Source organism: Sus scrofa, chromosome 10 (assembly GCF_000003025.6).
Source record: "Sus scrofa isolate TJ Tabasco breed Duroc chromosome 10, Sscrofa11.1, whole genome shotgun sequence".
Classification (NCBI taxonomy): Eukaryota; Metazoa; Chordata; class Mammalia; order Artiodactyla; family Suidae; genus Sus; species Sus scrofa.
In genome coordinates this window covers 46,420,159-46,646,105 of record NC_010452.4, presented here as the reverse complement: position 1 = coordinate 46,646,105, position 225,947 = coordinate 46,420,159, and the positions used below count along the sequence as shown (strand labels likewise).

The following is a 225,947-nucleotide window of genomic DNA, read 5'->3' as shown; positions in this document are numbered from 1 at the left end:
AATACAATAAGATAGAAGGATCTAAAGACATACTTGCAGGGTGATTTCAAAGTTCACCAGGCTTTTAGGACGGACTGAGGTGGAGCCAGCAAAGGTTCTGTAAGAAGGACAACACAGGGCCAAATCATGAAGGAAATACAGCGCTTCTTTCACCAGTGCAACGATTTCTGAGGCAGAAAGTCACATGCGGCCGCTGGCTTCAAACTTTAGGCAAATATAGATCAGTGAATTCCCTGTGGCTGACCCCTGTGAACATGAAGAGTTGGATAACTAACTTGGTTGGGTAACCAGCAGGATCCTGACCAGGAGCAAATCTATCAGATCAGTTGCCATAACCTATTAGAAAGGTTTTCTAAAATATTTTAAAAACATCAAGCAAAGGGAACTCAGCAGACACATATTTATTTGAATTTTCAAGAAGTTTTGACTAAACCTCTCAAAAAAAGAATGAGAAAACACATAACCCTGGAGAAATGAAATGAGGGCATCAAAAACCAGTTAAACACTAGAAAGCAATGTCAAATAGGGAACATCTGTTCTCCAGAATGCAAAGAAGCCTCTTTTTGGTACTGGATGGAGATTATATAATACAAATGTGTGTCATCATTAATCATTGGAAAGAGGACAGAGTTTGCAGACAACCCTGGAGATTCTTAAATCCTATTGTTATGATGCAAAGAGACTCACTCTGTTTCGAAAAATGTTTGCTTCGCCCCCCTGGTTTAATCCCAGAATTCGGGGGACTGAAATCAGGTGGTATCTTCTAGCATCTCAGATCCAAGATTTATTTGGGTGAAGATAGGACTGTACAGTGGTTACCAGTGTGTTAAAAGAGGCTCTTGGGAATTTCCTATTCTGCCTGACTCATCTCTTATTATAGATGTAAGATCATCGTTGTGTAATTAGTCTTGTTTTAGACTACTGTAACTTTTTGCTTTTGAAAAAAAATTGTGTTGAAATACACATAACAACGATTTCTAACTGTACAGCTCAGCAGTGTTAAGTATATTCACACTGTGGTGCAAGCCATCTCCAGAGTTTTCTCCATCTTGCAAAAATGCAACTATAACTGTTAAATAAGTCCCTATTTACCCCTCCCCGCAGCCCCTGGCAACCACCATTCTGCTTTCTATCCCTGTGAAAATGACAATTCTAGATACCTTATATAAATGGGATCATACTGTCTTTTTGCGACTGGCTTATTTCCTTTAGCAAAATGTCCTCAAGGTTCATCTATGTATCACCGCGCATCAGAATTCCCTTCCTTTCTAAGGCTGAATAACATTCTGTTGTATGCATAATACTGTGTTGTATTACTGGAAATCATAAGATCCTAAGCTTGGGGCTGGTGCCATGATTTGAGGATGAGATGTTGGGAAGTGGGGCGGGGGGAGGGGGGATGTAGCTGTAAGATGGATGTGATATAAGAAGGATGTGAACAACTGGCCAGAGGCAGATTGATAGAATTGCTAAAGAATGGCCTCAAATCTCCACCCCGTCCTTGAAGCTCCGCCCATCAAGAGGTGGAAGCAATGTCCCCACGGCTTGATTCAGGGATGACCAACACAATTTGGCAGACGAGACAGTGCAGCAGTTTTGGCACATGGAATACACCCGTTTACTTCCTCTATCCCCTTACTTCAGGCAAAAAAAAAAAAAAAAAAAAAAAATCTGATGATACAAGTTGTGTTTTTTGGAGGGTTTTTTTGTTTGTTTGTTTGTGCCACAGCCACAGCAATGAGAGATCTGAGCTGCATTTTCGACCTACACTACAGCTCACGGCAATGCCAGATCCTTAACCCACTGATCAAGGTCAGGGATCAAACCTGCGTCCTCATGGATACTAGTCAGCTTTGCTAACCTCTGAGCCATGATGGGAACTCCCAGGGTGTGTATCTAGAATACATCATCTTTATTAATAAGAGAAATAATGAACTTTGGCCACACACCAAAGGGAATGTTAAAGTGATGCAGCCTTGGGAGTTCTTGTTGTGACTCAGTAGGTTAAGAACTCGACACAGTGTCTGTGAGGTTGCAGGTTCAATCCCTGGCCTTGCCCAGTGGGTTAAGGATCCTGTGTTGCTGCAAGCTGAGGCACAAGTCTCAGATGTGGCTCAGATCTGGCATTGCTATGGCTGTGATGAAGGCTGGCAGCTGCAGCTCCAATTGGATCTCTAGCCCTGGAACGTCCCTATGCCGCAGGTGTGGTCGTTAAAAAAAAAAAAAAAAAGTGACCCGGCCTTGAGAGGACCCACATGTGCTGCTCTGCCCAGTGGGACACTTCCTCACTCTGGGGCACCAGCCTGGGTCAGCCTGTGGGCTGGGTATGGAGTGAGCCCAGACCTTCTGGGCTCCAGTTCTTGGTCGATCCACCAACTGACCACAGACATGTGAGCCAGCCCCACTGAGATCAGCGTAACTGCCCAGCTGTTCCTAGATGTGTGAGAAATAATCCATGTTATTGTTTTAAGCCATTAAGTCATGGAGTGGTTTTTCAAATGCAGCAGTAAGTGATACACTGTAGAAAAACAAAGACCAAAAGAAAATCTTAAAGACTCATTCCTTCTTGTCAACTGTGATAACTAGATATCAGGGTACCTCTGAAAAAGACACCTGCCAAGTCAACAGTTTGCACTTTTCACTCTGCTCACAAGAACAATGCCCATTACTTTTGCACTGTGTAAACTCTTCCTGATAGCGGGGCTGACTTGATCTTGTGAAAAAGAAAAAAAACGACTCCTGTTTTATTTTATAAAAAAAAAAAAAAAACACACCCATTTCACTTTATTTTATTATATGTTTGGCTATTTAGTGCTACACCTGCGGCATATGGAAGTTCCCGGGCTAGGGGTCAAATCCGAGCGGCAGCTGTCAGCCTGGCAATGCCAGATCAGAGCCGCATCCTCGACCTACACCATAGCTCATGGCAATGCCAGATCCTTAACCCACTGAGCAAGGCCAGATATTGAACCCGCGTCCTTGTGGATACTAGTCAGGTTTGTTACTGCTGAGCCACAATGGGAACTCCCCACACCCATTTTATTTTATAAAAACCAAAACAAAGCCTCCCAAACCCTACCTATGTATCATTTTACTTATTTGGAAATAGCATCGCTAAGCAAATACAGTAACCATTCTTTTAAGAAGAAACTATAGTTAGAGTCAGATCCCTGCACCTTCCTACTTTTATAGCCAAGGAAGATTCAGAGTCACAAGACTGACAAAGCCTAAACCAGTGTTACCATTTGTTGAGGGTGACAGCCTGCTTGAATCTGCAAAAATCCTGAATCAGAGACTGTTTTCACCGAAATCTGTAGAAAGTGATTTAAGCCATACTTTCTCATTAGACACATCCACTGACCCAGAGAGATTTCTTAGTGTTATCCTTCTTGCCTGCTCAGGATGGGCACTTTGGTCCTTTGGTCTGTGGTGGGAAGGGAGTGGTGCCAATCCAACCACATTCTCTCATGCTCATTTGCCTCCATCTCCCCTCTTTGGTGTCACCAGAATCTTGCCTAGTGGTATAATGTGTGGCCGTCAAATTGATTTGACCCTTGAGAGAAGCCGATGCATGATTTTGGAGCAGTTTAGTCTTCATAGCTTAACTTATAGAAAGTGAATGAAACAGACTTATAGATACAGAGGACCAACTAGTGGATACCAGCAGGGGTGGGGCAGGGAGCGAGACGGAGTAGGGGATTAAGAGATACAAACCACTATGTAGGAAATAAATACGCTATAAGAATATAGTGTATGGCACAGGGAATATGGTCATTATTTTGTAATAACTTTCTTTTTTTCCCTTTTCTTTTTTTCTCTTTAGGGCCTCACCTGTGGCATATGGAAGTTTCTAGACTAGGGGTCCAATCAGAGCTGCAGCTGCAGCCTACACCACAGCCAGGACAACACTGGATCCAAGCCACATCTGTGATCTATGCTGCAGCTTGTGGCAATGCTGGATCCTTAACCCACTGAGAGAGGCCAGGGATCGAACCTGTATGCTTACAGAAACAACATCAGGTCCTTAACCCGCTGAGCCACAATGGGAACGCTGGTAATAACTTTAAATGGAGTATAATCTATAAAAATATTGGATCATTATATTGTACACCAAAACTAACATAATATTGCAAATCAACCAGACTGGAAGCAAAAGGAGAAAACACTCATTTTATTTTATTTATTTTGCTTTTTAGGTCTGCACCTGTGGCATATGGAAGTTCGTGGGCTAGGGGTCTAATCGGAGCCACAGCGAGGCAGGATCTGAGCCTCGATTGCAACCTATACCACAGCTCACAGCAATGCTGGATCCTTAACCCACTGAGCAAGGCCAGAGATTGAACCCCAAACCTCATGGTTCCTAGTCGGATTCGTCCACTGTGCCACCACAGGAACTCCCAGAAAATACTCATTTTAAAAGATACATGCACCTCAATATTCACAGCTGTATTATTTACAATAGCCAAGATATGGAAACCACCTAAGTGTCCCTCAACAGATGAATGGATCAAGAAGATGTTTCAGGGGAATTCCCGTCGTGGCTCAGCAGAAACAAATCTGACTAGTATCCAAGAGGGCACAGGTTCGATCCCTGGCCTAGCTCAGTGAATCAGGATCTGGCGTTGCTGTAAGCTGTGGTGTAGGTGGCAGACACAGGTTGGATCTGGCATTGCTGTGGCTGTGGCTGTGGTGGCTACAGCTCTGTTTTGACCCCTAGCCTGGGAACTTCCATATGCCACGGGTGCGGCCTAAAAAGCAAAATAACAACCAAAAAAAAAACCCCAGAAAATGTGTTTCATATACAATGGAAGACTACTCAGCCATAAAAATGGACTAAAATTTACCCTTCGCAGCAACACGGATGGACCTGAAGGGCATTACCCTACGTAGAACAGAAGGAAGCGGTGCTGGAGAAAGTACTTCAGAGATTTTCGAGCACTACATAGATATATAGAATCACCACGAGGCTAGGCCTCCTTCTCAGCAGGGCTGTACTTACAATTTCAGTGAAAAAAAAAGAAAAAAAAAATTAAGGATGCATCATTGTCCACTGGTTTTTCTGCCTCCGTAAAGACCAAACACTCAGCTGGCCCTGTTTAGTGAGACAGATAGGACTTTATAGCATTGCTGATGTGAATTTCCCGGAGGAGGTGCGCTCGGAGATGAATTTTGCATAAAAAGGAGAATTTTTAGAACTTGGGTAGAGAGAGCAGAGCCTGTGATGGCAAACTGGAGCAGGAAGAAGAAAACCAAATGTCTTTTGCATAATTGGCAGGGAGAGAACCCGTGAGTGGAGCTGGGAGGTGATATAATTAGAATAATTTGATAAAGAGTCTTGAAATCAAATGTGAATAAAAGGAATCCATGGCAGAAGCATCACTGATGATGTCAAAGATGCAGGTGGGAGAAGTGGATTTCGATACACTGTTTGGACCCTTTTGTAAGGAACAGAGTCTGGAGGCAAAACTGCCAGTTAGTGTGATTTCTGTCAGAAGACCCCAGACTGTCCCAGAGATCACAGCAGAGGGGAAAAAAACAAAAACAAAAACAAATACCAAACACACAAAGTAACAAAACAAAACAAAAAAAATCCCCCAACACTTTAGCAAAGGGCCAGTTGCTGGAAAGAATGGGAGATTATTCAGAGGTTCCACACAGGGGGTGGAGGGGTGTGTGTGACAGTGGATACTCAGCTGATCTAAGGGAAATAAATCTGTTAGCAGCTCAAGTGTAGTCACAGAGCTTTCTTGTAAATACAATGAAGCACAATTGCCTTTGGAATTAGCTCCTACCTGGCCAGTCTTTGACGTATTTACGTTTGCTTTGATGTGGCCGGTCAAATTGATTTTTGAAAAACAAATATCCAACAAAACTCAGGTGGATCCTGTTCCAGGTGAACACTGCTTCATTTGGTTCACAAGCATTTATTGTGTATTTTCCCTGTAAGTGATGGGGAGGATGGAACAAATGGGTATTTGTTGTGTCAGGAACTGAAGCAGAGACTTCAGAAAACATTTTTTTAATGAACATATATAGTTGATTCACAGTGTTGTGCCAATTTCTGCTGTACAGCCAAGTGACCCAGTCATCCATATACACATATTATCTGCTATCACGGTCTATCCCAGGGGATTGGATATAGTTCCCCGGGCTATAGAGTAGGACCTTGTCGAAGCAGAGACTTTTAAATGTATCATTTCATACTAAGCTCCACAGCAGTTCTGTGATGTAGGCATTATTCTCATTTTCCATTTAGGCATCTGAGCCTCAAAGAGGTTATGTAACTTATCCAAAATAGCATCTCAGCAAATCCTTATAGCACTAACAGCACTGCGGAGCAAGTGCCTGATGTCTTGTTGGGGCAGACGCCTGTCTACACAATATGCCACCCTGTTCTGTCATCAGAATCCACTTGCTCCTGTAGATGCTGCAAATGCCAGCTACTCACGTTTGCTGCCTCTCTTGCAGCTAGAGGTGGCACCATGACCCTGTTTTGTCATTGAGACATAAAGGCTCCTCCTGGGAGGTGTGAGGGGAATTTTAGGCTGGGATGCGCTCACTGGGCAGCTGCCTGATGGAGAGGAAAAGTATGAAAAGCTTGGCCCTCCATGGAATTTCGGAGCTTTTGAGCTCTAGGACTCCCACCTGCAGGCTTCTTGTTAGGGGAGAAAAACATTCTCCTGAGTATCTGGGTTCCTTGCGTTCGGAGGTATCTATAATCTGATTTTTTTTTTTCCTTTTAGGGCTGCACCCCCGGCATATGGAGGTTCCCAGGCTAGGAGTCCAAGTGGAGCTGCAGCTGCCAGCCTATACCACAGCCACAGCAACGCCAGATCTGAGCCCTGTCTGCGACCTATAGCACAGCTGATGGCAACGCTGGATCCTTAACCCACTGAGCGAGGCCAGGGATCGAACCCGAAACCTCATGGTTCCTAGTCAGATTCGTATCTGCTGTGCCACGACGGGAACTCTGGTATCTATATCTGGAGAGACAATACCAAATGGAGAATGTAAAACAACCACACCGTCAAGATCGCACCCAGGCTCAGATACGATTTCAGCTGATCAAACCAACGGGAAACAGACTCCAGCAGGAATGAAGGCCCTGGGACCAAGATAATATAAGGAGCTGTTAAACCTCAAAATAAACAGAGCCAAAAGGACTGTTAACATTCACCCCTAATGACCTAAATCCTCCTTCCCTGTTTCCCAAGCCCCCTTCCCCTTTCTCTTTGAGACGATGTGACCTATCGCACGAAATCCTCACTGTGAAAAAGCCCTTGTGCCCAGAGCAGGGAGCCTGAGTTCTTTCTGCTCAGTGCTCCCGGCCACTCTGTTGGTCGATAAACCTGCTTGAGATCTCAGAGATCCAGCCTCTGTTTCTCTCAACTCTGCTGTCCTAACACCTTGTACTCACACATTGACTTCCTTGCTGCTGAGAGCCTTCCCCCAGGCCAGGCAGGCCAGGCTCCCCTCTGTGCAACTGAATTCTTATCACCCACTTCAAGGGAGAGGGCCCTGCCGGGGCCAGCAGGACCATCAAATTACCCTGCAGGACAGCACCCCTGCCCCCCACCCCAAGAAAGGGCTCAAAGACAAAACTGGATTCTCTATCTTGGGAATTTGAATTGGAGATGTAGGTTGTTCATTTAACAGAAGAGGGAAAAATAAAAACAAAAGAAAAAATAAAGAGACAAGTTCCGGGAGTTCCCATTGTGGCTCAGTGATAACAAACCCAACTATTATCCATGAGGACATGGGTTTGTTCCCTGGCCTCGCTCAGTGGGTTAAGGATCTGGTGTTGCTGTGAGCTGTGGTGTGGGTCACAGATGCGGCTCAGATATGGCGTTGCTGTGGCTCTGGCATAGGCTGGCAGCTGCAGCTCTGATTCAACTCTTAGTCTGGGAACTTCCATATGCAGCAGGTGTGGCCCTAAAACAAAACAAAACAAAACAGAGAGAGAGACAAAGAGTTCCCATTGTGGCTCAGCAGGTTAAGGACCCAACATAGTGTCCCTGATGGTGCGGGTTTGATCCCTGGCCTTGCTCAGTGGGTTAAGGATCCAGCATTGCTGCAAGCTGTGCATAGGTCACAGATATAGCTCAGATCTGGTGTTGCTGTGGCTCTGGTAGCAGCTGCAGCTCTGATTCGACCCCTAGCTTGGGAGCTTCCATATGCCATAGGTGCAACCCTAAGAAAATAAAAAATAAAATAAAATAAATAAATAATAAAATAAAAGACAGAACCAAAAAACAGAAGCTAAGAGAAAGGCTGAGTCATATCAAGGCAGTGCAGTGCGCCCCAGGGAATTTCATCAGAAACTCCCTCCCGATGCCAACAGGACAGACAAACCAGGGGCGGGAAATCACAGTGTGGGCCAGTTATTCTTGTCAATTCCACGTAGGCCCGAGGCCTCAGCTGAATTCTGCTGTTTAATGATCCGCTTTTCAATTTCACTCTTGGTTTCAGGGGAGGATGGGCTGAGAGGGGAGGGGGGCTAAGAGAGCCCAGACTCTGCTGTTTGCTCCTCAAGCATCGAAGAGGAGCAGCTGTGGTTTCAGGGCCTCGGGGAAAGCCTAGGAGTCTAGGAAACCCCCTGAGACCTGCTGGATGCGGAGGCCAGTGCACCCCCAGGACTGGCACCCCGGAACCCATGGCAACCAAGGCTTTCCTCTCCACCATCAGGACCAAGCTGTTTCTTTGCCAAATCCTCCAACTAGAACAGCACATTCTTTTTTTTTTAAATTTTTATTATTACTTATCTATTTATTTATCTATTTTTAGGGTCACACGTGCAGCATATGGAAGTTTCTTGGCTGGGGATCGAATCAGAGCTGTAGCTGCCAGGCTACACCACAACCATTTATTTAACCTACACCACAGCTTGTGGTAACACCAGATCCTTAACCCACCGAATGAGGCCAGGGATTGAACCTGCATCCTCACGGATACTAGTGGAATTTGTTTCCACTACACCACAAAGGGAACTCCATGGGAACCCTCTTTTTTATTTTTTAAACTGAAGTATATTTGATATACAATATTATTATTACAGGTGTACAATATAATGATTCATAATTTTAAAGGTTATACTCCATTTATAGTTATTAGAAAATATTGGCTATATTCCCTATGTTGTGTACACTTATTTTATACATAACAATTTGTACTTCTTAATACCATACCCCTCTCCCTGCTCCCTATTGGTAGCCACTAGTTTGTTCTCTATATCTGTGAGTCTGCTTTCTGCTTCTTTTGTTTGTTTGTTTTATTCACTAGTTGTTGTAGTTTTTAGATTCCACATATATGGGATATCACATAGTATTTTTCTTTCTCTGACTTAGTTCACTTAGCACATTGCCTTCAAAGTCCATCCATGTTGCTGCAAAGGGCATTATTTCATTCTTTTTTATGGCTGAGTAATATTCCATTATATTACATACAATATCTTCTTTATCCATTCATCTGTTGATGGACATTTAGGTTGCTTCCACATTTTGACAATTGTAAATAATGCTGCAATGAACACTGGGATGCATGTATCTTTTCACATTAGTGTTTTTGTTTTTTTCTAATATATACCCAAGAGTGGAACTGCTGGTCATATGATAGTTCTATTTTTAGTTTTTTGAGACACCTCCACAGTTTTCCATAGTTAGCTACACCAATTTACATTCCCACCAACAGTGTACACGTGTGCCTTTTTCTCCACATCCTTGCCAATATTTGTTATTTGTGTTCTCTTTGATGAAAGCCATGGTGACAGGTATAAGGTGATATCTCATTGTGGTTTTGATATGCATTTCCCTGATAATTGGTGACGTTGGCCATTGGTATGTCTTCTTTGGAAAAATGTCTGTTCAGTTCTTCTGCCCATTTTTCAGTTGGCCTGTTTGGTTTTTTCAATGTTGAATTGTATGAGCTGTTTATATATGTTGGCTATTAAGTCCTTGTCGGATATGTAATTTGCAAATATTTTCTCCCATGTAGTAGGTTGTCTTTTAGTTTTATCTAAAGTTTCTTTTGCTATGCAAAAGCTTTTGAGTTTCATTAGGTCCCATTTGTTTATTTTTGCTCCCTTTGCTTTAGGAGACGGATCCAAAAAATATTGCTATGATTTATTAGACCAGCACCTTCTTAAGTAGCTTCAGACTTCCATATCATTGCCCCAGTCAGCCTGTACGTGTACATCAGCTGATGCCAGTGCCTAGGCCCAGAGCAGATGCTGGTTCCCAGCTAGTTCCACGAGGCCTGGCAGCAACGCCACTTCTGGGTTTCTTTCTCTCTCTTTCCTTCGCCTTACCCATGGCATGTGGAAGTTCCCTGGCCAGGGATCAAACCCCCGCCACAGCAGTGACCTGAGCCACAGCAGTGACAATGCCGCATCCTTAACCCACTGAGCCACGAAGGAACTCCCACCTCTGGGGTTTCTTGCTTCACTGTCATGAGCAGCTGTGGGCAACCCCCCCGGCAATCTGGTGTAAACCAATACCCATCCTACTAACAACCCAGCCTGCCTAACACAACTCGTCTGCGTCTTCTGCTAAATCCTAATTCCTTTATGTCCTAGTCTGCTTGGGGGTGGCTAAGACTAAGTGGCTTAAACAAGTTGAAATTTATCTTCTCACCATTCTGGAGGCTGCAAGTCCAAGATCGAGGTGACAGCTGTGTTGGTTTCTGATGAGGGCTCTTTTCCTGGCTTGTAGATGGTCACCTTCTTGCTATGACCTCTCATGGCCTTTCCTGGGTGGGTGTGCAGAGGGAGAGGGAACAAGGGTGAGTTCTGGGGTCTCTTCTTATAAGGACGCTATCCTCTGTGATCGGGGCTCCCCACCTAATGACCTTTAGCTTTAAGAACTTTCTTAGACCCATCCTCTCCAAATATTGCCACATTGGATGTTAGGGCTTCGGCATCTGGGTTTTGTCAGGGGACACAATCCAGGCCACCATGCCTCGAAAGTGGTAGCCATTCCTGACTCAGCTTTTTTTTCCCTGTCTTTTTAGGGCCGCACCTGCAGCATATGGAGGTTGCCAGGCTAGGGGCTGAATCAGAGGTGCAGCTGCTGGCCTGCGCCACAGCCACAGCAATGAGGGATCTGAGCTGCATCTGAGACCTACACCAAAGCTCACGGCAATGCCGGATCCTCAACCCACTGAGTGAGGCCAGGGATTGAACTCGCATCCTCATGGATGCTAGTCAGGTTTGCTACCTCTGAGCCATGATGGGAACTCCTGACTCAGCTTTTAATCCCCCTTCAGGACACAGACCTGACATACCTTGTGTCCAATAATTGCTGGTTCAGGGAAGTCCTGTATGGAATGACACAGCTTGGATTTTAACTTGGGTCTTCTAGCCACAAATCAAAAGCTGGACATATACAGGGAGTTAAAGGAAGAGTAAGGCATGGTTTTCCCTCTAAGAGCTTAATCTTGTTACAGTAGCAGGTCAAACAGTTGCCATAAATTATAGTGTGACGATTCATGCCATGGTGAAGGGGCCCATTGGGATGCACGGAAGGGGTTCTAGAAGGGCTAGGACATGAGCTGGCCCTAAGAAGCTGATCTGCTTTGGGACTTTGGAGAGTAGGTTGTAAGAGTAGGAAGTGCATCCCAACCAGGAAACCTTGGGATCTGAGATCTGAGATCGGGGTCTGAGATTCAGCATGGCAGGCCCACAACAGAAGGGTGACTTGGGGTGAGAGTTCAAGGAAAATCGGGGAGGGAAGGACCAGAAAGCAGGACAAAGATGTGGAGAGTTCTGGAGGCTTCTGGACGAGAGGATGCCATTTTAAAGTCCAAAGTATACTTCCTGCTTGGAACGATAGTGCTGATATCTTAACCAGCCCTTCACACATCACTAGAAAGTGAAATCCCTTCCTCAGTAAAAGGAATTATTTCATGGCTATGATAATTAATGGCGAATAGCTTAGGAAAGTTTTTTTGTTTTTGGTCATATGGACTACTTACGTAGCTGTTGATGGCAGAAGGTGCCATTTTAAAGTTAGAAGTGCATCCAATATTCATGATGAAATTTTGAGTGAATTCTTTATACAACTAAGTATATCTCTTCACATATTTTTTTCCAACCCATATATTGGATTGTGTAACACCTGCAGTCATGCTTGATGCTTCAACTTGCACTTCATTTTTCTAAAATTATTTGTTATTTGGGACAAGGGAATGCAGAAAAGTATCTTTCTGAGATCAAGCCCAACTTAAGAATACACACACACACACACACACACATATATATATATACATATATATATGTATATACATCTGGAGGAAATGCTAAGAATACTATGTTTTTTGAAATAGAAAAACACAAAAGTTTGCAAGTTCAGCTCCATGCAGTTCCTTAGCAAAACTATTGAAAACCACACCTAGTCTGGGAAAATATTCAGTTGGGATCAAAGTCCTGCCCTGTGCATGTTAAGAATTTCAAGCCTGGGAGTTCCCATCGTGGCGCAGTGGTTAACGAATCCGACTAGGAACCATGAGGTCACGGGTTCGATCCCTGCCCTTGCTCAGTGGGTTAACGATCCGGCGTTGCCATGAGCTGTGGTGTAGGTTGCAGACGTGGCTCGGATCACCTGTTGCTGTGGCTCTGGCGTAGGCCAGGGACTACATCTCTGATTAGACCCCTAGCCTGGGAACCTCCATATGCCGCGGGAGCGGCCCAAAGAAATAGCAAAAAGCCAAAAAAAAAAGAATTTCAAGCCTGGAAGGCACCACTCTCTCAGCCTCCACTATCTACAATGTGTCATTTCATCTCCTGCAAACCCCCGACAAGGGTCCACCCACGGAACCAATGACATTTGAAAATTATTGTGAGAACTTCTGAGTTTCTCAATATTAATGTAAGTAAGCGAGAAGCTTTTAAGAAGTGTGAGTATTTAAGAGGCCTCCTTCCTATTAAAAGAAGTCAGCTTTTTTTTGGTTGTGCTTGCGGCATGTGAAAGTTCCTGGGCCAGGGATTGAACCTGCACCACAGCAGTGACCCAAGCTGCTGCAGCGACACCACCAGATCCTATGCCGCAAGAGAACTCTGAGAAGTCAGCTTTTTAATTTTCCTACTACTTCAAGATGATCCTTGGTTTTTATTTTTTGGGTTTTTTTTTTTTGCTTTTGGTTTTTTGGCTTCGGCATGCAGTGACTTGATGTGGGATCTCAGCTCCCAGACAAGGGATGGAATCCAGGCCACAAAAGTGAAAGCACAGAGTCCTAACCACTAGACCACCAGGGAACTCCCAAGAGGATCCTTACAAATGAGGTCATACAACCCTCCATATTTAGCGGATTGGTCCATTCATTCTTCTATTTATTCTTTCAACATCTACTTGCATCCTATTGCCCCAACTCTGAGCATGGGGCGGGGGTGCATAGAAGGATAAGCTGTTGAGATTCTAAGAGTCAAGCTAAAGCCCTCCTCAGCATAAAAGTCAATTTTGGATCGAATGTTCTCTATTTCCATTATTTCGCTTGATGCCCTTTCTTTCACTCTTCTTCCCCATTCATATCAGCAGATGGCAGGAGTTCCATCCACTGGTTAAGGATCCAGTGTTGTCATAGCTGTGGTGAGGGTGCTGCTGTGGTGAGGGTTCCATCCCTGCCTGGGACTTCTGCATGCTGTGGGCACAGCCAAAAAAAAACCAAAAAAAAAAAAAAAATCAGCCTATGGTTTCCCTGGCAGGCTCTGCCCTCACCCTTTGCCCTCTTTCTCTCCCTTTGGCTAACATAAAAAAGAAATGATGACAGGTGTCATTGCGGTTGTTGGAGAATTTTCAGGAACCAGACCCCCTGGCAGGCAAATACAGTACAATAGAAAGTAAGGTCAAGTTGATTGCGGTGAAGCTCAGGCTTTGGTTTGGCTGTTCTGTGGGTTCCTCCCCTGGGGCCCAGACCCTTTGACTGCTGCAGCTTTAAGCAGAGGAAGAACAGCCTGGTGCTAACAGATCCTGCAGCTGCTTTCATCACAGGCAGGGACAGGACGCACATGCTTGGGTGTCAGGGAAGCTGAATTTCTAGCTGCCTTTCAAACTTCTGGCGGGTCATTCTTCCCTCCTGGACAAGTAAGAGTAAGGCTGCTGTTAGCAGATGTGAGCAATTAGATACAGGATGGGTAAACGACAAGGTCTTACAGTGTAGCACAGGGAATGATAGTCAATATCCTCCCAGAAACCAGATTGCAAGAGAATTTTTTGGGGGGAGGGGCTTTTTAGGGCCACACCCATGGCATATGGAGGTCCCCAGGCTAGGGGTCGAATTGGAGCTGGAGCTGCCGGCCTATACCACAGCCACAGCAATGCCAGATTCCAGCTGCATCCGCAGCCTACACCCCATCCTGTGGCAATGCTGGATCCTTAACCCACTGAGCAAAGCCAGGGACCGAACCTGCATGCTCATGGATACTAGTTGAGTTCGAAACCTGCTGAGCCATAACTGGAACTCCTATATAGAATATTTCTAAGAAGAACGTATACATGTATAACCAAATCACTTTGCTATACAGCAGAAATTGACACATTGTAGATCAACTATACCTCAATTTTTTTTTTTTTAAAAGAGCATGACAACTGAGTGGCTGAGAGTCAGCAAAAATGCACCTCCTAGTTTCCTCTCACCTGAGCATCATGTTTCGCCAACAGGCCCCAGCTCTAGCTTGACACCCTGATTCTAGACAGTTAAGTCGAGTTCATTTAACTCCTGGCTCTGAACAGCCTGTGGTTTAGCTTACCCATGTCTGGCTTTGATCATGGATTTCAGAACCAGATACTGTTTCCTTCCTTCTGAGCTTCTAGCACAAATCGATTCCTCCTGTGGTCCCGGAGTCTCAACCTTGCTTTTCTGATAGCTGGGGCCAGGGAAACAGAACTGAGTCCTCGGGGAGCATCTGCATCCTCAAGCTCTCTGTGCCATCTGCTGTTGGATGTGGCCACGCAGATGCAGCTGGGGTGTCCGGCTCCAGTGGCCTCAGGTTCTGCATGCGAGTTGCCCCACAAGTGACTGTACTGAGTCACAAGCTGCATGAGGTCTCAGTCGAGTTGTTGGGATGGGACATTGTTACTGAGTTCAAGCTTGTGCTTCTCCCTGTACAACTCGACAATACATCAAGGCATCAGTTGGTGGGACAGGGACTAGCGCTTTATTCCAAAGCTGGCAAGTCAAGGAGATGGTGGACTATTGTCCCAAAGAACCGTCTTGCCAGGTTTGGATGTAATTTTGTTCTATACAACAAAGAAGGGGAGGGGAAGAGGAAATTAAAAAGGTGATAAGTGGTTACAAATGTTTCCTGCTTCCTGACCAGAATGTGTGTTACTTTCTTCTTTCTTGCAGCTGTTCACAAGTGGGCCTGATCAGGATGTTTCCTGTGAGCTGGACAAAGGGATTGTAGCTTAGAGCACAGGATTGGGAGGCAGGGTTCCCTGAGCCGGTCCATTATGTATTCTTTAAGCTATAGGCCACAGCCCTTTAGCGATTAACTTGTACCAAAAGCCAATAGATGATGAAGGTTAAAGTAAAAGAAACCGATCCAGCATGGAGCAGATGTGTTCTTCTCTATGACAACTGGAAGGCCCAGCATTATTTGGCAGAGAGAAAGTGTAAGGAGGCAGTAGCAGGCCCTGGACCTTGCCTGGTGGCATCAGCCATGAGAGCCATCCTTCTGATTCCAGACTGAGGTCAAGAGTTGCAAACAACTGCTCTTGTTGCTCTGTGGAGCCCCCTGGCCTTATTCTTAGGTGGGTTATGCAAAGAAGGCACTGCCTGAGCCTGTGCTGGCCCCTTCCCACTCCTGGCATCTTGATTTGTATCTTTGGAACCTGTCAGAGGCCGCACACCACCCACCATCAAGATCCCAGGGTCCCAGAAGGCCCATCCTTCAACTCAGCTTTACAAAAGGATGCCCTCCAGGCCCCATCTCCACTCCCACAGGCCATAATCAAGCAGGAGGTCTCTCTCTGTCTCTACGCCCTCCTGGGACCCAGGACTAGGAGTCTTAGGATGTGGACTTGCCTGTTCCCGCCCTGCGTCATGCTGAAGAGGTGTTCGGGCACAGAGCAGGAGAACATTTCAATGTCTCTCGGAAGGTGGTTCCTTCAGAATAAGCCTTCCTACTCCCACAGGTGCCTGGAGGGAATTGTGCTGCTCTCTTTTTTTCTTGGTCAGCCACACCCTTGGCCTATGGAAGTTCCCAGGCCAGGGGTCAAATCCAAGCCGCGGCTGTGAACTATGCCACAGCTGCAGCAACGCCGGATCCTTAACCCATTGCACTAGGCTGGGGATGCAACCTGATGCCACCTTGGACACAAAGCCGGATCCTTAATCCATTGCACTACAGTGGGGAATCTTCTCCATTGCTGCCATTGACTAGAAGGGTCTACACTTGGGGTTCTCCCAGACAACCCCTTCCTCCCCTGGGCTGCCAGCCTGCCCCCAGAAGAGGGTGCTTCATGGACAGAACCACTCCATCCTCAACTTCCCTTCCATTGCAGACTCCCTGGTCTCACTGCTTCCAGTTCTCACGGTCGTTTCATTTCAAGGATCTTATAGAGCTTTATTGCTATATATTGTTGTTGTTGTTTTTCATAGCTAACAGGTCCCTCCACAGCCCTCCCTAACTGTAAGCCCTGCAGGGGAGGGACTGGGATGTGTATGTCCACCCCCAAGTGTCCCTAAGAACCTGAGGTCAATGGGACTCCCCTCCACCGCCAGGAAGATGGTTTTGTCAAGCCCAAGATAAAAGGTCTGACCAGCCCTCTCTCCCAGGTCAGTGGATGCTTCTTGCCTTGCATTTATGCAACTTTAATGATTCTTCCAAGAAGTAAAAAGATCTAGCCAGGTCTCAACCTCGAGTCACTGTAATAAGTAGGAAATCTAAATAGTTTCTGCTAGTATGAAAATATCCTTCTGCTGGTCACCAGGGAAAGGACTTTGGTCTTAGTGCCAGCAACCCTCAGCTCTTACTTTCAAATCCACTCTCTTTTACAAGGTAGAGTGTTCTTCAGCCTGCCAGGGAACAGAACAGATCCTTTGGGCTGTGGGTAATTAGAGATGGGGAAAGGTTTGCTTTCATAAGAATTTTCTAAATTACTTGTTGTACCTATAGCTCCAATCACACCTGGTTTTCTTTTTAAATAACATCAGCAGTGCGAGCTGTCACAGAGCATATTCTGCATATCCCTATGGTGGCATTTCTCCGAGTGGTACTGCAGTTGGGGTGACTTTTACGGGTTCACAAGAATAATCAACAGACATTTAATTTTAGTTCTTCTTTTTTTGGCCACACCTGAAGCATGTGGAAGTTCCCAGGCCAGGGATTGAACTGGCACCACAGCAGTGACCTGAGCCACAGCAGGGACAACGCTGGACCCTTAGCCCGCTGCACCACCAGCAAACTCCTCAATTTCAGTTCTCATATACCAAGTGACTGAATCCCGTGAAGCATTCCATAACACCAAACCAAACCAAACCAAACCAAACCAAAAGCCTGTTTGCAAGGAAGTGAAGAAAAGGAAAACGATAAAAATGGCAAATGAAAGCATTGGCCCAACTTTGACTTCATGACTGTGACCTGCAGTTAGAAGATGCTTCAAGGCTGGCCATCTCAGGAAAGATGTGATGGGAGAAGGATGCGAGCATGTTGGTGGCTTTTTTCAGCCAGGACTTGTCTGCCCCTTGGTGACTTTTTTTGATCTTATGGAAAGTCGAGAAGGGCCAAGCTGGCTCTTAAGATAGCATCTGAATAAGCAAGATGTCACTCACATGGGCTCAGCCCTCTTCAGAACTCTCCTCCCAGCCTGAGTCCTTCAGATCCCACTGGTCCTCCTTCCCCAAAATCAGTACAGCAGACAGGGGTGGCCTCTCCCAGTGTCCCATTTATTCTTCCATAGAAGAGCAATATTGATCTGGACCAGACCTTCTTACATTTCTCAGCACATCTTGTGCCGAGCAGTCCAATCCATGGCATGTCTTAGAGCATTTCGGTCTGAACCCTGAACATCAGTGTGGCCATAACCATTCACAGCAGGAGAAGCTCCAACACACAGGAACCTTGTTTCGCCTTTCGTAGTCCTAACAAGGTGAGGTCATCACAAGCAGATGTTTTATTTTATCTTTATGGCTGCACCTGTGGAATATGGAAGTTCCTAGGCTAGGGGTTGAATTGGAGCTGCAGCGAAGCCTACACCATGGCCACAGCCACACTGGATCCGAGCCGCATCTTTGACCTACACCACAGGCAATGCTGGATCCTTGACCCACTGAGCGAGGCCAGGGATTGAACGTGCATCCTCACGGACACTACATGGGTTCTTGGCCCACTGAGCTGCAGCGGGAGCTCTGACAAACAGATCTTTTAAAATGATGGGTTATGCTTGATGCTCCTGGTTGCATGAATGAGCTTTGAGGGCAGAACCCTGCTGCACTTCTCTTTTTTTTTTTTTTTTTTTTTTTGCTTTTTAAGGCCACACCCAAGGCATATGGGGGTTTCCAGGCTAGGGTTTGATTCAGAACTATAGCTGCCAGCCTACACCATAGCCACAGCAACACCAGATCCGAGCCATGTCTGCCACCTACACCACAGCTTACGGCAACGCCAGATCCTTAACCCACTGAGCAAGGCCAGGGATCGAACTCGTGACCTCATGGTTCCTAGTTGGATTTGTTTCCGCTGCGCCACAGCAGGAACTCCTGTCTCTACATCCCAGGCCTTGGTGCCTATTGCTTGTTACTACTTGAGAAATAACTGCTTAATCCCAAATGATATTGCATGAACTCAAACAACATACACTCTTTTAGGAAAATTTATCCTCTATTATTTCAGCCTTTAAGGATCTCGATAAGTGCAAGAGGAATCATTAGAAAAACTGGAAAGATTGAAAAAAAGGACTAAATCTGACTCTTATTCAATAGAAAACTATTGCTGAGCAGAAATCACCCACCTTCTCCAATAAGGAAGGGACCAGGGAAAAGTTCAGGCAAATTCAAGTTAAAAATAGCACCATGTAATTTATGTGTGGGTATTTTTCAGCCATCACTCCCCCAAACATCTTCAGGCTTGAATGCTCTGGATAGATTATGCCAGGGAATCCATATGTAGGACAAATAGCATGTGAAAAAATCCACCAGTTATATCAAGCTCCTGATGCACTGTCTCTGAAGTTCCTCAAATGGTTCTCTTTAGAGGAGAATATCCATTTTTATTCATTTCGTTTCTTTCTTTTTTTGGCCACTCCATGGCATATGGAGTTCCCAGGCAAGGAATCAGATCCAAGAAGCAGGTGCCCCAACACTGGATCCTTTAACCCACTGTGCATGGCTGGGGTTTGAACCTGCGTCCTGGCACTGCAGAGACTCTGCCAGTCCCGTTGTGCCACACCAGGAACTCGGACAACGTCCATTTTTAAAGGGCTTATCTTGAGCTGGGGTCAGTGAAACCAGTCTCAATCGAACCCTTCATTGAATTTGCAGATAAGGAGGTTGGGCCGGGGGGGGGGGTGTCTTTTGGATCCCATTCTGGGATGACGTCAGACCCTGAGAGTAGATCTGGAAGCAGTGAGCTTCTCTCTCTGCATGTTTTTCTCTTTATTCCTCTGAGTAACATCTGTGATGGCAGGTGTGAAGTTAATTTCTAAAACCCCTTAAATGGCTCAATTTGGGCAGCTCCTGCTCTTCCTAATCCTTCCCTTAAGAGCCAGCGTAGAGATGTGCTGCTACCCCAGAAGATGCTGTGTGGAGGCAGGCCCCCCACTTTGTTTCTTCTTCTGGATGTGAGCCCCCCACTCCCACGCTGGGAAGTACCCACCCCTGTTTCAGGGCTTCTGCTGCTGTCCCTCCATAGCCTGCTTCTACCTGCTTCTCCCCTTCTGACTTTTTTTTTCTTTTTAGGGCCACACCCATGGAATATGGACTTTCCCAGGCTAGGGGTCGAATTGGAACTGCAGCTGCTGCCCTACACCACAGCCACAGCAACACTGGATCTGAACCAAATCTGTTACCTACACTGCAGCTTGCAGCAATGCCGGATCCTTAACCCACTGAGCAAGGCCAGGGATTAAACGTGCATCCTCATGGACACACTATGTCAAGTTCTTAACCCACTGAGCCACAATGGGGACTCCTGATATATATATTGCTTTTTTAGAGCCAAACTCATGGCATATGGAGGTTCCCAGGCTAGGGGTCTAATCGGAGCTGTAGCTGCCAGCCTCCACCACAGCCACAGCAACATGGGATCTGAGCCACTTCTGTGAACTACACCACAGCTCAAGGCAATGCAGATTGTTAACCCACTAAGCGAGGCCAGGGATAGAACCCACAATTTCATGGTTCCTAGTTGGATTCGTTTCCGCTGTGCCACAACGGGAACTCCTGATTATTAACATTATTTTTTTAAAAAAGGCTAACAGGAGGACTACAAAACTAAGAACAAATCCTTACTGCCACTGCTTAGGGCAATAGTTTTCAAATGCTGTTAATATTATTATTTTTTAAAGTGAATTCATTTTAGAAAAAAGTAGTTACACGAGGCCACTAACATATAAACAGTAAAAATTGGAAGATCCTGCCCTGGCTTCTGACCGCACAGATCCCCTGTGTACTTTAGGATAACTTTATTTTTTATTTCTTATTTTTTTAGAATAACTTTTTTTTTTTCCCACTGTACAGCAAGGGGGTCAGGTTATCCTTAGATGTATACATTGCAGTTACAGTTTTTTCCCCCACCCTTTCTTCTGTTGCGACATGAGTATCTAAACATAGTTCTCAATGCTATTCAGCAGGATCTCCTTGCAAATCTATTCTAGGTTGTGTCTGATAAGCCCAAGCTCCCGATCCCTCCCACTCCCTCCCCCTCCCATCAGGCAACCACAAGTCTCATCTCCAAGTCCATGATTTTCTCTTCTGAGGAGATGTTCATTTGTGCTGGATATTAGATTCCAGTTATAAGTGATATCATATGGTATTTGTCTTTGTCTTTCTGGCTCATTTCCCTCAGTATGAGATTCTCTAGTTCCATCCATGTTGCTGCAAATGGCATGATGTCATCCTTTTTTATGGCTGAGTAGTATTCCATTGTGTATATATACCACTTCTTCCGAATCCAATCATCTGTCGATGGACATTTGGGTTGTTTCCATGTCCTGGCTATTGTGAATAGTGCTGCAATGAACATGCGGGTGCACGTGTCTCTTTTAAGTAGAGTTTTGTCCGGATAGATGCCCAAGAGTGGGATTGCAGGGTCATATGGAAGTTCTATGTATAGATTTCTAAGGTATCTCCAAACTGTTCTCCATAGTGGCTGTACCAGTTTACATTCCCACCAGCAGTGCAGGAGGGTTCCCTTTTCTCCACAGCCCCTCCAGCACTTGAATAACTTTATTTTTTTAAAAATTATTTTTATTATTTTTTCCTGTGGCATATGGAAGTTCCCAGGCTATGGGTCGAATTGGAGCTACAGCTGCCGGCCTACATCACAGCCATGGCAACACCGGATCTGAGCCACATCTGTGACCTATCCAGCTTGTGGCAATGCTGGATCCTTAACCCAAGGAGAGAGGACAAGGACTGAACCCGCATCCTTGTGGGTACTCGTCAGGTTCTTAACCTGCTGAGCCACAACTCCTAGAATAATTTTAAAACCAGTTAGGATACTGAAGAAACAGAAGTTAAGGGAGAAAAAAAAAAAAAAGGATCAGTATACAACTGAATCACTGTTGTACAGTAGAAATTATCACAACACTGTAAATCAACTAAACTTCAATAAAACTTTAAGAAATGAAAAAAAAAAGAGGAGTTCTCATCATAGCTCAGTGGTTAACGAAACCAGCTAGTATCCCTGAGGATCTGGGTTCGATCCCTGGCCTTGCCCAGTGGATGAAGGATTCGGCATTCTGGGAGCTGTGGTGTAGGTCATAGACTCAGCTTGGATCTGGTGTTGCTGTGGCTGTGGTGTAGGCCAGCAGCTACAGCTCTGATTCAACCCCTAGCCTGGGAACTTCTATATGCCATGGGTGTGACCCTAAAAAGACAAAAGACAAAAAAAAAAAAAAGAAATGAAAAAAAGAATATATATGTATAACTGATCACTGCTGTACAGCAGAAATTAATGCAACATTGTAAATCCCCTATACTTCCATAAAACTTAAGAAAAGAAAATAAAAAAGCATCAGTAAAAACACTCCACTTGCTCTGTTAGCTGTTAGATATGTATGATGAAAGGAAATAAGACCAACTTGGGCTACTTCTAAGAAAGCTTTCTTTGGGTTCTTTCATTTTCCTGTTCATATTTATAGAGGCATTATGACCTGGATCAACCAAATAAAGAAAAAAAAAAAAAAAAACGAGTAGGAAGTCGTATTGTGAGTCATAGAGAATTATCTCTTTACCAGGACCAGATCCAATGAAAAGAATGATGAACAGGAAATGTCTAACATCACAGCATGAGGTTGGATTTAAAGAAACAAGCTCTACTCAAGTACAACAAGAATAGAGTCAGCTTCATGGGCTTGAAACCAAAGCCAGACAGCACGGCTAGCACACCCCTTCAGTCCCTTAGCTGTACTTTGTCCCTGCCCAGCCCTTAGTTTAATGGTCACACTTCTGTCTAGGTTTCTGCCCTGAGGAAATTCAAAATAATGATTTAGGATGGCGAGGCCAGTTTTCCTGCCACCTGCTTCTATGTTGCAACCGACCATCCTTGTAAACTGGGTCAGTGTCTCTGTGGTTAGCAGAGAGAAATCAGGAGCCCTGCTCCTCTCTCCTACAAGGTTTTTCTCAGTTGATCTGAAGCCAAGAGGTTGGCTGTTTGCCGGTGGGAATGTAAGCTGGTACAGCCACTATGGAAAACAGTATGGAAGTTCCTCAGAAAACTAAAAACAGAATTAACATATGATCCAGCAATCCCATTCCTGGGCATATATCTGGACAAAACAATGAACCAAAGGGATACATACACCCTTATATTCACTGCAACACTATTCGCGATAGCCAAAAGATGGAAGCAATCTAAATGTCCATCAACAGAAGAATGAATAAAGAAGACGTGGTGCATATATACAATGGAATACTACTCAGCCATGAAAATGAACGAAATAATGCCACTTGCAGCAACATGGATGCAACTAGAGGTTCTCACACTAAGTGAAGTGAGTCAGAAAGAGAAGGACAAATACATAGGGTATCACCTGTATGTGGAATCTAAAATATGACACAAATGAACTTGTTTCCAAAAAAGAAACAGACCCACAGACCCACAGACAAGGACAACATACTTGTGGTTGCCAATGGGCGGGGAAGAGGGATGAACTGGGAGTTTGAGGTTGGTAGAGGCAAACTATTACATTTAGGATGGATAGACAACAAGACCTACTGGAAGGCACAGGAAACTATAGCCAATCTGCTGGGAGAATCCATAATGGAAAGGATTATTTTAAACAAGAATGTCTATATGCGTAAACTGAGTCATTTGAGTGTACAACAGAAATTAACACAACATTGTAAATCAACTATAATTTAAAAAACAAAGAATTTGACTTTTCAACTATATGAGAAGCAAGGCCTATCTGTTAATTCTGTCGGGTTGGTGACATTCCTGGTCACTCTTAAGGCACAACAACAGTCTTTAGACCATTAGGTGGCAAAATGAGTTTTATCGATCATCAGTTTCATTCCTGTGAACTGTCGCATCTCCTGCTGGTTTTGGCACTGGACCTTTGCTCTTCTTCCCGGGGGGGCTGCGGTGATGGAGAACACCCGCTCAGAGGAGGGCCGGGGTCAGCACCCCTCTCCTGCCACTTGGACCACTTTGCTCTCAGAGGTGCCTGCCCCTCCCCAGCGTCTGGCCCTGGGCTTGGGAGCAGGTGGCTGGAGTTCACAGCACCGTTTTGGCTAAAGAAATCCTTCAAGATGCTCCCACTCCCACACGACCCTTTTGCAAGTGGGCTGAGAGGGGGGACCAGTTCCCAGACTTTTCCTTTGTAAGTTCTGCAGAGGAAGCTCTGCGACACCAGCAGCAACTTCTGGAGGAGTCCTTTCCCTTTCTGAGTCATCCAGAACATTCTTTGCAAGACTAATTCTCTCTCCTTTTTTTTAATCTTAGCAAATTTATTTTTATTTTTAAAAATTTATTTTATTGAAGTATACTCGATTTTCAATGTGTTAATTTCTTCTCTATAGCCAAATGATTCATATATAAATATACTATGTATGTATTCTTTTTCATATTTTTTATATTATGGCTTATTACAGGATATTGAATATAGTTCCTTGTGCTAATCAGTATGAACTTATCTTTTTTTTTTAAATTGAAGTATGGTTGATTTACAATATTGTGTTAGTTTCAGGTATATAGCAAGGTGATTTAGTTTATATATATATATTTTATGTATAGTTTTTATATATAAAATATATAGTTTATATATACCTATATTCAGATTATTTTCCATTGTAGGTTGTTATAAGATATTGAACATAGTTCACTGAGTTCCCTGGGTTACACAGTAAATCCTTGTTGCTTATCTATTTTATGCATATTAGGGTGTATCTGTTAATCCCATACTCCTAATTTATTTCCCCCCTCTCTCCCCTTTGGTAACCATAAACCAGTTTTCTTTTTTTTTTCTTTCCTTTCTTCTAAGGGCCACCCCCACAGCATATGGAGGTTCTCAGGCAAGTGGTCGAATCACAGCTATAGTCGCTGGCCTAAGCCACAGCCACAGCAACTCGGGATCTGAGCCGCGTCTGTGACCTGCACCACAGCTCATGGCAATGCTGGATCCTTAACCCACTGAGCAAAGCTAGGGAGTAAACCTGTGTCCTCATGGATTCTAGTCAGATTTGCTTCCTCTGAGCCATGACAGGAACTCTGTAAGCTAGTTTTCTATAAGACTAATTCATTCTTAAGAGAGCAAAGGCTGAGGTTACTGTGCACCTGCCCTGCTCCCCGTCCAGGTCTCTGAACTCTGCCATGTGCGGCTGCCACCTTCCTTAGCAAGAAGTGTCCTTCCTCTGCTTCCACAGAGAGGTGGCTCTTCATGATACCATGGCACGGTTTTCTCCAGAGATCAGAATTTGTCTTCCAAAGGGGCTTCCTCTGATCATGACTTTTAAGATCTTGGACAGGCATGTTGACTGTACCCCTTAACCCATCAACATTAAATACAAGAGCTTCTGAGGCTGTAGGGCTTCAATCCTGCATGAAACTGCTCTTTCCTTTGACTTTTTCTGTGTGCATTAACCTAAACTCAACCACCTTTCGGGATGGGAGAGTTTCATATGTAGACATCAGAGTCTTAGATCCTGTCTGCTTGCACAGTTGATCTCTGAAATACATGTATTTGTTTTCACAGCAAAACTTTAAGTTCATCAGGAGAACCAAGGCTGACGGCCTGGCCTTCCAGGGGCAGGAGCCTGCTGCTCTTGGACCACAGTAATTTTACAGGTACAGTGGTGGGAGCATCTTCCACAGAAGCCAGCGCTGTGGCTACAGGACCTGGGGCTGTGGGGACTGGTTAGGAGTTCCATAACCAGAAGCAAGAATACAAACTTTCTATTCACAACCACTGTATTCACTTTTTTCCCTTTATATGGAAGTTCCCAGGCTAGGGGTCAAATCGGAGCTGCAGCTGCAGGCTGATGCTACAGCCACACCATATCTGAGCTGCTTCTGTGACCTACACAGATCCTTAACCCACTGTGGATCCTTAACCCACTGAACAAGGCCAGGGATTGAACCCACATCCTCATGGACACTATGTTGGGTTCTTAACCCACTGAGCTACAACAGGAAATCCTATTTGCAACCATTTTATTTTATTTTATTTTATTTTATTTTATTTTATTTTATTTTATTTTATTTTATTTTATTTTATTATTTTTTGTCTTTTCTAGGCCTGCATCTGCAGCATATGGAGGTTCTCAGGCTAGGGGTCGAATCGGAGCTACGGCTGCCAGCCTACACCACAGCCACAGCAATGCCAGATCCGAGCCGTGTCTGTGACCTACACCACAGGTCACAGCAACGCCGGATCATTAACCCACTGAGCAGGGCAAGGGATTGAACCTGCAACTTCATGGTTCCTAGTCGGATTCGTTAACTACTGTGCCACGACAGGAACTCCTCACAACCATTTTAAACAACTTAAAACCTTTTAATATGGGGGCTGATGACACTTGGAAGGAAGGCATCAGAACTGCTGCCCTGTTACTATCTCAGTCATAAGCATGGGTGTGAACTGATAAATGACAGAAGTGCAATGGTACAATTTTATCAGTAGGTTCACACACATTGAAACATTGGGGAGTGACTTTATCAAAGGACAGATAGTGGGGGTCAGTAATCTCATTGAGAATGTGGTGACTTAATCCACCAAGGGTTTCTGGAATCCTGAATTCCTAGGGCAGAATCAGTATTAAGGATCTCAGAGGGAGAAAAATACGGATGCATACGAAAGCATTTTTCTAATTATTGCAAAGGTTATTCTCAAATAAAAAAAAAAATCATTGTTACTACAGTATTCCTGAAAACGGAAAGATTCTGTTTCATAAGCAATGCCATCATCTGACCCATAGCTAATGTCCCCAAGATAAAGGACACTCTTCAGGGGGCAAATCAGAGCTGCAGTTGTCGGCCTACACCACAGCCACAGCAACTTGGGATCTGAGCCACATCTGCGACCTACACCACAACTCATGGCAACGCTGGATCCTTAATCCACTGAGTGAGGCCAGGAATTCAACCCATATCCTCATGGATACTATTAGGGTTCCTTACTGCTGAGCCACAGCGGGAACTCCCAGGATTCCCACTTTTTAATTAACACATCCATCGATCGCCTCACACATTTATCTTGTGTGTGTGTGAGAAGGTTTACATTTTGCTCTCTTATCAAATTCCAATTCCTATATTATACAGTATTATCAACTATAGTCACTGGGTTTTTCATCTTACAAGGGAAAATTTGTACCCTTTTACCAAACCCTACTATTTCCCCAGCTCCCCTCCCCAACCCCCCTCCCCAACCCCCCTCCCCAGCCTTAGCAACTACTTTTCTACCTTATGCTTCTATGAGTTTGATTTTTTTTTTTTAAGGTTCCACATATAAGTGATTTCATGAAGTATTTTTCTGTGTCTTGCACATTTCACTTAGCACAATGTCCTCCAGGCCCATCATGTCATTGCAAATGACAGGAGTAAATTTTTTTAATTAAAATCAATAAGTGAGGTACAGTTGAAAAATGCAAAATGTTAATGTGCTAGTAAGCTCAGCTTTCTATCTTCTAGGTACATCTACCGAGAATCTTAGGCACAAAGAATAAACACCCAAAGCAATGTCACATGGGAATCGCAGAACTGCGTCCTAGGAACTAAGACTATAAACTGACCACATCCTACCCTGGCTTCCTGTTGCCTCCTCTTTTCTCAAAAACTCTCTTTCTTGCCTTTTTTTTTTTTTTTTTTTTTTTAATGGCCGCACCTGCAGCAAATGGAAGTTCCCAGGCTAGGGGTTGAATCAGAGCTGCAGCTGACAGTCTACACCACAGCCACAGCAACATCGGATCTGAGCCACATCTGTGACCTACACCACAGCTTATAGTAATGACAGATCTTAGCCCACTGAGTGAGGCCAGAGATTGAACCCGTATCCTCAGGGACACTATGTCAGGTTCTTAAACTGCTGAGTCACAACAGGAACTTCTTCCTTGGCTTGCTTTCCTTCCTTCCTTCCTTCCTTCTTTCCTTCCTTCCTTCTGTCTTTCTGTCTTTTGTCTCGTAGGGCCATACCCGAAGCATATGGAGGTTCCCAGGCTAGGGATCAAATTGGAGCTGTAGCCGCCGGCCTACACCACAGCCACAGCAACGAAGGATCCCAGCTGCATCTGCAACCTACACCATGGCTCACAGCAACACCGGATCCTTAACCCAGTGAGTGAGGCCAGGGATTGAACCCATGTCCTCATGGATCCTAGTCGGGTTCGTTAACCACTGAGCCATGACAGGAACTGCTCCTTGACTTTCTAAACTGAGTGCAAGTCTACTTCCTTCTTGGATCTCCTTATGATCTTAGCCCTTATCTATGTTACCTGTGGATTATTTTTTTCTTTTTAGGGCTGCACCTGTGGCATATGGAAGTTCCTGGGCTGAGTTCGAATGGGAACTGCAGCTGCTGGCCTACACCACAGCCATAGCAACATGGGATCTGAGCCGCATCTGCGACCTACACCACAGCTCATGGCAATACCAGATCCTTAACCCACTGAGTAAGATCAGAGGACGAACCCTCATCCTCATGGATACTAGTCGGGTTAGTAACCTGGTGAACCATAATAGGAACTCCTCCTACCTGTGGCTTTTGGTGAAGCCATTCTGGGCTTTGTATCAGCAGCAAATGCACGTGTTCCTAAACTGATGTAATTGACAGTGACATAGAAGCCTTGATCAAGTGAGTCAGTATATGTTTATTTCCTGTGATTTGAGCTTATACTATCTATGGGTGCATGTTAAGGCAACATGTCATCATAAAGTCAGCCACAATGGATTTGTCCCTATGCAAATTCACAGGTGACCTGCCAAGGTGCATAGAAGGTTTAATGTAGAGCTGAAGAGGAACAAAGACGATTAAGAAAAAACGGGGAGTTCCCATCGTGGTGCAGAGGAAACGAATCCGACTAGGAACCATGACGTTGCAGATTTGATCCCTGGCCTCCCTCAGTGGGTTAAGGATCTGGTGTTGCCATGAGCTGTGGTGTAGATGGCAGACATGGCTCAGATCCTGCGTTGCTGTGGCTGTGGCAGAGGCCGGCAGTTGTAGCTCCAATTCGACCCCCAGCCTGGGAACCTCCATATACTGTGGGTGTGGGCCTAAAAAGACAAAAAAAAGAAAAAAAAAAAAAAGAAAGAAAGAAAAAATGGAACAAAAGAAGATTTTCTAACTTAATCAAAAACAAATCAACACAGGAGAAAAAGGAACCCTCCTAACATTGTTGGCGGCGATGCAAACTGGTGCAGCCACTACGGAGAACAGTATGGAGGCTCCTTAAAAAACTAAAGATAGGAGGAGTTCCCGTCGTGGCGCAGTGGTTAACGAATCCGACTAGGAACCATGAGGTTGCGGGTTCGGTCCCTGCCCTTGCTCAGTGGGTTAACGATCCGGCGTTGCCGTGAGCTGTGGTGTAGGTTGCAGACGCGGCTCGGATCCCGCGTTGCTGTGGCTCTGGCGTAGGCCAGTGGCTACAGCTCCGATTCAACCCCTAGCCTGGGAACCTCCATATGCCGCGGGAGCGGCCCAAGAAATAGCAACAACAACAACAACAACAAAAGACAAAAAGACAAAAAAAAAAACAAAAACAAAAAAAAAACCCACTAAAGATAGAACCATTGTATGATCCAGCAATCCCGCTCCAGGGCATCTATCCAGAGAAAACCATAATTTGAAAAGGTCCATGCACCCCAATGTTCACTGCAGCACTATTTACAATAACTCGAACATAAAAACAACCTAAATGTCCATCGAGAGAGGAACAGAGACAGAAGATGTGGTACATATATGCAACAGAATATTACTCAGCCATGACAAGAAGGAGATAATGGCATTTGCGGCAGCATGGATGGAGCTAGAGGTGATCATACTATGTGAAGTAAACCAGACAAAGACAGACATCATATGCTATTGCATACAGGTGGAACCTAAAAAATTTGACACATATGAATTTATATACAAAACATATATAGACCCATAGGTATAGAAAATAAACTTATGGTTACCAAAGGGGAAAGTGGGGGATGAGGGATAAATTAGAAGTTTGGGATGAACATGTACACACTATTATATATAAAATAAATAACCAACAAGGACCTACTGTATTGCACAGGGAAATATACTCAATATTTTGTAATAACCTGTGGGAGAAAAGAATCTGAGAAAGAATAGAGAGAGATGTATGTATAACTGAATCGCTCTGCTCAACACTTGAAAGTAACACAACATTGTAAATCAACCACAGTCCAATAAAACAAACAAAAACCCCAAATCAACCCAAACGCAGGATTTAAAAGATAAGTACGTCAATTTAAAAACTCACTCTGGGGAGTTAATATCTGCCTTGTCTCTGCAGAGGAGCAGGTTTGCCCCCTGGCCTGGAAACTTCCATAGGCTGCAGGTGTGGCCCAAAAAGAAAAAAGAGAGAACAAAAACTCACTCTGCTAATCAGACAATTTCTGCATCTCCCCCCGCCCCCTTCTTTTTGGTCTTTTTGCCTTTTCTAGGGCTGCTCCCGCGGCATATGGAGATTCTCAGGCTAGGGGTCCAATCGGAGCTGTAGCCGCTGGCCTACGCCAGAGCCACAGCAACACGGGATCCGAGCCACGTCTGCGACCTACACCACAACTCACAGCAATTCGGAATCCTTAACCCAGGAATTGAACCTGCAACCTCATGCTTCCTCGTTGGATTCGTTAACCACTGCGCCACGACAGGAACTCCAATTTCTGCATCTTAACTTGGATGAGTCTTTGTTCTCCATCCCTCCCGAATAGCCAAGGGCAGAGCCTGTGTTTTGTGAACTGAGATAGAAAATGATTTTGATTATTACTCACAAAATTCATGACTCTGGTGTGCCTTCTCTGTATATAACTGAGGAAAATACTACAAAGCAAAAGCAGGGGATGTCAGGAAGGCTCTTTTGCTCTCCCGAGTAGAATGGAGAACATCTAACATCAGCGAGATGAGGCTCTGTTGTTGCGTCATGAACTGATGGTGACTTACGGGGTGACGTGCGTGGTTGCTAACTAAGTGGAAGGAGCTACCTATGACGGCATGATGACAAGGTTCACGTCCTTCCAGAGAAGTCAGGCTCGAAACCTCTAGAAGTATGTATTCCATGTAACTTGTCCTTCCCAAGCACAAGTCTGTCTTTAAATGTCTAAGTTGTTTGTAATGTGTGTGCATAACTACTGCACATAGAAATCCCATTTTCTCTGACTGGTTTATTTTGAGAGCCGAGGTGCCAGGTGTTGGGGTGTCCAATTAAGACAGCACGCCAAAAGGAAAATAAAAGTCAAGTCTTTAATCATGGTGCTAAGATAAGCAAGAGGCTAAACGGGAAAACTGTACCAGCCTCCAGAATGCTCCATGTTTCCCCATGGGATGGGTGTGTGTGCATTGTCTGGTGTGGGCAAAAGCTTTGTAATCGCCTATGGTTGGACCTGAAAAGTCCTGGGTCGATATATATATATATTTTTTCTTTTAGGGCCGCACCTGTGGCATATGGAAGTTCCCAGGCTAGAGGTCAAATCAGAGCTGCAACTGCCAGTCTACACCACAGCCACAGCGAATATCGAATCCCAGCCACATCTGTAAGCAGCAGCTCACAGCAATGCTGGATTGTTGACTCCATGAGTGAGACCAGGGATTGAACCTGCATCCTCATGGATACTAGTCAGGTTTTTAACCTGCTGAACCACAACGGGAACTCCCCTGGTAGATTTTGAACCAGGTGCTGCATCTGGCCAGTAGGATGCTTTATTTCCGGGCTCTGTAAGCTGCTGGTGACAAACCCCATCTAGCTGACAACAAAGGGGAATTTATTAGGAAGATACTGGAACATTTTTAAATAATGAAAGGAAGGGGATGAATAATCAAATTATTGGAAGGACAATGATACAGGTGAGTTTCGGAAGCCAGGATTCTCCTCTCACTCACCTCTTCTCTGTGTGGGTCAAGTTCATTCTCTCTTATTGTGGCCTGGCTGCCTCTGGCAAAATGGGGACCTCATTGGAAAATTAGTGGGGTGGCTCAGATAATCAAAGGCATACGACTATTAAGAACTTTGTTTCTTTCTTATTTTTAATTAAAAACTTTTTTTGTTCTGTCAATTTCTGCTGTACAGCAAAGTGACCAAGTTATACATATATATACATTCCTTTTCTCATATTATCTTCCATCATGTTCCATCGCAAGTGATTGGGTATAGTCCCCATGCTATACAGCAGGACCTCAAAGTTTATTCATTCTAAATGCAATAGTTTGCATCTACCAACCCCAGACTCCCAGTCTATCCCACTCCTTCCTCCCCCTTGGCAAGCACAAGCCTGTTCTCCATGTCCATGAGTTTATTTATTTTCTATAGATAGGTTCATTTATGCCATATATTAGATTTCACATATAAGGGATATCATATGGTATTTGTCTTTCTGACTTACTTCACTTAATATAGAACTTTGAGTTTCATATATGCAGTTCCACCCCAGCTCCACCTTTCCCAGTTCTAGTTAAAAATAAATAAATAAATAAATAAATAAAAGCCAGAGAAGAACTCTGATTGGCTCCTGGATCAATCACTGCGAATGTGGACTCATCACTCTACTCTGATAATGGAGACATCGCCCTTGGGCTCCTCCCTGTCTACTGGGCATCATTTCCAGGGAAGGAATTATTAGCCAGAAAGAGGCATAGAAGATACCTCTTAAAATACAGGGAAGAAATATCATTTTGGTACTATGTCTAAGAATGGAAAGAAAAAAAAGATTATTGAGAAAACCCAACAAAGAACTTTTCATCTGCCAAATGACTTGTTTTACAAGTAGAGGAAATACCAAAAGTCTCTCCATGGTTCAGTAACTTTGTTTTTTATAATGTTTAGGTTAATTCGTTTATCAGCTCTTATATACACTGTTCCTCTTCTCCTTTGTACACACAGCCCACAGGGCAAGTCGGAGGCGACAACATGAACAGGAGATAAGGTTTTTGCTCTTAAAGAAATTACATTTTCTCTGTCCCTCTTGATTTTTCACCTTCAGCACTAAAATTCTAGTTGACTAGCTCATCTCATTCAGTCCATGTGCTTCTGGAAGGACACCAGCTTTCCAATCTGAAGATTTTCTGAAGGGCTACATTTTCTTCCATTCGCTCAGTGAAAAAGGTAAGTTTCAGCAGGGTGTGGTGTTCTTTATAGGAGGACCAACTCGAGTTCTAGTTCATATGAAATGACAGCTGAGGCTTACATAAAGTTTCACTGCAGTTCACCATGACATCTTTGGCTGTGTATTTGTTGATACTGTCTCATTCTAGTACCAGTTGGAGATGAGCTAACTTTAGTATTATAGGATAAGAACCATGTAAAAAACAACTACTTTTCATAGGAGACTCGCCAGGTCCTCTGAGGCCAAGAACCATCTCTGCTCTGCAAAGCTCCTTCTCTGAAGATGCCCCTCTCTGCAGCTTTTTTTAAACCTTTCAATCTAGAAAAAGGCACATCCCTGAGAAATGGTCTACATTCTTAAACGAAAATCTGTCTTTCTGGTCTCTTTGAAGAAAAAAATGTGATTGATTTCTAACATAATTAGAGCTAGTCTCTATTTCCAAGTAGGTTTTTTTTCCATTGTATTCTGAATTAAAGTTGATTTACAATGTTCTACAGCAAAGTGATTTACACACACACATACATTCTTTTGAATGTGAGTTACACATGTACGTACATTCTTTCCCCCCCCCCCCCATTTTTGGCCTCCCTGTGGCACATGGAAGTTCCCAGGCCAGGGATCAAATTTGAGGCTGCAGCCATGACTTAGGCTACAGCTGCGGCAACACCAGATCATTAACCCACTGTGCCACAGTGGGAACTCCTATATTTTCTTTTTAAAAAATATTCTTTTCGGGAGTTCCTGTCATGGCTCAGAGGTAATGAACCCAGCTACGATCCATGAGGACACAGGTTCGATCCCTGACCTCTCAATCAGTGGGTTAAGGATCTGGTGTTGCCCTGAGCTGTGGTGTAGGTCGTAGATGTGGCTCAGATCCCGAGGTGCTGTGGCTGTGGCATAAGCTGGTGACTACAGCTCCAATTCGACCCCCAGTCTGGGAAACTCATATGCCGTGGGTGTGGCCCTAAAAAGACAAAAAAAAAAAAAAAAAAAGAAGAAGAAGAAGAAAAAAGCAGTCTGCAAACAAGCACCCCTTCATGGGGCTGTTACTGTAGACAGACAGGGTGGCAGGTCCCAGGAGAAAGGGAATTGGGCCTGGCTTTCTTGATGTGCGAGAAGCCTTTTTTTTTTTTTTTTTTCTGTTTAGGGCTGTGCCTGAGGCATATAGAAGGTCCCAGGTTAGGGGCTGAATTGGAGCTGCAGCTTCAGGCCTAAGCCACAGCTGCAGCAATGCAGGATCTCAGCCGTGTCTGAGACCTACACCACAGCTTACGGCAACATCAGATTCTTAACCCACTGAGCAAGGCCAGGGATTGAACCCATATCCTCATGGATACTAGTTGGGTTTGTGACCAGCTGAGCCACAGGGGGAACTCCACAAGAAACCATTTGTAATCTAAGCCTGGCCACAATGCTTAAGAACAGGTCTCAGCAGTTAATGCTTTTAAGGGAACAAAAGAATGTACCAACAAACAGGTATTACCAGGACAAGTAAATAACCATATTGGAGACAGTATATCAGCTGTAAGGATGCCCAGTTCTGTTTCAAAGGAAAGAAACACATTCTTGAGCTCTTCTGCAGGATCCAAACCCCCTTGGGTGTTCAACCACCAGACTAACTAGAGCCTAAGGACAGATAATGCTGACCTTTGCTGACCTTCGAGACTTCAACTAGAGCCTGGACAGCGCTGTCAACCTCTGCCCCAGTTCTAGGCCAATTTCTACTTTGCCTAAGCCCCTTCATGAATATGCATGCACTGCCTAAGCTCCTTCATCAATATGCAGGTTCCCATAGCTTAAAACTTACCTAATTTTCTTTTCTTTCTTTTTTTTTTTTTTTTTGCCTTTTAGGGCCACACCCAAGGCATATGGGGGTTTCCAGGCTAGGGGTCCAACAGAGCTACGGCTGTCAGCCTACACCACAGCCACAGCAAAGTGGGATCCAAGCTGCCTCTGTGACCTACACCACAGCCCATGGCAACGCCAGATCCTTAAGCTACTGAGCAAGGGCAGGGATCGAACCCACAACCTCATGGTTCCTAGTCGCATTTGTTTCCACTGCGCCATGATGGGAACTCCAAAACTTACCTAATTTTGCTGTTCAGGGAGCCACTGCTTTAGGAAATGGCCCTGGTGTCCTCTTAATTTGTTGTGAGTAATAAAGTCCCTTCTCTTGCTCTTTGGCTTGGCTGTCTTTTGCTCTGACACCTAACAAGAGGCAAATCCAGCTCTGGGGTAACATTATTACACATGTTTTGTGACTGGGTTCCCTTGCACATTTTTTCCCCCTTTTTAGGATCATACCCTCGGGATATGGAGGTTCCCAGGCTAGGGAGCGAATCGGGGAGTTACAGTTGCTGGCCCACATTACAGCCGCAACAACACCAGATCAAGCTGTGTCTGCAACCTATGCCACAGCTCATGGCAATGCTGGATCCTTAACCCACTGAGCGAGGCCAGGGATCCACCCCGTGTCCTCACGGATACCACTGAGCCACAACGGGAACTACTCCCTTGTACAATCTGGATACACCACGTCTGATACATGGGTTGTCTAACACCACCAAGCAATGCTCCAACACCAGCTGGGTGTCCTACAGTGTAACTCAGTTCCCACACCCTCTACCTGAAAAGAGCATCACATCTCAGGGGTCAGGGCTCAGCCCCACAAGACCGCCCTCACTTCAGATGCCAATCTCAGTCCAGATTGTCACCTGTACTTCTGACCAAGTGGCTATGGACCAGAGGGTCCTACCGCCCCTTCCCTGGGACCCACTGATTTGCTAGAGTGGCTCAGGGGTATCTTTTATTTACTAGGTTACTGGCTTGTTGTAAAAGGAGATCACTCAGGGACAGCCAGATGGCAGACACATGGGGCGAGCTATGGGGAGGGGGGCAAGGAGCCTCCATGCTTTCTGAGGACACCACTCCCCCTGTATCTCCATGTGCTCATCAACCCAGAAACTCTCTGAACCCCCGCCTTTGGGGCTTTTATGGAGGCTTGATGATGTAGGCACGATTGATGAAGTCACTGGCCATCGGCCGTCAATTCAACCTCCAGCCCCATTTCCAAGGCCGGGGGTGGGGAAAGTTCCAAGCCTCTAACCACAAGGACGGCTCCCCTGGCCACCAGCCCCCCCCCTTATCTCCTTATCTGTGGTCCCACAGTCTCTTCATTCACATCAGCTCAAGTGCGATGGAGAGGAGTTTGTTCAGAGTAACGATATCCCTTGATCACTCTCAACACTGAGGACATTCCAAGGGTTTGAGGAGCTCTGTGCCAGCAACAGGGACAATGGCCCAATATCTTTATTTTTATAAATCACAGCATCGCATCTTATCTCACCCACCTCCCAAATCGCCCTGATGATGGAGCCCCTCATTCAATGCATGTGTTTCTGAGTCAGGTTTCTGTCACTGCAGTCACAGGAACACATAGAAGGAATGGGATTGGTTTGGACATGGCACCTGTGGCAGTGTGGGCGTGGAGGGTGAGGCTGGGGTGGGAGGCAGTGAGAGGCTGGGACCGCAGTGCCCCTTAGAAATGGGGTGGCGACTGAGGGACAGATCTGGGAGATATTTAGCATATGATAGGTCTTCATTTTTTTTTAAGTTTTGGGAAAATTTATTATGTGGCAACAGATAATCCAGCATTTCAAACATGACACATGAAAAACCAAACTCCTAATCTTCAATTTGCAAACATAATCATCCCTCTGTCATCTCTATTCAGAGAACGGCAATGCCATGACTCTTGTCACTAAGGCTAGAACGTTGAAGACCTCCTTAAAATCTGGCTTCATTTCACATCCCAAAGCTGATGTAAGAACAAGGTCCACTGTTCTAACTTGAAACTCTACCCCCAGATACAATCACATCTTCTCATATCTGTTACCATCCTGGTCCACTCCCATCAAGCTCATGGTAAGTCTTTATGTATTTATTTATTTTATCCTGACAGCAAGAACAAGGTTTGTGGATCAGAGGCAGACCTATCATTTACTCAAAAAACACCCCCCCCCTTTTTGGTCTATTTAGGGCCACACTCACACCATATGGAAGTTCCCAGGCTGGGGGTTGAATCGGAGTTACAGCTGCCAGCCTATCCCACAGCCACAGGAATGCCAGTTCTGAGCCACATCTGCAACTTATATCATGGCTCACAGCAAACAGCAATGCCGGATCCTTAACCCACTGAGCGAGGCCAGGGATGGAATTTGCGTCCTCATGGATGCTAGTCAGATTCATTTTCGCTGAGCCACGACGGGAACTCCTTGAAAAATATCTTTATCTTGGGAGTTCCCGATGTGGCTCAGTGGCTTAAGAACCTGCCTAGTCTCCATGAGGATGTGGGTTCAATCCCTGGCCTCATTCAGTGGGTAAAAGCATCTGGCATTGCTGTGAACTCTGGTGTAGGTCGGAAGCTGCAGCTCCAATTCGACCCCTAGTTCCCCCAGCTCGGGAACTTCCATACGCCACAGGTGCAACCCTAAAAAGAAATAAAAATCTTTACCTTATGCTTCATTTTACCCCTTGGGGAGATGGGAGGACAGATGTCACATTGTACGTATAAAGGGGGGGTCTGTACTCTTGGAGAGAAACCCTCAAATGATGAATTTTGGAGCTTTTAAAACAATCCTCTCTGGGCAGAGAAGAAAGGGTCCCTCTCTGTTACAAGGTGAAAGCACGGCAAAGGAATAGCTCCAGGGGACAGAAGCTTGTAAATCTCTCTGGGGTAATTTACTCTGTCTTCCAAGGAATAGGTAACATTCACTTATCCCTAAACCTGGGATGCCAGTAAATTTTGCTTCAAAAGCCCTGGCCAGCCAGAAGCATGAAATGGTCACGCTCTTTCCGGAGAGCAGGTGAAACTGAGAGGATGAGGTGCCTGACCCTGGGCAGAGGTTGACAGAGGCTGAGGGGGTGACTTTGAGGTTTCTGGCTGGGGAAACTGTACGGTGAGGCTCTTCGCTGGGGTGGCAGACCTGGGAGGGAAGTAGGAGCACGGGGCTTTTTGGGGGGAGGGGGACAGGGAGGTTCTTGGGAAGATGTATGATGATTTCATCTTGGGACAAGCAGGTTTAGGTGCCTGAGGGTCATGTGGCTGGAGAGGCACAGTCAGCAGTTGGAAACCGAGTCTGAATTTCAACAGCAGATCTGGCCGCAGCTACAGCCATGGGAATCCTTTGCAGGCAGTGCTGGGAAATGGCCTGGGTTTGAGAACCAGGGACATGGGCAGCATGTGAACAGAACAGAAGACAGCGCCCGGGGGTTTTGTCAACATCCCGATTTCTGACAGGCAGGGTGACCCAAGCTGACAAAAGCCCTGGTCACGTCTCTTAGGCACGTGCCTCTCGGCTTGGCTTATTGTTATTGAACGTGGCTGCTCTTCCCATCTGCAAATCTAGGGCAGCTGACTTCCCTAGAAACAAAAGGGGAGTCCATCATTCTCTGAGATACCTGACAGAAGCCACCATCAAACTGGGAAGCAGTTTCAGATTTTTTTTTTTTTTTTTTTTTTTTTTAGGGCTGCAGCCATGGCATATGTAAGTTCCCAGACTAGGGGTTACATTGAAGCTGCAGCTGCCAGCCTAAGCCACCACCACAGCAACGTGGGAACGGAGCCAAGTCTGCCACCTATGCCACAGCTCATGGCGACGCCAAATCCTTAACCCACTGAGAGGAGCCAGCGATCGAACACGCCACCTCATGGATACCAGTCAGGTTTGTTACCATGGAGCCACAACGGGAACTCCAGCTTCAGAATTTCTAAGGCAGTGGCTTATAAGCCTGACCACACATCAGCATCAGCTGGGAGTTTGTTGTTGTTGTTTTAATATCAGTGCCTGGGCATCCTTGCAGAGATTCTGATTCTGATTGGTCTGTGATGGGGCCCAAGCACTTGTGTTTTTCCAGCTCCCAGGTGATGCTACTGGGCTTCTGGGTTTGAACAATCCCATGTTCAGGCACATGAGCAACTGCATTAAGGAATGAAGGGGCCGCTGCTGTGACTTGCTAATAAGACATTTATCTTTGCGCCCAGGAGCAAGTAAATTATCGTTATTGAGCCCCTACCCCAATGGTATTGCAACAGTAAGCATGTCCTTACCTGTGTTTTGAGAGCATGGGGTAGAAAAGGAGCAACAACGTCATTTGTACTGTACCTTACATTTTACAAGGAATTTATATTCATTGTCTTCTTGGAGCTCTACCCCCACCCCCACCCCACCCCTGCCGTGAGGTAAGCAGCACAGGCCCTGCCATCCCTTGTCTCGTTGAAATCAGTCACCTGTTTGCTTTCTGGAGCCAGGTCTGAAGCCCAGGTGCTCTGAGTCCAAATCCAGGGTTCTTCCCACAGCCCTAGAATTTTAATAATCAGTATGGCTTGCACTGCCTTATGCCCTGGTTACTGAGTATCTGTTATGCACGGAGTGTGAACAGGTGGCAGAGGGTGCAGAGCTGGCCAGAAAGAGCAAGGGATGGAGAAGCCTGGACACATGAAGGGCCAGGTGTCTTGTGCTGTGGCCAGAATGAATGTGGCCCCAAATGCATATGGTGGAAGCCCAAAGCCAAGGTGATGATGGTATTAGGAGGGGCGACCTTTGGGTTGATCAGGCCATGAGGGTGGAGACCCCATGAATGGGATTAGTGCCCTTGTAAAGGAGGCCCTCCAGAGCTCCCTACCCTCTTCCAGGCTGGGAGGACATGACAAGAAGGTGCCAGCTGTGAATCAGAGAAGGGCCCTCACCTGACCATGCTGGCGCCCTGAGCTTGGACTTCTCCAGAACTGTGAGAGAGAAATGTTTGTTGTTTATAAGCCACTCAATCTATGGGCAGACTGAGACACACCATGCGGTCACTCACTGACTGCAGGGGGAGGTCATCTCAACATTTCTGGCTCCAGCTTCCTCCCGGGTGAGATGATCAAGGCTCTTTCATGTTCCATAATCTCAGGTGCTCTAACTCCTGTCCCTCCTGCTAAGGTCAAACTGTCTACAGGAGTTATTAGCCTCCTTTCAGATACCAGGTACCAGCATTAAGCAAGTCACAGTCGCTGTAAAGGGTGATAAAAAATATTTATCAAGGGTATTGGTGCGTATTTATAGCCACACCTTCGAAAATACAGTTTGCAGAGGGAGTTCCTATCATGGCTCAGCAGGCATGAACCTGATTAGTATCCATGAGGACACAGGTTCGATCCCTGGCCTTGCTCAGGGGGTTAAGGATCTGGCGTTGCTGTGAGCTGAGGTGTAGGTTGCTGACGAGGCTGTGGCGTAGGCCAGCAGCTGCAGCTGCAGCTCTGATTTGACCCCTAGCCTGGGAACTTCTATATGCCATGGCTGTGGCCCTACACAACAACAACAAAAAGCAAAAAAAGCCTGTAAAGGCAAAAAGAAAATAAAGGAAAAAAAAAAAACAAAACTGTGGAACTCAGTTGAAAAATCACCACACATGTCTATCTGTAACTGTACTCATTTTTATCCTCTTGCCCTCCAAAGTAAAGAGGTCTGCAAAAGTAAAACTTTAGGGGATGAACAGGAGGAATCATATATAGAGTTTAGTGTACTTGCGGCTGCTTATTTTTAGGTTTTATGGTCTATTTCCTTTTTAGTTCTGGTCTTTTTCTTGGGCGCTTTGCCTCTCTGTGTTTTAGCATTTGTCTGTGCTGGTTTATGATAAATCAAGTTCCAAAAGCATGGCACCTCTGTCATTTAAATGATGTTGCATTATCCCCTGGCATGGTTTAGGGCTTTGCTTCTCCCATAAATTCCTCCCAGGTCTGCTGCTGGACCTGAACGACAAACAGCCACATGGTTCTCTTCCCAGTGAACACTGCCCATCTTGTGCCCCAAGTTCCACTAAAGCTGGGAAAGCAACGATGGCTTGCGTTTTTTGTTCTGATTCTGGGTTTCCATGTGAAGCTTCTTCCCAAAGCAAGAAACCAGGATTTGGAGCTAGGAAGACCTTCGTTCCCATGCTCCCACCTTCTGGCTGGTGGCCAGCTGGAGGGCTCTAACTCAGGCGTGAACTAAAACCCGGATTTTCACTTCGGCACTACACCAACAAAATGCACAAAAATGGAACAAATGTGGCAATAAACAGACTAAAATACAGACACTTGTGCTCACTTTAGCAGCACATATACTAAAACTGGAACGATACAGAGAAGATTAGCATGGCCCCAGCGCGAGGATGACAAGCAAATTCATGAAGAGTTCCATATTTTTAAGTAAGTCAGGAAGAGAAAGACAAATACCATATGACATCACTTATATCTGGAATCTAATATACACAAGGGCACAAATGAACCTTTCCACAGAAAAGAAAATTATGGACTTGGAGAATAGATTTGTGGTTGCCAAGGGGGAGGAGGAGGGAGCGGGATGGATTGGAAACTTGGAGTTAATAGATGCAGACTCTTGCCTTTAGAATGGATTAGCAATGAGATCCTGCTGTATAGCACTGGGAACTGTGTCTAGTCACTTATGATAGAGCAGGATAGAGTGAGAAAAAAGAATGTATACATGTATGTGTGACTGGGTCACCTTGCTGTACAGTAGAAAATTGACCGAACACTGTAAACCAGCTATAATGGAAAAGATAAAAATCATCATTTAAAAAAAAATACAGACACTTGTTTACAGTCTGAGAGCTGAAACAAGAAGGCAGAGCATTGCCTGGTTCGGTCTCGGCTGGGAATACATGTGTTGGGCAGCTCAGATTTTTCATTGCTCTGTGTCTGTCTGTGAATGATCTTGAATACATAGGGAGGGCTGATCTTGGGCAGGGTGGCGGTGGCGAGGGGGGGGACAATACAACTGGAAGATTTCTGAGGTTATTTTCCTTTGTTGTATCTTTTTGGTGGAAACATAACTGATGTTACTGAAAGCATCTCTCTTAAGTGCAGTGATGTCACTCTAGTTGCTTGAAATTGGACCCATGGGCGTATTTACACCAGGGAAATTGGCAATTGCTACAAATCAAGGCTTGATTTTTTTTGTTTGTTTGTTTTGTTTTTAGGGCCACATGCGCAGATATGGAAGTTTCTAGCCTAGGGGGCGAATCAGAGCTGTAGCTGCCAACCCATACCACAACAACACCAGATCCGAGCCCCAGTCTGTGGCCTGCGCTGCAGCTTATAGCAACACTGTATCCTTAACCTACTGAGCAAAGCCAGGGATCGAACCCGAGTCCTTATGGATACTAGTTGGGTTCATTATTGCTGAGCCACAATGGGAATGCCAAGGCTTGATTTGTTGATTGTCTAAATTTAAGAAAGCGATGGAGAAGATGTTAATAATGCAGATTAAACTCAAAACTGTATCATGTCAGGAGTCACGACATTAACAGTAGGACCAAAAAACAAAACAAACAAACAAACAAAAAAACACACAAAGAATTATTCTTCCAGGGCTCAAAAATTATTATCTGATTCAGCAAAGAAGTCACCCCACGACTGATCAATGAGTGAAGTTCTTTTTTTTTTTTTTTTGGTCTTTTTAGGGCCACACCTGTGGCATATAGAGGTTTCCAGGCTAGGGGTCCAATCGGAGCTTAGCCGCTGGCCTACACCACAGCTATAGCAATGCCAGATTCGAGCCACATCTGCGAACTACACCACAGCTCACAGCAATGCCGGATCTTTAACCTACTGAGCGAGGCCAGGGATCGAACCCTTGTCCTCATGGATGCTAGTTGGGTGCCCTAACCACTGAGCCACAGTGGGAATTCCTAGTGAGTAAAGTTCTGACATGTATCTTCATTGTTTCAGTTACAGTAATTAATCATTAATGTAGAAAAAATCAACAAATATTCATGTCACAACTACACCCTTTTGTCAACTGCAACAACAGGTTGGCTATGACTCAAATCAACGAAAACATTCTGTAGGAATCAATTATCAAACGAAAGTCACCCCTGTGCATCTTATCATGATTTGAAAATACACCCCTTAACAGGGACATTTATAACTTAAATGCATTCATTTCCCCAGAGTTTGCTGTGTAAGTGACACACCACTGATCCTAGCTGAGTGACCTCAATTACTTAACCCCTAGCCTCCACTGAGTTGCGTGTAAAACAAAGAATAATCCTCACAAGATTTTGAGAGGTGAATGCATTATTGTTTCCGACATAGCGTTTCCAGGTAGAGATGCAATAAATACCAGTCCCATCGCCTCGCTCATCTCACCTGGAGGACAGAACCAGCCTCTGAGGCATCTCTGTGCACACTCACCTGTCTTCCCAGACCTGGCTGGAGAGAACGGTCTACATTAGTCTCCTGAAGAGGCAGGTACAAACTTACCACTAGGTGGCAGAAGCAAGATGCCAGTGACAGCTTCATTCTTCACACTGTAATTGGCTTGAACACTGTGATGAGAAGATAAATACAATGTTTAAAATGTACACGATTATGGTGTTCTTTCCAGACAGTTCCAGTCTGGTGATCATGGGTGGCACCCTGAGCAAAATCATTAGCCTCTGAGCCTCTTTTTTAGATGAGTGTGGAGGAGTAAGCTTTAATTTGTGAAACAGAACCAAATTTTCCTTTGGCAAACCCACTGCCTTGTCTTTCCAGGGACCTAGGTCTTGAGACCACTCTTGGCTGCTCCACACTTCCCCAAACCCTGGCTGGCCCAGGTATGACCCACCTAATGAAGAGGGATCAGAAAAGCCCACCTCCCAACCTTTCTTCTCTATCTCCCAAATCAGGACTGAAAGGTAATGTGTCACCTATGTTCCAGGTAACATGCACTGTAAATGAGCCTCTTCTGAAAACAATGCTTTAAGGAGGTGATGGCACTGGCTGCAATGCAGGTGGGGTTGCAAAGGGATGGGGACCTGTTAGCATCTCCCCATCACCTATGTCTGGTCCTGAGTATTCCTGGAGAGGCTACTTACTTTTTCTTTCTGGTATAATTGACAAATGACCCTCACCCGAAGCCTTAGTGACATCTGCCATGGTTCACCTGCCACCTGTTGGTGAGAAGGTTCACTTCCAAACAGTCCCTCACCTGTTAAACCACAGGTTCCCAACTCCTCAGATGCTTCAACACTGTCAGGGCATCTCTCAACCATTTCAAAAGCAAAATGTGAAACATCACCCTTTGAGAATGAAAGTCATAAAAATCATTTGTTTCCTGCCAGTGTGGAAATCATGACTAAAGATTTTGTAATGAAGCTACTAACTAGCTTAATGTATTACCACCAATCTGCTATATTCTGGTGGCTCCATTAATGATTCTGATGAATAGTGTCACACATCTGGGATGGTTCTGGTCATTTTAGTGACATCTTTCTGAAGCTTTTCCAAGGTGAATCAATACCAGACATAAAAGAAAACATCGGTTTTTTGTGAAGTATAGAAACAATGCGTTACCTTGTGTTCTTGAGTGAAACTAAATAGCGAGGTGGGTTTTAGGACATAATGGTCATATAAATTCCTAAGTGTCTATGTATTGGTCTCTGAATATAATCCAACTACTGGCATTTCACTCTTCCAAGAAAGGAAAAGCAAACGTTTTTTTCTTTTTTTTTAAAGGGCTGCATCTGTGGCATATGGAAGTTCCTGGGCTAGGGATCAAATTGGAGCTGCAGCTGCAGGCCTATACCACAGCCACAGCAATGTCGGATCTGAGCTGCATCTGTGACCTACACCCCAGCTCACGGCCATGCCAGGTCCTTAACTCACGGAGCAAGGCCAGAGATTGAATGCCCATCTTCATACAGAGTTCTTAACCTGCTGAGCCACAATGGGAACTCCGGAAGCGTGACTTTTTTTTTTTTTTTTGCCTTTTTTATGGCTGCACCCTCGGCATTCCCTGGCTAGGGGGCGAACTGGAGCTGTAGGCGTTGGCCTACACCACAGTCATAGCAATGAAAGATCTGAGCCTTGTTCTCAACTTACACCAGAGTTCACACCAACACTGGATCTATAACCCACTGAGTGAGGCCAGGGATCGAACCTGCATCCTCATGGATGACAGTCAGACTCATTTCTGCTGAGCCATGATGGGAACTCCAAGAGTGACCTCTTAATAGCAACTCTGAAACCAATAATGGCTCAGAATGAATGAAAAGGACCACAAGATAGATTTTTGTTTTTTTTCCTTCAGAGTTTATTCTGAGTTTTCATTTTTGGATAACCAAGCAGCTCTTTAAGGAGAATGCACAGAAGAGTCATTCTGGCACTTTTGGATAGTACATAAGATTTGTTTAATAGTCTCATTGAGTCTACTTGCTCAGCCCATATTCCATGTTTGGTGAGCAAGATCAGCCCATAGAATTCCAGAGTTAATACACAATCATATATACAAACAGCCAATCAAACCATAATGGTGGCTAGTGGCCAAAGGGATGGAGTAGGGAAGAGACTTGCTAAAGTGTCCTCTAGTCTATCTTAGCTAAACAGAATCCACGTCACACGTAAGAACGAGAGAGTACGCTGACTTGAGATGAGAATTCTGAGCACAAATGGACACTTGGCAGCATGCAGTTTAAAGAAAAGGGGTAACGTTGAATAACTTTATAAAATCCAGGCAGTTCAAGAAGTTAAGAACTAAAAACAAACAAAACGAGCAAAGTAAGGGACTGTCTGTTGTCACTGTAAAAAAGGCACTTGGCGTTAATGGGACCAGAATCGAAGGACTGGCAGCTGATAAAAAATTCAGTACGATTTCATTAAAAGGCTTGGATGTTAAGAGATGACACTCAGGAGGTCCTGAAAGGAGATACTGAAATAAACCACTGAGAAGCAGAACAGATGAAAATGAAGGAATAAAAATCCTTGCAACCGAATGTGTGTGTGTGTGTGTGTGTGTGTGTGTTTAAAAAAGCAAACTGGAAATGAAACCTAAGCAAAGCAAAAATCTTAGCAAAGTAAGACCACAGAGCATCGATGCATAGTTTTCCTTTGAGATAATGCATACCTCCAGACACTAAGTGCCAAGCGAATTTCTCAATAATCATTTCACAGGAGCATTACTGTGATAAAATGGATTCAAGCAATGCAAAAAGGAGTTTCATCTGTTCCCAGACCCTGGCGGAGAACTGAGGTTACCCATCAGAACCTAGTGACGTCACGTGCGGTTTTGCGGTGTCCCGGGAGTGGACACATCAAGTACGAGGGAAGGACAGGGGCATTCAGACACCACGGTTCAGCCATCTCCCTGGAGGCGACGCATTCTCCAACATCATCCCTTCTTCCGAGTGAGAGCTTGACCTCCTCTCCAACCCTGACACAGCAAACGGTGATGCAGAAAAAAGTCCCCTTTCCGCGACCGACCGACGTGGTGCACCTTCCTCCACAACCAGGTACACGCTTCTACGAAAGGATTTTTGGCAACTGCATGATACTCCCTGTCGGGTGGCGCCGCGGTCGCTCATTTAATGTTGAACGCCATCAGGGGCCTCTCCTCCCGTTTCTGCCACGGGCTCTTCTTGTCTTCGCCCTGGTCGTCGTCATCATCTTCGTCTTCCTCGTCCTCCTGAGCAGACCGCTTCGGGTCGGGGCTGGCCGGGGGCTCCGGGGGGACGCCCGAGGTTCGCTTCGTCGTCTCCTCCTGCAGGCTGGGCAGCTGGCCGCCGCTTCTCCGGCTGGAGCCGTCCAGCAGGCACCGCAGGGCACTGTCCTCGGGCGTCCCAACCGCGGGGCCGCCCTCGCCGCCGCTGCTCTGGTCCAGGTCCTCCAGGTACACGAGCTGCGTGTAGGCGGCGCCGCCGTCCGCGGCCCTCGGCTCTTTCTGCGGATGCTCCTGGACCGGAGGGTGGTTCTGCGGCAGAGACAAGGGGTCTCCTCTCGCCTTCCGGGCGGATTTTGGCTCATTCATATCCACGCCAGAATCCAAACTGGCGTCGTTGCTCCCGTTCCTCCCAGCTCTTTGGAGATCAATGTAGGAATGTCTGACGTGCGCGTTGGACCTGCCGTCCAGGGAGACGAACCACGCCCGTGGGTGTGGGAGGGGCTTCCCACCCCCAAGTTCCAGCAGCGCCTTTTCGGTCAGGAGCTGGACCTCGCTGTTCATCTGCGCCAAGGCCGCATCATTCAGGGAGGCCGGGATGGAGAGGGACTCGGACATGGCCGCGCTCTGCGGGGTCCACTCCCGGGTGCCCGCATCCTGCAGGTGCTGCTGCGAGATGGCCTGGCAGGACAAGGGCTGGGCTTGGATCTGAGAGGAGGGGTGTGGGAAGATCCCTGCGTGCGGGCTGGAGAGCTCGGCCTGCAGCCTTTCTATCTCGAGCTGCTGGTCGGCGGGAACCACCAGAGGCTGGCCCACGTAGGAATGGTCCCCTGGGAGTTTCATGTAATGAGCCGGGATGACCAAGGCAGGTAATACTTTCCTATAAACGCTGTCATTGACCTGGTCCACAGAGCTGCAGCAGATCAGCTGGCCCGGCCGCGGGAAAGAGGTAGGTCTTTCCAGGTGGTCCACCGATCGCGACATCATACATTCAGTGGGTCTGCGCTCCAGCAGCTGTTCTTTCTCCGGGGATGAAGGCGTGGGGTACATGTGTTCCTGAATGGCGAGCTTACTTCCTGCGGAAATGTGGTTAATGGGGGCCTGACCGTCTCTGTCCTGCTTTTCGAACAAAGGCTGTGAGAGCATGGCATTGTAACTCCTCCTGTAGTCAGTGCTGCCGGGGGACTCGCAGCCTTCCCTTTCCAGAGATTTCCTGGACTTTAAGGGGAAAATCTCCACCGACTTATGGTAGTCTTTGCCCAGCGTTCCACTCGGGGTCAGGTTATCAAAGGAGATCTGGCTTTTATCTTCCTCCTTGTGGGACAGGAGTTCCTCCCGAGAGCTGAATTCCTGGGAGGTGCTGTAGGAGAGCTTCAGCATGGGCGTGTGCAGGTCCGCCTCCCCGTTGGAAGACACCATTTCCAAATGGACTCCGCTCATCAGCTCCTTTGAGCCCGGGGCATCCGGGGGGCGGCCCTGGCTGGTGACGGACAGCGGCCCGGGGAATTCTGACTCCCGGCGAGAAAAGAGCAGGTTGATGTGTGACATGGACGTGGACTGATCCTTCTTGGAACTCTCCAGGGTGGCAGGAAGTTGCAGTTTTCTGTGGTGCTGCCGGGGTTTCAAGCATTTCCGCCTGCGATCAAAGATACAAACCTGAAGATTAAAGATTCTCAGAAGAGTGGAGTTTTAAGTCAAAATCTAATTCTCCATTCCCACAGGAAGAAACAAGACAAAACAACTTATTGGCAGCCAGAAGTCTTCTCACTCTACACCCTCAGCCTTATTTTTTTCATTTTTTTAAAAATTGCGGTATAGTTGATTTAAGTGTTGTGTTAATTCCTCCTGTACAGCAAAGTGAATCAGTTATTTATATCAATGTGGAAAAAGAAAAACGTATTTATAAATATGTACATTCTTTTTCATATTCTTTTCCATCATGGTTCATCACAGGATACTGAATATAGTTCCCCATGCGTTACAGTAGGACCCTGTTGCTCAGCCTTATTTTGATTCTGAGGGTTGCAATCCACAGCTTTTACCCCAAGTCCATCCGAATGACTCATTTAAAAGCAGCTGCCCCAGAGTCGACAATAAACATTCTTGCAAGCCTAACAGACGAGGCATCAAAATAAGAAGAATTCTGCTTTCTCCTTGAGCATATCATCTCTTAATTACCATTTAGGAGCATTCTGAACGAATCATGACAACTGTCAAACCTTTTTCTGCAGCTCCCCTTCTACCAATCATGATGCACTGTGTGCCTCACATGTCTGTCCTTTGTTTGCAACTTAAATGACAGATGTTTAGTTCTTAGATGCTTTTTCATGAGAAAAAAAGGACCTCATCTCAGAAAAAGAACTTCGTATCAATGCTTGTGCAAGAAATTCCAAATTAAGAAAAGACAGTGCCCCAGTGGTAAAACTTTACCTGCAATAATATAAAAGGAGACACAGCAAAACCAAAAGAATGAAAGCCATTCCTCCCAAGATGGCCAAAAGGAACACCGTGTGATACGTGGTGATGTCCTGGGTGACAACTGGACCTAGGAGGTCAGAAAAGGGCATTTCATGAAAACCTTGCAATAAAAAGAGGGATAATTTACTGAGAGTGTGATGTTATTCTTATTAGTGGCGGGCCAGATGCTAATACCCTTCAGATGATGTACCTGCAGCATCACCATAACGTCCCTCAATGAAAAGGACCACCACTGAGTACTCTGAACACTCAAATTCTATGTGCAGTGTCCAGGGTCTCTCCTTAACCGAGAAGAGAGCCACAATTCAGTACCATGTCCATCCTTCTGAATATGTAAACTTTTCTTTCTTTCTTTCTTTTTTGTCTTTTTGTCTTTTTAGGGCTGCACCCGTGGCATATGGAGGTTCCCAGGCTAGGGGTCCAATAGGAGCTATAGCCGCTGGCCTCCACCACAGCCACAGCAACATGGGATCCAAGGAGCATTTGCGACCTATACCGCAACACCGGATCCTTAACCCACTGAGCCACCAGGGAATTCCTGTACATGACTTTTTTTGGGGGGCGTGCCTGAGGCGTATGGAGTTCCTGGGCCAGGGATCAGATTCAAGCCATAGTTGCCATCTTTGTCACAGCTGCAGCGGTGCCAGATCCTTTAACCCACTGTGCTGGGCTAGGGATAGAACCTGCATCTTGTCGCTGCAGAGAGGCCCCTGATCCCATTGCGCCACAGTGGGAACTCCACAATATGTGACCTTTTAATAAAAGCAAACTGGATTCAGGATCATGCAATGAGTGGGACTCATCTACTCAGAGACATGGCCTGACAACCTAGGATTTTATGATCCTGTGGGAGGAAAAAAAAAAAATCACGAGGTTTTATTCTCACTTTCCCTGGGCAATGATTACTATGTAGAGAGCCCATGGCCTAAATGAATCAATTGAATAGTTAAATAAATGTACTATGACTTAAGAAAATAATCCACAGCTTATTACAGGGGTATCCAGGGTTTCTAAACTGCCTCCCGTTTTTAAAAATAAAAGCTTCCGGAGTTCCCATCATGGCGCAGTGGTTAACGAATCTGACTAGGAACCATGAGGTTGCAGGTTCGGTCCCTGCCCTTGCTCAGTGGGTTAATGATCTGGCGTTGCCGTGAGCTGTGGTGTAGGTTGCAGACGCGGCTCAGATCCTGCGTTGCTGTGGCTCTGGTGTAGGCTGGTGGCTATGGCTCCGATTCGACCCCTAGCCTGGGAACCTCCATATGCCACGGGAGTGGCCCAAGAAATAGCAAAAAGACAAAAAATAAAAAAATTAAAAAAAAATAAATAAAAGCTTCCTTTCTAGTATGTTTTCAAATTGGCCAACCTGATGTAGTCGCAGAACTCTCCAGAACTTAGAGACAAAGGTACAGAGGTAAACATATTTTCTTTGAATTTACATTGGGAAGAATCCCAAGATCCTGGTACTTTACTCACTCCTTATGTTCAACAGTATTAAGAATCTATCTTTTTCTTTCTTTCTTTCTGGGTGGCCAAAAAAAAAAAAAAAGAAAAAAAATTAGGGTTTTCTCTTTCATTCTCTAGTTAAGAAGAAAATATGGCTGTGAATTTTATAAAGATTTCCACTGGCAGAAGTTAAAATAATAAATTTTAAGTACTTAAAAGGATGGAGCTTCAGTTATGTGGAAATGATTTTATTTGGGGAACTCCTGCCAAGGCATTACCTATGTCTGTGGGATTTTCCCTATGTTTAAAAAAAAAAAAAAAAAAAAGCCTCTCTGAACAATTAAGGCTGTATATAGTTGTCAGTAATTTTTCCAGCTTTTGCAAATATTAACTCCCACTCCATTGAAATGATTTATAATTGGGAGATAAAGTGTTATCTTCTGAACTTAAATAATGACTCTATGTTCAAAAATCAGCAAGTCTCCTTGGGTTTAGCTAGCTTTTAAGAGATTTAGCTCCTTCCGAAGATTTTTAAAAAAATCTATCTCATAGAATATCAAAAATCAACCAATAAATGGGTGTTCATGGTGTTTAGTAATCACAATAATACCACTTTGACATAACATATAACCACATTCCTTCCCATCTTTTGGTGCTCTGCCAGAACACCCGGACACCAGTAAGTGCCCAAGTGTTACAATTTGGGGAGGTTTTCACTATTGCTGTCAATCTGCCTCTACCAACATTAAGATAGATTCTTAGGGAGTTCCCACTGTGGCTTAGTGGGTTAAGAACTCGACATAGTGCCTGTGGCCTCGCTCGGTAGGTTAAGGATCTGGCAATGCCATGAGCTTCGGCAGAGTTCTCAGATGTGGCTCAGGTTTGGCATTGCTGTGGCTGTGGTGCAGGGTGGCAGCTGTAGCTCTGATTGGACCCCTAGCCCAGAAACTTCCATATGGTGCAGGTGCGGCCCTAAAAAACAAACAAATTTTAGGGAGTTTGCCTGGTGGCAAAGAGGATTAAGAATCCGGTATTGTCACTGTAGTGGCTTGGATCGCTGCTGTGGCTCAAGGTCTGATTCCCAGTCTGAGAACTTTTAAATGCCGTGGGCATGGCCAAAGCCCCTTCCTGCCGCCAACACAAAAAGATTTTAGTCATATTTTGAAAAATACAAGTTAATTCACGTATCCTAAATGGAGAGGATTTTTTTTTTTTTTTTCCCCGCCCTTCGGTATATGGAGTTCCTGGGCCAGGGATTGGATCCAAACCACAGGTGCAACTTATACCAGATCCTTTAACCCACTGTGCCGGGCTGGGGATTGAACCTGCATCCTGGTGCTGCAGGATGCTACCAATCCTGGTGCACCACAGCAGGAACTCCTGAATCTTCTTTTAGATGCGAAACAACAGGCTTGCTGTGAAGCCTTTTACAAATGCCCAGTCAAGGTTTTGGCCCCAAGAAGCCTCCAAGGGTGAGTTCCTTTCCTCACGTGTTTTCTTACACGGGCCACAGCTGTTTCAGGAATTAGGGAGGAGATCCAGACCGCCTCTGTGGGCTTTGGATTAAGAATTCCCTACAGCAGCTGTCTGAGCAAAACAGAGATTCGAGACTATTTTCTATGCATTATTCTTATCCTCGATGGGAGACTTCCAACCAGAACTCCCCACCCCCACAAAACAGCTTCCTCTCATTGTTCGATTTTTTTCATACTTTCAACCATTTTTGAGGAAGATGTGATCTCCCTGCTGAAGACACTTTTTTTTTTTTTTTTTCTTTGTGTTTTTAGGTCCCCACTCATGGCACATGGACGTTCTCAGGCTAGGGGTCAAATTGGAGCTACGGCCACCGGCCTACATCACAGCCACGGCAACTCAGGATCTGAGCCATGTCTGTGACCTATTCCGCAGCTCACAGCAACACCGGATTCTCAACCCACTGAGCGAGGCCAGGGATTGAACCCCCGTCCACATGGATACTTAGTTGGGCTTGTTACTGCTAAGCCACCTTGGGAACTTTCCAAAGTACACTTAGCCTGAACCCTCAAAGGCATCAATCCCCATCCCTGCAGGTGTTGGGGATCCTGTTACCTGGGTTGGGGGGTGACATGGCTGCCACCCAGTACCCCAACTGAGGGGCAATGTAGGTCCACGTCAGCTGGCTGCCTTCCTGGTGCACAAGGCCGAGACCACTCTTCAGCCACGTTCCTGTGAAATGCAGAAAAACACTTCAGCCGGAGGCCTGCTCAACTCCTCTTTGAGGCTTAAAAGCACAGTCCAGATCACCTTAAGTGTCATGTTTACAACCCATTCGAGAGCCCAAGGGGTCAGGCTATCAGGGAGGGACTGCATTCTGCTTTCTGCAGAAATTCTTTTTTTTTTTTTTTTTTTTTTTTTTGGTCCTTTTAGGGCCACACCTGCGGCAGAGGGAAGTTTCCAGGCTAGGGGTCCAATCAGAGCTGCAACTGCCAGCCTACACCACAGCCACAGCAATACCAGATTTAAGCCAAGTCTGTGACCTACACCACAGCTCAAGCCAATGCCGGATCCTTAACTCACTGAGCAAGGCCAGGGATCAAACCTGCACCCTCATGGATACTAGTTGGGTTCATTTCCACTGAGCCACGATGCAAACTCCTCTGCAGGAATTCTTTTCCCTACCTTTCAGGAAAGAGTCGGACTATGTTCTTGGCCTTTCTGACTCAATTACTTTCAGCTCCTTTATCGCATGCACATCCCCGCTTCCAAACACGGAAAATGTTATAGCAGAAGCCTTTCCAGTTTACGACTATGCCATCTTGGCCGAGCTCCTCCAGAAGCCTCTGGAGTTTAGAAACAGAATCAAGGTACAGCCTGGAAACGGTTAGGGGGCGGGGAAAGAAGAGGGAAAACTCTGGCACTGTGGCTATGCTTCATCCTCCAGCAAATAAACGGATTTCCTCTCCGGAATCACAGACTGGTGACATCAGAGTTGCTTGGGGAAGTTTTAAAAATGCAATATACAGATTCCTTGGTTCCCTCTTATGGGCAGATTCTAACCCGTAACCCTGGCTTAGGTGAGTATTTTAAGAAGCTTCCTGTTGGCTCTAAGGTTGGGAGACACTAAGTAAGTCCAGGCTGGTGCTGTCTTTCCGTCACTACTTTAACTAGTCTTTAACATTAACGAGTACCCACTGTGAGCTGGCTGGTTACGGCTATGTGTTTTGTGTGTACGTTATCCATAGTTGTCACAACCACCCTCCCGAGTAGGACTTATTTTCCCCGTTTGGACAAGGACGCTGGAGATGGGTGAGACACGGCACTCTTCTGAGGCCTTGGGGTAGAGAACAGAGCAGGGCAGCCTAGGTCCGTCTGTCTGTCTGTCTTCAAGCCCAGTGCTATTTCTTCCACTCAGCCCTGCTGTGTGTCCTACAAAACTTGCCAGCCTTTGATAATCTTTTCACTTTGTAAGGTTTCCAGGAGCAGGCCGCATCGCCCAAGGGCCCATGCGGCTGTCACCTGTCTCGCCCGCAGAAAACTTTGCTTTGAGGCCCAGGAGGCAAGAGTGTGCTGACCTGGCCTCCCCATGGTGTGGGCGCACCCACCCGACCCACCAGCCCGGAGACACTGGGCACTCACATGGGGCTCCTCCTAGGATCACCAGCCCCCTGACAAGGCCACGTGGAATCCTGCCCACCCTGGGCCTCAATGCACCAGTTGTGCACCAAATATTCCCCCACCCCCATCTTTCCTAGGTATACACATCACCGAGGTGGCAAGAGTGGCTCACTCCCCTTGCAGGAAAGAAACAATACTTGGCACAGCTTCTAGGGCCTATGAGTTGCCATAGCAGCATTCAAATGTAGTAGGTGGCCCAGCAATGCTTCCCCAGCACATCCCCGCCCCCCCACTTCCCGGAGAGGCCAGGCGTCAGAAGGCGAGGTCTGATGCCCCCAACGCAACAGGCTGAATCATGGCTCTGGAGGATTTAGATTCAAGTTAGAGGAGACCATGACCGGGAGGGTTTCCAAAATGAGTCTAAGGACAAGGATGCTGAACGCAGGGTCATTGGCTGAGAGCATCCACCCAGAAATGGTTCAGCTGCTCGGAGCATCACTCACTCCAGGGGGCTGCTGAGGAAGGGAAGCAGAGGGCGTTTGACACATGCGGCTAAAGGGTTTCTGGGTTGGGTCAGGAAGTCTGCCTGGAGGCAGAGAACGGATTGTTTGCCACCACTTCCAGCTTCCCCTGGGGAAGCGGGGGAACCCACGCTGATTAGCTCATGACTAACACACCCCACCCCACTCCCACAGGAGCAGCCCTGCCAGGATCTCCTATCAGCCAGGAAGCGGCTTGCATTCTTTGGTTTGCAGTTTCCCCCAGATTAGATTCTTGAGTCACTGCTCTTCAAGGGGAGCGGATACCAGGATTAGGCTAAAGGACCCGGAGGAAAAGAGCTGGAGGCTCCGAGTCCTCATTTGTGCTGGTTCAAGGGCAAACCACCTACCTGGCCGACTACACTGCCTTGGCTTTTGACGCAGCCACAGTCCAAGTGGAAGTGGCCTTTTCAAACATCTCACAGTTAGCCTGTGGGCGAGCCTATTGGCTAGATAGACAGACAGACAGACACCCCCCCACCCACACCCACACCCAGCTAACAGGCCCCCAAGTCCAGCCTGTGATGCTGGTGGGAGCCAGAAAAGCCAGAAAAGCACCTACAAGCCGCTCTGGGAGTGCAGTGAGGGTGCCCCTGGGGTGGGCAGGGAAGGCTGGGGGTGAGCTGGGCTCTGGGGAACTGACAGGACTGTCACCTGGGGGGTGGGGCTGGGGGAGCAGAAAGGACAAGCATCCACAGAGGCACAGAAGATTCCCGGGGTGGGGGGAGGCCAGCGGGGCAGGAAGGAGGGAGCCTGGGAAGGGCTGGGCAGGGCTGGGCAGGGCTTCCAGTGCCAGGAGCAATGGGAGGCCACCGGCTTGTCCCTGGAGGCACAGAGGAGGCGAGGTCACGGCTGCTCTGACCCCCCACAGCCCGCCCCCGTTCTTCCTAGCTTGGCCCTCCCAACGCGTACCTGTCCTCACAACACATCCTCTGTGACTCTGCCCTCAACTGCTGTTCCTACCACACATGGCTTTCCTCTCTTCCAAAAATCTGCCCAACTTCACGATCAAGTCCTGCGTTTACTCCAAGTCCCTCCAGCATGCAGGGGTCTTCCACGGCTCAGGGACCCCAGGGCATGTTCCTCCATGATCCAATTTCCAGAAGCAAACCTTGCCTAAGTTGCTAACCTCCTATCTGATGCCCAACATCCTCTCTGCTGGTGTGAGCCCGAGTCCTCTGCTCCTTCTGTCTCCTCTGCACCCAGCATTATCCTTGGCATGGCAACACCATAGTATTGAGTGTGAGAGCCTGACATGCAAACCCCACCCCCCCAAATAACATCAGATGACCTTCCGTGCAAAGCTGGGTGTGTCTGGCAGGAAAGATCTCCTTCCGGAAGTGCAGCTAAGACGGGGAGCCCACTCCTTCAGACCAGAGGGAACAAGGCCAGCTTGGAACGGGGCCTTTCTTTTGGCCTCAGTTTTCTGTAAAAATGTATTCGTATTCAGTGAAGAAAGGGTGATTTCTTTATTTGGGATTCAGCAATCATGCTGTTGTTGGCAAACGCCATTTCCAAGCTTTCTGTGTTTTGTGGGAGGAAATTAGCTGTAGGGAACGCAAGAATTAATGAATTGTGTACTGGAAACATATGCCTCTCATTACTGCAATCCCGACAGTGTGGGAGGAGGAGGCTTTCCCACCTGAGAAGCCACACACATACGAGACTATTGTACTTGTGGCCGAGGAGCCCGTGCTGGGAATTGTCACCAGTGACTGCGGAGCAGGACAAACAGACATCTATAGAGCCTCTTTTGTTGAGGAAGTTATGTGACTGGTGCGCCTGTGGTCACGGTACAAAGAGCAGGCACGCCCCACCCCCGTGGGGCCTCAGTGCTGCTCAGACAGATGGGGAGGATCCAGGTTGCTCCTGCTTAGAAAACCCCAAGAGCATCTACAGAACACAAACAGACTCACAGACATGGAGAGCAGACGTGTGGTTGCCAAGGGGGAGGGGAGAGGGAGTGGCATAGACAGACAGGGAGACTGGGGTTAGTAGGTGCAAACTATTCCATTTAGAATAGATAAGCAGGAGTTCCCGATGTGGCTCAGTGGTTAACGAATCCGACTGGGAACCATGAGGTTTTGGGTTCGATCCCTGGCCTCGCTCAGTGGGTTAAGGATCCGGCGTTGCCATGAGCTGTGGTGTAGGTTGCAGACACGGCTCAGATCCCACGTTGCTGTGGCTCTGGTGTAGGCCGGTGGCTACAGCTCCGATTGGACCCCTAGCCTGGGAACCTTCATATGCCATGGGAGCGGCCCAAGAAATGGCAGGGAAAAAAAAAAAAAAGAGTAGATAAGCAATGAGGTCCTGCTGTACAGCACAGGGAACCCTATCCAATCACCTGTGGCAGAACTTGAAGGAAGATGATAGGAGAAAAAGAATGTATACACATGTATGGCTGGGTCACTCTGCTGTTCTGCAGAAATTGACACAACATTATCAATACACTATTCTTTATTAATTTATTTGACTTTTTAGGGTCGCTCCCACGGTATATGGAGGTTCCCAGGCCAGGGGCCAAATTGGAGCTGTAGCCACTGGCCTACACCACAGCCACAGCAACGCAGGATCTGAGCCATGTCTGCAATCCATACCGCAGCTCATGGCAATGCCGGATCCTTAACCCACTGAGTGAGACCCAATGCCAGGGATTGAACCTGCATCCTCATGGATGCTAATCAGATTCATTTCCGCTGAGCCACAACAGGAACTCCAATACACTACACCTTAATAAAAAAAATTACAGAAAAGAAACCCCCAAGTGCAAGGCCTCTTGCTTGCTCTCCAGTCCTCCCACCTGCCTCCTGGGAGGGGCCGGCCTCTGGAGCCGCCTGGGTCAGCACAACTGCCTGCAGGGTTCTCCAGGTTCAGCTCGTCTCCTCTGTGGACCAGATACTCGGGCAGCCCCTAAGGTCATAAAAGCATAGCAGGGCTTCCTGCTGACTCTCTCAGGCTCCTCTTCAGGAGCGGGCAGTCCAGGCAGTGGTGGGACATGCTGAGTCTCCAGGTGGATCACCTTGTGCAGGTGTCCAGGCAGTAGGACCCGGCTCAGCCAGGTGGCCGCCTTCAGGCATGGCTGCTGCTGCCCAGGGAGGGTGGCTGGCTGTGAAGTGGGTGTGTCAGGGGCAGGCAGGCTGGTGGCCGCATGTGTATCTGTGCCCAGTGGAGCCCTGACATGTGTCTGTGACTGGAACTGTGCGTGTATGAGGTTGGAAAGTGGTCCCTCTGGCATCTCCGGGGAAGGGAATTCCGCAGTACTGAAATTTCTAGATCGTCAGTTTTCAAATGGTTTTAAAAGCATTTGAACTCTTTTCTCTTTATTATTTTTTCTTTTTGGCTGTGCCCGCAGCATGCAGAAGCTCCCAAGGCAGGGATTGAAGCTGTGCCACAGTAGTGACAACACCAGATCCTTAACCCACTGAGCCACCAGGGAACTCCAGAACTCTTTCTCTTTAATAGAATCTTTTTTTTTTTTTCTGACTGAAATCTTATTACATTGTTCTGTCAATTTCGCCATACAGCAAAGTAGAATCTTTATATTAAGGTGTGAAAATATAAGACAGATAAAAGAGAAGCTTCTCTGAGAACAGGTGAAGACAACCCCCCATCCCCACCCTGTATCCCCCAGGATATTTCCTGAACATGGTTTAGAAGCTTTTCTTCTATAAAACTGGGGCTGTATTTGCCAAAGTTTGAAAAGGCAGTTTCATATGATTCTACAAAGTATCATTTATTTCCTGCCTTATAAAGTCAAATACGATTTTTCACGATAATTCAGGGTCATGACTATGATCAAAGGATGCTTGTCCTAAAACACTGATGCCCTTAGGTCCCCTACTGAGGAACAAAGTTGTTTGCTCTTATTATTTTTATTTTTTATTTTTTGGCTGTGCCCATGGCATGCCTAAGTTCCCCTGGCCAAGAATCAAACCCGTGCCACTACGGTGACCTGAGCCACTGCAGTGACGATGCCAGATCTTTAACCTGCTGAGGCACTAGGGGACTGCGGTTTGCTTTGGGACTAAACTCTCCCACCCACAGCCACGTTTTTGTCTCCTTTCCCCTCCTCCCTCCTATCCCTTCTCCTCCCTGCCCCGTGCCCCTCCCTTCTTGCTTATCAGTGTTTTTATGAGAGGAATTTCTGCTTCCTCACCACCAACAAGCCCCAATGCCCCACCAGGAGCATCTACTATTGCAAACAGATAACCCACCATGTGAAGACTATGTCTAGAAGAAAGTCCACAGGCGGCCTTGGGAGGCACAAAACCAGACATGGAACAAGAGTCTTAATGCAAGCTCAGCATTTTGTTTTCTGATCACATACCCTCAAATCAGTTGAGTTATTCTTTAGAGTGAAATCTCGCACAATGGAAAGATTCTGAGATGCTTCAAGAAGAACTACTTTGTTGAAAAACTGTCCTCATCTTTTGAGAGAGAGTTAGTTATGTATTTGGCTGGTAAGGTTCATTGTGGGGATAAAGCGCCGTGAGGGCTTAACCTGGACCTTCCGCTGAACCCCAGGGATGATGACACAAAGACTGACAGGCTGAAAAAGACACGCCTTATGCTCACCTGTAAGATCTGACAGGGTCTCTTAGAAATCACAAGGGTGCTTCTTTCTCACTTGGAATGAAAGCAAGCAGGAACGAAGCCAGCTTTTATTTGCAAAACATAAAGAAACGTGAGTTCAAAATGTAAACAAATGGCTCTTAAAAGGGAAAACCAGCGCCACTACAGTGACCTGAGCCACTGCAGTGACGATGCCAGATCTTTAACCTGCTGAGCCACTAGGGGACTGCAGTTTGCTTGGAGACTAAATACTCCCACACAACATGAAAAAGGGTTGAAACTATAATGTCTAATTTGAATATGACCTACATAAGGCTCAGGTTGACTTTGCCTTCCCTGCCTGGCCCACTCTCTCTGCCCGCAAGCCCCTATTTGAGCAGCCATGCGTGCTCATCTCAGCATTTGCAGAAAAACCTGTTATGATAAGCACTACTGATTTTGAAAAGGAAATGATAAGTGAAAACCCACACTTTTAACAGATGACACATTGAAGCTGGCATCTTGCACCTTAGTCAACACACAGAGAAATGTCATGGCTCTTATACTGGGAACTGTGACCGTGTTACACCTCAGGACACCAAGCAGGTGAAGTCCAGCATGGGAGTTCCCACTGTGGCTCAACGGGCTTGGCAGCGTCTCTGCAGTACCGGGGTGCAAGTTTGATCCCCAGCCCAGTGCAGTGGACCAGCATGATCGAGGGCCGACTGACCACATCAACGACTTGTCTGGTTTAAGCTGACCCCGCATGTGAACCCCAGCCTGCCACTTTCTAGCTGTGTGACCTGAGGACACGTGAGGATGGCCCAGCTGAGGAAGAGAAGGTCCTGGTGGTCTGCCAGCGCCACGGGTACAGTCCTGGAGCTGCTGCTTCGCACTTCCTTTGTCACAGAAACAATAAATGGCCTCATCACTTAGGCACCTGTCGCTGAGAACTGTGCAGCGTGGAACGTGTTACCTCGTGCAATTAACATATCCTGATATATGTTTCCTGAAAACGGCTACACTGAGTTCTACTAGGTCCAAAATCAGAGCCTTGAAGAAATTCCACAGCCACTTGGAAAGCCCATCTCAAAAAAGTTCTATTGCGTAAAAGGTGAATATTTTAAGAAAGACAAAAAAAAAAAAAAGGTGACTATTCACCCTGTGAAACAGAGCCATGACTTTTCCTTTTTTTGGTCTTTTTAGGAGGGCTGAACTTGTGGCATACGGAAGTTCCTGGGCTAGGGGTTGAATCAGAGCTGCTGCTGAGGCCTATGCCACAGCCACAGCCACAGCAATGTGGGATCCAAGTCGCATCTGTGACCTGTGCTGCAGCTTGTGGCAATGTGGGATCCTTAACCCACTGAGCCACAGTGGGAACTCCGAAAGAAAGCCATTTCTGTCCCGACTGTTTTATGGCTCACTGTGAAATATTTGGGAATACTCATGGTCAGAGGTAACATACAAACAAGTTCAGGGCACAGGCGTGAACTTGGAGAGTAGGAATCCCTGCTGTTCTGTCCCTCAGCTGTTGGTTTTGGCCAATGACTGTCCCCTCACTTGGGCTGTGCTGACTCTTGCCGAATAATCGGGGTGGTGTGGGCATTAACTTACTGGAGGGCAGTCTTCTTAAGAGGTATGTACCTCTCAGATCCATGGCTAGTGCTTCTTATTATTATTGCTACTTATAATCATATGGCCTCCCCAGTTTCCCAAATATGCTGGAGTTCTCTAGAAATGTATTTTTCTTCCAGCTGTATAATTAGAAGTGTCAAGATCTGAGTCTATTTTATTGCACGCTTTAACAACATTTTAGTGGGACAAAGATCACTTATGAAAATCCATCAGCCCTTACGTCACTTTCACCTACTGACAGTGTCTATTTTTATGACATTGTGGAGTAGCCTTTTTTCCCCAAGTTAAAGTCTCTGCCTTTGGATAGTTATGTGCCCTTTTTTGGAATGATTTTTCCATGAAATCTGTGGGGAGGACACGTTCCTTGCTAATTATATCACAGAGTATTTACCTGGTGGTCAATTATCTAACCGTTCTTGTGGAAAGCAATGGAGCTGAAGAGTGAAAGTTCATGTTCAGATGGCTGGATTCCTGTAGCTTTGGGCAAGTACATTTCAGGACCAGTTTCAACAAGAATGAAATTAAGGGCAACTCACTATAACCCACGACCTTCTGGGTAAAGCATCAAATCAGAGATATATTGAATTATTAGAAATTAAAACAAGAAATCAATCTGCATTCAGCTACAACATGTTCCCTGCATATTTTAGGGTAATTTTTGAGAAATGGATTCTTAAAAATAAATTTAATCTAAGCAACTGATTTCCGCCCATCTTTCAGCTTCAGCTGAGCTATCACAAGACTTACTGAAACAAATTTTAGGAGTGAGCAGTAATGGGAAACCATAAAGCTTCTGGCAGAGTTAGACAACGCCTATGCCTTAAATAGGTGGCCAGAAGTATTAGGATGCATAATAGCATTAATAAAATTTAACGAGACAATTCTGAATTTACAATAGGTATATATACATTTCCAGAAAAGAGTATCAGAGGGCGGGCTAATTAAGCCCACATGGAGAGAATTTTTTTTCCTTATCCACTAGTCCCAACATCCATCTTGCAATTATACACCAGGAGGGGTTGGGCGGAGGACACAGACCAGGACCGTGGGAGGCACAGCCACTAATCCCCGGCATTAGAAAACTCATTCAGAATGAAGGGGGGGGGGCGTAACAGAGAGGGCGGTAAGGTGCTCTTAACCAGCGCCTGTGAAAGAGCTCGTGACAGTGCAGATCTTGCGAAGAGGCAGATTCTGATTCGGTGGGTTGGGAACAAAGCGTGCGACCCTGACAGTCTAACCAGCTCCCTGTCCAGGAGCACCCTCGGAGCAGCAAAGCGCCACATCACTTGTACTTTGGGGGCTGTGGTAATCTTTTCCGAAAGCCCGAATACCATTTTCCCACAAGGTGGCTGGGATGCAGCAACTGGGTGGCTGGTACTTGAAGCCACTTGGGAAATGTTTGTAGTATATTTCAGAAATAATCTAGTCACTTGGCAGTCTACTGACCGGGAGTTGACAAGCATCTGAATTTGCTCCAGATGCTGCCAGGCTTGAAGGGGCGATCACTCTCAGTTTACTGGCTGCTGGGGGTGCAGCCAAGTTGATTACAATCTTTTTTATTTTTATTTTTGTTTTTAGGGCTGCACCTGTGGCATATGGAAGTTCCTAGGCTAGAGGTGGAACTGGAGCTGCAGCCACAGCCACAGCGACTCGGGATCCCAGCTGCATCTGCAACCTACACTAAAGCTAGTGGCAACACCAGATCCTTAAGCCACAGAACACAGTCAGGGATTGAACCTGCATCCTCATGGATACTAGTTGGGTTCTTAACCCGCTGAGCCACAACAGGAACTCCTGGTTCCCATCGTAAGACCTTGGTGTAGACCATTTTTTTTTTCCACCCAGAATGTTCTGCCCCTAAGACGTTCCCAAGTTACGCTCTAGATATCTTTGGGATCTCAGCTCAAAGATCACTCTTCCAAAGGCTCTCGGACACCCCCCTCCTCAATTATCTTACAGCCTTTACGCCAGTGAAGTTAACTAGATCTTCGCCTGTCTCCTCCATTTGGAACAAAAACCTCACAATTACAGGGACTTTCCCTGACCTTTTTTTTTTTTTTTTTGGTCATTGCTTTTTCCCAAGAGCCTCGTAACGGAGTAAACTATGGCACAAAGAACATGTTCCCTATCTCTTTGCTGAAAGGAGTGAATTGTTCAGATTTTAAAAAGAGAAGCCAAGAACAGAATTCCACGGGACATCTTTCCCTTTTTAAATGTTGGCAGTAAATTAAAACACAACAAACAAACAAATGCCCCCAAATCAACTTCATGGGCCAAACAAAACACATCTGGGAGTGGGTTGTTGCTGGGCATCCCCAGATCCAGTCCATTAGCCCATTAAGCCACATTAAGTCTTGGCAGAGACGCAGGAATGCACACAAATCTGAATATTCTAGAACAGGGAGGCGACTGGAAGCCTGGAGGAACTCGTGTTTTGCACCTCCTCGTCTCCATTCCCAGGACACTGTGCGTGGGCGCCAGGCATTTACTTTCCTGGGCTACACCTCACCTTCTTTCTGATTAACCTACCCCACCCCGTCACCTCCAGGGTTGCTTTGAGAACAGGGGTGAAAAATGTTGGTCTATGGTCATTACCTGTTTTGCTAATGGATAAGCTCAGCAGAGAATGAATAGATTTAAAAAAAGTGCTTTCCCCAAACAATTATATTTTTCTTCCCTTTCCACTTAGGTGTACTTCACACTGCACATGTGAAATGGCCCGAGTGCCACGTACAACTCGCCACGGGCCGGAATGCAGCGGTGGCAAGCCTACTTTTGCAGAAACTGCTACCAAAAGCACAGCCTGTGTTGTGTGGGCTGGCTTTGTTTGATGTGTGTGTTCTGTGTACACCTGTGCATGTGTGTGTGCATGCAACTAATCTTAAAAGGAGTGGTTCAAGAGAAGGGTTGCAAAAGGAACCAAGATATTAAGTACTCAATCCATGCCTGGCCATGTGCTAGGCATCCATGACCTCTCAAGTCAAGTTATAAAGTAACACCCATTCTGAAGTTGAAGAGTCATTGGGAAATAGGGAGATGACAATGACATTCAAAATATGGGACAACTGCTAGAGGCTCAGACTGGATGTCCAGGTACACCAGCAACGAGGCTGGGTATTCAATTTAAAGTCCTTGAGGTTTCATTGTACCTGCTCTTTCCCCTTATGTCATGCTTGGCTCAAAATGTACAATGCTTGGCTCAAAATATGGGCTGAATAAGAGCAATGAGGGTTATAATCACGGCTCAGGCAGAGCACGATACCCAGTACCAGGCCCTGTTGTAAGGGCTCCCCATTCATAGCAATTCCACGAGCAGGGATGCAAGCTGTTATTCCTGTTTTATAGATGAGAAAACGGAGGCCCTGAGAAGTTAAAGGACTTGCTCAAGATCAAGACAGGCCAGGGCTTCCCATGTTGCTGTGGCTCTGGCGTAGGCCGGTGGCCAAGGCTCCAATTAGATCCCTAGCCTGCGAATCTCCATATGCCATGGAAGTGGCCCTAGAAAAGACAAAAAGACCAAAAAAAAAAAGGGGGGGGCTTATGTCCAGGCTATCTCAACTGCTGGCCTACAGGCTGCCTGTATTCCATACACTCCTGCCAATGCTGTATAACCAGGGCAACACTCAAACTGATCAAAAATAACCTTACTTGTGCTGTACAGTAGGACGTCATTGTTCAACCATTCAAAATGTAAGAGTTTGCATCTATTAAGCCCAAATTCCCCATCCATCCCTCTCCCTCCCCCTCCCCCTTGGCCACCACAAGTCTGTTCTCTACGTCTGTGATTCTGCACAGGGAACTACATCCAGTCTCTTGGGAGAGAACATGATGGAAGATAATATGAAAAAAAGTATATACATAAAATTGGATATATATATATATATATATTTATATCTGGATCACTTGCTGTACAGCAGAAGTTGGCACCACATTGTAAATCAACTATATTTAATAAATAAATAATTTTACCTTTTAGTTACTTGATGACAATGGAAGTCATGGAAAACAGAAGACATTTTAACAATGCTTGGTTTCAAAATAAATTATGGCAGTTTGCCTTTCTAATTGTTTTTCACCCAGGCTGATATTCGAATGAGCATGTTCGATGCAGTACTGCACATCCAGGCCAGCAGCAGCACACCCAGAAGGCTCGGAGGCTTCCAGGTGACGGGGAAGCCAGCAGGAGGTTACACACTCGCCACAGATAATCCACAAAGTGAACGTTCCGTAAGTGGTAATTAAGGGCTGACCATAACATAAGACATTTTCTTTCAGGAGAAACATATTGATCTATACTCTTCAAGGCCACAAAGTGGGCAGCCGTCATTGGTAAGGTCTGCCCCAAATTGTTTCCGTTCAACTCAAGCACGGGAAGTTCTCATTCTCTATCAAATGACCCTTTAGCAAAATTAAGTCTTTAAGAATAGGGTTTTCAGGAGTTCCCGCTATGGTGCAACAAGATCAGGAGCGTCTCTGCAGCGCCAGGTTGCAGGTTCAATCCCTGGCCTTGGCACAGTGGATTAAGGATCCAGTGTTGTTGCAGCTGCAGTTTAGGTCACAACTGTAGCTCGGATCTGATCCCTGGCCGGGTAACTCCATATGCCGTGGGGTGGCCCCAAAAGAAAGAGAATAGAGTTTCAAAAGAGAAGTGGCCCTGAACCACAACTGCAATATAGCTGGTAGTGGTATTCTTTTCTGAGAATTCTCATTTTGTTTATTTTCGTGTGGGGGAGTGGCTAGGAACACAAAAGCCTTAACAATTTTTAGGAATGGACTGACATTATAAGAGTGTTTTTTGAGTTGCTAGGCAACATCTGCAAACAAATGTCCCTGTTCTGAGATCACTCTGCCTTCGGTCTCCCCACGGGCAGTGCACGTGTCCTGTGGCCTGACTCTGTTCTGTTCAGTCAACGGGAGAACACCCCAACTGCGATGCCAACGGTCTGTAGTAGTCAGATGATACCAATATGTGCTTCCAAAACAGATCATAGTTTGTTGGCCACCTGGAGCTAAGATCTGTGGCCAAAATTTCGCTAGACTGGAATCATTTATCCAAATTAAGTCCTACCCCTTCCGGGTTCTTTTCTATCTGTTACATCACTTCATTCAGCTTTCTTTGCAGGTAAATTACTTCCCTCCCCATATATCAAAGAGAAGCCTGATTCACTTTTATGGGCATTTTTTTTTTTTTTTTTGGTCTTTTTAGGGTTGCACCACCCACAACATATGGAAGTTCCCAGGCTAGGAGTCGAATCGGAGCTGCGTAGGATCTGAGCCGTGTCTGCAACTTACACCACAGCTCACAGCAATGCTGGATCCTTAACCCACTGAGCGAGGCCAGGGATAGAAACTGGGTCCTCATGAATACTAGTCAGATTTGTTTCTGCTGAGCCAAGACAGAACTCCTTATGGGCAATTTTAACATCTGGGAACATAGAGACTCTTTTCCTAAGAATTATTTCTTTGTTTCTAAGAAATCGTCTTCATCCTGAGAAGACCGATTTCAGATCATCTTTCTTAAAGATATATTGACATTACACTTTGACAGGTAAGTCTGCTTCCTTGTTTGATTCCCTTAACTATTGAGTCTATTCTTTCTTTTCTTTTTACGGCAGCACCTGCAGCATATGGAAGTTCCTGGGCTAGGGGTTGGATTGGAGCTGCAGCTGCCACCTACATCACAGCCAGAGCAACGCCAGAATCAAGCTGAATCTGCAATCTACACCACAGCTTGCGGCAACTCTGGATCCTTAACCCATTGAGCGAGCCCAGGGATCAAACCTGAATCCTCATGGATACTAGCCAGTTCATAACCCGATGAGCCACAAAGGGAACTCCAAGTCTGATCTTTTGGAAAAAATAAATAAATTAAAGATGGTTCTAAAATTAATACCACACATGTAAACATACACGTAATGGTTAGAAACACGAACTCCCTTCTCTTGCTCTAACTTTTGCCCAGCCGATGCAATATAGTTCATTCTTGTAATTCAATCACTACACTTCCATATGCAATATGTCACCTCCTACTTAGACACCTGGCTCATGGCATATAGAGAAAAGGACACCCCAGGGATTCTATGTTCATTTTCTTAAAGTTAGAAATAGAATTTAGTGCTTTCAATACTCCCATCCCTTTCTCTCCTTGAAAAACATTGAAATGGAACAAAAATTTTAGAACTATATTTGAAATCATGCTCCACCATCAAGGGCAGGCTGGCCATGACTTATCTAAAAGGACTAGTTCAATGAGCATCGGCGTGAGGCTCATCATCTATGCGGAGACAAACTCACTAGAGGCCAGTTGTGAGCAGGTATGCCTGAGTGTCTGATGCGAATGCACCATACACGATAAGAAGCTGGTTCAGTAACCACCATTTCTATAGCAACGCACACCGCTCTGCAGGCTGTGATTTAGGAAGGCAGTTAAAACTGGATTCTATCACATAGCTTCCCTTGGAATCTGCTTTTGTTTCAGTCATCTCAGTAGAATGAGAGTGTTCAAACCAAGTCACAGCAGAAACTTACCACACAGAGCAACTTGAATCGTCATTTCTCTGCCACTCAAGGTCAGTTGGTCACTTTCAATTCAAACCACTGACCTGGTTTGTTTATTCATAAGTGACGCATCCCCAGGGCACCAAGTCAGATTGTAGTCTGATCACTCGGAACATGGGACAGCCATCTGCTGTCCCAGTTACAGGCTACAGAGGGTAAATGCCTGTATAGAAGTGAGCCGATATCTCATCTCTTATTGTCCAGAAAGCCTCAGCTAAGATGCTGTTACCATGACCCACAAAACTGCATTTGCCAGACTGGGGAAGGAAAGCTGCTTCTTTCAAAGGTCAAGGTCAAACTGGTCCTTGAACATGACCAGTAAAATCACTTTATCCCATCCCCTTAGACAGACCTGGACATCCAGAACACAGGCTTCAGCATTGTATTACTTTTCAAAAGACAGAGTACCATTAGAAGATTTTTTTTTTTTTTTTTTGCTTTTTAGGGCTGCATGTGCAGCAAATGGAGGTTCCCAGGCTAGGGGTCGAATCGGAGCTGCAGCTGCCAGCCTACACCACAGCCACAGCAACGCAGGATCCGAGCTGAGTCTGCAACCTATACCACAGCTAACGGCAGCACTGGATCCTCAACCCACTGAGTGAGGCCAGGGATCGAACCTGCATCTTCCTGGATACTAGTCCGGTTCATTACCACTGAACCATAACAGGAACTCTCTAGAAGATCTTAAATTAAAGAAATCTGCTAATTCCTCAAAAGAAAATACTTAAAGTCACTAACTAGAGTCCTCCTTCGCCCCACAAATGAAGTGGCATTTTAACATGGTAGCTTCAGCGCTGCCCATAAATGCAGCACAAATTTTGATTCTAATATGTGCAAATCAGGCTTCTTAAAAATACCATTTTTCTGAGAGCACACACCATAATCAGCCAATTCCTACTGTTGACAAAACCAACTTTACTTATGTTCTAGAAGAGTGTTACTCTATTAGGTCACCCTCAGATGAATACTTGGGTTAAAATATGGAGATGTTAACTTTTCTAATGAGAAATTCTTTGTCTGTTTAAAAAAAAGATAACTGTGGCCATTAAAAAAAAAAAGAAAAAAAACCTGTGATAAATGGTAGCATCAAATGCTGACCACAGTCAGTCTATAGCACCCAATAAAAATGTATTTAGGGATGTTTATATTTCATAAACTTTTTTTCTTTTTTGGCCACCCCATGGCATATGAAATTCCTGGGACAGGGATCAGATCTGAGCCACAGCTGCAACCTATGCAGTGGATCCTGCAGCGCTGGATCCACTGTACTGGCTGGGGATCGACCTGCTTCCTGGCGCTGTAGAGATGCTGTAATCCCACTGTGTCACACTGGAAACTGCTATTTCATATAATTTTCACATGTCATAAGCGATATTTTGATTTTTCTTCAAACATCGAAAAATGTAAAAACCATTCTTAGCTTTCTGGCCACAGTTTGCCTACTCTTAATTAGATAAAAAATTCTTAATGGATTCACAAATTGTTATTCCTGGCTGTTAAAAACTTTGAAATTGAAATTACTTTGACTTACCTCAAAAACAGAACATTTAAAGTGTTCAACTGGTTTGAAGTGATTATTATATTTGAATTAATCATAAATAGCAGATAGTAAGTAGTGCTACACGCTTATGATGTGTTCCTATATTTTCCTGATTCTATAATATACTCTTGGAACTTTTCATTTAACTGCAATAATTTTTTTGGTCATGCCCACAGTATGAAGAAGTTCCCAGGCCAGGGATCGAATCCACGCTATGGCACTGATCTGAGCCACAGCAGTGACAACACCAGATCCTTAACCTGCTGTGCAACCAGGGAACTCTTAATTGCAATCATTTAATTTCTACTTAAATAATGATATTATTGATTATAGTAAAAACAAACCCTTATGAAATATGAAGACATCTATTGAGTTTAGTAAGTTAAAGAACATATGCTTCCTCTGAAATGTCCATCCAATCTGAAAGTTTTCAGAAAACATATTTTAATTCATTGGACCATTTTTGAATGACTAGCCAAACGTTGGCTTTTCTCTGCACGCATCCAATCTGTTAGAGCTAGAAATTTGGCAGTTACATGTTTCACTGTAGATACTAAGTTAAAAAGACCATTTAAACGGAAACACATTAACTACACAATGAAGATTCTCAATGATAAAAGGCTTAAGGCCATGTGGATTCTTTCCAGAGAGGAAGTAGAAAATTAGATAACTTACATTTTGGAGGTTTCACAACAAGGCACATTTCTTTGTTTTCACTGATGTCTATTAGTGTATGAATTTCTTTTTGCTCTTGTAATAAATTACCATAACTGTGGCATAAAACCACACATATTTATTCTCTTATTGCTCTAGAGGTCACAGGCCAAAATCAGTATCAGATGGGCTGCTTCCTTCTGGAGGGAGAACCCATTTCCATGCCTTTTCCAGCTCCTCCTGCTGCCGTCTTTCCTTGGCTTGTGGTCCCTTCCCCCATTTTCAAACTCCCATTTCTGCCTCTGTCACTGCGTTGCCACCTCCTCCGACTCTGATTCCAGCTGCTTCTCCCCATAAGGACCACTGTGATTCCAGTGGGCCCCCGAGGATAATCCAGGGGAAGTTACCCACTTCAAGATTCTTAACTGAGTCACATTTGCAAAGTCCCTTCATCAGATAAGGTCAGAGTCACAGGGTCCAGGGATTAGGATGTGGAGATATGCAGGGTGGGGGGAGCATTATTCAGCCTGCCAGAGACAGCAGAATTTTGTAAAAATAAACTTCTGTTGTTTGAGGGCTGTAGACAAAATAAACTAAGGTGATCAGGGATGCTGCTGCTACAGACCTGTGCCATTTCATTAGGACAATGCTGGGTATGACTCCCTATTGAAAGCATCCTTCTATTAGGAATACGAGCTTTCCTACCCCAGCCCTATTCAGCTGTGGTCAAATATATTCATTTAAAAATGAGGTGGCAGGAAGGAGGAGAAGAATCATAGCAGCAAGGATGGAAGCTCTAGGACAAAGAAAATCCATACCTGTTCTCTCTCCAGACAAGTGCTCAAAGCATCATTTTTTTTGTTTTTGGCCGCAGTGTGCAGCATCTTGATGTGGGATCTCAGTTCCCAGACCAAGAACTGAACTTGGGCTGAAGTCATAAAAGTGCTGAATCCTAACCACTAGACCACCAGGGAACTCCTGCAAAGCACTATTTTTAAATACAATGTCTATCTGGAATTCCTGTTGTGGCAAAGTGGGTTAAGAACCCCACATGGTGTCTGTGAGGATGTGGGTTTAATCCTGGTCTCACTCAGTGGGTTAAGGATCTGGTGTTGCCACAAACTGTGACGTAGGCTGAAGATGTGGCTGGGATCTGGGATTGTGGTGGTTGTGGTGAAGGCTGACAGCTGCAGCTGTGATTTCACCCCTAACCCAGGAACTTACATGTGCTGAAGCCATAGCTCTAAAAAGAAAAAGAAATCAGTGTATATCTATGTAGATATGTAAAGGTTAATTCTATGTATAAAGTCATCTTAAGCATCAATGGTATACTGTAATACCTTTTTTTTTTGTCTTTTTAGGGCCACACCCATGGCATATGGAGATTCCTAGGCTAGGGGTCTAATTGGAGCTCTTGCTGCTGGCCTCCGCCACAGCCATAGCAACGTGGGATCAGAGCCGCGTCTGCGACCTACATCACAGCTCACGGCAATGCTGGATCCTTAACCCACTGATCAAGGCCAGGGATCGAACCCGAAACCTCATGGTTCCTAGTTGGATTTATTTCCACTGCACCATGGTGGGAACTCCAAGTAATATCTTTCTTTTTTCTTTTTCAGCCGAACATGTGGCATATGCAAGTTCCTGGGCCAGGGACTGAATCCAAGTAGCAGTTGTGACCTATGTCACAGCCGTAGCAACGCTGTATCTTTAACCCACCGTGCTGGGCTGGGGATCAAACCTGTGCCGCCGCAGAGACAACACTGTGTCTGTAACCTGCTGCTCCACAGCAGGAACACTTATACTGTAATATCTTTTTTTTTTTTTTTTTTTTTTTGGTCTTTTTGTCTTTTTAGGGCTACACTTGCGGCATATGGAGGTTTCCAGGCTAGGGGTCCAATCGGAGCTGTAGCCACCTGCCACAGCCACAGCCACAGCAATGCAGGATCTGACCCGCAACTGCGACCTACACCACAGCTCACAGCAATGCCAGATCCTTTACCCACTGAGAGAGGCCAGGGATTGAACCCACATCCTCATGGATGCTAGTTGGGTTTGTTAACCGCTGAGCCACGACGGAAACTCCTGTACTGTAATATCTTAAACCCATCTTGAATCTTAAAACATCTGAACGCTCTTCATCTGATTCAATCATGCAGCAAACATTTTAGGTGGGTACCTAGCAACTGCCAGGAACTGTTCTTGATCATGAGGATTCAAAGATAAGGCAGAGGTGATAGGACACAGAAAATAACTGAGATGCTGCCAGGCCATGGCGTCATACACGTCTAGCGTCTCATACACATCTGCTGAATGGACAGTGCTCAGGAGGGACCAAATGACCGGTCAGGGGATGGAGAAAGGGACTTGAAAGGTGAGATCATGCTCACGCAATTTGACAATCAACGAGGTGTGTGCAAGGGACAGCGGCTGGAAGTGAGCTGGAGAGCCAGGCAGGGGCCTGCTCTGAAGAGAGCCGTGCGCCGTGCGCAGGAGGGTGCACCGCCTCGCTGTGGGTAGCTCTGAGATGTTCTCACGTGGGAAAGGGGTACGTGGTTTTCAAAGACAGCCCAAGTGGCAGCACAGATCTGGTGGGGGGAAGGAGGGGCTGAAGACAGACAGCTGCAGAGACTGGCCAGAAAAGCGCAAAGAGTCTGAACCCAGACAGAAGGAGAGGAGACGGGAGGCTGGAGAAACACTGATGTGACATCCACACAACCTTGCAGGGGACCAGATGTGGCCTCAGGTGGGGCAGGGTGGTGAAGCAAAAGCATAGGTGGGGCTTGCCTCTGGGGTCTCTACTTGGAGGGCCTGGCAGATGGTACCCTGCACAGAAATGAGCAGGAGTAGGGGCTGAGGTGAGAGGAGTCAATGGGTCTGTTTCAGGCATGCAAGTCTGAGTTTCCCGGAGGACATCCAGAGACAGATGTGCAACAGACAGTCAGAAACACAGATCAGAGGTCAGCCTTGGGTACACAGGTGGCTGTGAGAAGCAGTCAGATGCTCCAGCGATGGCTTGGCAAGTAAGTTAAGAGCTGGGCGTGGGGCAGAGCCCAGGGTGTGACAGGAGAGGACTCAGGGGGACACTGAGTCAGAGCACTAAGGGAGGGTGGCCTTCCTTTCTAAAGAGAGGAGAGGGACACAGATGCTGCAGGGATATCCAAGAGGATGAGGCGGTCCCCTGATTTCACAAGCACACAGCTGCTACTGAACTCAGAGACTGTGGTTTCTGAAGCGTGGGCGGCAGAAGCGGGACTGCAGTGGGTCAGGAAATGGAAGCATCATGTGGAGAACAATCCTTCGGGAAATCTGGGCTACAGGGAATCTGGGAAAGTGAGTTTGATGTCACAGTTCGAGAAGCCTTCTGTAGAATGGGGGAGACCTTTGCTCATGGAGTAAGCTCTCGGGTGGTGCACTAGGTACCAGGCCCTGAATGAAGCTTCTTACAAATACTAACTGATTTATTCCTTCGGGTGGTTAATTTGATGTGTCAGCCTGGCTAGATCATGGCACCCAGATGTTTGACCAAACACACCTGGATGTTGCCAAGAACATATATTTTTCTTCCCTTCTTTTTACAGCCTCACCTGCAGCATATGCAAGTTCACAGGCTAAGGGTCAAATCAGAGCTGCAGGTGCTGATCTATGCTGTAACTTGTGGCAATGCCAGATCTTTTACCCACTGAGTCAGGCCAGGGATCAAACCCACATCCTCATGGAGAATATGCTGGGTTCTTAACCTGCTGAGCCACAATGGAAGCTCCGTCAGGAAGCATTTTCAAGATGATATTAATGTTTAAATCAGTAGATTGAGTAGAGCAGATTATGCGTCATAACATGGGTGGGCCTCATCTCATCAGCTGAAGATTTTAAGAAAAAGACTGACCTTTCCTGAGAAAGAGGGAATTCTGCCAGCAGAGGGTCCTTTGGACTCGTGCTGCAACATCACCTCTTCTCTGGGTTTCCAGTCTTCTGGCCAACCCTGCAGATTTTATTTAATTTATATATTTTTTTAGGGCTACACCCATGGCATATGGAAGTTTCCAGGCTAGGGGTCGAATCAGAGCTACAGCTGCCGGCCTGCACCACACCCACAGCAACACCAGATCTGAGCCTCATCTGTGAGCTACACCACAGCTCACGGCAACACCAGATCCTTAAGCCACTGAGCGAGGCCAGGGATTGAACCTGTGTCCTCATGGATACTAATCGGGTTCGTTAGCTGCTGAGCCACGACGGGAACTCCCCACTCTGCAGATTTTGGACTTGCCAGTCTCTGCAAGTACATAAGCCATTTCCGTAAAATAAATCAAGCACCCACATCCTACTGGTTCTGCTTCTCTGGAGAACTCTGACCAATAAATACACGGCACAACAACATTAGGTACTATTATCATTCCCATTTCACAGTTGAGAAAACCATGGCAGAGAGAGGTTAAATAACCTGGCCAGGGCCACACAGCTGGTGGCCAGCAGAGCTGGAATTTCAATCCAGTATGTCCCCCAAGCTCCTGCTCTTAGCCACACACTCTGCTTCGGACCACTGGCCCAGCGTGTTGGGGGCCAACCTGGGCGGAGAGGGAGACCACTCAGTGGGGTGAGGGCCTCAACAAATGTGTGCCTCGTACAGGTGAGGAAACTGGCACAGGTGATCCCCCTCGGTGGGACTGAGAGTTTTCCAAGTGGCAGATCCAGGGCTTCAGGAGGCAAAACACAAGCTTTTCCGTATCCTTCCTATTCTCTGGCATTGCTTTGTTTTCCACATCCTTCTCTCCCTGCACAATTCCCATCTTCCTTGGGGCTTCCTCCTAGCTGCTCTCTCCTGGGAGCCCAGGGCTCCTATGTCCTGCCCAGGACCACGTGCCTCAAAAAGTCATCAAGTTGGGAAGGACGCAGGCCAGTGGACAAAGGGGCCATGTGACTCAGCGCAGCACACGCCAGGCGGCAGCTCCGTCCTTTATACAACAGCAGGTTGCTACGTCCAGGGAAGGCCCTGCATGCCTCACGGATAATTATGCAGTCTGTTAGCAACTGGAAAGTTCAACCAAATCAACACAAAACAAAACCAACCCCAGTCCCCCCAAACCCCAGAAAGCCCAGCAAACATTTATTTTTAAATATTAATTCCTAAAACTAGAATCTCACTACTCAAGGAACAAGACGTCTTTGAAAATACATGTGATACCAAAATCTCCCAACAATTTTTATGCATGGACTAACAGTTTTAAAATTCTGAAGTTCCCGGGCCAGGGAGTGAACCCAGGCCACAGCAGTAACTGAAGCCATAGCTGTGACAACTGATGCTGGATCCTTAACCTGCTGAACTACCTGGGCACTCCTCAAGTTTGCCTTTCATGGGATTGAGAACCATTAGGGTATAAGAACCAACATGCTGTCAAAATCCTAAGCTCAAGCATGTCCTCCTGCATTCTTATCACAAACATCAACTGTAAAACTTCCTAGAGAGACATTTGGAAATATATATTAAAAGCTTTAGAATTGTGTACATTTTAAAGTCAGCAATTCCACTTCTAAAATGTTTTCCTAATGAAATACTCATGGCTATGTGTGAAATTTTGCTACCTACAAAGATATTCATCATAGCACTGGTAAGAATAGAAATGCTTTTTCTAGTTGTTGAGGATTGAGCAATTGAATTATGACATGCACACATAAGAGAATACTATGCAATCATTAACACTGACATTGCAGAAGAATAGCTGCTGTGGAATAATAATGCTATGGAAAGATGTTCATGATATACAAATTGGGGTTTTTTTTGTTTGTGTTTGCTACACTCACAGCATATGGAAGTACCCAGGGCAGGGATTGAACTTGTGCTAGAGCAGTGACCAGAGCCACAGCAGTGATAGTGCCAGATCCTTAACCTGCTGAGCCACCAAGGAACTCCTACAAATGGGTTTTAAGGGCCTGTTATAGAACAGTATAGACACATAATCCCCTTTCTGTTAAACTTGTATTTTTTGGAAGGCAGCCCATAAGAGGGTCCCAGGACTTCCACTCCTGGTGTTTATACACCTGTACCACCGCCACTGCCCCCAGGCCACTGTACTGTATCAGCATTAAGCTCTGTCCCTACCAGCACATGCAAAGAAGTGAGGGGAGGCTGCTTTGGCATCAGGTTATAGAAGACTGTGACTTCTACTTTGGCCACCTGTGCTTCTGTATTTTTAGTTATTTAAACATTTCTCTTGGGTCACCTGTTCCAGTGGGAGCAAGCTGTCATACTGTGAGTGGCCCTATGGGGATGACCACGTGGCCAGGAATTGAAGTCTCTGGCCAACAGCCAGAGAGAAGCTGAGGGCTGAAAGCCACTTGCCAGCCCCTGCTGGATCCTGGGAGGAGCCGGCTGACAGCCTGACTGCAACCTCGTCAGAGACCCTGGTCCCAAACCACCTAGGGTGTGCCTGGGTTCCTGACATTCCCAACCTGTGAGATAACAGATGTTCACTGCTGTTTTAAAGTTAGTGAGTTTGAGGGCCACCTGTTGCGCAGCAAAAGGTAACTAATACATACATATACATGCCCAGTGAAGTGGCTGGAAAGAAAGACTGGCTCACCTCGGAGATACTGTGGGTTCTGCTCCAGACCTACTGTAATATATTGCCAACATCGCAATAAAGTGGGTCACATGAATTTTTGGTTTCCCAGTGCATATAAAAGTTATGTTTATCCTATGCTGTAGTCCATTAACTATGTAATAACACTATGCCTAAAAAAGCAAGACACATATTCTAATTAAAAAATACCTTATTGCTAAAAAAATGCTCACCATCATCTGACAACAGAGGGTTACAGCACACGTTCAATATGTAAAACATGCAGTGTCGGCAAAGTGCAATAAGATGAACTGCCACAGGACAAGGGCTGTCTGTAATCCCAAGTACTACTGGGGGTTTTTCTAGGTGGCGGGATCATGAGTAAGTTTTTATATTTATTTTTTGTATAGCATTTGCTATGTTTTTTTCATTTTTCAAGGAACAGAAAAAAAAAAAAACACATAACCAAGAGAGAGCATGTGACTTTCTAAAGAATAAAAGGATAAAGCTTAGGTGAGCCCATTTAGCTCTAATAACCTTTAAAGATTCTCTTCAAGTAAATTAGCTTAAATATGCACAAAAAAATAAAATAAAATAAAATAAAGAACTCCAAAGGGCATTTCAAGCTTACGCAGCACAAACTGTGCCATGCACTCCCAGTAACAGTATTCACTAACTTCAAGGAAAAGAAACTTTCACAGGCTTCTTTTCTTTTTGGGCTTTTTAAGGCCACACCCTCGGCACATGGAGGTTACCAGGCTAAGGGTGGAATTGGAGCTACGGCCTCTGGCCTACGCCACGGCCCCAGCAACTCGGGATCTGAGCTGGGATCCTTTACCACCATGTGAGGCCAGGGATCAAACCTGCATCCTCATGGATACTAGTTGGGTTCGTTAACCACTGAGCCACGATGGGAACTCCCTCACAGGCTCCTTAAAAGGGGAATCAAACAGTTAATGAAGTCATCTGTTAGCCGACCGCTGGCACGGAGGTCTTGCTTACCCAGCTTCTGGTCAAACCGCCACGCTGTGACATAGGCATTGTGTCTCAGACTGCTCTGTGTGGCCAGGGGCACGGTGACATAAATGGGACCATCCACCAACACGGGCGTTCCATCGCTGCTGAGCAAGTGGACACTGACGGCCGTGACCGGGGTCAGGTCATACCTGGTGCCGTTTCCTGGAAGCAAGAGGCATTGTCCATCACATCACACGAAGGACCTCCCTGTGCCTGCAGAAACTGTTTACAGAAACACATAAGAGCTCCCATCTACTGACGATCAGATTTCTTAAAAGCGAAGGACTGTATTTTTTTTCCTCTCTCTCTTTTTTTGCTGCCCTGCCGCATATGGAGTTCCCAGGCCAGGGATCAGATCCGAGCCACAGTTGTGACCCCCACGCTGCAGCTGCAACAAGGCGGGATCTTTTAACCCACTGTGCTGGGCTGGGGACTGAACCTGTGTCCTGGTGCTGCAGAGATGCTGCCGATCCTGTGGGAACTCCAAAGACTGTGTTAAGTACCTTACACACACAATCCTCACCGAGACATTCTAAGGTAGGTATAACCCCATTTTGCATGTACACAAAGAGGCTCAGAGTGGGGAGTTGGGGGGGGGGCTGGTCCACAAACACACACTAGTTTGGGGTAGGGCTGAGAGCAAGCTCGTGTGTGCCTATTCTAACTGCTGTGCAAGAAAAGGCTTCAAAAGGGAAAGGACTGCCTATGGTGGGAGAGCAGGTGGGTGTGGACATCCCGAAATCAACTCCGATATAAAGTGAGCCCCGCGGACACGCTGATGACTTGGACGATTGCCATAAGGAAACCAAATGTTTTATTTTTATTTTCATTTACTTTTATTTTATTTATTTTTTTCCTTTTCTGGGGCCACTTCTGCAGCATGTGGAGGTTCCCAGGCTAGGGGTCGAATCGGAGCTGTGGCTGCCGGCCTACGCCGGAGCCACAGCAACTTGGGATCTCAGCCGCGTCTGCGACCTACACCACAGCTCACGGCAACACCAAATCCTTAACCCACTGAGCAAGGGCAGGGATCGAACCCTCAGCCTCATGGTTCCTAGTCGGATTCGTTAATCACTGCGCCACGGCGGGAATTCCAAAACCAAATGTTTTAAATCAGAGACCGCTTAAAAAAAAAAGAAGAGTGTATTTTCTTCAAGGAGTACTTCAAAAACATTAACTGCCTTCCACTCAAAGTACACTATGGAAAACTTGGACTGGAAACATTTATGAATTCTTTGGGCTGCCACTGTTATTTTGATCTGTTTAAAAGGAATTTAATATACCAATTATTCTACATTAGAGGCCTTTTATCTGCGCCAATGCTTTAAGGACTGTCTACTTTACAGCTAAATTGGGGAATGCTTATGAGAGCGATATTATATTTGTACACTTAAGTGATCCATTTGAGAAAAAAATTTTCTCCAGTGAAATATAATATATCATATAACATGTATTCGCTCATAATTTAAAATCTTCCCTTGAACACAATGATGAAAACACTGTGATGGAAAAATTTAAGCTGTATTAAAATGCAACTTATGGCATTTTTTTTTTTTATTAAGCTACTTTATGTGCTTACCTATTAACTTCCTGAGCTAATGCAAACCTTTAATTAGACTACATTTATTTCTTTTTATATTTATTTTTTGGCTGGGCCTGCAGCATGTGGAAGTTCCCGGGCCAGAGATCCACCCTGTGGCATAGGAGCAACCTGAGTGGGTGCAGTGACAATGCCAGATCCTTAACCCTCTGTGCCACAGCAGGATCTCCCCGATGAGACTAAATTTAAACATTTTAGGCAAATAGAGTGAATTTTCGAGTTTCAACAACAAGTGATAGTTAAACTCTTTGCAGAGAAATGTCTACACAGCTACTAATAGTACCATCTCTTACGATTTACACTCATCTCTGTTTTCCAAAGAAGGAAAAGGCATGGAAATGAGGACCTCATCACAAGGTCCATGTTGGCATCAGAATTCAAGATCTGAAATCTTTTATTGTGGCCATTTCATTTTAGGGTGAAGAAGAAGAAATCCCAGAATTTACTATATTTCTAGTCAAAATGTTTCGTGGATGGTGGACCTAAATGTGCCAAATGCCCAGAGGCGACAGAGGAGCAAAAGCCAGGTCTCCAGGGTCCCTCTCTAGGCTCTGTTAGATTCTCTGGATGAGAAAGAACTTAGAAATTAAGGAACTTACTAGCTTTTGTAGAAACAATGTAGAGGTAATGTTTTCAATTAGGTAGTGGCTGCTTCTTTCATCCAACTGGAGGCAGGAAGTCAGCCAGGGAAGCAGCGGGCAGAGCAGAAAGCCCCCCGAATCCTCCCCCATCCTTTCCTTCCACTTAACGTCTCTTGATTCCTAGAGATGGTATCCCCATTGTCCCCACTCATTCTCCTTCAAGGTTTCCTTCCTATTATCTTGCACATCCCTGGTCCAGAAAGCCACGGTCCCAGGACCAGATCTGTCACCTGCTGCTCATGCGACTTTGGGCAGGTTACGTCCCTCCTCTGTGGTCTGTATTTCTTGTCTGCACAACTAAGGAGGTTGGACTAGATGCTTTTCTATAAGTCTACAGAAAGAAACAAATGCTGCTGTAGATACTCGGAAGTAAGAACAGCACTGGAAAGGGGCATGATCCTTAAAGCAACACGCACGAGGTTCGCGTGATTTAATGTTCTTCAAAATGTCCTCTGTTGGAAGACATTGCAAGCACTTAAATCTGCTTCCTTGAGGTCTCTTTCCTCTCTCAAGGCTTCTACCCCCTGCCTCTTTATTCTGCCCTCCCACTTTATTCTGGAAGGGCTCCTACTTTGAAGGGCTACATTGTTTCCCTTCCAGCCCTTGTTATGAGTGAGGCTGTAACTCTTGACAAGAAGGGTGAGTTCTCTATATAATGAGTTTCTCCATCCTGTTCCAACTTGAGGTTACCTGACTTCTACTGAATAAAGACAGGTGTCTGTCAGCAAAAGCAGCACGGCTGGACCAGCTGTGTTAGGAGGGCACCAATCCATCACTTAGAACAAGAGCAGTTTTGCTCCAAGAGCATTTAAAGTTCTGTTTGACTTTCCACATTAATCCTATTACTGATTCCTTCTCTGTCTTCCCGGAGTTACTAGCAGAAGGAATTACTTGAGAACCCCTTGGGAACATCACAGGACAGCTCCGTGTTTCCTTAGCAACCACAGTGGAGAGTGCGATGCTGTGGGGATGCAGGGGAATGCGCAAATGAGCAACTGGCTGAAATCTCACGTGGCTGCATTTCCCTGTTTCCAACTCTGGAAACTCCCTCAAAGGGGGCGGGGGGACAACCACCCCCAGGACACACCAGGGAAGCAGTCACTTTCTAATCGCATCTCTGGCCTCTGTTTACTTTGCTGAATTCTGTCATTCAGCGCCTTGTCATCTCACATAGGTTTGTGGGGTCCAGGCTCTCATTCTCAGCTGAAACCTCTTAGATGCATTTCATCAAACAGGAGGCAGGAGTTCCCTTCATGGCACAGTGGTTAACGAATCCGACTAAGAACCATGAGGTTGTGGGTTCGGTCCCTGGCCTTGCTCAGTGGTTAAAGGATGTGGCGTTGCCATGTGTAGGTTGCAGACACGGCTCGGATCCCACATTGCTGTGGCTCTGGCGTAGACTGGTGGCTACAGCTCTGATTAGACCCCTAGCCTGGGAACCTCCATATGACGCAGGAGCAGCCCAAGAAATGGCAAAAAGACAAAAACAAAACAAAACAAAAAAAAACCCCAAACCAGGAGGCAACCGTGGGGCAGAAGAGAAGCCCTAGTTGATGGGCTGATTCTTCCTTGGTCACCTAACCAGTCATTTCAGCAGAAAAACAGGGGTATACAACCTTCCAAAGACCTTCTCTTCTCCCTTGGAAATGACAGAGCGATTTTAAAATAAACTCCTCTAAATCAATAGTCCCGAGCTGTGTTATTCTCCCTCATTATCATCATCTGGGGTTTCATCATTCATTCAAGAGCTCTTGGATTGGGGCACAGAAGAATGAATGAGCTCCAAGGAATGAGGTCATCCCTCTGACTCAGGGCTTTATGACGGAGGCTGGATGGAAGTTCCACGATGGCCGCAGGTGAGCATCTTCCCCGAAACACTGCTCTTTGCCCAGCGCTGCCCCTTTAAATTAAAAGTCAACCTTTTCCCCCCATTATATTCACTTAAGATGACCACCATGCATTTGTCCTGTAGTTGGTGATGGACATACTCATGGCATCTTCATCAGGCCAAACTTAGAAGGAAAAAAAATATTTCTCAAAAGTAGTACTGGCAGAGGGAGGAAAAGCAAGCAACCAATCACCAGGTCACCCTGATCCATAACCAGACATTTATTAACATTCTACAAAGCGGATCAGCTGTTGCAGGTGTAAAAGCTTTTGCAGGACGATCAGTTTCTTTTCAGCACCGGACAATTAGGTGAAATTCAATCAAAGCGTCCCTGGGAAATGCAATTATGTACTTGCCTAGTGGGAGCTAACCCAGAACAGCCTCTGGTTTTCAAGTTTATGTGATGACTCGTGGAAAATGTTGGGGAAAAGAAGAGGAGGAGACAAGAAAATGATTCGAGACTCAGTCCCTGCCAAACTCTGTTCAGCAGGAGGAGGACCAGGGATCACACATTAGTACCAAGTTCTGTTGGCTGTGAATGGAGGTAGAAGGAGGTCTCCCCCCCCCACCCCTTTTATGGCCAAACTTGCAGCATATGGAAGTTCCCGGGCTAAGGGTCAAATCAGAGCTGCAGCTGCCGGCCTACACAACAGCCACAGCAACGCTGATCCAAGGTGCATCTCCGAACTACACTGTAGCTTGTGGCAACACTGGATCCTTAAGCCACTGAGCGAGGCCAGGAATCAAACCTGCATTGTCAGGGAGAATATGTCGGGCTCTTAACCTGCTGAGCCACAACAGGAACTCCAGAAGGCGGTCTCTTACTGATGAGCAGTTATTACCTGTTTTCTGGCTGGTGGCTTTTGGTGTCTCTGATCTTTGAGCAATGTGTGTCCTGCCAGTAGAGCATGAGAATGACTGAGCGGACTTAGAGGTCTGCCAGGAGACAATTCAAAATCAACTATAAACCTGACTGCTCTTTGCTGAGTGCCAGGCAAAGAGAGAAGCAAACTCAAGGCAGAGAGAGAAATGGGAGGCCATGGGAAAAGGCCGGATGGACTCTTCCGGTGGAGCCCAGAGGCTCCCTGATCCCAAGAGCTCCCCTCGTTGGTGGGCGGAGGCACTGCTGTGAACTTCTCAGACCCAATGCCACCCTGTCCCCTCCCTTTCCAGCTGTGACACGTGGCGGCGGGGTGGGGCTGTGCTTCTCTGCACTGCTGGGCAGGCTGCTCCTCCAAACACAAGTGGGCAGAGGCCAAGGACAGGGGACAGAAAACTTCTCACTCGGATCCGACACTTAAAATTTTCTTTTCAGTCAAAAGAACTGCTGGGAATTAAATATACTTCATCAGGGCAAAAAGAACTCAGAGAAGATGCTCAAGGCAACTGGTACCAGGAGAAAGGCTCAGGGAGACAAATGCACTAAAGTCCAGCCCTGCACTGGTGCAGACTGAACTCCTTAAATGAGTTTCAACGCACTTGAACTTGTAGGCAAAACTGCCCTTCTGCACAGGGGTCTCGCCCACTTAAAAGGTACAAACACATATGAAGATGCAAACGAAGATCCCTCGAGGGCAAAAAGAGATGAGAATCACATTACCTGTTCCGTTTCCATCTAATCCTCGCAAATAAGGAAATCCGTCCACCTCCGAGGGGGAGCTGGCGGCCGTGAGAAAGGCGGTCAGGTCACTGTAGCTGGTGTTCTCTGGCAGGCGCAGGGCTCGTCTCTGGAAATGCACTCGAGGCTGAGGCCGGGCACCTGCAGAGATGAACCTCTGAGTTACCGCCGCCGGGAGGAGCAGTCTCTTTTTTTAGAAAATGCAAACCCCGGAAAGGGCTGCTCTAAGGTTTCAGCGTGCCCCGCCCCGCCCCCACCCCTCCCTACATCTCCTCTCATCCCTCCCATTCACGCAGGACACAGAGATGTGACAACATGCTATTATGGGGAGGGAAATAATAGCCCATTGTCACATTTGCTGTGACACAGGATGTTATTTAGGTTTTTCACAAAAAGCTCTATTTGTGAACGGGTCTTTTCACTGCCCAGGCTTCGCCTGTGGGTAGGGGTAGCGCTTTGGGAAAGTCCATGTAAGTGAAATGAGTAGATGACAATTAATTTCTTGATACAAACAAGGCAAGAGAGACCCTTTAGTGCCATTACAAACACATATCCTTAGTCTTCCTGGTAAAATCTGCTCTAAGTGCACAGACCAGACTGAAGCAGCGCAAGGCAACAGATGTACAGCAGGACAAGAGATGCAAACAAAGAGCCCACGGTAATGAACCTTGCCCTTGGGTGGAAGCTGCCTTTCGGCATCCTGTCCACTCTGGGGGGGGGGGTTGCATCTTACTCGCAATAGGCTATGTTATAGATTTAATGACGAGACTCTTCAAAGGATGTAAGAATTGCTCCTTTCACCGAACTCAACTCTGTGCAGAAGGATGGGTTGAGCCAACAGTCCCTTTAGACTGTCACCTTGTGACACCCTCTACAGTTCGACTTTGCTCCAGATGTTGTTTTGATTGCAAAACCTGAACCCACTTTTCCCTAACAGTACAGTGACAGTCACAAGGCGTAAATGTGCTAAATCACTGCACAAACCCTGTAAAAACATCATTATGACAAAAATTAAGAGAGATGGGAGTTTAGCCGTTACTTACAGAAGTACACATTTCTCTGGGTTAAATGAATGTGGTTCCTTGAAAGCAGTGGCCTGCCCTGATGTTTTCTTTTTTCTTTTCAGGGCCGTAGGTGTGGCATGTGGAAGTTGCCAGGCTAGGGGTGGAATCGGAGCTGTGGCCACCGGCCTACACCACAGCCACAGTAACTCGGAATCCAAGCCTTGTCTGCGACCTATACCACACTCATGGCAATGACGGATCCTTAACCCACTGAGAGAGACCAGGGATTGAACCTGCATCCTCATGGATACTAGTTGGATTCGTTTCTGCTGAGACATGATGGGAACTCCCGTGACAACATACTTTGCTCCTTTTATTATTTTTTCTTTCATGTCTGCACCCAGGGCCTATGGAAGTTCCCGGGCCAGGGATTGAACCTGCGCCATGGCAGTGACAACATGGGATCCTTAACCCATTGAGCCACTGGGGAACTCCTCTCTGCTCCTATTATTATTCTCTTTCCATGACAGTGAACTTCCTGCAATTTATTTTCCTTTCTCCACTGTTCTCCAGTCTAAGTCATGCTGCAGATGCCTGGGTTTCACATACAGAGAACTCGTCACAATGGAGAAAAGAATGGTGTGTCTTCACAGAGGGGCTTATCCTCATGAGGATCAAGGCAGAAAGCAGAGGCCAGGCCGGTGACCCCAGAACATGCTGGGTCACGTGTGCCCTTCCAGGCGCTGTGAGATGGGCAGGCTGGGGTCACTGGGAAGGCTTCTTTGGCTGAAAGGAACAGAAACCCGCTGCAGCTGGACCAAGGACAAGGCGAGGCTGGTGAAAGACGACGGGGGATTTTGCTGAACCCTGCAGGACCGGTGCAGCCAGGCCTTACAGGGACCCAGAGACGACATCCAAGTCTGCCCCCAGCTCCCAGGCCACAGAGCGTCTTGTCCCCATGCTGTGTCTGCTTGTGCGTGTCCGTTTCTCTCTGCCTTTCTGCCTCTGTGCATACGTATCTGTCTCTGTCTCTCGCACACATGCCTTCTCTTACTCTCTGACACATCACGCGTGTCCGTGGGAAACCCTCTCCACTGGCAGCCTCCCCTCCCTTCTCTGTGTAGAAGAATTGCTCCCTGGCTGGACATCTGTGGCTGTCTTCTGCGGCTGGCGGGGTAGGGGGCACAGGGGCGATGCTGGGGCAGGTTGACTAGAAGGGGGTGTGGCCGGTCTGGTGGATTTGACACATGCTGTGACCAGCACGCCCTGGTATCTGCGGGGGAACGACACCCGCCCCCCACTGCACAGGCAGGACCTCTACCTGGTGCACTGACGCATGAACCGTCTCAGAAGCGTAAGGGTGGAAGTGTTCTAAGTCACCGTGTGAAGACGATTTGAAGCATATGAGGCTGGGGCGGGGAGGGGTTGTGTTCGTAAGCCTAAATTTATGGATTAAAGCTGCTAAATGCCCACACATTTCAGGAGGGACCTGACTGGGTGGGGATGGGAGAAGGGGAGGGGACAGTCTGTCTCCCTTCTGTGAATGCCTCTTCCCTACCCTCCTCAGGGCAGCTATTTCCAGCGTCCTCTGTTCTTCTCAACTTTGGGGCTGCACTGCCATCCCCCAAATGCTCAGATCCAATTCTACTGGAAACATTGGGGCCACCACTTCCTCTGTCAGCCCTTAAAGATCTTTCTTCTCTCTTCTCTTCTGCCCCTTCTGTCCCTGCCGCCCCCCAAGATCAACCCGAGCCTCCTGACTTTTGCTTGTTTTAACGCAAGACGTTCTTGCCTTCCTCAAAAATCTCCCTCCAGGGACTTCTCCTCCCCAATGAACACATGTACCCCTTTCTTTGGCATCTAGAAAAATAGCAATAAGACACAACTTGCACTCTGCTAATCCCCATAAGCCTCTTCTTCTGCCCACCATCCAGTGATGTGGCTTTTACCCCCAACACATGCCGCCCTCGGAAATGTCAAGTGACGACTATATAATCTGCAATCCCTGTGACCCCTGCTCGCCTTCCTTCGCTCAGCTGCTCACAATGGTGCGCCCTGTTCCTGCCCCTGCCCGGAGCCGTCCTGCACTCTGCTCTCCCCAGAGTCACCAGCTCTTTCCTCTGTGCGTGCTTTTTTCTCTTCCTACATTTGATGAGACAGGTCTTCAAGGTTCACCCCGGCCCCCTCTGCTGTTTCTGACTCTCTCCTGCTCGCCTCCTCTGCCAGGGACTCTGCCCAGCCCCACACCTGCATTCCCTCCACTTCTAGACACCACAACCCGGACGCCTGTCAGAGGCTCTAAAACCACCTTCACCTTCTCTCCCACTTAACAAAATCCCACTCTGCACCCGGGTTTGATTCCAGGTCGTCACCACCACTTTCCCCGAATATTGCTGTGCAATCTGTCACAGGCCAGGGCTGCCCAGGCTCCCCTTCCCCATGTTTCTAGCCTCATCCTTTCCTTCCCTTCTGCCTCTGGCCTACACTACCCTACATTACCTCTTGCCTTGACTATCGCAAAAGTGTCCCCTTAACCCTTTCTCGCATCATCTCATCGTGGGTCTCCAATTCCACTTTCGCGTCCTTTCTTTGTCCAGAAACCTTCACCGGATCAATTTACCAACCTGACAATGGCGGCTACCATCATAGACAAATGTAGACTTAAACTACTATTCCACCTGTCTCGGGGAGAGGTATAGCTCTGTGCTTCGGAACTTAACAAAGTTCTTTTTTTTTACATTAAAAGAAAATTTAAACACAGTTGATTTACAGTGTTGTGCCAATTTCTGCTGTACAGCAAAGTGACCCAGACATACATATATATATATATATTCTTTTTCTCATATAATCTTCCATCACTTTCTATCACTAGAGATTGGAGAGAGTTCCCTATGCTGTACAGCAGGACCTCACTGTTTATCTCTTCTAAATGGAATAGTTTGCATCTACTAACCCCAAACTCCCCATCTACTCCTTGCTCCCCCTCCCCCTTGGCAACCACAAGTCTGTTCTCCATGTCTGGGAGTCTGTCTCTGTTCTGTATACAGGTTCATTTGTGCCATAGTTTTGATTCCACATATAAGTGATGATATCATATGGTATTTGTCCCTCTCTTTCTTTCTTTTCTTTTTTTTTTTGTCTGTCTTTTTACCATTTCTTTGGGCCGCTCCTGCGGCATATGGAGGTTCCCAGTCTAGGGGTCCAATCGGAGCTGTAGCCACTGGCCTACGCCAGAGCCACAGCAACGTGGGATCCGAGCTGTGTCTGCGACCTACACCACAGCTCATGGCAACGCCGGATCGTCAACCCTCTGAGCAAGGGAAGGGATCGAACCCGCAACCTCATGGTTCCTAGTTGGATTCGTTAACCACTGTGCCACGATGGGAACTCTCTGTCCTTCTCTTTCTGACTTACTTCACTTAGTATGAGAATCTCTAGTTGCATCCATGTTGCTGCAGACTGCAGTATTTCGTTCTTTTTTATGGCTGAGGAGTATTCCACTGTATATATGTACCACATTCTTAATCCATTCATCTGTTGCTGGACACTTGGGTTGTTTCCATGTCTTGGCTATTGTGAATAGTGCCGCTAGGAACACAGGGGCGCATGTATCTCACTCTCTCTCTCTCTTTTTTTTTTTGTCATTTTAGGGCCTCACCAGTGGCATATGGAGGTTCCCAGGCTAAGGGTCAAATTGGAGCTGTAGCCACTGGCCTACACCACAGAAATGCCAGATCCTTAACCCACTGAGCGCGGCCAGGGATCAAACCTGCGTCCTCATAGATACTAGTCAGATTTGTTTTTGCTGAGCCACGAGAGGAACTCTGCATGTATCTTTTTGAATTGTAGTTTTGTCTGGATATATGCCCAGGAGTGGGATTGCTGGATCATATGGTGGTTCTATATTTAGTTTTCTGAGGAACCATCATACTGTTTTCCATGGTGGTTGCACGCAAATTCTTTATATACACATTATTTTACTTAATAACCTACAACAATCCTGTGAAGAGGGAACTCCCTCCTCTCTTTATGGGGGAAGAAACTGAGGCCCAGAAAGGCTGAAGGTCACTCTGTTCGCAAGAGGTAGAAATGAATTCTTCTTCTTCTTCTTTTTTTTTTTTTTTTTTTTTTTTTTGGCTGCACCTGCAGCACTATGAAGTTCCCGGGCCAGGGACTGAATCAGTTCCACAGCAATGACAACACTGGATCCTTAACCTGCTGCACCACAAGAGAAGTCCAGAAATGAATTCTGTTAATTCCCACCTCTGTGCCCCATCCTAGTGCACCTGCCCACATCAGAACAGATGCTCTGCTATGGCCAACTGGCCCTTGTCCTTCGGCCTGCACAGCTTGCGGCTTCTAGTCACTTGCTCATGCTCTTTTCCAAGTCTGATGCTTCTCCCCACTGTCTCTATTTGTAGAACCTACGCATCATTCAAGATGCACCTCAAGGGCCACTTTTCCTAGGTGTCCCTTCTGGACTTGATATCTCTCTGACAGCACGGATCTTCCTGCACTTTGTATTAGGTTTCCCAGTACATTTGCCATGAGAAGAGAACTCAGGCACCACACTGTTTCAATCTTTCCTCTACCACCTTCCATTTGAGTGACTTCAGGGTTTGGCTTCTTTATCTTTTGTTTTTTCTTTTTAGGAATGCACCTGCAGCATGTGGAAGTTCCCAGGCTAGGGGTCGAACTGGAGCAGCAACTGCTGGCCTACACCACAGCCACAGCAACACCAGATCCGAGCTCAGGGCATCCTCATGGTACCCTTTTATTCACTGGCACCACATTCTGAGTTGACAAGATGCTGGTTCTCCTGAGACAGCGTGAAGGTCTGTGAGACAGTTTTGGGAGGCAGAGAGGTGCAGGTGGTGGCCAACAGTCCGGTCCCCAACATGCCAACAACCAAGTCTTATGATTCAAAATCTAGAGATTTAAATCTTGGAATCAGCACCAAAGCCTTGATAGGTTTCGGTGTGGGTGCATCGCTCAGCAAAGCACAAGACATGCACAAAGAAAATAATTTTTATAAAGCCGCCGACAAGTGTTCTCTCTTTCCACTGTCCTATGATCTCACTGCAGAGTTTAAAAGCCACCGTATGATGCCGAACTCCACTGCTGAGCACAGAAGAAAATGGAAACACGAACTCAAAAAGACACCTGCACTGCAATGTTCACAGCAGCACTATTTCCAACAGCCAAGACATGGAAGCAACCCAAGGGCCCACTGACAGATGAATGGATAAAGAAGATGTGGTGTATACACACACGCGCACACACACACACACACACACACACACACACACACACACACACGCACACACACACACACACACACACACACGCACACACTGAAATGCTACTCAACCACAAAAAAGAATGAAATTTTGCCAAGTGTCACAAAATGGATGGACTTGGAAAGTATTATGCTGAGTGAAGTGAGAGAGAAAGACAAATACAGTGACTTTTCACTTACATGCGGCATCTCAAAAAATAAAATAAATGAATATAACCAAACAGAAACATAGACACAGAACAAACTAGCAGCTTCCAATGGGGGAGGGGAAAGATGGGGGAGGAGATTAAGAGGTGCACACTCTTAGGTATAAAACAAATAAGCTCCATGGATATAATATACAGCAGAGGGACTAGAACCAATATTTTATAATCACGATGTTGTACATATGAAACGAACATAATCTTGTAAGTCAATTACACTTCAATAAAAAAAAGGAAAGGAAAGGCCATTTATGACATTGAGTGACAATGAGGGCATTTTGAGACCCAGCCTCTGTTGAGAACGATTCCTATAGTTAATCAATACTATGTTGGCTCACATAAAACAATGTCAACAGAGAAAACAATCAATTTCCTCACTTTTAAAATGAAATCAACTGCCAAGGTCAGTTCCATTGGAAACATGAGTTCACTGTGCACTGTGTGTGTGCGTGTGAGAGAGAGACAGACAGACAGACAGAGACAGAGAGAGAGAGAGAGAAAGAGAAGGCATTGCACGTAATCCCACCTCGTCTGATGAGAACAGTTCTAGGGTGTGTATGTTCAGAAGTTAAATAGATCCCACGCTTACAGAGAGAGAAGACAAGTGAGCAGTCTTTTTGATTTTCAAAAACAAAACAAGACAAAACAAAACAAACAACCCTCTCATTAACCATGAATTTACTCCATTTCACTTGGTTGTAAACATTTCAAAACAAAAACTTCACCTGAAGCGTTAAGCATCTTCCCAAAGAGAACAAGCCCACCTCTCTCACTCCATCTCCTACACAGTGGCCTTTGTTTTTCCCAATCTTTGGCTCTAGCGTCCCATAAAACCAAACAATGGAACATTACCCCAAATTATGCACATAACACGGGCAGCTTCATCACCAAACTGACGTCATGCTACATCCCTTACCTTTGACACACAACCACATCCAAGCAACACACAAAAATTCAAATGGCTGAAAGTACCTATTTTCCCTTTTTTTTTTTTTTTTTGCCTTTTTAGGGCTGCACCTGCAGCATATGGAGGTTCGCAGGCTAGGAGTCAAATTGGAGCTACAGCTGCTGGCCTGCTCCACAGCCACAGCAAGGTGGGATCTACATACGGTTTTTCCTTCTAACCGGAGAGAAAACGTGAAATGAAACCACCTAGTGTTATTCCTGCCACACCTTGACTCCACGGTGACAAGGAAAAGTGTAACCGGCAGTAATTAACCCCATGAAGTAGGGTAAGTTAAAAAACTCACAAAATGTTGATAATTTTTAAAAGCCAGAATGCAAGTGAGATTTTGAAAAGATAGATGTAAGTGGTTCTAAGAGGGAAGGGATACCCTAGACTGAATAAATTAACCATAACAAAAACTACCCGAATGTGCTACATCCTTGGGCTTATAATCCGACCATACCCCTTGCTCCTTAGAGAGAAAGTTGTTCAAATACTCTGATGGTGTGTTTGTGTGTTGTGTGTGCGTGTCTGTGTGACCTATCCTTCTCTTAGCAGCCACAACAACAGTGTAAGTGATCTGTACAGGAAGGGCAAAAAGCAGCGGGACTTGCGGAGTTCCCCTTGTGGTTCAGCAATCATGAACTGGACTAGTATCCGTGAGGATGCGGGTTTGATCCCTGGCCTCCCTTAGTGCGTTAAGGAGCCAGCATTGCCATGAGCTGTGGTGTAGGTCGCAGATGCAGCTCAGATCCCACGTGGCTGGAGCGCAGGCCAGCCCCTGTAGCTCTGATTTGACCCCTGGCCTGGGAACTTCATATGCCGCACATGTGGCCCTAACAAGCAAAAAAACAAAAACAAAAACAAAAAGCAGTGGGACTTGGATGGTTTTGAAAATATTTAGTAACTCAATCCTTCAATGAATTGTTCACTGTGTGCGAATCACAAGGCGGGCGTGGGGCCAGGCCCTGGGGGTGCTAGGATGAACATGACCTGCTCTGTGCTCTCTGGGTTTTAGGGTTCATCGGGGAGGTACGGTATCTACCAAATACGGCAGAAAGGGCGCTACGAGGATAAGACACAGAAGCCTCCCACCCCCACCCCAGCTGGAGGGTGGTTTTCTCCCACCCTTCTGGTTACTGATGAGACTGGGAGAGGCAAACAGAAGACAGGGACGTGTGGAATAAAGGGCAGGAGCCAGAGGGCATGGACGATGCAGGGCCTCTGGCTCTGCACTCAGGACAGCTCTGGGGCCACATGGCAGAGTCGTGGCAGATTTCACTTGAACGCGGTGCCATTAACACGACTCCAGAAATCCCCAGCCTGCCTCTCCCTGACTCAGGCTTTCTGTCCCCTTCTAACTTGGGCTGGCTGGTGGCCCACCGTGATCTCAGACCCTGCATTCCGGGATCCTCGTCTCTTCTGGGTTCTCAGTTCCATCTTGGTAGAGTGGACGGTTCTGGCCACTCTCCTCCCGCTGGGCCCCAGCCCTGGCCACACCGTGTGAAACACAGCAGGTCCCTATGATCCTTCCCCACCATGTCCTCTGCCTGCCTTAATCAGAGAAAATAAGAAAATGCCAAAGCACAGAAAACCAAACAAGACCATATAATAATAGTTAAGTCATTAAGCAAAGTCAAGGCAAGGACCTTCAGTTCCTCCTCATGGGCTAGAGATAATATCCCGAGTCATGTCCTGGAAGGATCTTTAGACACTAAAACCCCCACCAGGAGGAAGACGTTAACTATGTGATAACCAGACTGCAGCCAGGACAGAAGCTGCCGCAGTTCTGAGAACTGGCCTCAGTGAAATGGGAACAAACCAAATCGACCACGGAAGTGAAGACAAACTGTACTTAACACAGTCAAGACGACGCTGGTCAGACCATCTCACGACCAATTTCAAGGTGAATGTCAGCATGGACTGTGCTGTTCCTGCATGTAGCCCCCTCCCTCCACCTACAAAAGCTCTGCCCTCTGGTTATCAGCGGGGGCAGTTGGCCTTTGGACAGGGGTCCACCCTCCACCCCCAGTTGCTGGCATCTGATATAGAGTAAACTTTCCTTTCCACCAACCTTGCTTCTTTATTGGCTTTAGAGCAGCAAACAGCCAGACCCCACTTTTGGTAACATGAGGATGGTTACCCCTGAATCAGGGGTCTGCTGTGAGCCCCTTGGCAGCTGAGGGTAAAGGGCAAGGCATGACTCATGTCTCCAGGGAAGACACAGAAAAGACCTCCTGGGGTGGGGGGGGGAATGGGACCTTGAAACTGGTCTTGATGTCCAAGGAGAGTTTGAAGACGGATGGGAAGAAGGGGCGGGACAGCCCGGATGGAAAAGAGAACAAGGAATTCAGTTAGAACACAAGACACAAAGGAGAGGAACCCCCAGGAGGGAGGCTGGGCCAGGCCACGAGGCGGGTGCCGCTGGGTGGGGGGAGAGGGTGTCCCTCTGGGAGCCTTGAGGGGAGTCGAGGAGATGAGATTCTGCTGCAGGAAGACCGCTCTGGCAGTGGGGTGCAAGGTTAGTCTCCGCCACTCCTAACTCAGAGAGAGGGTGGACACACACATGCTGGCTGGAGGCCACGGCAGTGGTTCGGGTGGAGACCAGCCAGGTCCTCGTAAGGGCACGGCCCGTGCAATGCAGATATGCAGCATGTGGGCAGCAGGAAGAACAAAAGCATGGCAGCCCCACGGACAGTCCCTGGGAAAGCACTCGGGTCATGAGGCTCAGGCTTCCTGTGACTCACGGAGGAGAAGAATGGGAGACGAAGGGCATCACGGCATACAGAGGGCTCATGACACAGACTCCAAGGCTCCTCACGACCCCCTCGGAGCCACCAGGGGAGACAATCTAGCACCGGGGCTGGGGGGTGACAGCGAGGAGCAGAGCAGGTGGTGACAAGGAGGTCTGGCAGCCACAATGGGGTAAAGGGGGCCTTAACAATGGACCCTGTGGAGCCCTGATTCCCAACACCTTGGTAGGGTTGGCACGACACCCAGGAAGGGGACTGGGAAGGGACGACCCACTCGGGTGCTTTGCACATCAAAAGTGGCTGTGAAGGAGAAAAGGTTGGCGATGGGAACTGTGGGCGGAGTGGTAAGGATGCCGGGGCCGGGGGCGGGGAAGCTGCTGGGGGGAAACTGTGTAGAGATACAGCCGCTGCCCCTCCTCATCAGTGGGGACCTTCCAGATAACCACGGCAGCCACCTGGGCTCAGGGCCAGGGGCTGTGCAGCCGCGAGGGCAAGGAGCTGGGATTTTATCCAAGTACAACGGGAAGGCCACTGAAGAATAGAAGCGAGGCTCCTTAATGGCTGTAACTGTGAAGACTAGATTACGGGTTGGCAAGAGCGGGTGCTCCCCCTGCAGTGCTCCAGGGGCGGGGGCGGGGTCTTGATTCATGAGATGGCAACACCCATGGGGAGAAGAGGTCCTGAGAGAGAAGCAGACATGAGCAGAAGAGCCATGGATAAATCCTAATCTTGCCTTGGCACTTCGGTGTATGTTTATACCATTCATTGAGATGGAAGGTAAAAAACCTCCAGAGTTCTGTGTGTCTCTGCTGAGTGTGAGGCACCAACCAGATGTCCACGACAAGACATCCAATAAGGGTCTCGTCTCGGGGGATATCGGGAGGAATCAGAGTCTAGGGAGCATGGAAGCCAAGGGTCTGTGAGATCTTCTAGGGAGAGCACTGGGAAGAAGAAATACAGAGTTCCCGCTGTGGCGTAACAGGATCGGGGGTATCTTGGGAGCACTGAGCAGCAGGTTCAATCCCTGCTCATCATAGTGGGTTAAGGATCCGGCGATGATGCAGCTGCGGTATAGGTCACAACTATGGCTGGGATCTGATCCCTGGCCTCCTGGGAACTCCATATGCTGACGGGTGGCAAGAAAGAAAGAAAGAAACAGGAGTTCCCATCATGGCGCAGTGGCTAATGAATCCGACTAGGAACCATGAGGTTGCGGGTTCGATCCCTGGCTTTGGTCAGTGGGTTAATGATCCGGTGTTGCCATGAGCTGCGGTGTAGGTCACAGACAAGGCTCGGATCCCACGTTGCTGTGGCTCTGGCGTAGGCCGGTGGCTACAGCTTCGATTAGACCCCTAGCCTGGGAACCTCCATATGCCACCGGTGAGGCCCTAGAAAAGGCAAAAAGACAACAAACGCACAAACAAACAAACAAACACAGGCTCAGGACAGTAGTGTCCAAAGAAGAGGCTGACAGCTGGAAAGAAACGCAAGGTGGGATGTCATGCAAGAAGGTCTCAGGACAGAGGGACCAGTGTCTGGGTTGAATGCTGTGCAGATGTCCAGGGAGAGGAAGAGAGCAGTGTCCTCAGGTTTGGCTGTCAAGGGGCTGGAAGAGACTCTGACAAAGTGATGAGGAAGGAAACTAGACCAGAGTGTGTTGAAGGGGCAACGACAGGGGAGAAAGCAGAGGTGGAGGGAGCAAAATCCTTCCAAAAGGACAGCAGAGAAACAGGGGGTCTAGAGTGGAGGATGGTCATGGAAGCAGTTTTTGGAGATGCCCGAGCTTGAACACTTGCCCACGACAGAGTGGGAGAAAAGAGCGATGCAGGAGTGAGGGGAGAATGCAATAGGCATCTTGGAGAATCAGAAAGCAAGGAACTGGGAAGTGGCCTCAGTGCTGCAGGGCTGATGCCCACCCTGAGATCTGTGGTCATGGACTAGATATGCAGCCATCTGTGAGGCTTCCGCTAGCCACATGTTCCAGCGTGGCTGTGAGCGGCTGAGGTCAGCCAGGGTCAGAGGTTAATTATTCCAGCAAAGATGGCAGCATTATACAAAAGCCAAGACATGGGAAGAACCTAAAGGTCTGCTGATGGATGAATGGCTACCGGAAATGGGTGTGTGCATATGTGTGTATATACGCATATATGCATGCAATGGAATATTATTCAGCCACAAAAAGGAAGTCCTTCCACTTGCGATGACATGGATAGATCTGGAAGGCATTATGACAAGTGAAATAAATCAGACAGAGAAAGATAGAAACTGTATGACCCTACCTATAAATGGAACCTAAACAGTAACAACAACAACAACTCATAGAAACAACTCACAGAAATAGGACAGACTGGTGGTTGTCAGAGGCGGGTGGGTGGGGAATAGGTAAAAGCAAGTGGTCAAAGGCACAGACTTGCAGGTATAAGACGACTAAGTTCTGGGGATGTAACCTCCAGCAGCATGATGACTAGAGTTAGTAAAACTCTATTGTATACTTGACAGTTGCTAAGAGAGTAGATTTTTCTTTCTTTTTTTTTTTTTGGCAGTGCCTGTGGCCTGTAGAAGTTTGGGCCAGGGTTCAAACCTGCACCACAGCAGTGACCCAGGCCTTGGCAGTGACAATACTGGATCCTTAACCCACTGCATCAAAAAGGAACGTCAAGAGAGTAGAGAGTAGAGTAGCGGTTTCACAAGAAACCGCTGTGAGGTGATGGATGTTAATTAGACTTGGAGGGAAGGTTGACATAACCATTAAAGATAAATGTCAGTTATATATCAATAAGATGGGGGGTACTATCACCTTTTATTTGAGACACATCCATAGCAAAGCTAATTCGAGAGAACTCGAATTGTACTCGGATGTACCCAGGCCAGCGGGCTTAGGCCTCGGTGTGGTTTTAATCTAAAAGGACGATGAGGGCTCGGGACCAGCTCTGCTCTCTCTTAGGGGAAAAAAAAGGTAGTAACTTAGTGCTTTCACTGTGCAGATGACATAAAAATCCGTCTCTGTTCCTGCTTTCGCTCCCAAACTCGAGTCACACATGCTCCCAGACATTTCTATCTGTTTTCTTTTAAGGCTGCAAGCTGCTCCCACAGAGACTCGATTAAAAAAAAAAAGGGAATAAATGAGAGCACCTCATTTGCAAATGGCACATGGATGTAGTTGGGAGAGAATGATTAATGTAAAGGGGTATTAAGATAAAGGAATAGGAGTTCCCACTGTGGCAATGGGATTGGTGGTGTCTCTGCAGTGCCAGGACGCAGGTTTGATCCCCAGCCCGGCACAGTGGATTAAAGGACCTGGTGTTGCCACAACAGTGGCGCAGATCGCAAATGGGCTCGATTCTGATCCCTGGCCCCGGGAACTCCACATGCCACAGGGAGGGGGAAAAAAAAAGGAATGAAATAAACAGAAAAACTAATCTGATGAAACCTGAAAAGCCAGGATATGTCATTCTCAGGCCCATGATTTAGATGGAAGAAAGTGGGCATCTCAGTACAAAACCAGGTTTGACACAAGCCTTATTCCCAATTCCAACCCCAACCCCAACCAAAGGGTGAGTTCCACAAACCCCGTGTACCAGCTTCCCTGTAAGACAAGGCAGAGGAGGGGGGTCACATTTATACCCTCCACTGCAGGCGAGATGGGCTAAAAACAAAGGGATGAGAGACAGGAAAAGGCCCCACTCGAACGCCTAGGAACCTTTTTATTCTGTTTTTTTTTTTTTTTTTTTTTTTTTTTTTTGGTCAGGGAAGAATTTCTCTTTTTTTCTTTTTATGGCCACACCTGCAGCATATGGAGGTTCCTGGGCTAGGGGTCAAATCAGAGCTGCAGCTGCAGGCCAACACCACGGCCACAGCAACACCGGACGAGAGCTGCACCCATGACCTACACTGCAGCTTGTGGCAACACTGGATCCTTAACCCACTCACTGAGCAAGGCCAGGGATCGAACCTGCATCCTCACAGACACTGTTGAGTTCCTACCTTGCTAAGCCACAACAGGAACTCCTAGATTCTTTTTTTAGTAAAAAACACTTAACACTAAATTGACCATCTTAAGCAGTTTTAAGTGCACAGTGCGCTAGCATGACATATATTTACACTGCTGTGCAACGGGGCTCCAGGACCAGTTTGTCTTGCAAAATGCAAAGTCTATACTGTCAAATGCTTATGAACCATTGAAGAATGACCCCTGGTCAGTGAGGCCCAGGTGGGGCTGGACTCTGACCCCACAATAAACAGTCTCGCCTTCGGAGAAGAGAGAGATGTGGTCTGAACAGAGCGGGGAGTCTCTTCTTTCCTTTCACACACTTAAAGGCTGGGCCAATAAACAAGGCCACAGCCAACAGACAGTTGCACCAAAATGCCAAAGTGTGGTACACTTGTAGGGGCAACAGACATTATTATGTCCAGCTGTGGACACAAACATTCACGGTCACCACTACTGGACAGCAGTCATCCCTCAAAAGGTAATTTTCTTTTTAGGGCCACGCTTTCGGCACATGGAGGTTCCCAGACTAGGGACTGAATCAGAGCTGCAGCTGCCGGCCTGCGCCACAGCTACCGCAATGAGGGATCCGAGCCGTGTCTGTAACTTACACCATAGCTCACGGCAACGCCGGATCCTTAACCCACTGAGCAAGGCCAGGGATCCAACCCGTATTCTCGTGGATACTATGTTGGGTTCTTAACCCACGGAGCCACCAGGGGAACTCCCTTTGTTAAGACTCGCATACGTGGCCCCAAAGATACCTTTGCTTCTCTTTTTAAATAGCAAACATACCTTGGAATCCTGAGACAATTTGCACAACATCTTCATACACCATCAGAGTAGCAGAGCGTTCTGGAAGCAGGCCGAGGCTCAGCGAAGAAAATACTGCAGAAAACAAAGACGGCTCTGAGGGAAGGCTGACATTTACATCAAAATGCCCACTCCAACTCTCCAAGTGCTCTGCAGTCCTGGGCTTCTCTGATTTCTCATCAATCCACCACACTGATTTTGAGCAGTGTGACATAATACTAAATACATATTTGGTCTCTGCCCCTGGCTCTTGGGATAGAGCTTCTAGGTCCCTTGCAGTTTCCTGAGTGAGCAGAGGGTCTTCCGCTCTGATGAGGAGACCCTGGGTGGGCTCCTGGATCGGGGCTGGTCACGCAAAAGATCCTGTCGTGATGAGGCTCGTGGAACTTCCAGCCCCACCTCCCATCCTCTGCGGAGGGCAGTGGGGTGGAGAGTTAGGCTAATCCTGGCTCACGCCCACTGTGACTGACGAAGCGGCCGTGGACGTCCCAAAGGCTCTGGGGAACTTGAAGCTGGTGACCACTGATGTGCTGGCAGCGTGGTTCACCCCAACTCCATGGAGACAGAAGCTCCCACGCTCAGGCCCCTCTGGACCCCACCCTGTCGTACCTCTTTACACGGCTGTTCATCTGCATCCTTTATAAACCAGAGGACGTAAGGAATTGTCTTCCTGAGTTCTGTGAGCCATTGTGAAGCCAGGGAGGTGATGGTGGGAACCCCTGATTTAGAGCGGGTGGGTCAGAAGGACGGGGGGCAACCTGGCACCTGTGTCTTAAGGTGGGGAGTGCTCTTGTGGGACAGAGCCCTTCACCTGTGGCTTTGACCTAACTCTGCATAGTTAATGTCTGAACTGAGCTGAACTGTAGGATACCCAGTTGGTGTCCAGAGAGTCAGAGAACTCGCTGGTTTGAGAAAAACCAGGGCTCATTAGATGTCAGAGCGCTGTGAGTAGAGAGAAAGAAAACGACTTTTCCTTTGGGTATGATTTAGCAAAAGGCTTTCAAAATGCCAGCAGGGTCCTGCAGCCTCTCAGAACAACTGCTCATCCTATGACTCTCAACTATGTATGTTGTAGAAGTTTTCGGCAAAGCGTTGAATCTCTTCCCATTAGGAACTTATTAAAAGTCCCTATGTGTATGTAAAACATTGGATTTTTTTTTCCATATTTTCTGCCCTTGTACAATTTTTTTTTTCCTTTTTAGGGCCACACTCATGGCATATGGAAGTTCCTAGGCCAGGGGTTGAATCAGAGCTGCAGCTGCTGGCCCACGCCACAGCCATGGCAACACGGGATCCAAGCTACATCCTCCACCCAAGCCGCAGCTTGCGGCAATGCCAGATCTTTAACCCAGTGAGCGAGGCCAGGGATCAAACCCGCATCCCCATGGACACTATATTGGGTTCTTAACCTGCTGAGCCACAGCGGAAACTCCAAAACATTGGATATTAACATTAACAAAGACTTAAAAGAATTTCCATTGTGGCTTGGTGGTAACGAACCTGAAGATGCAGGTTTGATCCCTGGCCTCGCTCAGTGGGTTAAGGATCTGGTGTTGCCGAGAGCTGTGGTGTAGGTCAAAGACAAGGCTCGGATCTAGCATTTCTGTGGCTGTAGTGTAGCCTGGCAGATGCAGCTCCAATTCCACCCCTAGCCTGGGAACTTCCAAATCCCACAGATGAAACCATAAAAAGAAGAAAAAAAAAAAAAACTTAAAAATTTCCTCCCTGTTCTGGGAACTAATAAGCTGAAAGAACTTGTGCTATATTAAAATTCTTGCGCAAGTTCCCTTGTGGGTTAAGGATCTGGCACTGTCACTACAGTGGCTCGGGTTGCTGCTGTGGCGAGGGTTCAACCCCTGACCAGGAAACTTCCTCATGCTTAGGAGATGGTCAATAAAATAAAATAAAATTTTTGTTTAAATACCTGGACTTCCAATTAAACAATTTGCAAAGGCTATATGTTTGTGAGTACAACATGAATTTAAGAAAAACACCAAATCAATGTATTATAGTGTATTATACACGTATTATAATATAATACAGTGTTAATAATCACTGACATTACTGAACCATCACAGACACGTCAGACGGTATTCTAGGGGCTCTAATTTGGGTAATTTATTTAATTCTCCAAACAGCTCAATGAAAGAGGTATGATTACCATGCCCACCTGATGGGTAAGAAACAGGTTTACAGATAAGGGATTAATTTGCCTAAGATTGGGCAGCTGGTATACTGGAGCCAGGATTTGAACTCTGGCGTCTGACCTCAACTGCTATGCGCATGGACTCAAATTCAAAGGCCTCTTGGACTCCATCCAGTCTAAGTCTCTGAGCTCAAAGAGGAGGCAAGTGAGGCCTCAAGAGGTGCAGTGACTTGCTGGGAAAATACTAGAACCAGAAATATCAAGGGCTACGAGCATCAATTACATGTACAGTTGGCTCTGAAAAGAGCCAGAGGGGACAAGTGAGGGGCTGGCCTTGGACATGATCCCTCTCTCTACACAATCCATTTACTACCTGCCACTATACACAAGGCCCAGAGCTAGATGTGCGGAAGAGACTGATATTGGGGGCAGTCGGTGCCCTCAAGGGCTCCACATTGGAAGGAGACCAGGACACACGACCGATAGTTGTATGACAAACAGAACATGGCAAGTACCACCACGCAGAGAGGGAGGCACCTCGGTGCCGGGAAAAGATCTGGCAGTTCCCCCAAATATTAAACACAGAGCTACCCCCGCAGCTCAGCAGTTCCACTCCCAGGTATATACCCAAGAGAACTGAGAATGTGTGTTCCTGCCAAAACCTGTCCATGAATATTCAAAGAAGCATCAGTCATCAGAGAAAGTGGAACCAGCTCAATATTCATCAGCTGATGGACAGATCAACCAAGTGTGGTCTATCCACGCAATGGAATGTTGTTTATCCATAAAAAAGAACAAAGGACTGATCCATGGTACCACATGGATGGACCTTGAAAACATGTTGAGTCAAAGATGCTGGACACAAAAGGCCAACATACTGGAGGAGTCCCTTATGTGCAAAGTCTGGAAGAGGCAAATCCATCGAGACGGAAAGATGAGTGGTTGCCAGGGGCTGGGGGAGTGGGAAATAGCAAGTCAATCCCAATGGGTGTGAGTTGGTTTTTTTTTTTGGAGGTGAAAAAAAATATTCTGGAAGTAGAGAGTTGTGCTGGTTGTATGATCTTGTGAATTATACTTGAAAAGGGTGGAATCTATTTTTATTTTTTTATTTTTTCTTTTTAGGGATGCGGCAATGCTGGATCCTTAACCCACTGAGCCAGGCCAGGGATGGAACCTGCATCTTTACAGACACTATCTTGGGTTCTTAAGCTGCTGAGCCACAACGGGAACTCCGCAATTTATGATACATATGAATTATATCTCAAATACAAAAAAGAAAGAGAGAAACAAGAAAGAAAAAAGGAATTCATTTGGGGGACTTAGAGTTGGAAGAGAAACTCTACACCAAGTTGGAGGAGGGAGGATCAGATCATGTGCAGAAAGGACCCCTAACCTGGGGAAATCCTGCATAACATTTCACAGGAAAATACAACCCTCCTGGGAGTTCCGGTTGTGGCTCAGCAGCAACAAACTCGACTAGCATCCATGAGGATGCGGGTCCCATCCCTGGACTCGCTCCGTTGGTTAAGGATCTGGTGTTGCCGTGAGCTGTGGTGTAGGTCGTAGACATGGCTGGGATCCCACGTTGCTGTGGCCGTGGTGTAGGGTGGAAGCTGCAGCTCTGATTTGACCACTAGCCTGGGAACTTCCATATGCTGCAGGTGCAGCCTTAAAAAAACCCCAGAACTCACCTCTGGTTTGTGCTCCCTGCCTCTCCAAGCACAGGTGTCTGGACGGCCTATTCCCTCCAAGAGGTCACACAGACCCTGCAGGCATTTGCTGAGTCCTGAAAACCTCTGTGCTGATTGACTGGGGGACTCTAAGCTGGAATCACCTGTGATTGGTCTCCTGAGATGAGTGTGATCGTTGGAGAAAGGTTTCTAACCTACCTTTGGTAGGTACACACAGGCATAAGGCTCTGTTCTAGCAGACCGTCGCTCAAACGCTGCTTCGTAAGGGAGAGAAAACGACTTCTTCTTTTTTTTTTTTTTTCTTTCCCTTTTCTAGGGCTGCTCCCACGGCATATGGAGGTTCCCAGGCTAGAGGTCTAATCAGAGCTGTAGCCACCAGCCTACGCCACAGCCACAGCAACGCGGGATCCGAGCCGCGTCTGCGACGTATATACCACAGCTCACGGCAACGCTGGATCCTTAACCTATTGAGCAAGGCCAGGGATCGAACCCGTAACCTCATGGTTCCTAGTTGGATTCGTTAACCACTGAGCCACAACAGGAACTCCGAAAATGGCTTCTTTTACTGGCTGCAATGGGAGGTGTCAGAGGCACCTGCACAGACCTGGGTGGGAGGGAAAGGACTGCAGAACTCAAAGGGACCAAGCACCCTGGTTGGCGGGGGGCGGGGGGGGGGTGGCAGAGAGGCCCTGAGACCGGTGGGCAGGTGGCACTGACCCTTCAGCGTGAAGATGCTGAGGTCTTGAGCTTTGAAAAGGAAAGAGAAAGCTCTAACTCTGCCTGGGAGAAGCACGAGGACTTCTTAGAGCAGAATAGAGCCAGGCTGGGCATTACAGGACAGAAGACAAGCTCGCAGAGAGAACAGCAAAGGAATGATAGAGTAGGCCAGCACAGAGCAGGTAAAGCGTCACATTAACTCAGAGAATAACCAGCTGCCCAGGGTGACCAGACCATGAGATACGTGAGGGAGAGGCGGCTGGGGAGGAGAGCCAGGCGTTCTGTTCAGTCTAAACTTTATCCTGAGAACGTCAAAGGCCCCTATGCCGATGTATAATGTAATTGACAAATATATACACAGACAGACTAGATGTTGTGGGTTTGGTTCCAGACCACCTGAATGGACCGAATACAGCGATAACGCATTACATCAACATTCTGGTTGGGGAGTTCCCCTCATGGCGTAGTGGAAACGAAAATGACTAGGAACCATGAGGTTGTGGGTTTGATCCCTGGCCTCGCTCAGTGGGTTAAGGATCCGGGTTGCTGTGAACTGTGGTGGGGGTTGCAGACATGGCTCAGATCCCATGTTACTGTGGCTCTGGTGTAGGTCGGCAGAACAGCTCTGATTAGACCCCTAGCCTGGGAACCTCCATATGCCATGGGAGCGGCCCTGTAAAGACAAAAGACAAAAAACAAACAAACAAACAAACAAACAAAAAATTCTGGTTGTCCAGTGCACATAAAAGTTAAGATTATGTTATACCATAGTCTATTATGTGTGTGATAATATTATGTCTTAAAAAAACAAGGTATGGGGGTTCCTGCTGTGGTGCAGTGGGTTAAGGATCAGGCATTGCCACAGCTGCAGCCTGGATTCAATCCCTGGCTGGGGAACTTATATATGCTGCGGGTGTGGCTATAAAAAGAAAAAAAAAAAAAAGGATACGTAAAAATGGCTGCTTCTTTACAAATGATCATATTAACAAAGTCAAAACCACTGCAGAGGCCATCTCCATTTGCATCTAGTATTTGCAAGTGTGCCTACCTGCTAAAGTTTATTTGTCACCTGGTGATGACAGATACTGGTGATGCTCTCTGTGCAGATGAATATGGGGGCCAAAAATCGGAGTCTCAGATTGATGATACCTTCCCAGCTGAGGTTCTTGTTTCAATGCTCAGACTGTACGTGATGTGCTTAGTGCCAAAGTCTGTGCATCCTTGTGCTTTTTGGCGGTGAATTTTGCTGTTTTAAACACCCCTGGAGTGCTGAGCTTTAGGGCCGACCAGTGCTCTTAAGTGCACAGGAGGCTGGGTCGAGCCTTTTGAAGGAAACCCATGTTAGATGAGCTTCGTTCAGGCATGAGTTACAGTGCTATTGGCTGTGAGGTCTATGTTAATTAACCAGCAGTATATACTGAGTTGGGTATGTTGACGCAGAAACATACATAAATCAAAGAAGTGTGCAGATCGGTTGATGAAAATGTGATCAGAGGCTCTTGGGAACCAGCTCTGCATTTCCCCTGGGAGCAGTGCCTCAGGATTCACGAATTCAGTGTTTGTGGTGGTTTTGTAGGGCATCACTCCTGTGATGGTGAAGATCAAAGCTGTGTTGTGCTGCTGCCTCCCCAGCAAAGGTGGGGTTTGGTGGCCAGGTACCCTTTCAACTTGCCCTGGGTTGTTTCCAGTGATCGCTCAGCGTGAACAATGGTGGAGGTCAAACATTTTCTTGAGCTATAGCCTAACAAGGATCACTGTTCCCAACCTGTCAGCTGTCTTGGGGTTCTGTTCCAGCCTCCCTCACCTCCACCCTCTGGGTGAGATCACAGCTTTGAGTCTCCCCTCAATGCTGCGGATGACCCCAGACTGCACCCCTATACCTCCAAACCTCTTAAGTCCCCAACTCTTTTCAAACTAAAAGCTGAACACACTTGATGTTGCAGAAGCATCTCAAATCCAGCCTTATGCTAAATCTGTCACCAACCCCAGCACTCATTCCCTCCCCTCTGCCTGAGCACCAAGCCTGAGGAGTGGGTGCACTCAGGAGGGAGGAAGGGGGCTTTTTGTCAGCCCAGGGCATGAGTCCACTCAACTTTAGGGAACCACAGGGTGGCAGGTCTCCCAAGCCCATCGCCCATCTATTATCTTATCAGGAGCCAGAAACCCCAGATTCAACTTATATTCTAACTGTCCTTTCCCTTACATCTCTTCCTCTCTTTCTCCAAGGCTTTCTGGATTTTGCCTGCTAAATATTTCTTAGATTTATCTCCTTTCCTCTAAAAATTTCCTCAAGGATTTCCTCAGTTGTAGCTATTTAAATCCACTGCTCTCAAAGTAGTGGTTGTTATACAACCACTATGGAGAAGAGCATGGAGGTTCCTCAGAAACCTGAATACAGAACTACCATAGGATCCAGCAATCCCACTCCTGGGCATCTATCTGGGCAAAACTACAATTCAAAAAGATACATGTACCCCGAAGAGCACTATTCACAATAGCCAAGACATGGAAGCAACCTAAATGTCCATCAACAGATGAATGGATAAAGAAGATGTGGTACATATACACAATGGAATACTACTCAGCCATAAAAAAGAATGAAACAGTACCATTTGCAGCAACATAGATGCAACTAGAAATTCTCTACTAAGTGAAGTCAGAAAGAGAAAGACAAATAAATACCATATGATGTCACTTCTATGTGAAATCTAATATATGGCACAAATGAACCTGTCTACAGAACAGAGACAGACTCACAGACATGGAGAACAGACTTGTGGTTGCCAAGGGGGAGGGGGACGGGAGTGGGGTGGACTGGGAGTTTGGGGTTGGTAGATGCAAACTACTGCATTTAGAATGGATAAGCAATGAGCTTCTATTGTACAGCACAGGGAAGTAGATCCCGTCTCTTGGAATGGAACATGATGGAAGATGACATGAGGAAGGGAATGTGTATATGTGTATGACTGGATCACTGTGCTGTTGAGTGGAAATGGGTACAACACTGTAAATCAACTATAATTAAGACAATAAGTAGTGGTCTCAAACTTTAATGAATACTTTTATCCATAAATATTTGGGGGTGGGTGGAGGGGGTAGGAGCGGCTTGTTAAAAAGCAGCTTCCTGGGTCAATGCGCTCAGTAGAATGGATGGGTCCTGGAATCTGTATGTTTTTATAAGCACCTTTGGATGCCAGCATCTATTCATCTTTGAGACTCCGCTCCCCTCTCAGCTTCTCCAGGAAGCCTTCCTTCATTTGCTCACCAAGGCTGGTTAACCGTCCCTCCCCAGCACCCGCTACGTATGTAGGCACAGAAATCTAGCAGAGCTAAATCGAGAGCGATGGGATTTTGTGGCTGACTTCATAACTAAACGGTAAACTCCTGAGGGGCAAGTTCTGAGTCTGCAGACCTGTATTCTCAGTGGCCAGGGCAGTGCCTGGTATAGAGCAGCTACTCACTAAGTATAAATGGAACTAAAGAGAATTTTGTGGATGAGGTAGATGTTGGGGCTGGATAAGATGGGTACAGCCACATTCAGCTTCCACCTGTCCCCAGAAGCAGCAGGAACCCTGATGGCATGTCCAGTGGCACTGAGATGAGCACTGGTGCTGGTATTCCAGGCACTGTGCTCAGGGCCATATGTGTGCCAAGCACCTACTTGCTATAGGCACTGCATGCAGGTGCACCCCCACCAGCTGCTTTTACTCAGAACCGCTCTACAAGGTGGCCTCTGCTTGATTTTGCAGAGACTAGCATCAAAACTACAGGGGCTGGAGCAGAGATTGGGAGGTAGAACCCAGGTCTTTTGGTTTCCAAAGCCCACACCCACTACCATGACAGCAGTGGTGGTGGCAGATAACTGGTCCAGGTACCAGATGGAGCCTGGAGTGAGGAGACGGGAGGGGCACCGGCTGCTGCTCCCACCTACCCCATCCCCCGCTGAACCCCTGTCTGGCACCATCCTTGTGGCAGATGGAGTATTCTGCAGTAGTGAATGGGACGGTGAGACTGTAATTTAGAATAAGAAACATTTATTTGGTCTCGGTCTCATTCCTGGCTCAGAGTTTCTAGAACTCTTTCCTAAGTGATAAGGGCATTTAAAGGTCTCTTTTGTTATTCATAACAAGCCTCTTTCAATGGGAGTTTAAGGTGATAAAGAGATTTTTAGAAAGCCCTAGATAATCTAAGGATGTGGGCTTGTTACCAGGGGAACCAACTGAGTGATTAGTGGGTTAGAATTTTCAGTCTCACCCCCTGACCAGCGAGGAGAACGGGGCTGGAAGATGAATCTGTCACTAATGGATAGTGATTTAACTCAAAAGGGTGGGGTTCGGTGAACCTCTTAGTTGGGGAACACCAGAGTTGCTGGGCGGGGGTGGGGGGAAGGGGGTGGCGCACCTGGAGAGCATGGAATCGCCACGCCCCTTCCCACATACCTTGCACCACGCATCTCTTCCTTGTGGCTGGTCCTTTAATAGCCTTAGCGATAAATTGGTGCTCTCCTAAGTACCCAGCTGGTGTCACAGAATCGACACCTTGCTGGATCTGCGGATAAAGTCCCAAATGTTTGGAGACCAGAGGTGCCAGAAGTGACGTAGTGTTGAGAGTGGAGGGAACACACGAGAGTGTTGGAGTTTAGCGGGTAAGAAGTTGGGGACTGATAGTGAAACTGTCTTTCTCTTTCCCACCTTCTTACCCGCTAGATGGTCTTGCCATCATTCCCCACCTTTTGGCCAGACTGCTTTCGGGCTCCTCAAGCCAGTCAAGGAACCCCACTCCAGACTCCTGCCCTAGTCCCATCAGCTAGTACAGAATGGGGAGTTCCCACTGGGGTTCAGTGGGTTAAAAACCCGACATAGTGTCTATGATGATTCGGGTTCGCTACCTGGCCTCGTGCAGTGGGTTAAGGATCTGGTGATGCCAAAAGCTGTGGCACAGGTCACAGATGTGGCTCGCATCCAGTGTTGCTGTGGCTGTGGTGTCAGCTGGCAGCTGCAGCTCCAATTCAACCCCTAGCCTGCGCACTTCCGAATGCCGCAGGCATGGCCCTAAAAAGAAAAAAAGAAGTACAGAACCAGAAGGCTGGGGAAATGAACAGAAAAGGCTTTGGTTCCATTGTGTGTCTAGCAACGTAGTGTCCCCATCCAGCTTCATACCGGGATCCCATCTTTCCTGCACATAAGGGTCCCCAGAAAGTAATGTGGAGAATGAACCAGCATTTTCTTGACTGTCTGACTTGTACGTAACACTTACAAAATCATTGCTGGGTCTGACTCCATCCCTTGCCTGACTGTGAGCCCCATTTTAGAGAAAGGTTAAGACCACCTTACCAGGTAACCGGATGGGCTTCCATGGGGCAGAGTTTGGCACGTAGGCGTGCTTCGTGGCGGTGACCATCAGCTGACTGCCCAGCTTATACTGGAATTTGATGAAGGCGACGCCATCCGTCCCCGAGGTACCAGTGGCGATGGAGACCTGGTTGGTGAAAATCTCAATGAGGGCTTCCGGGATGGGCTGATGGGTGCTGGCGTCACTGATGTGAACCTTCAAGGTGACCTCTGGAAGAAGGACAAAGCAACAAAGGACAGTGGCTATTAACTGGGCAACTTAAACCCGCGATTCTACCTGCGATGGGAAGTCGAAAGTGGGATAGGCTAAGAAAATCTAGATCTACATCCGAAATATAATGCATTTTAACCAGGAATGTTTTAGGGGTCCTTCTTTACACAGCATCCTTCAAACCCCTGCCCATAACAAACTGCTTTCCTGCCGGCTCCTCCCAGCTCACACCAACAAATAACTCACCGAAAATTCCACCCCTTTAAGTCACTGTGCAATCAACACAGTACTCTTTTATCCTTCCCAGCATTGCTGGCAAACCCAGCCCAAGCAAGATTCAGGCTGCTAACAGAAGAACCCTGCAGGTGCTACGATTTGCAGAAAACTCCTCAACAGTCTGGGTGAACACGGATGTGTATACACAGCTTGGGGTCGGTGTGCCGGTAATCGTGAAGACGTGACTGAAAAGTAGCCAGAAATATCTTTAAGGAGTTCCCTCGTGGCTCAGCCCCTTAAGGATCCAGCATTGTCACTGCCATGACATGGGTTCAATCCCTGCCCCGGGAACTTCTGCATGGTGTGGGTGCAATCAAAAAAAAAATCTTTAAAAGAGAGGATCCGAAGAGTGAGAGGAGGGAAGGTTGGAAGGAAAAAAAATAAAAAGTAAACATTTGAAAAGATGACTGAAGTGGAATTACTAACATCTGCAAATCCAGATAACAAATATGGGAAATGGACAGCTCCAAACTAATATTAAAAATTAAAAACAGAAGGGATAATTCTCATTTACTCATGCAAGAGCTGTTTATTGAGCAGTTACTCTGCGCCTAGAATCATGAGCAACTGTGCACAGCTACAGTGGTGAAGGAAAGTGAGTGGGAGGTACTTGGGGAACAGCATGTGCAAAGGCTCAGAGGCAAGAGAAAGCCATGCTTTCTGAAGAAATGGAAATAGGCTCTGAAGGCTGGGTGAGGAGTGAGGGGTATGAAGTCCAGGGAAAGACAAAGCTTGAGGGGCCGGCAGGGGCCACATCAGTTGTGGTTTTATAAACGACCTAAAAGGACGGTTCTTTTTTTTTTAGGGCCACACCCAAGGCATATGGAATTTCCCAGGCTAAGGGTTGAATTGGAGCTACAGCAGCAGGCCTATACCACAGCCACAGCAATGTGGGATCTGAGCTGCATCTGTGACCTACGCGGCCACTTAAAGCAACATTGGATCCTTAACCCACTGATCAAGACCAGGGATTGGATACCACTCAGGTCCTTAACTCGGTGAGCCACAATGGGAACTCCAAGGATGGTTCTTTATCCTAAAGGCAGTGGGAAGTCACAAAGATCTTACGCAGAGGAGCGGAAATCAAATTTATGAATAGAAACACATGGCTGTGGGTAAAGGACTCCAAGACTGGCAAGATTGGAGACTGAGCATTTAGTTACAAGACTTCTGTAATAACCTGGCAAGAGATGGTGATGGACCATGGTGGACATCAATTAAAGGATGCTGATTCCATATATATTCCAGAATGATCAGTGCCTACGGCCCAATAAACCCCTTTTGCTTAGGTATGAAGGGAGTAAACAATGCCAGTGACCTAAGTCCACTTGCCACTTATAGGAACTACTTGCCACACGCTGTGAGCTGCCTCTGATCTGAAAGCCCTACTTGGGAGATGGAGGTGGAACGAAGAACAGCAAACAATTACCAGGTGAGCAGAGAGGCTCATGTTTACAGAACCACTGGAGTCTGGCTCCATCAGGCCAGCATGGAGAACCATCAAGGAGGCTGGGTCCAGGCTGGCTGGGAGGCAGCCCCAGAGTGAGGGGAAGAGGTTGGCCCATGGGAACGGCCAAGCATGCAACTCTAGGGTTCTATGCAATTCACACTCTGGGTTTGACCCTCAGCTCCACCAAGTTCTAGCCATGTGGCCGTAGACATGACTTATGCTCTCCAGGTCCTGGTCTCCTCATCCATAAACTGAGGATGGTACCGACATACATCTCAGAATAAGTACAAACACATGCCAGTGCCATTACATTAGTCCAACCACTATGCTTGCAAGCATTTGCCCACAGTGTCCATCACAGGGCACAGGGGAGAGTCGGAGGGGAGAAAGGCAAGACACACAGTAGAGCTTGATACCCCAAGCTCTTCCTCAACTGGAGCAACCACACTGAGAAGCATTTCTTTTGGTTCAAGAACTTCCACCTGGTGACGTGCTAGTGATCTTATGATGCTAAAGCAACCTTCTTAATGCTGCAAATTTCAGTCAGTCCATCATTTTCTCACCCATTCTTTTCACATGCTGATGAGAAAGGCTGGGACCTGGGACCTTTGACCAGAGTGCCTGCACCTTGAGCAAAAGAGTGCAAAGAAACTATAAGGGACTAAAAATAATTGCACTCACTGGCAGCTGGGGGAAGTTATGAACAATTAGATACAAAATGGCTACAAACCAAGGGACACTTCTGAAATGGGGGAGCAAAAGCAGCAGGCTGCTCATGATCCCTGCAAGCAGCACCCCCAAGGGGGTGGACGGACCCCCCCCATGCCACCCCTCTGGCCCAACCTCCATACCTGCCACCTGCTATTACCTCATTTAAGGAACCAGCCTGCCCTCCTCGGGGAGCAAGCTCAGGCACCTGTTACTTGTTCTTGCTCTCTCCTACTGCAGCCTCCCCAATAAAGCCTTGCCAGAATCCCTCATCTCAATTTCTATAGATTAAAGGGTCCAAGGGCTCGGGTCCATATCACTGACTTAAAACACTGACCAGATGACCATAAAGAACAGCTAGAGAATCCTAGACCCAGGTACTCTGTAAGGTCTGCACCAAATAAATCTCTCAAAACCTTGTAGGAAAAAAAAAAAGTGCTATAGAAACTGAGTCTGGCTACTTCACACTACGGGAGGAGAAAACTACTGCTACAAGAGGGATAAAATCCACATCAAGAAAATCAAGGATATGACATTACGAAACATACTTGCCCTCCAATCTTATCAGTGTTATCCTTTTTTAAAATTAATATATCTTTAAAAAATTTTTTTAACTTTTTTTTCTTTTATGACCACATATGGAAGTTCTTGGGCCAGGGATTGAATCCAAGCCCAGCTGCACAGCAACAACGTCAGACCCTTTAACTCACTGCACAGGGCTGGGGATGGAACCTGCACCTCTGCAGCAACCTGAGCTGCTGCAGTCACATTCTTAACCTACTGTGTGACTATGGGAACTCCTAATTAGTATTATCTTCATGCTATTTGCTGTATGTATAAACACACATGTGTTATCTTTTTTCTTTCTTTTTCTTTTCACAGCTGCACTTGAAGCAAATGGACGTTCCCAGGCTAGGGGTCAAATTGGAGCTGCAGCTGCCAGCCTAACCAGCCTAGGGAACCACAGCCACAGCAACATGGAACCTGAGCTGCAGCTTCGACCTATGCCACAGCTTGTGGCAATGCTGGTGGCTCCTTAACCCACTGAGCAGGGGTAGGGATCAAACCCATATCGTCATGGATACTACTTGGGTTCTTAACCTGCTGAACCACAACGGGAACTCCCTATACACATGTTTTCTTTTTTGAACTGGGTCTTTCTTGTACCCAGGTGGTATGGGAAGTTAGAACATAAAGGAACTCAGCTTTCATTAATTCTCATAGAGCAGAAATCCTGTGGAACAGGGCAGGTGGGAAGGTGGCTCCTGTAGTGTTGTGTTGATGATTCATGGCCTCTTACAGGAATGCAACATTTCACAACAACCAGGATTACAAGGTTCCTGCTTTTTTCACTTCACTGTTTGCTGAGAAGGTGAAAGCAGCTGTGATCTGGAAAAAGCTAAAGGGTTTGTGAATAAACAAGAGATAGAAGGCGTTCTTCTGGAGTCAATATCCTAGATCCTCCCACCTGAATTTCTTCTATTACAGGAAGCCTAGTTCAAGCTCTGTGATTGAATACCTTGAAAGAGATTACTCAGGGCGACTTCTTTTGGTATGATAGGATGTCAAAAAAATATCACTATGGTTAAGTAATTATCACAGACCAGGGGGGTATCACCCTTTAAAAACATTTGCCTTTTGCTTTATTCATATGACACCACAGCATGGACTCTTGCTCAGTAGTTCTATATCTAGAACTACTAGATCTAGTCCATTTTTTAAAAAACAGACTTTGTTTTTTAGAGCAGTTTTAGGTTCACAGCAAAACTGAGTAGAAGTTATAGAAATGCCCCATTGGGGTAGTTTTATAGAGTAACACTTAGAATTAGATTATCCATTCAATAGCAAACAAAATCATTCCCACTAAATGACAACCAAGGGAGTGATTATACGACGAGGTGGGGGCACTATTTACTATTTATCTCATCTTGCAGATAAAAGGAATACCCTATAGGCGTTCCCACTGTAGTACGTGGGTTAAGGATCCAGCATTGCTGGAGCTATAGCATAAGTCAAGGCTGTGGCTTGAATCTGATCCTTGGCCCAGGAACTTCCACATGCCGAGGGTGTGGCCAAAATGGAAAAAAATAAAAGAAGATCCTTTAAGTGGCCTCACAGCTGAATTTGGATTAAGATGCACTCCTGGGCATCTATCCAGACAAAACTCCGATTCAAAAAGATACGTGCACCACTATATTCATAGCAGCACTATTGACAATAGCCAAGACATGGAAACAACCTTAGTGTCCATCAACAGAAGAATTGATAAAGAAGATGTACATATGCAATGGAATACTACTCAGCCATAAAAAAGAATGAAATAATGCCATCCGTGGCAATGTGGATACAACTAGAGATTCTCATACTAAGTGAAGTCAGAAAGAGAAAGACAAATACCACATTATATTAAGTACATGCAAAATCTAATATATGATACAAATGAACTTATTTACAAAACAGGAACAGACTCACAGACTGAAAAACAAACTTACAGTTACCAAAAGGGAAGGTTGGGGAGAGGAGTAAGTTAGGAATTCGGGATTAGCAGATACAAACTACTCTGCATAAAAGAGATAAACAACAAGGCCCTCTGTATAGCACAGGAAACCATATTCAATATCCAGTAATATACCATAATGGAAAAAAACATGAAAAATTATATATATATACCATAATGGAAAAGAATGGGAATCACTTTGTTATACCCGGAAACACCACACTATAAATCAACCATACTTCAATTAAAAAAAAAAAAAAGATGCACTATGTGTCTGTTGGTCAGTGAGAGTTTACAGACCTGATGAGCTGAGGCAACTGATTTCTATACTGAGGCTGGGATATTATTCTTTTACTCTTTACCCCGAACATCCATCAAAGTTCTGCTGATTCTGATTCTAGACCATAGGTCTTAAACGGACCTTTCTTTTCCATCCTTGTTAACACTGCCTATTTCAGACCCTGGACATCTATCACCCAGACTGCTGTTTGGCCCCTTCACAGAACTGCCACGGTCTTCAGGTCCTGACCCCTGAAATCTCACTGAAGCTAGAGGGAGCCACCTGAAATACTGATCCGACTCCTTCCTGTCCCCCTTCAAACCCGTCAGCGCACCCACCAATTGGGGTCCAGGGCCAGATGTGGCCAGCTGCCTGCTTCGCGTGGTCTAAGAGCTAAGAATGGTTTTTATACTTTTAAATGATCAGGGAAAAACAGTCAAAAGATTAATAGTTCAGGTCACATGAAAATGACCTGGAATTCAAATGTGTGTGTGTAAATAAAGTTGTACTGGAACACAACCCTGTCCAGGCATTTACATATTGTCTGAGGCTCTTTCTGCATTTCAGTGATGGAGTTTAGATGTTTTGGCAGAGACCAAAGGCCTGCAAAGTTTTTAGGGCCCTTGAAAGAAAAATCTGCCCACTCCAGACCTGCAGAATCCACCTCAAGGCTTCCAAGGGCCTCCACAACCTGGCCCCTCCTGCTCCCCACAGACCTGGGGCCCCAGACACGGTTCCTACTTCTCCTGTTTTCCTTTGCTGCTACCTCTCATCCTTGCAGGAAATGCCTTTCTCCAACTTTGCTTTCATGTTGTTAATTTGTGTCCATGATTTAAAAGTCCTAATTAAGGTTTATTTAAAAATCCTGGTTTGGAATCTAATATACGGCACAAATGAACCTTTCCACAGAAAAGAAACTCATAGACTTGGAGAACAGACTTGTGGTTGCCAAGGGGGAGGGGGAGGGAGTGGGCTGGACTGGGAATGTGGGGTTAATAGATGCAAACTATTGCCTTTGGAATGGGTAAGCAATGAGACCCTGCTGTATAGCACTGGGAACTACGTCTAGTCACTTATGATGGAGCATGACAATGTGAGGAAAAGGAATGTATCCATGTGTGTGTGACTGGGTCACCTTGCTGTGCAGTAGAAAATTGACAGAACACTGTAAACCAGCTATAATGGGAAAAAATAGAAATCATTATTAAAAAAATCCTGGTTAGTTTATTTATTTATTTATTTATTTATTTATTTATTTATTTATTTATTTATTTTTGGCCACCCTGCAGCATAAGGGGTTCCTGGGCTATGGATAAGATATGAGCCACAGTTGTGACCTACACTGCAGCTGCGGTAACCCACTGTGCTGGGTCTGGGATTGAACCTGTCTGTGTCCTGGGGCTGCAGAGACTCTGCTGAGTCTGCTGCACCACAGCGGGAACTCCCTAGTTAGTTTATTTGACTCACCATCTCCTTCCCAAACTGGGTTGGAGGCCCCTCATCTGGGTCCCCAAAACTGCACAGGCTGACACTGCTCTCTCTCTAGCTCAGTTGGCTTCTACTGCACACTGATGATGGGGCAGTCAGTGGTGATGGTGCTCAGACCCCGGACTCTGACCAGCTCGAGGGCTCAGACCTTAAATAAACTACCAAGCATAGTTACAAACTGGGAATAACAAACTGGGTACCGCAGGACAGCAGGATGGCAGGGAGCTGATTTTCAACTGTGAAGGCCTTTGGAGAAGCCATCATTGAAGCTCAGGTCCCAAGGAAGCACAGGAGGAGTTTCCTTGTGGTGCAGTAGATGAAGGATCTAGAGATGTCACTGCAGCAGCTCTGGTCACTGCTATGGTGCAGGTTTGATCCCCAGCCCAGTAACTTTCACATGCTGCTGGTGCAGCCAAAAAAAAAAAAAAAAAAAAAAAATGATGCCCAGGAAACAACCAGGCCAAGGGCTGTGGGCGAAGCTACAAACACCTTGAGGTGAGAGTGACCTGGTTGCTATAAAGGAGTAAGAAGCAAGTGGAGGGAAATTCTGAACAGCTAACCACCTCCTAAGACTGCAGTGGGAGAGCCACCAGCCACAGGTGGGCATGCGAATTTAAATTCATTAAAATAAAACTGAATTCGAAATTGAGTTCCTCAGATATACCAGGCACATTTTAAGTCCTCAACAGACACACGTGACTAGTGGCTGCCACACCGGACAGCACAGAGAGAACATTTCCACCGTCACTGAAACCTCTATGAGCCGGCGGTGATAATGTGCTCCAGACGCTCGTCTCAGCATCTGAGTAAGAAAATCCAGGGTATCCAGGTGGTTCACCAAACTCCCAAGGGAAACACACCAAGCCTGATGCTGCAGCCCTCCTGGATCTGGCTGTCACTCAAAGTCCCTACAGTGACTTACAGGCGCCACCCCACAACCAAATTACCTACCAGCCCTCATCTCCCCCACATACCCCACCCCTCTGTCTCCAATCCAGGGAGCTGCAAGGAGGCTCCTTGCGCTGTCTTTGCATCCTCTTCCCCCTCCCCTCCCTGCCCAACACTCATCCCCGAGGCTCCCTCCCTCACTTCTCAGCCTCTACTCAGATGTCACCTCCCAAATGAGGCCCTGATGGATGCTAGTTATTCCTTTTTAACTTTTATTACGGAAATGTTAGAACATATAGAAAAATAAAAGAACAGTACGAGTTTCACCCCACCAGCACTAAAAAGTTTCCTTTTTTTTAAAGCTGTATTGAATGTTTATTATTTACAAGGTCTTTCCTCTTTTTTTTTAATGATTTAAATTTTTTCCATCACAGCTGGTTTACAGTGTTCTGTCAATTTTCTGCCTACAGCAAGGTGACTCAGTCACACACACACACACATACATATACATTCCTTTTTTTTTTCTTTTTTCTTTTTATAGCCTCACCCAAAGCATATAGAAGCTCCCAGGCTAGCAGCTGAATCGGTCGAATTGGAGCTGCAGCTGCCGGCCTACGCCACAGCCACAGCAACGTAGGATCCAAGCTGTGTCTGCGATCTACGCCACAGCTCATGGCCATGCTGGATCCCTAGCCCACAGAGCGAAGCCGGGGATCTAACCCACATTCTCATGGATACTAGTTGGGTTTGTAACCCACTGAGTGGCAACGGGAACTCCCTTGCTGGAATATTTTGAAGCAAATCCCAGACATCATATTAGGTCCCCTTATTTTCCCATTAATATTTCAGTTTACAACAGATACAGATTTTTACCTTTTATTTTTATTTTTTGCTTTATAGGGCTACACTCGAGGCATATGGAGGTTCTCAGGCTAGGGGTCGAATCAGAGCTGTAGCTGCCGGCCTAAGCCAGAGCCATAGCAATGCAATATCCGAGCCGAGTCTTCGACCTACACCACAGCTCATGGCAACGCCAGATCCTTAACCCACTGAGCAAGGCCAGGGATCGAACCGAAACCCCATGGTTCCTAGTCGGATTCGTTAACCGCTGCGCCATGATGGGAACTCCCAGGTACAGATTTTTAAAAAAATACCCTAAATGCCATTATCAGTCCCAATTTTTAGAACCACCTCTTTATATCATCTCATACCCAGCAAGTATTCAATTCTCTCTGATTGTTTAAAAATATTTTTTTAAACAATTCTGACCCTCCTATCTAAAGTGTAAATACCAACCTCATCCTGAGCGCCTGACATTATCATGCTCTGCTTTTTCTTTTGTGCACGTAACTTTCTTTACAATTCTCAGTTTTAACATGTTTATAATTTATATGTGTTTTAACTGTCTGACTCTTCCAGGGACATAAGCTTTGAGAGAGCTATTTTTTCTGTTTCTCTTTTCTCCTCTATTTATGAATCCCAAGCACACAGAAAAGTCTCTGGCACACAGGCTCTCAAAATATCCGTTAAATGAATTATGAAAACTAACAAGTATTTCTGGGTATCCTCTGGTACACAACCTAAATATCTCTGCTTTTTGTTGTTCCATTTCTTTTCTTCTCTCTTTTTTTTCTTCTTCTTCTTCTTTTTTTTTTGGCTTTTTAGGGATGAACCCATGGCATATGGAAGTTCCCAGGCTAGGGGTCGAATCAGAGCTGCAGCTGCTGGCCTACACCACAGCCACAGCAATGCTCTGAGCTCCATCTGTGACCTACACTGCAGATTGTGGCAATGCCAGATCATTAACCCACTGATCGAGACCAGGGGTCAATGAACCCATATGCTCATGGACACTGTGTCAGGTTCTTAACCTGCTGCTCTACATGCTCTACAATGGGAACTTTTTTTTTTTTTTTTAAAACGGCCGCACCCAAGGCTTATAAAAGTTCCCAGGCCAGGGACTGAACCTGAGCCATTGTTGTGACCATAGCTCTGGCAACGCAGGATCCTCTAACCCACTGCACTGGGCTGGGGATTGAACCTGTGCCTCTGCAGTGACCCAAGCCACTGCAGTGGATTCTTAACCCACTGTGCCACAGCAGAAACTCCTACCTGCCAGTCTCTGAACTGGAACATCAATCAGCCTTTTCCTACTTTCAGACATGAGCTGAAATATTGGCTCTTCCTGGATCTCAAGCCTCCCAGCCTTTGAAGTGGAACTACCCATCTCTGCTCCAGCTCTCCTGGGTCTGCAGCTTGCTGACTCACCATATAGAGATCTTAGGACTTGCCAGCCTCCATAATCATAGGAGCCAATTCCTTACACTTAACATCTTCCTATATGTCCACACATCCTACTGGCTCTGTTTCTCTGGAGAACCCTGACTGCCCAGTACTCATCACTGGGTCGGATTCTGCATGCATGGTGGGTGGACCCCTGGGAGTGTGTGCTCAGACCTCTTCTTGCTTCATACTCCTACTCAGCACATTATTTCACCATCAGGAATTCAGCCACCACCTCTAGAGCGTGGGTCTCAAATTTTTATCAGCCGGTGGTAGAAACAAGAAGGAAAAAACAAGCCCTTGGGAAGCCTTCCTCCACTGTAATTCAGAACTCCTCTGGCTCTCGGCAGATTTGAAGAGTCTGACTCGGCGGGCACAAAGCAGTCTGTTCCCAGTAGTGCAAAGGGCATCTGCTTTGTGGGTAGAACACTAAACATTATCTTTTCGTCCAGCATTATCTTTTCATCATCTCCTTTCTGTCTGCCACAGACCTAGAAAGTGTGACAAGTCTGTTTCAAATTGCTGGTTGAAGAGGAAGCACCTACGCAGCAAATTGAGAGCAAACATAATGATAAGGACAAGAGGGAAGAATCACAGGGCACTGTTCACAGGTGCATGGTATTTACCAGAACTGCCTGCAGACACGGCGATGGGAGGGGCGGTGAGGGTGGGGGGGGCAGTGTGCGGAAAGCGTGTCTTGTCGTTTCTTCTCCCCCTTCCTCTTCAAATAATCATTTATGGCTTTCGTTATTTTTCCACGAATGACAGAAAGCATTCATTTCATAATCTCTCGGGCAAATTCCAAAAAGCAACACGGTCCATCTCTATTAGAGGCACGTGCTCACAGGTACTATTCCAGATCACAGCGCCCTCTGTGGTTCTCACTGGGAACACAGTTGAGAGGTCCACTGTCAGCAGCAGTCTGAACAGAACAGCCTGCACGTCGTCTGGGTTTCACATCTCTTTGAACAAACTCTGGCGCTCATCACAGAAGGGAAAGCGAAGTCTGCGGGCTCCATCTTTTTTTTTTTTCTTTTTTTTCTTTTTTGGTTCCTGTCTGTGAAGTTCTTGGCTCCCTCTTACCATTTTCCATGCCTTTTAGTACTCCCTCAAATTGGCTTTTATTCTGGGATTTTAATTTTTTTCCTTTCCTCAGTGGTGTTTAGAGCTGCTGGTTTCCACAGCAACCCACCTTATTGGAACCAGTGTTTGCCATCGGGTTCTGCAGAAAGAAAGTCCACTTCCACCAGCAGATCAAGCAAAGCTTTTATCACAAGCTGCCTGGAAGCCCTGTGGCTGCTGACCACCAGCAAAAGCAGCAGAAGAGCAAGTCACTGGACTCAGCCTCTAGCCGTTTGATGAGTTATATTTAACCTAAATTCAGGGGCGTCACAATGGCTTTCCATTTTGTAAGTCAAACAATAAAAAATCACTTACTTAAAAACATTTTCTAAATGGGAGGTTATTTTATTTTATTTTTTGCTTTTCAGGGCTGCACCCACGGCATATGGAAGTTGCCAGGCTAGGGGTTGAATCAGAGCTGCAGCTTCAGTCTTATGCCACAGCCACAGCAATGCGAGATCCGAGCCGCAACTGTGAACTACACTGCAGCTCCTAGCAACACTGGGAGCCAGGGATCAAACCCGTGTTCTCATGGATACTAGATTTGTAATCTGCTGGGCCACAATGGGAATTCCCAGGAGGTTATTTTTTAAATGTTACCAGATCTTTGATCTTAAGAGATCCTGCCCTATATTACTTGGTGCTAACATTTAACAATATCCGTATATTCACGGAATTGCCATGTCTTATACAGCAATTACAAACACATTTGAATTTGCTCAACATGTTAAGGGGCAGTTTTCTATCCACTTATTTTATTCCTTTTAGAAACATGAAAGGTTTATCTTACTTTGTAATCTAATGAAATTAGAATGCGCTTTGTTGCACTAAAGCAATTTATTTTCTCTGGTCTCCAGAGTGCATATGCATCTTATTTACTGTTCAATTTCATTTTCTTCTTAATTTTTTTTTTCTTTTCTGGCTGTACCTGCAGCACGCAGAAAGTTCCTGGGCTGGGGATCAAACCCATGCAAGAGCAGCAACCCAAGCCACTGCAGTGACAATGCCTGACCCTTAACCCACTGAGCCACAAGGGGACTCCTCTTCTCAAAATTTAGTGGATCATATCCTTCAAACAAATTATATATTTTCTAGGGGTACCCACTGTGGTGCAGTGGGTTAATAATCTGACTGTAGTGTCTCGAGTTGCTGCAGAGGCATGGTTTTCATTGCTGGCCCAGTACAGTAGGTTAAAGGATCCAGCATTATCACAGCTGTGGCTCGGATTCAGTCCCTGGCCCAGGAACTGCCATATGCTGAGGGTGCAGCGTTAAAAAAAAAATCATGTATTTTCTAAAAAAAAACCTATATATAATATTACAGATTGTAAAATATTAGATATCATATAGAAAGAATATTATGTATTATAAGTCTACATGATATATCAATATATTAATTACTAATAAATTATATTACTTTAGTATACAAATATATTAACAATGCCAATACAGCAATATTAATATGTTCATAGTTAATACATTATATTAATATATAATTATGTATATTTCATTATGTAACATGTTATGTTATATAAAATGATACGTTACAGACTGTTAAATATTACATAAAATATTCTTATATATTATCTATTACATAAAATATAATATACAATATAGCTCAATAAAAACTTGCTACAACTTGGAGTTCCCACTGTGGTGCAGGGGGTTAAGGATCCAGCATTGCCATGGCTATGGCATTGGCTGCAGCTATGGCTCAGATTTGATCTCTGGCCCAGGAATTTCCTATGCTGGGGGTACAGCAGACAAAAAATCTGCTACAATTTATACAATCTGGGATTCCCTTATAGCCAGTTTCAGCCCCACTAAAACGTTTGGTAATTTCTGTGTGAGTTTCATTCTAAAAATAACATTCAGTTTGGTGTTCTGCAAAGAAGGGGCCACTCAGGCGCACCCCGGAGGAACCCATGTGCTGGCACTGGTCCTCCCCAGCTCCATCCATGGTGCCCTCAGCACTCGTGCTCTGCTGAATCGCCTTTGCTCTTGATGGTGCCAAGGGCCGTCCCAAATCCTCTCTACTCATTAGCAGCCATAATATCTGACACATAATTCCTACCCTGGAAATGTGTCCCCTAATTTTCAGGGGAGGATTATGATCGCTGTACTCTGAAAAGGCAACTAAGAGATAGGTTTGTTGCTGCAGTCCTGGGAACTCAGGATCCCACTTTGCGCCTTTCTGTGTCCTTCAGTCTTCTGGCAACTGACTCACACTGAAGCTTGGGAGAGACAACGCCAAGGTGGACTCAGCCACAGCCTCGGTCTGGAACACGGGGGTGGGGGTGGGGGTGGGGTCTCAGGCCAGTCCTGGAGCCACCCTGCTGGCCGCCTGCCCTCTGCAGGGCACGTGCTCTGAGCTTATTCCTTGTCATTGTCTTGTCTCCACCGGCTCTGAGCACAAAACCCTCAACCCCTCGTGTTTGTCCCGCTTGTACATGAACTTCTGTCTCTGCAGGGCTGCCAGGATCTCCGGGGCCATAAATCAGTGGATTCCTCCCCCTTTCCAGAAGAAAAATATACAAGAATCAAATGGATGATCGGCTCACGTATGATGCTTTCTAACCAACATCACCAAGTTGCCAAAAATGTGGAAATACACAAGAAACATTCACAGACGTCCAGCAGGGAAAGGAGCGATGATAAATGCATACGGAATACGTGATTTATACACGATGTATGACATTGACTTCCTGGTTTTTCCAAGTGACAGGATGCCCTCTTCCCCCCCACTTAAAACACTCTATAATGGAAATAGAACAGGCAATACTCAAACACCAACAACCTCCAACGACTTTGTGGAAAAGGCCCTATCTATCCCACCCAGGAGTTAAATGGCAGAAGTCATTCTCTGTCTGATACTGTACCTGGTGCAAAATGAGGCCTTCTTCTGGAGCTTCCATTGTGGTTCAGTGGGTTAAGAACCTGACACGGTGTCCATGAGGACACGGGTTTAATTCCTGACCTTGCTCACTGGGTTAAGAATCCAGTGTTGCTGCAAGCTGCAGTGTAGGTCGCAGATGCTGTTCCGATCCAGTGTTGCTGTGGCTGTGGCGTAGGCCGGCAGCTGAAACTCTGATTCGACCCCTAGTCCGGGAACGTCCATATGCTGCAGGGGCAGCCCTAAAAAGAAAAAAAGTGAGGCTTTCTGGGGCTGGTTCCACATCCAAGTTATGCTATAAAGAAACTATAAAATGAAGACACTCTAGCAGCTAATTTAGGTCAAACATCTTAGAATAATCTGAAAACTATAGCTAGATTTACCTGATTCAACTGTATAACTTATATACATAACCAAGTGCTCTCAAGCAAAATAATTTCAGAATGTTCCTGTGATCTCACCTAAAAATCTGACAGCAAATGAAACGGACACAATCCCCCTCTTTTTAAGTGGCAGCAGGCTTTAAAGTACTACATGAAAATATGATTACTCATCTTGGGGAAAACTTTTCCAAAAAAATTCAAACAAATTTAAAATAACAGAATGCTTTGGAGTTCCCACTGTGGCACAGTGGGTTAAGAACCCAACTGCATTGACTCAGGTTGCTGCAGAGGTACAAGTTCAATCCTCATCCTGGCACTATGGGTTAAAGGATCCAGCGTTTCCACAACTGTGGCGTAGGTTGCAGCTGGTCCAGGAACTTCCACATGCTGCAGGTGAGGGCTTTAAAAAAAAAAAAAGAATGCTTTAACTCTTTGAAATAAATCAGAACTGAAGCAGTTACTGAACACCAAAATAATGCTAAATATAGCTAAAAAGTTGCAGTTCCAACTTTTAAAAAATTTTCCATAAAAATCCATGTGTGTATATACATATATATATAACAAAAATCCATGTGTGTATATATATATATACCTAACAATATTCTTTTTTTTTGGCCATGCTTTTTTTTTTTTTTTTTTTTTTTTTGGCAGCATGAGGAAGTTCCTGGCCAGGGACTGAACCCATGACACAGCAGCGGCCTAAGCCACAGCAGTGACAAGAACCCACTGAACCACAGGGAACTCCACAATATTCCATTTTTGTCAGATATGGGGAAGTATGCGACAACTGTAACACAGAAATGGAAATACGGTAAATGTTTCTCTAAGTGTCACACAATATCCTTCACAATAACCAAGAGAATAATGGTGATGTAACACTATGGGGACAATAGGATCCACAGGTATGTATGATCAAACCACTGTAGGAGACGACTTTAAGACTGGTTTTGTTGGTGTTCTAAACTATTCACGAAGGCACCAAGTCCCTTAAGAGAACTTGGAAGAATCTGGAAACTGTGAAGTTAATGAGCAATATTAAGCATGTCTATAAAATTAACATACACACCTCAGCCAAGCGTTAAAGATGTGCTGGAAGAAGCATGTGGAATGGTTGCCAAGGGAACCTGGTAGAGGAAAAATTCTATGTCTTTCCGGATCCTTTATCTACAGATATGCATTTTTAATAGTTTGTCCAGGTGGGGTCAAAAGCAAAATTACATGACATATATTTTGAATAAAGAAGCCTTCAGATGTTTACTATTAAAAGCTTTTTCTTTTTTTTTTTTTTTAATAGCAAGTCATTTCTCTCTCTAGGAAGAGACCTGTTAGAAAGTGCTAAATGGAGCTAGCTGTGAGGAAGCTGACATTGATTACTTCCAGAATTTTAAAAAGGGGCAAAAAAGGCAAGCAGAAGAGGCTGGCTGGAAGGCTGTGAATGGCCCGAGTGTGTGAGGCTCTCTGGCACTTGGAGTATTACTATTATGAAAGATAAAGGTCCTTGAAGCAGCTATAGTCAGAGCAGTAATTAAATTATATACTCACACACATGCTTCTCTTTCCAAAGAAATAGAGATCTTTAACAAGCTACAGTGATTAAAAGTTTCATTTCTTTTTTTTTCTAGAAATCTTTCTCTTTTTTAATTCAATGTACAACCATCATCACAACCTAATTTTAGAACATTTCAATCCCAAACCCCCAGTCCACCCCTCCCTCCCCCCACCTGTCCCCTTTGGTAACCATGTTTTTCAAAGTATGTCGAGTCTCTTTCTGCGCTGCAAATAAGTTTATTAGCCACTATGGAAAACCGTGTGGAGGTTCCTCAAAAAACTAAAAATAAAATTACTGTATGATCCAGCAATCCCACTCCTGGGCTTCTACCTAGAGAAAACCATGACTCGAAAAGATACATGCACCCCAATGTTCATTGCAGCACTGTATACAATATCCATGGCATGGAAGCAACCTCAATGGCCATCGACAGAGGAGTGGATAAAGAAGATGTGGTACATATACACAATGGAATATTACTCAGCCATAAAAAAGAATGAAATCATGGCATTTGCAGCAGCCTGGATGGACCTAGAAATTATCATACTAAGTGAAGTTGGACAGTGAGAGACAATCATCATAGGCTTTCACTTATATGTGGACTCTAAAATTTTCTTTTCTGAACTGTAAATGTAAAGCAGCCTTTAACAACTGTATAAACAATTAAATAAATGAATAAATAAATAAAATATTTTAAAAAATTCTATATATCCATGAAAAAGTTTATTTTTCTGTTTCAGAAGAAACTTAATTATCTAGGATGCTTTAGGGTTTTTGATACGAGCATCCATGACTACTGGGGAGTGTGTACAGAACATATGTTTCACAGCCAGTCTGAGGCTGGCTTCCAGGCTCCTCACGCAGGAGCTGTGTGGTCTCAGTCAAGTCTATCAGCCTCCATGAGCCTCCATGTCTTCCTCCTGAAAACACTGTAGGGTTTGTCGAAGGAGGTGGGGGTATTTGTAAGGCATCTGTGAACACATGGTCATCCCTGAGTTTGCCTCCTTGCCAGCATTCCTCTAAGTTTTCCTGGCAAGACACAATCTCAGAACCACCCCGAACACCTCTGGCTCCTCCAAAAGGCATTCAGTGAAAGAAAAATAAAGAGAAAGAGTGTGTTTTTCAGAGCATGGGGCTTGAGGCTCTGACTGACTGTATGTGAGTCTCATCTCTCCACTTCTTCGTGATTTTAACTAGAATTTTCCCATGTGTGAAAAACAGGGGTGAAGCCCCCCTTAACTGTCACAGGGAGCAATGCTGAGACAGCAAGTGTTCAGTGCTCAGCACACGGCATTGCACACAGTGAGGGGGTGAGAGCCGTGAGCCGTGTTTCCAGTGCACTTACTCTTAGATCCCAACATTTGACTCTGAAACAAGGGTCCTCAGAGGTCGTTAAGAGGTTTACAAAAGCCCTCCTGAAGAGGTTCTTGGGGGGAGCTGAGCTACCTAAGGTTCCTGGAAGATTCTGTTCCATGCCTACCGAAGGTTGCCAGAAGATTCTCCTTCCCTTTCACATGCACCCCTGACAATTCCCAAGGACACAGGGGCTGGAGGGATGCACAAGCCATTGCTAGGCTCTGCTGAACACAAACTCTCTGTGGGTTCTCGTGTTTCTGCACGCGTTGTGAATGGGCACTGACCACCCTTTGCTGTAGGTGCTCTCTTTAAGGATGTTTGTTTACTGAATATTTGTGCAAGACAGAGTGTTTCCCTCTGAAGCAAAGAGTACAGGTCTAAGCACAATTCCAGTATGTATGTGCTGTGGGGGGTGGGTTCCATACCACCAAGAAACTCTTGGACACAAGCCAGGTGACTTTCAACTCAGTTCTGACACTCCCTACCTGGAGGGAGCATCAAATTCCCCAGGTGAAGGGTTCAGTTCTATAAGACTGCCCCCGACTCAGACGCCAAGCACAAGTCCAAGGTTGTCACCTGTGCTTCTGACCAAGCCGCACTACATTGGAGGATCTCAAGACCCTCCTCATTGGGTTTGATTAATTTGCTAGAGCATCTCTCAGAACTCAGAGAAACACTTATTAGATTTATTATGAAAAAATTTAGGAATAGCAGGATAGAAGCCAGCAGGAAGCACCCTCCCCAGATCTTCATGTGTTCTCTAACCCAGAAGCTCTTCAAACTCCCTCCATTTTGAGTTTTTATGGTGGCTTCATCACACAGGAGCGATGGATGAAATCAATGCATCTTCATCTTGTCCTCCCCTCCCTGGAGGTCAGGGGGATGGGACTGAAAATTCCAACCCTCTCACCACACGATCAGTCCCTATCTTGACCTGCGTTCCACAAGTCACATCGTGACCATATAACAGGAGGCACCTTTATCATGCTATCACTTGGGACATTCCAAAGGTTTTAGGAGCTCTGGGCCAAAAACTGGGACAAAGACCAAATGTCTATGTGCTCTTAGAAATCACAGTATCATAGGCAGGCATGCATACTGCCTGTTATAAAAGGTTTGGGTTCCCTAAGCTCAGGGAACCCACTGCATGTAGAGATAACAAGCAGCCCTCTTTGAAGCCTCCTCTAGGAAAGGCACAAGGGACAAGACGGCTGATACTCTGGGTACTGCCACTGCTGTGAGTAATAAACATTCCTTCATCTCTGATCCCAAAGTGCTGTGTCTTCCATCAGCATCTATAAAACCATGGTAGGTTGGCTTACGAGCTGCCAAGGAGAATAGAACCTCAGATTCTTTTACAGTTCTCAACAGCCACTCAGGAGCCCAAGGAAGTTCCAGAATTTTCTTTCTGCACTCGGGCAGAAAGGAGTGGGCTGGGGTCCCATGAGAAAGGCCAGGAGAGTCAGAGAGAAAACGAGAGAGACAAGACAGTCCCAAGTTTTGGGTAAGGCCTTTTGGCTTATGGATGTTCTTTTTTTTTTTTTGGCTGCCCCATGGTGCACGGACTTCCTGGGCCAGGGATCAGATCCAAGCTGCAGCTGTGACCTACAGTGGAGCTACGGCAACACTGGATCCTTTAACCCACTGCACTGGGGCAGTGATTGAACCTGCATCCTGGCGCTACAGAGACACCACTGAGCTTGTTGCACCACAGCCGGATCTCCTGGAGGTGCTTTTTAACTATCCCGTTTTCAAATTCTGAAATAACTACCAATCAGGAATGAACAAGATTTCTCTTTTCTCTCGGCAAATCCTAAACACTCCCACAACTCCCAGGACACCTACTCCTGCCCACTGGCCACCCTGCTCCACTCATTTCCTGTGGTCATTTCAGTATGTTCCACAGGACCCAGCTCTCCCCACAGGACAAGAGGAAGAAGCAGAATTTGAGGGTGTTCCCCTCCAAGTATTAGGGGACATTGTTTTCAAAGAATGGATCATTTTAGCATCCTAGTTCCCTTTGAAACTTTTAAGAGTTGAAAAGTCATTTTATGTCATCACAAGCAACAACTGAGAAGTGGAATGAAAATTTTCTGCTCATTAGTTGCTAGCTGCTGTTCATTTAACATTTGAAAATGTATATATGTTTAGTGAAATACCATGTCTGCTTTTTTTTTTTTGGATTTCAGGACTGCACTTGTGGCACATGGACGTTCTCAGGCCAGGGGTCGAATTGGAGCTGTATGCTGCTGGCCTACACCACAGTCACAGCAATGCCAGATCTGAGTTGCATCTGCGACCTACAGCACAGCTCACAGCAACGCTGGGTCCATAACCCACTGAGTGAGGCCAGGCATCGAACCCACACCCTCACGGACACTATGTCAGGTTCTCAACCCCTGAGCCACAACAAAAACTCCCAGTTTTGCTTTTACATCTGTTTGAATAAGTGCTCTTTAAATGAGAGAGCACTGTAAACGATGCTCCTGCCTACATATTCTAAAAACTTATGATGCTCGGAAAACACCAGCATTTACGAAAACCAATTTATAGGGGTTTTCTAAGAAATTTAAGAGTTTTCATAACACAATTTAAATCTCCAACTTCTTCTGCAGGGAAAAAAAATCTGACTATTCTAAACAAGAGAGATTCGGTCCCTGAGATTTTTTTTCCACAGTGAAGACCAACCTATAAGACTTTCCACGCCATTTACTTTTATAGAACGGTTCTTCACTTATGCCAAATGGATTAACATCTCGCCTTCTAACTTTTATGGCTCCGGTACCAGCATCAGTGTCAAGAAAGGGATTTAATTTTCCACTGTTGCCTTAAAAAATAAGAGTTCCATACTCCTCTTCAGTGCCAACTCGACTAATAATTCTGCAGCATAAAATGTAGATTTTTCCAAGTCGTAGTGCAGAAGGTCTGCCAGCGTCTGTCTTATACTTGCACGCGGATGCTATTTTTTTAGCTCTCCCTTCACAAAGGGATTCTTAAATGTCACCTGACAAGTGGGTCACAGATGAACAGTGTACAGGGAACAATCACTCGGTTCATGCCAAGAACTTGAAAGTTATAGGAATGGCTGGGCCAATGCGAGAGCCTCCTGGCCAAAGACGTGAGGGACACAAATGCAGGAGGAAAATCTCCGTAAGAAAGAGATTAAAGTGAAGCTCTAGGGCTGCCTGTGGCTGATGGCCTTCATCAGGGAGGGAGAGAGTTCGGGAGAGTGAAACTTCCCATGGGGAACCTGGGGACAGGAGTTGGGGGGGGCAGGTAGTGGTGGGAAATGTCAGAGGCTTCATCTTCACGAAGAAGAAGCCAGCTCTCGGCTGTCCTACACCCTTTGTCCTTCGCTGTAAAGATGACGAACTTGAGGTTCTCATTCAAGGTCACTCACGCATAGCTGGTTCGTAACCAAGGTGGGACTGTGAGGGGTGGACCGATGTATTTATTCATCATGTCTTTTTATTCTACATTTTTTTTTTTTTTTTTTTGCCTTTTCCAGGGCCGCTTCCGCGGCATATGGAGGTTCCCAGGCCAGGGGTCGAATCGGAGCTGTAGCTGCCGGCCTACACCACAGCCACAGCCCCAGGAACACCAGATCCAAGCTATGTCTGCAACCTATACCACAGCTCATGGCAACGCCGGATCCTTAACCCACTGAGCAAGGCCAGGGATAGAACCCAAATCTTTATGGATACTAGTCAGGTTTGTTACCACTGAGCCACAACAGGAACTCCCAAGATATATTTTAAAAGTGGATGACTCACGGTGTTCCTGGCTGAGGATAAGCCACAAATATAGAATTGGTGCAGAATTAGTTAGAATTACACTTGCGAGGAAGAAGAACTTTCTGAGCGTCTCGGCTGTGACAAATCAACAGTGTGTTCCATGTCACAGAAAAATACTTAAGCAGTGTGTGTGGGGGGGAAACCGATTTCAAGGAGGCACAATAGAGGACTCAGATCAGAGCTGGGGAACCTCTACGTTACCCTTCAGACGCTGCAAAAGCCATAGAAGGATCTCATGTATTGGGGCAGTGAATGAGAAAACTGCAGACTTTCCACAGCAGAGGGTCCCTGAAGATTTCTGAGCAGGGGAGGAAGCAGTTTATTTCTCGATAATATGCAGGATGGACAGCAACAGAGGGAGACTGTAGGTGGAAGAAATAATGGGGAGATTCCTGTTGAAGTCTCGTCTCAGGACCACAGAAAGAGGCTTGCTGGTGCATATGTGGGGCGCATAACAGTGGGGACGGAAATAGGAGGAAGGGTGGGGAGTTCCCGTCATGGCGCGGTGGTTAACGAATCCGACTAGGAACCATGAGGTTGCGGGTTCAATTCCTGGCCTTGCTCAGTGGGTTAAGGATCCGGCATTGTTGTGAGCTGTGGTGTAGGTTGCAGACGTGGCTCGGATCCCGTGCTGCTGTGGCTCTGGCACAGGCTGGTGGCTACAGCTCTGATTCAACCCCTAGCCTGGGAACCTCCATATGCCGCGGGAAGCGGCCCTAGAAAAGGCAAAAAGACAAAAAAAAAAAAAAAAAAAAAAAAAAAAAAAAAAAAAAAAAAAAAAAAAAAATAGGAGGAAGGGTAAATTTGAACTTGACCCTTGCCCCCAGCACAGGTAAGGAGAGAGACCTGGGCAGAGGCTTTTAATGGAAGAGGTATGAAAAAATCAGGAAAGCAGGGTCTTATAGCTTTGGGCCCTGACCTGCAAAGGACTCACCCAAACAGTCCACATAGTATCATGACCATGTGTTTTACATTTGTGCGTAACTTTTTTTTTTCACACACCTGCTGCATGCAGAAGTTCCAGGGCCAGGCGTTGAACCTGTGCCACAGCAGAGCAGTGACCTGAGCCATAACAGCAACGATGCCAGATCCTTAACCCGCTGAGCCACCAGCGAACTCCCATTCACATGCAACTTGACTGTGCATTTCTTGCCGGGGCTGGCCCTTATCTTCACACGCAGAAGCACATTTATCCAAATCAGTTGATGCAAAAAGATTTTTAAAGTTATGGATTTAGCTTCAGGTCTTTCACTGAGGCTATGACAGGTAACATATTTTTAGTTCTCCTTTGAAAAAGTCACCTTTGAGTATTAAAACGGTGCAAAGGAGAAATGTTTAAATCTTCCTGTAGTCAGCATCAGTAAGTTTGGAGTCATTTACCTGACTTTTTTAGGATGAGCTGTTCTTTTGAAATGGGTGGTCATGATTGTCTGCTTTGGGGTGAAGGCTCTTCAGGACGACCCAAATAACAGAAAGGAGGCCACTGGCAGAAAACTGCATCCTAAACACTTCCACCTGCACAGAGACAGCCAGCAATTACTCCCGGGGTTCTATTCTCTGCTCAAGGAATTCATCTCTACCTTCTCATCAGAACTAAATTCAGCAAACATCCACACTTCTGCCAGCACAAACTTTCTAGAGCAAGGCTTTCCATCATTCCACAGCAACTCTGGGGTGACCTGGTGATCCTTTCCAGGGCTTTGGGTTGTGACATTTTGTGGCTGCAGACACACACTGAGATCCAGTGTGCTGTTGAGGTGGTCTCCTGTTTTGTTTTGTTATCTATCGACTTATTTATTTATTTGCTTTTTTGGGGCCGCACCCGCAGCATTAGGGAGGTTCCCAGGCTAGGGGTTGAATTGGAGCAGTAGCCGAGGGCCTACACCACAGCCACAACAACCCCAGATCCGAGCCGAGTCTGCAACCTACACCACAGCTCACGGCAATGCTGGATCCTTAACCCACTGAGCAAGGCCAGGGATTGAACCTACATCCTCATGGATGCTAGTTGGGTTCGTTAATCACTGAGTCATGAAGGGAACTCCTGTTTTGTTTTTTTAAAAGCTTATTTAATTAAAAAAAGTTTTTTGGCTGTGTCCACAACATGTGGAAATTCTCAGACCAGGGATCGAACCTGTACACAGCAGGGACCCAAGCCACAGCAGTGACAATCTGCTAGGCCATCACCCAACTCTGAGATGGTCTCTGTTGAGTAATTTTATTTCCTGCTCCCCTGTGCTGACCCAGGAGTCTGACAATGATGTCACCCACACATTCTCAGTGGGGCAAATACCTTAACTTGTGTTTTCAGGAAGCTGTAAAGTAGCACAATTCCTATACCTTTCCACTCGCATGCCAGGTGTGGCTGGATGCCATGTACCCGGGTCATATGCGACTGAACCCATGGAATACTTGTGGGGTTCTAACAAGCTTGAACTCATGGGCCACAGAGAGGATTAAATAGTTAAGATTTCATCCTAGCAGTTCCCATTGGGCTCAGCAGGTTAAGAATCCAACTAGCATCCATGAGGATGTGGGTTCAATCCCTGGCATCGCTCAGTCAGTTAAGAATCCAGTGTGGCCGCAAGCCATGGTGTAGGTCACAGACGCAGCTTGGATCCGGTGTTGCTGTGGCTGTGGTGAAGGCTTCAGCTGCAGCTCTGATTCAAACCCTAGCACAGAAATTTCCATGTGCCACAGGTGTGGCACTATCTCTCTCTCTCTCTATATATATTCATCCTAAAATAGGAAGGAAATTGAGGAAGACACCCCAAAAATAACATTGACCACCACAAAAAGGTAAATACTTTTTCCAATATTATGTTTCCTTTCCAATCAGGCAACTTGTTGAATATTTAGTGTTTATTTAGGAAAAAGGAGGCAGTGGGAGGAAAACTTTTAATCAGGACAAAGGATTAGACCTTTTTATCATTCTCATACTGTCCATATGCACACCTTAATCTTTCCAAAGCAGTGGTTGCTAGGCACACAATCCAAATGCAATACATTACACTCCAAGTCCAAGTACAGGCGCAGAGGACTTTCTTAGGAAGGGTGGGTACCGTAATTAGCCAGAAGGCAAAATTGTTACCTCATTGTGAAAGTTAATAAATGCCAGGGGGATAAAGAGAGAGTCCTGGAAATAGACAAACATCTGCTAACAGCTAGTTTTGAAAAGCAGAAAGTTAGTTTTTAAAGATACGGAACAGCTCAGATATATTATCTCGACAGAGCCCATTTGGATCAATATTGCCATAAATAGCTGCCCTAGTTTTTCAACTTCAAAAAAGCAAATACAATCTTAACACAAAAAGCTATTTCTTGTTGCAAATCTGGTCCTACTTTAAACTTTGAATGTTCTGTTTCCTTGCTCTTTCTTTATTATTATGTAATTTGTGAGCAATAAATTAATGGCAGTAGATAACTTAAATAGGAATATAATACATGTCAGTGGTAAAGAGAAGTGGAGTGTGCGTTATTTTTCAAAGCACATATTTACTGAAATAACTGCTGTGTACAGTAAACTGAATGTGTGCTCACAACTCACACTTCAAAAGCTACATACCAACAAACCGCAGTATTGCCCATGTTTAACATGAGTTATTCAGTAGCATGTGAATTTATTTATTTATTTATTTATTTTTTTGGTCTTTTTTTTTTTTGCTATTTCTTGGCCGCTCCGCGCATATGAGGTTCCAGCTAGGGTTGAATCGGTCATTAACCACTGAGCAAGGCAGGACCGAACCGCAACCTCATGTCCCAGTCGATTCGTAACCACTGACACGACAGAATCAGAATGTGAATTTAAATCCACAAAGAAGGAGTTCCCATCATGGCACAGTGGAAATGAATCCGACTAGTATCCATGAGGATGCTGGCTTGATCCCTGGCCTTGCTCAGTGGGTCAGGGATCTGGTGTTGCATGAGCTGTGGTATAGGTCACAGATGAGGCTCGGATGCTGTTGTGGCTGTGGCATAGGCTGGCGGCTACAGCTCTGATTAGACCCCTAGCCTGGGAACCTCCATGTGCCGAAAGTGTGGCCCTAAAAAGAAAAAAAAAACAAAACTCCACAAAGAAAATTAAATTTTTGGAAGTGAAGAATCTACCTTTTTTTTTTTTTTCTTTTTACAGCTGCACCTGCAGCATATGGAAGTTCCCGGGTTAGGGGTCGAGTTGGAGCAGGAGCTGCAGGCCTACGCCACAGCCGCAGCAACACCAGATCTGAACCACATTTGTGACCTAGGCCACAGCTCACAGCAACACTGGATCCTTAGCGCACAAGTGAGGCCAGGGATGGCAACTGCATTCTCATACAACACTGGGTCCTTATAACCCACTGAGCCACAATGGGAACTCCGCATCTAACTTCTAAATGCTTGCTTTCAGACATGAAGGAAATCTGCATTTTTAATGCTTTAATGAAAAACACAGGAAAATGCTACTATGTTAATGAAGAGAGCTTTCTGTGATCATTATATTTTTGCTTAGTGATAGGGTACATCTTCAGTTTGGAGGAAAGAAGATAAAAGGTATGTTTCATTTCTAAACTCTGAACTCTAACTTGGGTAGGTCTCTGGGGTTTGTTCTTCAAGCACCAAAAATAAAGTTGTCGTCTAGGTCTGGGGCCAGCCATGCTGACGGTTAAGAGACGGTCTCCATCAGCCAATCATAGTTGATATTTAAATTTTCCTTCTGGCCTTGAATGACCAAATATGTAAAAGAATGACCTGGGGAGTTCCTGTCGTGGCGCAGCAGAAATGAATCCGACTAGGAACCATGAGGTTGTGGGTTTGATTCCTGGCCTCGCTCAGTGGGTTAAGGATCCGGTGTTGCCATGAGCTGTGGTGTAGGCCACAGATGCGGCTCAGATCCTGCTTGCTATGGCTCTGGCGTAGGCCGGTGGCTACAGCTCCAATTAGACCCCTGGCCTGGGAACCTCCATATGCCACGGGTGTGGCCCTAAAAAGTCAAAAAAAAAGAATGACCTGTTTCCAATTTCTATTGTCATGACTGTGTGGAGCAGGTATAGATCAAGGGAATGAGTTTGGCCAGGGAGGAATCTGGTGGGAAATTGTACTACAAAATCATTTTTATAATATGTATATATATCATTTATATATAATACATATTTTATATATGTCATTTTTATAACATATATATTTATATACACGCATGTGTGTGTATATATATATATATATAGAGAGAGAGAGGATGTTACAGTTTCGAAAGAACATAGGTCCTATTATTTGATATTGGTAAGAATCTCATGACACAGAGCAGGTGATGTCCCCTGCCTACAGTAAAGGTAAGTGTGACCTAAAAAGCTTAAAAATACCCTAAAAACAGCAGAGTTAAGAGGCAAGCTGGACTGGTTTTGTGGCCCGGCAGGGTGGTACCCTGTGACGGGCCTGGGCCAGGTCTGCAGAGAAGCAGCAGCCTGCTCCCTCTTGGCTGCGCCTCTACCCTAAAAGCCCTCTAGAAGCTCTCCTCAGCTGGCCTGACTTTAAAACAAACCTTTCTTCTTAAAGACCTGGTGGGTCTTTAAGCATCAATCCTCCAGAAATCCTCTCTCTCCCTCTCTACCTCCGAGGGTCTGGGAAGCAGCTCCCAATGGTTTCCAGCAGGATGGACCTTAACCGCAGGAGGAACAGAGTCCAGGTAGCACTGGGCTCAGGGAACCTGAGGGATCCAGGATGGAGGATGCCCTGATGCACTTTTGTTCTGAGCGTCATCTTTTCACGCACTTACAGTTCATCGGGTCTTCCCTGTTCCCTAAAACAATACACATTTACAACTAGCGACTTCCCTTTCAAGAACAGGCCACCTATTTTCAAACTGCAAGTCTAAGCATTCCTGTTTGACGACTGAGCAGGCGTTTGTGCTTTTATGAGCACAATATGCGACAAGCCTTCTGCCAGCACAGATATAATCTCGATGCAGCATTTCAAAGCTTTTTTTTTTTTTTTTTTTTGGCCACATCCACTGGCTTGTACAAGTTCCTGGGCCAGGGATCAAACCCGCTGCCCCAGTGGCTTGGGTTGCTGCAATGACAATGCTGGATCCTTACTCTGCTGCGCCACAGGAAAACTCCAGCATTTCAAAAATTTCCATTTGTATTTAACATTTCAGTAAGTTGGAATGGATGGAGAAGATAGAAAAAAAATTAAACCTGTATTCTCTTTTAATTATTTTGGGTCCTTTGGCTTCAGCAGTAGGTAATGGCATATAAAGGCTCCAGTCTGTGTGATGCAACCTCTGTGCAAATGCTTTTGTTTCCTCCTTTAAAAACAGATGTGATCTTCCTCTTGTCATTAAAAAGGAACAGTAGGAATTCTCTGGTGGTACAATGGGTTAAGGATCCAGTGTTGTCACTGCAGCTGCTTGGGTCGCTCCCATGCCTCGGGTTCCATCCCTGGCCCAGGAACTTCTGCATGCCGCATATGTGGCCACAAAAGGAGGGGGGGGGGCAATAGTAAATAAAGCATAATTGCCATTCACCCTGGGATCCCACCACCTCAAATAAGCTCTAAAATGCTGCTCTGGGGGCTTAGACAGAAACCTTGGCTCACATCTGCTAGGTCTGGTGCACGTTCTAGGCCCCCAAAGCTGCCTGTTATTCAAGCACTGCCTTTCGAGTCTGAGCAGATCAGAAGGCCAGCAAAGAGGGAGACGAAGAGCCCCCTGCTTATAAAAGCGCTCAAGGAAGATCAACAGGAGGAAAGCACACTCAAGGTCGAAAGAGGCGAGGTTAGACCCGAGGCGCTATTTCTCCTGACATGTCAGCCTCACCCCACCCCCAATGTGCGCTGCTGAGCTGGGAAATGAGTCCACTGTTTTCAAGACTGTTTGGCCTTAGAGTCCCCTCTGCAAAACACTACAGCAAGGAGGCAAATGTGGTGACTGCTCTGGCTGGAGCCTGGTACAGAGAGGCTGGAGAGGGCAGGGGGCCTAGAGCACCGCCTTCTCTGAGACCTTCCCCTGTCTGTCTGTGCCTCCAGGCTGAGGTTCAAACTGAAGTTGCACTAACCGTGCAAACTGAACTTCTGACTTTTAAAAAAAATCTGGCACCGGCATGCAAATCAGCTACTCTTCTCAGTTCAGCACGTTTTTGCTTTTGGAGCAAGATGTTCTTGATGAAGCAAGCAGAGGGGTGACTTCATTCTGGCGTGAGCTCTGTGCCTCCCTGGATGCCGGGAACAGAGCACGGGTCTGGGGGACCAGCTCCAGGGTTCTGGAGTCTTATAGCCCTTGAGAAGAATGTGCTTCTTCCACCTTGGAATTTCTACTCTGATCAGCAGGCGCTGCTTTGCGATGCTAGAACCTCCTCTCTGTGCCAGGAATCATCAGCTGGAAAAAGGGAATCTGGGAGACCTCAGTGTCCTTGGAAGGAGAATCTCTGCTCTGGGGCGGAAATGCCCTCGAATTCCCTGACCCAGGTGGCAGCCTATTCCAGGATGAGAGCTGTGGATGTTAGAAAATCCTTCCTTTTCCTGACCTAAAATGTTCCCTTCTGTAACTTCTCTCTCCTCATTACCCTAACAAGTGCATAGGGTGTCAAAGAGGAAGACTCAGCTTTCCTCCTAAGGATCCAGCAAGAATTGGGAGAAGATAATATCTAAACCACAGAGGGCTTCAACATCAATTAGATACACTGTAGACATCAATTAGATACACTGTAACAAGTTAACTTTACTGGAAAAGAGAAACTGACCATTTTTAAGCATAGGAGATCTAGGTACTTGTAGATTTTCAACTTCTGTGCTTTTGCCTATTTCCAAGTTTTTTATTTATTATTTTTTTGGCTGTGCCCAAGCATGCAGAAGTTCCCAGGTCAGGGATTGAAACCAAGCAACTGCTATCACCAGAGCCACAGCAGTGACAAGGCTGGATCCTTAACCCACTGCACCACGAGGGAACTCCAAGTCTTTTATTTATTTATTTGTTTGTTTGTTTTGCTTTTGGGGGTCACACCTGCAGCATATGGAGGCTGCCAGGTTAGGCGTCCAATTGGAGCTACAGCTGCTGGCCTACACCACAGCCACAGCAATGCAGGATCTGAGCCATATCTGTGACCTATACCGCAGCTCATGGCAACACCAAATCCTTACCTAGCTGAGCAAGGCCAGTGATCGAACCTGCATCCTCAGGGATACTAGTCGAGTCTGTAACCCACTGAGCCACAACAGGAACTCCTCCAAGTCTTTCATAATAAAGCACATCCCCACTAAAAGGAAAATTAAGGTGCATAAATAAACATTCCCAGGGTAAAGAAAAGGACAGCCTTCCTGAGCCAGTAATTCCATTCAGTCTTCACACTGTCATTCTTAACTTGGAAAAAATGAAAAAGAATCATTTATGGGTTTGTAGGAGTGTATGATCTCAGGAAAGTTAGCCTCCACTGTTCTGAAAAGAGGGCACTTCGGTTCTTGCCAGAAGAGAGCAGAACCGCACTGCGTCCACACTCTGAGCCAACAGGAGTGGCTCCTTCCCTATGTCCTTGATCCCCAGAGCTGAACGCCAGGACACGCAGGAATCTGGCCTCTCCTCCCACTATCTGGTCTGAAGTCCTCTCTGTCTCGCTGACAGATATTTCCTGTTGACAATATGCTTCCCTGATCGGAACCAGAGAAGCCAACTCCCGCTGCCAAAACCCGATGACGCGGAGGGGGAGGGGTGAGGTTCCAGGCGTCCGATCACAGGGTAGGACAGACCACCACCCTGTCACTGGAAGGGGCTTCCGCACCGGAGGCCACATACAACGGGATAAAAGCACGGGCCTGAATTCACGCCATCATCGTCGCTGAGATCGTGATGTCATTGGCACCGACACAAAAGAGAAGGCCATTGGGCATGTTTTAGAATTCTTTCATTTAGCTGATTAACCAAACACTCATGGTGAAAAGCCCCGCAGACGGGGACCCTTGCAGATGGGAACTGGTGCAGCCTGGCCTATGTGCAAGTCTTTTTTTGAGGCCAGCAATGTGGGGAAAACCATCATCTGGAGCGTGAACCATGTTTACTATAGAAGGGAGAGGTTTCCTGGGTCTGGCCAGAGACCCAACACCACAGGCGGAACGTGGCAGGCAGCGCTGTGCGAGAATCAGCGATTCCCGGGGAAAGCGTTCCAGGGACTCCGGCCCGACCTCATTCATTCCTGGAGCAGAGGAAGGCATTCCATCCCAGCCCCCAAAGCCCGCCTCCCCTTCCCGGGTACCTGGGGGAAAGGTCAGGGAGGGTGTGGACCCTGCCTCCTCCCCCTCCCTGGATGCCCCCCCCACCCCCGACCCCGGCCCCCAAGCCTGGGAGGCTACAGCAGCAGGAAAGGAGCTGCACCAGCGCCCCCAGGGCTAAGTCTCTCTCCTCTCCCCCTGGAGTCCAGGCTGTGCTGTGTGCTGTGCCCTGTGTGCCCTGTGCTGTGGTCGGGCCTTGTCTGTCCTCACCATCACTCTGCTGTGGGATTAGGGAAAGAGGGTACCTCCAGGCCTTTTTCTTTTTAGGGCCACATCTGTGGCATATGGAAGTTTCTGGACTAGGGGTCAAATCAAATCAGAGCTGCAGGTGCCGGTCTACACCACAGCCACAACGACACCAGATCTGAGCTGCATCTGTGACCTACACCACAGCTGACGGTAACGCCGGATCCTTAACCCCCTAAGCGAGACCAGGGTTTGAACCCACATCTGCACGGACACTGTGTCGGGTTCTTAACCCCTGAGCTATGACAGGAACTCCCCTCCGGGCCTTTTTAAACCAACTTGATGGAGGTATAATTTGGATGCAATAAAGTCCACCTATCTTAAGGGTACAGTTGGATGAACTGTGACAGATGTACACACCCATACAAGCACCACCACAATGCATGGGAATACAGAAGTTCCTTCCTTCCTTCCGCCTTTCTTCCCTCCCTCCCTTCCCTCTTTTTCTCTTTCTTCCCTCCCTCCCTTCCCTCTTTTTCTCTCTTTCTTTCTTTCTTTCTTTCTTCCTTCCTTCCTTCCTTCCTTCCTTCCTTCCTTCCTTCTTTCTTTCTTTCCCTCCCTCCCTCTCTTCCTTCCTTCCTTCCTTCCCTTCCTTCCTTCCTCTCTTCCTCTCTCTCTCTTTCTTCTTTTTAGGGCCACATCCGCAGCATCTGGAGGTTCCTAGGCCAGGGGTCCAACTGGAGCTACAGCTGTAAGTCTACGCCACAGCCACACCCGATCTGAGTCGGATCTACAACCTACACTGCAGCTTGCAGGAATGCCAGACCCTTAACTCACATCCTCATGGATACTAGTCAGGATCTTAACCCACTGAGCCCCAACGGGAACTCAGAGAGGTTTCCATCATGTCCCACTTTTCTCATCCCCTGGCCTGTGTAGACGTACTCTATCCATCTGATAAAGACAGGCAGGATGGTTCTAGTTTGGAGCCCTACAGCTCTATCACTTATGAGCCATGTGGCCAGGTTGACTTATCTAATCTCTCAGTTGGTTCTTCCATCTGCAAAATGGGAACAGTAAGAATATTGAACACCTTGTGCACTTTCATGAATATATGGTGTGACAAGAGCAGAATATTCAGCGTTGTGCCTGGCACGTGGCTAGCCTTCTGTAGGTGTCAGCCACTGCTTTGTCATCCGCATTCTCATCATTACAGGAAATGGCTGGGCTTCCTTCTCTGTGGCTGAATTTCTCTACGGAGAAGGGTGCTCATGACAGTGCACTGGAGAAATCACCTTTTAATATCTCATCATCCGATTCTTCTTTTTCTTTTTCTTTTTAGGCCCATACCCATGGCACATGGACGTTCCCAGGCTATGGGTCACACCGGAGCTGCAGCTGCCGGCCTACACCACAGCCACAGAAATGCCAGATCCGATCCACATCTGCAACCTATACCACAGCTCATGGCAACGCCAGATCCTTAACTCACTGAGGGAGCCCAGGGATCAAACCTGCGCCCTCATGGGGACTAGTCAGGTTCTTAACTTGCTGAGCCACAACAGGAAGTCCCCATTATTCTAATAGACTTAGTACTTCTGCAAATACAGAGTGATTCAGAAAGGGCTCAGTAACATTCTTTTCAACTAAGAGAGCTTACTCTAACATACCAGGCTCGCTGAGACCTAGATCGCAGGGGCCACCCACCCCTATTCTCCGGAGACCAACCTGGTGTCCCCCGTAGTGCCAAGCTCAGGCCTTAAGACATCTGAACTCCTTTTCATTGCGGCCAAGGAGGGGCTGGAGGGAGCTGAAATTTTCACCCGTTTTCCCTCCTGACCACCAATGGAAGGGAGGAAATTAATGAAGAAAAAAATACATAGAGACGGAAAGAAAAAAAAAGCTCCCCCCACTCCCCAGATAACCCCATCCCTCAGAGGCAACTAAATTTATACTCTGGCATAGTTCCTTCCAGAGTTGGTTTTTTGGTTTTGGGTTTTTTTTTTTTTTTTTTGCTTTTGATTTATTACCATTTTTCATAACATAGCAAGAAGGTTATATTTTGCATGTATACTTTTAACTTAGATTTAGCATATAGATATTTTCCCCTGTCACTAAAAAAGTATGCTAAAGATTACAAGACACTCTATCTTGTGGATATGGTATATAATGAGCCCCTATTCTGGGCCTGAAGGTTGTTTCCAGCTCTGTGTTACTATAAATAACACTAGGAGGACCCTTGTGTATAATTTGCCTGTTTGGAATGATGGGCATTCCTTGGTTTATTGAGAAGCTGTATTTTCCGTGCAGACTGTCTGGGCTGCCTCTGGGAACTCGCAGACACCACCCCAGAGGTGGCCTTCCTTACCAAACCATTCACTCTCCTCCATGTGCTGGAAGGATGTGCTTTGGTGTCTGTCCAAACTGCAACATGAATATTTGCTAAGTGAAGGAATTCCTTCTTTTTTTTTTTTTAGGGCAGCACCTGCAGCATATGGAAGTTCCCAGGCTAGGGGTTGCATCTGAGCTGTAGCTGCCAGCCTACACCACAGCCATGGCAACACCAGATCCAAGGCACATCTGTGACCTACACCACAGCTTGCAGCAACACTGGATCCTTAGCCCACTAAGTGGGGCCAGGGATCAAAGCCGCATCCTCATGGATACTAGTTGGGTTCTTAACACACCGAGCCACCAGGGGAACTCCTTGGTTCTGCTCTTAGGACAAGAAGAGCCTTCTAAAGCAACCAGTGTTCGTAGCTCTTTAATTCTCAGGAGCCATTCCAGCTTTCAGGGCCAGTCTGCTAGATGCTGATGTAGTGACTATGGCAGGATGGACACCTCTATCCAAAGGGGGCCGTTTTACCTCTTAAGACACCATCACTTTCTTTTCCAATCCTAAACCAGAACAAAGGTTTAAGCATAATCACAGAAAAAGCCAAATCTGTGAGATACCATTTTTTTACCCATCAGACTAGCAAAAATTGAAAAGTTTGATGATACACTGTGCTGGCATAACTGTGTCAAAACGGGCACTCAACATTCACCTCTGGTGGGAACACAAGTCAGCATAACTCCTCCGGAGGGCAACTTGGCCACATGCATCAAAGTCACAAATGCACACATGCTCTGACATGCGAGTCTCTTTTCATCAATTTCTTCCACAGGCAGACTCACACATTCTCTGACCCAATGTAAAAAAAAGTGTTCTGTGCATCAGGGTTCCCGAGGTAGGCCTGGGCGACACAAGGGGGAAATAGTCAATCAGTGTTTGAGATTCTTAGCATCTAATGGGGAGGTGTCTAATCAGATAGCTTCTGGGGGAAACTGATAAGAAATTACAAAATCTCAACAGTCATTCAGGGGAGAAAAAGAGACCTTTACGATTCAAAGAAGCAGTGAGTTCCTGCTTATTAACGCTGTGCAGTAGCAAATCCGACTAGGAGCCACGAGGATGAGGGTTCGATCCCTGGCCTCAACCAATAGGTTAAGGATCCCATGTTGCCATGAGCTGTGGTGTAGGTTGCAGACATGGCTCGGATCCTGTGTTGCTGTGGCTGTGATGTAGGCTGGCAGCTGCAGCTCCGATTCGACCCAAAGCCTGGGAACGTCCATAGGGCATGTGCAGCCCTAAAAAGCAAAAAATAAAATAAAATAAAGATTTAAAGAAGCGGGGGGGGGGCTGCAGTCAGCAGCAGAGGAGGCTAGTGCCAAAATGAGGTCTGGATTGTACCCTGTAAGCCCTTGGTCACTAAACCAAAGTGTGGAACTCACTTATACACATTTCTACTTAAAAAAGAAATCTAGTTATACTAACATTTTAAACAGATACATACGACCCAACAGTGTATAAATAATATATACCCAAACCCACTGGGGCATGTGTATGTTTGTTTTATTGCTGGGTATATGCATACAAAAGTGCAGAGAGAAATGATCTCAGAAATGGGGAACCCTGGAACTTCCTGAGCAGGAAAGTGATATGACGAAATTTTTTTTTTTTTTTTTTTTTTTTTGGCTGCACCCATGGCTTGTGGACATTCCTGGGCCAGGAAATGAACCCATACCACAGCACTGACCCAAGTCATAGCAGTGACAATGCTAGATCCTTAACCCACTGAGTCACCAGGGAACTCCAATGTGACCAAATCTGTGGTTAGGTAGGATCCCAGGAGCTTGAGACTCCTCCACTTTAATTCCCAGGGCAAATGAATCCGGAAGAGGAAAGGGATCAGGGATGCTTTCCAGGTAGAGCTGAGGTCCAGGTGAGTTGTTCTAAGATGGGAAGAGCTACTCAGATCAGAGACCAAGTCCCACGGCCATACAGAGAAGGGTCATGAGTGTGGTTGCCTGTCTATGGGCAGCACACATCAAAACAGAAAGACGGCACTTAACTCCAGCCTCCTGCAGAGAAAGCCATTCATCTTCTTCTGAGCAGCCAGTGTCACCAGTGTCACCCAAGATGCTTCCCTTTGGACCTCAGAGGCATCTTGGGCAAAATCCCCTACCATGTGCTAAAACTGGTTTTCTCAGGGGGTTCAGAAAATGTCAAGGTGGTTGGTCATTTTTCAGGATCTATGGGGTGTTTCACAGTCATTTTTCCTCTGTTAGAGTGTGCTAATTAATTCTACTGCCTTCATATCCTTCTTAGTGTACTTAATATATTTTTTTTAATTTTGCTTTTTTTATGTAATAATTTTTTTTTCATTATAGCTAGTTTACAGTGTTCTGTCAATTTTCTACTGTACAGCATGGTGACCCAGTTACACATGTATAGATTCTTTTTTCTCACATTATCCATCGTAATGACTCCACTGTAAGTGACTAGATATAGTTCCCAGTGCCACAGAGAAGGGTCTCACTGCTTATCCATTCCAAAGGCAATAGTCTGCATCTATTAACTCCAAGTTTCCAATCCATCCCGCTCCCCTCCTCTCCCCCTTGGCAACCACATGTCTATTCTCCAAGTTCACGATTTTCCTTTCTGTGGAAAGGTTAATTTTGTGTTGTGTATTAGATTCCAGATATAAATGATACCATATGGTATTTGTCTTAATATTTTAATTCTCTTCCCATCTCTATGAGGGGATCTCTAGGGGGTCTGTGTGTGGCTACACAGCTCCCTGGCCCAAACGCTGGGGGTGTAGAGACCCTTACTGTTTGGGGATCACGTTTGCACCATCTATTTTGTTCTTAACAAAAGATGAAGCCTTCCCAAACTGTTCCTGGGAAAGCGGTGACATTTAACAGTCACAATGGGGAAATTCAGAGGCCTCCTTATGGTTTACGAGGGATAAGAGGCTTCAGAGGGAACTGAATGGAGAAAAGATGAACCATACAGTTGCCAGTGGGATGCCCATCCCCCCACCACTTCAGTGCAAAGACCAACAAGATGCTCAGGAAGCGACAAAGAAGGCTGCAGTGTAGGTAGCGTATCTGGAGGGAGACAGCTGGACTCAAAAGGATGGTGCAGAGACCTCTGGAAGCACAGGACACATGCCCATTTCCATACTCAAACCTCTGGATGGGATGTATATTTAACACCGAGCAGGACCCTCTGGGGTCTTCCTGGGACAGACTCCCCCAGGTCCTCCACCTGCCTCTGGTTGGTAGAAAGCCTTCAGTCAAAGAATACATTCAGTCAGAGAAGTAAGGAAGTGCAGAAGCAAAGGAGTCCATCAGTGCCAAATAGTAATAGTTTAGTCATTAAATAAAGTCCAGAGTTCCCGCTATGGCACAACGGGATCAGCAGTGTTTCTGCAGCGCCAGGATGCAGGTTTAATCCCTGGCCTGGCACAGTGGATTAAAGGATCTGGCATTGCTATAGCTGCAGTGTAGGTCGCAACTGTGGCTCAGATCCGACCCCTGGCCCAGGAACTCCATACGCTGTGGAGCAGCCAAAAAAAGAAAGAAAAAAAAAAAAAGTCCAGGAATTTTAGTTCCTCCTCAAGGGCTATAGATAATGTTCTGAGCCATGTCCTGTGAGCTGTCTCATAGATACTGGAACCCGACCAGCTGGAAGATGTTAACTACATGGTGACCAGACTGTAGCCATGACATAAGCTGCCACAATTCTGAGAACTGGCCTCAAGGACACAGGAACGAATTGACCCTGAACCTGTACTTAACTGTACTTAAGATGATCAAGATGATGCTGATCAGACCACCGCACGATCAATTTCAAGAAGATGGTGGTCAGACCTGACGGTGCTGTTCTGCATGTAGCCCCCTCCCTCTGCACCCCTGAAACTCTCCTTTTTTAAAAACCCTTGCCCCTGATCGACAAGGGGGCATCGGCCCTTGGACACAAGTGTGCCTTCTCCCCAAGTCACCAGCCTCCTGAATAACGTAACCTTTCCTTTCTACCCACACTTGTATCTCGAATATTGGCCTTTGAGCGGTCAGCAGCCAAACCCCGAGTTTGGTTACAGAAGGTCTGAGCCACAGACACTGAGCCTCTCTTTTCTGTCACTTGTTCGTCCCAAATAGAAAGCCCATGATTGCCCCCAGAGAAAGGATACAGCTCCCCTCAATTAAAAAAGAAGACATGGGAGTTCCCGTCCTGGCGCAGTGGTTAACGAATCCGACTAGGAACCATGAGGTTGCCGGTTCAGTCTCTGCCCTTGCTCAGTGGGTTGATGATCTGGCATTGCCATGAGCTGTGGTGTAGATTGCAGACGCGGCTCGGATCCTGCGTTGCTGTGGCTTTGGCGTAGGCCAGTGGCTACAGCTCCAATTCGACCCCTAGCCTGGGAACCTCCATATGCCATGGGAGCGGCCCAAAGAAATAGCAAAAAAAAAAAAAAAAAACAACAAAAAAAAGAAGACATGGCCAGAGTCTGAACGCACATGGGGAAGGAAGTTCCCAGGCCAGGGATCAAACCCTATGGGGCCTTCCTGGGACAGACTCCCCCAGGTCCTCTGCCTGCCTCTGGTTGGTAGAAAACCTTTCGTCAGAGAAGTAAGAAAAGTGCAGAAGCAAAAAAAAAAGGCAGTCACTCAGTATAAAATAATAATAGCAGTGACCCCAGCCACTGTAGTGACAATGCCAGATCCTTTACTCTCACTGTGCCACAAGAGAACTTCATGCAGAAGACTTATAAAAAGGGAGCGAGAGGTGTTTCCATGGTGGCTCAGCACTAACTGACCTGACTGGTGTTCATGGGGACTCGGGTTCGATCCCTGGTCCCAGTTAGTGCGTTAAGGATCTGGCACTGCTGTGAGCTGCAGTGTAGGTCGCAAATGTGGCTTGGAATCCTGAGTTGCTATGGCTGTGGCTGTGGCTGTGGCTGCAGCTGGCTTCTGCAGCTCTGGTTCGACCCCTAGCCTGGTAACCTCCATATGCCTCAGGCAAGGCCCCCCCACCCCCCAAAGAAAGGAGTGAGGGGGGAAACCAACAAAAGCAAAAAACAATCCCTCAATCTAAGAACTCAAGGAAGGCACAGAATATACACAAAACATTTTTCTAACCTTCTCCACCACCTGGAGCCCTTATAATTAAAGACATAAAAACAGCGGGCAAAACTACTTAAGATTTTATATTAAATAGGTCATTTCATACCACGCAGCAATGATGCCCTTAAGAAACCATCTTCTCCCAGCTCTACCTACATAATTATAGTAATATTTATGCAGTGAATGTACTGAAAAATGTCAGTGTAAGGTATGGAAGAGTTTAGGTAAATTCAGCCAAATTTTAATTTGTCTCAATTCAATGTTTTCTAGATAATGTGCTTGATGAGAGTCTAATGGTTATGGAACATGGGCAGATTTTTGTGTTGATCTTAGCATTTAAAGTCACATCATTGTCACAAGCACGCTGGTTTATCTCACATTTGACCATTTTATGGCCTGACCCAAAAAGGCCACCATATAAAAGAAATTCCTTCTACATTCAAGTTTGCTACCGGGGAAAGGTAATCCTGATAATATATTATTCTTTCAAATCTTCAAAATACAATATTAAGTGTTTTAAGTAAGAGAGAAGATTTCTCTGTAGGGAGTCAGCTTTGAACCTTAGAAGCCACCGAGAGGTTTATTCTACATTTTTTCCCCCACTAAAACTATGACCGAGTTTCACAAAACACTTTCAATTTTTTCTAAGTCTCACATTTTAATATACCCAGATGCTGGCCTTCCCAGTCAGAAACTTCAATAAAAACAGAGAAAAAAACCAGTTGCTTCAAAATCAGAAAGATTTGTGACTCAAGTAGAAAAGAAGAGCCATGTCCACTGCATTATAAGCTCATGAAACGACACAGACTCAGCCTCTCTATAAGATGAGAAGTTTAGAAGAGAAATTGACCTGAGAGTTGTTTCCACCTCTGCAGTTCTGCAAAGATTTTGATCTTAGACTATTTATCAGGGAGTGGAGAAACAAATAGTGGATACTGTTGCTGACTGTGAGCCAAGAGAGCATAGATGCCAATGAGCCACAGTGAAAATTTCTGCAGGATATAAAACTCTAATGGTTATAATTCCTTTCACACGAACACTTATTGGGCATCTCTTTATGCTGAAGTGGTAACTTCAGGCCTGAGACAAGCGTGGGTGATTAGATCTTTTAAAACCTTTATAGAGACTAGAGGGCTGCAGAAAAAAATGCTATGGTGGGGGGGTTAAAAACAGCTTTCTGAAATTGTTCGGAATGGACAAATAACGCTTTGCTTTCTTTGACAGCTGTTCAATAACTGAATACAGCTGGGGAGGGAGTCAGCTGCCAGGAGATTTCTATTTGGTTTGCTAGCAGGTTTTCTTTTCCAGAACACTTTCCAACACTCCAATGAGTCTTACTTGAATGCATTAAAAAAAAACCCTGAGTCTCACTTTAATTTTTTTTCCATCACGCTTTAACCTTGGTAGACAATGTAAACTCTGGATGGAAAGAAGCCAGCCTTAAGGTGGAGGCGATTCCACTCACCCACACGTTAGCTGGACACGGGTGGGAGATGAGGACTGACTGCCTCTAAGTGACTTCCAGCAGGATACTGTAACTCATTCAAATGCACTGATCCCTAGCTGACACTCTTAGTCACTGTTACCAAAACATTTAATAGTTAACTATTCACATCCAAGTGAAAAGCCTGAGGATGGTGGAGCACTTCCAGAAGGAGCAAATAAGCCAGCCAACAAGTCATCTCCCAGAGTGGGGATATTCTGGAAAATTCATCTGGTATCCAGCTCAGGTCTTCAGCCGTGATGGAGATTTTGCCCTTAGCTGGACTCATCTTTATCAGATTGACAGAGACTGATGTACGCAAATAAACTACCCTCATTTGCAATGAAAATAAGCGATGTCTTAATTTGCAATGAAAAATACACCTCTCCTTAAGGTAGCAATACCTTCCTCAGATAACTGGCATGTACTCTCCCTTGAAAGCCAACCAACCCAAGCAGCCAACTTAAGACCAGAAATTCAGTTGGTGGATCATACAGAATTAGAAAGAGGAGAGCTAACTATAAGATTCGAATGGATAAAAACAGCTCCAGGCTAAAATAAACCAATGCATACATCTCCACCATCAGAAAAGTCCCGTGAAAGAGACTGTGCCATTTTCTGCCCTATGTGTTCTGGTTTTACTTAAAGTAAGTGGTAGGTAACAGAGTTGGGAGAAAAGAATACGGTATTAGGACTCCAGTGTAATATAGCAGTTAATTTAATTTCAACAATTAAAAAAAAAATCCTTAAACAGTCAAACACTTCCAAAGGAACAGCCATCTACTTGCCAGGAAAAGCTTCCACTTTCCACACTACTAAAAATGTCATGGTAGAAAAGTCCGCAGAGAGCATCAACTATTTCAAAACAGAACATCACAATTGGGAAAGCTGGTGGGTAATCAATTACGCCGTGTCGTGTAAATTTTAGCTAGAATTCTTGAAAGGCGTACATAGATGGCAAGTGAAGTGAATGACAGCCAGACCAACATGAGTCTGAAACTCCACCCCCATAGGTGTAAGATTTAAAAAGGAAGCTGACGTGCGTAATGTGTGATACCGAGTAACAGGGAATTTAACACCTAGGCATCTATTCGTCACATCTATTTGTCATGTGGGAATGGAGATTCAACTTTCTCTTCTTCCATCTTTTCCTCAGAGACAATAGCTATTGAAGCAGAAATGAAGTCCACTCCACACTGGGCGGGAATGGCTGACCAGCCCAGTGCAACACAGATCACTCTCCAGTCCTCAAATGACACATTCTTTAAGAGGTCCATCCTGGAGTTCTCTCTGTGGCACAGTGGGTTCATGATGCAGCTTGTCTCTGTGGAGGCACAGGTTCGATCCCTGGCCCAGTGCAATGGCTTAAGGTCTTGCCACAGCTATGTCATAAGTTGCAGCTGCAGCTTGGATTTGATCCCTGGCCGGGGAACTTCCATATGCTGTGGATGTGGCCAAAAAGAAGGAAAGGAAGGAAGGAAGAAAGAAAGAAAGAAACAAGGAAAGAGAGTTCCTGTTGTGGCTCAGTGGGTTAAGAACCTGACATAGTGTCTGTGAAGATGTGGGTTCGATCCCTAGCCTTGAAGAGTAGGTTATGGATCCAGCATTGCCACAAGTTGTGGCATTGGTCATAAATGCAGCTTGGATCTAGTGTGGGCCTCAGCTGCAGCTCCAATTCAATCCCTAGCCTGAGAACTTCCATATGCTACAGGTGCAGCCCTAAAAGGAAAAAAGAAAAGAAAAAGAAGTCCATCCTCTTTTTCTTTGGAGGAAACATTCTTTATACATTGTAACCTAATATATTTTATTCCCATAGCATAGTGTACTGCTAATGCTCCAAATTTTAATCACCATCTCCTGGCCATCAGCCATCTCTGCGTTGCCCCGAAGCCTTTCAGGTGGCATTAACCCCAGTCAAGCTCCAGCCTCCTGCACTACCCACCTCTCACACCTCCTCAGCTGAGGTTTACTGTTTGTGTTCAGTGGCTCTTTGACTCATACTACACACAGCTACCCAAGGAACAGTTAAGAGGTTTCCTATCAGCAACCTTAAAATCTACTTAACCACCAACGTCTAGTAAAGCCTTAGATGGGAGGGTGAAGGGAAAAAAAATCCCCCACACACAAAAAAATCAGCCCATTAATATCCTCGCTGTCAGGGCAGGAACCACAATTTAGTCATGGATCTAATAACAAATCACAGGCAGACCAACCTGGCCTAAATCAAGGGCTTTAACACTTGTAATCACTGAGTGAAAACATCTGCCCTGACACCGCCATCCAGCCCTCATTCGCCCACAGCCCAGGACTCAGAACACAAGGAAAAAGCGGTGGACGTGACAAGACTTGAGAAAAGCTGCAGGAACATCATAGAGCACATCTGTCTAATGATCCACAACTCAAGAGAACAAACCAGTCGGAAATAAATAGCGAGAGCTCTACTCCTGCCCTCTTTCCCCCAGAGCTGGAGGAGACCCAGGTCACCTTTCTCGCAAAATCTACACACATTAAGGCACCACCTTCAAGTTCCAGTTTCTCTTTCAGCGGAGAGAGAACTTTTAAAGACCCCTGAGAGGACGTTCCCTTGTAGCACAGTGGGCTAACGATCTGGTGCTGTCACTGAAGTGGCTTGGGTCGCTGCTATGGCGTGGGTTCAATCCCTCGCTGGAGGAACATCCACGTGCCATGGTTGTGGCCCCCCCAAAAAAAACCCCAAAATGAACAAACGAAGGCCCTTGAGAAGCAACCTGTTACAGAATCCTTCTAGCTTTTTTTTTTTTTTTTTTTTTTCCAGCTAAGACAGCAGATAATCTATTGTACACGTGTTACATTCAGCCACAGTGAGGACAGAACTAGGAATGTCACAGGTCCAGGGCAAAGAACCAAAAGGGACCATTGTGATAAGACTAAGGTGGATCTCAAAGTGGTCAAGATGATCGGATTGTCAAAAGACGTTCTGGATCCATGGAGACAAGTTCTGGACAGAAGGCACGCAGTCCAAGAAATGCTAAGAGCGTTCCTGCCTCGGGCTTTCCTGGTTTCTGCTCCTGTGGCGTCCACGGGTGCAGGCGTTCACTGGGACCTCTGCCTCATCTTCTTTCCTGCCTCCAGCTTCTTCCTCCTCTTTGCCCTCCTGCTGCAGAGGTTTCTCAGAAGATGGCACAAAGGCCGAGCCCTTCTAGTTTTTTTTTTTTTTTTTTTTTTTTGCTTTTTAGGGCCATACCCTCGGCATATGGAGGTTCCCAGGCTAGGGGTTGAATCGGAGCTTCAGCTGCCGGCCTACACCACAGCCACAGCAACACCAGATCCAATCCACATCTGCGACCTACACCAGCTCATGGCAACGCTAGATCCTTAACCCACTGAGCGAGCCCAGGGATGGAATCTTCGTCCTCATGGATGCTAGTCGGATTCATTTCTGCTGAGCCACAACAGGAACTCCCCTTCTAGTTTTTATTTATCTATTTATTTATTTTGTCTTTTTTTGCTATTTCTTGGGCCGCTCCCGCGGCATATGGAGGTTCCCAGGCTAGGGGCTGAATCGGAGCTGCAGCCGCCGGTCTACGCCAGAGCCACAGCAACGCAGGATCCGAGCCGCATCTGCAACCTACACCACAGCTCACGGCAACGCCGGATCGTCAACCCACTGAGCAAGGGCAGGGACCGAACCCGCAACCTCATGGTTCCTAGTCGGATTCGTTGACCACTGCGCCACGACGGGAACTCCCCCTTCTAGTTTTTAAATATGGCTCCCCTTCTGATCTTGTTTATGGTTATTGTACCCAAAACTTTTTTTTTTTCAATGGCTGGCCTTTATTGGATCTTTCTCAAACTTCAATTGAGTTTCATGAGAAGTTAACTCTCTGTCTGTGTACATGGTTTATGTAATGGTTCATTAAAACCAGCTTTTTTTTTTTTAGGGCCACACTCACGGGGTCCAATCAGAGCTGTAGTTGCCAGCCTACACCACAGCCACAGCCACAGCCACAGCCACAGCCACGCGGGACTCAAGACACGTCTGCGACCTACACCACAGCTCACAGCAACACTGGATCCTTCATCCACTGAGCAAGGCCAGGGATCGAACCTGAATCCTCATGGATACTAGTCGGGTTCATTAACCACTGAGCCATGACAGGAACTCCAAAACCAGCTGATTCAACTGGCGTAAACAGTTCAAGAGTGGAATTCTGTGAGCAAGCCCCTGGGAAGCAGACCAGGGGGCCGGCTGACCCTGCATCAGCCAGACACAGGCGCCAATTCTGTGTTCTGCATGGGATGGGGGTGACTGGTGAGCTCAGAGTGCTTATGCCACCCCAACTGCCACCAGGTACAAGGAGGATAACTGCTTTGTAAGGTGAAATGCTTCTTTAGGTCAAGGCTCTCACTAGATCACCTTTCTGCTTAAGACCCCTCAGCAGTTAACTGGTCTTCAGCACCGGGTCTGAACTGATTTCCCTGGGCCCGGGGACCCTACAGACTCTGGCCCCACCAGCCCAGTATCCTCTCTCCAGCCCCCCCACCCCAATCTCCCAGGCTCCCCGATGGTCCTTGGTACATCGGGCCTTGGCTCCAGTGCTCCTCCTGGCCTTTCCTCTCCGCTCTGCCAAATTCCATGGCCCTTCCAGGCCTGGCTCAGTTCCATCCTGTCTTGCCCCCGTTTCCAGGCCTTTCTGCTCCCAACACTCTACCCCAAACACACACTTCCAGCCTGTGTCAGAGGTTTCTTTTTTTCTTTTTTTTTTCTTTTTTTTTTCTTTTTAATGGTCTGCTGGAACTCAGGATTTCCAAAAGCTTACTGTGTTGTGTGGGAGCCACTGAGTAGAAGGAAGCCCTAAGGTTGGCTAACTCCCAGAATGTGCACCCACTGCTTCCTCTTTTGTCCAAATTACACGGGCTTCTTCCCTCCTGGCAGGGCTTGGCCTCAGGTCGATCAGGCCAGGAAGTGAGTTTCGGAGGCAGACTGGGAAGGTAAATGAGGTGTGACTCTGACCTGGGAGCGGACCAGTCACAAGTAGTCAAGAGGATTGTGTGGCCCAATCCCATCATCCTGTCTTCCAACAAACGTCAGACTCCCACTCCTCAGCTACGTTCCTGACTTCAACCTCATACAGATGAAACACGTCCCCGAGCAAAGCCCGTTCTAAATACCACACACGATTAGGAAAGTTATGATGAACTGTGCAGTAAAAGAATCATTTTTCCACTGCAGCTCATTCCCTTCTCATGTATCTGTGGGCAAGTCTAGATTCTTCTCTTGTTATGTTCTATTAATAGCTCACGCAAGAGTCAACTAGACTCGTGTATCTCCTCCCCGCTGCACCCCCACTCCCAGGAACCCACAGTTTCATTCAGCCTGGGTTTGGTGATACAGGCTCAGTAAGTGAGTAATGACAACTCTCAACTGACTGCTTCAGGTGGGAGTCGGAGCTTCCTACCAACCTTGTTTTTTGTTGTTGTTGTTGTTCAGGAGGACACAGCCATACAGGGGAGGTTTTTTTTGCCACTAAAATGTAGCAATGAGGTACATGAAGTGATTAACTAACTCTTTTCCCTCCAGTACCGATCATAATATATACTCTAGGCTTTCCCTTAAAAAATTAAATGAGATCATAGAAACATCATGTGACCCAGTAATCCCACCCCTGGGCATATATCCGGAAAAATTGTAATTCAAAAAGACACGTGCATCCCAATGTTTACAGCAGCACTATTTACAATAGCCAAAACATGGAAACAACCTAAATGTCCATCGACAGATGAATGGATAAAGAAAATGTGGTGTATATATACACAATGGAATACTATTCAGCCATAAAAAAGAATGAAAGTATGCCATTTGCAGCAACATGAATGCAATTAGAGATGCTCATACTAAATGAAGTCAGAAAGAGACAGGCACCATATGATATCACTTCTATTGGAATCTAAAATATGGCACAATGAACCTATACAAAAGAGAAACAGACTCAGAGATACAGAGAATATACGTGTGGTTACCAGGGGGCTGGAGGAGGAATGGACTGGGAGTTGGCAAATGCAAACTATTACATATGGAAGGGATAAATAACAAAGTCCTACGGTGTAGCACAGGAGGCTATATTTAATATCCAGAGATGAACCGTAATGGAAAAAAGGACATGTAAAACTGAATCACTTTGCTGTACAGAAGTAATTAACACTGTAAATCAACTATACTTCAATTAAAATCACATCACTAAGAGACAGTATAGTCTGTGGGTCAAAAGCTCTGGAACCAGAAGAGCTGGGATCAACCCCAGCTTTTCCTCTTGCCCACTGAGTAATCTGGAGCAAGGTACTTGTCCTTCCCAGGCACTGCCCTCCCGAGGTGTTAGGGAGGGAACAGGCCAGTGCACCCACAGTGCTCAGAACAGCCCCCAGCATGCACGCTAAGGTCCTAGCTATTGCTGTTATCACTAGGAGGACAGCAAAGATGACCCAGCTGGCTAGCCTCTCCATCTTGTCACCTGCCTCAGAACAGCCTACGTAGGGATAACTACACAGACATTGGGTAAATCTACCAGTGCTTTTGCACCTTTTAAGAAAAATCCATCTTCGTTCCTCCCTCCATCCCTTTCTGTCATTCTCTCTCCCCCTCTCCCTCCCTCCCTTCTTCTCTCTTTCTTTCTTTCTATGGCTGCTCCTGTGGCACATGGAGGGTTTCTGGGCCAGGGATTTAATTCAAGCTGCAGCTGCAACCTATGTCACAACTGTGGCAACATCAGATCCTTAACTCAGTGCACTGGGCCAGGGGTCAAACCTGCACCTCGGCGTTGACCTGAGCCATTACAGTCAGATGCTTAACCCACTGCACCTTAGCAGGAATTCATAAGAAAGACCGTTTTAAAAGCAAATGTTAAATTAATGTTTTCCATCAGAACCTGGGCTGTTCTGAACAAGAGTAGGCAGGTACCTTGGGGTCTAACACTCTGATCATAGGAACACGGGTGTCCCTAAGAACTGCTGGAGCTTGCTCTTTCTGTCCCCTACCCTCCACGGGACAGAAAGAGGCCCAGGTGGGGTCTTCTTTCCTGCAGTAATATAGGAGTCTGGCTGCTTTCACTTGGTTGAGATCATGACTCTTTCTTCATCACATTCTGTGATTTCTTCACGGAGTTTTGTCTCCAATCCCTGTCTAGCCCCGGGGATTTGGCAACCCAGTTTCCCACAGCTCAGGCCTTGACAAGTATCTCCACCCCAAGTCCTAATACCTAGCGACTGCAAGGAACCCTAGGGCACTGGCAGACTTGGCCTCTGGCCATCAGGGTCGAGACTGGAAACCACACGTTCATTGCTGAGCTGCTCCTTGGGGGTGGATACACCGCCCTGGATAATATTCCAGACAACTCTGTAATTCCAGAGGATCAGTTACACAAAGAACCCATGGCTCAGAGGCGAACTAACTCTTCATTGTGTAACACATAAGGAGCAATGGCAAAACTGCCACTGTGGTGTCACCATGACCAAGGTTCTACTCTGGTCACTGGGGGAAGGAAGGCCCTGGGTGTAGTGATTCAGGAATAAAAAGAGTCTCTCAATGTCAGGGTGCAGAGCAATGCGAAAAGACCAGGATGATGTATTTTTGGACAGATCTTGAGGTATGAGTTTAAAATATGTACACTAACTCGAACTTATGCCTAAGAGTTTATCGACAGGAGTCCTGACCAACAACGGACAGATAGGGAGTGAGAGTTCCCAATTTCCACCAGGGGTTCCGTTTGGGTCCAGAGGTGACACCTGTGATCTGGATGGAGCCACTCAGCACAGCCCGTTCCCCTCTGCCACCATGACTTCCATCCTGGCCGCATGACCAGAGCAGATCCAGTAAGACAGAACAGCCGAGTTCTCTCTGGAGCTGCTGGGAACAGGGGTGCAGATGGCCTCATGACCCACTGGGAGCCATCTGAGGACCTCAAGAGGAGATCCTCAGAATAAAGTCAACACCAGGGAAAGCAAAGCAGATGGAGAAAAGAAATCAGGATGCTTAGTGAATGTGCTGAGCCATATGGAGATGTGCCTGATTCCAGGACTGTGCCTTCTGGCTTTTTAGTTTCATAAACCAATATGCCCTTTACTGCTTAAGCCAGCCTTGAGTTATGTTTCTTGTACTTGCGATCTAAAGAGTCCTGGGCAAAGCAATAAAACTAATTTTTTTTCTCCTTCAACGCCCCCACCCCCCACCCCCAAAAGAGTCCTATTGCAGGAGGCATTTAAGATAACCACTTTATTGCAAAGTATGGCGCTGTGACTCACTGAACAGTGTAAGTTTAATTTACTGAGTACACATTTTTCCCCTTCAGAGATGGTTGGTATCAACAATAAGCTTCAGTCTATCCCAGAAGGAATTATTTCACTCTACTGTTAAAATCATGATTCCGTAGTATTTTTAAAGGTACACAAAGCCATTTCTTTGAGAGCCATGGAGGAGGCAAACGGCAGTGAAAGAGGAAGAGCAGAAAAGCTTCTACGTAATGGTCCAGGGGAGAGGCCTGACAGCTGGATGCCACACAGATTTGCACAAAAACTTCTTCCACTCATCATTAATAAGATCACCCTAATAATAAAACAAGAGCAGTGCACCCATCAGAAGCTTTTCAGTTAATTCTTTCTGGCACCGATGTAAATGCCACCCACAGGTGGTCTTTTGGCAACCTTTTCCACGGTTGCCTTAGCAACGCTCCCAGGAGCTGTTTCCACCCCCAGACCTCCCTGCAACATTCCCGCAGACTGGGACGCATTATCAGGCCTGCAAGGCAAACTGAGAAACTGAGGTCAGCAATCTGTGTACTTTCCCCCAATTCACAGGACCACAAAGGGGGAGGAGCCAGATGTTGGAAGACCCCAGTCTTTTTAAAACTAAAAAAAAAAAAATTTTATGGCCACACCCAGGGCACATGGAATTTCTCAGGCCAGGGATTGACTCTGAGCTACAGCTGCAACCCAGGCCGCACCTGGGGCAACACGGGATCCTTTAACCCCCTGCACAGGGCTGGGGATCAAACCTGAGTCTCTGCAGTGACCCGAGCTGAGTGCAGTTGGCTTCTTAACCCACTGGGCCACAGCAACTCCGTGACACCAAAGAAGTCTTCTTCAGGTGTCCTGTTAAGAGCAAAAGATTAAGAAACAGGCACACTGGACAAACTAAAAAGGGAACAACCAACATCTGGATTTAAAAAATTAGCCCTAGAAACACATCCCTTGATCATACTCCCGGTTCTAGCGGCCATGCCTGATTCCCATACTCAGAAGTCACATGGGTGAAGATTTAAAGCGCTCAAGCATTATTATTTACAATACCTAAAAATGTGTACTAGCAATTTCGGAGGCATCTGCTGCATCTCAAGCTCCGTTGCTCAGAGGCATCACCAAGCACTGACCTCGTGTTTTCCTTTCTAGGAGGTGAGAGACAGTTTTTGGTTTACTTGGAATGTCCTTGGTTTCAGGGATGCCCAACCCTTGTCTTCTTTCTAAACCAGAGAATTTTTACATTTCTCAAGGCTGCTTCGGCTCCAGAAAGGATGGGGCCACATTCTTCCATGGGACACAGTCTGATGTGGGGGCTGCTGGCACAAAGCTCTCTTTGGTACCATAGAGAAAAGGTCTTCCAACCTTATCTCATGGGAGTCATGGTACAAATGCGAAGTCTTCCTATCCTGGACAGAGCTTACCACCTTTGAAATAACTCATGTCATTAGCCAACTCATAAATGTAGCCTTTCTAGTACAAATCAAGGTATGGGGATTGGTTGAAACCCAACTGCTCTGTTCAGAATCCTCTATGATCTGGCTCCATTTACCCTCTCTCAATGCTCTTCACAAGTTTCTTCAGGAGTTTCTGCTCTAGTGCAGTGGATTAAGAACCTAACTGCAGTGTCTGGGGTGGCTGTGGAGGTACTGGTTTGGGGTAGGTCACAGTAGCAGCTCAGATTCTATCCCCGGCCCCGGAACCTCCATATGCTCTGGGTGCAGCCATTTAAAAAAAAAATCTTCAAAATTTATCTGGGGAATGAGTAGGCTGGAAGCAATGAATTTCAGAAAATGTGTCTAAGTGTGGGCAGGGAGAAAGAGTTTGGAATCACTTTGCAATCTTAGGGTGTTGAGAGGAAGGAAAAATGCATGGACTCTATTATGGGATGTTACAAGCAAACAGATCAACTCCCACCCCCATCCTCAACACAGAGCTGACCACACCAAACAGCACTTAGCATTTTATCTTCACAACCACCCTTGGAACAAACAGTGCAAGTCACCACTGAAATCTCCCCCTGCCAGTTCCCAGCTTATAGCCTGAAACCCTGCCCTTGACTCCCAGGAGAACTCTGCTGGCTGCAGGCATCACCTTCCTTATGGGGTTCCTGGGATCTGGAACCAGGGGTTGCTTATGCTTTTATCACTCTCTCCCTCTGAGACTGGCTGGGACTTGGGACCCAAGACCCTTTGCTGCAGTGGCTGCAGTGCTTGCACCTGGACAAATATCTCCCTGAGCAACAAAATGCAAAGAAACCAGAAAGGACTAAAAAATAACTGTGTGCATGCAGCAGTTGGGGCAAATTATGGGCAACAAGATATAAAAGACTAAAAAAAAAAAAAAAACTGTAACTTTTTTTTTTCTCTTTTTGTCTTTTTAGGGCTGGACCCATGGCATATGGAGGTTCCCAGCCTAAGGGTCTAATCGGAACTACAGCTGCAGGCCTACACCACAGCCACAGCAACATGGGATCCAAGCAGCATCTGCGACCTACACCATAGCTCATGGCAACACCGGATCCTTTAACCCACTGAGCGAGACCAGGGATCGAACCTGCAACCTCATGGTTCCTAGTCAGATTAATTTCCGCCGCGCCACGACAGGAATTCCCCAACTGTCACTTTTAAAGAGCTTAAAGCAAAGCAGGGTGTCAGGAGCAAAAGCAGTGTACTATGCATGCCCCCTGCACACACCACCACCAAAGGGGTGGGCAGACCAACTAAGCCACCCTCCGGCCCAATTCCTGGACCCACCCCTACTCTCACCCCATATAAAGAACCAGCTCATCTGCCCGCCCCCCTTAGGAAACAAGCAGGAAAGGGAAAATGGCCTATTTTTGCCTCTCCCTGCTGCAGCAGGGGCTCCGAATAAAGCCTAGCCTGCATTTCTGGTCTAGCCTCTTAGCAATTTCCACTGATTAAGGAGGCCGAGAACCCAGGTGGGTAGCACCAGCTTCTCAAGCTGTCCTGGCCACTGCACCCCCGCCCTCTGAGGCATCCATTTCAAAGCTCCAGGTTTCATCACCAGCCTTGCTACCTGAACCACTGGCCCAGGTTTTCAAATCTGCCTCCTGAACATCCAAAGCCCCTTTGCTCAGGGATTCTCTCCTCCCAAATCCACAGCTCGCCCCACTCCCCAATCCTTCACTCAGGCTTTCAGATTAACTCACCCAGACATTTCACTGTTCTGGCCCCAGCAAGACTCAGCTTTCTCTCTACAGGAGCTTTTGAGGAATGGTTTAACAGCAACAGATTTTTTTACAGTCCAACCCCTTTAATGAGAAATACAGCTCGAGAAAAATGGCAAATATCCTCTAACTTTGGATTTTAGAACTTGGCTCTGTAATCAGAGAGGAGACGTGATCACACCTCTTTGCATGCCCCTTTAGTGGCTGGTAAATACTCCTGGCACCAATGCTGATGTGAAAATCAGAAGATCTGGGGCCAGCATCTCTTAAATCATAAATAACGGATTGATAAAAACTTCAGGGAATGAAACCTTTGGTGGTTAACTACTGAAGGTAGTAACCTTCCTGGTGTTTATGATCTGCTGGAATAGTTAACGAAAGTGAATTAAATGCAACTGTGCAATTACAGAATATTCTACATAGATCTAAAGGGGCCAAACAAAAGTAAAATTTCATATCCTATGATAACACATGTGGAATCTAAAAAAGGATACAAATGAACGTATTAACAAAAGAGAAACAGACTCATGGGCATAGAAAATGCACGGTTACCAAAGAGGAAGTGGGGGGAGAGGGGTGGCCTGGGGTGTGGGATGGGCAGATGCACAACACCATATTTGGAATAGATGGTCAACAGGGATCTGCTGTATAGAAGGGGGAAATCTCAATAATCGGTGATAACCTATCTGGGAATGGAAATGGATATACGTATAACTGAATCACTTTGCTGTACACCCGAAACTAACCCAACCTTGTAAATCAACCATACGTCAACAAAATTTTTAAAAATAAAAAATCCTTAAAATCCTTAAAATGATGTGTCCCAAACTGCGTTGAGAGGACTTCAGTACCTCTTGGGGGGAAAAGGGCGCATAAATCCATCGCAGGAACGTGAGTCAGACAAAATCATATTCTTGACAGTGCACCTCACTTGAGCTGTTCTAATGCAGGTCCAAAACTGTTCCCGCCAGATCATGTTGTGTTGCCAAAACTCTTTTGAATGTGCTGCCTGCCTTCTGAAAATGGCTGAATAAGATCCTGCTGTATAGCACAGGGCACTTTTGTCTAGCCAGGTGTGATGGAACATGATGGAGGATAATGTGAGAAAAAGAATGCATATGTGTGTATGTATGTGTATGTGTGTCACTGGGTCACTTTGCTGTACAGTAGAAAACGGACAGAACACTGTAAACCAACTGTAATGGAAAAAATAAAAATCATTAAACCAAGAAAAAAGAAAAAACCCAAAAGCCAAAAATAGCTGAATACACTTTTCGCCACAGAACTGTTCCTGTAGGATTCAGGATCTACTGCCCAGGAATGGAGCTGAGGTGTGTCAGAGATTCTGCAAAAGCTTGATTCAGGATACGCACAAAAGTGCACCTAAGAAATCGAAAGCCAACAAACTGTGAGAAGAAACAAACATGGTACCTCATTTTAACAATATTCTTATGTATTTTACAAGGAGAAAAATAAGATACATGTGAACTAATAGTAAACCGGATTGGTGGTTGCCAGGGCAAAGTGATGAGGGGGAAGGGAGTCAAAAGGTACAAACTTCCGGCTCTAAGATGCGTAAGTCATGAGGATGTAACGTGGAGTCCGGTGGCCTGAGTTAACAATGCTGTACTGCACAAGTGAAGGTGGGTAAGACACTAAACCTTAAGAGCACTCATCACAGGAGTCCCTGTCATGGCTCAGTGGTTAACGAATCCAACTAGGAAGCATGAGGTTGCGGGTTTGATCCCTGGCCTTGCTCAGTGGGTTAAGGATCCGGCATTACTGTGAGCAGTGGTGTAGGTCGCAGACATGGCACGGATCCCACGTTGCTGTGGCTGTGGTATAGGCCGGTGGCTACAGCTCCGATTCGACCCCTAGCCTGGGAACCTCCATATGCCACGGGTCCAGCCCTAAAAAGACAAAAAGATAAAAAAAAAAAAAAGAAAAAAAAAAAAAGCTCATCACAAGAAAAAAAACTGTAACTACATGTGGTGATGGACAATTTATTGTGACACTCACAGTGCAACATAAATGTGTATCAATGTTATGCTGTACACCTAAAATGAATATTGTATATTATTTATACATCAATTGAAAAAATGAATTAAGAAATAAGTGATACAACCTAAGTGTCCACTGATGGATGAATGGATACTGCAGAATGTGTGTGTGTGTATTATTGAATATTATTCAATCACAAAAAAAAGGAACTCTCGCCATGTCCTATAACATGGATGGACTTTGAGGGTTATTATACTAAGTGAAATAAGACAAAGAAAGAAAAAATACCATATGATCGGTCTTCTATGTGGAATCTAAAACAAGAAACAAAAACAAAACCTACCAAGCTCATAGGCACAGAGAAGAGACTGATGGTTGCCTGAGGTGGGAGGTGGGAAAAAACGGGCGAAGGGGGTCAAGAGGTAAAAAGGAAAAAAAGGACAAAAAACCCTGACATTTAAAAATGCTGCTTTAGACTTGTGGTTGCCAAGGGGGAGAGGGAGTTTGGGGTTAGTAGATGCAAACTATTCCATTTAGAATGGATAAGCAATGAGGTCCTGCTGTATATCCCAAGGAACTATGTCCAGTTTCTTGGGAGAGACTATGATGGAAGATAATATAAGAAAGAAAATGTATCTCTATGTACGACGGAGTCACTTTGCTGTACAGCAGAAACTGGCACAACTCTGTAAATCTTTCATAAAAAATAAAAAAAATTTAAAAAGTAAAAATGCTGCTTTATACCAAATCTATTTGCTTAATGGGAAGATTCTGTTGTTAGAAAGTAAATAAATTTTAAAAACCATTCCCCCCAAAATCACAATCCTAAAGGAAGCACCTCATCAGAACAAACAGATGGAAAACAAAGCGCTGTCCAAAGGAGATGATTCACTTTTAAACAGCAATTAAACATTTATAAGATGTGTGCTTCTATGTAAGCAATAATGTTGAGATTTCAAAAATGAAATCCTAATAGGCTGGTTTGATTCAGAGCCTGACAATGACAAGGGATTTCCAGTCTTTTGTCATCTGTGTTGGAGACTCCAGAACACATCTCTGTGTGTTAACTTTTCAACAAAAGGAAAGAGTGTGTTCAGCTGTGCTTTATCTTTGCTTCCATCAAGGTGGGGTGAAAGTGTGTATATACAGACATACCATTTTTTTCCTTTAATGTAGATTAAAAAATGAGGAAGACTCTCATACCAAGTGAAGTAAGTCAGAAAGAGAAAGACAAATACCATATGATATCACTTATATCTGGAATCTAATATATGGCACAAATGAATCTATCTACAGAAAAGAAATAAATTCATGGACATGGAGAACAGACTTGTGGTTGTCAAGGGAGAAGGGGAGGGAGTGGGATGGACTGGGAGTTTGGAGTTAGTAGATGCAAATGATAGCCTTTGGAGTTCCCTGCTGTCTAGCACAGGGAACTATATCCAATCACTTGTGATGGAACATGATGGAAGATAATATGAAAAAAGACCATGTATATATATATGACTGGATCACTTTACTGTACAGCAGAAACTGACAGAACATTGTACATCAACTGTAATAATTTTTTTAAAGTGAAGGAGGAAGCAGAAATAAATTCCTAAGGTGGATAATAAAGGTTACGTTCATTTTTATCTTCTAGACTCACGTTTCCAACTGGAGCTTTTGTAAGCAACCTTGTCTGGGAATAAGGAGAAATGTGCTTCATCTCTTTAACTGTCCTCCGACTCTTATTCAACAACTGGGAACATCTCTACAATGCCTGGTGGCAGAGGTCCTACAGAGTGACCACTGGGAAATCTGATTTATACATGAACTCACAATGCAGGCTTCCGAGGAAGATGAGAATAATAATGAAGAGGATATTCTTCAGAGTGTGGGACCCTCAAAAACAGAGGTGAGAGATATGGGAACCTACGGAAATAAACCAGGATGGGAGCTTCCTGGTGGCACAGTGGGTTAAGGATCTGGTGTTGTCACCACAGTGGCTCAGGTTGCTACAGTGGCAAAAGTTCGATCCCTAGCTTCAGAACATTCATAAGCAACAGGCATGGCCAAAAAAAAAAAAAAAAAAAAAAAAAAACAAAAGAAGGAAGACCAAACAGGGCAGTTTTATCAGGAACATCCATGTGCCCTCCACATGCAGGAGGGGAAGCCTTTGACCTGATACCCTGGTCTCTAACGTGGGGACCATGCAGTTTGCAAGAGTGCAAAGCCATTACGCAGACACATTTTCTGTGGACTGAAAAATGAAACCCAAAACTGTGCACACGTGTTTCTTTGATGTCTAGGTGTGGCTTTTCTACTCCGCTCTAAAATTTGTGAAACAAGGGTGTGTTTCAGAATCAGCATGGGTCAACAACGTGGCAGTGTCTGACCAGCACTTGAGGAAATACTGCCCGTGCCCTCCCATTATTTTCAGTTCTCTGAAACGTGGTTTCAGTTAATGAAATGCCAATTAAAGGTTAAGTGTTAGTGCACTCAAAGGGCCAACATATTTTTCTCGACTCAACAATGCAAGTCATTTTGATGAGAAACAGGCTTTCAAATTCAAGGATCTGGGCATCACCATGCAGGGCTGAATTTTTTAAACTAGGTGGAGCCCGGGAACCACATTTACTTGCTCAGCCCTGTAATTGATGCTTTTGGGCTATGATTGGGGTCCTCTCTGAAAAGACCATGCCATTTCCTCCAGGGACACGTTCCTACTGGCTGCTCTCAAGGTCTATGCCTGATGCCATGGGCAAGAAGGGACATTACTGCTGCAAAGAAAGCCTCCCCTTGGTTCTCCTTTAAGAAGATACAGTTTTTTACTCCCTCGGCAGGTTACCAGGAGAGATGAAATTCTGGGGTTCCCAAGTCTGTGTGGAGCAATGTCGGGGGGGAGCTCCAGATGGGTGGCCAATGCCCTCCGAATAGAGCTGAGTGTGAGTGCGAGGTCCACAGCCGGGTTTCAAAGCATTAAGCTTGGAGACCAGCTGCCATTGCTGGGCTTGACGAGAATTCTTACAGCTTTTGTTCTTCTGGAGTCACATATCAGTGGTGGGCTATGGACTGAATGGTGTTTTCCCCATCTCATATTCCCATGTGGAAGCCTTAACCCTCAGTGTAATTTTATTTGGAGACAGAGCTTTTAAGAGGTGATTAAATGCGCTCTTAAGGGTGGGGTTCTAATCCAACAGCATTGGTGGCTTTAGGAAAAGGAAGAGACACAGACCTCTCTCTGTAGGCCCACCCTCTCTCTGGTGTCCACCACACGAGGACACAGTGAGAAGACGGCTGTCTACCAGCCCCTTGATCTTGGAGGTTCAGCCTCTAGAAACAGGAGAAATAAATTTCTGTGGTTTAAGCCACTCAGTACATGGCATTTGGTTATGGCCACCCAAGCAGGCTAGTTCAGTGTATTGGCGGAATATCAATTATCTGGATGAGCTGAAGCCACATCCAGAGAGTAGAGCCTTCAGGGTCCAGAAGACCCTCCCAGAGGCTACCCCATGCACATGGAAACAGCTACATTTCTGATCAGGTTTGCTCCAGGTAAACCTAACCTCTGGGAAAGGTTAAAAGCCCTACCTTGGAGGAAAGGTACTCATTGGCGGCCAAGTACAAAGAGTGTTGGGGGCTGGAGCGGTGCTCAAGTCCCAGCTCTGTCCCGGTGAGTCACGGGAGCCTCAGTAAGTGACTTCACCTCTGCAAGTCCCCTTTCCTCACGTGTAAAACTGGGACAACACAATAGCTCCAGGTAAGGATGCTTTTGGCTACAAATAACAGAAACTCTGGCTGGCAGAGCTTAAAGGAAGATGGGTGTCTATTTCTCAAAGAAGCAGAATTCTGGAGACAGTGCTTGCTGAACAGGCTCAGCAGCATCATCAGGAACTCGTTTTTCCCCCCCCCAGGAGTTCGTTTAACCATCCTCAGCAGGCTGGCTTTTCATTGCTTCTGAGTCAAAAGTCTCAGAGCTCGACCAAGGTCATCACAACGGTGTCCAAACAGGATGGGAGGGAAGAGTGGGCATGGCTCCCTCTCCTCATGTGCCAGGAAGCCCCCAGAGACTGGGATGGGCTGTAACACCCCAGAACTGGGTCCTGGGCCAGGGTGACCCAAACTGACCTGACCCGGGACGAAATCAGCTGTGCCAGCAAAGAAAAGGGACAGGGCAGACTTTTATTGGTGTTTCAAGTGAAAGTTATATGTAATATACTTAACATAATAAATATGGGCTATTAACTCAATTTTCATCTTTTACTAAAATCCAAAGTTATCTGATAAACCCCATCTCCTTCAGAGAGACGACAATGCAGTCTTGTTTCAAATTGAAGTATAGTTGATGACAATATGATAGTTTCTGGTGTACAGCGAAGTGACTCAGTTATACATTCTTTTCCATTATAGGTTATTACAAGATGCCGAATATAGTTCCCTGCACCATACTGGAGTTTTTGTTGGTCATCTATTTTATACATAGTAGCGTGTGTCTGTTAATCCCAAACTCCTAATTTATCCCTCCTACCTGCCCCCACACCATGATTTCCCTTTGGTGATGATAAGTTTGTTTTACATGTCTGTGCGTCTGTTTTGGTTTATAAATAAGTCCATTTGTGCCATATTTTTTAGAATCCACATAGAAGTGAAATCGTATGATATCTGTCTTTCTCAATTTTACTTACTTCACTTAGTATGATAATCTCTAGGTTCATCCATGTTGCTGCAAATGGCTTTTTTCATTCTTTTTAATGGCTGAGTAATATTCCATATACTTTATTGATGTATAAATAAAGTCTTCTTTATTGATGTAATCTTTATACAAAAAATAATTCAGGCCTGTGCTGTAAGAAGTCATAGTAAGAATAACTAGAGGATGAACTTCTAAGGAAGAAATGAAAACAGATGATATTTTATCTATAGCTTCACCCCAGAACCTTAAGCTTTTCTGGCTTTCCTGAACTATAGTTCACAGTAGCTTTGAACATTTTTTTGGTGGCTTCAACTGAACAGAGTATCCAAAGAGTCCCTTTAGTTTAAATATACCAAAGGCCTTTGGAAATCAGGGGAAAAAAACCCACAGCACTTTAATTAGCAGTAGGGGAAAAAACCCTCTTTCAAGATGGTTATGGCTCACTTGTCATGGTTTTAAATAAATTTCTACTTAAAAAACAAAACACTCTTCTTAGCGAGCATACCACATCAACAGTCCAATTAAACATCTTCACTGAAATACCAACTTTGGAATGCATCCTGGGGTCCGATTCAGATGTGCATGATCCAATCACCACAGTATCAGAGCCACAAAAACTAAGTGCTCACCTGGAGCTCACATCGTCAAAGAATAAACTGAGTACAAGAGAACTCATAATAGCTCTCTATTTAAAGCTGGTACATCTCCAAACACAAGCAGAATCTCATCTTGTTCTAATTCAGACCTGGAACAGTGGAGGGAAAAAGTCATTATTTTGTATGCTCTTTCACAATAGGTATAAAAAAACACAATACTTATGATGTGCCTGTCAGACTAAACCAATGCCAATTAATAAAAGAAAGTACAGTTAACACGGTCATTAAGTATGGTACTGTTTTTGCTTCTGTTGTCATAACTAATGATCTGTTCTGACAGTTTTTGCCTTCATGATCCTTGTTGATGCCCATAAATAAAAAATCCACAGTAGAGACCTAATATTTGGTATGCTTTCTACCTGGAATCAAAATAAAGGAGACCAATGATATTTATGAAAAATACACTGACAGTATTAAGAAACTCAAATTTGAATATGGCCTCTATTTTCCCCCCATAAAACTTGTGTTTTTAGTATCATCTTCTAAAACCTCCTCACTTTCACCTCCAGCACCAAGAGTTACCTTCCTCCCTGGAATTATTTTATTTCTGTCTTTTTAGGGCCGCACCCGCAACAAATGGAGGTTCCCAGGCTAGGAGTCCAATCGGACTATAGCTGCTGGCCTACACCACAGCCACAGCAATGTGGGATCTGAGCCGCATCTGCGGCCTACACCACAGCTCATGGCAATGCGGGATCCTCCACCCACTGAGCAAGGCCAGGGATCGAACCCGCATCCTCATGGATGTCAGTCAGGTTCATCAACTGCTGAGCCACGATGGGAAACCTGGATTATTTTATTTTTTAATAAACTTTTAATTGGAGAACAGTTTTAGACATACAGAAAAAATGGCAAAGATAGTTCAGAGAGTTTCCATACACCTCTGGCCCAGTTCTTCCTATTACTAATATCTTATACTAAGATGGCATATTAGTTACAATTAATGAACTAATATTGATACTTTTGGGGGGGGGGTGTGCAACCTCAGCATATAGAGTTTCTAGACCAGGGATTGAATCTGAGCTGCAGCTAGGACCTACACCACAGCTGTGGCAATGCAGGATCCTTAACCCACTGCATGGGGCCAGGGATCAAACCTACATCCGCAGCAGCAACCAGAGCCACCACAGAGACAATGCTGGATCCTTAATCCACTGCACCACAGTGGGAACTCCAATACCTTATTTATAAGGAAAGCCTATAGTTTATTTAGCTTTCTTTCTTTTTCTTTTTTTTTTTTTTTTTTTGTCTTTTTGCCATTTCTTGGGCCGCTCCCGCAGCATATGGAGGTTCCCAGACTAGGGGTCGAATCGGAGCTGTAGCCACCGGCCTATGCCAGAGCCACAGCAACGTGGGATCCGAGCCGCGTCTGGGACCTACACCACAGCTCACGGCAAAGCCGGATTGTTAACCCACTGAGCAAGGGCAGGGATTGAACCCAAAACCTCATGGTTCCTAGTCGGATTCGTTAACCACTGCGCCACGATGGGAACTCCTATCTAGCTTTCTTTAGTTTTTTCCTGAGGTCCTTTTCCTGCCCCAGGATCCTATGTCACATTTAGTCATCATGCCTCCTTAAGCTCCTCTTGCTGTGATGTTTCTCAGACTTTCCTTGTTTTTAAAGACCTTGATATTTTTGAGGCGTATGAGTCAGGTATTTTGTAAAATGTCCATCAGTTTGGGTGTTTCTGGTCTTTTTCTCACGATTAGACTGAGATTATGGGTTTGGTGGGCAAGTGCCCTCTGGTCCCCTCATATCAAAGGTGTCCACTACCAGCGTGGCTGATTACTGTGCATGTTGGCCTTGATCACACCTGCCCGTCTGTCAAGTTTCTCCACCACAAGTTAACAACCCCCCCAACCCCACCCCACCCCCTACACTGTCCTCTTTGAAAGGAAGGTCACTAAGCATAGCTCACACTTAAGAGCCTGAGAGTAATGTTCCTCCTCCTTCTTCTTCTTCTTCTTTCTTTTTTTTTTTTTTTTTTGGTCTTTTTGCCTTTTCTAGGGCTGCGCCTGTGGCATGTGGAGGTTCCCAGGCTACGGGTCTAATCACAGCTGCAGCTGCCAGCCTACACCAGAGCCACAGCAACGCGGGAACTGAGCCGCGTCTGCAACCTACGCCACAGCTCACAGCAACGTCGGATCCTTAACCCACTGAGCAAGGCCAGAGTTCGAACCTGCAACCTCATGGTTCCTAATCGGATTCGTTAACCCCTGAGCCACGACGGGAACTCCCAGTGTTCCTCCTTCTTGAGGGCAGCGTATGGACATCGGTTATTTGGAATTCTTCTGTAGAGGAGACTTGTCTCTCCTCCGTTCACTCACTCATTCATTCACTCACTCATTCATTCATATCAGTATGGCCTCCTGGCTCCTCAGACTTAATTTGCAGGAAGAAGCAGAAAGGGGTTTTGCTGTTGCTTGTGCATGTGCAAAGGCCAGGGAAGACAGAGGCTGCTGATGTAGACATAGGACCCTCCTCAGCCTCCTCACAGCCCCGAGGCTTCCCTCACATGCCAGGCTCACCGCCCACAACTGAACGTTCTGTTGTGATAATATCAGAGAGTCCTATGTGTTGCAGACCTCTGGGCTCAGTCTGAGCACCAAACTGCAAATGCTGAACCTACACGGCTGCGCACACTAGGGCCTATCCCTGCCTTTGTCCTCAGCCCCATTATGAAAGCGACCAGGAAGTCACACACATGACACATAAACACTCTCGAGTCTGGATCCTGTCCGAGAGCAGCGAAGACCTGCAACCCATCCGACAGCCTCTTGCACAGACCTGTGCACACAGAGCTGTGTGCAACAATGAGTTTTCAGGCTGGCCAGGGACTTGAGAATGAACACTTCTGTAAGTCTCAATAGGGGGTGTATTTGGAGAGAGAGAACTGGCCTGAGGGGGCGGGGGCTGCCTGTAAAACATGGCAGGTGACATAATGCAGGCAGTACCTAGGTGAGCTCACAAAGTCACTCAGAGGAGATGACAGCTGAGATGGAGCCAACAAGAGGGAGCGATGCAGAAAGGGGGTGAAGGTTTACTCTATCAACATTTTCAATGTAAATAAAGACCCTCTAAAACAAAGTCTAAGTAAATGCTTTTAAATTTGCCATCTTACTTCTGCCAGTAGATCTCAAAACTTTCTGATGGCAGAGCACCTAGCAGTGAAGAGGAAATCTGATTTGATATCTAAGTTGACCAGACTTAATATAAGTTTCCAGTCTGGGGTAGGATAGAATTCACCTTATAAAAGATTCTAAAAGAGACAAGCAGGGTGGATAAGAAAGATTTACTGCAGGAGAAATCTGTTTAAAATTTTGTCTAATTTATGTAAGGGTTTATTTAATATTTTCCAGGACAAACTGGGGAAAGTCTCCAAATATTCCATTTTTGGTATCAAGACACCTCTGCTTAGCTCACAAAAAGCCCTATTTTAAAATTCTGGTTTATATTACCAACTCATGTAACAAATCCTATTTTCAGTTGACTGAAGGTTATACTTTAGAGGTCATTCCCTAAATCACTACAAAATCCAAACTAGCGAAAAATAAGGAGGTAAAATTTAAAAATGTTTTCAAGAGTGTCCTTTTTGTTTTCAATTGCTGGCAAGAGTCACTGTTCTATTTATGGCTGTTCTATTAATGAAGATTCATGATACGGGAGTTCCTGGTTGTGGTGCAGCAGAAACAAATCTACTAGTATCCATGAGGATGTGGGTTCGATCCCTGGCCTCACTCAGGATCCGGTGTTGTTGCAAGCTGTGGTATAGGTCACAGATGCAGCTTGGATCTAGCGTTGCTGTGGCTGTGGTGTAGGCTGGTAGCTGTAGTTCCAATTCAACACCCAGCCTGGGAACCTCCATATGTCACAAGTGCAGCCCTAAAAAGAAAAAAAAAAAAAAAGATTCATAAGCTACATGATGTTACTTAAGAGTGAAATGTGAAAGATTCTGCTCAGAGTTTAATAAAATATCTGCATTCAAAACAAAAGGAAGAAAGTTTAAAGGAAGGAAAAGTGAGAACAGTTCAGCACAGCAGAAAGACAGGCTGTTCTCAAGTTATGAGCAACTACGCAGTGCTGCAGATGACACCAGGGAGCACCTGGAACTTCTGAGGATGCCCACAAGCTCCTGTGCACATCACAGGGCTGCAGAGACTCTTCTACGAAGACGGAGATCAGGTACCACTGTCCCAAGGAGGGAGGGCCGCAGAAACGGTAATAATTACAACAATAATCAAACTGCCCCCAAAAAAGGGAGGTTCACAGAAGTAACAAAAATAACAACAACAACAATAAAGAAGAAGAAGGAAGAGAAGGAGAAGGTCAGATTTTATCCCCATCTGACTTCAGAGTCTGCTACCATCAAAGTGCACTTCAGGAGTTCCCACTGTGGCTCAGTGGGTTAATGATCTGGCTTGTCTCTGTGTGCTGCCAGTTCGATCCCTGGCCCTGAGCAGTGGGTTAAGGATCTGGTGTTGCTTCAGCTATAACAGGGGTCTTGCAGCTTGGATTCCATCGGATTCATAGCCTGGGAATTTCTATATGCCTAGGGGGTGGACCAAAAAGAAAAAAAGAAAAAAAAAAAAGCTTTTCAGACTATTGACTCCAGCACCAGAACCATAGGGGTTCTTTACTGGATTGCAGGCCCACCCCTGAGAGATCCTGGTCCCCCAGCTCTGCGGCAGGGCCCAGGAATCTGCCTATTTCCCTAGCATCCCTAGGATTCAGAAGCAGGAGGTCCCCGGTGACACCTGGAGACACGCTGACTTGAGGCTCCACCCAGGGGGTCACCCCTCTGGGCTTTTAGCAAGAGGACAGATTGGTCAACCTGATTATGTGGCACCACGTTAGCAAGTGCCACTGTGACAGGCTTCTCTCTGGCAGCACTTAGATTTAATTACATTCACCTCCACATCCAGGTTTTAACTCTCCCAGGTTCACTCGACTCGGATCACAGGAACCAGCCACACAGCACGAAGGACTAAAGACAAATGGGAAACAAGCATGAATTCAGCTCCCATAATATTTTAGCTCCAACCCGAGGCCCTCCATCATGCTAATTCTGACCCTCTCCAGCCCCGTGATTTTGGAAATGCAGCTCTGAGTCAGTTTCTGATCACTGGGCCACTCACTACTGAAGGAGCTTGGAAGCAGCGCCTGTGAATCTTGGCTCAGAGTGAAACCTGCCCTGAGCTCCCTCCACAAGCAAAGGTCCTGCCACAGGAACATAAAGAATCCTCCACAACAAGCATGATGCCGAAACTCAGCAGGTCTCAACACTGGCTGAATCAGAGGGAGCGAGTTGGAAAGCAACCTCGCCAGGCCTCTGACTCTGAATCTCCAGCTGTACCCTGAGCATCGGGCCCGTTGCTTTAAAAATGGGAGTTGCTGTTGTGGCTCAGCAGGTTAAGAAGCCGACACAGTATCTGTGAGTATCTTGACATAGTATCAATCCCTGTCCCCCCTCAGTGGGTTAAGGATCTGGCGTTGCTGCAAGCTGTGGTGTAGGTGGCAGAAGAAGCCTGGATCTGGCATTGCTGTGGCTGTGGCACAGGCTGGCTGCTTCTACCCCTAGCCCGGAAACTTGCATATGCCGCAGGTGCAGCCATAAAAAAATTTTAAATTCAATAAATAAATTAAAATAAAAATAAAAAGCTCCCAGGTAATTACACTGTCCACCCAGGGGCAACACCCACTGAAAATGCTTTTTTGCTCCTTTCAAAGGCCACGAGCGCCCTGCAGGTGGCCAGGGTGTTCCGCACTCTGCCGTACACTTGGAATCGTAAATGCATCACTGCTGAACAAACTGAATGTACTTACACCCCGGACGACGTCTACTGCTGGGACAGCTAAGCAACCACAGGGCTGGAAAGACTGGGTTGCCATCTGCCATGTCATCTTTCCAACTGACCATCCAACATTGTAAACAGCTCCTTTCACCCTCCCCCTCCCACCCCCCGGGCTGAAGGAGGGCCAAGGAAAGAGTGGCACCTTCTCCCTCTTCCTCCAGCTTCGGGCTGACATGTGTTCTAAAGCTTCTTAAAGTTGGCAAAGGCAACTTTCGCCGAATCCTGGGACGTCCCTCTGAAATGTCACCGTGACTGAAAATAAGAGCCCAAAACAGCTAATCGCAGACACTAGCTGCCTTCTGCCAGTAGTAAATGTGGCCAGATTTAGAAAAAAAAAAAAAAAAAAGCATAAAAGCATAATGCCTGGTTAGTTATGAATTTCAGAGGAATGACAATTTTTCAGTGTAATGATATCCTGTGCAGTATTTGGGCAGACTGATACTAAAAATGTATTCATTTGCTAAAAAGCCACTTAATTGATGAGTGTCCTGTATTTTATCTGGCAACGCTACCAGTAAGTCTATTTGTTGCCTTGTGTTGCTTTGTTTCAGGGGAGATGGTGGTATTATTACAAGATAAAAACATCTGAAAACCTTCTGTTTGCCTCCTCCAGCAAAATACTTTGGTATTCATGGCAGAGCAACTACCTAGAATGGGATATAAGCAGAATATCCCTCTTTCCTTTTCAAAGAATTGAGTTCTTCATCTCTGAACAAAGGACACAGCAGAAGGGAAACTTTTGTTGCTAGCCGCAGCTGAGCAAATGCATCAAACAAAGGAAGCATTCAGCTCACACTCTGTGTTACACACACACACACAAACTCCAACAATCTATATGTAGAGAGCAGACCCGCGATGCACTTTTATCTGGCTAATCTTATAATTTTGAAGTTCTGTTTCCTGTTTTTGCTTCTATGGGAGGTGGAGGAAAGACACCCAGCGGAAAAGGGAAAGAGGAGAAGGTGGGAAATCGGCATAATGGGATTTGCTCTCTTGACAAACACTGAGGACCAGATGTGCGAGAGGCAGCCGTGGCCCCCAGAAGTGACAGATGGATGGCGGACGCGCACACACGACCCTTACTACGGGGTGGTAGGTATTAGGACAGAGTTTTCTGCTGACGCCTCGGTACCTGGAATGGTGCCTTGGAACATGGAAGCAGCATCAACCACTCATATTCATACTCAGTATGTGCTGAATAAATAGCAAAGGTATATGCAGAGACCTGGAAGGGGAAAGGATGGACCAGAGATGGCTGCCCAATGGGATGATGCCTGATGCTCTAGGAAGAGTGAAAATGAGTTCGTGGGGCAAGAACATTCTGGACGGGACAAGCGGCTGGTACAACGGCTCAGCAAAGCCAGGGACCTGGGCTCCTGTGAGTGAAGATGACCCTGCCACCAACCAGCTCAGGCGCACATGGGTGATCACGAGAGAGGCTTGCAGCGGATGGAGATGGGGGGGGTCCATGCAGTCCAGCAAGGCTGGAGGTGGAAGCCTCAGTGGAAGCCTCAGTGGAGAGAGGATGCTCTGGGGGTCCACAGAGGGAGCCGCGGTCACATCTTCCTCTCAAGGAGAAGCGAGGGAAGGAGGGAACAGAGGAGACTAAGAGAGGGCAGCCCCAGCCTGAGCGGAGCCAGGAGAGGCGACCGCCACGAGAGCCTGGCCAGCATGTCACCAAGATAGAGGAGCCGGTGTCAAGACAGAGAGAAAGCGGGATTAAGGGGTGACTCGGGTGTGACCAGTGGAGAGACTGAGGGCAGACAGAGCACCTGTGGCATCGGAACAAGAGAAATGCAGTTTGAGGGGGCAAAGGGGCCCATGGTCCATTTCCCAGATGCATCTTCAGGGTGAGGGAGGCCTCAATGTGTTGAGATGCAGACACGGAGCCTCAGGCGGGATGACACCAATCACACAGCACACAGTGCAAAGTGGGGATGCTGTATATTGGAACCTGGGGTAGGGGGTAAGGGAGCTTTTCTTAAATCCCTAACCCTTGTGTCCCCCCTACACACATCATGAGCCCCAAACACCCTACAGTTCGAACCAGCCGTGGCCCAGCTGGTCTAAAGCCCATTCCTGAGTGTCCTGGCTCTAATCCAGGCAAGTGGCACCTCTTTCCACGGTGAGGAGATGCACATTTCATGATATATAGGATTAAAGGGACGCACTTGGTCTCAGTCATTTAAAAACACAAAGCAGGAGGTCCCGTCATGGCACAGCAGAAATGAATCTGACTAGGGACAATGAGGTTGCGGGTTCGACCCCTGGCCTCGCACAGTGGGTTAAGGATCTGGCTTGCTGTGAGCTGTAGTGTAGGTTGCAGATGTAGCTCAGATCCTGTGTTGCTGTGGCTGTGGTGTAGGGCAGCAGCTGTATCTCTGATTCATCTCCTATCCTGGGAGCCTCCATATGCTGTGGGTACAGCCCTAAAAAACAATATAATAATAATAATAATAATAATAATAATAATAATAATAAACACAGCAACAATTAAAACCCCATGAGTCACAAAGACAATGGCTCATGTAACCAAGCAGGACCCTGGGAAGCCGTCTATGACTGGACCCCCATCACGTCCTCCACTTGCCTTTTATCTACAGAAAAACTTCAGTCAAATAGTCAATTTAATCAGAGAAGGGAGAAAATACAGAGAAAAAGGAAAACACGGTCAACAAGACAGAATGATGGTAGTTGAGCCATTCGACAAAGTCAACGACCCTCAGTTAGTTTTTCAAAGACTATAGATAAGATTCTGAGCCACATCCTTGGACCTGCTTTGCAGGTGCTGAGGCCCTCACCACATGGAAGAAATCAACTGTATGCTGCCCACTAGCACATAGAGCCCAGACAGGTTGGAACCAGAAGGTTGATGATGCTGACTCCCAACAACCTCACCACCCACCCACCTGGAAAATCTCTGCAAGCCGCCCATGCCCTGCTCCTTGACACTGTAAGACCCATCACGACTCCTTACAAGGGGGCACAGTCCTTGAGGCACTAGCCTGTTGGTCCCCTCTTTGCCTGGCAATGAAAGCTACTTGTTCTGATTCCTCCAGCTCTGTTTCCATGTTTCTATTTGGCATCAGAATAGAGAGGCAGGCGATATTTCAACAACACTGACACAGACCATCGTCCTGCTGGCTCCTCTAAGGTCTCTGGGACTCTTCAGGCAGCCAAGAATCTCCATGGAGATAAAAGGTCACCCAGGAATTCAGCTGCCTCAGCAGTGCCTGAACCAACTTCCAGGCAGGGACAACCAAGCTGGGGCAGCTGGCAGGGTCTGCGGCTGTGTTATCTGGGTGTGGTGCAAAACCCAAGCCTTTCGGATAAAGCAACTCAAAGATCTAGTCATTGGTTACTCCTTTTTAAAAAATTACAAAAAAGAAAGAGATTCTATATCTCTGAGTAACAACAGCCAAGTGCTATTTTTTTTAATGAACCCCCAAAGAGCCAGCAATAAATGGTTTATTCAAGACGCCACTTGCACAGTCCTGAAAACCACACTAACATAAAACCCGATAAACATGCAAGCTTCACAGTTTCAAGAGTCACACTCCAATGAAAAAGAAACAGGATAAAAAGGCAGTTCGAGATCAAGTGCAAACGGGAACCACGCCAATATTGGTCCTTCCGTTGCCCCCTGAAATTGTTCTTATCAGGTGGGAAACATACAGGGTCTGACTAGGGATGGTCTAAAGGCACATTAAAAGTGACTGAACACAAAGTCCCCCATCAGGATCACCAGGAGCTATGGAGAGTTTTCATTATGCATATAAAAAGTACATAATACATATTCTAATTGTATGGGTGTGTAAGTGAGCGAATATGTAAAATAGAAAAAGACACACGGTCCCTGCCAAGACATTTGTGTCCGTGCCAACACCTGACTGTGCTGCATCGACCTACCCTGAAGCTGGGCTCGGGACAGGTGAGAATGAAGCCTTCTTAAACCGAGATGTTAAAAATCTAAGGAAAAACTCTTAGCTTGTCTTCCTGCTGGCAGGTGCGGTGGCCACATAACAGGACATATGGACTGCTTCCTGGCTCTGTCTCCATCTGTCTCTCAACATTAGGGTCCAACGTGCAGAAGACAGCCTCATTATTTCCAGTGGGGTCCCCGATCAGCCACGGGGTACAAGCAGCATCTTGGGAGCCACAGCAGACCCATCAAACCAGAATCTGCCTTTACCTAGACTCATCAGGGATGCACACCCTTGCTGAAGTTTGGGGAGCAGTAGGAAGCAGAGCAAAAGTAGGCTGGCTTTCCCTCTAGTCACCCCGCTCCCAAAGGGAGGATGGAGACCAGGCATGTTGCCTCAGGAAGTTATCAAGTGCTACTCTTCATTTTATAACATTTTTTCAGTTTTATTTACCTTCTCTCTAAAGTAACAAGAGTTTCCTGTTTCTTTATACATGGTCTTAATTTTCAAAGTATTTGGCTTTATGCTACCATCTAAGGGGACGTCTGCTTCACATCATGTACATCAACAGGGTGGGGCAAAGTGGAAAATGTTCTTCAAGTTCAATTTTAGATAAGCTTATATGATTTTGTTTCCTTTTTCTTTTTTTGGTGACAATGGTTAATTGACTCAGAAACAAACTGGTGTTTTCACAGCAAGGCTGTTAGTCACTGAGAGCATTCCCTAGAGAAATGACATGTAATTAGACTACACAGACGAGGCCAGGGCTGGTGTCATCCAAAGCATGCAACAAGGAGTTCCCATTGTGGCTCAGTGGTAACAAACTCGACTAGGATCCATGAGGATCCGGGTTCAATCCGTGGCCCTGCTCAGTGGGTTAAGGATCCGGCGTTGCTGTGAGCTGTGGTGTAGGTCAAAAAGGCGGCTTGGATCCTTCGTTGGTATGGCTGCAACTCTGATTTGACACCCGGACTGGGAACTTCCACATGCCGCAGACGTGGCTCTAAAAAAGCAAAAAAAAAAAAAAAGGCACAGAACAAGGTGAGGTGCAGGTCCACGCTGTGGCCGGCTATTCCACAAGGGACCTGAGTGTGTGTGTGTGTCTCCATCTGGATCAACAGTCTGCAAAACTGAAGAGCTCAGTGTAGCTGCTATACTGTAAACTCTGGCAGAATTCAGGTCAGCAGTCTATTTTATACTGTCTGATGAAGAGTAGGAGGGGATTAACAAACACCCATGAACGAGTGAACAAACAGCACTTAAATCTAAATTTTCCCTACGACAGAATTTTCCCTTCTGCCCCAATCCTTTCAATTCTTCCGAGGTGAGAGAATAAAAGGGACCTCCATGGAGTTCCCACTGTGGCTCAGCAGGTTATGAACCTGACTAGTATCCATGAGGATGTGGGTTTGATTCCTGGCCTCACTCAGTAGGTTGCAGATCTGGCATTGCTGTAGGTCACAGACTCGGCTCAGATCCTGCATTGCTGTGGTGTAGGCTGGCAGCTACAGCTCCAATTTGACCCCTAGCCTGGGAACGTCCATATGCCATAGGTGTGGCCCTAAAATGCCAAGAAGCCCAAAAAAAGAAGAAGAAGGGACCTCCAGTTTCTTCCTCACTGCCAAGCAGCTGCTCCCCACACTGAGACGCCTGGGGGCGGGGGTGGGGTGGGGGTTTCCCTCTGGGAACTAAATTGCTCCCACCCCATCACTGTAATAGTTGCATCACTCATCTCGAACACTTCAGGATTTGGAAGGATAAAAACAGCACATTCAATAACCCTTATATAAGTTAAGTCTGGGCATAAGTGGTTATGAAGAGTTTTCGAAGTCTCGTTCTTCTGCCACTGAAACTGACTCTAAGGAGGCTGAACTTTCTGTACCCTTCCAGTTGCAGTGATGTGGACACGTTCTCTCTCTCTCTCTTTTTTTTTTCCTGAGCTCTTTTTAAAAAAGCTTTATTGAAGTACAACTGCTTTACAAGGTTGTGACCATTTCTGCTGTACAACAAAAGGACTGAGTCATACATATACACATATCTGTTCTTTTTCAGATTCTTTTCCCACATAGCTTAACACAGAATACTGGGTAGAGTTCTCTGTGGACACTTTCTCTTAACTCCACTGAAAAAACACGCACAAGAGTGGGGAAAGAAAGGAGGGGAGCTCAGGAACAAAGATGAAAACTGTATTCTACGTACATTCCGAGAGGTTAGCAAGAGGAGGCTCGGGTTATGGCACGTTGTGCTGGAAAAGCCAGAGCCTTTGATGTTGGACTATCTGGCTGAAGATAAACCAACCAAGCGGAGTAAATGGGAAAAGAGGATTTATAATAACTTGGAAGAGGAAGATAGATCAGACACGGCAACGGGTTTACCACTTGGAATAACACCACTATTCATTATGTCCCCGTGACGCAAGACATGAGTTTATCAGCAATCTCAGCAACACCACTGATAACTTTTTCAAAAAGGAAAAAACAAAAAAACAAAAAACCCAACCCAGCTCTTTTTCAAATGCTTTACAAATGAACTCAGAAGGCGCGGCAGTGGGTGATGTCATTATTCTCATGTTCGCCCCAAAGCTCCAATTCATAGCTGTGGGGGGTGGTCCAGGGAGTGCCTGTCCCCCTCCTGCACATGGGTATTTCTTATGCTTCAAACCCCAGCTCCAAAGCTACTTCCCTGCCCAGTCCGTCATTCCCTCCTCGGCACCCCTACATGCTTTGCTTTTGTTTCCCTCCACAGGAGCTCAAGTTCCTGAAAAGGGGGGGCTGAGTCTTAGTTATCTCTGAAAATCATCTCTGCAACAGTGAGTGTGACTCCCTAGAGCAACTGAGAGACATGCTAAGAGGAGAGCAGAGGGGGGAAGCGTGGGACGACCACCTCCACGATGTACCAGCACTGATGGCAAGCCATGCTTTTTGCATGCATAAAAAGGAATAATCTCTTTCCCAAATACCTCTCAGGATTATGGGGAACAAAAAAGATATCTGATCTGAAAGCACTTGAAAATCTAATGGATCCTAGAAATTTCAGATAATAACATCAATGTTTTGGTGGCAAAAGGTAAAGAAAAGCAGACTCTGGATCGATGAATGAATGAACAGATGGGTGGGTATAAAGATAGGTAGGTAGATGGATGGATGGATAGGTACATGAATGGGTGGATGGTGGATAGATGGATGAATGGATGGATGGATGGATGGATGATTGACGGATGGATGGATAGATGGATAAATAGGTGCATGAGTGGATGGATGGGTGGATGGATGGATAGATAAAAGAGTGGACGGATGGACAGATGCATGGACAGATGCATGGGTAGATGAATGGATAGATGTGTGGGCAGATAGGGGGTGAGGGGTGGATAAAGAGTAGCTAATCAGCCATGAAGCAGCTAAGAGGAAGATAAGGTTAGGAAGCATCTAATTTCAAGTCTTTCTAGACCATTCTCTCAGGTATACCTCTCCCTAAGGATTCTGAATTTAGAAATGAGGAGTTCCCATCGTGGCTCAGTGGTTAACGAATCCAACTAGGAACCACGAGGTTGCGGGTTCAATCCCTGGCCTTGCTCAGTGGGTTAAGGATCTAGTGTTGCTGTGAGCTGTGGTGTAGGTCGCAGACTCAGCTTGGATCCTGCGTTGCTGTGGCTGTGGTTTAGGCCGGCGGCTACAGCTCCGATTACACCCCTAGCCTGGGAACCTCCGTATGTCCCAGGAGCAGCCCTAGGAAAGGCAAAAAGACAAAAAAAAAAAAAAAAAGAGAGAGAAAGAGAGAGAGAAGATAGGAGCAGGGACTAGCCCCACTAGTTAACAAAATGTTATCTAACGAGTACACATAAACAGCAGCCCTGGTCTGAAAACTGGTAACTCCTTTCTTGCCTTAACTTGGCATTTCTGTAGTATTTTAATACGTATTGCTTTAGAATGCATGTTTCCTATTTAATGTGACATTTAACAGATTTCCATCTAGACACCCAAAGAATCATCATTACAGGCAACGATTTTATTTTTAAATTTAAAAAGGCAAATAAGGTTCAAGACAGTTTAAAAAAAAAAAAAAAAACTATTCCAAATAGGAAGGGAGTAAGTTCATCCTAGGAGGCTTTTTTATGATGCATTTTTTTAACTGCAACTAAAAACCTAAGCTGCAGCAAAAGAATCAGTTCTAAAGAAAACACAAAATGTGCATTAAAAGCCACTTGAGGAGTTCTTCTGTGGCGCAGCAGGTTAAGGATCTGGCATTGCCATTGCAGCAGCTTGGACCACTGTTGTGGCTCATGTTTGAACCCTGGCCTGGGAACTTCTGCATGCCTCAGGTGCAGCCATAAAAAAAGGCATTTTAACAGTTTGTCTTTCAAGAGGAGAGAGAGATAAAGGGGTCATTTTCTGAGTTTAATTTCACCAGACAGCCTTGAAGTTTACAGGAATGGAAAAAAAATGTATCCATAAACTGTGCAGGCAGGTATCTGGTGACGGAGGTGGGGTAGGAAGAGAGACCTGGTTTTGCTGCTGCCTCGGTCCAGGAGCACTGCAGGGGCTCTGTGAGCAAAGCCATGTTTTATTTTTTATTTTTATTTGTTGTCTTTTAGGGCTGCACCTGCGGCATATGGAGGTTCCCAGGCTCCAGGTCCAATTGGAACTGTAGCCGCTAGCCTGTGCCACAGCCACAGAAACTTGGGATCCGAGCCGCATCTGCGACCTCCACCTCAGCTCATGGCAACGCCGGATCCTTAACCCACTGAGTGAGGCCAGGGATCGAACCCTCATCCTCATGGATCTTAGTCGGGTTCGCTAACTGCTGAGCCACGACGGGAACTCCCTATTTTTTATTTTTTATATTTTTTGTCTTTTGAGGCCCACACCCGCAGCATATGGAGGTTCCCAGGCTAGGAGTCAAACAAGTGAAAAACCTTGTTCTAAAGGAGGCATCTGAAAACCAACCACCTCCTGTTGCTGCTTTGATGGGAATATTTTAAATAATCAAAGGACATGAAGCACAAGTAACTTCTTTCATGCCCTTCTCAAGAAGCACTGCCCTTTATATTACAGTATTTGGAATCATAAACTTACATGCATCTAATGCTATTCTGTTTTCCTAACTCGGAATAACCACAGGTTTTCTTTTTTATTATTATTATAGTTGATTTACAATGTTCTATCAATTTATGCTGTACAGCAGGGTGACCCAGTCATACATAGCTATACATTCTTTTTCTCATACTATCTTCCATTTCATTTCTTTCTTTTTGTTTGTTTGTTTTGTCTTTTTAGGGCTGCATCCAAGGCATACGGAGGTTCCCAGGCTAGGGGTCGAATTGGAGCTACTGCTGCCGGCCTACGCCACAGCCACAGCAATGTGGGATCTGAGCTGCATCTTCTACCTACACCACAGCTCACGGCAACACCAGATCCTTAACCCACTGAGCGAGGCCAGGGATCGAACCTGTCTCCTCATAATTGCTAGTCAGATTTGTTTCTGCTAAGCCACAACAGGAACTCCCCATTTTCTCATACGATCTTCCATTTCTCACATAATCTTCCAGATTTTCTTTCTTTTCTTTTTTTAGCCACACCAGAGGCATATAAAAGTTCCTGGGCTAGGGAGCAAACCCAAACCACAGTAGGGACCCAGGTGATACAGTGGCAACACTGTATCCTTAACTCGCTGTGCCCCAAGAGAACTCCCAGATTTTTTTTCTTTTTTCTTCTTTTTTGCTTTTTAGGGCTGCAACTGCAGCATATAAAGGTTACCAGGCTAGGGGTCAAATTGGAGCTGTAGCCACTTGCCTACACCAAAGCCACAGCAACATCACATCCATCTGCAAACTACACCACAGCTCACGGCAACACCGGATCCTTAACCCACTGAGCGAGGCCAGGGATTGAACCCACAACCTCATGGTTAATAGTTGGATTCGTTTCTGCTGCACCACAATGGGAATTCCCCGGATTTTCTTAATAGTAAAAAATATTGACACAGGAGTTCGATCCCTGGCCTGGAAACTTCCATGTGCCACAGGTATGGCCAAAGGAAAAAAAAAATCAATGTAATAATAGGGGGACCAACAGTTCCTAGAGGATAATTTTCTACCACATTAAACAGCAAACAACTGCAGGGCTCTGAGGGTCCACATTCAGGAGTCAGGCTGACCGATCCTATCTCATGCACACCAGAGCAAGAAAATGTTCTAAGTTCGGAATATATCCTCTCCTTTGATAAAATCTCTATTTTCATATAAGCAACAGATAGGCTCTTCATGCCACTAAAGCTGCTTGTCTGGGTAAAAGTCCAAAGAAGCCAGACAGTGGACTTGGGGAAACGATGTCCACTAAGAGGTCAACCGTATGCAGCAGGGAAACTGCACCCAGGTGTCACTGTTCTTTGCATGCACACAGCTTCCAAAAAAACAGGCAGGAGGTCCCTACCCCCTCCCGCCTGTGGGTCAATGATCCGGCTTGTCTCTGAGGAGGTGCCGATTCAATTCCCAGCCCAGCGCAGGGGTTAAGGATCCTGCATTGCCAGAGCTGTGGTACAGGTCACAGCTCCGGCTCAAATGCGATCCCTGGCCCTGGGAACGTCCACATGCTGTGGGGGTGGTTGAAAAAGAAAAAAAAAAAAAATTAGGAGGCAGCTCAGAAATAGAATAAAAGTTAGGAAAAGGCCGCATAATGGAAGAAATAGGACTGTGAAAAGAGATTGACTCAAACACCCGCTTCGTCCCCATCCCTGACCTGGATCTCTGGAACAGCTTGGTTCGTGAAATATGCATGTGGACCTACTCATGCGTCTGAAATGCCAAATGTCTGTTTCTATAGCTTAATGGCACAAGCAGAGGAGATAAGGGAACAATTCTATCCAGTCTCAATTTCCAAATGATAGACCAGCCTTCAGGGGAGTGTTTTAAACCTCAAGGAATTTCACTTTTTATCCTAATTCATCTCTTGGGATGCTCAGCTCTGAGTCAAAATGTCCGACTTCGGTGAATAGACATGTTTAACATTTTATTATTATCTCAACTTTTAAAAAGACGATTCGAATACCTGGAGGAACTGAATCAATACACTCGTGACTCAAAAGGGTTAATGAACTCTCCCCGGTAACTTCTAGAAGCTGCTCCGTCATTAAGAGGTCCTGCACTTGCTGGCCTGCATCGACCCTTGCACCTTCCAACTGACATACCTGTTTAGATTTCTCTTCAAGAGGAGAGCAGGCATTGAAACAGCCCTAGGTCGCCTCTGACTCTGCACTGGCAGGATGCAAATAGTCAACTATGGAAGTTGTTTTCCTTTGCTCTCCTATTCCTTCTCCACCCTGACACACACACACACACACATACCCATGGCCTATATGGTTCATATGTGATAAAGTGTTTCTATACAATCAGATGAGGAGGTAATCTGGTCATGTGATAGACTTTACTAAAACGTCAAGAAAAATAAAAGTATGCATTAAAATACTGTTGTGGAATGGGATGGAGTGGGAGTTTGGGGTTAGCAGATGCAAACTATTACAATTAGAATAATTGTAATGAGGTCCTGCTGCATAGCAGTGAGGTCCTGCTGCAGAGCACAGGGAACTATACCCAACCTCTTGGCATAGACCATAAGGGAAGATAATATGAGGCAAAGAACGTACCTATGTGTGTGATTGGGTCCCTTAGCTGTACGGAAGAAACTGACACAACACTGTAAATCAACTATACTGTAATAAAAATTTTAAAAATACTGTTGGGAAGCCTTACTTTTGATTTCTAAAAGTACTCCAACACTCTTTAAAAACTAAAGCCATTTCAGCTGGAAAATGAAATGTATGTACCATACTGTCTCTCTGTTTAACATATATAAATCTGCTCACCAAAATGGCTAAAGTTAAAAACTACCAGTACCAAATGTGGGTGACAATGTGGAGCAACAGACATTCTCACTCTTTTTTTTTTTTTTTTTGGTGGGAGTACAGAAAGAGACAACCAATTTGGAAAAAGGCCTAGCAGTTCCTCATGAGAGGAAACACTCACCTGCCCTATAACCCAGCTACTCTGCTATGAGGTATTTTCTCAAGAGCAAGAGAAACACAACTGGATTAAAATGTTCACAGCAAGTCTATTTACAACAGCAAACCAGAAACAAAGTGTATTGTTTATCAAAAGGAGAACAGATAGATACACTGTAGACTCTTCCGTGGAATACTATTCAGCCACACACCTAAGTAATTCAGCATACAAGCAACAAGTGAGTGGATCTCACAGAATCTTAGGGTGAACAAAAGAAGCCAGGCAGGGTACCTGCTGTATGATTCCATTTAAGGGAAGTTCTAGAACAGTCAAGAAAGTAATCTATGGTGGAAAAAAATCAGAATAGTGGTTTCCCCAAAGGGGTAGGGGTAGGGATTTACTGAGAGAGGCACAAGGAAACTTTCTAGAAAGATATTCCAACTCATAATAGGATTTGGGGTTGCACAGGTAGATGCATATGTCAACACTTCAGATTTGGGTATTTCCTCATACCTACATTTTCCTATGAGAAAGAAATCAAACAAATTTTGAACACAAATTAATGATATGATGCTGCAGTATTTAGAAGAGAGGGCATTCATATCTGACACCTTAAAATTCATTGAAAAATAAGATGGATTAGTGGATGGATGAGAAGGATGAATGAATTGATGGATAAGTAATACAGCAAGTGTAGAAAATGTTACTTATAAAAGCTAAGTGGTGAGCTTGGGGAATTCACTGTAAAATTCATTTTTTTGTGTGTTTCTGTTTTCTTTTTAGGGCCACACATGTGGCATATGGAAGTTTCCAGGCCAGGGGCTGAACTGGAGCTGCAGCCACAGGCCTGCACCAGAGCCACAGCAACGCCAAATCCAAGCCATATCTGCAACCTATGCCACAGTTTGTAGCAATGCCAGATCCTTAACCCAATGAGCAAGGCCAGGGATTGAATCTACATTCTCAGGGACACCATGTCGTGTTCTTAACCTGCTGAGCCACAACGGGTACTCCGATTTTAAAAAAAAATTTTTTTTCTTTTTATTATTTATTTAGTTAGGCCTTTCCGGCAGCATGCAAAAGTTCCCAGGAAAGGCATCGAACCTGCATCACAGCAGTGACCTGAGCCACAGCACCAACAAGGTTGGATCGTTAATTGCTAGGCAACTCCCTCCTTCAATTTTATAATGGCCATTTTCATAAAGTAAGTTGGAAAAATATATTACAGTCAATGGCATCACTGAATTTATTTTCAGGATCACTGTATAAGCCAAGAGGAACAAAGAAGCTTTTTTTTTTTTTTTTTTTTAAGAGTGAACAAGATTAAACTTTTGCAGGTAAGTTCATATACTAAATAAATACTGCATTTCACACCTACTGTGGCATGAATAAAGGCCCCACCTGATACTTACATCTTTACCATCCAAACACACCTGCAGGGCTATTTTGCAGACAATCACATCTTTCTCCACCCCTACTCTCCAACTGCTGAGTTCTAACAAGTTTCTCTTGTTATGTAAACAGTTGGCCAAATACTAATGGGCTCTGAACACAAGCCAGAAGATTCCCCCAAGCCCAGTAGAGTGGAACCCCAAATCCCACCCTGCTGGATTGGACCTCCCTCAGCAGCGCGGGAGAGTTACTGCTGAGGGCCTCTACACATCTGCATGCCACACACCACCAAGCTAGGAGACGCGCTTAGGAGATGCTTGGAAGTAACTGCTCAGGGTGTGTTTCCAGGGCTCAGAGGCCAACAGGGACCATACAGCAGATATTTTTTGTCTTTCTTCATAAAAACAAACAGGCCCATTCAGAACCCCCCCCCTCTTGTTTTTGGTCACACCTGAGGCATATGGAAGTTCCTGGGCCAGGGATTCCAATCTGAGCCACAGCTGGGACTTGCGATGGCAACACTGTATCCTTGACCCAGTGCCTCACAGCAGGAATTCCAGAGCCCCCTTATTTATACTGGCAAAATGCCATGAGGATCAAAACTGTGCGAAATTCTAATTTAAACCTCCAAGTCATAAAGCAGCCCAGCGTGAGTGTGAAGGCCAGGCTGTCACATGGTGGACTCTGTCACTTACTGTGCGACTCTGGGCAAACGGTTTAACTTCTTTGTGCCTCGCATTCCTCTTCTATAAAATGAGACTGATATTTACAGCTTGCGGGCGGATGTGCAGATTAAATTAAGATCATCCATCAAGGTGCTCAGCATCACGCCCGGCAGGTAATCAGCATCCAGTACCTGTTAGCTAATCACCCTGATTACCTTTTCATGTCTGAGTGAGGCTGACAGTGCCTGTCACTATTACACTGAAGGAACAAGATATATAAGAGAGAAATGGCAAATATTTACAAGAATTCAGTAAACCACAGTTATCGAAAGAAACTTCTGGAGCTTTCACTGTGGCTCAACAGATTAAGAACTGATCTAGCATCCGTGAGGATGTGGCCCTATGGCCTTTGATCTCTGGCCTCACTCAGTGGGTTAAGGATCCAGCATCATGGTGAGCTGTGGTGTAGGTCGCAGGTGTGGCTCAGATCCTGCGCTGCTGTGGCTGTGGCTGTGGTGTAGGCTGGCAGCTGCAGCTCTGATTCGACCCCTAGCCTGGGAACTTCCATATGCCGTGGGTAGGAAGGAGGGAAGGGAGGGAGGGAGGAAAAAACTTCACTTCTAGGTTCTCAGGGTTAAAAGACCAAAACTCAGGACTGCTTTAAATACAGAATCTGAATCACTTATATCTGGAATCTAATACATAGCGAAACTTTCCACAGAAAAGAAACTCATGGACTTGGAGAACAGACTTGTGGTTGCCAAGGGGGAATGGGAGGGAGTAGGATGGACTGGGAGTCTGGGGTTAATAGATGCAAGCTATTGCGATTGGAATGGATAAGCAATGAGGGTCCTGCTATAGCACAGGGAACTATACCTGGTCACTTATGATGGAGCATGATGAAGAATAATGTGAGAAAAAAATGCATGGATATGTATGCGTGTGACTGGGTCACTTTGCTATACAGCAGAAACTGACAGAACACTGTAAACCAACTAAATGGAAAAAATTAAAATAATTTAAGAAATAATAAATAACATGGGGGGGTGTTTCAGAATGGGGGCATTCTGAAAATAAATAAATACAGAATCCGATATTGCATAAGTTGCTTTAGGTTTTCCTTGAATGTGCCTCCAGGTTTGAGAGTTTTGTCCACAGGGATTAGAGCTGTAAAGTCTCAGGGCAGGAAGGGACAGAGAAGTCCAAGACCCCCCGGGAGACTCTGGGAGAGAAGGCCCGCAGGCACTTCTCCCCCACTCTCTCGACATCACCAAAGGCAGGGAAATCTGCCGTCCCCCCCACAGATAGAGGGACCCAACTGCACACCAGGGCTGCAGCAGGCAGGGTGATACCCCCAAGACGTCCCCGCCCTCCCCCTGGAATCTGCAAATACATCGCAGGGAATGGCAAACAGGAACCGCAGAAGTAATAAAAGCTACGGGCAGGTGGACTGTGCTGGGGCATCTGCTCCACTCACATGAGCCCTTAGAGGCTGAGAACTTTCAGGTTGTGCTCAGAGAGACTCGGCAGAAAGAGAAATCAGAGAGATGTGACGTGGGAGGGCATGTAGAGGACTTCGTGTGCTACTGCTGGTTTGGCCGTGGCAGGGGCAAGGTGACAAAAAACACAGGCGGCCCTAAGAAGTGGAGAGAGCCTCACAGGTGACAACCAGCAAAGTTACAGGGACCTCAGGTTTTGATCTGCAAGGAACTGAATTCGGAAGACAACCCGAAAGAGTCTGGAAGTGAATGAGACCTCCTCACTCAGTGGGATAAGGACCCAGCGTGAACTGCGGTGTACGTTGCAGATGTGGCTCGGATCTGGCGTGGCTGTGGCTGTGGCTGTAGCTGGCAGCTGTGGCTCCAGTTCAACCCCTAGCTAGGGAACTTCCATATGTCACAGGTGCGGCCCAAAAAGAAAAAAAAAAAAAAAAAAAAAAAAAGACTGTTACTGATCTGTCTCACTTTATGGATTGAGGACAGCTTTCATCACAGCATTTACGTCTTCAGTTCAGCTCTGGCAAAATTACATGAAAAATCTTCCCTTCAATATGAATTCGATAACTTCATTCAGATTCTGAGCTCAGAACAGTAAGTCTGAGCAAATGAAATGGCCCCTGGACTTGGACATGGCTATCTCTTTTCATGAAACTCATGCTTTTCTATCCCTGGGGGGTACAGCTTAAAACAGAACAGACAACAAACTAATCCTTTATACACTCAGTACTCACTTCCGAGTTAACCTCTCCCCAGCCAGCTTTTCTGACACATCTGCAACTTTCCACAATCCCCAAAGATCTTGCCAGTTCTCCTATCTGAGTGTGTTTATTTACTTTATATAAAATTCAGGGTTCAAACTCATTGAACATACTGAATCTACATTTGATCATCTTCTCTCCCCATCCAATTTAAGGACTATGCATTCTACCTCATTTTTTTTTCTGCAAGTCTTCAGAGCTACAGCTGATACAGCACCGATGTCGTCCAGTCGGCGCTGTTCCTGCTTAAATATTTCATCGGCAAGAGGATGTCTCTCACCCAGTGATTTAGGAGGACTAAGCGATGTTCTGGGTGCTTATGCTCTCTGAAATACAACTTCCTGCAGCCTACTTTGGACCGATCTTTGAAATATCTAGAAATAAACATCAGAGATGATTTAAAGCTGGATTTTAGTCATGCAAGTGCTTTGTTTCTTTTTGTCTTTTTAAGGCCGCAGGCTAGGGGTCTAATCAGAGCTACGGCTGCCGGCCTACACCAGAGCTACAGCAATGATCCGAGTCATGTCTGCAACCTACACCACACCTCACGGTAATGTCGGATCCTTAACCCACTAAGCGAGGCCAGGGATCGAACCTGCAACCTCATGGATCCCAGTCAGATTTGTTTCCATTGCACCACAACGGGAACTCCCGTGCAAGTGTTAATGGATTTCATCTTACTCAAGAGACGCCTGCCTAATTACATTCAAGTACCACGGTGATGCTCTTCTTCATTTATTTTTCCACTTCTCCAAGTGGAAGATTATTTAGGAGAAGGTAAGCCCCCCTAAATAATCGAGCTTACCCCAAAGTATACTGTCCCCGCCACATCCCTTTTTTGGTCTCGGTGTTTAGCACAGTGTCTTCAAACGGCAGATGCTTGACATTTCGGATTTTAAGAACCAAAAAGAGGAGCACTGCTGTGGGTGAAGGGAAGGGAGGATGTACAGCCAGCATCCTCGGTGCATGGAATGTTCCAGCGGGAGGAGATGATGGAACCCGGCAAAGAGCAGGAGACACGGTGGGACAGGCAAGGGAGGGAAGGCCGGACGTCGTAATTTAGACGCCAAACTTCGGACAATGGGAAAAAGGTAAACGTTTTTCTGCAGGAGAGAGACACGAACAAAATAGTGTTTGAAGAGAGAAAACACCACATGGAGAGAGTCTGGGTTGAAAGAACAGATCTAAACAGAGAGAGAAAAAGAGCCTGCTTTCCACAAGTAACTGTGAGAGCAGAGGGAGGTGGGGGAGGGAAAATGAAGAGAGAGGAATGAATGATTGTTGTTGGTGGTTGATTTTCTTTTCTTTCTTTTTCTTTTTCTTTTTTTTTTTTTTTTGACTTTTGGCCGCCTGGAAGCACATGGAGCTCCCGGGCCAGGGAGCAGATCCGAGCCAAGGTTGTGACCTACGCCGCAGCTGCAGGTGCCGGCTAGGGATCAAACCTGCATCCCAGCGATACAGAGATACCACCAATCCCCATGCATCACAAAAGGAAGTCCACTGAATGTTTATGAGACAGCAGGGAAAGGCAAGAATGACACCTTAACACAAGGCAAGGTCTTTGGCTTTCAAACACCGAGTTATTCTCTCCCTTTCTCCAATGTTTATTGACCTTTAGGCCAAAGCCCTGACATTGAGAAGGTTCCAGCCTCTGTCCATTCTGGAGTCAGTTCCTAGGAGGAGATGCTTCATTCTCCTCCCAGCCCGTGTGGTCTGAACCCCACCTGGCTCTCCCTGACAGCCAGTGACCCCTGCAGCGGCTGCTCTGGGTCAACCCCAAGGCCACATGGCTCTCCTCCCTGGGCTACACTGAACTTGAGTCTTTTGCTCCCAGTGAGATAGGAATAGCAGGAGACCAAGTGGTCTCCGTCCTCCTGTATTCTGCAATCAGGGCAGTGTCAAGAACTAGCAATGTGTTTCCACGCTGCTCTGTCCTCCACCTGCATGGGGGGCATCTTTAACTGTTCCTAGGGTGGGGGCTACAGAGCTAATGGGGCTCACCTGCCTGGGAGAGGCAGAAAAATATCACCGGAATATACTTAGCCAACAACTGGGAGGTCATTTCAAGTTGGGGGGGGGTCCCCTACAGTTCTAATATATGAAGGCATGGATAGGAGGCTTCAGGGAGCTTCAAATGTAACTTTTTTTTTAACCTCATTTAGTTACTAATAGGTTTGTGTCAACAAAGATGAGAGCCTAGTTGAAAAGGAAGCCAGACTATACAGGAGGCTGGTTGTCTCCCCGCAGGTGTGAATGATCCCAACACTAGAAGGAACACAGCTAATGAGATGCACCTTGCTTACAAATAAAAGGTCACAGCCCACAGGGCTCCTCTGGGGGAAAAAATAAGTTATTTTGGTGGTGGCAGGGGGAGGTCCCTAAGGCTTTCCCCAAGGATCCCCAACCTAGCTCTAATTTGGCAGAATTTTGTTAAACAGATGCAAAAACGTCCATGCACCTCTGCACATGTTATCTTCAGCAGCTTGGTCCCCAGAAGTGGTCCACGCAGCCCCATGACCCTGGCTGTATGGGTGATGTCCTGTCTCATTCCTGGGTGTTAAGTGTCTATAAAAGTTTCCTACTGCAACCAGAGCGAAACTCCACATCTCAGGGGCTTAAAACAACAGGAATTTACTATCTCATAGTTCTGGAGGGTCAGAAGCCTGAAATCAGCATCACTGAGCTAAAGGGAAGATGACGGCAAGGTAGCATTCCTTCTGGAAGCCCTAGGGGAGAATCCACGTCCTCGCCTTTTCCAGCTTCTGGGGGCCTCCCGCAGTCCTTGGCACGTGGCCCTTCCTTCATCTTCCCAGCTGTCAGCCAAGCATCTTCATCATCTGACTCTGACTTTCTGCTTCCATTGTCACATCTCCTTCTCCGACTCTGATCTTTCTCCCTCCCTCATATGGGGATAATCCAGCATCATCTTCCCATCTGAAGATCCTCAACTTAATTAGCTCTGCAAAGTCCCTCTCGCCACGGAAAGTCCTATCATATTCACGGGCTCCAGGGATCAGGACCGGGACATCTTTGGGGACCCTGACTACCTTCCACAGGGTCTGTGTGGCTAGAGAAACACATTTTCTGAGGTCCCCTCACTTCTTTCAGCCTGAGTTTCCTCATCTCTAGAACAGGAAGTATAAACTTGACCTCAAAGAGCCTTCTGACACTATATATAAACACATCTACCTGGATCTAAAGCAATCTATAGAAAGGTGTTCTCTGTATGCACCCCTCTGATGGCCACCTGTACGGGTGATCACGTACAGAAAAGACCCAGATTTGGGGTCCAGTTAATAGAGAGCTTGAGGTAAGCAGGACTGGAGGGGGAGGCTGCAAGTCAAGGAGTCTGAGGTAAACTCCACGCCCTGGACGGAGACGTCCAGAAGTTTGTTGGACAGAAAGAAGTAAAGGTAAGACACCAGGTCAAGGCAAGGGAGAGAAAGGCTGCAGTCGTCCATGTACCAGAGCTTAACTACTGGAGTCTCTAGGGATTTAATAGATTCTGCGAGGAGCAAATGAAAGAAAAAAACCCAGCAAATGTTTGTGGACTCACTCTTATCCAAGGAAGAGGGGCTGGCACATCATTTCAAACAGAGGCTTGGTCAGAGGAAGGTGGACTATGCGGACTGAACTGTTAAAGGGAACTTGTAACTGTTGAAGAGAACCCTTTTGAAAGCGGTCAATAGCTTCAAACGTTGCCTGTTGACAGGTTTGACTTTACAAATGTAGTGGTTCACACTGCAGAATTTCTTGAACAACAATACTTCCTGTAATTAATTGGTCTGTTAAGGGTGCTGAAGCCTAATTTTAAAAAGGCATTTAAAACACATCACTTGTTTGTTTGCTGGAAATGAATCAGTGAGCCAGGACTGTGTTCTTTAAAGGTCTTGAAGTGAAATTGAATCAAGATGTGGGGTGAAATCCAGTGAAGATGGCTTGTTTACAAGATTTCTCTATAACTTGGTCAAACTATAAAAGCATTATTGATTGACGTATATGTGTCATCACAGGACAAATTCTTCCAACCAGATTTTCAAAATATTTTATATCCGATTACTCCTTCAGTATACAGTATTGTACATGTCTGTTATCTGCCTGGCTTAGTTCCATGCATTTTTGTAAGTAGCATTTACTACAATTACCAAATCAATATTTATCAACAATAATAAAGATGAACAATGAGATTTACAGAGATACCATTAATTTGTTCAAAATGAAGCCTTGATTAAAACTTAGCACTTTCATCTGCAAGCTATTAGACCTTAAATCCATGCAATGTTTTCTTTCTTCTGGTTAGATTTTTAAGCTAATAATAAGCTACAAGTTATAAAGTATTCTAGGACAGGTACAAAGAGGATACAAAAAGTAATTCATAAGGTTGTGGCTTCGATCCCTGGCCTCACTCAGTAGGTTAAGGATCTGATGTTGCCATGAGCTGTGGTGTAGGTCACAGACGTGTCTTGGATCTGATGTTGCTGTGGCTGTGGTGTAGGCTGGCAGCTGTAGCTCCGATTCAACCCCTAGCCTGGAAATCTCCATGTGCCATGAGTACAGCCCTGAAAAGCAAAAAAAAAAAAAAAAAAAATTCATGAAGTCATTTCAAAGACTTGGCCAGAAATTCCCCAGCTATTGCTGCTGCTTCTACACAGAGCTCCCACACCTGGCCTGCAAGGAAGGCCAGAGGTCTTAGCAAGTTCAAGTCCTGTAGTTTCCCAAGATGTGAGCCCATGAGTTTTATTGAGATGTTATGCTCTAAATATGCTGTCAGCATAAGTCATGCTTGTTGGATGACCCTCCTGATAGCTTACATCCCTTCATGATCTTTCAATTGACCAGGATGTTCTAATAACTGAAATGTGAACTGGCCAAGAAAAGACCTCTCTGAGAGAGAGAGAAGAGAGGCCGCCAACCATTCATTAAGTTAAGACAGATTGTAACTCTTCTGAGATGAACAAAAAGTTAGCACATCATTGCAAAATACCTTCCTCTCAGACAATGCTACAATAGCAATCTGAGGGAGAAACCCTTAACCTAGCCTTGACCTTTTTTTTGGCACATAAAGAGGGCTGGGGTTCAAAAATACATCTCTGTAGAGCACATCTGCACAGCTTACTGTTCTGTAAGTAGCCCCCCTCGTCCCCATCCAGCCGGCCTCTGTGCTCAGTTGTGTAAGAGGTGGAGGAAGTCAGAATTAACAGATACTTCTTAGTAACCATCTCTATAAAATCCCCAGGAAAAAAATGAGATACGATAAAAACACTTTAGGGCAACTCAGATGAAAACAATAAAAACACACAATCCTGGGCTAGAGCTAGTTCAAATTCATGATCAGGAAAGCCAAGTGTCTGTGACAGCTAACTGTTGTCTCTAAAATCCCTTTGCTGATTCAAAGCAGCTACAGTACAAAGAGCCAAACTTTACATTGTATCTTGAATATATAAAGAGCAGAGTGATGCCAAGAAATTGTGCAGATGTTCATTTCCTCAGATGACATCACAAAGATTCATTTAATAAAGAAGGTGTCATTTAGCCCCAGGAATCTGGTTGCAATGGTCTAGTCTATGATTTGCGTGCCCAGGGTCTCCAGTTTTTCCTAAACTCCACTGGTACATAACATCTACTTGAGCACAATGCATGGTCAAAGTATGGTTCAAGTAACAGTTTCGCCAATAGGAAGAAGGTGCTGTTACAAATTAGTTTTCAGGGAAGGTAAACATTGAAGTTTTCTTCTTAAAACATGTGCAAAGTGCACCACAGTATATGTATTAGCTTTCTTCAACCCTTCACCTGAGCACCAAACTGTGCAAAACCTTCTACTACCTACTATGGAAAATGCAAAGTGAAATCAGAGACAGCATTTGTTTTCCTTGTGTATGTGATCTAGGAAAGCAGAGAAGATGTGAATTTTAAAACTATGTTACAAGTATCAAGATATTTGAAGTACCTGCAGTGGGGTGAAGGCAACCTTCTAATATGAGAAGAGCAACTGTCCTGTCCCTTAAAAATGGGACTGGTTCAAAATCCAGATGCCAAGTAGTGAGATCCTGAGTCTGGTACAGCTCCTGGCCTCGACTCTTTAATGTTATCCTATGCCATCAAGGAGGTAATCCTGAGGAAAAATATTCCAAGATACAAGACCTCATGCTCCAATCATACTACACAGTAAGGTACTCCTAGCCGTGGCGTAAAGATCTCACAGGTTGACCATTTCTCACCCACTGCATAGAATATTCCATTTTTGAGACTTCAGTTACCAAATACAATTTTTAGCAGCAAGATCTCTGCCAAATGTGGTCTTCAACCCTAAATCTAGTAGGATTTTTTTCATGACTTTTTTCAGTTGAGTTCGTGCCTTCCTGTATTTTATAAGTGTGTGAACTTAATGTTTCTGTAGTCCTATTTCAAGTGCAAAACAAAAAATTCAACTTGATCTTTGGAATTAATGGCCTTGTTGAAACACAAATACCATATTCATTAAAATAGCTGATTCGAAGTGCAGTAGGGTATTAATGAAAGCGGCTACAATGCAACACTGATGATCTAATGTCCTAAACATTTATTTCCTACATGAAGAAACACAGGACTCTTTTTTGTACCTTTTTAAGCTCACCCTTTTGGAGCATACATGACTAAATTGATATCCATTTCAGAATGGTCCTAGTTCCACCACAGCTATAGAAAAAGCAATGCAGGAAAGAGACGCCAGCAAATGATAAGGCAATAGATGAATATAACCTTTCATTCAACCTGTAGATAACGAACTAAACCCAGCCGACTGTGGGGAGCCCCAACATCAGATGTGGAAATCCATCCAGGGTTCTCTGCTCCCTGGCACTCCTGGGCTCTGAATATTTGTCTTCAGGGAAAAGTGTGAGCAGGAAGAAAACAGAAAACGGGGTAAGGCAGGGTCCTAGCAATAGGACGAAGCGTTCTCTCGAGCACCGAGCATCGTGTCTGCAGGGCAGACCTCACAGAACAGACGCCTTTCCTGGAGGAAAGGACACCCGCAAGGAGTCGGGGTGGGGGTCTCCAGGGCTGCAGGGAAACCCTCCCGGGAGAGCAGAGAGGCCCAGGGAGTCCGGGCACTGGTGTCCTGGGTGGATGCCAAATGTTAATCTGCGGGGGCCTCCCTCACTCACCCTTTTGAAAAGCCAGGCAACAGAGCAGCCCTCCATCTAGAGCCCACAAATGCGTGCAAAGGAAGCTTTGGGGCTTCCCCCGCAATAAATTCTCATTTTAAAAACAAAAGACAGGCTCGTGGCCATTCTCAGAGGCGACCACATTCCTCCCTGGGCTGGAAAGCAGATTTGAAGAGGCCAAAGATTAGACAAAAGGCACGAGCTGGCGACATACAGCCCAGGAAATGATTTTCGTGTGTTTTAAATTGATTAGGGCCTCCCACTTCCAATTCTTTCTCCTCTTTCGGGGATGACTCCTGGGCCGCCAAGCAAATCCCTTAAGGCCTGGAAAAGACTCCGGATAAGGAGGAGGAGGAGACCCCGAAACTTTCCCAAACTGCGGCCGGCTGGAGGCGGGCAGCGGCCGCAGACCTGGGGTCCCGGGGCGCAGGGGGCACCCCAGGGGCGGCGGCCACCTTCTCGGCCGCCGCAACAAAAGGGCCGAGCGCAGCCTCTGCAATCTGGCTTCGACGATCCGAGTCCTGGGAGGTGGCGGCGGGGGGAAGCGGGCGACGGCAACCCGGGGGGCAGCCGCTCTCGCCCGGGCAAAGGAGATGGAGCCGCGTGTCTGCGTCGCGCATAAAGGACCTTCGGCTGCATCCAAACCAGCTACCCGAGGCGGCAAAAGCTGATGCCACCTACACCACCAGCGGCCCACGGCCCCCCGGGAACATCCGCCCGGGGAATCTCGGCGTCCCCAGGCGGCGCCGCCCCCTCGGGAGCGCGGCGCTAGGGCCGCAGGCCCCGCGGCGGCGACTCGGGCTCGGGCTCCGGCCACCACCGCAGCGACACAATGCCGCCCGGCAGCCTCGCCGCCTCCGCCGCAGGCCCGCGGCCGACACAAAGCCTGCCGCCGCCGGCCCTCGCGCCTCCCGGGCCCGCCGCCGTCGCGCACCGACCTTGGGCTCCGGCGCCAGGCTCCCGCAGCGTCTTGGTCACCGCCTTCCACACGTTGCAGCCCAGCAGGCAGAGCAGGAGCGCCGTCGACCTGCTCATCTCCGCACCGCAGGGCCCCGGGCGGCGCGGGCTGGCCGACCACCGGCTCGGAGCGGCGCGTCAGGGGCGGCCGACCGCCGCGCCTCCCTCCATGTCGCCTGGCTCCGCGCGCGCCGGGCCCGCCGCCCGATTGGCCGCGCCCCCGCCCGGCGCGGCGCCGGGCCCCGCAGCCCACGGCCGCTCCCGCCTCCGCGCGCCCCGGTGGGTTTCCCCGAAGAGCCGCCGCCGCCGCCGCCGCCGCCGCCTCCTTAACCCCTTCGTGCCCCCACCCCGCACCCCGCCCCGCCCGCCGCGACGCCCAGGCCCCGGGCCGTGGTGCCACCTGGCGGCCGCGCGCCCCGCCTGCCAGCGCAGCCACCCCCTCGGGGTCGCCCCGCGCGCCCGCCGGCCACCCACTAGCAGTGACTGCCACGTTGGCTACCAGACAGCTCTGCAGCCCCCAGCCCCGACCGCTGTGGAGTGACAACACTAGTCTTTAGCCCGATACACTCGCACCTAGTTAACTCATGGTCCTCAGGTGGCACCGAGGTTACATATGACCTTGCTCGGTTTTTTGCGGGAGAAGCCCATCCTGCCGCTCTTCCCGGCCCAATCCACCCATGACCCCTGGGAGGACTTGGCACCCAGGAGCAGTCCCCCAGTTCATGTAAACTGTAGGCGACCCTTGGTGCTTGAGTGTAGACAGGTGAACTTCTCTGTGTTGAGCTGTCCTTGGATATTTGTCCTTGGATCTAGAAGGTTGGGAAGGAGGAAAGGGAGGAAATTTACGTTTACTGAGGCCCTAAATACTTTTTCTCTTTCATTTTGTCTTCATAATATATGATCTCAGAGATGGGTGTTGCTCTCCCCACTAAGAGGTGAGAAAATCATAGGAAAATTTGTCCTTAGCTCATAACTGGTGGGTGACAGAGGAATAAAACAATCATTCTGGTCCCGGGGGTTGAAGCTCTTCACCCAAACCTCAGGCTTCCTTTGAGCCAAGTACCTCACACCCTCAAACTTCCCTTCCTTAACCCGATCTTGTTTGTGCCTTTCTGGTACCACCCTCAGTCCCATGTTTCTTGCCACCTTCTCGACCAATCAGCACTGCAGGGACCTTGCGACCTCTGCGACAGACTCCAGGCCAGGGGATTTCTGGGGGAATCCAGATATTTCCAGCAGCAGAGGCCGGGTGCTGCCTCCAGAACGCTAGGCCAGAGGAGGGTTATTACTGTAATTTTATTAATTGGACATTAAGTCATGGCAGGCACTGTACCAAAAAGAGAATGAAGGATGGCGCTTGCCCAGTTGGCTTATTATAGACAAATCATTGTGAGATACAATAAAACCAGGAGGAGGAGAAGCCGATGTGGGTGTTAGCCACAGCCTCAGGACCAATGCTGCAATTTGTGCAAATTGTGCACCTGCACAGGGTGTCAGGTAGTCAGGAAGATAGAAAAGAAAACCCACAGTTAGGGACTGCCTGATAACCGCCTCCTTCTGACTTCCAGCATCAAAGCCTTAGGGTAATTCCAGGGTCCACATCAGAGCCAGGAGAGGGAAGCATATGAGATGGCCATCCAGATCAGTCAGACCTCAATCCCAGTTTGGGTTCCTGCCCACTGGAGCAGAGGGTCCGGGCCAGCCAGCTTACTGCGTGGCGGCTTTGGGAGAGGGGCAGTCGCAGAGTTTTCAAGTCACTTTCTTGGGGTAGAGGGGCTTCTCAAGAGAAGTGACATGAGACCCATCCTGGAGTTGAACTTGCTCACTTCCTATCTTTTGAGGATATGCCTTTGTCAGGGATGTTGATTATAAGACAGGACTAGCCTGAGCAAAAAAAATGAATGATAACAACTGAGAACCAGGTTATTGGGAGATGACCTGGGACTCCTACAAAATCCTGAGAACTGAAGTGTTAGGTCTCATGAAGACACTATTATATTTGGAGTTCCTAATCATATGTCACTCTCCCTGGACTGGAGATCCTTCCTTATAACAACTTACTTGGGTAGTGTTATTATTCCTATTTTACAGCTGAACAAACTGAGGCTCTTTGACAAATAATTTGCCCATAACATCTGGGTTTCCTAACAGCAAATTCAAAGTCCCTATACCAGGTTATCTCCAAGAATAAATTTCATGCAAATGATTCAGGTTACCTCTAGCTGTGTCCAAATTGTTTTAAAAGCTGTTTCTAGGGAGTTCCCACTGTGATGCAGTGGGTTAAGAATCCAACTGCAGCAACTAAGGTCGATGCATTCAAGTGGGTCCAATTTATGGCCTGGCTCAGGGGGTTGAAGGATCCGACGTTGGTGCACCTCATAGTTCACAGTTGTGGCTCGGATTCAGTTCCTGGCCTGGGAACTTCCATATGCCATGGGTGCAGCCATAAAAAATAAAATAAATAAAAAAATTTAAAAGCCGGTTCTAATCCCAGTAAGGTCTTATGAATGGTATTGGGCCAATGTCAATTTCCTGGATTTGATAATGTACTATAGTTATATAAGACGTTACATCTGGGGAAAGCTGGGGGAGATTGGGTGCAGGGTATAAGGGATCCCTCTGCACTGTTTTTGAAACTTCTTGTGAGTTTATAATTATTCAAAATAAAATTTTTAAAAAAGCAAAAAAACTTTGTCTATACCCTTTCCCCCTGCCCAAGCTTTATTCTTCACCTCAAACACTGGAATTGCAGATTACTTATCTATTCTAGTATAAAGTTCTAGAACTTTTCAGAATGAAACAAGTCTAAGTAAACACTGATTGATAAGTCTAACCAAGTTTGGGTCACAGTCAGGGCTTACAGATGCTCCAGACAATGGTTGTGTGTGTGTAACAAGTTCTGTGGATGACATAGCACTTTAGGAGCAGTTTCTACACCTTGAGAGCAACACTGAGGCTTGTGTAAATAATTTCAGAACAACCAGCCTGGGCTGATTTTGCAGATACTTTGCACAGTGCACCATCTCAAAGCCAAGAAGAGAGCGCAGGCCCCCATGAGCTTTCCTCCTCTCATGGTTGTTTTCCAGCTACCTCGGTGGGAGGCTCAGAAGGCACAGATTCTGCAAAATCACATAACTAGTATATTGCCTGTCATCTGCCCAGAATTATGTAAGAATTAAATAATCACCCTTCTCAACTGGAATAAAAGAATTCAGTTTACCTTTTCTCATGTTTCCATAACCAGACTCCTACTTAGTAGCTGTGGGGAAAAAAAAATTCTGTTTGAGAGGGAGTGTTCTCTGCAGAACAATGGAAATGAGGAGTGTTCTTTCCTTCTAGAACTTTTCCTGTTGCTCTTATTAAAACCTCACATTGTTTGACTGAAGATGAATTATGACTGCACTTACTTGAAATTGCTTAGAAGTTGCCTGACTGCGCATTTCATTTCAATTTTCGAGTTCTCTGCCAAAAGCACTGATGCCATATACAGAACTTTTCCCGGCTGAGTTTTTCCAGAGACCTTGATGTCAGAGGCTCTGTGTCAAAGTTTCTTAGCCCAAGATTATTCCTGCTGTTGAAATCTTTTCTGCTGCTGGGGCCCGCGTGGTGGAATTTTAATTGTCTGAATTTATTTCAAGAGGCATTGTCCTTCCCTCTCTCCTTTCTCCTCTTGCCCCTCTGCCCCCTCCACCCACCTCCCTCCAAGCAAGAAACTGCCTGTGATCAACAAACTGAGCATGAGGTTCAGTCCAGATCAGGAAGTGTGTCATGGACATTCCAAATCGTGTTTGCTGAAGCTTTTATTAAAGTTAGATAAAATGTAGCCAGAGCTGGAAATTGGAAAGGTCCAGCTTTTTTCTTTTTTCTTTTTTTCTTTTTTTTCCCAGAACCTGTTGGCTATCCATTTGGAAAAGAAAAAGAAAAAAGGTGAAGAGTTGACTTGAAAGGAATCGATGTGTTCTATTAACCCTAATGCTTCCGCTTTCCCTTTTATTCCTGAGTCACACCCGTGTCAATCCATGTGACTTTCTAACGAGATCTTCTTTGGTGCAAATGTGCACTAACCTAAAGGAGTGAACCTCTGGTGGTGTGATGGCAGTCTCCTGGGTGGCTGTTCTTTGCACGCCGCAGAGTCACCAGACAAGTCTGAGATGCATCCATAGGTGGTGGCCATTGGAAAGGATATTCAGAGGCTGGTGGCTACTGGAGAAGCCAGTTGCCTGAAAAATCTTCCAGTTCTACCCTGTACTGGTCTTTGAATTACTGTCATATGGTCAAGGAGGGCTCAAGGAAAGCAGAAAAGTCAGCTTCGGTGGACTAAGAATGTCACCTGCCACATCAGTAAACAAAGGATGTTGCAGCCCTCAGCCACTGCAGCCGCCCCCAGTTGTGTGCCCCAAGGGGATTCAGGATGGAGAAAAACAGGATACAGGCCCTCCGTGGTTATGGTTCATATCGAAGAGATTTCCAAGGGTTCAGATTCTTGCGTTTGCCCATACATAGAAAAGTGCTAAATTTATTGAGAGTGTTCTTTTTTCTTTTTCTTTTTGGCTGTACTCGAAGCATATGAAAGAACCAGGCCAGGGGTTGAAGCCAAGCCATAGCAGTGACCCTGGCCGCTGTGGCAACAATGCCAGATCCTTATTTCACTGTGCCACAAGGGAACTCCTGGTTTTTCTTAATAGTAACCTCTTGAGGTTCCAACTGTCTGGTTTGGGTTTGTTTTGGTTTGGTTTGGTTTTGCTTGTTTGTTTCTTTTTTGCAAAAACTATATATCCTGGCTTCTCTCTTACCTCTTCAGAAGGGTCCCTCAGAGCCATCTGAGGGGCTGTATTCTGGGCTTAAGTCTTCAGTATGTCCATAGAGTAAAATACAAATCTCAACTTTTAGCCCGTGGTTTTTTTTGTTTTGTTTTTTTGTTTGTTTTGTTTTTTGTTTTGCCATTTCTTGGACCGATCCCGCGGCATATGGAGGTTCCCAGGCTAGGGGTCTAATCAGAGCTGTAGCCACCGGCCCACACCAGAGCCACAGCTACAAGGGATCCAAGCCGCGTCTGCAATCTACACCACAGCTCACGGCAATGACGGATCCTTAACCCACTGAGCAAGGCCAGGGATCGAACCTGAAACCTCATAGTTCCTAATCAGACTCCTTAACCACTGAGCCACGACGGGAACTCCCAGGCTGTGCATTTTTTTAGTTGACACTTCCACTCTCTAACTAGACGAAATATCTATCGGTGACTATTAGATCTGCCTTAGAGACTTAGAAGGGGCCATAAAGCAAGGGAGGGAAGAGAACGTTGTTTTGTTTTTTTTTCATAGAAAACTTGAAGAGTTAGGGGAAAAGACAGGAGGCTAATGGAGACAATAGAGAAAGTGATTAAAACTAACTGAACTCTCGTGTTGTGGCTCCTTCTGTACCAGCAACAGGTGGGAAAGCTTCCCTGTCCCCTCATCTCTGATCAATTTTCAGGTTAACTCTTTCTGAGTGGTACTTTCTTACTCTCTCCTTTTCCTTTCTTGTTGTTTCCTCTTGGCTTCATTTTGAGGCTCGTGACCCAAAGTGACCTGCTGCCAGGTCATTTCTCTTAAGGCCCTAGTCCTGTTTAATTATTAAACAAACTTCAATAATCCCTCCAACAGGTCCCATAAAGATGGAAGTGGGGGTGAGGAGGTGACTTGGCTGCTCTAGCAACACAACAGGTTGCGATGTACTTATTGTGAATGCATATGGCCTTAGGAGATGATTTTCTGTATGAAATGAAAGGGCTGAGTCGTCTATATTCCCCTGGATGCCTCTGCCTCTGAAACTTCGCTCAGATGACTCTTAACCAAGAGTGTATTTGGCTTCTATTTTCTTCTATAAGAGATGGAGATTTTTGCACCCAAAAGGAAATTCGCTGGCATATATTTTAAAGTTTCATGAAAATATACTTGTATATGTGTATTCTTTTGAAAATTTCAGAACATAAACCAAAATGAGGACCGCCCCCAAGAAAAAGGACAAATAAAAATTAGCTCAAAACTCCAACTTTCCTGTTTAGGAAGTTCTGGGTGAAAACCAATGTCATTGGGGGTTGTTTTTTTTTTTTTTTTTTTTTTTTTTTTTTGCCTTTCCCATGCTAGGGGTCCAATCAGAGCTACAGTTGCTGGCCTGTGTCTCAGCCATAGCAATGAGGGATCCAAGCCACATCTGCGACCTATGCCACAGCTCACACATCCTTAATCCACTGAGTGAGGCCAAGGATCAAGTTCCCTTTGTGGCTCAGGGGAAATGAGCTTGACTAGTATCCATGAGGATGCAGGTTTGATCCCTGGCCTCGCTCAGTGGGTTAAGAATCTAGCGTTGCTCTGAGTGTGGGGTGTGAGCCTTAAAAAAAAAGAAAAGAAAAATATTTTTAAAAAAATAGAAGAGGAGGAAAATATCATTCCTTCATGATCCTTTTTTTTTTTTTTTTAAGGGCGGCACCTGTGACATATGGAGTTTCCCAGGCTAGGGATCGAATCCGAGCTGCAGCCACCAGCCTACGTCACAGCCACAGCCAGGTGGGATACAAGCCACATCTGCGACCTACACCACAGTTGATGGCAACGATGGATCCTTAACCCACTGAGCAAGGCCAGAGATCAAACTCGTGCCCTCACGGATACTAGTTGGGTTCATTAATCACTGAGCCACAATGGGAACTCCCCTTCATAATCCTTGAATGGTCCAGTTTTATGTCTAAATATGAGTGCTTGGTTTTCCCAATGCATTTTTTTTCTAATGTTTATTGGTACGTCAGTAGTATTTCTCACTTAGTGTTATAAATTGTGGTTGTTAACCCCTCTGCTTTGGGATGTGTCTGAATGCAGGGCAAACAGTTCCAATCTAAATAAGCCTGAATTCTATTTATACTTTTGCTAAAGAAATATTTATGTCTGAGACTAAGGGGTGGGGAGAGGGAGACAGGTTCTTTATGTAGGGAGATGTAGTGTTTTTTGTTTTGTTTTGTTTTGTTTTCAGCCATACCTGGAAGCATACGGAAGTTTCCAGGCCAGGGGTTGAATCGCAGCTGCAGCTGCTGGCCACAGACATAGCCACAGCCACAGCAATGTGAGATCTGACCACATTTGCGACCTACACCACAGCTCATGGCAACGCCAGCTTTGTAACCCACTGAGGGAGGCCAGGGATCAAACTCACATCCTCATGGACACTAGTCAGGTTCATAAGACAACTGGAACTCCTGGGAGCTGTCATTCTTGGTGCGATGGTTGATTTTATCAGACAGCTTCCTGGACTAAGGGATGCCCAGATAGCTGGTAAAACATTACTTATGGGTGTGTCTGGGAGGGTGTTTCAGGAGAAAGAGATTAGCATTGGAACTGGTAAATGAGTAGAGCAGACAGATGGCCCCCACCACTGTGGGCAGGTCTCATCCAAGCCTTGGAGGACACCAACAGAACCAGAAAGGAAAGGCAAATTTGCTCTCTGCTTGAGCCAGGATGTCCATCTTCTCTAGCCATCAGACATCAGTGCTTCTAGTTCTTGGACCTTGGGAACCTGGTACTGCTGACTCCCCTGGTTCTTAGGCTTTTGAATTCACACTGGAATTCACATCTCCGGCTTTCCTGGACCTCCACCTTCTGGATAGCGCATTGTGGGACTGCCCAGTCTCCTTAATCATGCAAGCCAATCCCTCGTAATCTCTCTCCATATATTTCCTATTGTTCCTATTTCTCTGGAGAACCCTACCCAATACACTTGGGAACTCTGGGTGTTCTATCGATTTGGAAATAAAGATGCAATAAATTAAAAACTTAAATAGCCATGGTCTGAAAGAGCTTTCCCTTTTTCTGAACCTTAGAGACTCCATCAGTAAGGGCTCACTTAGTGGAAGGTAAAAAAAATCTCTGAAGCTTTTTAAGCAGATGTTCCACAGGGAATTGGGCACTTGCAAAATTTGTGGAAGGGCTGGAGGAGGGGGCTCCAGGCCAGACTTCCAGATCAGCGCTGCCACCTGGGGAACTGCTCCCTGTGTCCCCGTCAGGAAGTGGGGATGTGAACTGTGAAGGTTGCAGGAACTTGGAAGGTTGTATTCAGGAACCCTCACTGTGGCTCCGCCCAGGGATCAGGAAGCAGGGCTTCTCCCTGTCCCCCTGCCAGTGTGCTTCCTAGACAAGATCTTCCAGGCCAGAGCTGGCCAGCAGCAGAGCGATAGCTCTATTTGACTTTCATTTTCCAAATCTCTACCAAGAGTATCTAATTGGGAGAACCTGACTTCCACCAGAAGCCTGGATGCAAGGAGGTCTAGAAAGGGAGAAATCTAGAAGAATATGGAAATCCACCTTCTGGGGTTCAAGACTGTATACCAGAATGATGCAGACTGCCCGTTCACCACACCGGCACAGTGCCCTAGAACCTTGAAATTGGATGTTCTAGCTCTGCCGTCACCTCAGTTCTAGGTTCCAGATCACTAAAAACACCCGGTGGCCCCTATACAAGGGTTCCAGTATCTTCTCTGCAGTTTTGTTTTGTTTTATTTTTGGCCATGCCTGTGGCATATGGACGTTCCCAGGCTAGGGGTCAAATCAGAGCTACAGCTGTCAGCCTACACCTCACCACGTCTGCAACCTACACTACAGCTCACAGCAGTGCCAGATCCTTAACCCACTGAACGGGGCTAGGGATTGAACGGGCATCCTCATGGTTATGAATCAGGTTCTTCATCTGCTGAACCAAAATGGAAACTCCACGTTTCTGCATTTCTTTTTTTTTCTTTTTTTTTTTTGTCTTTTTAGGGCCGCACCCTCAGCATATGGAGGTTCGCAGGCTAGGGATCCAATCGGAGCTGTAGCCACCAGCCTACACCACAGGCACAGCAACACGGGATCTGAGCCGCGTCTGTGACCTACACCACAGCTCACGGTAACACCGGATCCTTAACCCACTGAGCAAGGCCAGGGATCGAACCCACAACCTCATGGTTCCTAGTTGGATTCGTTAACCACTGAGCCACAATGGGAACACCTGCATTTCTGAACAGGAAATGCACTGATAGAAATCATGGACTGCTGGAGCACAGAGGAACTTGAGAGGTCCATCCTTTCTGTCTCACAAAGAAAACAGAAAATTCTAGCAGGAGGAGGGACCACCTAGGGTGACCCAACCCGGCTGCGGAAGATAGGCTACTTCTGCAGAAGCGAGGAAGATCCAAGAGCAGGTACCTCTGGGCCTGGCGTGGAAGGTGCAGTCGGACAGGTGTGCCTCTCGGAGGAGTGTGGCACCTGGGGACAGTTCTCTGTTTGATGTTCCTTTTGAGCATCAACTTGGCCATGTGACCTCCTCAAAGATCCTTCTGACCGCCTTATCTAAACCATCCTCTTCCTCTACGTTCTTGTCAATTATTTTATTGTCTTCCTAATACCTATCACTACCTAAGGTGATTTCAATATTAATTTAGTGGGGGTCCCGTCACGGCTCAGTGGTAACGAACCCAACTAGTATCCATGAGGAAGTGGGTTTGATTCCTGGTCTTACTCAGTGGGTTAAGGATCTGGCGTTGCCATGAGCTGTGGTGTAGGTCGCAGACATGGCTCGGATCTGGCGTTGCTGTGGCTGTGGTGTAGGCCGGCAGGTGTAGCTCCGATTTGACCCCTAGCCTGGGAACTTCCATATGCCACTCATGTGGCCCTGAAAAAAAAAAAAAGCAAAAAAAAAGTCATTATTAATTTAGTCATTCTGCTTCTTATTATCTGTCACCCCCATTCTCACTCCAACTATGAGAACCATGAGAACAAGGCATTTGTTCAACTCGTGGCCACATTCCCAGCATCTAGAAAAAATATTTGGCACACAACAGGTGCTCAGTAACTACTGGCCAAAATGAAAAATTGTGTCACCCCTTGAAGAAATAGTTCTTTCTAGTTAGTATAAAGAGAACTCTGCTACTTTGGATGGAGGTATGAACTAGAAAGTGTGGATCACGCCCTTATCACAAGCCCAAAGTTTAAGAAGGTATCTCAAAGACCCGCTCCCACCTTCTGAACTTCCCTCTAAGTACCCTTCAGAGATCCCTCCTCAGACAGGCAGGCCTTGAACAAGACCCTGAACTTGAGCCTTCCCACCATGTGACTGGTGCTGAGGCTGAGCCTCTCATCTCTTCCCATCCTTCCAGATGCTTCCCATCCCTACCATGTCCTCAGTGTTCACTGGCAAAGGGGGTTTACTCCACTCACTAACCACCTCGTACAATTAGTTATCATAGTTACGTGGGACCACTTGTTGGTCTCACTTTCTATGTGTGAGTTTAGACCATGTGCAGAAAAGATGTATCACCAGATCCCAAAGTGAGTTGGGGTCAGCCTTGCCCAAAGTGTGTGCAGTATGTCGGTCACGGTCAAAACTGTGACATCTGGCGCTGCTCTCTAGGGATGTTGGTGCAAACTTTCAGCCTCTGAAAGCACACGATTCTTGAGTTTTGACATCAGATTTTAAGATAAAGGTTAAGGTATGCAGTAAGTCCAGCGTCTTCTCAAATGACGGCATCCTTCAGTCATTTAAAATGAACTCAAAATAGTACATCTAAAAATCTGAGCCTGACAATTTTTCCACAGCTATGTCTTGTCTTCCTAATTGACAAGCTCTTCAAAAGGACCTCTTTTTTTTTGACATTTTTGTGGCTCGTTCAAGATCCCCACAATGCCTTGCTTGGAGCTGACTTTCTGCAAAGCCACTGACTTACTGATGGGCTGGTGTACACAGATTTGATTGGTTGGTGATCATTCAGAGGAAATGTCATCTGTCACACGGAAGACTAGATTTTGGTACATGGATGATCTTATTCAAAAATTCTCTTGACTATTTTTTTGGGGGGGGGGCTGTACCTGTGGCATATGCAAGTTCCCAGGCTGAATTGAATCTACAGCTGAAGGCCGATGCCACAGACACAGCAACACCAGATCAGAGCTGCATGTACAGCTTACATCACAGCTTGCAGCAACACCAGATCTTTAACTGAGTGAGGCCAGGGATTGAACCCGCATCCTCAAGGACACTATGTTGGGTTCTCAACCTGCTAACTAAGCCACAATGGGAACTCCGCGATTCTTCCAATTTTTATTTTTTTTTATTTTTATTTTTTTTAGGGCTGCAGGTGTGGCATACAAACATTCACAGGCCAGGGGTTGAATTGGAGCTGCAACTGCCGGCCTACAACATAGCCACAGCAACACGGGATCCGAGCCACGTCTGTGACTCACGCCACAGCTCATGACAACACCAGATCCTTAACCCACTGAGTGAGGCCAGGAATCGAACCCGCATCCTCATGGATACTAGTTGGGTTCCTAACCCACTGAGCACAATGGAAACTCCCATTCTTTCAACTGTTTTTACAGAGAGGTGTTATGACGGCAACATCTTCATCTAAATAAAAATATTTTCTTTTCAAATAAATGATTTTTGAGTCACCACTCTGCAAGACTTAGGCATGTCTCCCCCAGTCCATCTGTTCAAACCCTTCTCCCAAGAATTTGCTTTGACCTGGGGCGAGGGTGTTTGCAGAGCTGTAAGCCCAGTTCCTGGTTATCATTCCCTGAGGAGGATGGTCTGTCCCCAGGAAGGAGGGGAAACAGAGACCTCGAGAAATTTAGTCCCGAGACAGGAGTCCTTGATGGGAAAAGGAATGGGGTACAAGCCACAGATTCTCACTCTGACAATACACGCTGACAGCTGACTCCCAGGAGTCCTGGAGGGAAAGCAAACAATAGGAGCATGAAAGTAACATTCCTTAGTTTACAAAAAGCATCAAACCAAGGAACCGAAAAATCCCACGACCTAGAGACTTCCCCTTCACCCACTGCCAAATCAATGCCTTGCTAAAAAGAGGATTCTTCAGCTGAGAGCCTTATTCGGAAGCACCTCGGCCTCTTCCCAGATGCAATAAACCCTCTAGACACAGAAGTAGGTAGAATGGTGGTTAACGGCCTGAGCGCTGACCCCAGGCTGATCGGGCTTGAACTGCAGCTCCATGACTCTTGGCGAGTAAGTTCACTGCTCCTTGCCTTCGTTTATGCCTTCGTCAAATAGAAATGAAAGGAGGCGTCCCTCTCTCCAGGGTGGTCACCTGGATTCCGTGAGCTACAGGACGGAGCCTGGCTTGTGGCAGCAGCTGTCCGTAGGCACAGCCGTCACTACTCTCCTGCAGAAGGAGGCTGGTTCTGAAGATGGGAAGGTTCTCAAGCAGTGGTGGGGACCCCTGGCTTGGCCTCAAACCCACCCTGCGAAGTGCTGTTGGGGGCTCCCTGGGGCACTGCTGGCTTGGACTCTTCAGACACTTACACTGCTGTTCCTTCCAGGAGAGACACTCAGGTCACATGGCCTTTTCTTGCTCACAATCCCGCCATCTGGACTGCAAACCCTACACGGACTCCTGGAGGCCAGGAATGAAGGAAGCTGATGTCTCCCTGACTAAGACCTTGCTGGAGGACAGGCTGTGTGTGTGTGTGTGTGTGCGCGCGCGCGTGTATGTGGAATATCAATGGTTCCTGGGCTCATTTCCTCAGCCTGTCACGTGGTCCTATCTTCTACTGGGGGAGCCCAGGTAAGGATAGCAGGGCTGGGAGAATAGCCAGCTGTCTGCAGCAACGTGCAGGCCAAAGGCCAGCTGAGAAAGCCAGGAGGGAGAAAGACATTTGCCCTTCAATCTGGATCCCTTTTTTTGTGGCTGTTCCAGAAGCATGTGGAAATTCCCAGGCCAGGGATTGAACCCATGCCCCAGGAGCAACCCAAGCCGTAGCAGTGACAACACCAGGTCCTTAACTCACTGAGTCACCAGGGAACTCCTGGAGTCTTTAATGTTTACCAGTTCACATTTTTAAAAAATAACTAAGTTGTCAAAATATGAGGATTCTTTCCCTCTTAAAAAAGCCACCAAGAGTGAAACATAATCTGGAATTGGTTCTTTCATAAATATTGTTACACAAAATGTTTTGCAAAAGAAAACTGAAATACAGGAGAGAAAATAATGCATTTTGTTTTCTTGGTGTCCTCAGAACTTCATGTTCTAAATTGAGACCAGAAGTCAAGAGCTAGTAGGAACTCATGGCTGATGGAATCTTGAAGGTAATTCCTACAGGGTATCTAACCTTGAACTTTGGAATCCTTTCTTTTTTTTTTTCTTTCCTTTCTTTTTCCTTCCTTCTCTTCTCTTTTCTTTTTTTTATGGTTATACCCAAGGCATATGGAAGTACCCTGGGCCAGGGACTGAATCCAGGCTATAGCCGTGACCCATGCTGCAGCAATGCTGGATCCTTTAACTCACTGCCCTGGGTTGGGGATCAGACTGGCACCTCTGCAGTGACCCAAGCCATTGCAGTCAGATTCTTAACTCACTGCACCACAGCAGGAATTCCTGGAATCATTTCGATCATACTTTGCTCCCAAACACACACCCACACACCAAAAAATATAATCCATCTTTTTTAAAAGCTTGCCTAAGAATGAAAGATTTTTAAACCTGGGAAAAGTGGTGATCCACTGCCCACCAAAATGAAAGAAGTAGTCCTTCAAGTAAGAAATTATGCATGAGTTACAAACATGCCAAAATGCACACAGCTAGCCATCCAAGAGAGCAGTGGGAGAGCTCTTAACTGGGTGAGTTGAGTAAAAATCTGCCTCAGACGTTCTAGAAAAAAAAGCTACATACATTAGAGCAAACTATTCACTGTTTTGCCTGTGCAGCATTCAGGCTCCCTCCATTTGGTCATGGAACTGATACTCTCATAATGGATTTACCCTCACTCTCCTCTTGGTCCAGGTAACTGTCCCTTGATCCAGGTCTGGCCAATCAGCATGGGAGCCCCCACCTCCAGCCACAGTTCATGATCCAGCTAGTCCAAATCAGATTCAATTCCAGTCTTTTTTACAATCTGAAATGCTTAAGAAAGAGGAGGGCTTTTCCAGCTGAAGTTAATAAAAGGAGAGGATAAAAGATGGTAACTGCTGGCAGCCATCTTGCCACCATGAGGTAAGAACCTAAGAATGGAGCCCAAATAGAACAAAGCAGAATTAAGAGATGCAGAGAGTGACATGAGCCCCAGAATCCAAACAGTATCGCCCTGGACTTTCACTTGTTGAGTGTAAAAACTCCTTTTCCTTTAGCCATTTTGAATTGGGCTTTCTGTATTTAAACCCAGAGAATCTGATTGGTACAGTTGGAGAGGAGAGATAGTGAGTGCTCAAAGTTTGCTGGTTTTGATGCTTCCTGCAGGATGAAGTGGCATTTACTACCTTCCTGATGCCCAGTGACTGTGGTTATTATCACAGTGAAGAAAAGCCTTCAGGAACCTGGATTCTTTTGCAAAGGTTCTTTTACGATATTTTCCACATGGATAAGCACACGAAAGACATATAACAGGAAGATCAGAAACTCTGGACGTGCCAGCCAATCCCTTCTTTAAACCTTATTTCACACCAAGTAATGAAAGTTCTAACATCATGGTCATTCTCTGTGTATTAGATCCTATTTTTTTTTTTTTTTGTCTTTTTGCTATTTCTTGGGCCGCTCCCACGGCATATGGAGGTTCCCAGGCTAGGGGTTGAATCGGAGCTGTAGCCACCGGCCTACACCAGAGCCACAGCAACGCGGGATCCGAGCCGCGTCTGCAACCTACACCACAGCTCAGGGCAACGCCGGATCGTCAACCCACTGAGCAAGGGCAGGGACCGAACCCGCAACCTCATGGTTCCCAGTCGGATTCGTTAACCACTACGCCACGATGGGAACTCCCCTAAATTTTTATTATGCTTTGAAACCTAACCTACACAGACACCGACAAGGACAGAAACTGCCTTTTCATTTCCATGGTGGGAATTTAGTTGTCTTTTATGGCCAGGTAGTCACCATTCACCACCACCTGTGATGCCTCCTGGGTAACTGCAAGGCAGTAGCAGCCTCTTTTGGGGGAGTAAATCACAAAAGCCAGACCCGCTTGGGTAAACACCCTAGAAGATGACCATGGATGAAAACTAAGCTTTCGAATATGAATGGTACCCTGGCCAATGAAAACAGAAGTCACCATAGAGGAGTTAATTAAACATAATAAACAGTTCAGGCGGAACAGGAAGCTGCTATTTTTCCTGTCTCCGAAGCTTCTATTACAGGGGAAGGAAGAGCTAATCAGCCAAGAACCAGGCACATGAGAAGAATGGGAGCCTCACAGCAAAGACTGAGTGCTTGGCTCTGAAGAAAAGCAAAGTCATAAATTTAAACCCTGGTGAGGTTTCAGTCCACACCTGGGGCGAGGAAGAGGGGATACGAAACTGTTTGCACAGGTCGGCGATCTGTAGAGGTTACCACGAGAAATGGCCAAGTTTGTGGTCCCAACATCACGCTGGGATTTGCAGGTGGATGTGCCCAAATACGTTTTGGTGACAAGATAATACAGGTCAAAGAGCTTTTGGTGACTGAAAAAAACAAATGCAGAGAAGATATTATGTGGAGAAAGGGGAGGGAGGATGAGCAGAGGGAGAGAAGCAGGTGGAGGAATCAGTATGCAGGGAAGACTTTTGTCTTGAAATTTAGAGACATAAAGATAACTCAAGAAGGAGCCAAATAGAAAATGCACGGTATTTTAAACATGCCAGTAGGACTGAGACTTGTAAGCACTTAAAAATCAACCTATGGAGTCCTGTCGTGGCTCAGTGGTTAACAAATCTAAATAGGAACCATGAGGATGCAGGTTTGATCTCTGGCTTCACTCAGTGGGTTAAGGATCTGGCATTGCCGTGAGCTGTGGTGTAGGTTGTAGACATGGCTTGGACTCTAGCCAGGGAATCTCCATATGCCGCGTGGATACTAGGTTCGATCCCTGGCCTTGCTCAGTGGGTTAAGGATCCGGCATTGCTGTAAGCTGTGGCATAGGTCGAAGATGCAGCTGGGATCCAGGGTTGCTGTGGCTGTGATGTAGGCCTGCAGCTGTAGCTCCAATTCGACCCCTAGCCTGGGAATCTCCATGTGCCTCGGGTGCAGCCCTAAAAAGAAAAAGAAAAAAGAATCTCACAGAGTTTATGATGGGTGAGACAGGCATAAAATAAGGAGAGCCCCAACCTCGTTCAACAACTCTTGGGACTTTCACATGTCACCTGGCCTTTGAAACGTGGCTGTTATAAGAACAGGATCGCCCTTTGGTAGAGGTGAGAACTCGGGGATTCTTTTCTCTTTCCTGGAGCCCAGGCCTCGTGTCTCTCCCCCACAACCTGAAGACACCTGCTCACATCTGCTCGGTGCCTCCCCCACAGAGCGCTCCATCTGTCCCTGTGACAGACAAGGGGGGCTTGTGGCTGAGGAGCTGCGGCAGACAGAGCCCCGCCACGGACCCCAGGGGCAGCTCCTGAGGCGTCAACCCCCAGGCACACTCCTCATTCTAAGTCAGTCAGTGTTAAGAGTACAGTTGAGGAAAGATGAGGGATAAACACAAAATTTTCCCTGTAATTTCAATGTGTCCCTTAAGTAACCATTTGTACTGAGGTCCTGAGAGCTGAGAGGGGGCTGATTATAATAAGAAGAGAGCTGGAGGAAAATCTGCAGAGGAACAAAGACAGAATGAGATGTTTACCACTTTCATATATTAATTTTTTTCTGTGCCAGCAATGCAGAAACATGCAGGTAAATGGGACAAAATCTGATGGGCACTGGGGCCATTTAAGTGCAAGAAGAACTTCACTTTTCTATGGGTGACCAACACCCAGTGAAACTGAGGCATAGGAATGAAGATGCAGCTGTGTACCTGGTTGTGGGAAGAGGATGAAACCACATAAGAAGAAATGAAAATATTTAAGCAAGTTTTCAAGATGGCAATCATTCAAAGGACCAAATAAATAAAAACGAGGTGAGCAACTTAGGTTTTGGAGTGCCCATTGTGGCTCAGTAGAAACGAATCTGACTAGTATCCACGAAGATGCAGGTTCGATCCCTGGCTTCGCTCAGTGGATTAAGGATCTGGCCTTGCCGTGAGCTGTGGAGTAGGTCACAGATGGGGCTTGGATTTGGCGTTGCTATGGCTGTGGGGTAGACCAGCGGCTACAGCTCTGATGTGACCCCTAGCCTGGGAACCTCCATATGCTGCAGGTGGGGCCCTGAAAAGACAAAAAAAAAGAGAAAAAAAAGAAATTTAGGTTTGAACCTCCCCCAAAACAAATTAAAAAATAAGCAAAACCCAACTGATTAGGTTTTCGTTTTGTTTTTGTTTTTTGTCTTTTCAGGGCTGCACCTGCGGCATGTGGAGGTCCCGAGGCTAGGGGTCTAATTGGAGCTGTAGCTGCTGATCACAGCCACAGCAACGGGGGATCAGAGCCGAATCTGTGACCTACACAGCAATGCCAGATCCTTAACCCACCGAGCAAGGCCAGGAATCGAACCCACAACCTCATGGTTCCTAGTCGGATTCGTTAACCACTGAGCCACAATGGGAACTCCTGATTAGTTTGCGGAACTAGTCTTTTCTTTCTTTCTTTCTTTCTTTCTTTCTTTCTTTCTTTCTTTCTTTCTTTCTTTCTTTCTTTCTTCTTTCTTTCTTTCTTCCTTCCTTCCTCCCTCCCTCCCTCCCTCCCTCCCTTCCTTCCTTCCTTCCTTTTTTTCCTTCTTTCTTTCTTTTTTTTCTTTCTCTCTTTCTTTCTCTTTTCTTACTAGGGCCACACCAGAGGCATATGGGAGTTCCTGGGCTAGGGGTCAAATCAGAGCTACAGCTGGAAGCTTACACCACAGCCACAGCAACACGGAATCCAACCCACGTCTGCAACCTACGCTGCAGCTCACGGTAATGCCAGATCCTTAACCCACTGAGTGAGGCCAAGGATTGAACCTGCATCCTCATGGATACCAGTCAGGTTCTTAACCCGCTGTGCCACAACAGGAACTCCCTGGAATTATTATTTTTCAAGGAAGTAATTACAATACTCATTTTCTACAACTTTGAGAACTCCTTCTTGGGGGAGAAGAGGAGACAGAGACCCTGACTATTTGCATGACTTTTGCCAAGTTACTTACTTTCTCTTTCAGACTCACTCTCCTTACTTCTGAAAAATGGGATTAAGCTAACAACTACCTTACAGGGTTTGTGGAAGTGATGACATGTGACTATATATGGGAAAAAAGAGCAACTTGTAATCCAAAGGCTCTAAATTAATGATTACAGTGAAAGAAAACTCCTTAATATTTCAAATTTCCTTTGTCTTCCTGCAGTCACATCCATGGAAGTCATGGCTTTTAGACTACATTTAGGGGGTAACATGCTCGATTTAGATGACCATAAACACTGTCCATTGGGGGTTTAGAAACACCAGCACCCTGGAGTAGGTGTATAGAAAATTCTGAAACTAAAAGTCACCATGGGTTGTATACAGGTGGCTGGTGTTCCAAGTAAACCACCATATCTGACCCCAACTATCAATATTTATAGTATTAAGTTAAAATAAGCATTGAGGAGTTCCCGTCGTGGCTCAGTGGTTAGCGATTCTGACTAGGAACCATGAGGTTGTAGGTTCGATCCCTGGCCTTGTTCAGTGGGTTAAGGATCTGGCTTTGCCATGAGCTGTGGTGTAGGTCGAAGACTCGGCTCGGATATCGCATTGCTGTGGCTCTGGCGTAGGCCAGTGGCTACAGCTCCAATTAGACCCCTAGCCTGGGAACCTCCATATGCCATGGGAGCGGCCCTAGAAAAGGCAAAAAAAAAAAAAAAAAAAAAAAAAAAGACAAAAAAAATAAAATAAAATAAGCATTGAAAGACAGCATGGTCAAACCAAAGGAGATGCTGTCAAAAGATGAGTGGCAATGACAAGTCTAGGAGAAGGGCGGGGACCACTATCTCTCCAGTTGCTAAGGCCAAAAACGAGTCAGTCACAGGAAGGGGAAATGGAAGTCAGCATGGTTTTTTCTGGGGGGGGGATGGGGTGGCCACCCTGTGGCATATGGAGTTCCCACGCCAGGGATCTGATCCGATCTGCAATTTCAACCTAAGCCACAGCTGCGTCAATGCCAGATCCTTAAGCCACCATGCCGGGCCAGGGATCGAACCTATGTCCCAGCACTGCAGAGATGCCACCAATGCCTTTGTGCCATAGCAGGAACTCTGGGAGTTAGTGTTTAATGGAAATGGAGAGTTTCGGTTTTGCAAGATGAAAAGAGTTTTGTGGGGAACTCCCACTGTGGTGCAGTGGGTTAAGAATCTGACTGCTGCAGCTCAGGTCACTGCAGAGGTACCAGTTTTATCCCCTCCTGGTGCAGTGGGTTAAGGATCCAGCATTGCTGCTGCTCAGGCTCAGATTCAATCCTTGTCCCGGGAATTTCCATATGCTTTGGTACGGCTATTCAAAAAAAAAAAAAGAGTGTTGCATAACAACATAAATGTACTTAATGTCAGTGGTTGGTACAATTGAGAATGGTAAAGATGGTACATTTTATGTTATGTGTATTTTGCCACAGTTTAAAAGCTTATAAAAAATATGAGCCATCTTTGATTCCTACTCTCAATTTTAATAAGATGAGCTAATCTGAAGAGAGATTTTGAGAGGATAGGAGATGAGATTCTGAAGTCAGTGAAGTCAATGGATATTGATGGAACACTGCTTTTTTTTTTTTTTTTTTTTTTTTTGTCTTGTTGCCTTTTCTAGGACCGCTCCTGCAACATACGGAGGTTCCCAGGCTAGGGGTCTAATCGGAGCTGTAGCCACCGGCCCACGCCAGAGCCACAGCAATGTGGGATCCAAGTTGCCTCTGCGACCCACACCACAGTCACGGCGATGCCAGATCCTTAAGCCACTGAGCAAGGCAAGGGTTCGAACCCGCAACCTCATGGTTCCGGATTCGTTAACCACTGCACCCAGACAGGAACTTCTGATAGAACACTTTTGACTCCCAGGCTGGTTGCCTGGAAGCAGAGGTGCTTCTGAGTACCAGGTTTTTCTACACCAGGTGATGCCTCCCACACAGCTTCTGTCACCAGTTCCTCTTTCCATCCCCGGGCATTCAAACCTCTGGCCCAGAGCTAAAGCAGCCTCTTTTCTGTAACCGAGTAGGACCCTGGGACGCACCCCCTCTCCAGAGCAGGCCCCCATCACGTCCTCCACCTGGCTTTTATCTACAGAAAAACTTTAGTCAAAGAATCAATTTCATCAGAGAAGTGAGAAAATACAGAGAGAAAAAGGAACACAGCCAAGCAAGACGATGAGAGTTTAGCCATTCCACAAAGTCAAGGACCTTTAGCTAGTTCTTCTTCAAAGACTATAGATAATATTCTGAGCCATGTTCTTGGAGCTGTTTTGTGGGTACGGAAGCCCCAACAAGGTTGGCGAAGTCACTGGATGCTGCCCACAAGCACGTAGACCCCAGACTGGTTGGAACCAGAAGGTTGATGACGTAGACTCCCAATAACCTCACCACCCACCAGTCTGGAAAATGCCCATGAGCCGATCACACCCTGCTCCTTGACACTGCTCCCCTCACTACCCCCTCCAGGGGGCGCAGTCCTTGAGGCACTAGCCTGCTGTGGCCCCTCTTTGCCTGGCAAGGAAAGCCACTTTTTCTTTCCTCCAACTCTGTCTCCATGTTTCTGTTTGGCATCGGTTTAGAGAGGCAGCCGATATTTTGAAAACATTTCTCTTCCCTCAGACTGGCTCTAAAGACACTTGGAAATCAAAAGTAAAAGACAAACAGCCCAGCATTTTCCACAATAGACCCGTGTGACTTGGAACTTTTTCCATGTGTTTCTGGATAACAGGAAGACTCGCTAGGATTTTGTAAAGATTCTGCTGGCTCATTCACTGGATGTCTTGCCCCTTGATAATTTCATTGTTAAACAGAAGCAAAAATAAGCAAGTGAGCGCTCTGGGAGCAGGATTAAAGACTTTGGCCAGAAATAATTTCCCAAATCTTGTGTCCATAGGCGATGTATGATACATGATTCTCATCCTGGTGAGTCCAGAGCTAAAAGTGAAAACGAAATATACCAAAGTAACAGCAGACCAGGAAACCAGTACAAAACCATCTCATCTTTCATTTTTAGAAAGCTGCTGTATGCTAAAGAGGAGCTATGGATTTCCATCTTGGTACCTGTCCCTAATACCAGAAACTGTCAAGGTCTCAGGGGTTGGCAGTGGAAGAAAGCTTTGCCTCTCCTTCTGACCCACAGGGAAGCAGGACATGAAGGGGTGGGACTTCAGATAGGTCTACAGACACGTCCATGTAAGAGACACATTCACAACAAGCCATGAGGTCAGAGATGCCATAACTTTACCTTCAAAGGGAGGGTAAGCTGGAACAGCATTTCAAGGACATCAAAAAGTTGTGTGTGTGTGTGTATGAGTGTTTTTTTTTTTTTTTTTCCTTTTTATGGCCACACCTGCACATATGGAAGTTCCTGGGCTAGGGGTTGAATCACAGCTGCAGCTGCCGGCCTACACCACAGCTGTGGCAACACCAGATCTGAGCTGCATCTGTGACCTACACCACAGCCTGTGGCAATGCCAGATCCTTAACGCAATGAGTGAGGCCAGGGATCAAACCCACAGCCTCACAGAGACTACGTTGGGTCCTTAACCTGCTGAGCTGCAACGGGAACTCCTGAGTGTGTGTTTTAATTGTTTACTCTTGGTCCAGTTATTCCCCTCAGGAGTTCTTCTTGTGAAAATAATCAGTTGAGACCAGCACTGCTTTGACAGCTTTTACATTGTTTTTACAGCTTATAATAGCAAAGAAAAAAGCTGGCAGCCCCTTAAATATTGTATTATTACATAAGCTCTGATATTCTAAGACAATGGAAGGCTATGAAGGCATTAACAGGATGGTGGAAATCTATTTATTGACATGAAAGATACATGGAGCTTGGCAACAGCTATCGATGCTTCGAAAAAGTCTATAGACTTTAACTCTTCCTCTTAGGAATTTATCTTCAAACAAGAATAAAATAAGTCCAGGATGTTCAGCAGAGCAACGTTTATAGTACAACGCTTACTGTTACAAATATTGCTGTAACATGAAGCTCTGTTAATTGAGAGTTGTTAAATATACTATGATTTAACTATATCATGGATTATGTGGGCATTAAAATCATGCCATAATTTACCTTTGTTGTAAAGCGAGCTAACTATAATATGAAGTAGAAAAAATTTACAAAATGGTAATTATTGTAAAATTCCATCTTAGTAAAAGTAACAAATCTATAGAAAAAAGTGTGTATGTGTACACACACACACACATCCCTAAATGTATAATAATAGTTATCTGTGGATGGTGGAATTAAAAGCTTTTTTCATCAGGATGGTAGAATTTTGAGCCATCATTTTTATGGTTGTTTTTCTAACAGGATGTATTATTATTTTTAATCTTTTTTTTTTTTTTTTTTTTTTTTTTTGGCTGAATCCGTGGCGTGTGGAAGTTCCCAGGCCAGGAATCAAAAGTGGGCCACAGTAGTAACCAGAGCTACAGCAGTGACAAGCCAGGTCTTTACCCACTGAGCCACCAGGGAACTCTAGGAAGATATTATTTTATAGTAAGAAAATGCCACAATGTTATTTCCATTTTTTTTTTTTAAAGCACACAAAGACAGGAGTTCTTGTCGTGGCCCAGTGGTTAACAAATCCGACGAGGAACCATGAGGGTGTGGGTTTGATCCCTGCCCTTGCTCAGTGGGTTGAGGATCTGGCATTGCTGTGGTTCTGGCATAGGCTGGCAGCTATAGCAACGATTAGACCCCTAGCCTGGGAACCTCCATATGCTGTGGGAGCGGCCCTAGAAAAGGCAAAAAAGACCAAAAAAAAACACACACACAAAGACAATATTTAAGAATTCATTCCGGAAATCTCTTGTGACTCAGTGGGTTAAGGATCTGACCTTGTCACTGCAGGTTCCATCCCTGGCCTGGGAACTTCCACATGCCATGAGTGTAGCAAAAAAATAAAATAAAATAAAAAATAAATAAATAAATAATAAAATAAAACAAAAAAATTCATCCTAAAATAGTGTTCCTCAACCTTTTTTTCATTACCATCACCTAAGGAGCGTTTTAAGACTTTTTTTCCAAATCACTCCCGCCATGAAATTTTAATACCACAGATACAGTTTATATCTGTTTATGAACTGTGTGTCGATATGCTTAATACATAAAAAGATATGATGTTTTGATCTTTAAGAAGTAATCCTGCCCTATCCCTTGGAGCAACACTGTCCCTGTTAAAAATCATGTTCTAAAAGGACAATAAGAGGGTGTGCAGAAACTGAGTCATCCTAAGTGTACCATCCTCTACTTAATTTCTCCCTTTGCGGATTTACTTTATTCTTCTGCATACACATGTCAGCCAGCACCTTAAGTATTATACTGTCGAAGTTCACTTTGGCCTCCAACTTTTCTGAGAGGTTGAGGGTTGTAACATGAATCCAGTAGACTCACACATTCTGCCTAAGCTTGCCTCCTGCCCACTAAACAGGTGTTATGACCAATAACAGCCCCAATATGATTTTTGCATTCTAACCTCCCTCTGAGTCTGCTTTTCAGGGAGACCTGAAATCCACAAGGCAGGTGGTTAGGAAGGGCAGGCTGGAACCCTCAGGCATTAGCTGAAGCTCGAGCCACAGACAAACCTAATTAGGAAAGCCTCGACTTGGTTCTTATGGCCTTTTTTTTTTTTTTTTTTTTTTTTTTTTTTTTTTTTTTTTTTTGTCTTTTAGGGCTGCACCTGCGGCAGGTGGAGGTTCTCAGGCTAGGAGTCTAATCGGAGCTGCAGCTGCCGGCCTACGCCAGAGCCACAGCAACACCAGATCCAACAGCATCTGCCACCTACACCACAGCTCATGGCAACACCGGATCCTTAACCCACTGAGTGAGGCCAGGGATCAAACCTGCAACCTCATAGTTCCTCGTTGCATTCGTTAACCACTGACCCACATGGGAACTCCCTTATGGCTTTTCAATTGAGTAAATCAGGCCCACCCAAACCATCAAGGATAACCTCTCTTTACTTAAAATGGATCCGTTATGGAGATTAATTACACCCACAAAACATGTTCACAGCAACACCTCGATCAGTGTTTGAAAAACTGGCATTGCAGCCAACCAAGTCAGCACAAGAAGCTGACCATCACAATCCATCCTTTGTCAACTGGACACCCATACACATCTCCTTAAACCATACTTAATCAAAGGCAATAACAAGGTCATAATTCCACCGAACACTATACAAATATCCTGTATATAGCCAAAAATACAATAAAATAAACCTTTCTCCAGAAGAAGATGCAGTCTTTGGGTGATGTTCACTCATGCTCTGAGAGTCTAACCCCAAAACTGTGATATATCAATTATTATTATGTTAGATGATAAGGGAAAGGAGAAGAAAGAAAGCAAAATATTATATATATATATATACATATATATATATATGCACAAATATATTCATACCAAAATAAAGCAGAAACACTCTTGACAAATACAGTCATCATTTCTGTGATTGGTTATGTGCTCATAGCAGTTTTTTTTTCTTTTTAGTGCTGTAACAGTAGCATATGGAAGTTCCCAGGCTAGGGGTGGAATTAGAGCTACAGCTGCCAGCCTACACCACAGCCCCAGCAATGCCAGACCCGAGCCATGTCTGCAAACTACCCCACAGCTCATGGCAGTGCAGGATCCTCAGCCTATTGAGCAAAGCCAGGAATCGAATTCGCATCCTCATGGATACTAGTGGGGTTCATTACTACTGAGCCCAAAGGGAAATTCGCATAGTTGTGTTCTTAATCCACTGAGCCACAATAGGAACGCCTCACCCTTTTCTTCCAATAACAATATTGATAATCATAAAGCCATAACAATTGTTTTATCTTGATGAGGAGATAAAAACAGTAATTTTGAGAACTAAAACACTTGCGCAGCAGGTCAGCAAGGATCAGAAAGTTGGGTTGAATTTCATTTTTTAAACTCATCTATACATATGTTCTAAGAACTGACATTTGGTTCTCCTTCCTACATCTCCCAGGGAGAAACGATTGCAACCAGAACTTTGAGAAATTCCCTGGGCATCTGGGGGAGGAGAGAAAAAGGGAGGGAAGCGGGGTGGGGGGGGACTGAATGATCACAAAGCAGCTTCTTCTGGCCCCGCCAGGGAAACCCATGAGAATTTGCCAGAAGACAATTTTCCTGAGGGGGCTAACTCACAGCTCAGCCTTCTTCATGCCCTGCTTTTTCCTTCTTCACAGTACAAATGCCCTGCTCATGTGCTCTCTGACGCTTACAGTTTCGAGTTATTTCTATGGATGGGGTTGAAGGACCCAGTGAGTCACACTGCTCTCTCCTCTGGGCTCAGAAATTAAGACTATGCACTAAAGGATGCAGATCCAATGTATGCACTTCACTGCTGTGCTTGCACCTGGGGCCAGGGGGACTTCTTAGAAGCTGTTTCTTCCTTAGATTGACCAAACTTGCTGGATCCTGAGACTGCAGGCTGTACCCCCTGCCCCCGACAGAGGTGGGTCTACCCAGCTGTGCATTTTGATTAGAAGAGGTTGGATTGAAAGGTGATAAATGCAGCTTATAGAAAAGTACCACCCAAGAAAGAGTCCGAGAGAGGCACCCTTTATTTATTTATTTATTTATTTATTTATTTATTTATTTATTCATTTCTTCTTTTTAGGGTCATACCCAGGGCATATGGAAATTCCCAGGCTAGAGGTTCAATTGGAGCTGCAGCTGCTGGCCTGTGCCACAGCCACAGGAATACCAGATCCAAGTTGTGTCTGCAACCTACACCACAGCTCGCAGCAATGCCGGAATCTTAACCCATGGAGTGGGGCCAGGGATCGAACCTGCATCCTCAAGGATACCAGGTAGGTTCATTATCACTGAGCCACAACGGGAACTCCCGAGGTGCACTTTATGAACATCTACTTTTTTTTTTTGGCTGTGTCTGCAGCATGCGGAAACTGCCAGGCCAGGGATCAAACCTAAGCCAAAGCAGTGACCCAAGCCATACCAGTGACAATGCTGGATCCTTAACCACTAGGCCACCAGGGAACTCCAAAGCCCTGTGATTTATAGTTCATAAAAATACTGCCAACATTTGGAGCTTGGGGGCTCCCACCTGCAAGGTGTTTATGGAGCAAGATAGTGGATTCAGTGTCTCTTATCCTCTTGTTCCATTTCTTTAAGCTGATGTCCCCCCAGCAAGGACAAATGGCCTGTATCCAAGCATCCATCGCTGTCACTGACTCATGTGGGGCCCTGCAAACCCCTCACATGCTTCCCTGTCAAGGCCTTTTGCAGAGACAGATGCTACAGAATCCCACTCTCCTTGATCTGCTTAGAATGCCTCACAGAGGATACATCTACTGCCCAAGGAAAAAGATAGAAAGCAAAGTCTAAAATCACTAGTCTAAGATAACAAAATCATAACCATGTAGCAAAAATACATTTTCTTAGAAAAAAAAATCTTAAAAAAATACATTTTCTCAGTTCAGATTTCCAAGAGAATCATAAAGGAAAGAGGAAGGAGGCAGGTCACCTGTTTTCCCTGGCTCCTTTCTCTTTAGCAAAGGCTACTCTCTCACACAGGTGTACGCATATAAAATAAGACACATTAGGAGTTCCCATTGTGGCTCAGTGGTTAATGAATCTGACTAGGAACCATGAGGTTCTGGGTTCGATCCCTGGCTGCACTCAGTGGGTTAAGGATCTGGTGTTGCTGTGAACTGTAGTGTAGTTCGTGTACAAGGCTCAGATCCCACATTGCTGTGGCTGTGGCTGTTGCTGTGGCCGGCAGTTGTAGCTTCATTTAAACCCCTAGCCTGGGAACTTCCATATGCTGTGGGTGCAGCCCTAGAAAATACAAAAAAAAAAAAAAAAAAAAAAAAGACGCATTAATGGTGTAACTTCATTTTTTAAATGCTGATTAAAAAAATATCTAGACTTGTATGTGGATGTAAAAGGGTTGTGAAGCCCCCAAGAGACAGCAACTTGCTTGCAAAGTGACAGTTGCTGCTGGTGATTCTGTTAGAATTCAAGGAATTAGGAACATCCATTCCATCATGGTGTCCAGCTGCCTATGGGAACTGGGTTTTTCCAGGAGATCTAGAACACGGCCAAATGAGGGCTGCCAAGATTCAGGCCATGGTGGAAGACTAGTCCAGCGAGTTAACCTGCTTTTAAAATAAAATCTCCGGAGTTCCCACTGTGGCACAGCAGGTTAAGAATCTGGCATTTTCTCTGCAGTGGTTCAGGTCACTGCTGAGGCATAGGATCAATGCCCCATCTAGTGCAGTGGGTTAAGGATCCAGTGTTGCCACAGCTGTGGCATAGATTGTAGTAGCTGCGGCTTGGATTCAATCCCTGACCCAGGAACTTCCATAACCTCAAGAAGAGGACAAGGGCTGTTTAACTTTTTCTTTTTTTTGCTGTGCCTGTGGCATGAGGAAATTCTAGGGCCAGGGATTGAACCTACGCCATGGCAGAGATCCAAGTCACAGCATTGACAACTGCTGGGTCCTTAACCTGCTGAGCCACGAAGGAACTCCAACAAGGGCTCCTTAGAAGAAGATGTAGGAGTGCATTTGAGAAGGAATAAGACAGCATCTAGCAATGGAGAGACAGAGGAGTGGTGTGGAAACCATGCTGAAGTGAACATCAAAACACATGAATTTCAAGCCTTGGATCTGCGGCTAGTGAGACCCTGTTATTTTTATAAAATCATCTGGAGCTCCAGATGTCAATAAGCTACCTTGGCTACAGGGTAATTTAGGATGGAGATAAAGAACAGGGCTTTAACTTTAGAAAACAGCATGAAACTTTCTCAAAAAATTATAAATAGCCTGGCCATATGATCAGGCAATCCCACTCCTGGTATTCATCCAAATGAAATGAAATTAGGAGTTTGAATCGATTATGCACTTCTATACTTATTGCGACATTTTCCACAATAGCCAAGATATGGCAACAACCCAAGTGTCCATCAATGGATGAACAGATAAAGAAGATGTGATGTAAATATCACACTTAGGCTGAGAAAGAAGGAAATCCTACCATTTGTGATAACACGGATGAAACCTGAGAACATTATGCCAAGTCAGGTAAGTCAGGAAAGATGGACCAATACTGGGCATCACCCGCATGGGACACCTAACAAACGGAACCCATAGAGACAGAAAGAAGAATGGTGGTTGCCAGGGGATAGGGGTGGGGAAACAGGAGAGATGTTTTTTAAGGGTACAATTTTAAAACTAGTAGAGAAATCAGTCCTGGAGAGCTAATCCACAGCATCTCGATTAGAGTCACAGTCCTGCACGTCAGAGGTGCTGAAAAACTAAATCCTTTTTTTTTTTTTTGTCTTTTGTCTTTTGTCTTTTTTGTTGTTGTTGTTGTTGTTATTGTTGCTATTTCTTGGGCCGCTCCCGCGGCATATGGAGGTTCCCAGGCTAGGGGTTGAATCGGAGCTGTAGCCACCGGCCTACGCCAGAGCCACAGCAACGCGGGATCCGAGCCGCGTCTGCAATCTACACCACAGCTCACGGCAACGCCGGATCGGTAACCCACTGAGCAAGGGCAGGGACCGAACCCGCAACCTCATGGTTCCTAGTCGGATTCGTTTATCACTGCGCCACGACGGGAACTCCTGAAAAACGAAATCTTAATTGTTGCCACCACAAAAAAAAGAAATGATAATTATGTGACATGCTAGAGGTGTTAGCCATCACTGCAGTGGTAATCATACTGCAATCTACAAATGTAGCAAATCAACATGTTGCAGCCTTAGACCTACACACTGGCATATGTAACTACGTCTCAGTTTTTTTAAAAAGAGTGTAGGTTTTGGAGTTCGGCAGATCTAAACTTCAGCTTGCTTATCGGTAAAGCTGGATTAAAGATATCCCCCTCTTCAATCCAGGGTATTATAAGGATTCACATAATGATTGCTAAATGGTTAGTAACTTAAAAAAAAGATTTGTTATCGTTTTCAAGATGATGGAAATTCAGGAATCTGATGACAATGCAAAGTATTGGGGTAAGAGTGGCAGCTAGAAAAAGGTTATCATCATTTGAGTATATGTCCCTTTTGTCATTGCTTGTATGGGCCATTTGCTTTGCACTCAGGATTGAAACTGCTATTTTCTGATCTGGTTTATGCTTTCTCCTAACACTGAAACTTGTAAAGTTTGGACCATATGTTGGTGCACATACTGTGTTGATTACCAAAATAATTACCAATAATTACCAATTTCTGTTGATCCCAGATTATCTGGTTTAGATTTGAAATTTTTATCAGAGGTAAGACATGCAAGCTTAGCTTACTTTCTTAACATATTGCTATCCCATTCCTTGTATTGGGTTTTATTTTTCAGCATTCCTGAGTCATTTCTTTAATCATGAAATTTTTAATCATAATTTCTTGAATGCAGATTCTCTGCAGGAGTATTATGTAATTTATAGTAAAGGGGAATTTAAAGAAATATTTACTAACTCATTCATTCATTCACTCATTCATCTAAAAAGTAAGTGTTTTTTCCTCTTCTTTTTTTTTTTGGCTGTGTCAGCAGCATGTGGAAGTTCCCAGGCCAGGAATCACACCCAGGACACAGCAGTGACCCAAGCTGCTGCAGTGACAATGCTGGATCCTTAACCCAGTGCTCCACAAGAGAACTCCTAACAAGTAGTTACTGAACTCTTACTATGCTAGACTGAGATCAGGGAGACAAATAAGACAGGTTTGTTTTCCTCAAGATGCTTGGTGTCAGGTAGAGGAAAGAAATAAAGGAATATGCAAAAGAAGCTTCCCAATGGGATCAAAGAAAAATTACACAGATTGTCATTATTAATTTCTGTCC

The 225,947-nt window shown here is 46.0% G+C and overlaps 1 protein-coding gene across 2 annotated transcripts; it reads right to left on the bottom strand.

Moving 5' to 3' along the window:
• FAM171A1 (family with sequence similarity 171 member A1) lies at positions 45,013–196,325 on the bottom strand. 2 transcript variants are annotated; one of them, XM_021064835.1, is made up of 10 exons: positions 196,087–196,182; positions 170,835–170,908; positions 165,897–166,012; positions 107,587–107,814; positions 97,682–97,774; positions 82,676–82,834; positions 76,932–77,108; positions 52,387–52,503; positions 48,808–48,922; positions 45,013–48,013 (listed from the first exon to the last, which is right to left on the bottom strand). In XM_021064835.1, exons 4-10 carry the CDS (start codon positions 107,651–107,653, stop codon positions 46,300–46,302), a joined length of 2,442 nt encoding a protein of 813 aa, XP_020920494.1. In that variant the 5' UTR covers positions 107,654–107,814; positions 165,897–166,012; positions 170,835–170,908; positions 196,087–196,182; the 3' UTR covers positions 45,013–46,299. The 2 variants fall into 2 exon arrangements, with proteins under 2 accessions (XP_020920494.1, XP_003130784.4); XM_003130736.6 differs by lacking the exons at positions 165,897–166,012; positions 170,835–170,908 and having other exon boundaries at positions 196,087–196,325.

Bases quoted from the DNA above. Each gene is read 5' to 3' on its own strand.
- FAM171A1 (XM_003130736.6), bottom strand. From the start codon at position 196,183: ATGAGCAGGTCGACGGCGCTCCTGCTCTGCCTGCTGGGCTGCAACGTG. The intron at 107,815-196,086 runs GTCGGTGCGCGA...TCCTTCTTCCAG, and splicing joins GCCTGGCGCCGGAGCCCAAG to AGGTCACCTTGAAGGTTCAC. The intron at 97,775-107,586 runs GTAAGGTGGTCT...TGTTTTCTGCAG, and splicing joins GAAGCCCATCCGGTTACCTG to TATTTTCTTCGCTGAGCCTC.